Source organism: Ursus americanus, chromosome 25 (assembly GCF_024610735.1).
Source record: "Ursus americanus isolate L20-20 chromosome 25, mUrsAme1.1.p, whole genome shotgun sequence".
NCBI lineage: Eukaryota > Metazoa > Chordata > Mammalia > Carnivora > Ursidae > Ursus > Ursus americanus.
In genome coordinates, this window is record NC_142151.1 from 1,418,101 (window position 1) to 1,661,893 (window position 243,793).

Genomic DNA, 243,793 nt, shown 5'->3' on the forward strand with positions numbered 1-243,793 from the left:
TAAGTTTTACCCCTCAGTCTTTCCCACAAAACCCTGACTAGTGCTCTGTTTATCTCTGCATGTTTATACCACTATTCATGGACTTTATCAGTCACTGCAAGCAGCAACAGCTAAAGCGGATAAAGTCCCTGGCATGCCGCATGTTGCTTCAGGCTACTACAAACTGGTCTTTACTAGCTTAACACCTTGAATGGCCAACAGGAAATGTGATCTTACAAAGTATGGTTATGAAGTAAGATGGCTCATTCTTTAAAAAACAACAGACGTGGGGCGCCTGGGTTCCTCGGTTGATTAACTGCTACCTTGGGCTAAGTCGTGATCCTGGGGTCCTCGGGTCGAGCCCCACATCGAGCCCCAGTTCGGGTTCCCTCCTCAGTGGGGAGTCTTCTTCTCCCTCTGCCCTCCCCCCACTTGTGTGCTCTCTCTCTCTGTCTCTCTCTCAAATAAATAAAATATTAAAAAAAAAAGACCAATCTTCAATGTTCAAATAAAATTTCACATAATATTGTGATCCACATCACTGGGATTGGTCTCTTACTTATCAAGGTCACACTGGGATATTCACTTAAATGTGTAACAGGATAGACCGGTGATGGGTAGTAAGGAGGGGACGTATTGCATGGTGCACTGGGTGTTATACGCAACGGATGAATCATCGAACTTTACTCAGAAACCAGGGATGTGCTGAATGGTGACTAACATAATATAATAAAAAAACAAACAAACAAAAATCAGTCTTGGAGCACCTGGGTGGCTCAGTCGGTTAGGCATCTGCCTTCGGCTCAGGTCATGATCCCGGGGTCCTGGGATCGAGTCCCGCATCGGGCTCCCTTGCTCAGTGGGGAGCCTGCTTCTCTCTCTCTCCCCTTCTGCCTCTCCCCACTGCTCCTTCTGTCTCTCTCTTTCTCTCTCTCAAATAAATAAATAAATAAAATCTTTAAAAAATAAAAATAAATAAAAAATAAAAAACAGTCTTGTTATTTTGTACGTCCAATTCTGCTATAATCAAGAAGGTTTTGAAATATACAGAAACATAAAGATAACTAACAAATACATAATAAATGCTTCCAATATTTATTCCTTGGTTTATTTGCTGGAATTACATCTTTTATTGCAGGGGTGGCAAACTGCAGCCTGAGGGTGAAGTCCTGTTCTTGGGCACTACTTGAGCTAAGGGTGGCTTTCGTATTTCTTCGATGATTGAAAAAGGCTGAGAGAATATTTACTGGCATGTGAAATTATACGAAATTCATATTTCAGTGTCCATAAAGTTTTATTTGAACATAGCCACATTTATTTGTTTACATATTCTTTTTTTTTTAAAGATTTTATTTATTTATTCGACAGAGATAGAGACAGCCAGCGAGAGAGGGAACACAAGCAGGGGGAGTGGGAGAGGAAGAAGCAGGCTCGTAGCGGAGGAGCCTGATGTGGGGCTCGATCCCAGAACGCCGGGATCATGCCCTGAGCCGAAGGCAGACGCTTAACCGCTGTGCCACCCAGGCGCCCCTTGTTTACATATTCTTAAGGCTGCTTTTACACTACCTCAATGGAGTTGACTAGCTACAACAGAGACCATATAGCTCCCAAAGTCTAAAATATTTACTATCTGGCCTTTTACCAGAAAAAATTGCTGACTCCTGCTCTGCAGTATGGCTTTTCTATCCTCAAATATCTTTGGGAAAGGATCTATATATTTAGGAATAAATTTGCTTTACTATAAACAACAGCCTGAAATAATTTACACAAGGTAGGGGTTCATTTTTCTCTCATGTAAAAGAAAATTAAAGATAGGCAGACTGAGCTGACAGTATCCTGGTGGTCATCAAAAACTACAGCTTCTTGTAAATTTCTGCTCTGCCATCTTACTACACGGCTTTCATCTTCAAGATTACCTCATAGTCACCTAAGGGTTACTGGAACCCCAATCATCACATCATGTTCCCAGGAGTAGAAAGTAAAAGTGTGGTCAGAACAAAAGAGCAGTCCTCCCAACCAAGTTAGTCTTCATTGAACAGCTTCACCAGAAGTTCTATCCAAATATTCTTTTTTCATTCCAAATATTCTTCTTATACCTAATTGGGCAGCTCCATTTGCAAAGGAGGCTGAGAAATATACTTATAGCTGAGAACTTTGCCACCCAAATAAAATCAGGATTCCGTTAGTGACACACAAGAAGAGAGTAGGTAATGGTTAGGCAACCAATAATCTCTGTCCCAGGAACAAATGGGCTCTCCATATCCTTTTCTTTCTTTCTTTAGATTTTATTTATTTATTTGATGAAGAGAGAGCACAAGCAGGCAGAACAGCATGTAGAGGGAGAGGGAGAGGCAGACTCCCCGCTAAGCAGGGAGACTGACGCAGGGCTCCATCCAGGACCCTGGGAACATGACCTGAGCCGAAGGCAGACACTTAACCGACTGAGCCACCCAGGCGCCCCTCTCCATATCCTGTTCAATATATGCTGCATAACAGTTTCTCATAAACATAAGAGTTTTTTTCAATTACTCTATTTTGGTTTTTTTATGCATAGATCCTTACTGGGCTCCTCACAAGGTATGTTCTGCAAATATTGAATCATTTAGTCCTTACGACAACCCTGTGGATTACAGCAATCACTACTGGAAAACCAAGGAAAGTAAAACTCAGAAAAATGAAGTAGAATACCCAAAGTCACTCAAATAAGAAGTAGCAGCAGTGGGACTCAAGTCCAAACCCCCTACCCCAAATCCAGGTTTTTTCCACCATATCAAAGCTGTACCCAGTTTGATGCCACAGAAGTGCAGACCATTCCCTGCCAACAATATGCATTATCGGGGCACCTGGGTGGCTCAGTTGGTTAAACATCTGCCTTTGGCTCAAGTCATGATCCTGGGTCCTGGGATCGAGCCCCACCTCGGGGTCCTGGGATGAAGCCCTCCATCGGGCTCTTTGCTCAGCTGGGAACCTGCTTCTCTCTCCCTCTGCCCCTTCCCCCACTTGTGCTCTCTCACTCTCTTTTGCTCTCTCTCTCTCTCTCTCTCTCTCTCGAATGAATAAATAAAATCTTAAAAAAATAACAAAACAATACCCATTATCTCTAGTCCCCTCTCTCAACCAATTTCCTCCTCTCCTACCTACTAACTTGGCATCGTTGAGGCACTAAGGATCTCTTGCCTAGATATTCATAGCACCTCTTTTCTGGTTGTCTTGCCTCTAATACTCTTTTTGTTTTATTAAATTGTGTGTGCAGGCCATTTTTGTTCTCTGCTGTCTTTGTACCAATAATTATATTTGAGTAATTAATGGACAGTGACATAACTTTGTTCAACACTATGTCTTCATGCTCCAAAAACCAGGTACAAAAAAATAATGAAACTATTAACAAGGCTGACAACCAAATGTGTGGTGTGGTCATCATCCTCTGCCACTTTCCTTAACTCGTGACTAGGTTTACTTTAAAAAAACACAGACTTTTTTTTTAAGGTGTTATTTAAGTAATCTACACCCTACATGGGACTTGAACTCTTTTTTTTTTTTAAAGATTTTATTTATTTATTTGACAGAGAGACAGCCAGCGAGAGAGGGAACACAGGCAGGGGGAGTGGGAGAGGAAGAAGCAGGCTCCCAGCGGAGGAGCCTGATGTGGGGCTCGATCCCAGAATGCCGGGATCACGCCCTGAGCCGAAGGCGGAAACTTAACGATTGCGCCACCCAGGCCCCCCGCCCCAGGACTTGAACTCTTGACCCTGAAAACAAGAGTCGCATGCCCTTCTAAGCCAGCCAGGTGCCCCTAAAAGACACAGACTTTTATTGAAAATTCATGAAGCTTCTTAACTGACCATGATAGTTAATTTTAAATTCACTTTTTTTGCAGCTTTATTAAGGTGTAATAATTGGCATATAACATTGTATAAGTTTAAGTTGTTCAATGTATAGATTTGATCTACTTATCTATTGCAAAATGATTACCATCATACCGTTAGCTAATACCTCCATCACATCACATAATTGCTATTTCGTGTGTGTGTGTGTGTGTGTATGAGAACATTTAAGACCTACTCTCTTAGCAACTTAAAAGTATATAATATAGTATTTTTAGCTATAATCATCATGCTATACATTATATCCCCAGAACTCATTCATCTTACAATTGGACCAACATGTCCCCATTTTCCCCATTTTCCCCTGGTAGCCACCAGTCCAGTCTGTTTCTATGGGTTCAGCTTATTTACATTCCACATATAAGTGATATCACACAGGATTCATCTTTCTCTGTCTGAATTATTTCACATAGCGTAATGCCTTCAAGGTCCATCCGTGTTGTTGCAAATGGTAGAATTTCCTTCTTTTTCATAGCTAAATAATATTCGTGTGTGTGTGTGTGTTTATGTGTGTGAGGGCACACGCATGTGGGCACACACGCATGCGTGTACCACATCTTCTTTTTCCATTCAACCATTTACAGACACTTAGGTTGTTTCCATATCTTGACTATTGTGAATAAATGCTGCAATGAACACAGAGGTGCCAATAGCTGAGATGACGTTTCCATTTCCTTTGGATATTTACCCAGAAGTGGAATTGCTGGATCATATCATAGCTCTATTTTTACTTTTAAACTCTGGTTTACATAGTGACTGTACCAGTTTACAAATCCACCAACAATGCATAAGCATTCTCTTTTCTCCACATTCTCACCAAACACTTGTTATCTCTTGCCTTTTCAATGATAGGTATTCTAACAACCATGAGGTGATATCTCATGGTGTTTTACATTCGCATTTTCCTAATTACTAGGAATATTAAGCACCTTTTCACGTACCTGACCGACATCTGTTGTCTTCTTTGGAAAAACATCTACTCAGTCTATTCAGTTCCTCTGCCTATTCTTTAATCAGGTTGCTTGGGGTTTATTTTGGTTTTTTGTTTTTGTTTTTATTTTTTTATTTATTTTGTTTTGTTGTTTTGCTGAATTTTTGTTTTTTTGCTATTGAGTTGTAAGAGTTTCTTTTTCTTTCTTTTTTTAATAAAGATTTTATTTATTTATTTGTCAGATAGAGAGAGAGAACACAAGCAGGGGGAGTGGCAGGCAGAAGCAGGCTCCGCACTGAGTAAGATGCCCGATGAAGGACTCGATCCCAGGACCCTGGACACATGACCTGAGCCAAGGGCAGACGCTTAACTGAGCCATCCAGGCGTCCTGAGTTGTAAGAGTTTCATACACATTTTGGATATTAACCCTTTATCAGCTATATAAGCTGCAAATATTTTCTCCCATCTGTTAGATTGCCTTTTCATTTTGTTGACGGTTTTCTTTGCCGTGAAGAAGCTTTTTAGTTCGATGTCGTCCCACTTGTTTATTTTTGCTTTTGTTGCCTTTGCCTTTGGTGTCAAATCCAAAAAATCATTGCCATGACCAACGTTAAGGATTTACGCCCTATTTTTTCTGCTAGGGGTTTCACAGTTTCAGGTTTTGTATCCAAGTCTCTAATCCATCGTGAGGTGATTTTTGTGTATGACGTAAGATAGTCTGGTTTCATTCTTTTGCATGTGTATATCCAGTTTTCCTAACACCATTTATTGAAGAGATTATTCTTCCCCCACTTTATATTCTTTTTTTTTCTAAGATTTCATTTATTTATTTGACAGAGAGAGAGACAGCCAGAGAGAGAGGGAACACAAGCAGGGGGAGAGGGAGAGGAAGAAGCAGGTTCCCAGCAGAGCAGGGAGCGTGATGCGGGGCTCAATCCCAGGACCCTGGGATCATGACCTGAGCCAAAGGCAGACGCTTAACAGTTAAGCCACCCAGGCGCCCCTATTTCTCTGTTTCTTAATTTTCTTTGACTCTCTGTGTTGATTTCTGTGTACTAAATCAAGCAGCAACCTCTCCCAGTTTTGAAAGAATAGTCTTGTGTGGGAGAGGAACCTCACCAATTAGCCTGGCCAGTGCTCCTGGTTGTCTGTCAAATCTTTGGGATTGTCCAAGCCACCTTCTTTGCTTAGTGGCTCCCAATAGTTGAAGGTATGCCAAGACCCGTAAGTGTCCCAAAGGAATGATCACAGTCAATACCTAGATACGGGCTGTTTGGAAGCCAGTCAGGGAGCTACTGGGAAAGTTGGGTCCCTTCCAGGGAGAAATTGGGAAGTGGCCATTTTTGTCTGTTGCCTCTCTGCTTGGCCCTGGTTATATAACCATGGGTGAGAGTGTGATCCTGAGCCTATTAAGAATTTCTTTGTTTTTAATAGTACCATGGGACTCCTGAATGCATGCCCCATTGGCTATCAGAGAAAGGTGATCTGGGGGCCCGTTCCTCAGGTGGCAACCACAAAAGCTGTGTGCAAGACATGCATACAAGCTCCTTCCAGGGAGATACCGGTGACTTGAAGCTGGCTAGAGGAACAGGACAGAGATGTCTGTAGGCTTTCTCTGGTCTCTGGAAAGGATTGCAGTTAGCCCCTAATTGTGTGCTAAATTAGAAGTCTGACCGTCAGGCAGCAGCTTTAGAGTATGCAAATAGACCCCTTTCAAGGAAAGACTGAGAGATGGGCATTTCTGCCTGCTCCCTCTGCTCTGAGTCCTGGGGGGATAGCCAGTTAAGAACTGCTTCTTTGTTTGCTACTGTCCCCAGGACTGCTGAATGGAAGTCCCATTGACTATCAGAGCCAGGTGATCTGTGGACCCATCTCTCAGGTGGTAACCCATAAAAGTGGGGTACAGACATGTATACAAGCTTCATTCAGGGAGATATGGTGATTTGGGACAAGCAGGAGGTAGAAGGCAAGGGAGGTGTCTGCCGGCTTCCCTGGTCTTTGGAGATGATTGTAGTCAGCCCCTGGATGCCTGCTAAATTAGAAACTTGACCTAAAGGCAGCAACTTTTTTTTTTTACCTTTTTTTTTAAGTAGGTTCCATGCCCAATGTGGGGCTTAAACTCATAACCCTGAGATCAAGAAAGAATGCAGATGGACCCCATTCAGGGAAATGTTGGGAGATTGGCAGGTTTTACTGGCTCCCCCTGCACTGAACCCTATGGTGATAGCAAGAGAGAGTGCTTAGGTCTATTAATAACTGCTTGTTTGTTTCACTATAGTCTTGTGGGTCTCATGAACCCAACCCCACTTCAGAGGTAGATATTTTGGGGGCCTATTTACTGCGTGAAAATCTTAAAAGTAGGGGTACTAAATATGGGGTCCAAACCCTTCACTCCTTGAGGAAAAGTTTGGATTAGTGATCCGCCCTGATTGTGTGGCACTGTGCTGGTGGTACGTGTTTATCTCAGCCTTTCCTATGCACTTTGACGTGGATATTTTCTTGCTCACCTGATGTATAGGACTTCCTCAGCCAGTTCTGTCAGAGGGAACTGCTCCATGTAGAGCTGTCCATTTGGTGTGTCCAGGGGAGCCGGGGCGTTCGGGAGCCTCTTATATCACCATCTTTAAAGACCACTCCTGAGCAAGCCTAAATTCATTCTTAATAAGTAATACAAAGTACAAAAGTACATCCACTGAAAATTAAGTCTCCTTTTCATTTCTGTCTCCAGCCATCCAGCTCTCTTACCCAAGACAACTCTTGCTTCTTGAATATACTTACTTAAGTAATCTATGCATTTCCCAGTACATGTACATACATACATGTGTATACATGTCTGTATAATATTTTATTAGCATAAATGGTAGTATATTATATACACCATTCTGCATGATACTTCTCTCACTTAACAGTATATCTTAAGTTTCATTCCACCTGTAGTTAGGTCTGTTTAAAACTCAGATCTGACCATGTTACTATTCTACCTAAAATTCTTCAGCGGGTGCACATTATCCCACAGAATGAAATTTATGCTCCTTAGTTTAATTTCAAGGTCTCTCTAACCTGACTCTTCCTAGTACTTCACTATAGTCTCCCACCATTCACTGATTCCTTATGTTCTAGTAGTCAAATTGCTTGTAGTCTGCCCTCATACTCACTGTGTTATTTCACAAATCAGAGCCTTTGCAACGCCCTTCCCACCTTTCTTCACCTTACTTATATTTACTTACCCTTCAAAACAACTCAGATGTTTCTCACCCAGGAGACCCCCTTTATGCCCAGCTTGGTCCAAGGATCCCTGCATACTTACATCATAGCTGTAATCATATTAGATTAAAAGTAGCTGTTTCTGTGTACATTTTCATCACTTAACTGCCTCAAAGCAAGGATTACCATTTTTGGTTCATTTTTGTATCCCCAGAGTCTAGCATCATGTCTAGCATATAGTAGAAGCTAAATAAATACTTATTCACAAAGACTGATTTGAACTATTGAACTTTCTCTCTGGTAAGGTTAGAATCCCTTTTTAAGGCTGAAAATCAAATGAAACAGTACACATTTCTAGAAATAGTGAGTTGTGATTCTCAGTTTGGGATGGGGCAATAAGGAAACTTTTTTGAAAAGTTGATGTGAACATGTTGAAGGTGAGAGACAAATCCTGCATTGGAAATGGCTAATGGGTAGGAAGTGAAGAAACTGAAGAAGCCTCTATGAAAGGAGAGAAGGGGGCTAAGGAAGAGCGCAGCAGGCAGAGGTATTAGGACCTACATTGGACATGCAGGGATGAGGTAGCAAGAGGAGCTTGGAGTAGTAGCTTCCAGCACAGGGTCTTTGTTCACTAATAGGCAGCCTGTGTATCAGTAGAGAAGGACCCTGCACACTGCAAACTCAATAGTCCCAAAATGACCTTCTTTTCTCTACCCTTCACTCCCTGATGAAAGAATAATAACTCTCTCAATGGTCTGGGGGGAAAAATGAATTCTTATGGTATGAGTAAAGAGGATGGGTTTGAACTAATTATCTACAGCTGTTGATGTGGTTTGAAGTGGTGGAGTTTGGAGCCGACAGCCGGGAAAGAATTCTTGAGATGTCTTTGGTGCAAAAAGGTAGTTTTATTAAACCACAGGGACAGGACCCATGGGCAGAAAGAGCTGCACTGGAGTTGTGAGGAATGACTGATTGATTATATAAGATTTTCTATCCTATGGAGGGGAGAGTGATGTTAGGGCTTTCAGGAAATTGAGTCTATAGGCTTCTGGAGATTGCTTTTTTTCTTGTAAATCATTAGGACAGTTACAAACTGATGGAGACTCATGTCCTGCATGAGTGTGATCTCTATCAGTTAACCACTTATTTTTCCCTTTCCTTTGTTCTTGGACAGCCAGGAGTGCCTGAGGAATGTGGGGGTGTTAACTTGTGCTTTGCCCTCAGCTTGCCTTTTGCTCCTTCATCACTGTGACTGAGTGCTCCTCCTAAGGGATGCAGGTGTCACAAGCACTAATGGCAGGGTACACCTTCTCAAAGAGGTCAGAGAAGGCTTCCTTGAGAAGTCTCGGCTAAGATCTGGAGGTTGGCTAAGAGTTAGCTAGACAAACGTGGTGTGAGTGAAGGGGGAGGGAAATGTGTTTCATGCAGAGGGAAAACATGTGTGGAAGACTAAGGAAGGAAGATGTGAGGCTTATTGAAGAAAATAAATGAAAAGTGGTGTTGGGTGAATGGCAGACAACAAGGCTGATAAAGTAAGCAGAGGTCCCATCAGGCAGGGCCAGAAGGCTTTTGTACTTTATCCCAAGAGCATTAAGAAGCACCTTAAAGTACAGAGGAAGGATGTGATTTGTGTTTATAAAATATCACTCTTGGGGCGCCTGGGTGGCACAGCGGTTAGGCGTTTGCCTTCGGCTCAGGGCGTGATCCCGGAGTTCTGGGATCGAGCCCCACATCAGGCTCCTCCGCTATGAGCCTGCTTCTTCCTCTCCCACTCCCCCTGCTTGTGTTCCCTCTCTCACTGGCTGTCTCTATCTCTGTCAAATAAATAAATAAAATCTTTAAAAAATAAATAAAATATCACTCTTGTCCAAAATTTGTTGTATTCATACAATGGACCAATGTTCAGCCTCAAAATGAAAGGAAATTCTGACACATGCTACAAGATGAATGAATCTTGAGGACATTATGCTAAGTAAAATAAGCCAACACATAAGGACAGTATTGTATGATTCCACTTATACGAGGTACCTAGTATAGGTAAATTCATTGGGACAGAAAGAACAGTGGGGTTACCAGGTGCTGGGTGGGATGGGATGGAGAATGGGGAATTATTGTTCATGGGTACAGTTTCGATTTGGAGTGATGAAACAATTTCTGAACGTGGGTAGTGGTGGTGGTTGTACAGCATGGTGAATGTACTTAATGGCACTGAAATGCACATTTAAAAATGGCTTAAATGATGTTAAAGCATTCTGAATAGCAAAAACAATCTTAAGGAAGAAAAACAAAGCTGGAGGGATAACACTTCTTGATTTCAAACTATATTACAAAGCTACAGTAATCGAAACAGTATGGTACTGGCATAAAAACAGATACATGGACCAACAAAACAAAATAGAGTCCCCAAATAACCCCCCCCCATATATGGTTGAATGATCTTCAACAAGGATGTCGAGACCATGCAATGGGAAAAGGATAGTCTCTTCAACAAATGGTGCTAGATATCCACATGCAAAAGAATGAATTTGGACTCTTAGCTTACACAATATACACAAATGAATTCAAAATGGATTAAAAACTTAACTATAAGACCAAAACCTATAAAACTCCTAGGAAAAAATATAGGGAAAAACTTCATGACATTGGGTTAGGCAATGATTTCTTGGATATGACACATAATGACACCAAAAGTCCAGGCAACAAAAGCAAAAATAGGCAAATAGAACTACATTAAACTTCGCTAAGCTTCGGTTTAAACTGCAGCAAAAGAAACAATCAACAGAGTGAAAAAGCAACATATGGAATGGGAGGAAATCGTTACAAACCATATATCTGATAAGGCGTTAATGTCCAATATATATATAGAAATCTTATAACTCAACAAGCAAAAAAACAAACAGCCTGATTTAAAAATGGTCAGAGGGCTTGATTAGACATTTCTCCCAAAGAAGATATTCAAATGATCAAAAAACACGTAAAATATACTTAGCATCACTAATCATCAGGGAAATGCAAGTCAAAACCGCAATGAGATATCACCTCATGCCCACTAGGATAACCACTATCAAAAAGGAAGAAAAAAGAAAGAAAAGAAAAGAAGTGTGGGTGAAGATGTGGAAAGATTGGAGGTAGCCCATGCTTTCAGCTACTTGGTTCCTTTAACTCTCACCCCCAATGTAAATGGCGCAGCTGCTGTGGAAAACAATACAGAGGTTCCTCCAAAAATTGAAAATAGAATTACCATATGATCCAGCAACTCTACTTCTGACTATATATCCAAAGGAATTAAAAACAGGATCTCAAAGAGATATTTGCACACCCATGTCATTGCAACACTTTTCATAAAGGCCAAGAGGTGGAAGTAAACTGATGTCCATTGATGGAAGAATGGATAAAGAAAAAATATATATACATACAATAGAATATTATTCAGCCTTTAAAAAGAAGGAAATTCTGTTACAGGCTACAACATGGATGAAACTTGAGGACATTATGCTAAATACACACACACACACACACACACACACACACACAAATACTGCTTGATTCCACTTATATTAGATATCTAAAGTAGTTGAATTCTTGAAAACAAAGTTGAATAGTGATATCCAGGGCCTGGGGGAGGGAAGATGCGAAGAGTTGTTGTTTGATAGGTATAGAGTTTTGGAAATGGAAATGGAAAGTACTAGAGATGTTATACCATGTGCATACAGTTAACATTATTGTACCATACACTTAAAAGTGTTTAAGATGGTAAATTTTATGTTATGTGTTTGTTTTTTAAAGATTTTATTTATTTACTTGAGAGAGAGAGAGAGAGCAAATGAGCATGAGTTGGGGGAGGATTAGAGGGAGAGGGAAAAGCAGGCTCCCTGGGAGCCTGACGTGGGGCTCCATTCCAGAACCCTGTGATCATGACCTGAGCCAAAGGCAGATGCTTAACTGACTGAGGCACCCAGGTGCCCCTATGCTATGTGTTTTTTACCACAATTTTTTAATTGGTTAAAATGGTAAGTTGAATGTTATGTATATTTTACCACAATAAAAAAAGAGAAAAAAAAAAAGACATCACTCTTTCTACAGGATGAATTCAAGAGGGAGCAAGGATTGGGTGTTTGGTAGGCCCAAGCAAAGAGATGACAATGGCTTACACCAGAAGAGTGGGAATTAGTGGACAAATTAAAGATATATTCTGGAGATGTCTTGTCTCCTGAGTGAAAATGTGAGTTCCTAGAGGGAATGAACACCATATCCTTTTTCTTTTATATCCTTATACTGTATCTATAATAGATACAACATAAATATTATTAGATCACCTCTAGGAAAGTTGCTACGGAAAAATCATACCCTGACTGACATGTGGAGATGACAGTTTAATGACTTTTTCCCACAAGCAAAGTGATTTGCCGAGTAGGTCACTCCATAGTAGAGCTTTGGAAGGAAACTGAGGTCTTCTCTATAAAATGCGAGGATTCTCTAGTCTTCCTCTTGGAGTTCACAGGCTTTCACCAGGCCAAGAGAGACCCTATGGTGGAATAAGGAAGGAAGAGCTTCATGCCTCTAAATGACTGGGTGACTAACAGATCTAGCAGCTAAATGATATCCCAAGGAAGCAAATAAGAGATAGGCTTGTGAGCTAAACTCGCCATGAGCTAGATCAGTTCCTCTCCCTGCATGTTCTACAAAGAGGCCATCAGAACATGGAATGCCTACAGGGGCGCCTGGGTGGCACAGCAGTTAAGCATCTGCCTTTGGCTCAGGGCGTGATCCCGGCGTTATGGGATCGAGCCCCACATCGGCTCCTCCGCTATGAGCCTGCTTCTTCCTCTCCCACTCCCCCTGCTTGTGTTCCCTCTCTCGCTGGCTGTCTCTCTCTCTGTCAAATAAATTAATAAAATCTTTTAAAAAAAGAAAAAAAGAACATGGAATGCCTACAGTGTTAGCCAATCTAATGACGACTAGAGAACAAGGAAAGATAGAAAAGTGACAAATCGTGGTCCTGGAAATCTCAGGAAGGAGGGGGAGTGGAAGAGTTGGCACAGGGAAACTTGTAGGTTTTTATCTAGACCAAATAAAATGCTAGGAGGAACTACAGATTTATTTGAAGCCTGAATCTTCCTTATGTGACACCATGATTCTGACTTTCAGTATTCTGAAAAAGAATCTGCCTATGTATATATAAATATTACACATACAGTATGTATTTATATATATTATTTATATATTATATATTAGGTATATAATTATATATTTATATAGAATTTATTATATATGTTAATAGTAATTATAATGTTAATAGTAATTAAAATAGTTAATAATGTTAATATATATAGGATATATATTTCATATATATATATAAAAGCACATTTATATGCTTTTGTGTAAGTATGTGTGTAGTTTAAATCTGCTGGTTCAGGTTATATATCTGCTTATGTATGTGGTATGCCTGTATCGCACACATGGGGGACAATGCATCTACAGACATTGATATATATACATCAGTGTGTATATGTGTCAGGCAGGGAGGTGGGGTAGAGGGAAGGACTTTGAGCTGAAATTTGATTGTGTTTTTGGTCAGGATGAAAAGCAAGTAAAGTAGACACATTTTTGCTGGCAGGCCTCCAGGTTATATATGTTAATCATATATAATCAGGATCACTAATAAAATTCCGTGGCTTCAAACTGCTCAGGTGCCTCATGATATCAGCTATAATCTTGCCACTCTCAGCCTTCCTCACAGCCCCCTCACCCTGCTGATGAGGATGCTGATCCCTATTAGCCCCTGTCTGGTTAACCAGGCTGAGAGGTCTCTGCCTCCCAAGGAGGGAACTCGGTGGGGGATCCCTATAGGCAGCTCAGCAATAGAGAAGAAAGACGAATACCAGGGGAGCTAAGCCACAGGCAGCCCATGCTTCTGGCTACCTGGTTCTTTTAATTTTCACCCCCAAAGACCATTCTTTTAATCAGGAGACATTTAATTCCATAAGTTTTAGACTCAGAGACAGGATTTCTATTCATCTTCATTCAAGATCTCCCATTTCTCTCCAAGTCAAATTCTCTTCCTCAGCCTATTCATTGTCTTCTGAATATACCTGGAGATCTCCTGCCTCCAAGTCTCAGCTTACTCATTCCCCTACCCCAGAATGCACCTCTCCACCACCACCCTCATTTCCAAACACTGCATCGGTGTGAGCTCAGAGTGAGCTCTCCCTCTTCAGAACTCTACTGGTCCTTGTTCCTATCACTCAACCCTCCCTGACCATCGGCTGCTCACAGTTAAGGTTAGTTGCCTCCATATGCATGGATCACATTTCCTCAAACCAGATTATAAACGCAGCTTTCTTATCAAATACCCTGGTGTAACCAATCAGAGGCCTTGCTCTCACTGTTTTCTTAGTCCTATTAAGTGTCCATAGACTGTGTTTCAACCAGGTAATTCCCAGTGTCTGTTAAATCGCTCTTAAAACATGGGTATGGGGGGCGCCTGGGTGGCACAGCGGTTAAGCGCCTGCCTTTGGCTCAGGGCGTGATCCCGGCGTTCTGGGATCGAGTCCCACATCAGGCTCCTCCGTTATGAGCCTGCTTCTTCCTCTCCCACTCCCCCTGCTTGTGTTCCCTCTCTCGCTGGCTGTCTCTATCTCTGTCAAATAAATAAATAAAATCTTTAAAAAAAAAAACAAAACATGGGTATGTATAATGAAATGGTCAAACAAAACATACCTGCTGACCATACATGGCCCATGACCAATTTGTAACCCCTGACTTAAGCCAAAAACTCTGAAGCCGGGTTTATTTTTCCCATTTTGGATACTGCAGGAAGAACAGAGTCTTCGTTTCTTGAGTTCTTTACTGAAATCATTAAGCTTCCTCGATAATCCTCTTTGGAAAATCATTTGTAGGGCTTCAGGTGGTTTTGGTTTTGGTTTTTGCTTTTTTAGTCTATAAAATCATATCTTGAACAAGTGAATATGAATTTGGGACCCAAGAATCTGTATTCTGCACTTAGTTATCCATTATGCTTAACTCTCTAAGGACTGACACGCTGGTTTGGGAATGATTTGAACCCTCTGCACTGTTCTCCTTCGAGCTTCCTGATTTTCTTTTCTTTAAGCATCTTTTTTAGAGGTTAGCCTGGGAAACAATAGCATCCTTATGGCTAGAACTCCTGTCCCAGACACAGAAAGCAGCTTGGATACATTAAGGATGAAGTTTCTAATATCAGAAATGTAAGCTTTCCTTTCAATGAGTCAATGTCATCCGTTTAGGAATCTGAACGGGAAACCCTTGGGGGCTGTGGATACACAAGCAGATTCCAAGTCTGCCAGGGAACATAGCTTTTCATTTGAACAGTGATAATGAAGTCTGGCAAGACTCCTCCCTCACAGGAACTTCAGCTTACTTTAGCCTGTCAGGGTCCAGAGTGGAAGTGACCAGGGTTTTCTGAGTAGCCCAGGTTAGGAAGACCCACTCTGTAGGGAGACCATGTCAAAAGGCCTCTATGTTATGTCTGTCTTGGCTTCAAACTGCTTGAGATCACCTTTTGCTTCACACGACACATCACCTGATGGTCAGCTCTATCTAGAATGGTTCTACTACTGTGACTAAGACTGATCTCCTCCACCTGACTCTGAATTCTGTCTGGTTCTATCCCCTTACTATGACGGAGTACACAGGTACTTGCTTCTTCCATATTTCATATGTTACCTGCAAGTCTGCACTGCATCTCCCAATCACAGCTCCCTGCCTGCCTAGGGCAGAACAAAGAAGAGAAAGTGATAGAAGCACAAAGCTCTCCACTTTACTATTTACGCTCTTCTGGTCAAAAACTGAGTAGCACTTGTGGTGAACATAGCATAATGAAGAGACTTGTTCAATCATTATGTTGTACTCCTGTAACGTAATATCGTATGTCAACTATACTTTAATTTAAAAAACTAAGTAGAGGACCAAACTGATAAAACTGTTATTTATTTTAACTAAAATAAATAAAAATGTATAATAATCCTTTACACTTTCATAGCACTATTACAGTTTACAAAGTGTTTTCATGTGCCTTGTCATTTGATCCTCACTTGCTCCTGCAAAATGAGGGCAACTGGTATTTCTATTCCTAGTTGACAGATAAGGAAACACGTGCATTAGAGAGTACCTTGATTTACTCACGGTTACACCATTAATAGGTGGTATAGCTGGAACTCAAACTTAGGCTTTCTTATTTCAGGTCTAAGATATCCTTGGTGTTCATTTATCCTTCTTCTTTCTGCTACCCTGTAACAGGGCCAGATAGGAGTGGAAGATCAGAATGCTCTCTGAGAGACCCCTTAAGTCTGTACTCCATCTGGCTTTTGTCTCAGTGGATTTGACTAAGTCCATGGAAGAACACTAGCTGTTTCCAGGCATGCAGGCTCGTTGTGTCCAGGTAGAAAAGAGTACTGACTTGCTCATTTATTGCTTCAAGCCTAGGAGCCTCTCCTAACTCTTCAGCCTCAAGAGGCCTCCTACAACAGAGAACATTTGCGGTTATGAGGATTTATACAACTTCAGATAGTGTGTTTGGTGCCAGTGACTGGGCTGGTTAGAATGAAGGAGGGGGGCTGATTTCTGGATGTGTGGGAAACTCCACAGTGGAAGATGAAGTTCCCATGGGCACACCCTCTTTTCTTCCCACCCTTGGTCTTAGCTGTGTCTAACAGGAACAGAAAAAAGAGATGCCAGGCACAGACCTGCCCCCCTTCCACCCTGGCTTGGACAAAGCCATAGGCAGGGCTTGTTGCTAGCCCTATTTCCACCTGCCCTGAGATGTCATCATCAGAAAGTTCTCATTAAGCATCTAACTGTAGGTCAGAGGCAAAGAGTGATTTCTGCAACACCATGCCCTTGAGCAGCTACCCAGGCCTTCCTGTTTTGCAATACCATGGGCTGATTCTAATTATCCCCTGGGGTATGGGGGCAGTGAAGGGACAGGGGAAGTGTTGATAAATTCCCCCAAAGCAAAGTGTATTAAAATTCACATCGATTTAAAAATAAATATATACCATCTGGCATTTTTAGGAAAATGGAGAGGAGTTGGGTTTGGGGAGGAAGAATTGCTAACTGGCACAGAAACAGGCTATAACTGCTCCAACAGATGTGAGTCACTCTAAGGAGCTCAGTCTTGTGTCTTTCATTCCAAAGCCCTGAGCCATGCAGAGCTGGTAGCAGAGCTGGAGAGCAGCCAATCCCAGAAAACTGGGCTGGGGAAGGAAATACAGAGGGGAGGTTTCTGAGCTGGTCTCCAGGGAACAGAGGCAACAATGGAAAGAGGAGGGGCAGAGGAAACTCTTTACCACCTGGTATCTTGCCACCCAGAAGACAAAACTTGCTTGGACTTTGATCCCTTAGTGACTTGATTAAATACACGTTGCACACAGACACCTTGCTGAGAGATAGAAGGACAGAGTGGTTAGGAGCACAAAATCTGTAGCCAAAATGCTAGGTTCACATTCTGAGTCTGCCACTCACTAACTTGTGACCTTGAGCAAGTCACTTAACGTCACCTCCATTTCCTCATCTGAAAAATAGAGCTAAAAGTAGTAACTACAAAATAGAGCAGTGGGTAGGACAGACACATAGAGTAGTGCTTGTGTTCTAAGTTAGTGAAATATAATTTTGGTTACTGTTTACTGGGTACAATGGAGAACTACAGAGGAAGTGAAGCCAGTGTCCGAGAGCACCCATACTCTATAGCACAAATGCATTTAAGACAGAAACTTGTTCTCAAGACATGAATATGTGCCAGGAGATTAAACTATGGGAGTCTAGGTCTTACTATAGGCCAAGTTCAGGCTACCTCACTGAAACAAGATAATACAGAGTTTCAGAACTATGACTTAGAGCCTAACCAGGACACTTCTACCAGACCCTGAGAAAAAAATAATAAAGGAAAAAACCGTCCTATTCCATCTTTAAGAAAGTCCAATAATTCAAAACACACTAAGCACCTACTCTGTATAAAATATTCTGATAGATGTTATTAGAATTCACATGAAGTAAAGGACTTGTACTTTGTCATTACAGCAGACCTTATAATCCCTTTGTGAAGTCTAGGTCAACACTAGTACTGATAAAAGTGTAAGTTTCCTCTTCTTGAACAGTAAGAATCTACATCACAATTTCTCTCTTTGCCCAAAGCAAGTTTAGATTTTAATTTTATTTAGTGCCCAAATTCTGTAGCAACTCACTTTTCCCCAAGGGCCCTTCTGGATTCAATTTTTCACTAGAAGTTTTATTTGTTTTTTAAAAGTATATATTCTAATATTACAAACTATTTCAATTGTTTTGGTAATCAGAAGGTCAAAAGCATTAAAACATTATCTATAGAGTGAAATAGCAGTACAAGAGAAATGACCTATAAAGGCTCACAGAATCTGAGTTAAAGGGAATTTAGAAGTCATGGAGTCAACTTTTCTCCCACTGTAGTAGCCCCTTGTAAGAGCTCTGATGTATGCCCCCCAGCATTTCCTTGCTCACAGTTCCAGACCATTCTATTGTGAATCAGCAATGTTGGAAAATCTTAGAGCAGAAATCCATTTCACATTAACCATCATCTCTAATGATCCTACTTCTGCCCTTGGAGTGACATAGAACAAGCCACATACCTCTTCTTCATTTGACATGATTACTGCCTTCATGAGATATTTGAAGGCAATAATCACGTCCTTCAGAAGTCTCCAAGCTAAACATTCCTAACTGCTCTGGCCTTTCATCCTGTGGAACAGAGCTCAGGCCCCTCACCATCTTCTGGTGGATGGACTCCAGTTTACAAGATCCTTCTTAGAACACTGTACCCTGTACCACACATAATGATACAAATATGACCTGATGAGCATCAAGTGCCCCAGGCCACACAGTCCCTGCAACATCAGATCACTCTCTGCCTATCAATATCTCCCCAGAGGTTACACCAACAGTTTTAGCAGCTTCTCTTCACTTGGGGTTTTTACATAGTTGACTTCCCTCCGCCATATTGTTTCATATGAACTTTAGCCAAAGCAGGCCTATACCATGCAATAGATTTTTCAGCCAAAAGTGTGGCCATTGTATTTATTGATGCTAAATCTCTACTTACTGCGTTTAGCTTATCATTCCAGGCAGACCATTTTTAATGTTTATATTGTCATCTATGTAGAAATAGATTTCAATCTATTTCTGTTGGCTATCTTTCCTAGCTTTCTGTCATCTGCAAATTTAATCAGCCTGCCTTCAGACTTCAGGATCACTAATAAAATTCCGTGTGATCTTCAACTAGTCATTTCAGCTCTTTAGGCCCCAGTTTTCTCACCCATAAAATAATAAAGGGGCAGGGAATGATTTCCTGAGTCCCAAGAAATGTGAATATGTCTTATACAAATTCAAATGGCCAGCTGGTGAAAGACTGGGAAGGTGAGAAAAGATGGGGTGATCACTTTCACTCCAGGGTAACTTGCTCAAGTAAATTGTGAGGGTTAATTTAATTTGTCAATTTGACTAGCCCAGGGATTTCCACATAGCTGGTAAAATATTATTTCTGGGTGTGTCTGTGAGAGTGTTTCCAGAAGGGATTATCATTTGAATCAGTAAGCTGAGCAAAGATCTCCCTCACCAATGTGTATGGGTGTCATCTAATCTGTTGAAGACCCAGACAGAAGGGCAGTTCTCTTTCTCTTCTTGAGCTGGGGTGTCTATTCTCTCTTGCCCTCAGAAGAGTTCCTCAGGCATGGGTTCTCGGGCCTTTGGACTTAAACAAATTATAAAATGGGTTTTATGGTTATACAACTTACAGGTGGCAGATCATAGGACTGCTTGACCTCCATAACCCTGTGAGCCAATTCTTATAAGTATATACATACACATATACATATATCATACGTTTTTTTTCCTGGGGAACACTAATACATAAATTCTGTGTTCAAATATATGGATTTTATGTATTTGAAACGTTTGACTTTGAAGCTCAGGCATTCCTTTACAGAATTTAAACTCTGAAAACAACATGGTAGATACCTTCATTCTTAGACATTGTATTTTTGCATAGCTCTAGTCTGTGAAAGAGAAAAGTGGCAACAGGTATAGATATTTGTCAATTTAATTGCAATAATTTCAGTTCCCAAAATCTGTATGTTATCTAAAACTACCTGGTGAAATATTAGTCTTATATTCCCTTTAGTGAAAACAGTGCTAAATATTATGTTTTATATTCAGAAATTTACTCTAACATAGCCCAATAAGAGAATTTATGAAAGATCGGTTACCACAGCATACTCACTCCTATCAATTTTGCAGCAGCCATTAGCCCTATAGCCAAGAGCAAAAATCTTTCAGTATAATCTGGATTTACAAGGTAAATTTTTAAATAGTCAAAAATAGATCCCCCTTTCACCCTGCCACACCTAACTTCTTCTACAGGGGAATAACAAATGCTTAAAAGGCTTAGAAGGGGATCTAGCTAGCTCAGTTGGTAGAGCATACAACTCTTGATCTCAGGGTCATGAGTTTAAGCCCCACATTAGGCATAAAGCTTACTTGAATGAATGAATGAATGAATGAATGAATGAATGAATGAATGGCTTGGAGATATTCCAGTCACTATTGTACCCACCTCCACTCTCCCCTACATGTCTTCCCTATTTTGCTATCTTTTGCCAAGAAAGAAGGGAGCCAGCGTTAGGCCGGCTTTCCTTGCATTTCACCTTGGCAGGTCATCAGTCACATCAAGCCATCTTATTTCCCAACCTTTGAAAGTTCTGTTACTCCAGTCACTTTTCTTCAGAAGTCCTCATCATCCATGCCCAACTCCCTATGACAACATTATTAGATTCACCTAATCATCTGGTCAGTGCTGAACACTGAACTAAAATGCAGGGATCAGAGGGAAATCAAAGGCACCTTTTCCATAACAGGATGGGGCTTAGGCCACCACCAGAGTCAATAGTGAGTAAGTTTCAAGTTCCAGCATCACTGACTTACTATAGGAACTTGGAAAGCTTACCACTTCTGTCTTAAATTTTTCCTTCCTAAAGCCTAGTGTTTTACTGTTTCTTGCTTATAGAGTTGTTTTTTGTTTTGTTTTATTTTTTTAATATGGAATGTTTCATGGGTTTGAGGGTCATTCTTGTACAGGGCCCGTGCTACTTATAGAGCATTTAAAAATAATAAAGAGCTATTGAGTTTTTCTGAATAAAAAAACCCAAAAAACTGAAAACAGCTAATTCCAATTTCCCAAAGGATTTGTGAGATAAACAACTTGAATGCCAAAGGCCAACTGCAGGCACACTAGACACTGAGAAAGGTGTGAGTGGAATGGGATTGTGAATGCCTTGTAGAAGGGCCAGTGATTCAGAAATCCCCACTAGAGAGGAGATTAGAAAGTCTTAAAAATGTTTATACCTTACATCCCCAAATCTAACAAAATATGGACAAGACCTATATGAGGAAAACTATGAAACTCTGATGAATGAAATCAAAGGAGAACTAATAAATGGAGAGATAGTCCATGTTGATGGATAGGAAGACTCAATACTGTCAAGATGTCAGTTCTTCCCAACTGATCTACAGACTTGACATAATCTCAATCAAATTCCTAGCAAATTAATTTGTAGATATTGACACAGAGATTTTAAGGTGCATTTGGAGAGGCAAAAGACCCAGAATAACCAACACAATACTGATGCAGAACAAAGTCAAAAGACTGATACTACCTGATCGCAAGACTTATTATAAAGCTATAATAATCAAGACAGTATGGTATTGATGAAAGAAAAGACACATAGATCAAAAGAACTGAGAGAGCCCAGACCTAGACCCGCATAAATATAGTCAACTGATCTGTAACAAAGGAGCAAAGACAATAAAATGAACAAAGATAGTCTTTTCAAAAAACAGTGCTGGAACAACTGGACATCCACATGCAAAAAAAAAAAAAAAGAAAAGAAAGAGAAAGAAAAAAGAATCTAGACACAGACCTTACACCTTTCACAAAAATCAACTGAAAATAGATAACAGAGCTAAATGTTAAGATGCAAAAGTATAAAACTCCTAGAAGATAATATTTTCTAGGGAGAAAACATAGATGATCTTGAGTATGGTAGTGAGTTTTTAGATACAGCACCAAAGGTAGAATCCATGAAAGAAATAATTGACCTTGGGGCGCCTGGGTGGCTCAGTCATTGAGCATCTGCCTTTGGCTCAGGTCATGATCCCAGGGTCCTGGGATCGAGCCCCGCATCGGGCTCCCTGCTCCACTGGGAGACTGCTTCTTCCTCTCCCACTCCCCCCTGCTTATTTTCCCTCTTTTGCTGGCTGTCTCTCTCTGTCAAATAAATAAATAAATCTTCAAAAAAAAAAAAAGAAAAGAAATAATTGAACCTGGAGTTCATTAAAATTAAAAACTTCTAATTGCAAAAGACAGTATCAGGAGAATGAGAAGACAAGTCATGGACTGGGAGAAAATATTTGCAAAAGACACATTTGATAAAGAATTATTATCCAAAATATACAAAAAACCCTTAAAATACAACAGTAAAAAAAACCAAACAATTCAGTTAAAAAACAGACCATAAACCTTAACAGACCCCTCCCAAAGGAGGTATTCAGATGGAAAATAAACATATGAAAAGATATTCCACAGCATCATCACAGGGAAATGCAGATTAAAACAAGAATGAGGGACGCCTGGGTGGCTCAGTCAGTTAAACATCTGTCCTCAGCTCAGGTCATGATCCCAGGGTCCTTAGATCAGTCTGGCATCGGGCTCCTTGCTCATCAAGGAGCCTGCTTCTCCCTCTGCCTGCTGCTCTGCCTGCTTGTGCTCTCTCTCCTTCTCTGACAAATAAATAAATAATATTTTTAAAATAAATAAATAAATAAAACAATGAGAACTACTGCACACCTATAAGAATGGCCAAATCTAGAACAGTGACAACATCAAATGCCAGCAAGGACGCAGAGCAATAGGAACTCTCATCTGTTGTTAGTGGGAATGCAAAATGATATACACACTTTGAAAGAGAGTTTGGCATTCTCTTACAAAACTAAACATACTCTTAGCATATGATCCAGCAATCACGTTCATTGGTATTTACCCAAAGGAACTGAAAACTTACGACTACAGAAAAACTTGTACATGCTTGTTTGGATGAGTGGATAAATAAAGTGTGGTATATTCAGACAAGGGAATATTACTCAGTGCTAAAAAGAAATGAGCTATCAAGTCATGAAAAGACATGAAGGCATCTTAAATGCAAATTTCTAAGTGAAAGAAGCCTATCTGAAAAGGTTATATACTATATGATTCCAACTATACAACATTCTGGAAAAGGCCAAAGTATAGAGATAGTAATAAAAATAAAAAGATCTGTGGTTGCCAGTGGTTGGGGGATGAATAAGCAGAGCACAGATTTTTAGAGCAATGAAATATATGATACCATAATGACTGATGCATATCATTATACATTTGTCCAAACCCATAAATGTGTAATACCAAGAATGAACTGCAAGATAAATTATGTGGGCAATAATGATGTATCAACGTAGTTATAACAAATGTTCTCCTCTGGTGGGGGATGTTGATAATGGGCAGGCTATGCATGTGTAGGGACGGGGAGTATATGGGAAATCTCTGTACCTTTCCCTCAATTTTACTATGAACCTGAAACTGCTCTAAAAAGATATAGTCATAGAGCACTTGGCTGGCTAAGACTGTTAGCCCATTGGTGGAGCAACTCTTGATCTGGGGGTTGTGAGTTCGAGTTCTGCATTGGGTACAGAGATGATTTTATTAATCTTTAAAAATATATTTGAGAGAGAGCAAGACAGACAGCATGAGAGAGAGAGCAAGCACAAACATAGGGGAAGGGCAGAGGGAGAGGAAGAAGCAGGCTCCCTGCTGAGCAAAGAGCCCAACATGGGGCTAAATCTTAGGACCCAGGATCATGACCTGAGCTGAAGGCAGATGCCTTAACCAACTGAGCCACCCAGGTGCCCTAAGATGATTTAAAGAGATGACTTTAAAAAATCTTTTTTAAAAAAAGTAAAGTCTTAATTAAAAGAAAAAAGTTCATAACTTTAATCCAGTATTTCACTTCTAAGACTCAATTACAAATGAAATATTCACAAACATGGGCAAGATTTATGTAGAAAAATTTTTATTACAGTTATAGGAACTCAATAAAAATGCGAAATAACTCAAATATTCAATAAAAAATTATGAAACATTCATATGCTGAAATATTGTGTAGCATTTAAAATAATGTTTTTAAAGAACTGTAATGGAGGGTAGAATTTTCACAAGGTTATTTTAAATGAAAAGAGGATATAATTATACATATATGATCTTTGTCTTAGTTCATTCAGGCTGCAATAACAGAATAACATAGACTGGTGGCTTACTGACAACAGAAATTCATTTCTCACAGTTTCTCACAGGTGGAGAAGTCCAAGATCACCAAGATTCTATGTCTGGTGAAGATTCATAGATAGTGAGCAGTCTTCTCCCTAAATCCTTACATGGCAGAAGGGCCAGAGAGCTCTCTGAAGTCTCTTTTTACAAGGGCATTACTCCCATTCATGAGGACACAGCCTCCATGACCTAATCACTTCCCAAAGGCGCCACTTCCAAATACCATCATTTGGAGATCAGATTTCAACATATGAATTTGGTGGTGATACAAACATTCGGTCTATAGAAGTTTTAGTTTAATGACAAGAAGGAAAAAGACTGGAGGAGGGCGCCCAGGTGGCTCAGTCAGCTAAGTGTCTGCCTTCCACTCAGGTCATGATCCTGGAGTCCCAGGGGCCGTTCCCACATCCAGCTCCCTGCTCAGCAGGGAGTCTGCTTCTTCCTCTGACCCTCCCCCATCTCATTCTCTCTTTCTCACTCTTTCGCAAATAAATAAATAAAATCTTAAAAAAAAAAAAAGGCTGGAAGAAAACAGGAATATTAATCATAGTTTTTTTGGGTGATAGGATTATGGATGGTTTTTATTCCTTTATGTTTCTATATTTTTCAAGTTTTTTTAAAAGATTTATTTATTTATTTTAGAGAGAGAGCACGAATGGGGGGTCAGAGGGAGAGGGAGAGAAAATCTCAAGCAGACTCTGTGCTGAGCTTGGAGCCCAATGCAGGTCTTGATCTCAGGACCCTGAGATCACAACCTGAACCAAAACCAAGAGTTGGATACTCAACCAACTGTGCCACCCCTCAATTTTTCTAAAATAAACATCTTAATTCTTTTTAAAAGCAATGGAAATAGATAAAAGCAGTAAATGAGAAGTAGGAGAAATTATCAGTGATTCTGGACATCCCAGAAAGTTTTCCCTAATATCCACTTGGGCCGAACCCAGATGGCCTCATGCCTTCAACTCTCACGTCACACAGAACTGGGTGGCAATTCCAATTTTACCACTTACCTAGATGAATAGCCTTACACAAGTAAGTAACTTATTTCATGTGCTTTTATGTTCTTAATTTATAAAAGTGATGTAAAATCTCACAGGTTGACAGGAGGATTAAAGGCAATAACCCACGAAAAGTCCAGGAACATTATCTGAGCTCAGTAAAAATGTATTCCCTCCCTTACTCTAGAAGTAGAGCAAAACACCTGCAGATCTGCCGGTGGAACAGACATTGACGCAAAGTTGTGTGGCAAATAAGGGACTCAGGGTGTCAGGCGGGTACCACCTGTACACTACAGCCCAGATCCCCTCAGTAGCCTGATCCTCATATTAATGGCTATGGAAATGAGGGGGAACACTAATTAATGAGGTAGACAATGACATGATTAAGGGATACCCCGAGGGACAAACAAGAGCCCCTTCTCCAAGTCATCAGGCAAGGGTCAGCCCTCTTCTGAGAGCGCTGGCTGGAGTCAATCTGCTTTTGAGTACATAGCTGAGATGGATATCATACTGAAGCCAATGATCCTTGAAGACAAAATAATCTCTAAGGCTTCTTTCTGCTTTGATTATAATGCTATAATTATAATAAGCAAATGCTGATAGGAATTTATTCATATCTATCCTGTCTTCCATCTTTTAGTGCTTGGCAGGTTTCTTTGAAGTTCCATGGGCCATGACAATCCAGGGGACGTTGTTTGGAAGTCTGAAATAGATTACCCAAATGCCAGCAGCAGGAGCCCTTCCCAGAGCAAGAAGGGTGTAGGTCCTGAGCCCTTAAGAGGTCTCTAGCAACTGCACCCTTTCCCCAGGGAGTCATGGAAATCCATTTAGCAGGATTCCCTAGGGCAAGGGGCCTTAAAAACACCGCTGGAATTTCCAATCCTTAAAATGCTAGTGTGTGTGTTGAGATAGTGATTAGGAGATACGAAGGAGGGTTTGGTTTTGGTTTTGGTTTGAGGCTAAAAAACAGACATTCTGAATAGTACCATTCAGGAACTCCACTTCTCTTCGCTTTCTTGTGGTCAACAGATCCCAGGAGTCTATCACGTCATCACTCATCTGTTACCTTTTCTCCACTGCCTTCCCCAGCCACAGTCAAGTCGCCGGCTCCTGGTCACCATAGCAACCGTGACGAGCCCGCATCCCGCTCTGCTGCACTGACTTCTCCAACCCCAGCTGAGATGCAGCAGTGAGGACAAGAAGCGAGAGGCAGACACCCAGGATCTCCTTCCTTCCTGTTGCCTCGACCGTGAATCCCTGGACCCTGGGAGAGAACTGCGGAGAAGCGAAAAGGGGGAGAAACAGATGTACCTTGGAGCCTCCCGATGCGAACCTCCAGTGGGGGTTCAGCGGGAAGGTGGAATGTTCAGCACTTAAGATGCGTGCAGCCATAGCAGCAGCACCTGTATACTGAGGACCAGCTGACTCCGAGAGCCGCATTTATTACGTATGGAGGGGATGCCCTCTGAAGCCCTAATCGGTGAGTACCATCAAGTCTTCCTTTGGGTGAACAAATCTCCCAAATGACAAGGTTATATGTCTTGGTTACTGCCGTAAAAAATTTATATCTGTAAATTGCTTATGATTGGGAAGTACTTTCCCTTCTGACATCTTTGGGTTTCTTGGGATTATTATTTCTTCTTCCTTTGAATGCACTACTCCCTTAACTAGTAGGAGCTACGCTCCAGTCTGTGTCTCCATTACCACACAACACTCCACCGGTGTGGATACCAAGCATCGCAAACACTCCGAAGCCTGTATCAGAGAAGCAGCAGGGCTCAGTTTCCCAGCCCCTTCATCCCATTTGCTTTGCGTCCCTATCCTACAATCAAAGAAATAACGTCCCGAGGCAAACCAGTGGCATGCCAGATGTCAGAGGAATGCCGGGAAGTCCTTTCTGGTGAGCTGAAGGAAATGAATCCATTACCTCAGCCAGAAGGAACAATTGTTACGCGAGGAGAGAAATCCACTCGGTCCCAGTAGAGGGCGTGAGCTCGCCTACAGCTAGGGACGCAGCCCAAAGGCGAGATAGGCACTCGTACGCGAGGCTGCGGGGAGGCGGCGCCCTCCTCTCGGAGATTTCTAACAAAAGGATGGTCAAGTTCATTCCTTCCTGGAAGCAAAGGGAAGCGCCGGATGGTTTCTAGGGGACTGCATCTTGTTTTAGAATCGAATGATTACGATTCCATGGCATAATACTTTGTGTGTATTAAGTCTTTTCCTTGCCAGACAACCCTTCTCATTCCACTCCTCGCCCCGTGGGCTCCAAAAAAAGCTTTCTTACTGGTCTAGCACTGTGATCAATTACTTAGAGTTCTCATTGTTACTAAGATTCCTTTCAAAGGAAAGGTGAAACTTGTTAAAATAAAAGATAAACAGAGGGCTGAACTGTTGAGTCCCTGCAGTACTATTCAGTGGTTCTCAGGCCTGGCTGAGCCTTGGAACACCCGGGGAACTTTAAGAAAATCCTGATGCCTGGGTTGCATCCCCAGAGATTCTGACTTAATTGGTCTGGGACACAGCCTAAGCAGTGGGCTTTTTAAAGGCTCCCAGGTGATCATAATGAACTAAGTTTGCAATCCACCATTCCAATCGATTAGAATGACATTTTTCCAGTTGAACTTGATAATTAAACTAAGCCTCTCAAATCAGCTTCTGCTGTAGGGCACAGTATGTAATTGTGAGTGCCTAGAAGCTACAAGCTAAGACAGATGGCAGGAATCCAACTGCTCAAAGAGGCCCAGGATGAAGGGGATGTTTCAGGGGAGGGAGGGAGCAAGCATCTCTCTCAAAATAGGTTCTCTCACTAAATGAGATGTTCTGATTTATATTCCAGGGCAAGGGGAAAAAGAGATGTGTGCCTTTGCAAGTCTGTAGGGTGAAAGCCGTGGCTCCCTGTAGATTTATAGGCTTTATGTCTATTGGTACTAACCAGGGTCACATGTGTAAATCTTCTATCCACTGCAAGGAGAAAGGACGTAGAAAGAAGAGGAGGGGTTAAGAATGCAGTGGTCACTCTGAAGAAGGGAGAAGCAACAATCGCAACAATAAGATCACCTAAGAATTATAAAGTGTTATCCTTCTCAGGCTGAAAACCCTTCCAAATGGCTTGAACTCCTCCTAAGCTTGAGGGAAATCCTAAAATCTTAGGTTCCCTGAAAATTCAGGCACCAGGGTAAGCTCGTCTCTACAAGTACTATTGCAGACTGGAGGGCAAACCTTGTTGTGGGAGGTTCTTCCAGTGCACGCATTGTATTGTTATCTTATGAATATTCATAAGTGCTGTGAAGAGGGTGGGAGGCAGAAATTGCACAGCAGTACCTAAGGTCCTCAAGGAGATTAGGTAAGGCCTCAAAACTCCGGGCGTGAGAAGTTCAAATTTTAAATACACTATTAAGTATCATCTACCAGCCTGGAGTCAGAAATCCACCCTTCGAGGCTGTCTTTGCTCCTGCTTTAATTTTGGTTAGAGGAATGGTTATGGCCTCCTTGAGGAATAGGTATGAAAGGACTATTATCTTCTGAAGCCCTCAGCAAGCCTCAGTCATTCACCAAATAAAAAGGCAAGAGAATTCAGATCCTGTTTAAAAATCGTACAGGAAGATCGGTAGGAGAAGGAAGGGAAGAATGAAGGGGGGGTAATCAGAAGGAGGAATGAACCATGAGAGACTGTGGATTCTGGGAAACAAACTGAGGGCTTCGGGGGGGGGGGATGGGATAGACTGGTGATGGGTAGTAAGGAGGGCACGTATTGCATGGTGCACTGCGTGTTATACGCAAATAATGAATCATCGAACTTTACATCAAAAACTGGGGATGTACTGTATGGTGACTGATATAACAAAATAAAAATAAAAAAATAAAAATGAAACAATAAAATGAAAATTGTTACTACCAAATTGCCCAGTCAAAAAAAAACTTTACCAGTTTGAACTTCCAACATTTCCTGTTTTTCTCCTCTATTGTCACTACTTGATAAAATCAAACTTGTAAAGATTGCCAATCTGATGGGCAAAAATTGGTAAAAAAAAAAAAAATCATACAGGCTACCTGATGTGGATCACAAAACCTTATGTGCCACAAGGCCGCCGAGGGAGTAACTGGGAAGGATTTCCTGACCACAGAGAGACCACAGCTCTCCCACACTGCTACACGGGATTATTTGTACTCCTGCATTCTCAGGCTCGGACCTAGACGAGTCCTTCCCTGGTACCTCTCTCCAAGCAACCCAAGACAGTTGTAACCACCTCCGTCCTGCCCTTTCGTCATTGTTTTTTTAGTCTGCACACAGCCGCACGCACAGCACAATTTTGTCCCCTCCTGCAGTCCACCCGACCCCCTGAGACAATGCCTTCACTTACTCGCCGTGGGCCTCCGCCAAGCTATCCCCAGCGTTCACTTGGCAAGTCAGGCCGTAGAGGCGTGCTTCACCTTGCCTGCTCTTAGCTCTCTCAGCTGAACTGGAGCTGCTTTTGACCAATTCCACATGAAGGATGACTCCCAGTGGCTTCTGCTACCTCAAACCCAAAGGCCCTCTCCTAACAGGCCACCTCAGAGCTGATCCACCCCACAGGACAGGCCAGGCCCACCCTGTGAAGGCTCCCAGTCCACTGCATGGTTACACTGGGAAGAGCAAAACCATATCTCATCTCTCACTGCCCCTTCCTACCTTGACCACCAATATCTAGTCTCTGAAAAGAGGCAATTTACTTCACAGGCCCCTGGAAGAAACTGTCCAATTGACCCGGCTTATTTCATGTATATCCGTTCATCTTCAGGTGTTATCCAAGCTCAGAGTGGGAATACTTAACAGGATTGTGATGCATTAATAAAATCCTATTTTATACTTTTTCAGGCTCATCAGTGGGTCATGAAATGAGTTTGGTGGGTCATGACCCACATTTTAAGAAGAAAACTAAATATTAGAATAGAAAATATCAGAGTGGGTCCTCTGCAGTGAGGGGAAGCTTTGTTTCTTAAAACTTGTGTTTCAGTTTTATCTCTGTGTATATTTATGTGCACTGAGTCATGATGCAAAACACATTTCTTACCATGGGTCACAATCAAGAAAGTTTTAAAGTCTTTGCCTTACTAACAGACACATGAAAAAATGTTCAAAATCATTAGCCATCAGGAAAATTCAAATCAAAACCACACTGAGATACCACCTTACGCCAGTTAGAATGGCAAAAATTGACAAGGCAAGAAACAACAATTGCTGGAGAGGATGTGGAGAAAGGGGATCCCTCCTACACTGTTGGTGGGAATGCAAGTTGGTACAGCCACTCTGGAAAACAGTGTGGAGGTCCCTTAAAAATTAAAAATTGAGCTACCCTGTGATCCAGCCATTGCACTACTGGGTATTTACCCTAAACATACAGATGTAGTGAAGGGAAGGGCCATATGCACCCCAATGTTCATAGCAGCATTGTCCACAATAGCTAAATCGTGGAAGGAGCCGAGATGCCCTTCAACAGATGACTGGATTAAGAAGCTGTGGTCCATATATACAATGGAATATTACTCAGCAATCAGAAAGAACGATTTCTCAACATTTGCTGCAACATGGACGGCACTGGAGGAGATAACGCTAAGTGAAATAAGTCAAGCAGAAAGACAATTATCGTATGGTTTCTCTCGTCTATGGAACATAAGAACTAGGAAGATCGGTAGGAGAAGAAAGGGATAAAGAAAAGAGGGGTAATCAGAAGGGGGAGTGAAGCATGAGAGACTATGGACTCTGAGAAACAAACTGAGGGCTTCAGAGGGGAGGGGGGTGGGGGAATGGGATAGGCTGGTGATGGGTAGTAAGGAGGGCACGTATTGCATGGTGCACTGGGTGTTATACGCAACTGATGAATCATCGAACTTTACATCAGAAACCAGGGATGTACTGTATGGTGACTAACATAATATAATAAAAAATATTATTATAAAAAAATTAAAAATAAAATAAAGTCTTTGCCTTATAGCAAACACTGGCAAAAACTAAAGTCGAATCAAAATTAAGTATTAAAAAGTTGAATTCTAGGGGGGGTTCCTGGGTAGCGCAGTTGTTAGGCGTCTGCCTTCGGCTCAGGGCGTGATCCCGGCGTTCAAGGATCGAGTCCCACATCGGGCTCCTCCGCTGGGAGCCTGCTTCTTCCTCTCCCACTCCCCCTGCTTGTGTTCCCTCTCTTGCTGGCTGTCTATCTCTGTCAAATAAATAAATAAAAAATCTTAATTAAAAAAAAAGTTGAATTCTAGGAAAGCTAACAAAAAATATAATTCAATACATTTTATATCTATGGATTACTTTGAATCAGTAAAGAATCCATGCAGGAACTGCTAATGCAAATTCAAATTTAAAATTTCTGACACATGAAAAATGAATAGAGTGGGGGAAATATTTGCATTATATATTACAGATTAAAAGTTCATGTCTTTTAAACAAAGAATTCATTTCAGAAAAGGGGAGAGATGGGGTGTTGAAAAGGGAGAAGTAGGGAGAGTTAAGCATTGACTTGGGCTTTTTGAAGACTTATTATCCCAGGTGTGTTGATACAAGAAAGTGAGTGAAAGTCACAACTTCTGTTCCTCCTATGCTGCACTGCTCTTTTGAGATTGAGCAAAACCTTTAATAAAGTATTTTGAATACTACAAAACAAACCCTTCAGAATTAAAAAAAAAACAACACATTAGAATTCCACATATAGCTATATATTGTATGATTCTGTTTACATGACATTCTGGAAAAGACAAAAAAAAAAGGGGGTTAGCAATTGCCAGGCACTGGAGGTGTGGGTGCAAGTTGACTACAAAGGGGAGCAAGGAGAGTTTGGGGATAATAGAGCTATCTTATAAGGGCATATATTTGTTAAAAGCCAGAACTATACACTAAAAAGGGTAAATTTTTAATATGTCAGTTATATCTCCATAAAGCCGACTGGGGGAAAAAACTCTAAAAGTTTTTTTAAAACTTTAAAAGAAATTAGGGTCCATAAAAAGAAATTCACTCACCTGAGGAAGTAAATGAGCGAACAAACACATAGATACGTGTTTATTTTGACAGCAATCAAAAGTGCAAATTATAACACTGTGATACTGTTTTACTTTTTGCTAATGATTAACAGATTTTTAAACACTGGGGCACCTGGGTGGCTCAGTCGGTTAAATGTCTGCGTTCAGCTCAGGTCACGATCCTAGAGTCCCGGGATTTTTCTACTCAGCTGGGCGTCTGCTTCTCTGGCTCCCTCTGCTCCTTCTCCCCACTCATGTCCCCCACCCCCTCTCAAATAAATAAATAAATAAATAAATAAATAAATAAACAAATAATCTTAAAAAAAAATAACAATGCTGTTGAGGGGGCAATAAGGTTGCCTTGCTTATTGTGGGTTGCAATGTAAATTGGTAAAATTTGGAGGGAATGCAAGATGATAGTATATAGGAAAAGTTCTAAAAGTACTGTATCCTGAAATATTTCCCAACACAGTATTTTAATAAAGATTTTAAAAATTCCAAATGTGTGAAAGATATCCTCTAGTGCGTTACCTATAATAGAAAAAAATAGAAATAGCTGAAATGTCAAGCATTGGAGGAATAGTGAAAAAATTAGTGGTACATCAACACAATGGACTATTTTGCATTCATAACAAATCCTTAAATCCAGAGATAAGTGGAAAGAAACATGGAAGATTTATAATTAAATGGACAACAAAATATAAAATAGCAAGCATACCATGTTTGTAACTTTAGATAATCTGTGTGTACCTGGAAGACAAAAATCCTTACGTGCAAGTTGCTGTGCTAGAGTGATGTATTATAGATGATTTTTAAGTTTTAAACATTAACTTGCTGTTATATATTTCCATTTCAATAATAAAGAACTCTCAAAACCTTCAAGATTGAAAGAAATGAAGGCGGAGAAGAAAAGAAATCCCAGAAATTATCATATTACAATGTAAAATGTTGTTTTCCTGACCCTAGATACCAGAGAGATCATGAGAGTCACAATTATGTTGAATAAGTTCAAGCTGTATGGATTTTCGTTCATTCTTGTTACGAGCTAACGTCAATTTTGGTAAATTCCTTGCTTATGGCAACCAGTTTGTAAATATCCATTAACTGAATGACTAATTAGGTCTTTTAGTTGTGTTTTTCACAATCTCAATCCTAGAAAAACCTGAATTTATCTCTGAAGAAGCATTAGAAATCTTAGTATAAATAACACTTTCTCCTTACCTGTATATCGTAAAAGGACTTTACTTTTTCCAGCATAGAGAACACATCTTTGGGACTTTTTCCCCCCATTAAAATAATTATAAGATCACTTTAAGGAGTGTCTGGTGGCTCAGTTGGTAGAGCATGCAAGTCTTGATGTTGGGGTTGTGAGTTTGAGCCCCATGTCGGGTGTAGAGATTACTTAAAAAAAATTAAAAAGAATTATAAGCTAATTTTAAGTAGGTCACAGCTCTGAACAGAAAGACAAGATGTGGCATGGACAGAGATCTGGAGAAATTTTCTTAGAAATTTGCCTAATGTAGATGTTTAAATGATGGAGCTATTTTATTTGAAGAGGGAAGGAGAGTGGGGGCAAAAAGAAAACCCACAACTTAGAAAACCCGCTCTTTTGGGGCACCTGGGTGGCTCAGTCAGTCAAGCATCTGCCTTTGGCTCAGGTGGTGATCCCAGGGTCCTGGGATTGAGTCCTGCAACGGGCTCCCTGATCCAAGAGGAATCTGCTCTTCCCTCTGCCCCCCTCCCCCTGCTCATGCTTTCACTCTCTCTCTCTCAAATAAATAAATAAAATCTTAAAAAAAAAAAAAAAGAAAGAAAACCTGCTCTTTCTCTTCTAGGCTCTAGCATTTTCAGACCAAATGGCCTTAGTATATCATTTCTGCATCCCCACCTCAACCTTTGGTTTGCTGTGTAACCTGAAGAGAGACATTTAGTGTCTCTGTGCCTCATTTCCATCATCCTTAAGAGGAAGAAAATTTTTGTCTCCTTCTTTTCCCAAGGCAGGTTGGGTGGAAGATTCAGATTGTATGCATATTTATGGACCCCCTCTGCTCTTTTTCCTAAGGGTGTCTGCATTTTCTGATAGGCCTTCCATGGAAAGGACATCAGGACACAGGTGGAGGATAGAGATATGAGGGAAACCACCAGAAACAAAAGTCGTGTGTGTGTGTGTGTGTGTGTGTGTGTGTGTGAGTGTGCGTGCGTGAAAGAGAGAGAAGGAGGAAGGGAGAGAGAGACTACTTGAGTCAAGTCAGAAGCAATAATCTTTGGACTAAGAAAAGAATCAATTTGTTGAATTAACTCTACAGAGATAATAATTTTCATTTTTAGGGAAAGAACATTAATATGTATTAAACACATACTCCAGGCCACTGCTTTCTTGTACATTATTTCCATCACCCCTCAAGAACTCTGTGAAATGAGCATTATTTTTCCCATCTTTCTAATTTAGAGGGAATTATTGCAATTCAGAGACATTAATGTAACCAGAGTTTTATGCAGAAAAGTGGGGATTTGAGCTCATTTTGCTCTCATGACAAAACCTACACTCTTACGCCACCATGTCACACAGACTTGGGTTAAGATTCTGACTGTGGGTGGCACTCATTAGCTGTGTGACCTTGGGCAAGTTTTTTTAACATCTCTGAAGTTCAATTACCTCATATTAAAATAGGGATAATAATGACACAAAATGAGGTTCTTAAGAAGGTTAGCTCATACCTTTGGGGTCTTCTGTTGTTGCAAACCACAGAGATAGGCTTTAGAGCTAACTTTGGGGAGAGGTGGAAGAAATTTTTTGGAAGAAGATGAATTAGTTAACATAATTCAAGGAAAAGTATATTACCAGATCGTGCAAAGAATGAGGACCAGGGCTGCTAAGGGGATCTAGAGAGTAGAGAGATAACCAGTTTCCTTCTTCAGGATATTCACAACGGAATGTATCAGCTTAGCTTATTTTCAGTTCTTGTGTCTTTCTGCTTAACACTGAAATTCTAGGAAGAGAAGTCAGCCTGGCCTTGGCCGGGCCACGTGCTGTCTACGTCACAGGTGGAGAGCAAGATGCCTTGGCTGACGTGCCCACAGGCCTGCATGCAGCAGGGAAAGGCAGACCCCACAGAAGATGCAGGTGCTATTCCCCTGTGAGAGGGCCTGGGTGCTGAGTAGGGACAAGTCGGTGATACCCACCACAGAGCTGATGCAGCAAGCATCCCAGGACCCAGCACGAAGGCACAGCTCTGTGAATGCTGCTGCTGGTGTGCTCACATCACTTTCTGTAAGACAGCAGTTCCAGGTGTAATCCTACCTCAGTGTTCTCTGTATGTGTGCTATGTTATGATACACGTACAAGATGCTATGTGACCAGTACCCTGGGGTGAACTGACAAGGTACTCCTGCAGGAGGAGGCTAGATGGGAGGCTCTGGGCAGCCCTGAGAGCGGAGGGCATCACTATGTGGCACCCATTACTGACATACCAGTAGCAAAGCTTAAGCTTATATAATAGAGCTTTCAGATTACCTGCCATTACCTAGTCTCAACTCAGCTTGCACGCCCTTCCCTCCACCCAAATTTTTAATGAGGCTTCCCAGTGGGCAGGCAGGAGGCGACGTCATCTTCTGTCCCCACTACTTCCTTAGGGCTTTCACTGTCAGGAATTCAAGATTTGCAGAAAATGAAAGTAACTTCTCTTCTAGATAAGGTTAGGGATATCTGGCCCAAGGGGCCTAAACTATTTTAGTGATTTTTATTTTGCTGAAGCCAATGATTTTGCCGTGATACACTCTCTGAGGGGCCACTCTGAGGCATGCTGCAGCTCTTGTTGATGCAAATAGGCTGGGTTTCCAAGTGGGAGGAAACGTTGGCAGAACTAAAGACCTGTGATCATGGCCAGAGGACTCAAAGATCGTGTAAAGTCAAAAACGTGTGGATGTTTTTCTCATTCCTTTTTCTCTTTTTTTGGGGGGGGGGGAGGTAGTTGTCCTTAAATTGTTTTTGTTTTTTCTCATTACAAAAGTACATTACATAGTCCACTCTTTCCCAAAATGAAAAAGCACAAATAAGCAAAAAGACGAGAAGGTCATACCCTACCCATTCCTCTCTTCACCTAGATGTTAACATGTTAATATTCATCCTTTCAAATTCCCTTTCTTTTTAACCCTCCAATCTGTTTCCCCCCCCACTCCCACCCCAGGGCAGTGAGGTGCTTCTGAAAAGCTCTGGCAAAGGCTGGGGTGGGGGGGCAGTGTCTCTGCTTCTTCTCAGCATGTAGGCGCTGGCAAAAGGGGAAAAGGAGCCTCACCTCTTGGAATGCCATTTTCTATCCCTCTATTTTGAGAGACCCCTCACATAACCCCTCCTCCATAAGACTTTATCTGATCTCTTAGATGGAAACCTTCTCAGTATCACAAGATAGCACTTTCCACCTAGACCTTTTTCTATGTCTCACTTTTCCTGCTCTGTTCTCAGCAACTTGGGGTCAGATCCTATTGTCTACTTGATCTCAGAATGCTGTTAGCACCAACAGGTACCTTGCCCATAACAGGCACCCATGATGAATGAATGAAAAAGAATCAGAGGCTTAAATCATACAGAACTTCCATGATCTCAAGTGGGAGCAAAGAGGATTTGGGATCCTGCATATGCCTTCAGTAGGCCCTGGACAAAGGAAGGTTTGTCATCTTTCCTTCTCTGTAAAAGGCTGCTCCATTTGGATGTGTTCTCTTAAACCTACAAATACCACTTTGTATATGCAGCTTCAAGTTCGTCGGTTCCATCCTGAGGCTTTCTCAGGGCATCTTCTATCATTATTCTACTTCCTAAACGTGCAGTGTCGTATGGTATCTCCCCTCTTCTCTCTTTTCTCAATTCCTTTTTCTCTATTCTTTTCTTTTTCACAAATTGAAAACACAGCCGTGTAAAATAATCATATTCAAATATAGCCCAGTTGGACTGAACTTGACCTGTGCTCCATAGAACATTGAAACTGATGTTTTTATGTTTAAGAACAATGTGATCAGTAGAAGAAGGTAGAATTGTATAAGGCAGCTTCTTTCCCTCCTCACTACAAAAGGAACCGATCACAAGGTGAATTTGTTTTACTTCTGTCGATGTGTAACATTTAGTCCTGTCTGATAATGGGCACAGAGATGAAGGCCTGTGTTAAAAAAAAAAAAAAAAAGCCTATATATATCTGTATATATTTTATTTTTTGGTAAATTTTTCTTAGAGGTGGCTGCATATGAAGAAATAAGTCCAGAAAAATCCTGTTAGCAATATTTGCTGTGTTTCTAGAGACTTTCAAGAAACTAACTGAGAATTAGTTAGACAGGTTTAATTAGTTAAAAGATTTCTTTTTTAACCTCACTATGAAATGTTAGCCTAGGGATAAACCCCGGAACTGGCGATGTCTTCCAGCTCTGGGACATCCCTAGTCCACGATTCCCTTAGCTTTTCTCCAGAAGACTGGGTTGTATAGAAGAGGAGAGAGAAAGAACATCAAACTTTTCATATCCTCATGTCTTCATAGGTCCATATGACAATGCATGTAGCCCAGGAATCAAAATTGTACCAAACCATCCTCTTCCTCTTGACTCTCTTACCCTATAAATAGAGAAGAGAGGATTCTGAGCCTGTCCAAGGCATCCTAGGATGCTCTAGGCTACACATGGCTTGGGATTTCCCTGGAGGTACCTTAAAGGGAAACACCTCCAGGAGTCATGATGAACTGAACTAGTAGTAGTAATGGGTGTGATATTTGGAATGCTTGGACTGAGTTCCTTTTGGACGAAATGATCCATCCACAGCCAGTGTTTCAGTTAGTATTTTTTGCTTTGCCATTGACAGAAAGCTGACAAAATCTGATTTCAGTTTAAAAATGGGGAGTTATTTACTGTTTCATATTAACTCATGGTTTCCCAGGAGACTTGATTCAGGGCTCACACATGTGACCAGATCCAGCTTTGCCTCTCTCCGTTTCTCAACTCCACTCCTTCAGTTTTGCTCCTCTCACAGGCAAAGTCTACCTCATGGCCCCAGATGGCTGCCAGCAGCTTCCAGAGCTATCTGCATCCAACTTCAAGTCCAAAGAAGGGTTGTGATCAATTCCAGCCAAAACACACTGAGAATGGGGGAGGGGTAAATTCTTCCATGGGAATTTAGGTTGTTGATGGCTGGAGAAAAGGACTTAATGTAGATGCAACCACAAAACAAAGATAAAGCTGAGGGACAAGAAAGCTGAACGTCATGTTGAGTGGATTGGCGATCCACTCAGTATTGGAGGCTGGACTGCCAGCTTGGCCCATCTTGGATTTGTCCCCATCACAGAACTGGGTATTGTTGAAGAAATGCAAACTGATTTTAATATTAGCCAGTACTAATTGGTGACTGATATCCTTTTAAAGCTGAAAGCATTTCTATGCATGGATTTGTCACCCATTTCAAAGTTATAATGTCTAGATACACGTGTTGCTTTGAGCTATCTGTTCCACTACCTTTTTTATTGATTCAGGTAAAATGACACTGAGTTTGTCTGGGCACTGATCACTTAGCAGATTCTACTTTGATTTTTCTATCGTTTTTCAGGGATTTGGGAGAAGGGTGGTTAAATGGAGTAAAAGGGAAACATTCATTTTGCTGTTTAATTTCAGGGCACTTGGAAGGTAAAATACATATTTACCACTTTGATAGGTAAAAATACACTATAATAATTAAAACAACGAGGTGTTTTTCATCTGTCAAATTGACAAGGATTACAAAAGAAGAGAAATGCCCAGTATTGGTGAGGGTTCAGAGAAGTAGCCCCTTCTTAGCTTGCTCGTGGGAAAGTAACTGGTGTAAACCTCTGAAAGACAACTTGCCAGTATATATGAAACATTTAAAAATGTGCATGAGCTTTGACCAAGGAATTGTATTTCTAGAAATACTAAGAAATAATCATAAGCATATATAAACATTTATATATATGGGTGATCCTTGAAGTTACATATAATAATGGAAAATTGGAAATAATGACTAAAAAGAAAATCTTAAACATAAATAACTTAAAGTATACCCACTTAAAGTGCAGCCACTTAAAGTCGTGTATTAGAATAATATTTATTGGCATGGGAAAGTTCCTAGTCTATTGTTACGGAGAAAGTAGATTGCAGAGCAGTTTGATCAAATTTTGTTTAAAAGATGCCTGGGTGGCTCAGTTGGTTAATTGCCTACTTTCAGCTCAGGTCATGATCTCAGGGTCTTGGGATTAAGTCCCACATTGGGCTTCCTGCTCAGCAGGGGGTCTGCCTCTCCCTCTGACCCTCATCTCACTTGTGCTCTCTCTCTCTCAAATAAATAAAATCTTTTTTAAAAAAGTAAAAGATACATACACAAAAGACATACACACATACACAAAGAAAATACAGGAAAAATAATGAAAATAGTAACAGTGATATGCTGTTAAGGGTAATGAGTAATTTTAATTTTTTGTACTTTTATGTATTAAAAATTTTTAAACAACGAACATGTATTACTTTTGAAATCAGAAAAAAATTTTTCTTAAAAGTAAAACAGAATACACCATAATTCTTTTAATGGCCAAATTATGGATTGGTATTATTCCCTCTGTTGTTTGGTACATGTCCAGTTATTTCTGGGTGCCCTCCATTTTCCCACCTTCCTCCCCAATACATATGCCCATCTACCCCACCCTACCCTCTCCCAGAAGTGAGCCCAGTGCTCTTCCTCCTACTTTAGAGGATGGGCTTTCCTACAGGAGCTTGCAATTAGACTGGGGATGGAATCCTGTCACAACTTTTTGAGGAGTTCGGGCGGATCCATTCCTCACCAAGTGGGTCTGATGTTTATCATCCTCTCCACTCAATACGTACAGGCTTCCTGTGTGATCCATCGGGATAACCCCATGCAATCTGACAGTCCTTTGCTCATAGTAGGTGCCCACTAAATGTTAGAGTGCATAAATAAAACACTTAGATAAACAGAGGCATTTTCGAGCTCTCTGGGGATAAGAAAAGACAGGAGAGCAGTGGGAGTGAAAATTAACGGGACTGACTAGTTCTGGGCCAGGCAAAGAGCGAGCCAGAAGTATTGGCTTCAGAATTACTATGCTTAGGCTTCTTAATCAACATTAAAAGTTTACTGGCTCCCACATCATTTTGCCAGCCTGTTCACCCCTGTGAGGATTTCTGCAGTTTAAAAAGACTGAGATCATTAGCCCAGCTTATATTTTCAGGGCTGTGTTACAAGGGTCAGCGGAGCAGGGTACTTGACTAAATAGCAACTAGGAAACTTCCCTGAATCTGAGCGGCAGAAATCCCTTCCTCATGGGCATGGGGCTGATTCTGTCTCCAGGTACTTTAGGCAGTTGGGGGGGGGCAGTTTTTGTTGTCTTCCGCTATTGAATTTGCCAGGTGTGTCAAAGGCATAATCTCAGAGACAGAATATGAACAACAAGCTGGTAGAAAGAAATGCGTAGTGCTTCTCCCTCTTTGTAGAAGCCCTCCTTGATTTGTTTTCTGACCACTGTCAGCACTGGTGCCGTTCTCCCTGGATTCCATGGTGGGGGTTTTGCTGTTATTCGTTCCCGTTTTGCTTATAATCATTCTCTACTGGTTATATGTGAAAAGACTGTGTTCACTCAGGGAGCAGGGATTTCAGTGGGAAAAAGGGACAACTTGGAAAACCAGACTTCATTATTTACCAGCCTTGTTACCGTGGCTAAACTGGTCAGCCTTTCTGAGCTGAACTGAGCTTTCTTCCTCACTGCAGACAAACTGCTCCTAACCTTCCCGACATGGTTATTTTGAGGCTGAAATGATATTATAGGTATAGATATGTGAAAAATGATATAAGTGTATGACATTATCTTTTGTATGGAATGACGTAGATTCTTAAGAAATAGGAGACAGTATTGCACTATGGGGTTGTGAAGGCAGAAACCACAGTTAGACCTTGACTGTGTGTACTTGGACAAACCAGCTTCTCTAAGACTCACTTTCTCTCCATGAAACAGGAATAATAACAGCACTTCATAGAGTTCTTGTGATGGTGTAATAATGATACATGCAGAGCACTTCCCACAGTACTTAGCACATAGTAAGCATTTAATGAATGTAAGCAGCTGCTGCTGTAGCTATATTAATAAAAATTGCATATTGGGGCAGAAACTCAGGGTTATGGTGGCACTGAGTAGAAATGGGAGCTCTATGAGCTAGCAGCTTCCGTTAATCAACCTGGGAAGACTTCAGGGAGAAACCGGACTTTCTAGAACTCACTGAATAATAGTTGGAAGATGAGTTGAGGGTATGTGTATGGAGAGTGGAGCTATTAGAAAAGTATCCCAAACATCTCATGTAATTTGGAAGAAGGTTGAGTGGATGTAGGGCGAGCAGATGACGGAAGGTTGAAAAGTTCTGAAAAATCAAGGTGGAGTTGGTCTGAAGTTTGGTGGCCAAAAGGTAGGCCTAGCTGCCTGTATAAAGCTCTAAAATAGAGCAGATTAGCCCCCAAGGGATGTTTTCAAAGTCTTGAATTGGACATGTAGTGTGACTAAAAGCATAATTGCCCATGAATAGTTGAATGGTATGCCAGACACTTCAGACAGCACTTCAGCAACTCTAATGAGGACTGCCTAGCGAGCTTTGCTGCGAAAGGCAGGGATTCTGGATGGTTCAACAGGTGTAGTAATTATGAATTGAAATTTTGATATTGTGGAGGAAGAAAGAAGAAGAAAAGGTGACTCTTGGAAGAGTAGAAATTATGAGATATTTGTGGGGGGGAGTAGAGAGTTGGGGTGCTCTCCACACGTAAGAAGAATGCTTTGCTTTAAGAGAGAAGGGACAAAGAATATTGAATTTGTCTTTACAAAAGATGGCGTTTATAATGTCTGTATAAAGGATTTGGTGTCTGAAAGTCTATCTAACTTTCAACCAACGTTCTTTAAGATGGGGGAGCATGCCGGAAATTGAAGAATATATGTAAAAATTGCTAAGCCCACGCGAAGGATTATAGCGTCACAGAATAGGAAAAGGACCAATATTGTCATTGGATTAGATGAGGAAACTGAGGCTGAGAGTAATCTACCGAAAGTCACACACAGATAATCCGGTTCAATTCTGTCTATATTTTGTTTTAGCTCTAACCCAAAAATCTGAGGATCCCCTAATCTCTTTGTTTCCCGTCTGGATAAAATCAGGAAGAAAATTCTGGTTTTGTTTTGTGGCTGCTTCTGAGGGCAACAAACCAGTTCCCTTTAAACGCATCCTCTCTTCTCCCCTTCTGGCAGGTTTGATATGCCCACCGTGTTTTTCCATTGGCCATTTTGTGTGGTTCCTCGCTCCCTTCCAAGATTCCCAACCAATCAACTCCTCGCTTTCTCACTTGGGCCGGCTTTGAGGAATGTACCATATGGACCATGCGGGGGGGTAAAGAGGAGGAAGGGAGTGGCGACAGTCCATTTCTTTACCTTTGCATATAGTCTTGAGATTCTGGCAAAGTCTGAGCCTACAGGTAGCAACGGCAACCCTGAGGGAGGGAACCGCTTGCCAGTTTCAGAGGCGCACTTAGATCTGGCGCCCCCGAGGCTGGGGTCCTATGGTCAAGGCTGAAGGGCCGCAGCCCCCGCCCTCCCATGTGCCCGCCCAGCCGGCGGCCGCGCCGCTGCTTCAGCTGCTGCCGCTGCTGCTGCTGCTGCTGCTGTTGCCCGCGCGGACGCTGAGGCTGGCGCGCGGGGGCTGCGGGGCTGCGGGCCCGGAGCGGGTCTCGGCGGCCCGGGCCGGCCAGGGAACGCCGGCGCCGGGGGACACACCAGCATGAGGCGGAGGTGAGGACAGGGCTTCGGGACCTAGACCGGCCCCAACCGTTCCATGGGGGCCGCATCCGACCCGCGCCCCGAGCGCAGGGTTTCCGGGGCCCCCAGAGGGCGGCTGTAGAGCCGGCGACCGCCGCGACCGGACCTGTAGCTGAAGACCTCTCCCCTGGGCAGCCTGGAGGGCTCGGGACCCGCCGTGGGCGCTTGGCGCCTCCTTCTGGCGGCCCCGTCGAGCCCTTTCCCTAGCTAGGCGGCAGAGCCGACGAGGAAGCCCCTCCTCGCGCTTCCCCCACCCTCCTGGCCCCTGTCCTTGACCTCCAGGAGTTGGATGTTCGGTCAAGTGCGCCCCGCGTGCCCCGGAGTGCCAGGGGAGCGGGGGGTGGGGGAAGGCTTCCAGCGTCTTGTGGGAGTGGGAGGGAGAGTGGCTGGGACTGAGTGTTCTGGAGAAGCTTTGGGGGCGAGGGCGAAGATCTCTTAACTAGCGTCCGGAGGCTTAGGGATGGGGTGCGTCCTGCCCTGCCGCCTCAGCCCAACCCCGGGCCATTGGCCTTCCAGTCGAGCTGGGGTATGGGGCTCCTCTGTTGCACCGTGGCCAGGCGAGCGCCGGCCTCCAGGGGGTAGGTCCTTGTCTTGATATCCTTGATTTGGAGTCTAGCAGGGGCTGAGGGTGGGTTGCTGGGTCGTTCTGGGCAGGTGGCCACGAGAACCATGAAGTGCTTTTTCCTTTTATTTTCTTAGGGTAGTGGTGGACTGGGTGAGATGATGGCAGCCACATACGTCACTTATCTATGAGCCATCCCCCCTTTGCCTAACTGCCTTACAAGGTGATAGTGTTATTGGAGGTCTGTGTGGTACACTGTAAATTCCTAGTTTAAAAACCACTTCGAGGAGCCCTTACACACATCAGAGGCTCGCCTTGTGTTAGCAGAAAGCCAGACGTAGTGATAGCCTTTGCAGGTTCTGGCTTTGCAGGTTCTGGCATGGATGGTAAACTAGTCATCACAATTGTTTGTTGGGCCCCTCAGGCAAGGCCTCTACATCCTCCCATTAGGGGGCACGGATTAGCCCTCTGTCTTGGATGGTTTTTCTCCAGAGGTTTAATTCAGGGAAAGTGTTTCCAAGAATGCAGATCACAGTTCCGTTCTTTTAATGCTGCTGTTTAACACAGACATTAATTAAGGTTAACTTGAGGTGCTGTGAAAAGTAACAGGGTATTGTGGAAAGTGTCTTTTTAAAATAAGGCTTATTACTTTTTTCTTTTTTAGTGGTTTGTAGATGGAGAGAATGGCATTTAAACATGAGAACATCCGTGTGTATTTGGTCCCATCTGACAGTTTGCTATGTAGACAATCATTTAGGATGATGGCTTGTACCCCAAGGATGAGAATGAGTTGGGTTTTATAGTGAGAAAATATTTTGCATTGTTGCTGCCAGCAGGAAGGCTTTGCCCTCTCATTACCTGGCCACACAGATGCCAATTCTGTATTGTGGTTGCTTTCTCCTGTGGGCACATCTGTAAAAAGCCTTTAAGAGGATATTATAAATTCTGTATTTGATTGTCAAATGTACTCTCAGGTGAGAAATTTGAGATTGTTTCAGCCCTAAGTGAATTCTTATTGGAACACATTGAACTTTTTTGATAGTATAATAAATAACTACGGTTAATTCCAGAATTATAGGAAAAACATAGTGTGGGTATTCCTCTTGCAAATGATCTTGAGGAATATGGACCTGGTTCCTGTCCAGTTTTACAGATAAGGAACTAGGGTTTGCTGAGACCCTAGGTTGAAGGAGTGAGAGCAGGGCTGGCACTCAAACCTGGGCTGTCAGGTTTCGAAGTGTGTGCTCTTAACTCCCAAGCTTTAGTGGTGACTAAAGAGCAGATGTCAGTCCCTAACTCCTGTAGCTGGTGCCTCCCTGGGGCCTGATGAGCCGTGATTGTACTGAGGCTTTATTTTTCATTGATGTAAAGTTATCGCACCCTGGACTTTTTCTTGAGCCAGAAGCATTCTTCTAGCCAGGTGGAGAGTCATTACTTTAGAAAAAAATAATTAGAGCTGAAAAAGCATCTATATTTGGAGAGTATGAAGTATTTAGTAAGACCAGAAGGTGAGAATACGGACAGAGAGAAGCAAGGTGGTTTGTGGACAGGAAATTTGTGATTTTCTAACTCAGGGGATATCTTTAGTACCCAGGCTTTTTAAACTTACCTTGTGGGTTGAAATTGTAAACCTGGAGGCATGGCGGCACTGGGCTAAAATCTGTGTAATAAGGCTCTCAGTTTCTCCTTTAGATGGCAAGGTTGAAATTCTGATTCCTTTTCAGTCTTTAGCTTCTACAAATAATGCAGTAAGTTTTGGGAATGATGGGGATATTGTTTGGAAATTTACCTAAACTCTCTGTGGACTTCCCCTTCTTCCATGCTCCCCTCCCCCATCTTCGGTTCCACTTTTCAGAATTCAGCTCTGATCCTGTAGAGTTGGGTGGAATGGTGGAGGGTGTCAGGCTCTGTGATGCTTGGGATATACCAGTGGGTAGAACATCCCTACCCCCGTGGGCTCAGCTGTACATGGCTTGCTCTTTTCATGGTTTGGGCTTTAGCTATCTTTGGGTATGAAGGCTTGTAGTCATCAAGAAACTGGGGAGGGAGGACAGGGAAACTGTCACCCCAAACCCTGCAATTCATTGACTTGTTGTCATTGTGGAGTCAGAATTTCACAGAGGAAACTGCCACAATTTACAAAAAAATAAAAGTGGGGCATGTGGGTGGCTCAGCCGTTGAGCGTCTGCCTTCCTGCCTTCAGCTCAGGTCATTGGGATCGAGCCCCTGCTCGGCAGTAAGCCTGCTTCTCCCTCTCACACTCCCCTTGCTTGTGTACCCTCTCTTGCTGTCTCTGTCAAATAAATAAAATCTTGAAAAAATAAATAAAAGTGGTGATAATCAAATTACAGAAGGGAGGAGAAGTAGGACTGTTGGTTAGTACCTGGCTGACAGGTAGAAGAGGAAGGGCAGGAGCTTCTGCTAAGTATTAAGTTCTGTAGTAAGAACAACTGGGTCTCCCTGCATCCTTCTTGCAGGGCCTGCTCAGCGTCTATCACAGGAAGGGAGAAGTGAGCATGTCTTGGTGTGTGAATGGAAGCCAGGAAAGGAGTCTTTCTTCATTAGATAGGTCTACAGAGGTCTATTTAATTGTATATCCAATGAAAGATCTGGTTTGGTTAACTCTGGAAGGAGACAGACAGCAGGTGGTTAACTAGTGGCTTTTATTGACTTCTTTACTATTTTAAATAATAACTAAAAGGCAAAGCGAAGCTTTGTGTGGTCCCAGCCTTGTCCTCTCTTCTGCCCTGCTTCTTTTCTGTTATTGATTTAAGTAAAGTATGGAGGAAGCTTGAGTTTGGGGAGGTCTTCCCTGTGTCAGTGTTGGAGCTTGAGAAAAAAAGAGGAGCAGAGTAATTAACCAAAAGGATGATCAACGGTAGGCAATACTTCCAGCTCCTGTAGCCCCTCTGCGTTACCGCAATAAACCTTCAGTGCAGACTGCTCCCAGCCTACAAAACGCTGACTTGGGAAGGTCCCAGCTGCACTCTTCCCTGTCTTTCCCCCTCATTTCTCTCACCTCCTTCACCAAAGCTGCCTTTGATTGAGAATTGTTGGGTTTGTGAGTGGAAAAGGAAAAGAAGCAAGAAAAGTAGCAACATGATGATAATGACGTTAGCACTGGTAGCAGCAGCAGGCACTTAGAGACAATTGCCTGTGTACCAGGCTCTGCATGGACGAACTCATTCAGTCCTCGCAACAGTCGTAGAGGGTAGGTGCTGTGAGGATCACTGCTTTCTACATGAGGAAGCCACTTCAGGCTTAGTAGGCATTTGGTTCCAGATTTGTGCTCTCACGGGCCAGTTAAGGGCAGCTGACTTGGGTAGACTTGCACCTAAAAGAGTTTCTCCGTCCTGAAGGTCACCTTTCCTCTGTTACAACCTTCCCTCCATTTTCACATTTAACTCTCTCTTTACTTTTACGTTATCATCTGAAATGCTACTGGAGAGATGCGTTTAGGTTAACTGGTATATTCCGTTAAAATTGGGGCAGAGTCAGAGAAGGTAATTCTGAAGCATTTAGAGGGGCCTAGGTGGGCTTCCAAAAAGGGATACCTAGGACAGTGTAAAGAGTCTTCAGGGACCCAGGGGCTGGACCATGGGGTCTAGAAGGAGTATTGATTATAGCACTGCTCCCAGAAAAGATGAAGAACCCTTTCCTTTCCCTCCTCTACCTTTTTGCTTGGCATGGGTTGCTGATTCCCAAGACCTAGAACCCGAGCAAGCCCTCTCACTGCCCTAGCTCAACGACTTTACGGATGATTTAAATTTCATTTTCTTACTTAATTAAATAAGCTAGTCTGGGGTCCTAACCATATTTGGAACAGAACCTTTTACCCAGTTTGGTCATAACTGGTCAGGGTCATTTCTTTCCCTGTGAAAAAGGAAAAGGGGTGTATTGTGACTAGTGACAAGGACATGTGCCAGTTTGTTTCCAAACAGGTTTTTCTCAAAACCAGACTTGTAGAGGAAGGGGGAAAAAATTAACCTTCTGCTTTTGGCATTTTGAGCATCTTTAGACAAGTGAATCGTGTGGACAGTTATGTAGTAATAGCTGTCACTTACTGAGTGTTACTGTGGGCCAGATGCCATGCCAAATGCTTTCGTATACACACATCATATCTAGTCTTCAGGTAGGTACTGTCGCTCCTGTTTTATCATAGGAAAACTGTTCCAGAGAGGGTAAGGTCCATAAGTTGCAGAGGCTGGATGACTCTAAATCACCTCGTTGTAAAGTGAAATGTTGATGGAGCAAAAGGAAGACAAAATGGGGACGAAAAAGACAGTATTGGGCAGGGCAAAGAAATTCATGAGATGGCAACATGAATCAGCCCCCAGGATTTACTTGTTCACCTCCCTGGGCTGGGTGGGGCACCAAGAAGCCCATGGACCTCAACCACCCTCAGGGAGCCAGGGAACGAAGAAATTTCATAACCTAAGAGTTTTAGGTTACACACTGGGACTTGGTTTTAGTGTGCATTTATTGAATAAGTGCTATATAATAAAGCAAGTGCCAGGTAGTAAAACAATGTCTACCTATAAGAAGTTACCATACTTCAGGGCAGGCTGACACAAATCCAGAAAACCATAGTGTGCTATAATAAGTGACTTCACTGGCCAGGGAGCCCTGAACGTGGAGTAGTGAGAAAATTTATACTTACTGCCAAAATATTTCTTCTTGATTCAGTTTTGTTCATTTCATGCACATAAGATTGAGAATTTCCGAAATTTACCCACCTCCGTGGCTGTCGTTTCTGGAATGTTTGTGTTTTAGCAAACAGAGGATCTCTTTGCAGCTCCTCTCTGAGGACCAGCCCTGCACCTTGGTAGCAGGAAAGGCTGGGGCCACCTCCCTTTCCTGCAGGTTGCCCTTAGACCCATCACTACTGCTGATCTGTCGGGTTTGGTGTGCTTGTCCTTGCGTAATCACTGCTTGCTTGGAGGTAGGTACAGATGCTCCAAAAGACCAGTAGCCCTTGCTAGAGGAGTGTATTGCTGGGCTGTGCCCTTTCCAGGTGTTCTAGTAGGGGTGGGAGCAGTTCTGGGCATGGGAATTAAATCAGACCATGTTACCACTGTGGCTCCTTTCTAACTCTAGGACCACATCACTGTGCCAACAGTGACCTGGGCACCCAGTGGTAGCCTTGTAGTGATTGGTATCTGCCAGCCCTCCTACTCCTCCATCTTCCTTACGTATCTCCTTGTCATGTGCTATATTTGAAAACTGATATATTGTGAAAAAGGGGTAATGGGGCTTGTTATTGCTTGATATGCTTAGTGAGATAGTTTTTGCTTATGTTTTAATCTTTTATAAGACCTTTGATCACTATGATTGGGTCCATTCAAGTAGAAATTACTTATGTCTCCTGGAAATTGAGTTGACTCAGTTTGGTAATAATACTTAGGATTCTTTTGCATGCTGCTAATGAAAAGTTCTCTCTGTCCATGACCAGTGACTCTAGAGAAGTGTTCATCAGTTTAAAGGTATCCCTTGCGTTAAGCAAACTTGATGTATGGAAATTGTATTGACTTCCAAAATACAATAGTGTGTGTCTGTACTTCTTGGCTTTAAATTTAATTCTTCACAGTAAAGGAATTTTGCAACAGAATTTTCTCTCTAGGAATTTAAAATTTTACTTTTTCTGTATACAACTTTTTCAGACAGTCTGATTTTCCACCATCGGTGAAAATGACTGCGTCACTTACCTGCGTGGACCCTCTCCATCCCCCAGTATGTGTGCAGCCTCAGAGCCACAGGAGTTACTGGGCTCTCCCTTTACAGGCTCCCAGGTCTATCATCCCGGCTTGTTGGTGCGACAGACAGAACCAGATGCTGTTATGGCCGTCAGGGCGCATCCTGGCAGCGTCTGGCTGGCCAGCTTCTGCTCATGCAGTATTCATTTGCCCACCAGGATTCATCTGGACCATCTCTGTGCTGCCTCACTTGGCTCCATGCACACTTTCCTTCATCCTTGTCTCCACATTATTTCTGCAGGCTTTCATGAGGCCCAAATGCTTGGGCAAAGGCAACAGGCAAGAAAATGCAGGGTGAAGTGTAGATCATTCCCTACTAGTAGAGTAAAGCAGGCCAAGGGTTTTGCCTAAAAACCTTACTTATATTGAAGTATGGGACAGGTGGGAAAGGAACTAATACATCAGGAGTCTACTTCATAAAAACACTTTATGGCATAATCTCCTTTGATCCTTAACAACAGTTAAGTATATGGTGCCCACTTAACAGGTTGAGAAACATGAGGCTCAGTGAGATGAGATGACTTGCCTGATATCTCTCAGCCCGTGAATGTTGGAGCTAAATTAGATTAAAAAGACCAAAATGTGGAGTGGTTATGAACAAGAACACTGGAGGGGCGCCTGGGTGGCTCAGATCATGATCCCAGGGTCCTGGGATCGAGCCCCACATTGGGCTCTCTGCACAGTGGGGAGCCTGCTTCTCTTTCTCCCTCTTCCTGCCGCTCTGCCTACTTGTGTTCTGTCTCTCTGTCAAATAAGTAAATCTTTAAAAAAAAAAAAGAACATGAACACTGGAACTAGACTGTTCTGCACCATTTACTAGGGTGCATGACTTTGGGTGTGTACTTTAACCTCCTTGGGCCTCAGTTTCTTCGTCTGTGCAGTGGCACAACAATCCTATTCACTTTATTTGGTTGTAAGCACGTAGAATTCTGCTAGTTACCCATTGAGCACCCTACATGTTAGCTAATACTGTTAGTGACTGTTGCTTATGAAGTTTGGAGCAGAATACTGAGACATTGGGTTTCTTCTCCTCCAGGGACAGAGCATGTGTGGGTTCATGCTTAATATAAAAGTACCCTCAAATGCCCCCTGCCTTCAGCTTCTGCTCTCTACCTTATCACTCTCGGCCTTATCCAAGGTTAACTCTGCCTTCTTTTTCTTATTACCAACTATTAGTCTTCCTGGAATAATCTGTTTATTAATTTATCATATTTTGGTCTCTTCTTCCACGTGTTGCACTATACTGGGTATTAGGACAGGGCACAGGTTTATAGAAAAATATGACCTTACCCTGTTCTTGACGAATTCATCTGCTTCAGAAGATACAGTATAAATGTAAAAAAAGTTTGGGCAAAGTGGAAAGAAAAGCAATGAAATACCCAAGTGGCACAGACAGGTGACTCCAGTTTTAAGGACAATAACTACAGTTGACCCTTGAATAACATGGGTTTGAGCTGTGTGGGTCCACTTACATGCAGCTTTTTTTTTGATAAGTACAGTATGGTACTACAAATGTATTTTTCTTATGGTTTTCTTCATAACATTTTCTCTGGCTTACTTTAATCTAAGAATATAGTGCATAATGCATATAACATACAAAATATGTGTTAATCAACTGTTTAAGTTATCAGTAAGGCTTCTGGTCAACAGTAGGACATTAATGGCTAAGATTTGGGGGCGTCAAAAGTTACACGCAGATTTTCAACAGCGTGGAGGCTAGCACCCTCAACCCTCCATTGCTCAAGGGTCAACTGTGTTACCTTTTGAGGATTTATTATATACAAAGTGTTGGTTTAGATGCTATGTGTGCATCGCCTACCCTGCAAGTTAGGTAGGTGGTACTATCTCATACCTGCTTTGTAGATGAGGACTCAGAGATACAAGTGTCTTGTCCAAGGGCACACAGCAGGTGAGTGGGAAGAGCCTGGGGTTTGAACCCTAGTCCACACTGACTCACTTGGGCCTGTAGACTGTGTCCCAGGTGATTAGTAGGATTGTGTAGGTGCTGGTGTGTGCAAAGCTTGGAGTTGAGTGAGCAGGATGCATTGAGAGCGGTGAGGAGGCCAGCCTGACTGGGTTGCAGTTGAGTCCAGTGCTGGTGGACTGCTGTGCCACGTTCTGTCTGGGTGTTGGGAGATGAGTAAGACATGTTCCTTGCCCTCTTGGAATGTTTCTGTAGCTGGGGAGACAGACACACAAATAGATGATTTCAGGGTAGTGTGGTAAGAGCTGTGATGAGGGTAAGTATAGGGTGCTGTGGAAGCAGAGGAAAGGGAACCAGGAAATGCTCCCAGAGCTTTGAAAGGTAGGCTTAGCAGTTGAAGGCAAGAAGAGTTTTCTAAAAGGCAGAGAGTGGCATGAGCAAAGCCATGGCCTTTGTGGGCTTTTCTTGCTAAAAGCAAGTTTATTCACCTGATCTGGTGAATGCCGTGGGACAATGTGAAGTTTATAGGCAACCAGGAGTTCATCAGAGGTGTTGGAACACTGAGCAGCAGTGTGAAAATTGTATTTTGTGTCCGTTAATCTGGTGGAGGCGGGAAAGATGAAAGTCAAGCAAGACCACCTGTGGGAGGAGCTGGCAAACTTCCTACGAAGGGCCAGAAAGTAAATAGTTTAGGTTTCAGTGGGCCATGTGGTCTCTGATGCAGCTGCCCAGCTGCTATTGTAGTGGGACAGCAGCCACAGACAATTGGTGAACAAATGGGCATGGCTGTGTGCCAACAAAGCTTCATTTATGGCCCTCCAAATTTGAATTTCATATTAATTCTCACATGTCTCAGAATAGTCTTTGATTTTTTCCCCCTTGAGTCATTTAAAAATGTAAAACCCTTCTTTGTTTGCAGGTTGGATTTGGCCCACAAGTCATGGTTCGCCCACCCTGAGTGATCGGTAGTAATTCAGGTGTGACATGACAGGGAACTGGAACAAGTTGTTGGCAATGGAAATAGAGAGGAAGGGACTTGGTGCCAGAGACATTTTGGAAAGAGGACACTGATTAGATAGAAGAGATAAGGGGAGAGAAGAGCCCCAGGTGATGCCGAAGCTTCAAGTTTCATGCCTTCCCAGTCCCCTTTTGGTAAAACTGGCCTTATTTGGGGTACCTGGGGGGCTCAGTTGGTTCAGCGTCTGTCTTTGGCTCAGGTCATGATCTCGGGATCCTGGGATCGAGTTCCGCATTGGGCCCCCTGCTCAGCGAGGGGTCTGCTTCTCCCTCTCCCTCTCTTGTTCCCCCTGCTTGTGCTGTCTCACCTCCCTCTTTCTCTCAAAACAAAACACAAAAAAACTGGCCTTATTTTTCCATGTGCTGAGAATATGACTTGATTCGGGAGAAAAACCTGAGAGCATGACTTGATGCCAGAGAAAAGCCCAGAGATAGCGGCTGCCTTATGTGCTCCTCAACCTCTGTCAGCATTGTTCATTGTTCCAGTTGTTTCCCCGTGAGTGTCACTGTGCCAGCCCCCTCTGCTGCCTTGGCCTCTGGGTGCTTTAGGTGGGAGGTGGTTCCTGCTATTACTGGGAGAGCATGGCCACCTGTTTGTTGGGGCACAGGTAAAGTTCTGTTGTTGGATAACTTTCCTTTTATATACTTTCACATTTACAGAGAAGTTGCAAGAGCAACTTGTACCTGTTATCTAGGTCTGTTAAATTAGATTTTATTAATTGTTCACATTCTGTCCCATTTGCTTTTTTATTCTCTCCCCACTCTCCTCTCATTTTTGCTGACCCATTTGAAAGTTGGTGACATCGTGCCCCTTTTTACCATTAAAAACTTCAGCATGAATTTATCAAGAAAAAGGTAACCACAGTATGGTGATCAGCATCAGGAAAGTTAACACTGTTACAATCTAATTATGGTTTTTGGAGCCAACACACCTCTAATAGCTGTTACTCATAGACTGTTTGCCATTTGTAAGGAATGATGCTGTTACTCCCTCTAACAGTTGCAGACATAGGCAGCTACCTCCTCGGCTTTGGGGTCCCACGCTCCCACAATAGCAGTTCTCTAGGACTCATGCTTGGGCTGGTCACTGGGCTTCTGGAAAAGGAGAAGCAGTCCCGGGGCTAAAGGGTCACTTGTTATATTGAGCGGCCAAGCTGCCTAAGGGTAGGCACTGCCTTTACTTTCCGTGTACTTCCTGCCATTTCCTGATGCCTTCATGAGAAAGCTCATCTCCTAAATGGAACATAGCAGCCACAGCACCCACGCTCTCACTTACGGCTACAAACACGTTCTTTCTTTTGGCTTTCTTCTCCTCCGTTGCTCCTCAGCCTATGGAAAATGATTCATTTTGTTCTGGGCTTGATCTGGAAAATAAAACGGAATTAAATTGGAGTCATTTATTTTGGAAATAAAATGGGAGGAAAAGCTAAACTACCATTTCTTACTTAGAGCAAAAAGGGATTTTCTTTTTGTTTCCTTTATAGACTGAAACCAGAAATAGGGGAATGTGTGATGCATACTCTTTAGTTCCTTGTGAGTAGCGATAGCTTGTTGAGTTCCATGGAACTATGGGAAAAGGAATCTGGAAATTCTTCACCTGATGAGAAAGGAATAAAGGGAAGGCTTTTATCTTAAAGTAACGTGGGCGTCTCATTCCATTTACCTAAGTTCTGTATGACTTAACTAAATGCTTGGTCTTTGCCAGTGTGGATGTGATTGGGACCCTTCACTGTGTTCAGTCATTACTGACCTTCAGAGAACGCATACTTGTGATCCAGGACATCTGAAATCTGAGAGTCAGGGGTCCTCAGAGTCTTAGGTCGGGGAGGCCCTGTGCCCGCCATGGCGTGGGGGTGGGTCACAAAGGAGGATACAGGTGCCAGGTGCCTCTACATTCCCTGATCTCCTCGTCTACGTGAGAAAACCTTGACTCAGCTGTTGTGCAGTGAGCTCAAGTGAATCACTTAGTGGTTCTGTGTCACAGTTTTGCCATTTGCAAAGTAGAGAGATGTTGGCTATCAGCCATTTAAAGGGACATCCTGGAGGGGTGCCTGTGTGGCTCAGTCAGTTAAGCATCTGCCTTTGGCTCAGGTCATGATCCCAGGGTCCTGGGAGTCTGCTTCTCCCTCTCCCTTTGCCCTTCCCCCTGCTTGTGTTCTCTTTCTCTCAAATAAAGAAATAAAATCTTTAAAGGGATATCCTGGAGATAAAATTAGAGTATAACATTTGCAGGTGTGCTTGGAAACAAACTACAGGTACATACTGATACTTTCATAGGAGCAGTGTTAGCACAGATAGAGGTTACTGCTACCGCTAGTGCAGGAGGACTGATGGCCAGAGCTGTCTGAAGCTGCCCTCACAGGATCTGCTTGTCTTCTTTGTAGTTTATGGAATCCACAGAGGCAAGGCAGACGGATTCGGTAAACATTAACTTAAAAGTACTGAGGATGCACAAAGAGGGTAGAAGCTACAGGCTCTGTTCTTAGAGTTCACAGTTCATCTGGGGAGTCAAGATAAATAGTAAGAGAGCAGTTAGAGAACACCAAGCAAATACAGAGAATCTGGGGTAAACCACGTGTTGCTGAAAAGGCAGTGGTTACTCTTCCCCTTGCTCCCTGTGCTCTAGCATCTCTGGCTGCCTTGCTGTTCCTTGCACATCCCAGGCACTTGCCTCACACGTTTCCACAGACTGTTCGGTCTCCGTGAAGCAGTCTTCCCCACAATGTGCACGGTTGACCTCCTTTGGCTCTGCGTGCCTTTGCTTAAATGTTACTTGTGCCACCCAGTCTAAAATTTCAGTGTGTCCCCCAGTATTCTAAATTCCTTTTTTCCTGCTTTACTTTTTCCTTTTTTCTAGAGTACTTAAACCACCTTCTAGCATGTTTTACTTATTATTGAGAGGCATAGTAGCCTGGGCTCTGGAGCCAGACCGCCTGGGTTTAAGTCTTGGCTTCACCACTTAACTACTTATGTGAACTTGGGTAGATTATGGAACCCTGTTAGTCTCCACTTCCTCATTTCCAAGGATAATACCTAACTCATAGAATTTTAACGAGGATCAAACAAATTAATGTTTATTAATTAAATGCTTGGCCTAACACCTGACATGGAGTAAGCACTATATGAGTGTTTGATGAATACAGTTTTTACCGTCAAATGGAAGCTACCTGAGGTCACAGGCTTTATCTGTTTTGTCCTCTAATGGATCCCTGGCATTTAGAACAGGGCCTGGTGCGAAGAAGGCAGTAAGTACATGGATGAAATACAGCGACTGAAGAGGCTGTGGGTAAGTTGGTCTGGAAGGGGGAGTAGTGAGGTGTGGGCAGTGCTGTGGACCGCAGAAGCTAACCTGGGATCCCATTCCAGCTCTGCACTCTGTAATCTTGGGCCAGGGTCTTAATCTCTCCAAGGCTTGAGCTCTTGCTTCCCTTGCAGAGCTGTTAGCAGAATTAAATGAAAGAATATGCAATAAGTGCCAAGTGCGATACTGGCCTGGCTGGTAGCAGATGGTTGGTAAATGTTAGTTCTTTTCCTTCCTTAACACCCCTGGAAGAAGTGAGTCAGTGAAGGAAGCTGGTTGTTAGGGAGGAGCAGGGGAAATCCTGAGTCTAGGTGTAGAGAAGGGGAACAAAAACAAGATACTAGATAAAGATGTGTCCATCATCAACATGCCGGACTGAAGTGCTTAGTGAGAAGGGGCTGTTCATTGTCAAACTTTGATGTTAAGATGAGAGGTGTGGGGTTTTTTTTGGTAACTTTGTTTTGATACAGTTTCAGAAAAGTGAAAGAATAGTATAAGGAACTCTTATTTATCCAGAACCACCAGTTGTTTTCATTTTGCACCATTTGCTTTTCATATTTTTTTCTTCCTCTCCATATGAATTAAAGACACTGCATTCCTTGACTACTAAATACTTAAGTATTTATCTCCTAGGAAGAGGAATATTCTCTTAGATTTTGATAGGGAGCTTTAGGTTCTTAAATAGGGTAGTGGCACTGTGTGAAAAGTACTTGGGGAAGATGGCCTGGAGGCCTGGTGGGCCCATGGGCAGGCAGTTTAGGATAACTTCCCCTGGTGGGTAATGAAGACAGATTGATGACCAGAAATGGGGAAAGGGCGATAGACCTAGTAGATGTTTAGGAAATCCAGGGTATGTTCCTGCTTGGGATGGGGTGAAGATGACAACAAGGGGGAAAGAGGGCTCATATGTAGCAGTGCTACTGTCTGGGGAGGAGAGCAGCATGTATAATCTGAAAAAGCAAATTCAGCTTTATTTTATACTTGGAAAAATGAAACCTCACTCCTGGCTTTGTTCATATTATATACAGTCTAGAGAAGATAAAGGTCCACCAAATCCTGGCTGATGCAGTAGAGTCTATCTCCTGCCTTTTTAGAGGAGCCGCTGTGCCAGGCTTGTATTGTCAAAGGCATAGAGATACATGGTGTGATCTGAAGGACAGTGCAGTTGCTGATAGCTGGGGGAAGTACTTCAGGCTTTGTCTGTCATGAAAATAGTTAAGTAGAGATGAGCGTTCAGATAGTCTGATGTAGATCTAGGAGTCATTAGTGACAAAGACAGTTGATATGGAGTGGGGAGGTTGATGAGAAGCCAGGGACCAAAACCAGCTTTGTGAAGCAATCTACAGGGAACCAAGGAGAGGTGCGAAGACCAGAGAAAGAAACTTAAAGGGAGGGTAACAACAGTGATGTAGAAAGAAATAGCATTAGGAGGACCCAAACTGAGCTAACTAAAAGAGATCCAGGGAGTCGGTGAGTAAGCTCCCAGCAGTTCTCAATGCCGGCCCCAGTACCTTCTGGGGCCTGGAGATACTTGTTGGGCTCTGTTTTTTTCCAGAATAGGAGCCAGAACTCATGAGCTTTAAGGAACACCCAGGGTGCTAAACCAAATCAGACTGTTAAGGGATTTAAAATTAACTTTCCAGTGCCTAAGTGTTTTGTGGAAGAAATCTCAGGGAGAATTTATCAAAAATGTTTTACATCTGAGCTTATACTAAGTATTAAAAGATCCCCTCCTTTGAAAGATAATACGTTACATGGAAGATTGTGCTATTCTCTCTAGCATTCAAAATTCCCAGATAGAGTAAAATCTTGTTATAGGAAAGTCTTGATTCCCTCTAGAAGAGCAGACTCTTAGGAGTGAAGTAACTACAAGATTATGCTTTGTTTCCACAAATATGCATGGGCACCTTTTGTGTACTAAGCGCTGGGAGTATAGTAGTGAATCATGGCCTGCCTTTACCTTGTTAAATTTTCAGTAATTTTGCAGGTTGGTTGGTAAGTACAGACATTATTAAATATTAATTCTATAAACTTATAATTAAATAAATTATATTAAAAACAAGAGTAATAAATACTCAGAATTCATCACTTCCTTATTATTTTAGCATAAACAGTGCTCTGTCTCTTGTATCCATATGGTGGAGATACTATGTAACAGTGAGCTATGGTGAATTTCTTCCCTGCTCTGTGTGTCCTCTCAGAGATGTCAACTTGGTAGCTTGAAATTGGCCATGATGGGAGTATTTATATGTTAACATTGCAGTTCAAACCTAGTGGGTTTTTTTCCCTAGGATTTTATTTTTAAGTCATCTCTACACCCAGTGTGGGGCTCGAACTCACAGCCCTAAGATCAAGAGGTCCATGCTCTACCAACTGAGACAGCCAGGCACCCCCAAACTTAGTGTTTCTTGTCTGTAGCCATTATATTGTGAATTAGCACAAAAAAATGAAATATTCATCTGGTGTTTGAAAGCTAGTGTCCAGTTCAGCAAAGAAGTTGCTCATATCCTGTTTGATATACATACATCTTTCTTGTTCCAGTTTTATTTTACTCCTTAAAGTAAATGAAAATATCAACATTCACTTATTTATCAATTGCATCCATGAGTTGGCTGTAGATACAAGTTAGACAAAAATCTGTGACAGCATTCTGTGAGAACTGGCTATATGGAATTTATAGTAGAGTATTATGTATTTTATTACTTACACTTTATTATATATTACTACATATTTGTTACTATTCTGTATATTTTATTACCGTCGTATGCTACACATTTTTATATCAGTAAAATTTATTATAAATATAAACATATGTACACATAAATATACCTGTAAAGACTTGAGCATGTTTTTGGAGAATAGGTAGTTAAGCATTTACCAGCACCCCACCCTAGTGAGTTAAATAAACACTGCCTTCATGGAGCTCACAGTTTAGTGGGGGAGACAGACAAACAAGTATAGTCACAGAGATACCTAAGTGTGTGAAGAGCCTGCAGGAAGGATCAGTGCAGGGTCCAGTGAAAGCGTGGGTCAGAGTACTTCATCTGGGCTGGAGTGGGGAGATGCGTGAGGCCTCCCAGGGAAAAGGGTACGCAAGTTAAGCACACACTGCTAGCGAATGGGGAGTGGAGGAGTGCCTGGGGCAGGTTGAACAGTTCAGGCCTGCGGGAGGTTTGCGGGCTTGAGGAGCAAGCAAGCCGTTGGACTGAAGCATAATGATAAGAAAGAAGGAGGGGGGAGTTCTGGAAAGAAAGGTGGGCATGGACCACATTGTGTGGGTGCTTGCTGTAGATCATGTGAAAGTCGTGGTAACGATATAAGGATTCTGCTTTTATGCTGTTTGGCAGCTTAGATGCCAACGTCACTTTGGCCGACTAATGTGGTTTAAGAAATAAGAAAAGAGGCATTGATAAGGTTTTTTGTGAAGTAAGTACTTGAAGTTGACAAATATGAATTATCCACTTAACTGTATGCAGGGCAGGACTTGGTGCTAATGGTATTCAAGGAGACATAAATCATTAACACTGTCCTTGCCCACTAGGGATGTATTGCACGGTGGGGGTGAGGCAGAAACACATACAATGAACTGTAATATAGGGTGGCTTTAAACAAAATGCTGTGGAGGAAGCAATTAATTCTGATTGTGGGATGGGGAAGGCCATATGGACAAGGCATGATAGTTTTGTAATAATTTACTTGGGTGACCCCAGAAGAATATCCTACTTTTGACCAAAGGCTTTTACTGTCTCTATTTCCTGATTTATCTCCATCATCCACTGCCCTGAAGGTCTCTGCTTATTTCCTGAATGCCAGTTCTGTCTCTAACCAGGCTGCTAGAGAGGGACCACATCCCAGACTTCCCTTCTGTTCCTTGTAGCACCTGACCAGGAGCTCACATCATGTGCTTTCAGAAATATTTGTTGGCTTTTTATATTCACCAGCAAAGCATCTTAGAATCCAGGTTTAGAAGAAACTGTAGACTGAGAATATCAGCCTAATGCTTAGGGGGTGTGTGCTGGGCTGGGAGAAGGTGCTAGAGAGGGGCTCCTGTCTCCTCTAGGCTGGGACTTGTCTCACCGAAGTCACTAAATGCAGTGGCGATTTCCTCTAATGAAATCTTTGGTGAAAGACTCAACATTTCTATTTTCTTTATTTAACCAACATTTATTGAGTTCCTATTGTGTGCCAGGCCTTTGTGAGGAAAAGACGATGACATGGGTACTGTTCTCAGTTGGGTTTTTAAATAACTTTATTATGTAATTCACATATCATACATTTCATTCATTCAGATTATACAATTCACTGGTTCTTAGTGTATTCAAAGAGCTTAAACCATCACTCCAATCAATGTTAGAACATTTTTGTCATCCTCAAAAGAGACCCTATACCCATAGCACTGACTCTTTACTTCTCTCCAGCGCCCCTTCCCCTAGGCAGCCACTAATCTACTTTTCTGTCTCTCTAAATTTGTTACTCTGGATATTTCATATAAATGGAATCATACAATATGTGGTCTTTTGTGACTAGCCTATTTCATTTAGCAGAGTGTTTTACGGTTCATCCATATTGTGGCATGCACGAGACCTTCATTCCTTTGTATGGCCATTTTATGGATATACTCCATTTATCCATTCAACAGTTCTTCTTTGGGCTAATTTGAGTAATGTTGCTATGAACAGTCATATGCAAGTTTTTGTGTGGACATACGTTTTCATTTCTCTTGTGTATTTATATGTCTAGGAGTGAAATTGCTGGATCAGATGGTAACTCTGTGTTTAACATTTTGAGGAAGTGGCCTACCTATTTGCCGAAGTAGCTGCTCTATTTTGCCTTCCCACCAGAAATGTATGAGGGTTCCAGTCTCTCCACATCTCACCACTTGCTATTATCTGTCTTTTTGATTGTACCCATCCTAGTGGGTGCGAAGTTGTATTTCATTCTGGTTTTGATTTGCATTTCACTAGCGGTTAATGATGTTGAGCATCTTTTCATGTACTTATTGGCCATTTGTGTATCTTCTTTGGAGTAATATCTATTCAAATCCTTTGCCCATTTAAAAATTTGGGTTACTTTTTATTATTGAGTTGTAAGAGTTCTTTATATATTCTAGATAAAGTTCCTTATCGGATACACGATCTGCAAATATTTTACCCCATTCTGTGGGTTGTCTTTTCAGTTTCTTAATAGTATCCTTTTTGCTTTGGAGCGTAAAAGTTTAATTAATTTTGATGAGTCAAATTTGCCCTCAGTTCTTGAGTAAACCCAGATTTACATGACAGATTTCTATGCTTTCGGGTATTTCTGTTATATTTAACAAGTTTCTAGAGTTGAATAGTTTACAGCCAGTCTGATAACCTTTAATACTTGCAACTTCTTATGTTGGTGAGTTTGTTTTAGCTTTTATTTTTATTTTTTTAAAGATTTATTTATTTGAGAGAGGGAGAGAGAGAGAGACAGCACGCGCACACGTGCACGAGTGGGGGGGGAGGGGCAGAAAGAGAGGGAGAGAGAGAATGCCAAGGGGGCTCCATCTCACAACCCTGAGATTATGACCTGAGACGAAATCGGGAGTTGGATGCTTAACCAACTAAGCCACCCAGGTGGCTGTTTTAGCTTTTAGAAACTTAAAATCCTCTGAAAGCAAAGACTAAGGCATATGGGCTCTTTGTAGCATTTTAGTCACCATGTTGCTAGTAAAAATACAACTATAGGCTGATGAGTACTGAATCCATTGGGGCCAGGCTTCTGGGAATAATTGGATGTTGGACACAAGGGTATTGAGGTTATTTAAGCACAGGCCAGGGAAATGGAGCAGTGTCATTTCCTATTGTAATCTTAACTCCTTTGTGTTATCTAATAAGATTTTCGGCCATATTTACTCAGTAAGGCAAGGAATTTAATAGTAAGTCCATCTGGGTTATGTAGATAAGTTACCAGAATGAAATACTTAAACTGTCTCCTATCAGGATCTCTACAAAATATTTTAGTGGTCTACCTTCTCCCTATATCGTTCAGACAGGACTAAAAAGAAGACATTTTACTTACATAATAATGTTTGTTCTGTTGGCTGTTTTATTTGCTGCCTCCTCCTCGGAGCCACCTAGCCCCTCTAGGACGGTAAATACTGTTTCCTGTCAGTGAGGGAGCAAGCTCAGGGGGTGTGCAGCAGGGGCTGTTGCTTGTCCAAGATCACATTCCTACTATTAAGTAGGAGTGCTGGGGTCCCTTTTGGGGGACATACTTGGGATTGCTTGCAAATGTGGTATTTCAGAGCCTCATTTGTTCTGTATCCCTTTAGCTGTCTTTATCAGGTATTTCCATTTCTAAGTTGCGATACGTCAATGTGTGGAGTTTTTTCCTTTTCATGCATTTCATTTCCTTTTCTTACCATGTTCTGAACAGGTAGGTATAAATCATGCAGCTTGGGGCTGGGAGTGTGTGGAACATAAGAACAAAAATGTGAGAGGGAGAGGAAACCTGATTAATAATCAGGATAAGTGGAGAAGATGAGAAGTTCTGTCTTTCCAGCTGCAAGAAAGTAGTGGGAATTTATGAACTAGGAAGTGAATCAAGTAGGGTAGAAGGCAATTTAAAGATTCCCAGGCTTGTTCACTTCTTGTTACCCATGAGGTATCAAAATACTTGGATGCCTTTAGCAAGTGCAATTTTGAAATGAAGCATGGTCCCATATTCCCACTTTGAATTGGGCTGCCTGGGATCAAGTGGATGATAGTGGGTGATGATGCCATCTTGGATTGCTCTGGCCTTTGTCTTCCGTAGAAGCATACCATATGGTTTTGTGATCACAAGGTCAACCAGAGACTGACAGTTCTTTCAGAGAAGTCACTCTTGGAATGTTTTTGGAACCTGTGACACTTTGGCCTCTTTGCCTACTTTATTCTTGGTGAGGGCAGATACTTTGAAGATGGACATGATACGATTAAGTATGAGGACTCTAAAGTTGGTCTGCCTGGGTTAAGTTCCATCTTCTACTACTTAGAACTATGTGACCATGAGTACCTTACTAAATTTCTGTCTCTTCACCTATAAAATGTGTATATATTAGTACCTATCTCATGGGGTTTTGTGAGGATTAAATGAAATCCTGTGTGAAGTTCAAAGAACAGCATATAGAATAGGGCTTATCACATAGTAAGCACACATTAAATGTTAGCTGCTATTATTTGTTATTGCTGTTGCTATGAAATGACTACAACATTAATTTGGACCTAGCTTTTGTAAATGAAGTAGGCAATCAGGTTGGGTAGCAGTATTTTTAGTAAAACAGGAAGTGTGAGAAGAAATAAGCACCTCCTGTCTGTTAGGCCCTGTTGTGTAGGTTCTTACTTAGACTTCCTCAGTTAGTTCTCATGGCGGTCATGCAGGGTAGTTTATCAGCATCCTTGAGGGACATGCTCACGGCCCGTCAGCTGCTCAGGGTGGACCAGCTAGTCTTGGTCACACAGCTCTCAGGAGCTGGGCTTTCCCTTGACTCCTGTATTGCTTCCCTTGTCTCTGTTCACCTTGGCAGCCAAAGTAACAGGAAGGTCATTCTTCTTGTGAGCCTGTAATTTCAGTTATGCACATAAGCCATGGCCCAGAAGGAGGTAAGATTTCCAGGATATAACCTTTTTTAGGTGAGTCTTTTCTGTTGTGATGATTGAACATTGTAGAGGAGGACCTCAGGTGATTTCTCTTTTAAAAAGGTCCATGGTCATCCATTTCTAAGCCAGGTGCCCGTCGGTCTTCCTTGCCACCCACAGGCTGGAGGATGAATGTGGAAGGGGGTTCTTGCCCCATCCTCCACTGTCACAACATATAGGCCTCAGGATAAGTGCAGGTCTGGATGACCCTACCTGTGTCCTATCCTTTCTTGGGAAGGAACATGGGCTCAGTTACATATTCCCTAGAAATAAGTCCCTTATCAGATATATGATTTGCAGAAATCTTCTCCCATTTTGTGGGTTGTCTTTTCACTTTTTTGATAGATGTCCTTTGAAACCCAACATTCTTGCCACCCCTCCCCCACGCCCTGCCCTGTTTCCCATAAGGTGAGGCTTTGCAAGTGTTGGGATGCCACAACGTGCAAGAGAAGAAGGTGGTAGCACCCCCTCCCTCCCACCCACCTACACTTCCCTTCTCCTTTTTAAAATAACACAACCCATGGAAGAGTTAGGATTAAAGACCCATAGTTAAGTAGGGATCGAGTCAGGGTGAAGCTCTGCCCAAAAGAATCAGAGCCTCCAGAGAATGGCCCAGGGCCCAGTGCAGCCTGATGTGGGCAGCCCAGGTGAGCTCTGAGCAGAGCGCAGGCGCGGCCTCCCTGGTGCTGAGGGCCGCAGGGCGGCTGAGGCGTAGGTTTGTGCCTGCAGTGCATGGGCTGCCCGGCGCTGATCATGGTAGGTTGCTTTGGGTCCGGCAGTGCCAAAGACTACATGCGCTGATGGTTCAGGTTACAGTTGCTTTGGGAACTGTGACCTTTGAGTTCCTGGCTTATGCATGGAATTTCAGTTGCATAATACTACAACAACTTGAATTTTTTTCCCCTTCTTGCCTTTCTTGGCATTTAATTTTTTTTATCCCAGTGAATGGGATCTGTAGCTCTCTGCCTCTCCTTCCCTTGGGGCAGACAGTTTCTCTCATTTTCCTTTTCCTGCTCCCTCAGAGTGTGCCAGGGAGGAGAGCAGCCTGGGGCCCTGGCCTGTGGGAATCTTCTCTTGTCTCCAAGCAAGGCCCTAAGGTCGGGGTGAGCTGGCCTGGAGCAGCCTATGCAGTGGACTGCTATATGTTTTAGGGTGGGCTCAGCTGTCCCTGTGTGCTTATTTCTCCCAAATGGACCTTGCTCGTTTCTACTTCTGCACCTCCATTTACACTGTTCCACATGCCTGGAGTATCCTCTGCAGGTGGCTTAGTTAAATACTCCCCAGACTTCAGTTTCTACGAGGAGTCCCACTCTCTCTGGGAAAGCTGTTGTCACAAAAGCCTACAATTAATCCCCCTTCCAGAGAACTGTATGACTTGAATGTCTCATTTGGTGTTTAATCAGATGCTGCCTCGGGATATTTTTCTTATCTCAAGAACATTTGTCTTTTGGGGTGAAGGTGTGGTCTGGTTTCTTTTTTTACAAACCAGATTATAAGATTCTTGAGGGCCAAGATTTTAAGTCATTGCATTGTTTATTAAATGGTCACTGGTTTATATTGGATTTGCTGAATTAAGCACGTATTTTCTTAGTGTCTGCCATGAGGAAGGCATCAGTCTGGTAACTATGCAGGACGTAGGGAGAAAGCAAGGCCCTTACATCCAGACTCCTCAAGATGCCGAGCCTGGCCTTGCGTGCTGGTATGGTGGGCCACATTTGCCCCGCCGTCCTCTTCCTCTCCCAGTGAGCTGTAAGCGCACTGGCCTTGCGTGCTGGTATGGTGGGCCACATTTGCCCCGCCGTCCTCTTCCTCTCCCAGTGAGCTCTAAGCGCACTGGCCTTGCGTGCTGGTATGGTGGGCCACATTTGCCCCGCCGTCCTCTTCCTCTCCCAGTGAGCTCTAAGCGCACTGGCCTTGCGTGCTGGTATGGTGGGCCACATTTGCCCCGCCGTCCTCTTCCTCTCCCAGTGAACTCTAAGCCCACTGGCCTTGCGTGCTGGTATGGTGAGCCACATTTGCCCCGCCACCCTCCTCCTCTCCCAGTGAACTCTAAGCGCACTGGCCTTGCGTGCTGGTATGGTGGGCCACATTTGCCCCGCCGTCCTCTTCCTCTCCCAGTGAGCTCTAAGCCCACTGGCCTTGCGTGCTGGTATGGTGGGCCACATTTGCCCCGCCACCCTCTTCCTCTCCCAGTGAGCTCTAAGCCCACTGGCCTTGCGTGCTGGTATGGTGGGCCACATTTGCCCCGCCACCCTCCTCCTCTCCCAGTGAGCTCTAAGCCCACTGGCCTTGCGTGCTGGTATGGTGGGCCACATTTGCCCCGCCGTCCTCTTCCTCTCCCAGTGAGCTCTAAGCGCACTGGCCTTGCGTGCTGGTATGGTGGGCCACATTTGCCCCGCCGTCCTCTTCCTCTCCCAGTGAGCTCTAAGCCCACTGGCCTTGCGTGCTGGTACGGTGGGCCACATTTGCCCCGCCGTCCTCTTCCTCTCCCAGTGAGCTCTAAGCCCACTGGCCTTGGTTCTTGGAAGGCCCAAGTCTGTCGTGACCTGACAGCCTGTGCGCATGTGCTTCCTTCTGCCCCTAGAGAAAGCTCCTGCCTTTGCTTAGCACCATCCCTCTGGGCTCTGGCAGGATAATACTTCATTACCAAGGTCCTTCCTGACTGCCTCAGCAAAGGAGGTCCCTTCTGTTATTCTGTCTTGTATTCTGCTATTCTCAGACTTTCTTGCAGGACATAAGCATAAACTTACTTGTCTGTGTGTTGACACTTTTATACTGATGGTTATGTCCACCACTGTATTTCCATTTCTGGTACATGGGAGATAACAGCACTTTGTTCACATTCTGTGCTCAGTCAGACCTAATACAATGCCTGGTATTTAATAGTCTCATAGTAAATGCTTAAATGACTGGGTATTCTTATAGGAACGTATGTCTTTTTTTTTTTTAAAGGATAAGAAAGGAAAAAAAGTGAGTGGTGATTTATCCTGTGATCTACGGCTTTGGTTAGTCTGCAATAGACAGGCCTAATGCACCCACCCAGTATCCCTCTCTTGAGATAAAAATGGAAACTTCTTTGATCCTGGTAATATATATTTGTTTTTTTTCTTTCCTTCTCTTTTTCTCTCATCTTTCCTTCCTCCTTTTTTTTGACTTGTCTAATAAACTATTTAAGGCAAACTTTGGCTCTCTATATCTGTGGGGAGGGTGAGGCAGGACTATTATTCTATTCTCTATTCTGTGGAATTCTAGATACTTTTTTGGGGACCTTTGGGATACTCACTTTTTTCTAAGCTCTCAGAATAGTATTTGAGAAGCAGCCTTTACTACTCACCAGAACAGCTATGAGAAGGTGCTGCTAGTCCCCTTTCTTTAGACTTCCCTGGGGCAAATTGATGTGGGTATATGTGCTTTTCCTAATCTGTTAGGGTGGATTTAATATCTTAACTTTCCCATGTACTGGATCCTGTCTACGACTTGCCTGTGAAATTGTTTAAATAAAGAACCTGAAGGGTCTAGTGAAGTAATGTCTCCAAAGCACTTCAAGTTCTTCAGGAAAGAAAGAAGCGCTCTGTAAACTCAGAGTATAATTATTAATCAGACTTTCCTTTGGTCCACTTCTCTTCCCTGGGTTTGCCTTCTGCTGCTGCTTAGGCTGCCAGGATTAACATACGGAAAGTAACTGGATCATCTTTCCCAACCCCCTCCTGGCATGGTGGCACAGACTGTGGATAAACACTCTAAGCGACCGTCCTCAGTTTGAGGAGTGGCAGCGGTCTCTGAGTGAACGCTTTGACACAGAGTCTTTGGTTCCTCTGGATAGATGTCTCTGCCTCTGCTCGCCTTCAGTCCTGCATGCCATTTTCAGCTGCCTCTGACACTACTCTTCTCAGCCAGGCAAGAAGAGGGGGGACTGTATCTCCTTTAGTAGCCCCTCTTGTGTTGTTGAATACAAGTTGGGAGTGGGTATCAAGTTCTAAACCTGTCCTTCAGTCCATCCTTCAGTGAGCAAGTAACCAACCATGGGACCCACACCTCAAGGGTCTCCATTCTCCACCCCGGTCCCCACCAGGCGGGGCTCCCTTTGAGAGTCAGATAAAGAAGCTTCTACAGTCAGAACTGTGTCTCTTTTATTGCAGTAGCAGATTGTCTTACTTGTTTTTAAGCTTTAGTTTTCACTTCTTAAAAAGCATCAGATTTCAGTAAAATCATACATACTTTTTAAAAAATTTTTTAAGTAACTTCTACATCCAGTGTAGGGCTTGAACTCATGACCTCAAGATCAAGAGTCGTACGCTCCACTGACTGGGCCAGCCAGGCACCCCTCTCGCACATGTGTTTTTTAATTTCAGATATATATTTTTTAATGTAGGCTCCATGCCTAGCTTGGAGCCCAATGAGGGGCCTGAACTCACAATGCTAAGATCAAGAGTTGGACGCTCAACTGACTGAGCCACTCAGGCAACCCCCCGCCCAACATATATTTTTAAAAAATCCAAATTCAGAAGAAGAATTTGATCATTTCCCCCTCACTGCCTCTTTCTGTGTCCCCTCCTCCCTCTTACGAAGTCCTGTTGCCTAATGCCTGTTATGTTCCTGGCACACAGTAAGTGCTTTAATAGTTCTTAAGTTGTAGGTGGTGGGAAGAGGTACCATATAATTTAGCAGAATTCACAAAAATGTAGGAGAAGGTTTTATTTATTGTTTTCCCTGTTTCTGTTTTTTATCTTGTCCTCTGTTTCAGCACCCCACCCCACTTTGAGGCAGTGCTTCCTAAACTGTGTTCCATAGACTGTTAAGTGTTCTAGAGAAAATTAAAACATTTCTTAATAAGGTGATTGAATTTTACTTACATTTTTGTAGGGGCGAGGATTTTGTTTATGAAGTTTTAAAAACTGATTATTTTCTGCAACAATTAATTTATCTAGGAGACCTTTTGATTTGTGATTAATAGAATACAACTTTTGTCCAAAATGTTGAATTCATAGTTTGGATCGCTAGGCACTTCTTCAACTTGTTGTCCCATGCTAATCTAAGTGAACCTAATACCTCTTGAGCTCCTTAGTGTTCGTTTGTAAATTTTAATGTGAAACTGTTCTGTGGTCAAATCTATTTGAGAAATGGTGGACCAGCATGGAACCGGCCTTACCTTTAAGACTACCTTGTGGGTTTTGAGTAGTCACGGTGATGATTGAGTTCTCTGCTCTGTGTTGGACACTGTCCTAGGCACTTCAGAGTGGTTGCCGATTTTGAGCCTCACCTCACAATCATTATATCCCTAGGAGTTAAACAGTATTGGATCTCTGTTTCACATAGGGAAATGTAGGCTTAGGAAGCCTTGACCATCCAAGGGTGTAGGAACTGGTGGATCCCAGATTCAAGTCCAGGTCTGTGGGATTCTGGAGCCTGTGCTCTTTGCATAAGCATTCTCTGGCATCTGTACTACTCAAATTTGAGAGCTGTGTCCCTTCAGTATTGAGAGTCTAAATTTTGTGCCAAGGTTACTATCCTTTCCTCGCTTTCCCCCCACCTCCATTTCCAGAAAGGGAGACTTTAGTACTTTGATTTGCCATTGTATCTCTCCTTTGCTCATCGTGCTAATTTTCTCACGTTCCATCCTTTCCCCTTCTCTCTGCCCATCTTCCCTTTACTCATCCTTCAGGATCTCCTCAAACCTACCTTTCCTTCTATGAAACTTGCTTGGATCTACTTACCTATTTTTACAAGCATTGTTTTTCATTATCATAGTTAAATGTTTACTGTAACTAAGTTAGTTGCATGGTTATTGAGTTGAATCTGTTAGGAGTTTGTAGTCAGTCTCTGCCCTGCCTCTGAACTCCTGCTGTCGGTAGGGTCTGTACCGGTGATCCTCATGCTCTGGGCAGTGACCGTGTGTGTGTTAATGGCTTGAGCTTGAGTTTGTGCCGTCTCGAAAATATATATTCTGGGTTTTTTTGCAATGTGTAGACGCTATTGTGATTAACAACATGTAAATTCATTGGAAAATGTTGAATTCGTAGTAGGTTTCTCATGGTAGGTTTTTTTATTGTTAGGCATTTTTTTTTTCAATCAGCAGGTTATAAAGAATAGCCTGTGTCACCTAACAAACAACAACAAAGTAGTTGATGGTAAAAAGGAGTCATCATGCCCCACCCCACCCCCCGCTGCCCCAAACTGGGAACTGCTGGCTATCCTATCCATTTGGCATGTATATACTTTTTGTGTTTTTAGTTATTTTATGTGTTGCCTTAACTGCTTAGCTAGGTTGTAAGCCCTGCGAATATGGGCCCTTGGAGCACTTGTACATAGCCAGTGCCCAGGAAATATTTACGGGTTTGATTTTATCTTGAGATCTTATTTTCCCTGTTCCACTACCTATTCCACTGTAATATTTTATTTTCTTGAGCTCCTCCTTGTTTTTCTTCTTGTCCAGTTTTTATAAACAAGCCCTAACCTCTGATAACGTCCCGGCACTGCGTTGCAGCTACTTGCTGAGCTCTAACTGCACGTTCAGCAAGTATTTGGCTGGCCTGCGGGCAGATGCATTATCATTTACATAAGTATTTGTGGAACATTTTGTCAGGCATTGTGGAAAATACCTTAGAAATGCATTCTCTCATTTACTTCAAAGAAATGCCCTGTTACGTAGGTACTGTGTCTATCTGCATTTTGCAAGTGACTTATGTAAGAATTGGACAGCTGAGTGTGCGGCAGTCCAGATCCAATCTCACTTGGACTCCCAAGCCTCTACTTGGAGGCCTTCTAGTATCTGCACTCCCTGAGGATCCAGCATGGTTGTTCCCCTAAGGAATTTTCCACTGGGCAAACAGAAACAATGGCAAGCTATACTGCTTGTTTATGAATAAGTATTAAATTGTCTAGAACTGTGAAGGAGCTCATAGGCGTAGGGACTCAGGAAGAACTGGAGGAGCTGAGGGGCTGCACGGAGGAACCCATCTTCTACTGGGGTCTGAATATGGTAGAATTCAGGTGCCGGGGCTGCCACGAGCCAAGGCCTGAGAAAGATGGGCTTAGGGGCAGTGGGGGCAGGGATGGGAATGGGACCGGCCAAACTGGAGGGCAGAGTATCTCAGGGGAAGTGGGAGAAGAGATTGGGTGATGAGAGCCAGCAAATCTGTTCATTTTTGGGCAGGATATGACAGGATGAGTTTTCTGTTTTAGAGCTGTGATGTGGGCAGCAGATGGCAGGTTCCTCATGGCACAATTGTTGCCTTCACTCTCTTGTCTAGTTCTCATTTCTTAAAGCTTCCTTCCCTGTGTGCCTCTGGGACCTAGTGTCACCTCTTCTGGTCCCAGGAATAGCCATCTGTACAGAGGTCCCATGTTGGCTGATTAAACCATCCAGAGTGTGGTAAAGTGAAAAAGTACTGAATGTGGCAGTCAGAGACCTGGATTGGACTGCTGGCCTTGTAGCTTACTGGCTAGACAAATTATCTAAATTCTTCATTCTCTTTTTCCCTTCCATCTGTGATTTGCAGATAATAGTGATAACTAAGAGCTATTCCTGGATCAAGATGCGAACAGATATAAATACAGACGCTGTTTAATAGTGTAGTGGTTCCAGACTTTCTGGGATCAAGTGCCAACTGTATCAACTTACTGTGTGACTTTGGGCAAATTGCTTAACCTCTCTGTGTCTTCCTTTTGTTACCTGTAAACTCAGGCTTGTAATTGTACCTACTTCACAATGAGAATTAAATGAGAAAAGATAGATCAGTGGATAGTAGATAGCTCTTAAACAATGCTGGCAATGGTAATGTGATTAATGAAGAATAGCTGCTGTCATTGGTATCATCGTCATCATCACCACTATCACTGCAGTAGTTGGTATGGAGCATGTGCTGTCTTTAAGGCAGGAAACCAAGAAGTAAAGCCTCTAAAATATATAGTAAGAAACTACCTCTAATTAAACTGTGGAGAAATTATGTGTCTTCAGTACTTCTCTTTTTTTAAAAAAAAAGATTGTATTTATTTATTTGAGAGTGAGAGGGTGCACAGAGAGAGAGAGAGAGCACAAGCAGAGGGAGAGGGAGAGGAAAAAGCAGACTCCCCACTGAGCAGGGAGCCCAACGTGGGACTCGATCCCAGGACCCCATGATCATGACCTGATCTGAAGGCAGATGCTTAACCGACTAAGCCACCCAGGCGGCCTCAGTGCTTCTCTTAAGCACTAAAATTATACCCATCTTCCCCCAATTTCAGTATCTTTTGGAGATTCCAGGTATTACTGAAATTCTTTAAATAGTCATTGTTTTCTGATTAGAAGGACTCTTAAAATCACAACTTTTTCTCAGCCATAGAAATATTTCCCTTCTTTCTTAAATAAAAAGAGAGGAGGAGGGAAAGGAGAGAGGAGAATGCCTGGATTTCCTTCGGCCACACAGTACTCTCTCTGTCAGAGGTCTTCCACCTCTGTGAGTGAGAGGCAGCTGCCTGCATGGGACAAGGCCAGCCCTGCTGGATCTGTCCTGGGACTGAGTGGCACTGAGGCTCCCATGGTGAGTCCCGGACCTGCTGTGTGGCCCTTGAGCTACAGTGTTTCTGTTTAGGGCGCCTCCCTTTGTCCCCGACCTAGACAACACTGAGCTTTAGCAGTGCAGTTACGTTCAGCTGCCAAGACCAGTACGTCCTGGCTGCTGCTTCTGAAAGACCCCAGCCCCTTGTTCTTGAACCAGCAATTGTGTCTGAGTCTTGACTATATCTGTGTGGAGCAATTCTTTGCTTTTTTTTTTTTTTTTAAATACCCAAAACTCGAATTGTTGGACCTTGTCCTTTGTAGATGAAGTGAGAGTTGTTTTCTGAGGACTGGTTCATACCAGAAACCAGCTGCTTTTAAATTGCTACAGATCTTTAAAGGGACAGTTTATTTGTGGACCAAATTCCCTTCCCACAGAACCTTGTTGTCTCTAGGATTCTAGCGAAGACTATGACAGTGTTGAGGTGGGTGACATCTGGCAAGTGAGGTGCGTGAGTTTTTTTTAAGACTTTAATCTCATGTAGGGTCAGAACCTTGTGGAGCTAATCCCTTTGACAACCCCCCCATTATAGTTGGTAAAATGTGTGGATGTGTGCCATGTACTGAGATGGTGAACAAAACCCAAATGCACACATTAGCCATATGGGCAGATGATCAAACAAAAGTAAAAACTTATCATTTGGGAGCCTCTGGCATTGACAGTGGTGTCTTACATGGAGCGACGTCCTTGATTAGCAGTTACTTTGTAAATGGCCAAAAGACTGGGCTGTGTATGCTTGGCCTCAGCTGTGCAAGATAAAAATGCAATCAGAAGGCTATGATGGGAGGACAACCTTTTGGAGGGAGTGCTGGGTGCTGAAGAACACAGAGTGACAGAATGATAGCAACAAGCTTTGCCTCCAGCTTTGCCTTTCTTGGATCTGCACTGGCTCTGAGGGGGAGAGGCTGATTTTTTTGGGTAATGACTGGCTCTTTTCTTCATTCTTGTTAGAACCTAGAATTCCAACTCCAATAATAATATCATTTGAATAAATTTCATTTATGTCCTGTAGATTGGGGTTAGAAAGCAAACAGATCTCCATCTGCTTTTGGGGAAGACTTGGAAGAAAGTCTGTTACTATCTTAGTTGTTATTGCATTGCATTTAAAAATCTGTGAGGGGCTCAGATTTTGCCATGTATCATAAATGTGATAAAGATGGGGACAGTGTCTTTAAGAATGTCCCTAGGACTGGGGTGCCTGAGTGGCTCCCCAGCCGCTCTTGATGTCCCAACTCTTGATCTCAGCTCAGGTCTTGATCCCAGGGTGATGAGTTCAAGCCCCGCCTTGGGCTCCACACTGGGCATGGAACCTACTTAAAAAAAGTGTCCATAGGACCTTGTACATATTTGACCCTCAGCTAGTTCCTTAGTGGGTGAAGAGGCTACTTGTCTGAAGCTAGGAGCATCTCACCTTAAAAGGCTGATAGTTGAGTGTGTGGCATTTTATTTGCATGTGGGTTAGGATGGGATGGTAAGTGGCAGAAGAGACTTGCTGCTCCTTCAGCAGAGTGCAACTTGCCAGGTTTGTGGGGACTCCGGAGGTTCAAGGGGCGGGGAGGGAGCCCAGGTGAGTGAAAAGTTTTCCTTAGTGCCCGTGGAGTCATAGGTACCCTTCAGGCTCCAGCCTATTGTCCTCATCTCCTCGAGTTCCCGCAGAGGGAAGATGGTGCTTGGCCACAGTGAGGTAAAGCATGGGGAAAAGAGGCCCATCAAATGTTAACAACTGTTGTGTTTTACTGTTTGGGAAATAGTTAGGAATTTTCACATCTTTTCTTCCGTATTTATGTAAAACGGAGCAGAACAGAATAATTGCTATGAAAGAGTAAAGATGGCTGTCACTCCGCCTCAGGCATAGGAGACTAGTGGAATCTTCCTTTAAATATTCTGTGTTTAGGACAGTTGTAGGTAAAGTTAAGGCATTGACTGGAGTATAGAAGTATTTGTCAGTCTTCCTGCCTTTGAACAGGATGCAGATGATAAATAAAGTCAACAGCTGGTTTGTATAACCTCTTTGTCTAATCTGCTTTGTTATTTCTTTCTTCAGAATATCTTTGGAAACTGCTTATCCCCAGCACCTGAAACTACATCTGCATAATTGGTTCTCAGTATTTGTTAAATGACCTTCCCTTTTAAAATTTTGGTTCCCACTGCCACAGTTCCGATCCAGTTCCCTTTCATTTGGTGCCCAAGTGATTGTGTGGGCTCCTGGACACTGCTTGGCTGCAGTTCCATCTTGCTTCTTACCACCCTCCTGGCTGTGGCCAGGCCGTTCTGCATTGAGGGCCGGGCTGCTCCTCATATGGCCCCAGTCGTCTCTCTTACATGGCTTTGAAAGCTCACAGGGAACTTCTCACCCTCCTCCTAGCCTCCTACATGTGTTCTGCTAAGTCCTTGCTTCTGATCCTGTCTCTGCCTTCTTTGCCCAGCCTTCCCGAATCATAACCATCCTTACCCTGATAGCCTGGCCATACGGTTTTAGGAAAAGTTTGCTTGTTTGCTGGGATACGTATGTTAGTTTTTCCCTGACTGGATTGTCAGCTTCTTGAGAGTAGGGATATTGTCTTGTTGTAGGTCCTTCTTTCATCAGCCAGTATACGTTGGTCACATTGTAAGCACTCAGCAAACACTTAAACTTACCACTGTCATAGTCTTTGGCCTAGAAAATAATCAGTAAATAGCACTTTCCTACCTTTGCTCCATTTTGAAATTTTTTTTCTGTATGACTTATCTGTCTCAAGCTGAATATTCAGGACATAGCTTGAATGGATTTGCCTACAAAAAGAAACCCCAAACAGCATGTTTTTATTTTTTATTTATTTATTTTTCCAAACAGTATGTTTTTACAGGTGAATCTCACAGAAATGCAAAGTACCCTTTTGCTCTTTGGAAGGTGAGGGGGTGGGGAAGAAGAGTAGCTCTAGATGGGTGATACAGCGGTATTAGTGGTGGCAGCAGGTGTGGCATGGGGCTGGGAGGCCTTCCTTTGAGCAGGAGATGCTGTAGAATGGCTGAGGGCAGGCACAGCGTGAGAGTGGGCTTGGGATATAGACCCTCAACCTCTCTTGCTTTACCTTTCTTATCTCCTGTTCTCTTCTAACTCCACCCCCAATTCTGTACCACCTCCTGCCATGTTGGAGATATTATGGCCTCCTCAAGTAGCACAAAGTGTGGGGAAGAAACTCTAGCAGTTGTGTATGTGCTAAGAATGTGGGCTTCTGCTTTATCAGGAGCCCCATTGAGCTGTTCTGGACCTGCTCAGGATTGATAAGGAGCTCCAGGAGTAGGTTCTATGGGTGTGAGACCATGTGCCCATCCACCTATGGCAGGGTCCTGGGGCTGAGAGTGCAGGAGGCCAAGTTGGGGGTGAGAGTCTGGATCTAGAGATGGATGCCCTGGTGGTCAGATCCGGAGCATGGGAGAGGACCTATGCCAGGTGACCGTCTTCCACAGGGGTGCACTCCTACACAGTGAGAATGGCTGAGGGATTGTTTCACCTATTCCTCTGCCTCTAGTAGGACCCAAAAGGAGGGAGGTTTATATGTTGGTCCTTTTGTTAGTTTGTTCTTCATTTATCTTTTTAGTTCCTTAGGCCCAAACTCTTTGGATTACCTTCTCTTATTCTCACACCTTGAGTATTATCCATTAGCAAATCCTGTCAACCCTACTTTCCTGTTTTGACCCAGAACCTGACTACAACCTGCACTGATACTGCTTTAGGCCAAGCCACTATCACTATCACCTATCCCCTGGAGTATTGCAGTAACCTCCAAACCAATTTCCCTGCTCCCGCTTTTTACCCCTAGATGTGTTGTCAACACAGCAGCCAGAGGGGTCCTCTGAAAATCTGCATTGTGCTCCCATCCTTCTTGCTTGCTCACACCTCTGTGGTGGCTCCCCCTGGCACCCCAATAGAAGCTGAGGCCCTCACGGTGGCCTACAAGGTTCCACGCAGCGGGATTGCCTCTTGTACCTCATGACCCCATCTGCAGTTTTGCTCATGCTGCTCCATTGCCTCCCAGGCTCCCCCACCCCCAGGTGATCACGGCTTACCCCTTTAGTTCTTTGCTGTGCTCTCAGTTTCCTGACAGGCTTCCCAGACCATCCTGGTTAACAGTGCCACCTCCTCCCCAGCCCACCCCCAGCACTTCCTAGCCTCCTTCCATACTTTGTTCTTCCTCCCCAGCATGTATTTCCCTCCAGTATGTCAGGGTTTGCTTGCAGGTTGTATGTCCGCCAGTAAAATGAAAGCTCCACGGGGGCAGGAATGTTTGTCTTGTTCACTGTTCTGTCCCCAGTGCCGGGCACGCAGGGAGTGAACAATAAATATTTGGTGGCTTTATTCTGCACCCGTTATGTACTGGGAACCATGTTCTGGGGCCCACACATGTACACACACACACACACACACACACACACACGCACGCTACACACACAGAAATAAGACAGGAATTTTGCTACCCTCCCCTCCCCCCAATGAGCTCACCGCCTGGTGAGGAGCAAACAGTGAAGTAATAGCAGTGGAGTGAAAGTAACACTGAAGGAGAGATAAATAAACTTCCGTGGGGCTAATGAGGACACTGGCCAGGCTGGGGGAGGGAGAGGGGCTGGGAGAGCGGCACAGACTCTCTCCACTCTGAGGATGGCTTACCTAAACTCATCCTGCTGTTCTTTGTGCACATCTGCTTTTCTCCTTCCCCACGAGGCTGAGTGAGAATTTTCAGCTTCTGTTTGCTAATCAGTCAATCAACAAATATGAAATGCTTTTTTGCATGCACTTGTACACTTGTAGACACTGGAATACTACCAGATCTTGAAAGCAGGGAAGGTATCCTGAGTTTTTTCATCTTCATGCCAAATGAGTCCAATTCCTTTAACCTTCCCTTATAAGGTCTGTCTTCTATCCAGTTAATCTTTTTTTTTTTCCCTGTGCCCTTTCCAGTTTTTTCCCCTCTTTATATATCTTTGTTTTTCTGTCCTAGAAAGATGACATCCCTACCAGGGGGGAATATTATCTCCTTAAGCTACCTAATATTTTACTAGCAAACCCCCCTCCTCCCTTCTCCAAACAGTAGGCAGTCATTGTTAATCACCCTTGGTGCAGGCTGCATTTAGCACCATACCTTCTTGTAAAACAGGCCCTAGGGCTAGGGCTTCCACCACCTAAGCCGCCTTCTTATGGCCAGTTCTGGCCCTACTAGCTGCAGCGGGCGGTGGTATGATCTCTTTGCTGATGGACAGTTCGGTTTGACCTGTTGAGGGTTACCTTTGGCTTTTGGGATAGAGAAGCACATCTGTTTCAGCTTTAACGGGGAAGAGGGTGGGGTGTCAGGCTGACTAGGCGACACCTTTGGAAGGAGGACAGAGCCAACTGTAGCTCCATTTTCCTTTCTTCTGTAACCACCTCCAGCCATTTGTTACCATCATCAGTGCTGTAGAGAGTATTCATTCAACTGAGTCTCTGTCAGGCATTTACATTTGGGGGAGCACAGTACAATTAACAACATGGCCTGAGGAGTGAACCCCAATAAGGGTGAGTCTTGGTTGGTGAGTTAATGAACTGAAGGTTTAGAAATTTGCTGAGATTGGGATTGGTAGGGCTTTTCTGCAGGCGGTAATAGTAGAAGATAAACTGGACTAAAATGCTAGGAATTGATTATAACGGGGTTTGCTTTGTTTTAATTGGTGAGGAAAATCTGTAGTTTTATATTGTCTAGGGTTCACTGAAGAGATCAGATCATGCCACCAAACTGAATCAGTTTTTCCTGGGATTTCAGTTATGGATAATATGGAATATTCAGTTTCTTGGGGATGAATCTTCCTTCCCTCTAACTCCCCAGGAAAAGCTCTGCTGTTATTACATGCAGGGCTTTACTACTTATGAAACTTAACTACTTATGAAACTTATACTACTTAAGAAACTTTACTACTTATGAAATATTTCAAGGCTGTTTTTTTGTAAGCAGGCACGAGTAGATAAGCTGCCAGGTGGAGTCTGCCCTATCTCCATATATAAGACTGTGTACCATTTTTATCTCCTTCAGAGCTTCCTTTAGTAAGTAAAAGGCTTCTGTTAAGGTCAGTGGTATCAGTTAGGATTAGTTTCAGTTGGAAATTGCAAAGTATGGCTTAAACATGAAGGTTTTCTTCATTATGTAAAAGAAGCCTAGAGTCGGAAGCCCAGAGCCAGTATGGCTAGTTCCATGGACATCAGGACTTTGGCTAGGATGATAGAAGTTCTGCTCTGTTAGCTGCAACATGTGGTCCACTCTGTGGATTTATAGGGGAGAGTTTAACTTGACCTAACTCTACTACCCTGGCGTGTGATTTCCATCATTCAGGTTATCTCATGGTCACATGTGGCTGCTGGAGCTCCAACCATCATATTTCTGTTTCCAGGGAAAACATAACAGGGAAGAAATGGAGAAAGACAAAAAGTTGCTCTCCTGTATGAGACAACACCTTGAAAGGAGTCTTTCTGGAAGGCTCACACACTTCTGCTTATATCTCATTAGCTAGCACTTAGAGAACAGGGTCATAGCTGGCTTTAAGGAAGGCTGGGAAATGTGATTTTGTAACATTGCTAATAAAATTAGAGTTCTATGTATATATTTTTAAAGATTTTGTAGCACAAGCAGGAGGGAGCGTCAGAGGGAGAAGGAGAAGCAGACTCCCCACTGGACCCCAAAGGAGGGCTCGATCCCAAGATTCCGGGATCATAACCCCAGCCGAAGGCAGACGCTTAACCAACTGAGCCACCCAGGTGCCCCTGGAGTTTTATTATTAAGAAAGAAATCTTTGGGGGCGCCTGGGTAGTGCAGTCGTTAAGCGTCTGCCTTCGGCTCAGGGCGTGATCCCGGTGTTCCGGGATCGAGTCCCACATCGGGCTCCTCCGCTGGGAGCCTGCTTCTTCCTCTCCCACTCTTCCTGCTGTGTTCCCTCTCCCGCTGGCTGTCTCTCTGTCACATAAATAAATAAAATCTTTAAAAAAAAAAAAAAGAAATAAAGAAAGAAATCTTTGCTCTAGTGTGTCTGACTTCTTTCTGCCCTGTCTCCCATGGATATGGAGAGGAGCTGAACATATAGCACCTAGTGATCCTTTCCCCAGATTCTAGCCTTGCATCTCTCCTTTTAGCCAAATAATAATGTAATTGCAGGAGTCAGTTGAAAGCCCAGTGGGTGCAAGTATATGAGTATTTCTGTGGGTGGCTGCTTGGTTAGTAGCCGTGGTAGCAGTGCAGGCCAGGGCATACCTGGGAGGTAGCTTTTCTTATGTCTCTGGGTTCTTCCTGCTCTCCTCTCTGAATTTGTTTTGTTTAGAAGTTGTGATCTTGATGGGAAGCCTTTTTAGCTTCTTTGCTTAGCTTACCATCACAAGACCTCAGGGGGATTGGGCACTAGCTAGTTGAGCACATAGCACCTCTGAACGTGTGGATGAAGCCAGTGCAGAGCTGAGTATGAGAAGGTGGCGTGTATGTTTGTGTGCCCTGCCTACAACTTCTCTTCTGCAGCTGCGTCTCCTAAAGAGATCAGGGATTACAGAAGACACATTCTCAACAGTCCTTCTTCCTGCTCATTTTCACGCTCTTTGTACATACATATTCACAAACGCTGTTTAATGGTCCAAGATTCTAGTTTTTTGTTAAAAATCTGAAATTCTGAAATTTTCTGGACTTAAGTCCTCAGGAAACCTGGATCCTATACTCAGCTCAGTGAGCAAGTTGAGATCTCTTGGATCTTTTCCAGATCAATCCTCAGCAGTTCTGTGATGTCAACTTGGGGCTCTTTGGGCATGAGATCTATTTCCACCTCGCACCCCTGGCTGGAGGTTGTCCGGAAATTGTCACTGACACCGTGAGATGCAGAGCAAATGGAGCTGTCAAGGGAAATGTGAAGTTCGTCCTTCAAAACGCTGCTCCCAGCAGCAGCTTGAGAAAGTGTTAATGTGTAGGAATTAAATTGGTGTATTATGGGATGGTAGTAGGTGGGACTAAGTGTGTGAATGAGTGTAGGAGACTGTCTTGGCTCTTCGATTTTAGCTGGTTCTCAGCTGGCAGTCTTTTTAGGTGCCCTCTGTCTCCCCTGCTGCACACAGCTTCTCCTAGTGCTGGATCTGCCTTGGGTGAGCAAGTCACTGCTAACTCCTCAACATACTGATATTTACATCCCCTCCTAAGCAGGACAGAAAGAAGTTTTTCTGTAGAGAGGGGATGGGTAAGTATGGATTTCATAGGAACAAAGGGATAGGAGGCGGGGGCAGACACACCTATGGCTTAGGTTAGGGTTTGGATGCAACAGGGCTGCCACTCCAGTCTGATCCTTTGATTCTTTATGGTGCTTGCCTCTCTTTTCTGCCCCAAACCAGGGGGTTTTGAGGAATGGGACAGGGAGAGAAGATTATAGCTAATAGCCACATTTATTGAGTGCCTGCTGTGTGCTAGGCATTCTAAGTAAATAAATGCATTGTCATTAAGTCCCTAACAAGAATCCTATGATGTGATTGAATTTGAGAGAACTTGAGTGACTTGGTTAGTCATATGGCTAATAAGTAGCAGAACCGGGATTTCAGTCTCATTCTGTTTTGATTCAAAGCCTGTGCCCTTAACTGTATCAGATATCTGCTTCTCCCTCTTTCATTCATTCATTCAGCAAGTGTTTGAGTGCTCATTCTGTTCCAAGCACTGTTCTAGGTGCCGGAGAATAGCAGTGAGTCAAACAGAAACAGTCCTTGCTCTCGTGGAGCTTCTGTTTCAGCAGGGGGTAATTTCCCCCCTTCTTTCACAAGCAGTTTCCTATATTCCATCTTTCCATCCCCATATTTTCTATAAACATCACCCCCCCCCCACATACACACACAAGGTGTTTCTTAAATGACTCTTCTTTTTTTGTTAGATATTGGGACATTGATCCCTACTCCTGCCTCCACCTATTATCAAAGCCCATCATTAGGGCAGTAAGATATAGCACTTATGGGAGCCTGGGGGTGCTCAGGAGTTTACCTGTACCTGGAATCTGGCCTTGCCTGTCAGATCATTTCCTTTATTTTCTAGGGAGGAGTACTCTTTTTTTTTTTAAATTTTTTATTACGTTATGTTATTCACCATACAGTACATCATTAGTTTTTGATGTAGTGTTCCATGATTCATTGTTTGCATATAAGACCCAGTGCTCCATGCGGTACATGCCCTCCTTAATACCTGTCACTGGGCTAGCCCATTCCCCCTTCCCCCTCCGCTCTGAAACCCTCAGTTTGTTTCCCAGAGTCCTGGTCTCTCATGGTTCATTTCCCCTTCTGTTTAACCCCCCCTTCGTTCTTCCCTTCCTTCTCCCACCTGTCTCCCTGCTATTCCTTATGTTCTACAAATGAGTGATAATTGTCTTTCTCTGCTTGACTTATTTCACTTAGCATAATCTCCTCCAGTCCCGTCCATGTTGCTGCAAATGTTGGGTAATTGTTCTTTCTGATGGCTGTGTAATATTCCATTGTATATATGGACCACATCTTCTTTATCCACTCATCTGTTGAAGGGCATCTCGGCTCCTTCCACAGTTTAGCTATTGTGGACAATGCTGCTATGAACATTGGGGTGCATATGGCCCTTCTTTTCACTACATCTGTTATCTTTGGGGTAAATACCCAGTAGTGCAATGGCTGGGTCATAGGGTAGCTCTATTTTTAACTTTTGGAGGGACCTCCACACTGTTTTCCAAAGTGGCTCTACCAGCTTGCATTCCCACCAACAGTATACGAGGGTTCCACTTTCTCCACAACCTCTCCAACTTTTGTTGTTTCTTGCCTTGTCAGTGTTGCCATTCTAACTGGCGTGAGGTGGTATCTCAATGTGGTTTTGATTTGAATTTCCCTGATGGCTAATGATTTTGACATTTTTTCATGTGTCTGTTAGCCATTTGTATGTCTTCATTGGAAAAGTGTTCATATCTTCTGCCCATTTTTTGATTTGATTATTTGTTTCTCGTGTAGAGTTTGAGAAGTTCTTTATAGATCTTGGATACTAGCCTTTCATCTGTAGTTTCATTTGGAAATATCTTCTCCCATTCTGTGGGTTGCCTCTTTGTTTCGATGACTGTTTCCTTTGCTGGGCAGAAACTTTTTATCTTGATGAAGTCAGGGAAAGGTACTCTTGACTTACACGGATAGAGTTCTTTGGCTTCCCTCCCCTCCCCCACCCCCAGAAGTTGTTTTTTGAGATGGCTAAGAATAAAAGTCAAGAAATCAGTGATAATGTTGATTCTTGCTATGAGCTGCCCTTACGGCTGGTCTCAGAGGTTCTTGTGTTCAATTTATTTTAGCTGGTCAGTTTCTTCTTTTTTCCCCCCACTGGCATCTGCTTCGGGCCTAATGGATATAAGAGAAGGTTAGCCGAATATTTTTGTCTGCCTTCAAAATCGGATTCAGATACCTAGAGATAGATGACTTCTTCTTGATTCAGAAAAAAGAGGAGCGAAGAAAACGTCAGGAGATTAATTTACACCAAGAACAAGGCAGTTATGGGCTTAGAGTAAGTATATTCGTTCATGAGATCTATTGAATGAAGAATTTTGAATTTGACATTGCCTTCAATTTTCTGATGTTAGGCAAATGCAACAGGGAAACTCCAAATTCCTTTGCGGACCGTCTGTTTGGATCCAGCTGGGTAGAAAACGGATGGGAGACATCTCAGAGCCTGAGCTGGGACTGCTCTGGCTACAAAGTCTGCTAAGAGGACCTCGAAGAAAGTCAGTTGTCTCTCTTTCCCTTTCTCTAGGAGTTACAAATGAGTACTTCAGAAAAAAAGAGGTTGCTGGAAATTATAAGAATGCTCTCTCCCTTCCCTGGTCCCTCTGAAACCATCAAGACCTAACTGAGATCAAGTCTCAGAATTGGTATCTGAAGACCAGGGCATAGGCCTGTAGCAGGAGGGGTCTTTTGGACACTCATACCCAAAACAAGTTTGGGTAATGCAGTGGCTGCAGTGGCCATTGCTCAGTAAAGGCACCTGGGACAATGCAGGGGTTCCCTGGAAATAGGAACACACTGATGTTGCTGTCTCCAGTGTGCTGAATATCATCCAAGTGGGCGAATTGGTATGTAGATCCAGGAAAAAGGGTAAGTCATGGCCAGCCGGCCCATTGTGCACAGGTAGTGTGACAATAGGGAAAGGCCATGGTTTTTATCATAGCAGTGCCAGGCACCGGCTGTTTGGTCATGAGCACAGGCTCTCGCTGTCCAATCTATAAATCATTTGGATAATAATGTTTTATGTTTTACCAGTTCTACTAGCAAAATTCTTTTGTAATGACATAATTGTGAATTGAAAGAAAAAAAAATTTCCTGATGTTAGGGATAGAAGATTGAATCCCCATCATCATCGTAACGATCACCATTGTTATCTCCAGCCTTTATTGAGTATTACTAGTGTCAGGGACTTTAAGAGGCACTTTACATGTTACAGCCTTCCTCTGGGGTAGGTGTTACTTTTTTTTTTTTTTTTTTTTTTTTTTTGCCAGAAAAGGAAACTGAAAGAGGTTAAGAAACTCCCCCAAAGTCTTACGGATAGGGAAAGGACAGAGTTGAATTTGAACTGAGGTCTCTTGGGTCCCAAACTCCTATGCTCTTTCTAGGACTTGACACGCAGGAGACTGTCTTTTGCTCTTCAGGCACGTCCTGTGAAGTCAGGTGCTCCGTCTTGATCATGCTCCACAGCTCTCTCTAGGACATGCCAGCTTGGATATGGACTTCTGTCCATAGTTTCCTTGCCTTTATAACAAGTCATAAAAGCTCAGATTTTTTTTGCAGCGTATGATTGGTTGTTGGGCCTTTCCATTATATTTGATTTTTCCTTCATTCTGTTCCCAACTCCTCCCTCTATCCCTCCCTGAAAACGTACCCAAGTTGGCTTAGTTCTGCCTCTTTGTCTCCAGAATTGTAGCACATTTTAAAAGGCCAGGAGAGTGGAATGCAATAGGAGATTTGAAGAGGAGGCATGCTGCCTTTGCATGTCAGAGCTGGTCACTTACTCCAGAGGGTTATAATCTGGATGCTGGGGTTTCCGTGGTGGTGCCACAAGGAAATGAAAGCACAAGATTGTTGGAAGAGTCTGGAAAGAGATGGTTGAGGTATTGGGGTGGCCCAGCCACCCCTGTTTCATTCAGAGAAGCTTTTACCTGTTCTAGATAGATGTCGGGGACTGGCCAGCTAACAAACCTTTAATCATTTAGCTAGTACAGTCCTGTCTTTTTACAAAAAAGGAATCTGAATCTTTGTCCAAACAAGTGTTGTATCCAAGGTTGTGTGATCTAATGAGCCACTGAGTCAGTGCTGGAATCCTGTTGCCATGCTTGCAATCAATTCCACCTTGGGTTTTCATATGTCAGGTAATGCAGGTAGAGAGCTAAGTGATTTGACTCCCATAGGGCTCCTTTAGAAAATGTTACAATATTGAGGCTCTAGAAGTGAATTGGTAGATTGCTCTCTTATTATCCCATAACAGAGAAATGTTTGACTTCATGGCAACCTTAAGTGGTCATTTCATTCCTCAAAAGACACGTACTTTTGATACTTTATTGGTGAGGGGGTTGGGGTGCCAGCTCCTTGCACAGTAAAAAATCTGCATAAAACTTTTGACTGCCCAAAAGCTTAACTACTAATAGCTGCTGTTGACTAGAAGCCTTACCAGTAACATAAACAGTCAATTAACACATATTTTATATGTTATATGTATACTGTATTCTTAAAGTCAGCTAGAGGAAAGAAAATATTAAGAAAATCATAAGGAGGGGCACCTGGGTGGTTCAGTCAGTCAAGCGTCTGACTCTTGATTTCAGCTCAGGTCATGATCTCAGGATCGTGAGATCAGGCCCTGCATTGGGCTCTGCCCTCAGCAGGGAGTCTGCTTGAGATTCTCTCTCCCTCTCCCTCTGCCCCTCCAAGAGTCAGATGCTTAACTGACTGAGCCACTGAGGCAGCCCAAGTTTTTCCTTTTGTAAAAAAAAGAGATAATAAATACTAGATATATAAATGGAGTACTGACATAAAAGGAAGAGTGTCATAAAGGACCTTTTATTTTTCATAACTCTTAAGGAGTAAGGAATTGTGTTTTTATAGTGCTTTACAACTTATGAAGCATTTTTACATACATTGCCAAATTTGACTTATAATAGCTTTGATTATAATTTCTGTTTTGTAAACGTGAAAATGGATTTAGAGAGGTTATAAAGCTTAGTAAATGACAGAACCCTGATTCAGATCCCTGTTTCTAATTCTAAATACAGTGCTCCCCTTCCATACTACTCTGCCTCTTCACAAACACAATGTGCACACTGTGTGACCTTTCCTTGCATCTGGGCATTCATTTCTGTTTGCTGAGGAATTCACTGGGAAAAGGCAGTGCCACTTTGTCTGAAACAGCAGAGGAAATGACCCAGCCAGGAAGTTGGGCCACATCGCCAGATGGCACAGTTGGAGAGACCACTATTCTGGCCCTTCTCTTGGGAGATCTGTGTTAAGAGGCCAACATAGGGTGGGGCTGACAGTGGGATTTCCTTTCCTGTTCATTATGGGATGGTAAGTATTTAAAAATGTCTCATGAAAAATTCTTTGGCTTGTGGCTGGGTGTGTGCCAAAGTTCATGGCTCTAAATTTCTGAGCATCACCAAGTAGCCGAGTAGTTGGGGCTGCCTTCTGCAAGATACTTATCATGGTGTTATCCTTTATTAGATCAACAAACTTTGTTATTTCCTACCTCAAACTTATTCTCAGGCCAGTCAGTAAGAAGCTCAGGGTTCTTCAAAGAGAATGAAGTCTCGTGATTCCTAGGAATTAAGTGGTGATACAGTTTAGGAGTATTTTTATCTTTTTTTAAATAGACATCTATACCCTGAATGACCTGTGTGTCTGTGCTTCTCCTTTCCTGGAGTTTTTTTTGTTTATCCCCTCCATCTAAAATATTTTTGGGGGGTACCTGGGTGGCTTTGACTGGTTAAGCGTCTGACTTTGATCTCAGCTCAGGTCTTGATCTCAGGGTCATGAGGTCAAGCCCTGCATTGGGCTGCACTCTGGGTGTGGAGCCTACTTTAAAAAAATATGTTTATATATTTTTATTTATATAATATATAATTTTCTTTCTTCCCAACACTCCACCCCAGACTTCTCCAATTCTACTCAGTCCTTTGAGGGCTCTGTGTCTCATTCACTTCTTTACCTTTTCTGGAGTACCCTAGCCCAGGTAGACCTTTGCAGTACTTTAGTTGATCAGGAGCTTGTGGGCGCCTGGGTGGCTCAGTCGGTTAAGCGTCTGCCTTCGGCTCAGGTCATGATCTCAGGGTCCTGGGATTGAGCCCTGCATCAGGCTCCTTGCTCAGCCGGGAGTCTGCCTCTCCCTCTCCCTCTCCCTCTCCCCCTGCTTGTGCTCTGTCTCTCAAATAAATAAATAAAATCTTAAAAAAAAAAAAAAAAGAAACAAACAAACAGCATCTCAGGCCCCTACTCAGACCCATTTAATCTGAATCTGCATTATCACAGGATTCCCAGGTGATTTGTGTGTGCATGGAGAAGCATTTGCTTATAGTTCTCATGTTGTATTTATTTATCATCTTTTTATTATTAGTTAACTGTTTCGCTATTTCTTCCTCCCCTTTACACATTTATTTACTTTTAATCTCTTTGCAGTCCTTGATGTAAACAGGGCACAGAACAGTCACTATTCAATATCTTTAGATTGGCAGTCATCGTTTATTAGAAAATTTGTCAGAGCATGTAGGGATCATATGAGAGATGTGACATGCATACTCATAAAAATTTACTGCTGAAGGTTAAAAAAATGTGAGCGAGGACACAAATTTGAGCTCACTAAATGAAGCAGCATTTGTGGACTGGGCATATAGGCATTGGAACCAGCCAACCTTCCGTAGGTAAATTCTCCCAACTTCATCACTTGCTATATGTGCCCTGGGGGAGTAAGTTACTTCAATGGATTCTTATTATTCTTTGAGATATTTTCTGTTTTATAAAAGGGATAAAATAGAGATAACTTTCTTAAGAGTCATGTTATATCTACGTTCCCTTGTATTGTTTCATGATTTCCAAGAAGGGTCATAAGCTCCTGAGAAACAAGGTCCCTGTCTTGTGTATTTGTTTTCCCCAAGAACACTTGTCCCAGGAAGGAGTGCCCGGTATTAAATGCTATTCGGCTGGTGTGTGAGGGTGTGGGAGGAGCAGGAGCTTGACAAAGGGAGAACACTGCTGCCTTGTTAGCCCTGCCTTAGAACACTGTGCCCATCCCATCTCCCCCTCTCCCACCTAGTAGTTATGCTTTTACAAACCCATGCATAAAGCAGCATACCAAAAGGTGAACTCCAGCCTAAGTAACTGTCTTGGGAGCTCTCAGAAATAGAAGGTCAACAAGATTGTGGCAACACAGTGGAAACGTCTTCCCACAAGCTCTTCTACTTCTGCACAGGGAAGGGAGTCAGGGCTTGTCAGGTTGCAAACTAATTTGTCCTTCAGTGGCAAGCAGCAGAAGGGGAGATGGATGGGATAAGCCTGTGGTAGATCAGCTTGGGACCTATTAAGCTGTTGTGCATTTACTTTGTTGGAGCAGAGACTTGGGGACCTTGGAGACCTTAGAGTTGATGCCTGAGATCCACGCTGACAGGTCGTGGTTTACTTTTTGCTGTTGAACGCATGATGTCTGTCTGGAGCAAGGCATGATACATGTGGAGGCATTCACAAATACACTTCTGGCTCTTTGAAGGTGAAAATCATTAAGTTTACCAGCTGGACTATCATTGCCTTTACCCTTGATCCAAAATAAAATAGAGGGAATGCTTTGTTTTCAGCATTGGATGTCTGACCTTGTTACAAGTCATGCTAAAAAATTTCTAACTTTTGAAAGGATTGAGACTGCTTCCTAATACTTGTAATTTTACAATGGCAAGTTAATGAAAATTGACTTTTCGTTCACATTGGCGATTCTATAACAGCTGCATGTATATAATACCCTGAGGTTTAGTGAAAGGAAGGCCATATCTTGTAGGTAGCATGAGGCCGGTATCAGAGTGTTTTCCTGTTTCCTTAAAGGATTTCTTTCCTCTGAATTAGCTGCTTTGTTAAGGGTGAAGGGTGGCTGTCTGATTGGAGTTGTTGTTAGGTTGTTGGGCGGCCTTGGTCTCTTCAGGTTGAGTAGCTGTCTTGGCTGGTTCAGCCTTGCCTACAGGGGTGCGGGTTGAAAGATTAATGTGTGCAGGAGCCGTGGGCTGGCCTGAGAGAACAAAGAGGAGAACGTATGCCAGTCCAGCCATGTGGCACAGCAAGCTTTGTTCTGATCTTAGATGGACAACAAACAATTTATGTACAGTCTTTCTCTTCTGAAGTCATACTCCTACTTTCTTTGTGATTTAAAAAATTTGTCCCCTCCCACTTCTACTCCAGGCTCCTCAGTCCATATTCTTTGAAGTCTGAAATATGGAGAGGCAATATCAGGGCTCCCACAACCTCACCTTCCCGCTTGGTGTCAGGATCCTGTGCTCTAGCCAGAGCAGTTTGCTGGAGAGCAGAGGGAGGGGCATCCCTCGGGAAGAAGGCAGGAAGGACCAGAGGCTAAAAATAGGCAGCTTGGAAGAGCCTGCTTACTGTTCTTTCAGGTCAGATGTGGTCCTCCCTTGATAACTTGGAGTATAGTGATGGTTTTGGAACAAAGAAGAGGAAATAAATCATCTCTCATTATAAGGAAGGAAGTAAGGAAGGAAAGAAAGGGAAGAAAGAAGGGAAGAAAGGAAAGAAACATCACCACAAAATACAGGCTTTTACTATATGTTCTAGATAAGAGGAACTTTTCCAAATAGCCTGGTGATTTTGGATGTGTGTCCCCTTGAAGTTCCGGGGATATATGTGTTTGAGAATGTGTGTGTGCATGTGTCCTCAAGTGTCTGGCACTAAAATGGTTCATTGTGTCAAGTGCTGAGACATTCTGGGACTGTGCGTAGGTGTTCTCACAGAGATTTTTCCCAAGAGATCTTTCGCGCATATAAAGAAAGATGTGTCCCATTTACAAGGCAACTCTCCTTACACTAAATGGAAGAAACTCCCCTGGGTCATGTTTGTACAGTAAATACACGGTCTGGGGTATTGGTTCACACAGGAGGCATACCAGCTGCAGAGCAGAGGGTCAAAAAGCAAGCTGTGCCAGCTACTCTTCATTCCTCCCTTTTCAGTCCTTCTAAAAAGTGGTGGTCTCCTACTCTCCCCCCCACCCCCAGCCACAGAAAATGAAATCCTCCCTGACCCCCTCCAGGACTATCTAGCAGACACAGAAGGAGCTGATTAAAACTGGTGAGAGTCCCCTCTACTCGCCTTGGGATAGCCAAGGGGACTTCAAGGACAACAACAGAAAGTCCGTGAGATGCTACCTGCTGTAAGTCATTTATAACTGCTTGCTGCATCTTCCGCCTAATATTCAGTACCCTGTTTTTATGAGGGAGAATTTTCTGTCCTGACTTTCAGACTAGATTTCTAACAACTTAAGAAGGTTATTGCTTGTGCATCCCCCTCTGGGGTTGTTTCTGCCTTTTCCTGTAACCTGAGAAAGTAGCCGTACTCTTCAGCAAACTGCCCCCAGCCCTGATCCTGCCCTGACATGGCTCGTGGCCGGACCTTCCACTGTACTGGGCGATAGTGAAGTCCTTGTGTGTGCTGGCCTCTATGACTCATTTCATTCCTTTTATCTTTGTCTGTTAACTAAATATAACCTCTTCGTTCTCTGATCTCTGGGCAGAGGACAAGCTTTGTCTGTGGTCTTTGATGTAGGGGGGCTGGACTAGAAAGGCATTCTTGGGTGGGTGTGGGAGCATATGGTAGAATTGGGGCACACTGATCCTGCTGGCAGGCTCGTGTCAGGGAGGGGACCCCATTGCTCCCACAGAACTCCTCTCCCTGGGCATTGTGGTCCACACTCCCCCTTGATATCCAAGTCACAAGGAGTAGTTTCTCTGGTAGAAGAAAGCAGTTCCTCATGTGGATTTTGCTCTTGTTTTACTTGGGGGGAAACGTGGAAATATAAATGATTGAGGATCTTCTTAGTTGGTGACTTCTTTTCTGTAACAGGTGACTGTCTTGCTGACACAGTCCATTGGTTGGTGGGTGGGGGTGCACTCAGGGCTCACAGCAGGTGTTGGTGCTGCATGCTGTGGGGTGAGCTAGCCAAGGACCCTGCTTTCACATTGGGCCAGGGTGAACCGCAGTATGAGCCCAGGGCCCAGGGTGTCCTTTGAACTCAGATTTTCATGTATTAGTGGCTGAGGGAAAGGAAACACAGGCTGTTGGATAGTTTTAAGACTTAGGCGATCAGCTGGCAGTCTCCACCACAGGCTGAGCTGAACCAGGGAAGGAAATCTGGAGACGGATGGAACTCTAGCCCTGCACCAGAGAAACAACTCTTGGGAGAAGGTAAAGACAGAAATGGCAATGTGAGAGAAAAACTGAATCTTCTCTCCTGGAAGTCAGGGAGAATCACAGTTGAGAGCAGTCAGCCCTAAAAGGCTAGATTAAGTCTAGCCTGAACCTAATATTAGATTATATTGATTGACTTAATCTTATCTAGTCATACTGTTTAAAAAAAATGGAGTCCCACTGTTCATGTGTGAGACATTTATATTTAATAGCATCAGATATTTATCACTTAGAGTAAGTTTTAAGAGCTTGGAGGGGTGCAGTGATATTATCAGAAATAAACAGTGCAGTGATTTCCCAGTAACTGTTCGCCCTCCTATCAGCATGGTGTGCTGCATTCTCAGAGGGCTGTTTGAGGACACAGCAGCCTATGCTTCTCTTAACATGTTCAGTTGCACCTTATTTTCATTTAAAAATGCAGTTCCTTGGGGTGCCTGGGTGGCACAGCGGTTAAGCATCTGCCTTTGGCTCAGGGCGTGACCCCGGCGTTATGGGATCGAGCCCCACATCAGGCTCCTCTGCTAGGAGCCTGTTTCTTCCTCTCCCACTCCCCCTGCCTGTGTTCCCTCTCTCGCTGGCTGTCTCTATCTCTGTCAAATAAATAAACAAAATCTTAAAAAAAAAAAAAATGCAGCTCCTCCTACATGCTTTCTCATATGGCTGCATGTGAACGTAGTGCCCATCTCTTGCAACCTAGTAGCTTTGGCCTTTAATCAGAGTGGAGTACTTGTTCTCCTTGCTGCCTGGCTGTGCCCGGCAGTCTCAGCCTGTAGAATCCCAGGAGAGCTGGCGCACACGTTGCTGGGCAGACATTGCATGGAATGTTGCCCTCGTGCCATTAGCAAAGCGGAGGCTGGGTCAGCTCTGCCCTCCCTGCCTCCGACTTTATTGTTCAGGACTTAATGTAATAATATGCTTGAACAGGCGGAGAGACCACATTAGCTTGGCTCTGCAGTTGTAAACAATATTTGCTCTGTGAGTTTTCTCCTGGAGCCCTGTGCCCTCTGCCACCACCACCCCCTCTCTTCTTACATATTCTAACCTTAGGCTAAACAGCTTCATTCATAAGATGGCCCCAAAAACCTCCAGCTGTCATGCACCAGTAAAAACTACTTAGTTTCTGGGTAGAGATTTTAACTAATGTTTAGATGAGCAAAGTGCTTTCTTTATATTTCCCACTCCCATCGCTGCTTTGAAATCCTATTTGAAAACACATACATACGTGTACAGACACACACACGTGTGCGCGTGCTCAGGTAACAAAAAACAACTTTCCTAAAACTGACTGTTTCCTTGGCAGGGAGCACTGGGAAGATTGCATTCAGTGCCTCACAGAACAAAGGCTTCTATGTCAGTCCTGGCAGGAGCGGAAGGTGGAGAGGGACAGGAGCACAGGTATAGGGGCCTGGATGGTCTTTGCTTACACCTAGGGAATTCTGGAGTTTTGATATTTTTTCCATAGACAACTTTCTCCTGTAGTTTAACACAAAAACAGGGTAAAAGAAAACCTCCCTCACACCTGCACTGTCTTTTACAGTTTGACAGTCGTCGTGGTTGGTTTCATAGACAACCTGCTCTACCTTCTGGGTGTTGATTGGTGGCTGATGATGTCATGGCATAAAACTCAAACCGATTGTTTTCTCTGTGGGACAGGACGAAAAACAGCAGATAGCAGAGCTCTTGCTCTTTTGTCTCCTCCAGTTCATGCTCTCAAATGAAATAGAAAAAGGTGGCGCAGAGCCATGACAGCAGATCACTTTGATTTATTCATAAAGTTCAGTTTCCAGCACCTGGAATAGGGCAGCTTCTCATATATGGAAAGAGCCTTTGTTTTTTCCTGAGAGTACTTAGTACTTTTTGCACGGAAGAGATTTTGATCTTTTTGCTTTAATCTCTGTTAACGGAAGGATAGAGGCATTTTCAAGGAAACTATACTGGCCCAAGAAAGGGTAAGAATAGGAGTTAATTTCAGGAAAATAAATAATATTTGGAAAAATTACGCTTGGTTCCTTACAGAACTTGGCAACTCTTGCTGTCCGTGTGCTTCTGTCATGGAAGTAAACGTTAGCTATATAATGACAACTCTAATATGTGAATTAAGGGAATGGTACAACTTCAGAGTGTTACATCTGATCTAAAGAGCCCAAGGAAGAGAAGTTACATTTGAGTTTAGTCTTGAGTGGACTTGATGAGATTCGCTTTCACCTTGGACCCTACTGGGCCTGCTGTGGTGCAGGCAGAGCAGAAGGGCTTGGCCTGAACCTTGGGTAGTCTGATGGGTACTACAGGACTGCCTTGGTTGACATCAGGGGTTGGGCTCACCTTCTACTGCCCAGCAGAATTGCTAGAATTAATAGACACTTGTCATCTGTATAGCTGCTCAAATCATCTGGAAGCCTAGGAGAGAGGCCAAGCTCCTTCAGGGAGTTCTGCAGCAGATAGTACCAAGGAATGAAGCATCTAAACAAAGCTCTCTCTCTCATCAGGTATCCACTGATGACTGTCTTTAGACTTGGTAAAGCCTGAACACCTGAAAGCCTTTCCCCTTAGATTTTACACACGATCATGTCCAGAGGCCCAGCACGTTACCTCAGGACATACTTTTTCAACCCACCTTTCTTTTTTCAGAGTTGCGGTCATACCTGAATTACCACTAACCTTAATGACCATTTCCAAAAAGATCGACCGGAAAAGTCACACCACTCTGGTTAAGTGGAGGAGGTGAGGCATGTCTGACAGGAGGCATCATTGGCAGGACAGAGGACTGGACAGGAGTCTCTCCCAACACACAGAGCTGTCCTTGGGGGGGCAGGTCTATATTTACTCTCGTTGGGGCACCCAGGACTTTGATTTGTTGATTTGTTGGGTGAAAAGGAAACTCTAAAGCTAGCCTGGCACCCACAGTCACTCATGTACAGGCTTCTTCACCCACTTGGATTGTGCTCAATTCTGTGCTTCCCTGCAAACATACAATCACTGGGCTATCTTTAGCTATGTTGCGGTGTAACTTCACCTCAGGAGAGACAGAATATTATAGCTGGTTTACATTTTCCTGAACAAAACATACACACTGAGAGATTAGGCACACCATTTCCTTGAGCTGTGTGGACTATTACTCAGTTCTTTGCCGGGAAACCCTCCTCTTTTGTTAATGTTATTTTAAGGTTGGGAATAGTAGAGATTTTTCAAATACGTGGTTGACATGTATATGGGGGAGAAGGCCCATTTGAAGGTAGATGAGCCTCTGCTTATTCAGCCAAATGCATGTTGCATTCCCAGATTTGCCTTCTGTTTCCCTACTTCTCAACTCGGATGGCACAGCAAAATCATGGTGGGGGGAGAGTGGCATATACCTACCCCATGCCACCACGGAGATTCTGATTGGATTGATCTGGGGTAGGGACTGAGCATTGGTAAATTTTGTCAAGTTCCCTGATGATTCTAATGAACAAATAGCTAATCTCAAGAGTATAGTAAAATGTAATATATTTTCGTTTTTCTCCCTCTCTTAGTGTACACACATCAAAATGGTACATGTGAAGTACATGGTAGTTTCTATCCCATCATAAAATTCTTTTTTCCCCATCATAAAATTCTTAATCATAAAATAATTAATTCTAGTAGTTGAGAATTGCCTAAATTTTCTGAGCAGTGACACCTGTTGCTCTGGTGTGGCATTTGAAGCTCAACTTACTTCTTCTTTCCTTCTTTTAACTTCCATCTTTGCAAGGGAGCCCCTTGTCTTCTGGGAGGAACACAGTCATAGGTCTACTGAGGGCCTCTCTCTGAGCCCCAGATACTTTTCTCCAGAAAAACTGAGAATGGGGAAGTGTTTGAAATGCTCAAGACCATGGCCTGCTGTTACCACTATCCACTGATTGAAAGGCTTCATCTCCCCTCTTGAGGATGGCTGGGTATTCAGCTTGGCTGATGGTAGACATTAATGTTTTTGTTCACTTCTCCAGGCCAGAGAAAAATGGTGTGGAACAGCTCTTTGCCTCATTTCCCCCCACAGTAACCAAAATGAAGACTCGTTACAGGTCTAAGAGAACAAGAATTGTGGGGGACAGTCAGTGTTGAAGGCAAGCACCTGCTCTGCCTGTGATAAAGTGGGGGGAAGAAGGGCTCTACCTGGTTCATTTGTCTGGTGGCCTCTGAGCACAGCTGGGTGTCTTGTGCATTTTTAGTGGTCAGGTGAGAGGGAGTAGGTTGGCCCATCATTCTATCAGAGTTCTGCCCTGATTGTGGGAGTTTGCATGGCTTTTGGCTTGTTTTGTGTAATTTATTACACTGTGATTTAATAGCTCTCTGAACATTTGACACTGACCTGTCAGAGGCAGAATTTATAGCTTTTTCTTGGAGAAGAAATTAGTCCATAGTTTGAGAAAATGTTCTTCAACTCCTTGAGTATTCACTACTTAATTTCTACGCCTTTCTGCACCTGGTTTCCCTTTCTGAGCCCCTCTGCAGCTGCCATTGCTTTTGTATTTATACAGCCTTGAGTTTATACTACCCTTGGGTTTTCCTGTGGTGAGGGGTTTTTAAAATTCTTTTATTCCCAGGTGTGTTATTTTCTTTTGTATATTCCACCACTGGATTTGACTATTTCATGGAACTAGTCCTTCCCTGTTGCCTTTGATCTTTGGGTTTGATTTTGTTTTTCTAATGTTGTACAGGTTAACAGCCTTCATCAGGATCAGTTCTCTTCTTTGTGGGCTGATTCACAAATACTTTTCCTATGTGAAAAACCTATGTGAAATCTTGTTTTTGAAGTGGTGTTCAACTGGCCCAGAAGGAACAGATGTTAAAATGGCAGCTGGGACACCTGGGTGGCTCAGTTGGTTAAGTGTCTGCTTTCCACTCAGGTCATGATCCCAGGGGTCAAGTCCCACATTGGGCTCCTTACTCAGTGGGGAGCCTGCTTCTCCCTCTGCCTGCCACTCCCCCTGCTCGCGCACACACACACACACACACCCTCTCTCAAATAAATAAAAATCTTAAAAAATAAATAAATAAAATGGCAGCTAGTGAGGGGCACCTGGGTGGCTCATTCGGTTAAGCATCCAACTCTTGATTTTGGCTCAGGTCATGATCTCAGGGTTGTGAGATAGGGCCACACATCAGGCTCCGCACTGGTTTTGGAGCCTGCTTAAGATTCTCTCCCTCTGCCCCTCCCCCTCCCCAATTCCCTCCCTCTCCTTCTGCCCCCCCACCATGCAGCTAATGATACACCGAAAAAAAATCAGACCTTGGTCCTCAGAAGTCCAGGTATCCTGTAAGATGGTGGACAGGTGAAATCTGGAAGAAACCGTAGGAATCAGTGGACTCCGAGCACATTGCCTCTTAGTTAGTACCTACTTGGAAAGACTACAGAGGATGTGCCTTAGGAGAGAGTTCAATTAAAGCAAGAGTAGGGAGAAAGCTCTGGGAAATGAGGCTGACTATGTAGGGGAGTTGGCTGGGTATGGAGCGGTAGTTACAGAATGCACAATGGTCAGATTTGAGGTTTGAAGGTAAGAGAACAAGGAAGTTCAGAGCATTATGGGAAGAAAAGTTTGGTAATGTAAGAAGCTCAGGAGTCTTCAGCATTTGGTGTTGACTGTTGAAAATAAGGTATTTGGTAAATTTTGTGTCAGTTTTCGTTGAGGAAGAGTGGGCAGTCACCCTACTGGTAATCTTGATGGCTTTTTACTCCTTACAGTTTTACTTTTATTCAAATCCAACCATAGCAAGTTGAGTGATCATCACTATTGACAATCCCTTATTGAATAGATATATATAGGATTTGAAATTTTTGATATTAGAAAAATATAAGGTGATCAATTTTAGATTATTTTGGTTAATCATTAAATATGACATTGTAGTCTCATCAAATAAATTATGTAGATCACCTTAACTAGAGCAAGTCAGTCCCAACATTTAAAAATTTTTTAAATATTATGGGGCGCCTGGGTAGCGCAGTCGTTAAAGCGTCTGCCTTCGGCTCAGGGCGTGATCCCGGCATACCGGGATCGAGTCCCACATCGGGCTCCTCTGCTATGAGCCTGCTTCTTCCTCTCCCACTCCCCCTGCTGTGTTCCCTCTCTCGCTGGCTGTCTCTCTGTCATATAAATAAATAAAAAATCTTTAAAAAAAAATTTTTTTTAAATATTATATGCTTTTTATTGAAGTGTAGTTGACATACAATGTTATATCTAGTTTCACACAGTGATTCAACAGTACATTGCTCATGCTCACCACATTAAGTGTAATCACTATCTATCATCATACAGTGTTCTGACAGTATTATTGACAATATTCCCTATGCTGTGCTTTTCATCTCCATGACTTATTTTGTTTTTCTAAAATTTCTTAGCTCATCTTATTACCCATTTTCAGTAGTCAAATAATATATTAACATGTTAGTCTTTTAAGAGAATACAAAGGAAGCCTGATTATTTGCTTTGGAGGGCCTAATCTGGCATGCAGTCCAGGAAAAGGAAGTTCATGACATGGTTTAGCCCAAATTAGTATTGGCATTTGGATGCAAAACATGTTAATAAAGATGATTAGCCTCTCAGTCATTGTATACCTCCCATATATGGTCTTGAAGAACTTTTTGGGTATGGTGGCTGGGAACAGAAAGAATTCCAGTGTTTATAGGCCTTCTGGAATAATATCATCTCAATATCGCCATTAACATATTTACAATGTTTTCAAAGACAAAGCAGAAAATTTCAGTATCATGTGTTATCAAATTCTTTATAAAATTCATTTGTCCCAGCCCTTTTTTGTTAATTAATGATTTGAGGATATTCAGTTCCTTTTGTCCAGAAGTCAAGTTAATCTATAGATTTAAATGTCTTTTGAAATAGCATTAACTATTTTATTTTCCCTGAAACAATACTTTGATAATTGACAAATTCAGTGATTGTAATCAGGAATAGGTTACTTCGGTGGTGACTTACTTATTTTATAACTGGAAGTTTGTTTCTCTTAATCCACTTCACCTATTTTGCCTGTCATCCCCACCTCGCTGCCCCCCCCCCACTTTCTTCTCTGTATTCAATAATCTGTTTGTTCATCTATTTTATTTTTATATTTTACATATAAGTGAAATCATATGGTATTTGTCTCTTCTGTCTGACTGACTTCTTTTAACATAATACCCTCTTAGGTCCATGCATATTGTCACAGATGGCAAGATTTCATTCTTTTTTATGGCTAAGTAATACATATTTTTATAACTTGTGATTAAATTAATTTACCTATTTCCTTTGTCTTGAAAATATAACACATGTGTTTACCTTTATTTAAAAGGCAAAGGTGAAAATCTTTAAAGGATTTTGCAAATAATATATTTATAATTTGATTATTTCATTTTGCTAATAAAGGAAGAAAAATTGGCTCTGTGTTTGGTGAGAACCCTTAGACCTTGGCATTTCTTTGACCAGGCTTTTGTCAAATCTTGGCCTCAAAGTTAAAAAACACCGGGCCTTCTGCAATGTTCTTGCAGGCATGTTCTGACCTAGGAGCAGAACAGGATTGCTGGTTGTGATGACATGAATTCTAGGGCTACTTGGAAGAGTATTAGTACCTTCTGTAAATATAATAATATGTTCCTATGTCTACTTAAAGTGTGTGCAGTAGGGTTGGTGGTTCCGGATGTTTTTTGAATGGGTGTCAACGTTTCCATGGTGCCTTGAGTGAGGTAACTTTCTGGTAGTAGACAGGGCCGTAGTGGATGGGACTATTTGCCTTAGAAGAGGGCAGTTGCTCCAATTTAATATAAAGATAGGAGCCTAGTTTCCCAAGTGTCTCTCCAGCCAGGAAGGACTTTTCATTTCTAATTATGGAAAGAAGTATTTGACTCCTTTGGAGGTGATCGTCTGATGCCACCTTTCAGAATCGCAGAGACAGATAGGTCTGCCCTTCACAGGGTACACAGAGTTGAGCCCGAGCCCTTTCACCTGGCTAAATTCACTGCCCATAGTCCAGATCGGTACTCATGGGCTTCATGCCCTACCTCTTGGTGTTTGTTCTCCTCGATACATGGCAGGGTTGCATGGCCATCACTCGCTCCTATAGGGCCTTTGTGCGAGTAGGAAAATGTTCCCCTTCCTCTGTGGGGTTGCTGCTCCTCACCAGGTGTATGGTTTTCTGAGTGGGGTTGTGGGCTGGATTTCAGCCCCTGTCCAATCCCCCCTTTCACTGGGGAGTGTGCAGTGTTCCACGTGGTGGCCAGGGGAGCAGGAGCCTGGTATTTATTCAGAATCATGAGCTCTATGACTGTGTGGGTGTATATTTATCCTCCATTAACTTGTTACCCAAATGGATTTTGCTACAAGTGCTGAATGTCCTTGAGATTTCAGCTAGAACCAGGAGCACTGGTGGGAACAGAGGGAGAAGTGGCCTCACTCTCTGTTCACCTTCCATTTAGTCCCTTTAGACTCTGGTCGTCTGGGTATCAAAGCATCGTCTTAGACCAAGGGACTCTTAATTCATCTGGACATCCAAATCTTTTGTCCAAAATTGTATTTGGCACCAGAGTATAGCACAGTCAGCTATCAGGTTTAATGTTGTTAGGAGCAGCATTGTAAGGAAACTACCTGCCCACCCCCCACCCCATCTTTTCCTCAGCAGTGGGTGGAGCTGAACCCTGCTGAGGTTGGTGGTATAGTAAATGATATTAAATGTCTAAGGTTCAGAACTACTTCCTTTCCCATTGGGTGCTCTGGTCTCCCTACAGAGGTGTAAATTTGTATTCTATTTTTGAAGCATCAGACTTCTTGGGGAGAGGTGGGATAATTTGGGCTTCAGAGTGAGGCACTCCTGGGTTTGAGTGTTACCATCTTCAGCGTATTAACTGGACAAGTTAATTATCCTTTGATTTTCAGTTTTCTCACGTGCACAGTGAGAATCATAAGAGGTCTTATAGGGTTGTTGTGAGGACCAAATTAAGAGATTTCTGTGAAGTGGCAGCATAATAATGCTTGGCACAGAGGGAAGTTCAATAAATAGTGACAGTTATCATCAACAAGAGATGACCACCAAACCTCTTAAGCCTCCTCCTTCCAAAGCAGAGAGTATTTGTAAAGTCTTATTCTTAGCTTGAAATCTGATTGCTATAACATTTATAAGAAGGAGAATAGAATATATGCGTTGGTTTTTGGTTGGTTGGTTGGTTTGCTTCTATCTTAACTGCTTTAATGCTGGGAATAAAACATGCTCCTTGCTCCTAGGAACTTAGAAATCTGGGAGACAGTCATATAAACTGGTTATACTGGAGTATAATTAAACCTTATAGGTGCCGTGATAGAAGTCAGTGTGGGATATGGCAAAGTAAGCAGTCTATCTTTGATAGCAGACATCCCTTTTTTCCCCCTCCTACTTTGGTCTGAACTTGTCTTTTTACAATAAGTACAGACTGAAGTAGATGGGGGAAAGCTAGACTTTGATATTATCTAATTTCAGATAGTGTCCTTGGAGGATTGATGAGTCCTTGGAAGGACCTGTAGTAGAAGAGTTAGTGGGTATTCCTTTGGCTTGCTTAAAAGTATGATGTCAAGAAGCAGAGGGAGATAATGGAGAGAATTTAACCCTTCACCTGCAGTGCCATTGGTAGGTTGTTGTGTGACTCAGGACAGGCTGTTTCATCTCTCTCAACTCCTATTTTCTTTATCCGTCAAGAGGAGGACATTAGCAACTGCCTTCCATACTCAGAATCGTGCAGGGAGTATGTGGCATAACATATGTGAAAGTGCCTTCAGAAGCAGGAAGTGCTACCTACATGGTGGTGTGGTTGAGAGAAGTACATAGACTGGCATCACTCCATTCTCTTTATAGAGGAAGATGGCATTGAAAATCAGCTAGAGAGGAAATCTGTGGAAATGTTCAAGACTGAGCATGTGTTTTTCCCTCTTCTTGTCCTTCAGAGTTCTGCTTTAAGTTACCTACTCAGAAGAGTTTCCATGACCAACTTAGCTTAGGGCCGCTCCTATTATTCTAAGTCAAAGAATCTACATTTCCTTCCTGGCACTCATATTTTGTAATTATATGCTTGTTTGCTTACTTGTTTTTTGTCCATATCCTCCACTAGGCAGTAAACGTCCTCCACTGAGCGGGGAGCCCGGTGTGGGGTTCAGTCCCAGGACCCTGGAATCATGACCTGAGCTGAAGGCAGATGCTTAACTGACTGAGCCACCCAGGGACCCCTGCAACTAAATTTTGTAACAGTAAACTTCCTGGGCACTGTTTTCATTCATCATTCACTGCACACTCAATAAATAATTTGATGAATGAAGTGAAAGGCGACAAGACATGTTGGTCTTCTGCCTGGAAAATAGCTACTTTGGGAATACCCAGGTATGCATCTCATTCTTCCGTGGGTACAGCCAGAGGCAGGGTGTTTGTGCCTGAGACTGCTCTAGCACCACCCAACTGCAGGTTCTAAATGCCACAGGCTGGATTTGTGACTCATCTCTCCCCTTCTCCCACATGTCTCTTTCTACCCATTTAGAGACCCTAAACTCACGTGCACATTGAATTCGGTGAATCTGTCCCTTCGAAAGGGAAAACTCACTCTGAACTATGGAACTTGGTTCCAGGGAGTTGATAGCTTGCCAGGCAGGGAGCATGTGTCCTATTTACTATTTATAAAGTGTACCACCCTGGCTCTTGGTCAGAGGTCGCACCCATTGGGTTCCCAGCTGTCTGTCCCATCTTATGCCAAGTAGTGCTGTGTCAGGTTCTTCCTTGGTATGTGACGCATAGTGTAGATTTCGTTCATATATGCTGCTGGGTGCCCCTCAGATTACTGTTCTCTTAGGACCCTTTTTTGAAGAGATGCCCTTTTTTGGTTTATTTTTTTACTTTTTTATTTTTTTTAGTGGTGGTATAATGTATGTTCTTAAGGACACAGATCTAAAGTGTACAACTTGAGTTTGTTAGGGTTTTGTTTTTTTTTTTGCAACTAAAAAAATTTTTTAAAAGATTTTATTTATTTATTTTGAGGGGCGCCTAGGTGGCTTAGTCAAGCGTCTGCCTTCGGCTCAGGTCATGATCCCAAGGTCCTGGGATTGAGCCCCGCATCGAACTCCCTACTCAGCAGGAAACCTGCTTCTCCCTCTCCCACTCCCCCTGCTGATGTTCCCTCTCTCGCTGTCTCTCTCTGTCAAATAAATAAATATTAAAAAAAAAAGATTTATTTTGAGAGAGAGTGCACAAGTGGCAGGGGGTGCAGGGATGGGCAGAGGGAGAGGGAGAAGTAGGCTCCTCACTGATCAGGGAGCCCAGTGTGGGGCTCAATCCCAGGACCCTGGAGTCATGACCTGAGCTAAAGGCAGACACTTAACGAATGAGCCACCCAGGAGCCCCTGCAACTAAAATTTTTGTATCTGTAAACATTTGTATGCGTCTGACTGGGTTCCGTTGGGATTTGAGCTACTATGAATTGGGGGGGATAAAGGATTTATTACTGAAATTAGACCTTACACAATTGAGGGAGGAGCTGGGAAAGTGAAGGTCCAGATTGGGGTTGTGCAGTCAGAGAAGAGTCACTAACCCGTCTGCCTGAAGTATCAGCATGAGAAGACAAGTCAGAGGCTACAGGGAAGTCTGAGAAGCCTGCCACGTCCATTGCTGGGGCAGGGCCACCTACAGAGCTTTGTGGGAAGCCATTGCCTCTGGGCAGCTCCTGTCCGTCCATTCTAGTCCACAGCCAAGTGTCGGTGGTGGGCCTGGGGCTGTTGTTGGGTCAGCAGGTCAGTAGTGAGATCGAAGAACAGTGTAGGGGAGAACCAAGGACCTGCTGGAACCTGCCAGGCATCTCTGTCTCTGTCCATTACCACATTCAACTGCTAAGACCTTCAGAGAGTAATGGCCACTAATTCAATTCCATTTTCCAAATCTCATGCAAGTTCCTTTTTTGCCAACTCGAACTTGGAACCTTAACTGGGGATTCTGGAGAACATAGTTCCCAGCTTAACCAAGCTGACACAGCACTGTCCCGCACACCATCCAGATCAGGATCCCAAAGACCCCCTCCTACCCCTTCCCAGACAGTAACACCACCCCACTACTCCCAGTCATTATTTTGACCACCTTCTGCACATAGATTTGAATTGCATTTGTTTGTGATCGTTATATAAATGGATTCATGCAATCTGATCTTTTTGTGTGTTCCTTTTTTGCTCACCATCGATCTATGAGTTCATCTGTATTGCTACACATTGCAGTGGTTCATTCTTTTTCACTGCTGCATAGTATTCCGTTATAGGAATATAACTGCTGCTTATTTCTCATTTTGCTGTTTTTGGTCATTTGGGTTGTTTCCAGTTTGGGAGTATTATGAATAAAGCTGCTATAAACATCCTTATATTTATCTTTTGATCAACATAGACATTTTGTTTCTTTTTGATGTATCTCCAAGCATAGAATTTCTTTTTTTTTATTATAATAATATTTTTTATTATATTATGTTATTCACCATACAGTACATCCCTGGTTTTTGATGTAAAGTTCGATGATTCATTAGTTGCATATAACACCCAGTGCACCATGCAATATGTGCCCTCCTTACTACCCATCACCAGCCTATCCCAATCCCCCACCCCCTCCCCTCTGAAGCCCTCAGTTTGTTTCTCAGAGTCCATAGCCAAGCATAGAATTTCTGAGCCATATGGTTAAATGTATGTTTAGCTTCAGGAACTATAGCTGAACAGTATGCAAGGTGGTTGTGCCAGTTTACGCTGTGAATGTTTGAGAGTTCAGGTGCTCCATATCATTGACTACCCCTGGTATTATCAGTCTTTCATTTTAGTCATTGTAATGGGTGTGTAATAGTATCTCATTGTGGTTTTGCTTGACATTTTCTGGATAACTAATGATATTGGGCGCCTGTTCAGATGCTTTTTTGGCAATTTGGATGTCTTCTTTTTTGAAGTACCTGGTCAGATCTTGTGTTCATTCTTCACTGGGTGTCTGCATCTTTCTTATTGGTTTGTACAAATCCTTCACATCTTCTGGATATGAGATTTTTCTCAGTTACAGGTAGCCCTTTGGTTTTAAGGAGGCATGTTCCTTCTGAAACAGTGAATAGGTAGGGGTTCAGGCATGTTTGACGAGGGAAGCCTTTGAAACAAATGTGCTTGTTTATTGTTCTTTTCTCAGGGAATTAATACAGGGAAGGATTGGAAGTTAGCAACCCAACCTACATGTGCTTTTAAAAATAAAATATTGGATCCACAAATATTTCTATGGCTTTTTAAAAATACAGTTTATCTTGAGCACTCAAAATATATATTCACAAACCAAAAATTTAATTCATTCCATAAAGATTTGAATGTTTGTTGTGGATCTGACTCAGCTAAAAGCTGAAATAGAAACCTGGCTATGAAACTTGCTATCCTCTAGGAGCACAGAGTCCAGTGGGAGGTATTTGAGGAACAGAGGAGAGATCTATGCCTAGGAAGAAGGGAAGAGCAAAGCTGGGCAGAGAAGCATTCAGAGAAAATGTGAAATTGAAGCCCTGATGGACAAGTAGGTTCGTATTCATCATCTCCCTTGGTTTAGAGAAGATGGAAGGACGTTGAATGTGTGTGCATGAGTGGGCAAGCACATTGTAAGCTGTGAAAACAAAATGTGAAAGAGCATAGCATGTTCCTGGAGCAGCCAGCAGATGTGAGTGGCTGAAGCATGGGGTGCATGACGAGAGATGTAGAGTGTGATGAGGATAGGGGTGAAGCAGGTGCCAGCATGGCTAGCAGCCAAGGAGTTTAGTCTTTCAGGAAAATGGTGTCTTTCAGAGTGTGAAAACAGGAGAGTGGCATGATTAGATTTGTTTAGAAAGATCACTTTGAAAGAAATGTGGTATATGAATTGGAATTTCAAACTTGAGACAGGGTCTATACATTTGTACACCCATGTTCATAGCAGCATTAATGACAGTAACCAAAAGAAGGAAACAAGCCAAGTGTCTGTTGTTGGATGAATATATACAGATAGTGGAATATTATTCAGCCATAAAAAGGAATGAAGTTCTGGTACGTGCTAAACTGTCAATAAACATTTGAAAACATTATGCTAAGTGAAACAAACCAGGAAGAAAAGGGCAAATATTGTATGTTCCACTTACATGAGGTACCTTAGAATAGGCAGATTCATAGACAGAGAAAGTTGAATAGAGATTACCAGGGGACGGAGGGGAGGGAACATGGGGAGTTACTGTTTAATGGCTACAGAGTTTCTATTGGGGGTGATGAAAAAGTTCTGAAAATAGTGGTAATTGTTATACAGCATTGTGAGTTTACTCAATGCCACTGGATTGTATACCTAAAAATGGCTAAAATGGTAAATTTTATGTTATGTATATCTTACCACAAAAAATAAAAGTAAAAAACCCACCTTGAGGCAGGATCTACGTCTAAGAGATCTAAATGTGCATCTTGACTATTGCAGGAATCAAGGTAGAGATAATGAACTTCAAGGCAATGAATTTGAAAAGGAAGGGATATATGAGAGAAATTTAGGAAGACCAAATGGGAATGTATCTTGTACTATGCTGTGTTCCCTCTAGTACTTAGCACAGTATAATCCCCATCTCCCTTTTTTTGCCAATGAGAAAAACTTAGGAAGTAAGGCAGATGTGGAGGCTGACACCTGGAATTCTGGCTCTGGTGGGTGGCAGTTTTATACGAGGGTTATGATGAGGTTTGGGAAATATAAGTGAGATTCAGTGGGGTTGAGTCCGGAGCCGACGTCCAAGAAAGAATTCTTGAGACGTCTTTGGTGCAAAATGGTGGTTTATTAAAGCACGGGGACAGGACCCGTGGGCAGAAAGAGCTGCTGCCCCGGGGTTGTGAGGAATGGCCCATTATATACCCTCAAGTTGGGAGGGGATTAGAGATAGCGTAAGTCTCTAAGGAATTTTGGAAGCAAGGTTTCCAGGACCTTGAGGGGGCTAGCTACTGTTGGGAAAAGGTCATTTATTACCATCTAATAAAACCTTAGTCATGAGACCCTTCAGATGTATATCGGTGGGCGATATGCTTGGAGGATGATTGCCAATACGTATCTTGGGGGGTTAGAGATAAAGGAAGTTTCCAAAGGAATTTTTATACGTTAAAGTAGACTTACAGGATCTTGGTGGAGGGGAGGGGGTCAGGCTAGGACTGCCTTTTGCCCTTAGCAAAGGATTAACATCGAGGCAGCTGAGTTCCTAGAGGAATGTCACCATGCCTGTTTCAAGGACTTGTCAATGGGCTGTAGGTAGTAAGGACTGTTTCTTTGTCCTTTAGGGCAGCCAGGAGTGCCTAAGGAATGTTGCATCCATCCCATGGGGGGGGGGGGGGTTGCAGGGTGTCAGCTTCTGCTTTGTCTTCAGCTTGCCTTCTGTTCCCTCATCAGTTACAGTTCAGGCGGAGGGACAAGTTTAGAAGAGAAGATGAAGAGTTCTGTTTTGAGTACCTGAGTTGGAGGCACCCTCACATATTCTGATGGAGATGTCCAGGAGGGAGTTACAAAAATGGTGCAGAATGAAATGAAAGGAAAAAAAGGCCAAGGGCAGAATCCTGGGAGTTCTCATTATTTACCAGTGTGGCAGAAGTTGGAGGAGCAGCTGCACACTCTGAAACGAGGGGAGGAGAGTTCAGTTGTGTGATCCTTTGTCTTTTGCTGGATTGGCTTTCTAATTGCCCTTAATGGAGTCACACTTCTCTCTTGGGGTATTCCCTCACCAAGCCAGGTTGTCCTTAGGAGGGTCCACACATCTGGAGTGATGAAGGTGAGTAGAGTAAAATGCATTCAGGGAAGCATATTCATGTCTAAGCAATTCAGTTGTGTGTTGGGAAGTTGTAGACCTTTAGTCTTCCAAAGAATTTTAGATTTTCTGATTCCATTGTCCCTTCATTGCTTCTTTTTTTATTCTGCATATGAAGAAAAATTAACAGCTTTTGACCAACATCAATCTTAGGATAAAAGACACCCGTAAAACCCTACCATCCTATGGGTAAAATTAAGATGCCTATATGTTTATGTTTTTTTAAAAGGTTAACGCATTTTTTTCATAAATTTCATTTCTTTTGTTTGATCGGTGATTTGGAAAATTACTGGGTTTGAGATTCATGACCTGTTGCTTTACACTGTGCTTTTGAAAGCACATAGCTGTCTGGAGGGAGTGACAGTGTCTGCTTCAAGATTTAATTGAAATCTGTTTGATTCTTTTGCCTGAGTACTCAAAATCTGTCCTGATAAGAAGAGATTTGCAATAGTACTAATGAGACATCGTTGGTGGAGGGTGCCAGAAAATGTAAACAGATTAAGGGATTCTTTCTTTTGGTTTGGGAAGCAGTATTCTCAGCATTAGTTACTTCTTTAAAAAATTGTGTAAGTTTCCAGGTCCCCCAAGCCAAGCCCAGCCAAGTAAGTGCCTTTCAGGCAAGATGGCTCTGACTTCCCTTCTGTGGCTTGCTCTGAGTTCCTTTCATGGTGCTGAATTGGCAGCAACAGCAAATGGGTACTAACCTCTTTCTTCATATCCTTCAGCCTCTTAAACCTGACTAAACGATAATCATTTTCAGGTTTGGGAGTTATTAAAAGGCTTCCCTGAAGTGATGGAAATGTTCTGAAACTAGGTTTAGTGGTGATGGTTGCATAGCTTGGTAAATTTACTAAAAATCGTTGACTTGTACACGTAAAACAGGTGATTCTTAGTGTATGTAAGTTACACATCACCAAAGTTGTTTAGAAAAACATCCCCTCCAATCCTGAGCACTGCAACCATTTCTCTTGCCTAAGTGCTACTCTTTCTGGGCAACCAGAGCCCTACTCAAAGTCTTCTTGGCTCTTTGCCAAGTCCTGCAGGGTTCTATCAGGAATTTGGCGCAGCTTGCGGCTCTTGCCTGGCTCCTCTCCACTAGCTCTGCCCAGTGCACCCAGCACCTAACCTGGTTGGACTACCAACCAGTTCTCTTTCTTCTGCGAGCTTACGAGGTGAGAAGTTCAGGCTCTCCAGGGCCCAGAGGCCAGTTACTTAGTTTGTGGTTTATTCTGATCCTATGCTTCTTATTTTCCCTTGCTGTTTGGCTGTTTTATTGCTCTGTTAACACCCAGGTTACAGGGTAAGCAGGATATTTCAGTGAAACTAGAACCTTGCAGTATGGCCGCTTCTCAGCAGTTCCTTTTGAAGGTTCAGTGGGAGAAAAGGTTAAGTAATGATTCAAGTTGTCTGTATATTTTCTAACTTCTTTATCCTCTTCTGCTTTCTTCCCCAGATTGTCTAGATAATTGAAAATGAGGTAAAAACGTTTTCCTGCCTTCACCCCAAATGCCACTCCACCCGGTTGGATTGCAGTAAAGTTTGGTTCACTATTTGATTATTACTGACTTTCTCTTCGGGAGCCGTAAGCTTCATGATGGCAGTGATCTTGCCCACCTTCACTGTTACTAGCGGGAATGGAGGCTTTAATATGAATAAGGGGGTTAAATTGCCCCACGGAAGGTGGGCAGCCAGAGCACAAAGAGGGGCTGCCCGGTTTGATGTCATCCTAGTGTAAAAATTATTGAGTTCCTGCTGCTCTCACACTGTACTAGGAGGTGCTCCGGTGCTTCCGGTCAGATGCCTTCTGAAATACAAGGTTGCTTAGTTAAGAGTCTTTTAACACAAAGTCTTTATGTCTGTCATGCCCAGTTTTTGGATCAAATATATATTTAAGTTAGAATGCATTCACTTTTTTTCTGTTCCAAAGTGAGTGATATTTCTAAAGGTGTTATACTTAATACTCAAATGGGGAACCTTAGAGGGTGAGATGTGCCCACTTCAGCTTGTAATGCTTGGTATTGAGTAGTCTTGACTCATGGCTATAGGTATTGAAGTCTTCCAGTTCGTGAAAGGGCAGTTGGTATCCTTTGGTGCCTTCCTCCCAAGGACAGCTTCCCTGGAGTTGGACATGCCTAAGCCACAATGGTGAGAGGGTCAACCAGTAAGTAACACTTTATAATATCCCCTAGGGAGCATTTGGGTTGCCTCGGATTTTTGATTTCAGTCCATGGAGCAAGCCACAGTGTTTACCTTCCGTATGCCAGAGCCAGCAGGTCAATTAGCAGTTGTCCTATCTCTGTAATAAATTAGGCAAAGGCTTTAGAAAATCAGGTGGTGGGCAAGGAACAGCTTGTAACCTGTGTTGCTGCCAAACCAGAGAAAGCTGCCTGGTGGCGGCACTGGGCCTCTCGGCCATCAGTGTTGGCATTTTAGGACAGGGGTTGATGGGGAATATAGTTTTTAGGCCCTTTCAGGGCTATATCACCTAAGCTCATTGGTGCCGAAATAAGTAAAGATTACTTAATCTTCTGTAGAAAAACTTTGGTACGTTGCTGGCTTTGAGCCCTGAGCCTTGAGCTCTGGCTTTGAGCCCTGCTGGCTTTTGGAGCCCAAAGGTCTCATGACAGCTGGTTTTTGATGATTGGTCTTTGGAAGAATAGAAACTAATGTTTTGGCAATACTTCAGCACCCCCTTGGACGGGGTGGGTGGTCATCCCCAGGGGCAGGGGATGGTGCAAGTAGGGAGGAGTTGTGGGCTGTACACTTTAAAAACCCTGCCAGAGTGTGGCTTGGGGAATTTTTAATATTCCTTAAACATAAAAAAGAAAAGCTTATTGTTGTTTCCTTTCTTTGGATGTTTCATTTCTAACCAAAGGGACTCTTTCCCATGTAGCTGTGGGAGTGATCCTCTGATGTCAGAGCTCAACAAAAATCAGAGTAGGGTGACGGGCTGGCCTTGAGCATTTGATACAGAGAAGACCTCTGTTTCACTGTGGGAAATTATGCCTCAGTGCCATACCCTTTTAAGCTAATTCAGAAGGGAAAGTATATTCTATAGAGCTGGTTTAAAATTAGCCCTCTCAGTTCATTTCTGCTTTGGAGATAACAACTGAAGTTTTTTCTATGAAAGTGGTTGAAAAAACCATGGCCTTGGAGCCAGGTAGCCCCACTCCTTGTGGCCTGGAGCCAAGGCAGATAGAGTTGGTTCGCTTGGTGCATGGAGTTGAGGTGCAGGGGGCACATCTACCTTGCTGGAGAATTAAGATCTCTTTCCTTTGTTAGCTGTCAGCTTCCTGAAACAGCTTCTCTTACCACTCCTGTGTTAAGCCGCTCTTCTCAGAAGAGTGCATACTTAACTTGCTTTGTCTCTCCCTTCTTTCCCCTTTCCAGTCCCCAAGAACCCTAGGGGGCATCTGGTGAATGTCTTTTCTTTAGACTCTCTAACTTTGGGAGCTTCAAAGTCACAGTTCCAGTGACTTAGGGATCATTTGGTATCTGAAAAAGGTAAATATCATTTTGAAATGAGAATTGAAAGTAGTAATCCTTTTTATAATCAGGAACTGTCCAGAGATGCCTTAGGGACCTCAGCTTTGGCCACTTCCTTGTCTTTCTCTCAAATCCTAAATCAATAACAAGTTAATAACAAACTAATTGTCACACAAATACCTTTTCCCCTTTTCTATACTTCTGTCACATTAAACATTGTGGCCCAAGTAAGCCTTTCATTTATCTTTTTCTTCTTTCCTGGCATCTGCTTTTCCACTAACATGTGTACTAAGTGCAATAAAAATGAATTATTCTTCCTCCTAACTAGCATCACATGGGTAATAGGTAGACAGAAATGGACATAATTCCAGAGCCATTGGTAAGTGTTGAAAGAGAGATATGTACCAAGGTGAGAAGGAACACAGAGGAGGAAGTGATGAACTTTGGCAGGGCGTTTGGGTAGGGGGAGTCATTTCAAGTGGACAGGGAGAAAGGACATACTAGGCAAAGGGGAATGACATGAACAAAGTTGAAGAGGTGTGTGTAAGAGTGTGGTACATCCCAGTAACTGCAAATGTAACTAAAGAAAATGGTTTGTGTTTGGAAGTGTAGGAAATAAGGCTGGTGCTCGATCTTGATGGACCTTCTGAACCTTGCTGATGGTTTGGATTATTTCCTAAAGATAGTGGAGGGCTGTAACATGATCACATTTGAGGCAAAGAATCACACTTGTTCTTAAACAAGAACACTCTGGCACTCATGGAGGATGGATCGGAGGGGAATTAAGATTAAAAGGCCAGAGGCACCTGGGTGGCTTTGTCAGTTAAATGCCTGCCTTCAGCTAAGGTAGTGATCCCAGAGTCCTCAGATCCTGCCCTGCTCAGCAGGGAGTCTGCTTCTCCCTCCGCCCCCCACCACTTGTGCTTGCGCTCTCTCTCTCTCTTGCTCGCTCTCTCTGTCTCTCAAATAAATAAATAAAATCTTTCTTTAAAAAAAGATTAAAAGGCTATTATACTATAGTCCAAGCTAGAAATTGTGGATGCTCTCACCAAGATAATGGTAGTGAAAATGAACTCTATAAATAGAAGTCCTAGAGAGTTAGAATCAACAGGACTTTGCTTTTGGTTGATTGGATTAAGAGATGAAGACAGAGAAGGGTCTGAGATGACCCCAACTTTCCATTTCGTTGGTGGGTGGTTGTGGCATTAGGTGGTGTATATTGGGGGAAGAGAGCAGAAATGTTGGATTCCTCAGTCTGAGGTAGTATGGGATGTCTAGGTGAAGATGCTTAATAACATTTGGACCTCAGGAGCAAGGTCACAAAAGATAAAAGTTTAGGGGTCATCCAATTTTATGAAAGACTGGGACAGATGAAATCACTGGAGCCATTTGAGAGAGCTGAGCGGCAACGAGAATATTAGTAGGAGAAGCAGGAGATAGAGCCAAGGGAGGGGCAGTTTCTAGGAAGAGCTACTGAGAGGGAACAAGTAAGATAAGGATTGAAGTGTCTGAACCTTTCATAATTAGGAAGCCATTGTCAACCGCAGTGGAGTGATGGAAACAGAAGCCAGATTGGAGAGGGAATGAAAAGATGGACAGAGGAGTCATTAAGAGGTCATGAAGTGGGGGCGCCTGGGTGGCACAGCGGTTAAGCGCCTGCCTTCGGCTCAGGGCGTGATCCCGGCGTTATGGGATCGAGCCCCACATCAGGCTCTTCAGCTATGAGCCTGCTTCTTCCTCTCCTGCTCCCCCTGCTTGTGTTCCCTCTCTTGCTGGCTGTCTCTATCTCTGTCAAATAAATAAATAAAATCTTTAAAAAAAAAAAAAAAGAGGTCATGAAGTGGTGACAGAAGAGTAGCCTGCTCTTTCAGTAAGCTCAGTTATAAAAGCAAGAGGGAGAGGTTGGTAGGTTAGAGGGCATACAGGTTTAGTGGTGTGTGTGTATGTGTCTGTGTGTAAGATGAGAGAGACTTCAGCCTATTGGCAGGCTAAAGGAGAAGTAGGCTGGTAGTGAAGAAGTTTAAAATGTATGATGGATGGATAGTGGTAATGGTTATACAACACATGGATGTACTTAACACCACCAAGCTGTACACTTACAAATGGTTAAAATAGGGGGGAAATGTATGCTGGTAGATGGAACCAGATTCAGAGGAGAACCACGTGGGTGGGCTGGAGAGCCTCTGGCTGGTGGGACCTTTCTCTGAGATGGAGCAGGATGGTGAGGGCATCCTTTACTCTCTTCTTGACCATGTGAGACGCAAGAGCATTGAGAGTGGAAGATGGAGTAGGGGACCTGAGAACACAGAGCCAGGGGTACAGGAACCAGAGTGGGTTCCTTGAAAGAATTACTGGGTAGGATTGAGCCCCAGCTGTGGTTGGAGGTGATGGTGCAGTAGAGCCACATCAGTCTGCATGGCTGACTTTTTTTTTTCCCCTCCTCTCCAGCAGTTTAGAAAAGTTGTTTTTGTCCCATCCCCATTCCACTTCTGAAGCTGGTATTTCAAGTGTCATGCTATCTGCCTGTGTTTGCCTCCCTGCCTCTCCACCTAATCTCTGTGCAACCTTATCAGAAGCTGGTGAATAGTGAAACGCACAATAACCCTTTGGCTCCCCTTTGTTATCCTGCCTTGAATGAAAGAGTGCTGCCTTTTCAGACACCCTGGGCTTAAGACAGGTTTGTGGTTCTCTGATGCGGATTTAAAAAATACACACACAGCTTGGATTTAGAAATATTATGGGTGCTTCACTTACCTCTCTAGGGAAGTGGGCTGGGGGTTGTTGTATAGCATTTCATGACACTGATACCACTCTTCTTTTCTAGAACCTAGTTTCTTTTTATAGGGGACAGTTACTTTGAACCTATTTGGCTGTTGAAAACAAAGCTGCCTCCAGGTCTTGGCTCCTGTCCTGCTCTCCTCTGTTGCTGGCAGGTCCTAAGCTGGGTGCAGTGGCCTGCTGGGCAGGGCACATATAATGCAGGTCTAGAGCGGGTAGTGGTCATGGAGAAGGACAAAATAATCCAGCAGACCAGAGGGTAGAAACCATCTGGATTCTCCTTGTGGGATTCCCTTATCTCTGTACTTCTATTCCTTCTCCCAACCTGAATCCATTTTCATTTGATATGACTTATGTCTCAAATCCTAACAGAATTCCGCCTGAATCCCCAGATGTCTCTCAGCAGACTGGAAGAGTTTATTTACCTATCCACTTACTCATTCAAGAAGTAATTATTGTGCACCTGCTATGAACCAGGAACTGTCCCAGGCATAATAATACAGCAGTGGACAAATTGGCAAAAATCCTTACCCTCACAGGGCTTACATTCTAGAGAGGAAGACAGACAGTAAATAAATAACAATTTATAGTATGTCAAGTTGTGGCAAGTGCTTCGGGGAAAACCAGGAAAGAGGATATGCAGAGTGGGGAGTCAGTTTTAAATAATATGGTCAGGGAAGGCCACACTAAAAAGGTGACATTTGAATAAATACCCAAGTGTAGTGAGGGAGTAAATTGTGCTCATGTCAGCTCCATTAGAAGACTTCTGCCCTTGGAGGTGAGAGGTTTTTTTCCCTCTGCTCACTGTATTGTTTCAAGAACCTAGAAAAATACTCAGCATGTAATGGATGCTTGGTATTTTTTGCATGCATGAATGATCTGAGGGAAGAGTATTTCAAACAAAGGGAGCAGCTAGTGCAAAGGCTGAGGTGTGTGTCTGGTGTGTATGAGGAACAATAAAAGGGCTAGTCTAACTGAGGGGTGTGCATGATAGGTAGCAGGAGGATAGGAGAGGGGTAAGGTGTGTATGGGGTGTAGATCTTTCAGGGCTCCCTGAGACCTTTTCATGGGGTTCATTAAGTCAAAACTACTTTCACAATAATACTAAGATGATATTACTTGCCTTTTCTACTGTTTTATACTCGTGAGTGTACAGTGGGGTTTTCTGGAGGCTACATGATATGTGTGTGTTGCAACAGATGGAATGCAGAAAGCAGATATGGGAATCCAGCTGTCTGTGTAAGACAGACATTAAGGAGATTTGCAAAAATGTAAAAGCATCACTCTTCTGCTAAATTTTGTTTTGGAAAATATTTTTGTTTTTTTATAAAATATGTTAATTATGTGGCTATGTAATGGATTGTTATTTTTAAACGAACTAATAACTATTGAAATTTTCTTCTCTTTTAACCTCAGATACATTAAATATGGATAGATCTTTGAGCCCTCAGTATTTTTAAGAGTATAAAGGAACCCTGAGACCAAAATTTTGTGAAATACTGCGACAAGGCCTTATAGGCCATTGTAAGAATGTTTGCTTTTTCCCTAAGATGGGAGCTATATCCATGGCTCTGGCTGAGTCAAACAAGATGAAATTTAGTGAAAGTAGTTTAAAAAGGGTCCCGAATGGGTCTTGAAAACAAAGTACATAAATATAGGGTGAGGGATTTGTATTTTAGAAACCACATCAGTAAGAAGAATTTGGAGTTGTACTATACAGTATGTGTCAACAGTTTAGGGTACATTTCAGTCAAGCTCTACTTTTTTAGTTGGGCCTACATTCTGGTGGAGGAGATAAACAATAAGCAAGTAAACCACATACTGTGTCAAGTGATAACAAATGCCAGAGGAAAAACAAAGCAAGGGTGATAGGAGACTGGTGCTCTTTCGTGTAGGTGGTCAGGAAAGGTTTGACTAATAAGGTGGTATTTGAGCAAAGATCTGAAGAAAGTGAGGAAGTAACCATGTAGCTGTCTGGGTGGAGATCATCAGGCAGAGAGAGAAGGAAGGGCAGAGTCTCTGGGTGGGCAGCCTGCTGAAGGTGCTTGATGAACAGGAAGACGCCAGTCTAGCTAGAGCCTAAGGAGCGTGGGGGAGAGTGGTAGGACATAAACAAGGAGATACAGAAGTGGGGGCAGTTACTCAAGGCCTTATAGGCCGTTGTAAGGACTTTGGATTTAGCTATGGGATGGGAAGCCATTGGAGCATTTGAGCAGAGATATATCACCTGATTTGACTCACATTTAAGTGAATGTTAGGGCTGCTATATAGAAAATATTCGGGGTTGGGGGCATGGGATTTAGACAGTGGAAGCGGAGAAAGGCTATTGCAATAATCCAAGTAAGAGATGATAATGACTTCAGTGAAGGCGGTAGAAGAAGAGATGGTGGAAGTGGTTGGATTTGGGCTATATTTTGAAGATAGACCGAAGTTACTGAGGAATCGACCATGAGATGTGACAGAAATTAGGATAATTCTAAGGTTTTGGATTAAGTGACTAAGTGGATGGTGGTGTCATTTGCTGAGATGCAGAATACTAGGGAAGAAGCAGGCTGAGGGTGGGAATGGGAACCAAGAGTTTGGTTTTCTGTGTGTTAAGTTTGAGATGCCTGTCAAATATCCAAGGGGAAATGTCAAATAAGCAATTGGTTATACAAGTTCAGAAGCAAGAAAGTAAATATTGGAGCACCATCAACTACCTGTCCTATGAAGTAGTGCTTAAAACCATGGGACTGGGAGATTTTCAAAGTGGATTGTGTCTCATTAATGGGTCATGAAATCAATACAGTGGGAATCAGTAATTTTTTTTAGTGAAATAGAATACACAACATCAGAATATCTCAGTAGTAATGGTAAATTTTGTAAAAAGTTTTTAAAAATTGTATTTATAGAGAGATAACTGTGTGTACAATTTAAAAATTTTAAAGCCACTAATGATGTTTAGGGAGTAGATGTAGATTGAGAACAGCACCTAAAGACAAAGTGATCCTGTGGCCATTTCAACATGCAGCGGATGGTGATGTGTGAGGGACCAGCAGAGGACATGGGGAAGTGTCTAGTGAGGCAAGGGGAGAACCAAGAGAGTGGTGTTCTAGAGGCAAAGAAGAGGGGATGATCAGCTGATAGGTTGAGGCAACTGGGATTGAGAATTTGCAGTTAGATTTGACAGTAGGGAGATGATGCATGTCCTTGAGGAGATGTTTCTGTGGAGTAGTGGGGATGAAGCTAATTGCTGTGGGTTCAAAAGAGAGTGGGAGAAGAGAAAGTTGTGACCACATGCAGTTCTTTCTGGTAGTGGAGTAAACTGGTCAGAAGGTATGGGGACAGGGCGTGGTTTTTAAAAATGAGAGGTGTTGATGGAAATAATTCAGTTTGGGGGAGGAGAGAGGGACCAGTGCAGGAGGCAGTGCAGTTGAGTAGGAGGGGATGGGATTGGGTGCATGGGTGGAGGGTTGCTTCAGGTAGGCATGCGGATAGTTGTCTGTTCACAGTTACAGGAGGAAAGGCAGATGAGATGGGTATAGACATTCATGATGGGAGCTTGTGGAAGAATTCTAAAGAAGGTAAAGAAATTGAAAACCATGTCAAAATAGAAACGGTTGAAGGAGAATGTGTAGATAGCAATTATTGGAAGGTTGTTATGTAAAAGGAAGGAACTGGTTTTGTTTTGGATACCTCTAAGAGATAAATTTTGGACCACTGGGTAAAAAACTATGGGTAGAATGATTTTGGTCTTCTATGTAGAAATCGAGCCCTTGGGAAATTAGCATTTCAAGGTGATCAAACATTGTGAAGACTACTTCCTAAGATAGAAAGTTGCCTGTCATTGGAGGTGTTCTTGATGGTATATAGAAGATACAAGGGTGGGATGGCTAGCTAGGTTAGATGATCTTTCAGATCCTACCCAGCCTTGACCATTGTGTATTTTGTGATTCATGGCAAGTGGTAGTAGGCAGACTGGACAACTGAGAAACCCCGAATTCTGTTCCAGGTTAATCTCTTGCCAGTTATTTGTATGTTCTGGGAATGCTTTGGCTGCAGGTCTGCCCCTGGGAGAGGCAGATCATTAAGATGTGACAGAGTGAGTGCCTTTACGGGACCTCGACTTTTTCCCAACGGCTCTACAGTCATCTTTATGGGGGTATTTAAATCCCTTTGGACTGTTGCGGCGTTGGTGTTCTCTGAGCCCCTGTGCTGTAGTTGGCCCTACCTGGCACCCTGCACAGCTGTCAGCCAGACTACCTCCTGAGTCTGCACAGGTGTAGGTGGCTTGATGTCCCTTTAGTCAACAGAACCTCATTGAACGTCTATTGTGTGCCTAGAACTGATACATAGTACTGAGCAAAGTAGGTGGGAGCCCCCCGTTGTGTAGAAGAACAGCTTTTTGGTTGTGTTTTCCCACAACCTCACTGGGCCTTTCTCCCGGTCAGAGGCCCTTCATCACCCTGAGAGCCTGGGTCATAGCAAATGCTCTCGGATTATGGGGCAAGAAGGTGTTGATTTTTTGGTCTCTTTGTAACTCAGCGCGGTCCTCTTCGTAGTGGGTAGGTTGAGGTTCACCTCCTGTCCTGCCCTGAGTTCTTACAATGCATGGAGTGGCATTAGATGATTCACAGATTCTTTGTAATGGACTCCTCAAAGGTGTTGCTGGTGGCTGCAGACTGATAAGAACTCTGCTAGTACTGTTTTAGTTGCCTAGCCCTTCAGCAGCCAATGGGAAGAATTACTGTGAAACCAGACCGCTCTTCCATTTATGAAAGGGCTCCATTTCAAAGGAGCAGATGCAGCGATAACTTGTGAGAAGAAAAAGAATCCTGCATTGTGTGTCCTTACTAAATTTACTTGAAACTGCCTGTCTGTTGGTAGCTGGGCAGTGACCTTCGTAGCAGGCAGGGTCTGTTTGTGGTCTGTGTGTACACCTGCAGGTTCTGGCTCTCGGGCAGCAAGGGGCTGGGAGTATTTCTGATGCGCCTTTATTTATTCAGCTGTATTCTCCGGTGGTTTTTCATAATGGTGAGGCTTTGGGCTCAGGGTGCAAAATATGGCTGCACTACTTTCTTGCCATATGATCTTTAAAGCTCTTCGACCTGAAGTTTCCCCATCTGCAAATGGAGGGAATAGAGTCTACCTTAGAGGATTGAGGTGAAGATGAAATGACCTGACAGCTAGTAACTATTCATTCAGTATGTTAGCTATTTTTACCATTATTGATAGAAGTCCATCGTTCTTGTTTTAATACCTAAGTTAGGCAGAAACTTAACACAAATCTTATTCTTTTAGTCCTCCATCAATGCTGTTATCACACCTTCTAACAGATGGATTGGAGAGGGTACGGAGCAATGATGGAACAAAGAAAGTTTTGAAACACTTTTCTTTCAAAAAACAAAGCTGAGCACTCGAGTTCTGGTGTGTGAGTCATTTGTTTAGCCGGAGTATAACCTTTTGTTGCTGGGATTATAGATGACCGGTTAATAATAACTACTGTACTTCCAGGGTCCTGCTGTGCGCCTGGCACTGCTAAACATTTTACATTCATTACTTCAGTTCCTGCAAAACTCTGTGATCCCATCGGTATGACTTCATTTTGTAGATGAGGAAACTATTTATAAGAGACCAGCCTCTGGTTATTGTTCTTTTTTGGTTGGAGGGGGACATCGTTCTTTTTGACTCCTTGTTTTTCTGGTGTAAAATTAAAACTTACAGAAAATAGAACATAGGGGTTAGGGCCCTAACCGTGTCTTCAGAATTGGAGACTTAGAAGAGAGCACAGAGATCGTGTTGTCCAGGCTTTTTCTCAGATCCCTCTAGAGAGGGTCATAGCCAAGAATAAGTGGTATGAAGTTCATAACGAAAGTGCTACATTTATTTTTTTAATTAAAAAAATTTTTAATTCATTTTTTCCTATTTATTTTATTTTTTAAGAGATTTTTTATTTATTCATTTGAGAGACAATGTGCGAGCATGAGCAGCGGGGAGGGGAGGTCAGAGGAAGAGGGAGAAGCAGGCTCCCCACTGAGTAGGGAGTCCCGATGCAGGACTCTATCCCAGGGCCCTGAGATCATGACCTTAGCCAAAGGCAGACGCTTAACTGACTGAGCCACCCAGGTGCCCCTCCTATTTATTTTATTTATTTTTTACATCATGATACATGTGCTCTTTAATCCCCATCCCCTACTTCCCCATCCCCCACCTCCCCTCTGGGGAAAAAAATTACTAAACATAATAAAAACATGAGTGACAGTCAATAGAAAAAAATCGCATATGTACAAACCCAGGAATTATAATATAGTTTAACTTAGTATAATACACTTTATAAGCAAAAAACTGAGTAAATATTGGTTTTTAGAGCAAGAGACTATAAAAAATGGGCAGGAAAGTATGAGAAAGAACTTTCAGAAATGAGATCTTAAAATGTTGAAATTTAAAAAACAGCTGATTAGAGAAAATGAGTAAGTCTAAACATTAAGGGATTATCTAGAATGCAGTATATTGAATAAGAGGAAAACATTTTTTTAAAAAGATTTTATTTATTTATTTGACAGAGAGAGAGACAGCCAGTGAGAAAGGGAACACAAGCAGGGGGAGTGGGAGAGGAAGAAGCAGGCTCATAGCGGAGGAGCCTGATGTGGGGCTCGATCCCAGAACGCCGGGATCACGCCCTGAGCCGAAGGCAGACGCTTAACGACTGCGCCACCCAGGCGCCCCAAGATTTCATTCTTTTTTATGTCTGAGTAATACTTCTTTGTATATATACCCCACATCTTCTTAATCCAGTCATCTATGGATGGATACTTGGGGTGCTTCCATATCTTGAAAAGCACTTGTTGTTTCTTGCTGGTTGCTCTTCTTAGGACATCACTCCCTGTCCAGGCTTACCTTTGCATTTTTAGATACAACTTTTTGGTAGCGCAGTAGAAATCTCTGTTGCATGTGTCCAGTTCTCCTCCACCTCCCAGCCACGCAGGACAAGGCCAGTGCTTTTCCCCAGGACTGGCCCTTCCAGTGTGGAGTTTCTGAGATCCCATACAGAATTCCTTGAGGAGATTCTGTTCCCCTCATCAGCTCCAAAGAAACATAGTGTTTCCACTACAGATCAGGCTATAGCTACAAAGACCTGGTCCCTGCTAGGAAGCTCTTAGTGTAGGAGAGAGCCATTTAAATAATGGCTTTGTGAACTGACAGCTGCAGATGAGTAATGCAGTATGACTAAAGAGCAGATCTAGGGTTCGAGGAGGGGCGCAGACGTAGGGTGGGGGCTGGTTTCCTGTGTCCTCAGCATCTTGCTTAGTTTGATGCTAAATAGGATGGGAAGTCAGATGCGAGCTGAGGATGGAATAGTGCAGAAACAAGAATACTGGAGAAAGACTGCTTTCCTTCTTGTATTTTGGGCTTGGTTCCCAGGTACCCATAGAACGTTAGATAAGGCTGTGAGAGATAAGCCTTTGGTGCCGGAGATGGGGAGCAGTAGGAGGCGACAAGGAGTCTCATTCCCAGACTGTCTGGTTCAGTCAGCTCATTGCCTGCTGAGGCGTGGGTCTCAGTGTTCCCATCCACAGATGATAGTAGCCTGAGTGGCCTTTGTTGCGGAAAGACTGATGAAGAACTCAAGGCATTTGGCAACTTTGGTCTTTGTTTCTGAGACAAAACACGAAGGAATCTCTATAATCCGAAGTGCAGTTTTCATCTAAGTTTCCACCTAATCACATTCCAAAACCTGCCTTCCTATAGATCTACTTATTCCTAAGATCTATTTAGACAAGTCACACCTCTGACTGAATGGCCTAGGGAAAGAAGCATTTCATAGATTCCTTAATAAGATTCAGAGATTTACACATCTGGTATATTGATGGTGCAGTAGCTAGGGAGAAAATTAACTAAACTTAACTCTGGTTTTATACTCCTAATTTTTTTTTTTTTTTTTTTTTTTTAGAGAGGGAGAGGGAGAATCTTAAGCAGTCTCCACACTGGGCATGGAGCCTGACGTGGGGTTCAGGTCCCACGATCCTGAGATCATGACCTGAGCCAAAACCAGGAGTCAGACACTTAACCAACTGAGCTACCTAGGCGCCCCTGGTTTCATACTCTTGAACTATAATTCCTAGTTTCTTGTTTTGTTTCTCTTTCCCTTTTCTATTTTTTTTTTAAGATTTTATTTATTTATTTGAGAGAGAGAGAATGAGTGGGGGAGGCACAGAAGGAGAGGGAGAAGCAGACTCCCCACTGAGTAGGGAGTCGAAGTGGGACTCGATCCCACGACCCTGGAATCATGACCTGAGCTGAAGGCAGACACTTAACCAACTGAGCCACCCAGGGTGCTCCTCCCTTTTCTATTTTTAAAGATAGTTCTCCCCTCCTACAAATAATCATGCACCTATTCTAAGAGGTAGAGATTGAGTGTTCTCATAACCAGCCATGAGTCAGTGACAGCCTTTTACTCTTGTTGTAAATAGAAACATAAAGTCTGTTCTTGCATGTATTTCATGGGCTGCCTCTCCAGCATTTTCCTCCATAGCCAAGGAATGTGCAAGGCTTCTGAGTCAGCAGTCAGCTGCCACGGGACAAAACATGCAAGATATTGTCCAGTGGCAGAAATTGCACCAGTGCCCTGGAAACCTGGCATCATCTCTTCTTGCTCTTCCCTCCTTGGGCTCCTCACTTCCCTTTTCCCTTCCTTCCACACCTTGGCTTTTCAGTCCCCAGGATTTCTGGCACCTTCTGGCCAGGTTCCCTGGTCTCTAGGTTCCTGTAATTATGAATATGAAAATTTCCCAGGATACTAGGATGTTTGGCACACAGGGATGGTCCAGGAGAGGCCAAGAGGAGCAGGATCTGAGTTGACCTTCAGGAATGAGGGAAATTAGGGTAATAACAGGAATGGCCCTTCTGCAGTTCTGCCCAGCTGCTCGCAGAATGAATCAGAATGCCACGTTCCCCTTGGTAAATGACACAGTCCCAGTCCAGCAGAGTTACAGAGTAATGCTGTAGCACTTGAGAGTGTCTTCCTGCTGTGGTCATTTGGCTTGCAAAGTAGGAAAAGTGAGGCAACCCAGGGGAATTAATCTTGTGTACTCTTACCTTGGGTGCTTGTTGCATTGTTCCAGGAACCAACTTACCTCTATTTATCTGTTGTCATTAGTGACCTGCAGGTCAAAATCCCTTAGACTGGGCATTTAATACTTGACTACTGCTTGGAAGCAGACTCTCTGCAGGTGTGGGAGCTGTGGCTGAAACCTGAAAGTCAGCAGAAGAATTGGGGGCCAGTTGTTAATGAAGGTGTTCATCTGTGGTGGGGGTTGATTTGGAAAATCTCTGTGATGGTTAGTAGCTCTGTGGAAGTGAATATTTCAAACAGAGTGGGCTCCAGCCAACCAAGGGGATGTTAGCGTCCAAGGCAGTTTTTCTTTGAAAATAAATGCCCAAGACACTTCAGGGAGGTGTAAGCATAAGATAAGCATTATGACAGGGGAAAGGCTTTTAGAAATAATGTTGCAGGATTTTTTTTTAAGATTTTATTTATTCGAGTGTGAGAGAGAGAGCATGCATGCATGCATGCAAGCAGGGGGAGGGGCAGTGGGAGAGGGAGAGAATCTCAAGCAGACTCTACACTCGGCATGGAGCCCAACTTGGGGCTTGATCTCACGACCCTGGGATCCCGACCCAAGCTGAAACCTAGAGTCAGACGCTCCACCAGCTGAGCTACCCAGCTGCCCCAGAGTTGCAGGATTTTTAATGTGTTGGTTTCAGCAAGAACATCCTGGTACTGAGTGCTCCAAATCCTGGCAAGGAGTGGAAGGTGACTGCTATTTAGGAACAAAAAGAAATCATTTTCTCCTTTGATAAGAGGCAGAGAGCTCAGACCAGGTGTATTCAGAGCTTTTCGAACATTATGACTCTGGCGGAGTCAATGTCGACTATGAACACAGGTCGGGCATGCAGGGTCAGTATTGCAAAATGCTGTCTGTTTGTCAAAAAAGCAAATAAAGCCACAGAAATCTACACGAGGAAGGCAAGAGGCAGTCACTCTGGGACCTTTCTTTCTAGTCATTGGTTGTCACCTGTCACCCTTCTGCCTTTGGATAAACACATCTGTTTTTTCTGCCCCTGTTAAGATATCTTTTCATTACGTATCATTTCTAAGATAAGCCTTGGTGTATAAGAAAAAGAGTGGGCTCTTTTTAGGAACTTTAAAATATTTCTCTTGCTGCATACTTTTTCCTAGAATAAACTTCTATTTAGGGGGAACTGGAAGTTAGTTCCAGTTATTTCTGTTTCTTGATGGACTCTAGGCCACATGGCTATTGAGACAAGCTGTGTTTTTAGCAGTGGCCTCCAGAGCCAGGAAAGGTTGTTGAGTAAGTATGTATCTGAGCTGAGAAGCCGAGTCAGTGTGTCCGGGTGAAGAGTTACCATCTTTGACTCGGCCTCCACGGCACAGGAAGAGTGCTGGGTCTGCTGACATAAAGGGAAGGTGTCAGCTCTTCGTGTATAGCTATTACTTTCTCCTGTGAAGCTTCAGACAAATCTCCTGTTCATTTGGGTTAGCCTTACAGTATCATGGTGAGGTGTAGAGAGACGCAGGATGTTACTTCTGCTTCACAAATGGGCACTCTGTTGCACACACACTTGCCCGGTGAAAGGGCTTCAGGACAGAACATGGCCTCTTCCATGCCCCGAGCGTGGTGCCTTCTTCTGACACTTGTTTTCATCAGCACATACAGTTTGGTGGCTCCCAGTACTCTTGGGTTGCTCCGCTAAGCAGTGAATCACTTCTTTCTTCTTTACCCCTCCTGACCACAGTGGATCAACACCCCCCTTCCTCAGACTCCCCCCATCTCCAAAAGTAAGTCCTCTTTAAAGCAAAGTTACAGTGCGTCCTGTTTGTCACACTAGTAGCGAATTGGTGATAAGCCTGTGATAGAGCATTCTGACTAGAAAACCAGGAGTGAGCACTGTGACCATGAGGGTTTTCTCAGGACTAAACTCGGAGAACTTCAGAATTGGAAGAGGAGTTTAGAGACCATCTGGTGTAACCTCCTCGTCTTACACAAAGGGAAAATCGAGGCCTGGTGAGGCAGAGCGACTTGTCCGGGGTCACGCAACCAGTATCTGGCACGGGGCTCAGAGCCCTGTTAGTGCTCCTTGTTCTTACTAGGCCTTAGTTTTCACTCTTGGCCCTTTGCCTCCTACCTTCCACTAATAGTTCTAAGTAGTGATGATACAAAAATGATGAAACAGACCCAAAGGAGAGAGTGCATTAAAGGGGCATGTAAGGTGCCTTCTCCCACCTTAAAGCTTCTATCCGGCAAACATAGAGTGGTGGATGTGTAGGTGTTTTTGGTAAGTGGAAGGTGTAGACATTATCATTACTGTCAAATATGTTCGTGGGCAAAATGAAATGGCAAAAAATCTTCCCACCCTGCCATGTTCCACATGCAGGGGCAGGATTTTTTCAGTCCTTTAAAACACTACTGACTTTGCCACTTCTGAACTTTGTGCTTCTTCAAGAAGACTGCTGTGACACTGCCCTTTGGTTCTCTTCAGACCTCTCTCTGCTGTGCCTCACAATCTTTTTAGAGAGTTCATCTTCCTCGGCCAATTCCTTACAAGTTGATGAGTCGCAGATCTCATCCAGGGCCCATGACTCTCTCTTCCCATGGGCTCTCCTTGTGTGATTGTACCACTTTTTTGAAGGTTCCAGTACCACCTGTATGCTAATGACTCCCAAATCTGGGCCTGGGTCCCCGGCTACTCCCCTGACTTCCTATGAGCACCTCTGTCAAGGCAGCTCAGACATAACAAGCCAGAAGGGAACTCACTGTTCTCCCCTCATGAATGAGTTCCTCTATTTTTAATTCATTGGTCTGTGTCATTATTTACTCAGTGGCCTAGGCGGGAAACCTGGGAATCATTCTTGAGTCTTTCATCTGTAAAAGTCACTCACTCACAAGCCTTCGTATTTTATTTCTTTTCCTACCTTCCACACTTCTTCCCTGCACTCCTTCCCTAACGCTGACTTATCCTGAAAGACTCAGCTGTCACCTTTCAGAGGTTCATCTTCAGCGAGGACCCACTATGATTAGGTACTCATCGTTTATATTCCCAAATCTTTGTGCTTCTCTCTGTAATGGCACTTAGCGTTAGTCTAAAACGTTCTGTTTATGAGTCTGTCTCGCCCAGTGAACTGTAAGACCCTTGAAAGCAAGCACTGTCCTGCTCATCTTTCCGTCCCAGTGTCACAGATAGTGCCTGGAGTACTGGGGTGTGGGGTGTACACTTTGGATTGACACTCAGAACTCCGTTTGAAAAGGAGTTGTGTCTCCTAGAAAATGTTTGTAGGTAGAAATTTGGATTTGCTAACCCTTCCTTTTTCTTTCTTTATTTTTGTTAGATTAATGTGACAGAATCAGGTGGATCAACAGCCATCCCACTGCCCCCTTTGTTGGGGGTTGCTGAGAGTGGGGAAGCATGGAGGACAGTAAGAACGAGACAATGAATCGAGCTCATGTCCTCTTTGACCGGTTTGTGCAGGCCACCACCTGCAAGGGTACCCTCAAGGCCTTCCAAGAGCTCTGTGACCACCTAGAACTGAAGCCGAAGGACTACCGCTCCTTTTATCACAAGCTCAAGTCCAAGCTTAACTACTGGAAAGCCAAAGCACTGTGGGCAAAGTTGGACAAGCGGGGTAGCCACAAAGACTACAAAAAGGGAAAAGCGTGCACTAACACCAAGGTAAGGGTTTGTCTTCTCCCAGGCCTTGGGGCCACTGACCTAAGGATTTAACCACAAAAAAAAAGATTGTGAGGAGAGGTAAACCAAAGAAAGGGATTGAGTAGAGGTAGACTGGTGAGTAGAGGTGAGAACTAGGCAGAGTCTAACAGAGACTTAGTACAGAAAGTCAAACTCTGTGGGTCCATTACCTGTGTTCAGTTGACTGTTCCATGTCCCAGACCCCGTTCTTATTTCATGTATTCACATTTTGAACAGGGTTTCAGCTATTTAAGTACAACCCTGAAGTCAAGTGGTACAGGAACTTTTTATTCCCCCCTGAGGGCTCTGTTTTGAATCTCACACTGTTAGGAGGATGCAGGTCGCTTAGCAAAGAAGCAGCCATGCCCTGTTAGCATCCTGTCTGAACATGGCTTCATGATGCCTGGCATGTCATCTTTATAAAGTCGTCATTCCATACTTAATGACTAATAAGGTCCATATATACAATGGAATATTACTCAGCTATCAGAAAGAATGATTTCTCAACATTTGCTGCAACATGGACGGCACTGGAGGAGATAATGCTAAGTGAAATAAGTCAAGCAGAGAAAGACAATTATCATATGGTTTCTCTCATCTATGGAACATAAGAACTAGGAAGATCGGTAGGGGAAGAAAGGGATAAAGAAAGGGGGGTAATCAGAAGGGGGAATGAAGCATGAGAGACTATGGACTCTGAGAAACAAACTGAGGGCTTCAGAGGGGAGGCGGGTGGGGGAATGGGATAGGCTGGTGATGGGTAGTAAGGAGGGCACGTATTGCATGGTGCACTGGGTGTTATACTAATGAATGAATCTAATGAATCATCGAACTTTACATCAAAAACCAGGGATGTACTGTATGGTGAGTAACATAATATAATAAAAAAATATTGTTATAATAAAAAAGATAAATAAATAGTATTTGCTAACTTGGGGATCGGCCACAAGCTTCAGACCTCTGTTCATCCATATTCCAAAGGTTTGTTTTGATAAGCAAGTGCCTTGTGAGCCAAAATGTTTCTTTGCTTTCTTCACAATCTAGGGAAATAGAGTTTACATGAAACAGGTGAGATATTCAGTCACCTGTGCAGGAGTCAGTACAGGGAAGTATGTTTCCTGCTTTCCTCCTTATGTAAAACAGTATGTTTCCTGCTTTCCTCCTTATGTAAAAACACCTGAGAAGTTTGGAAAAAGCTAGCAGGGAAACAAAGTTGCAAATGACTTCATGACTAGATTATTAATGTCCTTTAACGAGCTTTAATTTGCTCTATGTGGAGACCTAAAGACCCTCCCCCAGTGGATTTGCCTCTGAGTAGATACTTATCAGCAAAATTCAAGAAATTCAGAGGCATGACTTTTATGAGTGAGTTGTGGTGTTTTATTAAGAATAATACAAATTAGTTAAGTGTCCCTTCTCACCTTATGTACTTCTCTAGAATACGGGTCTTTAAGATCATTTCCCTGGACTTTCAGTAAAAGATGGTGATTTTAGAACTCTTTTCAGCACATAAAACTTTGGCTCTTGAAAGTTGCCTTCTTGGAATCCTAGAGTGGTAGATTCATTTCAGAACTCTTAATATTGTCTGAACTATGTATTTAATAATCTGTGTCTCCTTGGACAGAAATCTGCTTGACTTAGAAACCTTTTGAAAAGTCCTCTCCTGTTAATAAAAGATGATGTGATTTTCAAATCGTTTGTTGAAATGATGACCACTTCAATACATTGCAGGTCTACAAGGTGAACATGTGCTGGGTTTATGTGCAGCACTAGCAGTTAAAAGAGTCTCCTCTATCCATAACAATCACCAGCTTTTCTCTCAAGGCATTGCAGATGCTCTCCCGTGACCCACATGGGTCTGAAGATTTCTTAGGAGAATAGCCCTACTTGGGGGGCTTTAGGGAATGATGGTTATGAGATCATGAAACTGTTATAGAAATGTGAGCTTTCCTAAGATGTGCTGCCTTTGCCCTGAAAGCAGCTGTGTTTTTCAGTGTCTCATCATTGGAGCTGGCCCCTGTGGTCTCCGTACAGCCATTGACTTATCCTTATTGGGAGCTAAGGTGGTTGTTATTGAGAAACGAGATGCCTTCTCCCGCAACAACGTCTTGCATCTCTGGCCATTCACCATACATGATCTGCGAGGTCTGGGTGCCAAGAAGTTCTATGGCAAGTTCTGTGCTGGAGCTATTGACCATATCAGTAAGTAAAACCAATCCTCCTGCAAGATCCCACCCCTGCCCCCTACCCACTTGTTCAGTAGAAAGAGGCAGATTATTTGAGGAATTCATACTCAACAGCCCATTTTGTTCTGATATCAGTAATGTCTAGTGTGCTTGGAGTCAAAATACATGTGATATGGTGGTCTATAACCTAGGACTCTTAAGTGCAAGTGATCTCTCCTATTGACATGAGTTTAACTTAAGGATTTCTAAAGTTAGGTCTTGAACTCTTCCAGAGCACTTGCAGTGGGTGGGATGGGCACTGGGGCCAGGCTAGGAAACACTACCAGTTTGAGCCTTGACCCTCTGGTGGTTAGTCTAGTGGAAGAAGCATAAAGCATGAGGCTCTCTCTAATGTGGTATGATAGAAACTCTACTAATGTGAGAACAAAATGCAACGGGGACAGTACTGGGGAAACCACAGTTTTAGAAGCAGCCTCCTAGTTTGGTCACCAGTGGCAAGTTAGTAATGAGATTCATTTGGTTAGGTGATTCTCATGAGGTCTACAGCATGGGTAACTCTTCCTATATTTTTGTCATCTCCAAGCTCAGCTTGGGCCTGTGCTTTTCTGAGATCTTATAGAGTAAATACAAGTCAGTGCAGACAGGGATTTTCTTTCCATGACTGTTAAGTGGCCTATCTGAAAAGTGATTCAGAACAGACGGTATCTACATTATGAAGTTCGAGTCTTGTTTATTGATCATCGTTAATGATTCCAGGAAAGTTGTTATCAAGGAACTTTTGTTCTGAGCTCCTGCAGATGTGTCCTGCAAATATATCAGACTGCTGAACTGTTTGCTGTTCGAAGTGGTTGTGCCAATTTATCAAACATTGGCCAACAGCTGCCACATTCCATTGGCAGAGGAAGCGTTCTGCCCATCTGTTGGACTATAATATGTAAAGCATCTTGGAATCCAGTTGTCTGCAAATATTAAATGTGTACGAGAATGGGATTTAATGAGCCTGTAGGCGCGTGACTCAGAAGGGTGGTGGTTATGATAAGCTGGGAAACAGAACCAAGATGACTTAGATGAGGATTCGCGTGCACTAGGTTAGTCAGAGGCTGCAGGTGAAATTGGTCTTAAGAGAGGACCAAGGGTCATTCGATTTGTCTGAATTTGTGTGCCTTATGTGGGATTTGTCTTGGAGCTGAGAGGGTCCTACATTAGGGACTAGATTGTTATCTCAGTAGGCCTGGGGCTGCTACCATGTGTGACACTTAGTGGTCACTCATTGGACATAGAATAAATAAATAGATCTCACTGTGATAATGAGCAAGACTTTCACTCATTTTGAGCCTCAGTTTCTACACCTGTAGACCAGTGGTGGGAGGGGGAATAGCAAGAGACTAAGGTTGGATTAAGGATTCCCCTTCTCACTTTATAAGAGTGTGTGAAGGTCAGATAATAGGATGAAAGGGAGATGCTATGGGGATCTTAGAAGTAGTCCAGCCCCTTTGTATCAAACTGGAAAACCCACCGGAGGGTGCACACCTTTGCCTTCTGTGGTAAGTACCATGTCCTGTCAGGATTGTGGATTCCGCTAGATGACTGTGGCTCTGACTGATTGGGAAAATGGAAAAGAGAGTCTCCTGTTGGCCACAATCTATGTTGTCTCAGAACTTTTGGTTATTTTGAACATTGAACCCAGGAGGTAGGAGTGGCCTTGCATGTCTTTCTAGAACATCTCTTGCATCGAATTGTATTTGCCCTTAAAAAAGAAAGAAAGAAGCTATAGAGCATGGCTTGGAAAATGTCTCCAACTACAGGAGGCTTTGAGAGTCTGGATAAACTGTGTAGGTGGACAGGCGAGAACCTGAACAGTAATCGCTGACTAGTACTCTCTATTCAGTGTGCCCTCACTACTATCATCTTTTTGTTCCCCCAGGTATTCGTCAGCTTCAGTTAATACTTTTGAAAGTAGCCCTGATCCTAGGCATTGAGATCCATGTCAATGTGGAATTCCAAGGTCTTGTGCAGCCTCCTGAGGACCAAGAAAATGAACGTGAGTTGGATTGGACAAACGAAGGGGGGATGAAAGGGCATGGATTTTGTGAGAAAAAATGAGATCAAGGGAGGAAACTACAAGAATCTGTGGGTTGTTTTCAGAACTAGTTAAAGAGCTTTCTTCAGGAGGTGCCTGGGTGGCTCAGTCGTTAAGCGTCTGCCTTCGGCTCAGGGCGTGATCCCAGAGTCCTGGGATCGAACCCCACATTGGGCTCCCTGCTCCGCTGGGAGCCTGCTTCTTCCTCTCCCACTCCCCCTTCTTGTGTTCCCTCTCCCTGTCTGTCTCTCTCTCTCTCTGTCAAGTAAATAAATAAAATCTTAAAAAAAAAAAAAAAGTTTCTTCAGTTGTACAGCCTGTATCTTTCAAGGAACTTTTGACTTTGTGAGGAGGCTTTTGACATAGTATTAGATGTTGCAAACATTTGTGTTCATTATAGCAAATCACGTGGCGGGGAGCATTCTTTTGTGAGCCTTCTCCAAGGCTTCTTTTTTTCCTGTGTTTTGTACCCCATGCTTTTGCTCCTGGTGTTTTCAGTTTGGGGTTTTGTGCAGTTTGTATCTAAAGGTCTCTTAGGTGTATGAATATGGCTGGGTATTGACCTTCATTTTGACTTTGGTCCACAGGGATAGGTTGGCGGGCACTGGTCCACCCCAAAACCCATCCTGTGTCAGAATATGAATTCGAAGTGATCATCGGAGGGGATGGCCGAAGGAACACCTTGGAAGGTATTGATCAATGCTGCTTTGCCTGGTTCATAGCAGAGTGAAGGGTGACCCTCCCCCAACCCTGGGGTGAGAGTTTGTATCATCAGAATCCACATTCCTAAGAATCTGCATATGTGTGCTATCTATTCTAACTGAATGACAGGCCCAGCTTTCCACTAGCCAACTGATACTTGGGTTACTTCTTACAGGGCACTCTTGTTAAGGCACTAGGAGATAATTAATTGTTTGACACTGCAGGATTATATCTAAGTTTAGTAAGGTGGTGGCTTCCTTTCCTTTCTCCCTCCCTCCCTCCTTCCCTCCCTCCCTCCCTCCCTCCCTCCCTCCCTCCCTCCCTCCCTCCCTCCCTCTCTCCTTCTTTCTTTCTCTTTTAATGGAATCTCTTGCACTGAGTAGTATTTTGGTCAGTTAGATTTCAAATTGTTAGTGTGGGGGAGACTTTGACTTCTTTCCTGAATTCATATATTTTTTGGTAGGTAAACACCTTATTTTCAGATAGAGAAGAATTGCCCTAAAATTTTCCCATTGATTCCCATCCCACATGTTCCCTAATGTCATCATCAACACCCCTTTCCTGTTTGAAGTGATTTTCCTTCTTCTCTAACAAGTTGTGGCACCTCTGAAAATTTCTTTCCTTCCAGGATTTCGGCGAAAAGAATTTCGCGGCAAGCTGGCCATTGCCATTACAGCAAATTTTATTAACCGAAATACAACAGCAGAAGCCAAAGTAGAAGAGATCAGTGGTGTGGCTTTTATATTCAACCAAAAATTTTTCCAGGAACTAAGGGAAGCCACAGGTTGGTGTAGATGCCTCCAAAGCAATAAGGATAGAAATTTAAATAACTACTTGTGATTTTTCTCCCAGAGGGTTTGGTAGAGTGGGTGGTCATTGGCATTATTACTGTTGTTTGCCCCTCTCTTTCTTTCAATACTGCTTTCCTTATCACTGTCTCCTCCTCTAGCATTCTTTATCCTCTTTACAGTGACAGGGCTGCCCTGGGCTTAGTTTTTATTTATTTGTTTGTTTTTAAGGGCTCATTCTGCCTTTTACCAACTCTACTCCAACCCTTTCCCCTATGCTGTGGCTCTGAGTGATGGTGCTCAATGCAGTAAGCTACCGATTGGTAGGTCTCTGGTTCTCTAGAACCTGACTTTAGATACCGTGTATACAGTCTTCTGGTGTTGCAGTTTGGGCGTGAAGTAAACCATGTGCTAGATAGGAATGAGATTGTCGTGTGATAGCTTTTGAATAAATTATTTGTTGCCATAAAAATGTGCATCAGATTTCAATTCTCTGTTTTCTAGAACATGATTGCTTTCCATTACATCTGTTTTTTAGATTATTGAATTAAAAAGTCACTAGTTCACACTCTGCTTAAGAGTAGAGGTGATTCTCCCAGTTGCCTTGATGACTATCAAAGAGGTTTAATTTGAGAACTAACCCTGACCTCTTACTAGAAGTTAACCTTTCTTTTTCTTCTAGTCCTTCTATTTCTGCTTACTATTGATCATGGTTTTTAGGATAACTTAGGGTATCAAGTGAATTATAGAGCAGTGCAGGTATAAACATAGCTCGCCCTTTTCTCATGAACTGAATATGCAGGAAGCAAGAATCTGGGCTCAGGCATCTCTTTATTTTCACTTTCTCTGCTTGGAGTGTTACAGCCCTGGTCTCTGTGGACCCATGCAAACTTTCTGGCTGCCCTAATGTACCTTCATTTCAGCAAGCCCACATGTGACAGATTTGTTTTCTGGTTGCAGGCATTGACTTGGAGAATATCGTGTACTACAAAGATGACACACACTATTTTGTTATGACAGCCAAAAAGCAGAGTTTGCTAGACAAAGGGGTGATACTGCACGTGAGTAATGGATTTCTTTCAAACCTTTTTTTATGTTGTACTAGTTAATGTGACCACTAAGAGAAAGAGTTTTATTGTCTGATGAGTTTTTCCTGCAAGGGAATGAAAATGAGCACCCAACTCATCTCCTGGAAACAGGTACTCCTCTAATGTTCTTAGTTTAACTTCTAAAAAATCTTTTGTTACGGACAATTTCAGATGTAAACAAAAGTAGAGAGAAGCATACAGTGAACCCGCATGTGCCCACCATTTCATCTTAACAATTACCAACACATGGCCAATATCATTTCAGTAGCACCTCATCCCAGTCCCCACTCCTGCCATTGAATTGTTCTAAAGCAAATCTCAGATATCAGTTATCTCGGATACTCAGTTTAATTTTAGGTGATTTGGTCTGTTGTTATAGCTAATTCCACATATGACTGCTTAGCAGTTGGTTAATAGGTCGTCTTTGGGGAGAGGGTGGTAGGGGAAGGGAGTTGGACCTGGAAGCCTGAGAATGGTTCTAGTTTTACTGCAGATATGTCTATCAGAAGTCTAGGGAACACTGGCTGGATCAGGGTATATTTAGACCTCTTCATGACCTAACAATGATGAGAGGTCTGGCTCAGCCTTTTTTCCAGGTGGATAATTGTATGACATTCCCTGAGATGATGAACAGAATATGAAATCAGAGAACCACAGGATAGGTGGTTTTTTAAGGACAGTCTCTTAAGTCTTGTTTGGTCTTCAGTCTGAGTCAGAATTACTATCCCTGTGTGATGAGCTGGAGAGAAGAGGCTCTAGATGTGCTGACTCAGGCCTGTACAGTTCTTAGCACAGACTCGTGGCGGAGTTCCAGGGTGCCTTTGTCTCTGCAGGACTGAGTTATACTGTTGCCATATCTGAGAGCAGTGTTGGGGGCAAGCCAGTGAGCAAGTGCCTGCAGCACAGCCTCTTCCCAGTCATGGACCTCAGATGTATTTCTCAGCCTTGAGCTCCTTTATGTACATAAGAGAAACAGGACAGAGCAGTTCGTACAGCCCATTCTGCCAAAAGCATAAACAAGACATACTTGGTTGGATGCTTTATCAATAAGAAATAGCCAGTGAGCCCGGTGGTAGGCTTTGGGACTAAGTTCAGACAAATCTACCGTCTTAGGCAGAGCAGTGGTTATCAGTTGAAATTATTGTTTTATTGTGCTTTGCAACTACTGCATTTATGTATTTATGTATTTATTTATTTATTTATTTATTTATTTTTTATTTAACAAAATTGAGAGTTTGTGGCAACCCTGCACTGAAGAAGTCTGTCGGTGCCATTTTTCCAACGTGTTTGCTCATTTCATGTTTCTGTGTCATATTTTGATAATTCTTGGCAATATTTCAAACATTTTCATTATTATATTTGTTATGGTGATCTGTGATCAGTGATTACAATTAGCTGAAAACTCCAATAATGTTTAGTATTTTTTAGCAATAAAGTATTTTTTAGATAAGGTAGGTTCATTGTTTTTTAAAGACATGCTATTGCACGTTTAATAGACTACTGCACAGTGTAAACATAACTTATATGTACTGGGAAATCAAAATAGTTCATTTGACTGGCTGTGTTGCAGCATTCACTTTATTGTGGTGGTCTGGAACTGAACCTGCAATATCTCCAAGGCATGGCAAATGTAGGAACAATCTAGAATGCCAAGACCTGATTTACTTTTGCTTTTTATTTATTTTTTTAGAGGGCAGGGGCCATGTTTCTATGTGTGCTGTGAAATACTAAACTGGTTGTGGTCACTTACTCAATGTTGAACAAACATGGTTTTGAGGACCAACTTAAGTATTTGTGCTTTGACTATTAACATCTTGTAGCGGTAGCTGAAAGTACCATCAGGGACACTTGGAAACAAACCTTAGGCCCCACTTTAGGAGAATAAAGATTTGGCTTAGTTAGCCAGGAATCTCCAAAACAGAAAAGGAGTTTTTCAGTCCTTTATGTGGAAAGCCCTTTTCCCTCTCATCACTGTTTTTCTTAGTTGATGGGTTTCTCTGGAGCCTTTCAGAATCTTATGTATTATTTTGAAAACCTCTGTTCCATTTTCAACATATTTCTCCCCAACCCCCGGGACTACCATTGCTCCCACCTCACATCTTTTTGGCACTGAAGCTTTTGGGTGCTTCCTTTGGTTTGATGAATTACACAATGCTGAGCATTTTATGTGGTCCCATTTGCCAGAAGCTATTTGCTACCCAGAAGATAATGATGACCAATATAACATAAATTATAAAATACATTTTCAGTTTAGAAAGTACCATCACATAAATTATTTTATTTGGTATTCAAAACAACTTCATGACCTGGATTAGGCAAGATTAAAGAAGTATGACATGCTCTAAGTAAATGGAAATACCAGGCGACAAAGCTTGTGCTCTCCTCCCCTGTAGGGCACCTGGGTGGCTCAGTCGTTTGAGCATCCGACTCTTGATTCTGGCTTGGGTCATGATCTCAGGGTCATGGGGTCATCTGGCTCCTGTTCAGCAGGGAGTCTGCTTGGTATTCTCTCTGTCCGTGTCCCCCACCCCGTGCTGTCTCTTTCTCTTCCAAGTTAATTAATTAATTAATTAATTAAAAAATTATTTAAAAAAGGGGTGCCTGAGTGGCTCAGTCGATTAAGCATCTGCCTTCGGCTCAGGTCATGATCTCAGGGTCCTGGGATTGAGCCCCACGTTGTGCTCCCTGCTCAGCGGAGAGCCTCCTTCTCCTTCTCCCTCTGCACCAGCCTACCTTCATGTGCTCTCTCTCTCTTTCAAATAAATAAATAATCTTTTAAAAAATAAATAAATTTTAAAAAGAAACCACCTCCCCCTTTTTTCTTTAATTTGTGTAGACTTATTTTGGAATATGAAATCACTTTAGGAAGAAGGGAAAGGCTGTGAAACTAGCTTACATCTGACATGCATAGTGTGGCTCTAACGGGGCTTTTCCCTTGACCCTCTTCTCGCTCTGGAGACAGGACTATGCTGACACAGAGCTCTTGCTTTCCCGGGAGAATGTCGACCAAGAGGCTCTGCTGAACTATGCCAGGGAGGCGGCAGACTTCTCCACTCAGCAGCAGCTGCCGTCTCTGGATTTTGCCATCAATCACTATGGGCAGCCTGATGTGGCCATGTTTGACTTCACTTGTATGTACGCCTCCGAGAATGCTGCCTTGGTGCGGGAGCAGAATGGACACCAGTTATTAGTGGCCCTGGTTGGGGACAGCCTCCTAGAGGTGAGCAGTAAGGATGGCAGTGCTTTCTTTATAGTAGAGGCAATAGTAAGGAAGCAGTAAGAATTAGGAACAAACGTGAGTATCCCAGGTTGTAGAGCGAGTGTCTACCACATTGTGCAGCAGAGGTAGACTCCCTGCAGAAGATACACCAGGAAGTAGGGAAGTTGCTAAGTATGGATGGAAGCTCTGCAACTTTTGTGATTTGCTCCTCTGCCTTTACGAAGTGGGAAAGCCCAGTATCTGAACAGTTGCCAAAAAGTACAGTCAATAGCAAACTTTCTTTCTTAGTTTCCCTCTACTGAAAGGTAATTTATTTTAATTCTTTGTTTTCTGTCTCCTTCATAGCCTTTTTGGCCAATGGGAACAGGAATAGCCCGAGGATTTCTAGCTGCTATGGACTCAGCCTGGATGGTACGAAGTTGGTCTCTAGGAACAAGCCCCTTGGAGGTCCTAGCCGAGAGGTAATTGGAAGTAGCCAGGGGTCCCTTCCACGAGAAAACTGGGAGTGATGAGTGGTTTACTCCTCAGGCAGAGTACACGTTTTCTTCTTTCTCTCTCTCTCTTCCTTTCTTAATTAAAGATGTTTCCATATTTAAGAGAAGCAAGATATTGATTAATAAAATCATAGATATGTAAAGACTATCTAATTTAAGTGCTCTTCTTTTATTTCTTTCCAAATTAAATTTGTTACTGACAAATGGTATCTGAATCTTTGTATTCCATTAAAGAACAGTATCTGATTCCTTTAATGACAGTCACATGAACAAATATATAAACATAGTACATTAAATCTTTCTGTCCTTAAAGTAGAAAGACTTACACTAATGAAATCAGTGTGGTTGCAGGGGGCATACTAACATAAGAAAAGAAATAAGAATTGACTTCGAATTAAAAAAAAAACCCAAACTGCTTGTAAACATTTCTCAAACTTTCAAATGTCAGATATGTTGAAGCGGATCATTGCAAACGAGGTAAGAATCCTAGGATTTGTTTGCTAATAAAGAACAAATGCCTTGACCAGAAAAACTAGAGAAATACAGGATTTCCTGGGTGTAATTGGTGGTTGATAGCATTTTAAGTCTGTTACCTAAGGTATTCTGGGCAAGTTTGGTGGCAAGTTCTTTTTTCATCTGTGATTTTCTTAAAAATTAAATATTGGCCTACATGAAAAAAACAAAACAGTAAATTAGTTGCCTTTTAAATTAGAATCAGTGATTTTATCCCAGCCCACCACAGTGTACTTGCTCTTGCTACTGGTCCTTAACCAGTCCAGTGCCTGTGGAATCACTGGCGTGGTAGGAATGGGAGCAAGGGCTGATGTAGGTTTGGAGAAAAATGGTCAAGAATGAGGATTTGTCACATCCTTCAGATTATTCGGGACACTGTCAAAAAATAGGAATGTTATCAAAGGAGAGGGAGATGTGTATGGTGCTTGTCACTGCTCTGAGTAAATTGTTGTATGTTCTTACAGGGAAAGCATTTATAGGTTGCTGCCTCAGACCACCCCTGAGAATGTGAGTAAAAACTTCAGCCAATACAGCATCGACCCTGTCACCAGATACCCCAATATTAACGTCAACTTCCTCCGCCCAAGCCAGGTAAGAGCCTTCTAGTCAGTTATCTACATCTGGGCCCATTTTCAGGATGGATCAGGCCTCTGAAACACTGAAATTTGTCTATTAATACCATATACACACAGTTCTTTCATAATCCAAGTAGATGTCTCCCTGGAATGGTACCACTTTCCATCAAAAGATTGAGCAGCTAAGGGAGGGAGTTGTGGAATGACTTGCCAGAAGATCCCATTTGACCAAAGTGGTGGATCCAGGACTTTGTCGAGGGCTCCCTCATTCAAGCTGCATGTTGTAGGGGAGAGCACACTTGCTCACTACTCAGGAAACGGGACTTCTTGCATTATTTCCACCAGTCACTTTGATGTGGATGTGTCATCCCGTCTTCTCTGAACCTCAATTTCTTCATCAATAAAGTGGAGATAATAGTCCTGCTATTCACAGGACCATTGTGAGGGCAAATGAGACTGTTCACTTGAAGGAACTTTGAAAGTGAGGACGCTCTCTGCAAGTTGAAATACCATTGGTCAGTTTTCTTGCGCTGCTGAGTTATTTCTCACAACATCTGAAGCCTTACAATTGCATTAAGAATGACATTTGACAAAGCACAATAATCCCAAAGAGCCCAGCAATTTTTAGAAAGCAGCCCGTTCAACATATTTGCCGATGTACTTGTATAATTTTTTATTCACTTTCTATCTGAAGTTTATGGCTTTAAGCCTCTATGTAAGGGGCCCATGAGACCTGCTGTCAATGGGCAGTATTAATGGTCCAATAGTGACTATCAGAGGGCCCTCCTTGGCTGAGTAGCTAATTTTTAGCACAACTTTTTTACACTGATATGTATTTGTTTATATGTAACCCCACCACATTCCAGAAAGGTTTTAAAGGTCATCGTCATAACTTTTATTTGAACTTTGCCCAACCTGCTCTCTTAGGCTTTGATTTTGCTCTCAAGTGGGAATTGTTACATGGTGTTTGATTTTTCCTTCTTAACTTCCTGCCAGGTGCGCCATTTATACGATACCGGGGAGACAAGAGATATTCATCTGGAAATGGAGAACCTGGTGAATTCCCGAACTACCCCAAAGTTGACTCGCAATGGTGAGTTCTGGTAATGACCTTTTAAATGCAAGTAACCTATTCAGAGAAGTTCATACTTACTCATTGAGCTGTTAGTGCACACAGTACTGTATAAGGCAGTGGTTCTCAACCAGAGGTAAAGACCCCCAGGAGACATTTGGTAGTGCTTGCAGACATTTTTGATTGTCATGACTAGGGGAGGGTGCTGTTGGCATCCGGAGATGCTGCTAAAACCTCGTACAGTGCACAAGGTCAGCTCCCCACAACAAAGAATTGCCCAGCCAAAAATGTCAGGAACGTCAGGGCAGAACCCTCAGTCTGAGATTTTAGGAGGGTATAAAGAGAAATCAGGTACAAATGCTGTTGAGAGAGAAAGAGAGATAGAGGAAGTGAGTGCACACACACACCAACAAAGGTTTCTGGGGGAGGCTTTAGGAAAAAGCAGTGACATTTTAGCTGAGTACTACGACATTGCCAGGATACAGTTATAGAGATAAAAAGCCATTCCGTAGTTTGTGTTCACTGAAGGGCCCCTGTAGATTTTTTTAAAAGGAGAGCAACATGAATGTACCTGGTCAGCGATATGTAAGATGGAATGGAGCAGGGAAGTGCCAGAGGCAGGGCCACTGGTCAGAAATACACTGTAACAGTTAAGCTAATGGTGGTGAAGGCCTGAATCTGATGCTGTTGCTGGGGATGGACAAGGGAGTGGAGCATCGTTAGAAGAACTCTGACTTTGGAGCCAGGTGCAACTGGGTCCCAGTTTAAGCTTTGTCATTTGTGAAGTGTGTGGGCTAGAATGGGTTAATTTGTGTCTGTGAACTTTGGTTTCTCTGTCTAAAATGGGCGTAAGAAATAGCTACTTCACACTGTGGTCACAAATGGCAGCCATTTTGTCATTGTCATTATTAATTATGTGAGGGAGAGTATATTAAACAGCCAGAATCAATAGGCATTAGCAGTTTGGTTGCATGGGTCAGAGATGTTTGCAGATGGTGCTGCCACCCGTATGGACAAGAAAATGGGAGGATGAGAAGGTTTGAGTCTGTTTTGAGTTTGACATGTTATTGCAGTATCAAGGTGGATTTCACAACAGGCAGGCGGAAACATTTTCATCTTTCTCCCCTCAGGGGTCATCTACTTGAAAGCAGACAATATACCTTTGTCACTATCATTTTAGAGCCTGGAATATTGAAGTTGCCCAGTACATATTGGATTGATGGATATACAGACTTGGGAGACAGCTGAATGAAGTTAATTTCTGAAGTAAATTTCTGATTTATGATGATAACAGCAGGAGTGTTTCTCTCTGTATAGTTTTAGAATACATTTTCACCGAAAGACTTAAATGGAACAGGATTTTTATGATAGGCGGTTTTTATCTTGTTATGTTCCGAAATCACTAAATGACTTCATACACGGTTAGATATTTCCAGCTGCCAAATGTAAGAGAACAGATGTTCTTGGACACAAATAGGAGTTCAGAGATTCTTCTAAATGCTGCATGTTAGAGCTCCTTTGATGCAGTTAAGAAAAGCAGACTTATAGAAAGGCCCTTTGTGTTTAAGAAGACACAGCAGTGAGCTGGAAAACATCCAAGTATATGTGTTCACTTTTTCAAGATGTGATCATTTATAATACAGAGTGCCAATCCTGGCCTGGGGGATTGTTCCGGTCTGGGGTCCTTGGCCTTGCCAGTGTAATCCTACAGTTTCTTCATTTGCCAGATTGCTCTACGTCTTGGAATGTGTGAGAGTGGGCTTTGCTTGCTATTGGTTTAATGTGTTGCTGGAGAGAATGGACTCTTTCCTGCTCTACTCCTCCCAATACTACTTTGAAGGGAAGGAGCTTCCTCAGCGGCCAGGTGACGCTCTGAGACCTTCTGCAAGTGAGGGTGACAGCTCAGTAGATGGCGCTCTTCCATCTAAATCAGTATCCAAGAGTGCTGCAGGGACCCTGGGCTTTTGCACGAGCAGATCCAGATCATCCCTTCTGTGACTTATCATTCTGTTAGAGGGACTGGAGTTGACATCAGATCTGGGTAAACTGGTAGTTTCTCATCCACCTAAAATTTCACTGTCATGTAACTACCAGTTACATAGCTTTTTACTTTTGAAAAACAGTGACAACTATTGTGTTCCTACCTTTTGTAATTTTTCAAACTGGATATGTGTACTACAAAGAGGATCCTACATCAATGCTACCCGGTGACCACACTTCTGATCATTTTTTTGTTGTTTTAGAGTCTGTAGCTCGTTCAAGCAAACTGCTGGGTTGGTGCCAAAGGCAGACAGATGGCTATGCAGGGGTACAGGTGACAGATCTCACCATGTCTTGGAAAAGTGGACTGGCCTTATGTGCAATCATCCATAGATACCGCCCTGATCTAATGTAAGTTGCGACAAACTTTGTGTTTCATTTTGTATTCCCTCAGGACCTCAGAGTATTTTGCTATCAGATAACCAAATTTTGCACTTTTTCCTAGAATGAGATACATAGCAAGATACTTTTTTCTAGAAGGCAGTGATTAATTTCAATTTAGTTATATTTAAAACTTGTGTCAAGCATAATGTAGCTGAATCCAGCTGAGGTTTTAAAAATCACAGCACTCAGAAGGTCAAAAACTGGTTTTAACACCCACATGGGCCTATTAACATCACACAAAGGAAAACTCTGTTTATTGGCCCCAGGTTGAACTCTTTATTTTGGCCAGCTATCTTTCAAATGCTGTTGGTCATAGGAAAACCTCACTAGAACATTTGGCTGGCTAAAGGCAAATATGTCACTACCAACAAAACAGAAAACAGTGAATACTTACCCGATTTATCATGGTTCATTGGTATTATCTCTGTTAAGAATGGTGCCTTTTGTGGGGCACCTGGGTGGCTCAGTTGGTTAAGTGTCTGCCTCCAGCTCAGGTCATGATCCTGGGGTCCTGGGATTGAGCCCCGCATTGGGCTCCCTATCAGCAAGGAGTCTGCTTCTCCCTCTCCTTCTGTGCTCTCTCTCTCTCTCTAATAAATAAATAAAATCTTTTTAAAAAATTGCACCTTTTGCAGATACACTCTGCCCAGGCCCACAAGATTGAGGCCGCCTTACCCACTTATATCAGTGACACCTTCTCTTTTGGCCATTCTTTACTCACCTAAATATAGAATCAACTACAGTGACCAGTGCACCCCGATTTCCCCCATAGGCATTTGTTACCATGGAAACCAAACAAGAAGATCCAGAAACAGAAGAAAAGCCTGTTGAATTATTTTGGCTGCCTGTCCTTTTATCATTAGGGCCCAAATTTGTGCGTTTGCTTTAAGGAAACCTAAGAAACATAGTTCCTATTCATATTAGGTTATAAATTAATGAGGCAAGAGCTAGTGGAAACAGCCTCACATACAGAATGATTTAGGAATGGGAATATCTGATTTGTTTGGATAAAGATAAGTGACCTCCAGTGCTCCTGTCCCTTAGCTAATGCAGAGGTTGGTAAATGGTAAGTGAAAGTACCCCCCCCCCCCCATCAAGAAAGGACGGGAGAAGAAGAGGGAGTAGTTTGAGAAGGATTGTGATGAATGGCACAGAATGCTTTAGAAAAAGACAGGGTGGATCCGTTCTCTTCCAAAGGGAAAGCAAAAGTAGCTGAAGGGAACCTAGTGGGTGAGGTGGGGGGTGGTAGAGGGAGGGGGCACACTCCTGTTAGAATGGACTTAAGGCTGCCTGCAGAAGGTCTAGGGAGGGTCCCTGTAACACAACAGAAAGCAGTGAGGAGGTGATTTGGCACTGTTTAGACTGTAATGACTTCATTCAGGATGAGGCTGCCATGGTTTAATAGGCTTAATCTATAAGGAAAAGGCATTTAGAAACATGAAAACCTTGCTACAGAGTCAGTAGTAGGTTAACCCAAAATAAGGCCTGCCCAGTTGGTCTGAAATCACCTCTTAAAGAAGAATGCTATCAGTCTTCACTTGATTGAATGGCAAGAAGTTTGGAACCCAGCAGGAAGTGTTTGTTAATTTAAATACTTGGGAAAACTCAGGAAATTTAGCAGTGGGAAAATCTTTTGAGGAAGGTTTTGGAATTTCCCTTCAAGTGGAAGGCTGAATAAGATTTACCAGAGCTGATTTAGTGCGTCAGCAGCTTGTCTGGTCCAAGTGACACAACGAGTGATAGTCCTATGCCTTTAGAAGCAGTCTGATCTAAATAGAATATTTATCATTATTGAGCATTAGTTTAATATGTACAGATCACATGCAAGGTACGAGAGAACACGTATTAAAGATAGTTCCTATTCTTGAGCTTACCTTTTAGTAAGAAATTTATGTTGTTGGGAAAATGAGAGTAGTTCTTCAGCTTTTCCACCCTTTTTTCCTTTCTGGGTAGGTCTGTAATCATGTCTTCTCTTTGAGGATGATTTGCGTTTTCTTAGTGAAAGGGAGGAGACCAATAGGTGAGATGAATGGGTTGGCTCTCAGATTGGGGTGAGACCCCCCGCACCCTGGATTTTAGCTGAAAGACTAAGAAATGATGATGACTCCACTGGTTATGTGTTTTCTGGCCTGAGGACAAGCAGCCCTTCTTGATATGTTTTTCTCATTCTGTTTCTTAGAGATTTTGAGTCTTTGGATGAGCAAAATGTGGAGAAGAATAACCAGCTGGCCTTTGATATTGCCGAGAAGGAACTGGGCATTTCTCCCATCATGACAGGCAAAGAAATGGCCTCGGTGGGGGAGCCTGACAAGCTTTCTATGGTGATGTACCTGACTCAGTTCTATGAGATGTTCAAGGACTCACTCCCCTCCAGTGGTAAGGGCTGGTGGGCACTGGTATGGAAGGCCTCCATTTCTTCTCTGTTGTTGCCTGGCTTTTCTTTCTTTCCTTCTTTCTAACCACGTCCTTAGTCAGTAGCACCAGAAGCACACCTGCACTTACTCTGTGTTATTACTGGTTGGTTGTCCGGGTAAGGCCCTGGAACTTTGCTCCATTATTTTTTCCTTCTCGATTAGTATGTTCTCAACCATTCTTTCTTTTCCCAAATCTTTCTCATTAAATCTATAAATATGCAAAAATCATTCCTATGCAAAATGTTTTTCTTAACTCTACTACTTTCTCATCCCCTTTCTCTCAGAACCAGCCTTTTTGAAAAAGTGGTTTGTATTTAGTAAGAACCTCTGCCTCCTAAGGCCTAAACTCTGTAACACTTTGCACCCCGGCATCTGTTTTTACTGCTCTGCCAAAACTATTCTCTACAGTCATGAAGAATCACCAAGTCCACATCTTTTCTCATTTTGCATCTCTCACACACTTGGCTTTTCTGCATTATTCAGTACTAATATGATGATGTCCTTTTTCTTGAAATTCTCTCTTCTCATTGGCCTCTGTGGTCCTGTACTTGTTTGCTTCATTCTCTTTCTTCTGTAACCGTTCCTTCTCTGGCTTCTCTCTCTTCTCTAACCTTTTAGTGTTTTTCAAAGTCTTTGTTCGGCACTCAGCCTGCTGCCTCAGTCTACCAGAATGCTACCAAAAAAAAAATATTCCTTTTGTCCCTTTGAGTAAGTATATGTAATGCTTTAGAGTGTTGACCATGGTACCCAACCTGGATCTACTTCCAGTACTTCTACCTGTTTGACCTTAGGCAAGTTACTAAATTTCCTTGTGCCTCAGTTTCCCCATCCAAACACTGGATTTTATGTACATATAACATAAAACTGTGATGTGCTGTGGAGAATGTTTGGCAAACAGAAGCATTTAATACCAGCAGTATATTATTAGTTTCAATTACTTTTAAAATTACTATTGTTACTAATAAAACATTAGAACCCACAGAGTTTGTGGTTCTCTAGTATCTTCTAGCCTAGATGTGCATGGCTTTTTCTGATCAGATATGCAGTTCTTAGAACAGGAATCCACAACTCTAACACCAGTATACCTGTTTAGGGAGAGCCATCCCATTGTGTGCACCTAAGTCCCTGGTGTCTGCATGATCAAAGCCAGTGACCCAGAGCTACATACCCTTCCTCCCTTTCTCCCTCTACCTTGAAATTTTTATTAGGAAGGTGAGGCTTTAGCAGTCTCTTGTAACTAACATCATTGGCAGATTCCAACTTTTGAAAAGCGAAAATGGAGGGTTTTGTGACCGAAGTGGATTGGAAAAAAAGAATTGGTTCTGTTAACGTGAATGGAAGAGAGAAATCTCGACATCCATACCTTAGTGTGTATTTCCTTGGTGGAATTTCGTGCTTGAGTTCCTCTTGCTTTTGTCAGAGCAGATGAACCTTTAGAGCTTTCTGGGGTTCTATGAGCCACCTGCAAGGAGTGTAGTTCTGGTCAGTACTTTGAAGCCCCCTCCAGGGCTGTGCTCAGCACTGCTTCCTGTTCACAGATGCCCTGGACCTGAATGCCGAGGAGAAAGCAGTTCTTATAGCCAGCACCAAATCCCCCATCTCCTTCCTCAGCAAACTTGGACAGACCATCTCTCGGAAGCGTTCTCCCAAGGTAAATGGAAGAGGTTTTTGACCTGCTACAAACCTAAAGGCGGGGTATGGTGACTAGGATGATGCAGTCTCCCTCCTTTCTTGGTATAGGATAAAAAGGAAAAGGACTTGGATGGTGCTGGAAAGAGGAGAAAGACTAGTCAGTCGGAAGAGGTAAGAATTATCTGGGATTTGCTAGAATGGTCATACTGAATTGCCCTTTTTGGCTGAAATAAATTTCCAAATTGGTATTGCTAGATCTTTTCATATTCATTTTTATGAGAGTTTTTGTGGGCAGCTGCTTTTTCAGTGGGCTGTTGACTTTGTTCAGGGTTTTAGAGAGCATCTAAAGGCGCACACACGTGCACTAGTGCTTTCCCCTCTCTTTAGAATTTTACTTTTGGCGGGGGGTGGTGGCTTTCCTGACATAGGACAACACCAGCCCAAGTCCGAGTACCTCTTTATACTGCCCCACGCACCAAAGTCTTGCTGACTGCATCTTGACATTAGAACCTTAAGGAGAGCTGTTAAGCTTAACCTGAAGTAAAAACAGCAGCCGCCATTCCAGGCAGTGGCTATACTCCCTTCTTTGAGGGAAGGACATTTGTGGGGCGTTTCTCTAACTGAAGCTGGTTCCTGGCTGTCAATGTTTGTCAGGAGGACGCGCCCCGGGGCTACAGAGGAGGAAGGCCCACACTGGTGAGCACTCTGACAGACAGGAGGATGGATGTGGCCCTTGGCAATCAGAACAAAGTGAAGTACATGGCAACCCAGCTGCTGGCCAAATTTGAAGAGAATGCTCCCCCACAGTCCACTGGCACGAGGAGACAGGTAAACCTCACTTCATAGCTCACCCACCCACGCTTGGTCTGGCCATGTAGGAAGGAGGGATCTTCCCAGTCAAATGAAGTGGGATGGGGTGTGTCTTAGCTGAGCATTCATGCGCCCAAGACTGTGTCTGGTTTTCTCCTTGTCTGACTGTGGCAGAGAAAAGCATTTGATAAGCTCCTCCTATGCTTTCGGCACTGCTTTCTCGTCACCATTCATGTCTGAGGTGTCTATGGCAAAAATTCAGAAGAGAGATTTAAAGTTTTATATATATCTATACATATTTATATCCTCACATATGTGCAGACATATTTGAATTATAAAAGAGGTAGATGCTTATTGAGGAAGATGCTGGAGAGAATAATAAAGATAATCAAGACACTTCTAATTCTGTTAACATTTTGTTGTATTTCTTTCTAGTCTGTTTTCAGTGCATTTTTGTTTTCATAGTTGAGGTCATTTGGAATATACACTTTCTGTTCTGCTTTGTTCACGTACTTGGGGTATATTCCCATGTTGTTCCAGACCCTACAAGCATCTTCCAGTATGTGTGTACCATGCTTTTCTTAACTCTTCCTCTAGTGTTGGATGTTTTTGTTGTTGCTTTTCTTTCATGATGAAGTACAGAGATAATAAATGTTCTTGTGATAAATCTTCTTTTGTGTGTTGTGGATGGTTTTCATAGGCTATCCTTGAACTAGGTCAGGAGTTAAGAACATTTTAAAGAGTCGTCATGGATACTAACTTGAGAGTGCTAGACAGAAGCATTTGACTTGAGATGTCTTTGTTAGGTCTTGTCTCTCCTCTTGCTTATCTGAAAGTCACTAAGACTTCTTATAAGAGGAGGTGCTGGGATTTGGAGATTAACACAAGAAGTTTCTTATAAAACTTCCTAATGACCCGAGAGAACATCCAAAGGAAAGGGAGACCATCTTTTTATTCTTTCACTCTCTTCCTTCAACTTTTCCATACATATCAGCCGGTGTTCTAAGGGCTAGGGGTAAGGCGGGGTACTGACTTTGCTTGGGGTCTGGCCATAATTAACTTCTCACATTTAGCCTTTGGTTGTTAATTTTTACACTCCAGTCATATGTATTGTGGCTCATAGAGAGGAATACGGATATTCGTTGGTAGATATCTGAGGTTGCCTGGCAGCTCTGGCAGCTGAGGGATCTGCCCCATCCCCGGAGGTCTGGAATGCTCTCCATGCGAGGAAGTTTACCCCTAAGAGAAGTTTGTGTTCCTCATTTTGAGTAGAATGATTAGTTTTCTAAACCAGAATTAGTAGTTTAGGTTCAGAGCATTGAGCTAGGGAAGAGGAAAGTGAAAATTACAGCTTCTGATTTCATTTTTTCCTTTTGCATTTGCTTTTGGTTTGTGGGGTGGGGTGTTTTGTTTCCTTTGTAAATGTACCTTTCTAAGAATTAATTCTGTCTCTGCCCCCACTCCTGGCTCATAGATGTGTGTCTGTCCACCATGAGTATCTTTTTTGTGTCTTCCCCTACCTTAATGTATTTTATTTTGTTTTGTCTCCATGTCCTGTCCCCCACCCATACTTGGCCTGTGTGTCACAGCCGACACAAGAGCGTGGGGTCAGCCAGCCGTCCTGCTGCCTACCTGAGCAGGGTCGCCCTGCTCCCACTCCCCAGTGGAAACAGGTAAAGGAGCTGCCCAGGGACCAGAATGGGTGCTGGTTCCGTGGGCCTTGGCACCGTACTCATCCCTCTGAGCCAGTCAGGGCTATGGCCGACACTTTAGAATCCCAGCTCCCAGGGAGAGGAAGCTTCTGTACTCATTTGAGTAGCAGCTCTGGGGAAACGTTTAACAGACAGTACTGATAGTATTGCATGATTTGTTTAACTCCTTGGGATTTGAGTAATCAGTTGAAAGAGTAGGTGGTTAATTTGGTGTGGAAAGTAGCTGAAGCTCTGTGGGAAGTTGTGCCAGGTACCTTAGCTTCTCCAGTTTTACCACCATAACCTTTGTCCCAAGCTGACTTTTTGCTTACATGTGTCCTTGTAACTAGTGGAGGGAGAATCCTGAGCTCAGCAAGGCTGAGAATTGGAGCAGTGGAGCCTTTCGTGTTAAATAGGAAATGTTAGCCAACAAATATCGAACTATGATTTTTATTTGTTTCAGACCCTTGACAAAGATGATAATGGGCAATTTTCTTGGTGTTTTATCTCCGTTTAAAATACTCCTTGAAATTTTTCAATAAAGTTTTTACGGGATCTCCTAGAAAGCTGGTTCTAAGCAGTATTGGATAAGAAAGAAAGAAGGGGGTGGAGGGATGGCATCTGGTTGATAATAGGAAATCCATCAGAAGGATTGGGGCCTCTAACTGTATTTTCTCCCAAGTCACAGTTGAGCAAGTTCCTGCTCTAGTGAGTGCAGCCTGGATACTCTGTCTTGTGGTTTGGTATCATCTAGGACTAAGATCCTGAGAGGTCAGGCGAGCTGACCCTCGATTTCTTCCTGTGCTGTAGAGTGCCAGCTATTGCTGGGAGGTGCTAGGGAGTGGCAAGTGGATTTTATTTGAATTATATGCAGGGCAAAAGTTTCCTTTCTAACCTCTTCTAAATAATATGCTACGTTAAAGGCAGGGCCCATGAGGCTGAGCTGGAACCTGGGGAGCAATGTCCAAACTCACAACAGAAGCCAAGCTGCTTCTTTCTCTGGGTTTGGAGGAGGTCTTCTGGAAAACAAACAAATAAAACTCATTGGAAAATGCATTTTATTTTCTAACCCTTTGCCTTGAAGTCTAGGTGGAGTGTATGATTTGAAAGGTAATTTTTGGTCGAGGATCTGCTAAAGGAGAAATGAACTCTAAACTAGATTCCCCCAAATTCTAGATTCTGACAGTATTCATCAAGGTCACCTGAGATAGGAGCAATGCGGAGGGAAGTCAGTTGTAATACGTGTAGTGCACGAACAGATGACTTTAACTGGCACGTGCCCAGAGCAGCTTTGGGTTGGCTTGCCAGGAAGTCTCAAGGGTAGTGAGTGTGACCCGAGGAGCCTGGCTCAGCCAAGCCTTGTCCTGGTGAAGACTGGCACATCAGCTCATCACCTGATGGAGCTGTACTGAAGGGGCTTCAGGAGCTTGGTGTTTGTGGGCCTGCTTGTGTTTCCCATTTATGAAGCATCTGATAGCCTCTGACCTTGCGTGGTGTGCTACATGGAGACATAACAGCTAGGTTGTCATCTGGGTAATTTATGATCACAGTCAAAGAAGTGGAATATTGCTAGGCTCTACAGGCAGCAGTCAAACCTGGGTTCTGTGGAGTGGGCACCAGAGATTACAGTTGGAAAGAGTATCTGGGTAGATCTTGGTAAGAGAAAAACCATGAGCAATGAAAATCCTATTAGATCGTTGCTGTATAGAGTTGGGAATTGTAAATTTACTTGGCTGTGAAAGAACTGTAAGTCACAGTTACACGTAATTTTTCCTCAACACTAAATCAGGGATGGTATCATGATTCTTGGCCCTGTAAACTTGTCTCCTGAGAGAACAGGAACATTCTGGTGCTCCAGAAACATGGGAACAGAGGAACTCCGGTGGTGCACTGCAGTGGGCCTCTGCTGCTGACTCAGCCTGACCGAGGCCTTCTTTCGCTCCCTGTAGGAATCAGGGGCTTCCCAGCGGTACCTTACCGTGACTCACTTCTTGTTTTCCTTGAGGAGGTTTGGATGGAAGCAGGAGGGTGTGGCAAGGAATGCCATCAATGGTGGCTGAGTTGGCGCAAGGATCAGTTTTAACTTAGGTCGTGGTATGGAAGAGGGAAAATGAATAACAACTGTGCTTGCCAGTGACTTCTCTTTTTTACCTTCCTGTGTAAACGCTTTGGCTCTTCCCTCCCCACCCTTCTGCCTTTTGATCTCAGAAATGCGGCCAGCAGACAAACTCTGCACATTAACCAGCATTGGTTTGAAGTAAATTGTCATGAGAGGTTGGAACAAACAGTGGGGCTGTTTCCCCTGGCCTCACATCCTCCACAGCTTTTTCTCCCTCCCAGGCTTCCCCTGTGTGCTGCCCCACATGGTCATTCTCAGCGTGAGGAAATGCAGGGTTCCCTGTGGCCTAGAAATAAGTAATTGTTTCTTAAGTACCGAAGAGCTCTCTAAATCACAGGTTCACAGGAAAGGAATACGATGGAGAGGGGGCAAAACAGGGAAATAATCCATGGATATATACGGTGTGCGGTAGTGACAGATGTACTTATATTCTGTTTCCTGTATCTTCTTGTATTTCCCTGGTGGTTTTCCAGAACCTTTTAAGTGTGCTCGAGGGGCTGAGGAGAGGGGAGAGGGAAGCCATGGGAGGGTGTTGTCTTGGGCGGGCCCTCAGGGAGAGTGCCGCTTTGCTGCTGGTGGGTATACAGGTGACTAAGCCCTTGGGAGGCATCTCCACCCTCCCCTCGTGATGGTTGGCCTGTGTGCCCTTTGTCTCCACCTACATCCGAGCTCATTTCTTCTATCCTCAACTGCCCTGATAAAACCAACAAAGAATATATCCTTGATCCCTGGCATTTAGAAAGTGTTACACTGCGAGTTCTGCCCTCAAGACCAGCTGCAGAGATTACCCATGTGGTCTGCACTTACCAGACAGTGCCAGAATGGCCAGGAGGCCAGCCGCCCACTGATAAGCTATCCTCCCTGACCATAGAGCCATTGCAGTGGAGAATGGAGAGGCACGGGAGGGATGGCTTTGGCGAATGCTCTTAATCCTTCCAGAACCACCCTAAACGCGGCCCCTGTTTCACCAATGTTCTCTCTGTTTGTGTCCATTGGTGTAAAAGCGACGGGAAAAGGAGTGTTCTCGGACCTGCCCCAAAAAAGTGATCACACTCTCCCCTCCCCCTACTCCACCTCCCTGTGGGGCGCCTGGCAGCCAGCAGGTGATCTTCTCTGCATGTGCCATGGTTCTCGTCTCGGTCTTCCTGCCTGCTTGCCTGCCTGCCTGCCTGCCTGTGTAGGTGGCTAGGTTAGAAGCCAAATCAGGATTCCCTCTTTTCAGAGCTAACAATTAAAAAACATTAAGACCATTAGTAGCAGAAAGCAACCTTATTGCTACAAATAAACAATTCCCAATCAGACCCCAGGATAGCACATAATACATTCAAACCCTGGCTAGTTTAATCTAGCCCCACATCATAAGAAAACAACTATGCAAGCGCAGACTAGAACTATATTTGTCACAGATGCAAGGTCCAAAAGCCCTTGAGAGCAACACGTTTTTTTATAACCTCATTTAAAGCAGCCATTTTTGTCTTGCTACCCAAGGAGATATAATTTATAAGATGGGCTTTTGGAAGCCTTTTATAGGACCTCACTTTATGAGTTTAGTTCCTTCTGATTTTGAGAGCCCTGCTTCTTGCTTATCCAGCTTGTGCCAGCAAACACCTGACCTTCTTATCTACCCCACTCACACTCTAGGCAGATCGTTTGAAAAATGCTTTATAGAGCATTTAACCACAGACATGATTAAAGAGGACAACAAGCATACTTACATAAAGTATATTTATAGAATATAATTGACCTTTGTAGGATATCCCTATAAAATAAAATACTAATTTTAAAGGCAGGAACTATGGAAAGACATTTTCTCAACTAAGGTGGCCTATTTAAAAGGTGACCCCTAGTAATGTTCTGATTGTTAAAGACCCACACTGTGTTCCCGGGTCTAAGAACTGAGCCACTGTAGGTTTAGTGATTACGCTGTGCCTCGTCTCTACATAAGAACCAACACTTAGATCCAGGTGGTATTCTTAGTTCTTGCTGTGTTATCTCAGCCAATTCTCACAATAATCCTACAAGACAGGTACTATCATTGCCTCCATTTTACAGATGAGGAGACTGAGGCATAGGGTAGGGAGGCCAAGTCCTTGGTACAAGTTCACACAGTAAGTAATGGAGCCAGGAGTTGAATCTGGGTGGTGTGACTTGAGCCCAAGCTCTGGCCTCATCCTGCCTGTGGAGACAATATGCTCATAGGCCACATTATAGGCTTTGGATTAGTTTTTCCACCAGGACACGGCCATAAGCTGAACCCTCAGCAATAATCCAAAGAGTGATAAGAGTAGCCTTCCTTTCCCCACGTGATTGCTGACAGTGGTTTCCTCAGGTCTGTGGAGGCAGCCATATGCCTGTCTTCAGGATTTCCATCCTTGTCACGTACATATTCCTGTCTGTTGACTGAAAATGCTTCCAGTCGTTGTCCACATCTCCCTTTAACAAATAATGCTTTGGTCCCGTGTTCCTGTTCAGGGACCATTCCCCAGAGTTTCCTCTGGGCTGTTGTAATGGCCATTTGTTCAGCCAGTTTCCATCTCCCCACCTTTCCTTTCTAATATCTTGTTGTGGAAAGCTTCACCCTCCTAACCGGCCTCTCCTATTAAGCCTTCCATTTAATGCCTCTGATCTTGTGCCACTGTGTGAAAGAAATATGTTTGTTCCACTTTGGTACTAACTATAGTTCTTTATATATGTGGCTGACCTCACTGGAGGCCAGATGGACAGAGTGCTGGACAGAGAGCTGTCCTAGGGTCATGGGATTTGATATAGATGGGATTGTGGTTACCTGGGGTGGGGATCTGTAAGGGGTAGGGGATATGTGTTGAAATGAATTCTGAATTTCTGGCAGTGTCACTTAGTAGGTCCACAGAGAACATTTGAATGGAGCTTAAGTTTCTACTTTGTTGCCAACAGACGTACAGGGATCTTGATGCCGACAGCCGTGGCAAGCAGAGTTCCCACCATGAGAGGGTAAAAGAGCATGAACCTGGCATGGGATGCTGAGGGCCAAACAGATGGGGCACGCTGTGGTGGAGGGGCAGAGGGAAGGTGGGGTTGGTCCCTGCTCCCCTTGCTTTGTGCACACTCTTGTCACCCAGCCAAGAGCAAGAATTCTTGTTGCTAACTGCGTTGACCCATGTAAATAGCACTCACAGAAAAGCATCATTCTGCCCGGCATTCAGATCAGTAAGCAGGTGGCATTTGCTTCTATCTTTTGACATACAGGGGTCTAGAGGTAGAAATGCTGAGAGAGCCAGAGCTCTTACTGGTGTGGGAATTTTGCAAGTCTGAAGAAGATGGAGGGGACGGAAGGTGGTGACAAAATGGGGGTGCATAATGAAAAGATTTAGCTACTCTTTTCTGAAAAACTGAAGGGGGAATTACTTTTTTTTTTGGTAATAATATTTTTTTATTATATTATGTTAGTCACTGTACAGTACATCCATGGTTTCTGATGTAAAGTTCGATGATTCATTAGTTGCGTATAACACCCAGTGCACCATGCAATACGTGCCCTCCTTACTACCCATCACCAGCCTATCCCATTCCCCCACCGCCCTCCCCTCTGAAGCCCTCAGTTTGTTTCTCAGAGTCCATAGTCTCTCATGCTTCATTCCCCTGAAGGGGGAATTACTGATTACACCTGGCCATCATATTTTTTGACAAATAGCAGAGATGCCCATTTTAAAAAGTCTGCTTATTTAATGAAACTTTTTGGGTGGTTATTGTTACCTTAAACCCAGTCCCTGAGTGGGTATAGCTCTGCAGTAAGAGTGAAGAATCATTTCTTAATTTCACATGGGCCTTTTTCTTTTATTCGTACCTCTCTTTCTGCTTTTGCTCTCTGGCTAAGGAAGTTAGTGCTGTCTCCTTAGGCCCTATTACCACGCGAGAAGCAGGTGGTCTGTGTGCTGCCAGGATCACACGTGGATCGGTGCTGGGTGAGGGAGAAGAGACCAGGGCAGAGGTGGAAAGAGGGCAACCCTTTCATCTCCTCACGCACAGCCTTGCTCTGCTTCCTTCCCTTCTGCTGGGGCTGCTGCTTCCCACGAGCCCTGGGTGTGCCTAGCTTCTTTCTTTCTTCTTCCCAGGCTGTATTCCTCTCAAAAAGAAAACTGGGCATTTTCGTGGAGAAGGGCAAGCCGTACATTTCAGGGAATGCATATTTAATGAGGTCCTGATGATTTTTCATGAAACAGTGCCTAAGCGAAGAACAGAGGGAAGTATGTTGAGGAAAAGGAGAGATGGGCAGGGAGAAGCTATCAGATGTCTGGGGCTGCAATGCCCAGAAGGAAAGGTAGCATTTTCCCAGTGAGCTGGTTTCCGGATTCTTCACGGCAGGGTTCCTGTCTAGCTACCTTTAAGGGTTTATGTTTATGTTCTCTTCCAGGATTTTCTCTCCACTATTCCATAATCTTCCCTGTGCACTCACCTGCTCCCTCACCTTCCCACCCCCAGTCTTCCCATCAGCTTCACTGCTTTGCCATCTCTGAGGGAGCTGCCTTCTGTCTTGTTTCTCTCTGATGGGTGGTACTCCTCTACAGAGATCCCCCACCTTGGGCCTGTGTTTCTGGGCCTGCCCCGTGGGCTGAGCTGAGGGCCAGTGAGCTAGCTGAGCGTCTGGAGCAGGGGTGGCTACATTCCACGTTGCTACCCGTTAAAGCTATGAAGTTAGTGGGGGCGCTGAACTGGGGTGCAGTGGATCTGCTTGGAGCTAGAGGTCTCTTACCATGACAGTACCTCGTCCCTCTGCTCTGCAAGTACTTCACCCTGCGCCTGGTAGGAAACTAAGCAGTCACGACTTGCCAGAGCTCTCAGCCCGCTTTGCCCTCCCTGGGGCCTGGATGGTTCCTGGCTGCATGGACCACGACAGATCCCGGCTTACTTCTGTTACACACGCTGCACGCAGCCTGCAGAGGACTTGGGATGTTCTCTCCTGCTCCTTGCTGGGATGTGGCTGGCTCCCTGACAGGCAGAGTTTCTCTGAGCACTAGCAACCACCTTTCTGGCCTTTATGGAGAAGGGGTCAGTTTCACTCTAGATCTGCTATCTCTGTTCACTGTTTGTAAGGTGGTAGAACCTCCTCCCGCCCAGGAGAAGTCCCAGCTCAAGCCAGTGAGGGGCTCTGCAGAGCATAAAGAGCGTGTGTGAACAGCACGCCACCTCTGCCCTCTGCCCCCTCCTGGCTCGCAGCACTTTCCACTTGGGGTGGACTGAGTAAAACCACCAAACAAGAGAAGACAAGGCTTTCAGAGGAGGCTCACAACAACAGTGACCATGCTCTAGAGCGAGCTTCACTGTCAGCATGAGGCAAGGGTGTGCTAAAGGCAAAATGGAAGCCTTGAGTGAGCCATTCATGCTTTCGGGAACTAAGAATATTTCTTTACTTCATTTATTATTTAGATAAAGGTCTTAAACTCCCAAATTCCCTATATTCAGTTTAGTGTGTAACTTTTTATTTAACGTTTCCTTTGATTTCTTTTTTTTCTCCATCTTGTATTTTGTAGCCAGAGCCTGAACCTTCTCGTCGTTTTTTTGTTGACCAGTGGGAGCTTTCTCTTAGTCTCCGCTCCTCCAACCGCCCCGCCTCTCCCTCCTCTGACTCCCTCCGACAGGTAGCACAGCCTGGAACGTGGCAAAGCTCTTTCCTCTTCAGCCTCTCCCCAGTTTACCTACACAAATGTTATGTGGCCCAACGAGATTGCAGAGCTCGTGACTTTGGCCTGTCTCCTGTGGGAATCCACGTGTGTGTGTGTCTGTCTGTTTTGCATGTGAGGTCTGTAGGCTTACACCAAAGTTACAGAGGCTGCTAGCTTTCATTGCATCAAATTCTGTCAAACCCACTTTTATTGTATTTCAACTATATCAAATAATAATAAATGTTTTTCAGCCATGAGCTTTTTAAATTCCAAACGTCTTCATATTAATATGTATTACAAAATATGAACCATAGTGTAATTAAATCTCCTAAGTGGAGTGGTGATTATGCAGTATTCTGGGTGCCTCTTGAACTGTAATCATTTGAAGAATGAGCCCTGCTATTTCCTACAATGGAACTGATCCAGCTATAGAGTAGTTTAGAGAGCGATTGGCAGGTCTTTTTGCCCTTTCTGTTTATGTTTCCTGTTCTCGAGCGGTCTATGCAGTACTTGTGCGGAAGCATATGCCTGTGTGGTGGCAAAAGTGTAAGTCCAACAATTGCTACATTTAGACTGTTTCTTAAGAGTGGGGAGAAGGAAACCATCTGCTTTTCATGCCAGAAAAAATAGAACTTGAGTCTCCACCTCTCTCGGGGGTGATGCTTGTCAATATTACCACATCGCTGAGGACTTGGTGTGACCAGTGCCTTTGCACGCGGGCAGCCCTGGGCTGTATTTGCTGAGGATGCTGGTTCCTGGTGGGAGGGAAGGGTCCTGGCTGGGCAGTGAGGACCCAGGGCTTGCTCGGGATCCCAGCCTCATGTGTGACATCTGGCCTATGCTCTCACTTTCTGCAGAATGAAGTGCAATTTTCTGCACCCTCAGTGTCGGCTGTTAAACGATCTGCTCCTCTCTGCCTGGTGCCAGTCTGTTCCAGGCGTAAGCTTCCCTGATACCTCTAAGCTAAAGAAGGTTTAGATCTTAGAACCACTTGTTTTTCTTGACTATTAATGGGTGTTAGCTGTGGAGTTAATGAGCAAGTGGCACCAGTCCTTGGAAATCTCCTTATTTTAAATTGAAAAATAGAATTGACTCCTCAGTTCCAGCGGAACCTTGGAGAATTGTTTGCTCATTTGTGCTTCTGTTATTCTCATAGAGTTCACATGGAGTTAGTTTTCCCCCAGAGCAATTCTCTTGTTTGTCCTTGCCCAGCCCAGGGCATGCTGTTGCCCAGGCCAGCAATTCTCTTACACATGGCTTTGTGTGTTGTGCACTGAAACCACTTTCTAACTGGGTTGTGGACATCCCCAAGACGACTGCCCTGGTGTGTTTCTCAGTCAGAATGAGAGTCAGGACCCCTCAAACTAGGCAGGCAGCTGTCCTATTGCACAGTTTACGAGAGGAGTGTTGCACACACGGGGTGTCCTGACCATCTCCACGTGGAAGGGTGACTGTCTCTAAAGGATGGCCAGCAAGGCTTTGACCTCATTCCTTGGGGACAGGCTCAAAGCTAGGCTGCCTAGCAGGAAGGCTTACAATTGAAATTTGGTAGTTTCTTGTTATTTCTTCCACCTTGCTAGAAAGAGGATTGAATTGGTTGGATTTTTTTTTCTCTTTTTTCATCCTATGAAAAAATAATCCCTCCTGGACTAAAAACGCATTCTGATTTCCCAAGACTGTACCGAGCCACTTGTCTGCATGGCTGCAGGTGTTAGCCTCCTGCGGCCATGTTTAAGAAGTCCAGCCCTGTCTAGAAGGTTTTAGCCTTAGTGCCTGGACAGAACACATAAATATCAACAGGGAGAAGGGGCCGAGAAGGATTCTTCCAGATAAAACTCAGGAATATTTGATGCGTATGACAGGGGTTATGAGCAAAGCGTTAATAGGAGGAAGGTGAGCATCACTAGTAATACTAGGCAGTTGGCATATTTTACCCAAGTGAAGAGTCAGCCTTGCGAGAGTGAGCTTGGTTTCTTTGTAAGTGAGGAAATAACTTCCCAAGCCCTCCTCAGACCCAACTTGAAACAGGCTGTTCATCTGGACATCTGCTGTCTTGGTAGGAGTTGTTCCTCTTGAATTCTTTAAATGGAGTTTGAGTCACTAGGATATGGGCCCTTCTTATTCTGTTCTATATTTGTATCCATCCTGTCTTCCCACCTCCCTGAACTATATATTCTGAAACGACATGAAAGACTAAGTTCTCCCTTACTGAACTTAATTATTCCTGCAGCCATTATTCTTACCAATGCTGGTACATTTGTGTGGACAATGACACCCGTTTTTCTTACCACCGAGTTTCCCTGCTTGTGGGCACTGTGTTGGCATGGTTTGCTGCTGCACCTTGTATTCATTTTATACCTTTCAAAGATTTTTTTCCCTGTCTTCTTAATTTATTTATTTTTTTCCTTCTCATTTCCCTTCATTCTGGTCACTTTATAATCTCCAACCAATAGAAGTATATAAAGATGTACACGGGCGGAGTGAGCTCATTGGCTGAGCAGATAGCCAATCAGCTTCAAAGGAAAGAACAGCCCAAAACCCTTCTAGACAAGAAGGAACTGGTAAGAGATGTGTTAAGGGCACTGTCTATCTAGATATAGCACAGCTGTGGTAAATAAACCTGGTTAATTCTAAGTAGCTTAGCTTAGCATTATGTAGCCAATATATGCCATGTGGTAATTTTTTTTTTAGGTTGTCTAAATTTTGTAACTAAATTTCTAGGACTGAATGGTTGTTTAGAATGTTGTGTGGAAAACGTACTTAGTATCTCTGAAAGTGATTGCTCTAGAGTCCAGGGAACCCGTATCCATGTAGAACCATGTGAACACTGAAGAGAGATTTTCATGCTACCTTCAAAACAGAATTCTGTCGAAATAATTTGGTTTGATTGTTGTGAAATTCTGTAAAACCAACTGGGGTTTCCTCTCGACTGTTGATTAACATCAGTTCAGAACCCAGCTCCTGCTGCTTGCTGCATAGAAGGCACATTTGACAGTCACTGCACTAGTGCCGCTGTTTTTTGGGAGAGCCAAGAGCAAAGTGAGCCATCTTAGTCTGTCTCAAAGCAAATTCGCTTAGTGAGGGTTAGTTTCACATATGGCGAGGGTTGTACACCTCTTGGAGGTGAGCCTGAGAATCGTTGCCCTGACATGCCTCCCACTGCCCCCCCCCCCATTACAGGGCTCAATAAAAAAGGAGTTCCCACAGAACTTGGGAGGCAGCGACACGTGCTATTTCTGCCGGAAGCGGGTCTACGTGATGGAAAGGCTGAGTGCTGAGGGCAAGTTCTTCCATCGGAGCTGCTTCAAATGCGAGTACTGCGCCACCACCCTGCGCCTCTCGGCCTACGCCTATGACATTGAGGACGGTAAGCCTGTTTGCACTTGAGGCCATACTTAGAAACTGGACCTAGGGACACTGTTTTCCATGTGAGCTGATCTTAGGGCCTCTTACTGCATTCTTATATATACATTTTTTCTGCCTCGCCTAAACCCTTCCCATCCATCTTGCTCTACACTTTGTTTTTTTCTCTGAGACTCTTTCTTATAAATATTTCCCTAAAGTCACCAGGCTGTAGCATAGCATTACTCAGCAATGATGGTAATGAGAATGGCATGTGTTTACCCAAATCACTTCCCTGGCTTCACAGACACTTGTTTCTTAGCTCAGGGTGGGATCTTAAAATAAAAGGGACACAAAGAGGATGAGGCTTTTTTTGTCCTTACTTTAGAGAAGGGGAAATCACAGATCTGTAGAAGTCCTATCTCTTGCCACAGATCAATGACAGCAAATTAAAACTAGATCTCATGCCGCCTGGGTTCTCAGACTTTGCTTCTGGAGGATGACCAAATTACGCCCATCTCTCTCTAGCATCAGCATCTTTCTGATGAATTGAGAGCTTGTTGCACAGGATCTAAATCTAATTTACTGCAGCAGCGTTCAAGCCCTGGCCTTTCATGGCATGTATTGTTTTCATAACAGAAAGGCCTTAATGGAGCAGAAGGTGGGGAATTATACAAATAGATGACAAAGCCTGATAGACACAGGCAGGCTGGCATGCCTGCCATTTGAAAACTCTTTAAGAGTAATCGAAAAGGTCACCAAAAACGTTGATGATTACTATACTTATTCCTGTGGAGTGCTGAAGGAACTTCATGAGAGGCAGTCTTACTGATTCAAAAGTAATGAAAAGACTTAGATTAATAGGCATCCTCACAGAGGTGGCATTATGTGACCTCTTTTTGGATTCCCAGAACCAATTCCAATGTAGGGATCAAGGGAGTCCCTCCCCCCCTCCCCCCCCCCCCCCCCGCCCCACAACACCAAGCAATTCTCTGACACCAACAGGGTATACAGGAATTCAGCTGAATTCTGACACTGTCTACTCTGCCCAGAAATAGCATCAGATTCCACAGGTTAAGGGCTCAGGCCTAGAAGACTGCCCCTCACTTTAGACACCAGTCACAAGCCCCAGGCTGTTACTTGTGCTTCTGACCTACCAGCCACAGATTGGAGGTTCCAACGACCTCTTCCTTAGGTTCTTGTTATTGGCTGGAGTGGCTCACAGAACTCAGGAAGACACTTAGGTTTACCAGTTTACTAAAGAATATGATAAAAGATACAAATCAACAGCCACACAAAGAGATGCATAGGACAAGACCTGGAGAAAGGGTGTAGAGCTTCCATAGGGCACCTCCCCAGGGACACTGCTCTCCCTGCAACTCGACGTGTTCACCAGCCCGGAAATTCTGCAAACCCCATCCTCTTGGGTTTTTATGGAGGCTTTCGTTGCAGTCATGTTTGACTAAGTCATTGGCCATTATTTGATTCAATCTCCAGCCCTCTTCCCTGGAGAGTTGTGGGGTACCCTGAAATGGGGTACCCTCTAATCCCATGGTTCGTCCTCCTGGCAACCAGCCCCTGCCCTTGGGTGGGGTCTAAAAGTAACCTTAATTATTACAACAAAAGACACCTTTATCTAGGGAATTCCAAGGGTTTGGAGCTGACTTAGGAACTGTGGACCTAGACCAAATGTATATGAGAAATATATTTGGTTTTCTGATACATATGTCTTATAAATCACAATATTGTACATCCATTACTACATTGGTAGGTAATTTTTGACTGAGGAGACAGTAAGATGATGTCACATAGAAGAGGGACACCATGTGATTAGGAAATAGTCACGTCAGTCATCCAGGCTCTGCTAATAATGGATAAATAGGTAGCCCTGTCAGAAGTAGCAACAAAGGAGCCAAAGTGATGAACTGAGAAAAGCTAACTCTTTCCATGATGGTACCTGCCTTTTGTAACTTTAATAAAAAGCACCACCCTGTGAGGGAAGAGTTAAGACAGTTGTCTAGATAACAAAAGTGTATTTTTAGGTATCAGATTTTTTCTTGCACCATTCCCACACAACTGCTCTTTCGGTAATGCCTCTGATCCCCAAGGATAGGGGTTGGCATATGGAGCCTACCCAGTGTCTTTTAACTGTCCTTAATGCTCGGATTATTTTAGTTAGCCTTTTACTGAAGTCTGTCTGGAAAGAAGATCCTTCAAGTTCCAGCCAATAGGTCCCCAAGTATTTTTGCCATAGATTGTGTACTCATCTTTACCACATTCTCTTGAGGATACAGATGAAATGTAAAATGTTACTCAAGGAGCTTACATTCCGATGGGCATGATAAGACAAGGGCACATGGAGCAACAACAGATGATGGAGAGTGTATAATTAAGGCTAAGAGACAAAATATAGATTCTTTTTTTTTTTTTATAATAATGATTTTTTATTATGTTAGTCACCATACAGTACATCCCCGGTTTCCGATGTAAGGCTCGATGATTCATTAGTTGTGTATAACACCCAGTGCACCATGCAATACGTGCCCTCCTTACTACCCATCACCAGCCTATCCCATTCCCCCACCCCCTCCCCTCTGAAGCCCTCAGTTTGTTTCTCAGGGTCCATAGTCTCTCATGTTTCATTCCCCCTTCTGATTACCCCCCCTTTCTTTATCCCTTTCTTCCCCTACCGATCTTCCTAGTTCTTATGTTCCATAGATGAGAGAAATCATATGATAGTTGTCTTTCTCTGCTTGACTTATTTCACTAAGCACAAAATATAGATTCTAACTTTGCAGAAGTTCAAAGGAGGAAGACATCAGTGAAGCTCCCCGGTTTTTAGGAATGACTGAACTGACCTTAAGCTAGCTTGCGAGAGAGAAGTATAAAATGTCTCAGTGGAGGAAGAGATGGCATACCAGGCAAGAGAAAGGCAGGAGCTCAGATGAGAATGTCCATGACATTGGGAGCAGACGAGGCAGGGCAAGCTTGTTGAGTGCATTGTTGTTGACTCCGAGACAGGGAAGACAGCGGATCTAAACCAGCTCCCCAAATTCTAACCCAAATGAACCTTTCATCAACTCAGCCCCTCCACAAAGGACAGGTGAACTAGAGAAAAGAATGGAATTTTAGGAATCCTGAAGTTTTAGTCTGTTATTTATCCACATTACTGTGTCACTCAGAAATCTAACTGAAGGGACTCAGATAAGAAAAAGACAGGGAAGTCATAGGTCGTTTGTAGGAGAAAAGAAGTAACTCAGGCACTGTGGTAGGCCTTCTAACACATATCATGTCCTTCTGTCCTCACAACAGCCCTATACAGTAACTAGTTTTATTATTGCAATTTTACAAATCAGGAAAGCAAATTCAGAGAAGTCGTAAGTTCCTTGTTCAAGTTCATACAAAACTAGTAAGTGCTGGTTTGTACTAAATGACCTCTGGGATCCCTTCCAGGTCAGACATTCTGGGATTAGTGACTCCGGGCCCGTGTCAGCTCCACACTGGCAAATTGAGAATCTTACTCTTCAGAGAAATATCCATGTTTTACCCTTGTCCCTAATTAGTCTTCCCTTCAGCTCTTTTAAAAGGATGCAGTCTGCCCTAAAGTAAGCTCCTCTTTCTCTCGCCAAATACTAGCTTATTTTCAACTGCTGCCAACTCTTAAGACAAGGACTCTAAATCAGACAGTACGTCAAGTCTTTCCCTGTCATCTAAAGGAGAGAAAACCCACTACCTGCTAAGGTGGTCTGTGAAGGGCCTCCATCAGTAATGACAAGCCTGAAACAGTCCACTGCGCTCTGTCTCTTCAAGTACTACCCTGACCACCCTCTGCATCTTCCACCGGGACTACTGGTCTCCCTGCCTCCACCATTGCCCCCTACAGTCTGCTTCCACAAAGCAACAGAGGGATCTTAAAAGATGTAAATCAGATCTTTCCAGCCTCCTGCTTTGTACTCTTACTGTCTGCTGCAGTACAAATAGAATCTGCTCAGGCTGAGAGCTTCGCTTGTCTACCCTGGCCTACATTTCCTCTCTGCTGCCAGCTGTCCCTTAGCTCGCTGTACGCCTGCCACACTGGTTTCTTTCCATTTCATAAACCTGATTAGGCCGCTGCTACCTTAGGACTTTGCACTAGCTGTCCCCTCTCCTGGAATGCACTGTCCCCTGATCTTCACAGGGTGCGCTTCTTGTCATTCACAGCTTTGTTTCCATAGCCCCTCCTCAGAGAGGCATTTGCAGACCTCCTGATCTGTGGTACTCAGCACTACCTGATACTTATTCACACCTTGTCTGCTCTATCCAAGCAGAAACTAGTCTGTCTTCTCGACTGGAACATTCTCAGTGCTTAGATTAGCACCTGTCCTATGACAGCATTCAGTGAGCTGTTGAATGAATGGGTTGTGGCCCATTATGCCTTCAGCTTGCCCTTCAGTCATTTGTTTCCCTTCAGTTTCTTTTCCAGTCACTCCCGTATTTAAGATTCAATTTATTTAGACCGTCTAAAATCAGTGGCTTGACAGAATCAACCATAATTTGTGGTTAGTTTATAACATTAGCGTGGCTGTATGCACTCACTCAGACAGGCATCATAATGTAGTGACTAAAGGTATAGACTTGGGGGCAAGCTGCCTAGGTTCAATCCTCTGTGAGATTTACGGAGTAGGGGACACTTTGGGCAGGTTGCTTAACCCTTCTGTGCCTCACCTGGAGAAAGGTGGAGAGTAACAATATCTACCATATTGAGTTCTGAGGACTAAATGAGCTGGGAGATGTTATAATAGTTATGATAGTATCTTTTTTTTTTTTTTTTTGACAGAGACAGAGACAGCCAGCGAGAGAGGGAACACAAGCAGGGGGAGTGGGAGAGGAAGAAGCAGGCTCATAGCGGAGGAGCCTGATGTGGGGCTCGATCCCAGAACGCCGGGATCATGCCCTGAGCCGAAGGCTGACGCTTAACCGCTGTGCCACCCAGGTGCCCCAATAGTTATGATAGTATCTGGCACGTGGTAAATATTAGATAAAAGTTAGCTCTTTTTGTTATTAATCTAAGAAGCAAAAAGTACCATCAAGTTGAGCTTGGGAAGGGGTTTGAGGAGATACATTAACTGAGTACCTGCAACACATAATGTGACCTCTCATTCACTTATCTCACCCTGTGAGCATTATCTTCATATTCCTCATGAAGAAACATGTTTCAAAATGCTAAATAGTTCACATGGCTATTGAGTGGTTGAGACAGTATTTAAACTGAGATCTGACTTCAGTGCTCATGTTCCTTCCATCACATTATACTGCATTTTTAGAGAAAACAATTTCCTGGACTTTTCTTGAAAATTGCCTTTTGGTTAGGTTTGGGACTTGTTTTGAAACCTAAGCCTCTTTTCTTTATTAATTTAGGATACTATAGCAGAATTCAAGGAGGGCTCCCTGGAGTTTAGCCTATTGAGTTATATTTTAAAACCTGGGATTCTACTTTAGTAGAAAAAAGCAAACTAATGCAGGAAAAAAATAGAAGAAAGGAATGAAAGTAACTATAACTATAGTTTTCTGATACGATAATAAACAAGACTTGGTTGTAAATAATAGAAACCCAAGTCAGGTTAAAGTTGAAGCATTAGATTTGTATCTTCCTTGTAGATAGCATTCTCAGAGAAGGGCTGCCCCTTCTGTCTCACCATCCCTGAGCATCCCCCAGAATGGCTCTGGTTAGCCTGACTTAGCCACAGGCTGTATCCTGGAGTGGGCTGGAAGGAAAGGGGATAGCCTGACCTCTATGGGTCATATGTTTATTCCTGTGGTGGATAATGCTAGGCCACACGGTTGATGGCCCATCAGGATCACATGGAGGAGGAAGGAGCATTCTTTAAAGAATAAGATACAAACAGACAAAAGAGTAGTATATGATCCAAGCACTAATAAATTTTGTCTTGCCCTAATTACATTTTATCTTAGCCAAAATTCACAAAAGTGAGGGTGCCTGGGGCTCAGTCAGTTAAGCATCTGCCTTAGGCTTAGGTCACACTCCCAGGGTCCTGGGATCGCGGCCGGCGTCAGGCTCCCTGCTCAGTGGGGAACCTTCTCCCTCTGCTGCTCTCCTTGCTTGTGCTCTCTCTCCCTAATAAATAAATAAAATCTTTTTTAAAAAATTCACAAAAATGAAATGGTTTATTACAGATTGTAAAAAGAGATTGTATCTAAGTTGAAAAAAATAACCCATGATTCAACTCCCCTCATAGAGAAATCAGCAGTGAGATTGATAGTCCTTTGGCTATCAGTGTTCCCGACAATAGATGTAGTGTCTCTGAGTTCTGGTTAAGTGCCAATAGCTAGTGGGAAATTCTGTTTCAGAAAAATATGCTATGGATATGACTATTATTTGAAATTATGAAATCCATAGACTATATTTTTCTAAAAGATTTAGTCAGCGTTGGGAGGCAGGGTACGGGTAAAAGAAGACAGAAGTCAGTCACTTTGGAGGAAAAGAGGAAGGATGTAGTCATCAGAGCACCATCTCTGAAAAAGAAAGAAGGCCATCTCACCTTTATTTCCTTTGACTTTTACACCCTCCCCTTTTTTCCCCTACTTTATTGAGATACAATCGACACATAACAGTATGTAAGTTTAAGGTGTACAGTGTGCTGATTTATACTTTTATATAAAAACTGTAAAATGGTTACCATCATAGTATTACGTACCATCTCCATCCTATCACATAGTTCTTAATCCTTTTTTGTGGTGAGAATTTTTTCTTTTTTTAAAGATCTCTTTCTGTCTGTCTGTCTTTCTGTCTTTCTTTGGGAGAGAGCACGCACATATGTGTGCCCGCGAGTGGGGGGGAGGGAGAGAGAGAATCTCAAGCAGACCCCCTCCCTGCCCTGCTCCGCTGAGCAGAGTCCAGTTCAGGGCTCGATCTCATGACCCTGCGATCACAACCCAAGCCGAAATTAAGAGTCAGATGCCCAGCTGACTGAGCCACTCAGGTGCCCCTGTGGTGAGAACTTTGAAGGTCCATTTTCTTAGCAACATTCAGGTATATAATGCAGTATGGTTAACCAAGCCATACATTAGATCCCTGAGCTTATTAATCTTATATCTGGAAGTCTGTACCCTTTGACCAGTATCTCATCATGTTCCCCACCCCTTAACCCTGGCAACCACCATTCTGCTCTCTGTTTCTCTGAGTTGCTTATTTTTAGATTCCACATACAAGTGAGATCATACAGAGTTTGTCTTTCACTATCTGACTTAACTTCACTTAGCATAGTGCCTTCAGGGTCCATCCAAGTTATTACAAATGGTAGGATTTCCTTCTTTCTCATAGCTGAATAATATTCTCTTGTGTATATGTACCACATCTTTTTTATCCATTCATTCCCTGACAGACACTTAAGGTTATTTCCATATTTTAGCTGTTGTAATGCTGTCATGAACATGGGAGTGCAGATAACTCTACAAGATCCTGATTTTCAATTTGAGTATCTACCCAGAAGTGGGATTGCTGGATCATATGGTAGTTCTAGTTTTCATTTATTGTGAAACCTCCATACTGTTGTCCATAGGGGCTGCACCAATTTACATTCCCACCAGAGGTTCATTAGGGTTCCCTTTTCTCCACACCATTACCAACACTTAATTCTTCTCTTTTTGATGATAGCTATTATAAGTGGTGTGAGGGGATATCCTGTAGTTTTGATTTGCATTTCCCTAATGACTAGTAATGTTGAGCACCTTTTCATCTACTCGTTGGACATTTGCATGTCTTTTTTGGAAAACTGTCTCTTCAGATCTGCCCATTTTTTAATCAGGTTGTTAGTTTTTTTGCTGTTGAGTTGTATGAGTTCTGTATATATTTGGATATGAACCCCTTGTCGGATATATGATTTGCAAATATTTTCTCCCATTCTGTAGGGAGAAATATTGCCTTTTCGTTTTGTTGATTGTTTCTTTTACTGTGCAGAAGCTTTTTACTTTGATATAGTCCCACTTCTATAGATTTTGCCTCTATTGCTTGTGCTTTTGCTGTCATATCTAGGAAATCACTTCCGAGACCAGTGTCAAGGGGCTTTTCCCCTGTTTTCTTGTAGTTTTGTGGTTTCAGGCCTTACACTTAAATCTTTAATCCATTTCAAGCTCGTTTTTGTGAGCAGTATGAGATAGAGGTCCAATTTCATTCTGCATGTGGTTGTCCAGTTTTCCCAACACTATTTATAGAAGAGACCGTCCTTTCCCCATCAAGTATGCTTGGTTCCCTTCTCAAACTGGGGTTTATTTCTGGGTGTTCCATTGTTCTGTGTGTCTGTTTTTATGCCAGTACCGTATGCTATGTTGATTACTATAGCTTTGTGATATAGTTTGAATTCGGGAAGTATGATTCCTCTGGCTTTGTTCTTCTTTCTCAGTATTGCCCTAATTAGCTATTCAGGGTCTTTTGTGGCTCCATACAAATTTTAGGATTGTTTTTTTCTGTTTCTGTGAAAAATACCATTAGAATTTTGATAGAAATTGCATTGAATCTATAGGTGGTTTTGGGTAATAATGGACATTTTTACAATATTAATTCTTCGATCCACAAACATGGATATCTTTCCATTTGTTTGTGTCTTCTTCAGTTTCTTTTATCAAGGTCTTGTAGTTTTCAGTGTGTTGATCTTTCACTTCCTTGATTACATTTATTCCTAAGTATTTTTTTGATGTTAGTGTGAATGGGATTGTTTTCTTTACTTTTTCAGATCTTTTGTTAATGTATAGAAACAATTGCTTTCTATGTGTTGATTTTGTATCCTGCAATTTTACTGAATTACTGATTAGTTCTGGTTGTATTTCAGTGGAGTCTAGTCTAGGATTTTCTAATGTAAGGTCATATCATCTTCAAACAAAGACAGTTTTATTCCTTTCTTATTTGGATGCCTTTTATTCTTTTCTTACATGATTACTCTGGCTAGGACTTCTAGTACTTTGTTGAATAGGAGTGGTGAGAGTGGGTATCCTTGCGTTCCAAATCTGAGAGGAAAAGTTTTCAACCTTTCACCTTTGAGAATGATGTTGGCTGTGGGTTTGTTGTATATGGTCTTTCTTGTACTGAGATATGTTACTCTGTAACCCAGTCTGTTGAGTGTTTTTATCATGAAAGGGTGTTACACTTTGTCAAATGCTTTCTCCGCATCCCTTGAGATCACATAATTTTTATCTGTCATTCTGTTCATGTGGCGTATCATTTATTGATTTTTGTATACTGAAACATCCTGTATCCCAGGGATAAATCCCACTTACTTGTGGTGAATGATTGTTTTAATGTGCTGTTGAACTGGGTTTGCTAGTATTTTGTTGAGCATTTTTGCATCTGTGTTCATCAGGGATATTGGTCTGTAATTTTCTTTTCTTGTCATGTCCTTATCTGGCTGTGGTTATCAGGGTAACATTGTCCTTGTAAAATAAGTTTGGCAGTATTCCCTCCTGTTTAATATTTTGGAAGAGTTTGAGAAGGATTGCTGCTAATTCTTCTTTAAATGTTAGGTGGAATTCACCAATGAAGCCATCTGGTCCTGGACTTTTCTGTTTGGGAAGGGTTTTGATTACTGATTCACTGTCCTTACTTAGTATTGGTCTATTCAGATTTTCTCTGTCTTCATGATTCAGTCTTGGTATGTTATATGTTTTTAGGACTGTGTTAAATTCTTCTAGGTTATCCAGCTTGCTAGTGTATAATTATACCCAGTAGCTTCTCATGATCCTTTGTATTTCTGTGGTATCAGTTGTAACGTCTCCTCTTTCTGATTTTACTTATTTGAGTCTTCTGTTTTTCCGAATTAGTATAGGACAGGCTTGTCAATTTTGTTTATCTTTTCAAAAAGCCAACCCTTCATTGTCATTGACTTTTTTTATTGGTTTTCTGGTTAGGTTCTCTTATTTTAACTTTGAGAACAGAAAAGTTCATTTGTCAAAAGAGTACCCTCTGCAAATGAAAAGGATAAATGGGATTACTCCTGTTTCAACAGTTTCTATAATAGGGTCTGTCCTTTAATTTTCAGAAGCCTTGGCTCTTTAAAGTGGCAGTAAGGAGAGAGCCAGGAAAAAATGACCCTTTGTGACTGACTCCCACTACCGGTGTCATGGGAAAAGCCAAGATCATTGTTTTTCAAACTTTGGACCACACCTGCAAAAGAATATACATGTTTCATTAGGACTCAATAAACATATATAGACACAACTAAAAGCTGTAAGGACTAATACTTAACTCTGATTATGCCACTGTGCACTTTAATGAATTTTATTCTGCTTCATTCTATTCATAGTCCATTGCAGGATTGTTTGATTTGGTTCTGTATTGTTTTTTAATGCTGATCCTGACCCACTAACGGGTCATAAGGCTTGCTTGTGGATGGTTGTGGGAGAGGGTAGCAGCAGAGGGGGTGCTGTCAGAGCCAGTGCTCAATGCTGCCCCACTCCCTGCAGCCTTCTCGCCTCCACCCTGTGCTTATGTTCATTCTTGGTTTCCCCAGAAATGCTACTCCCAGCTTCCCATGTGACCACATCTTTGTTCTGCGCACACTGCCACTTTGTTCACTGGCCCTGCCATGCAAGCTTCACAGCTTTGCTCTGGGCACTGATTGGGTGATGGCTCAATGGCCTTCACATATCTAAAAGAAACCCCCTCCCCCTTCGGGCTAAGGGGAGAGGAGGGCTGAAATCAAAGTTTATAGGGAGGGCTTGGCCTTCCTGTACAAGAAGCCTGGGCAGTGGTAACAGTGCCCAGTGGCTAGAGGAGATAGACAGGAGTGTGTGAAGACCAAGGAGTCAAGTTCAGAATTAAGGGTCTCACTCACTTCCTTTTCCCCTGCCTCTTGCTGCCTGCAGGTAAATTCTACTGCAAACCACACTACTGTTACCGACTCTCCGGCTCCGCACAGAGGAAGAGACCGGCAGTGGCTCCTCTCTCTGGAAAGGTAATGGTGATCCATCTGTAAGTGGGGGAGAAGCAGCAGGTACATTTTAGCATGGTGACAGGTGAGGGTGTGGTTGGCCGGGTCCTCTAAATGGCCACTGAATTGCCTTTCTTGTGTATGGGAGGGGCCTGAGAGACGGTCATAGTTCAATTGGGGAGGAAACCAACTTTTCAAGTATAATCTTGATATTGCATTTCACTAAGCTAATGTTCCATTCACCCCGAGTTGGATTTGAGAGACTATGTTAGACCCTTCTGTTTATATTAAAGAAGACTTTAGTCATTGTAAATAAGCATATTTCTGAGAGAAGGACACCCTGCAAAGGAACTTGGCTGTAAATAATCTGCTCTGCTTGTCAATTCCTTTAACTTTCTTTATTCTGTGAATTTCTTATCTAAGTACCCTTTTTACTTTTTTTTTTTTTTTTTTTAAATGAAGGTAACTCCTCCACTTGTCTTTGTCAAGGTGAACCGGGTGTTCCCTTCACTACAGGACATTACCTTGTCAGCACGCAGGCTTACTAACGTGTCCTGGAGAGGCTTTTGTTTGACTGCAGGGGGACTTGTGGGGAAAGGAAAGGTATTCCAAGGTGGACCTAAATTTTTGACTCCTGGTGATTTCCCCATGAACTATGTCCTGGATTTTTAAAGGAATAATGACTGCGTGAGGAATGCAGTCTGGGTTGACTGGTGAGAGCAGCGAACTAGCCAGACAGGGGCCCTTGCCTTCTGAGATTTGAGTGCTTCGGTCAGTCACTCTTCTTCTTGCGGACTTTCCTAGGAAGCCAGAGAAGCCCTGCAGGATGGCCCCCCTGTGGACACAAACGGACGGGCCAGCGCCGTCGCCAGCCCTGCTGAGAGAACTCCAGGTAGCCTCACTTCCTTGTTTGGCTGGGTGGTCCGTCACTCTCTCGGCCTCTGTGACAAGGCCAAGGGGATGAGCCAGCACCTCCAAAGCAACATTTCTTCGATTGGGCATCAAGTGGCCCAAAACCCTTTGGACTCCTTTTTCATGTGCCAGCTGCTTGCATTTGGAGTCCCCTTTCTCTATGGCCTGTCGGAGGTGCTGGTACAAATCAGAGGGGAGTTTCACTGGCAGACCGTGAGCCAGTAGGGGCGCCATCTGGTAAGCGGTATCACCTGAGCTTCAGTAACGTCTATTCAAAATCTCAGAGTCTTGTTGCTGGAGCCTGGAGCCTGCGCACACCCAGAAGACACACTGGGGTGGTTGGTGCAGGCGCCGTCCAGGTAAACAGGAATTCAGAACAGGCTGCTTTCCAGAGTCACAGGGCGTTCTTGTTTTGGACTCTTCAGACAGCATGGAATTGTAATAAGGCCCCATGAGCTGGATTTATGTTCACCTAAACTTGACATTCTTGCATCCGACTCCCTATTTAGGTATCTATGTAAGCCGACACTGCTCTTCTGTTTGACGTGTAACCGCTATAGGTCATGCCCTGTCCTAATCACTTTGGGGCATTTGAACTTCTAATGAGGACCAAACCCTAATTTCTTCCATTTCCACAAATCATTTCCTTGTGTCAGGAAGTGAATGACACTATCCCTACCTCTGAAAACACATTTATTCTGGTTTTTAGCTCATGGGCTCATGGACGTTAAGTTTGTTGTGAAGAATTGTAGTTTTTTCCTTAAAATGCCTCTGCTCCGCGTCAAGCCAGCCTGTGAGATGTGTGTCCCCAGTTCCACAAACTGCTCGTGGTCCCAGTACCCCCAGTGCAGCCGCAGACTGTATACAACCCAACCCAGGGTCATTGTGTAGGTGAGAGAGGAGGTCAACAGGGCCATGTTTCTGCTCCTCACACTTTTTCTGTCTTTCACAGCAGATAGATCTCAAGCAGCCATTTACAAACTCATCAAAATTATCATATAACAACTAAAGATTATCAGCTAATGCTAGAAACTGTGGAGAAGGAGTTGGTAGTGAAATTTCCGTAGTGGGAAAAGAGAAGAATTATCCACTCCACTTTCAAATGAGAGGTTTTCAAAGTTGCTTCTTTCCCTGTGCTTAAGAATTAGAGAAAGGGAGAATGTGCCCAGAGAGGGCAGTGCTTTGGAGGCTAAGACCCAGCAAACCCCAGCTGAGCTAGGTGAATTCGGCTTCTGCTTCTGTGTGCGCCCTTATTAAAATCCAGGGAAGCTTTTTAAGTGCTCTGCGAATTGGACCAACGTTTTATAGCAATGTTTAAGCCACGAATGACTTTGAAACCTATAGCTTCGAAACTCTTTATACTCTTCTTTCCCGTGAAATGCTGGCAGCCTTTCGTAGTTGACACTTTCAGAGCACCAGGGGAAAGTGCTGGTAGCAAAAAGTCAGCAAAGGGATCTAGACAGAGACTTCGGATCTGGGGTCTAGAGTGCGCATTTGACCAGGTGAGAGCACCCCTCATCAGTCTGGGCCTTGTTCCAGCAGAGATGGATTTCCCAAGGAACTTGGCTACTCAGTAAAAAAAACTCAGAGAAATGAAGCTTTCTCTTTGGGTATCAAGGACAGAATATTCTTTTTTAAAATTTAAACACATGAAGTTCAGGTCATTTGTGAGCAAGCCGAGTTTGTTCACTTCCCCATGTGGTTCAGTTTGCCATTCTTACTGTCGAGTTTGAAGGCCTAATGGATTTAAACTTTCCTTAGAGAAGGAGAAGAATATTCTACAGAGCAAGGAGAGAAGAGTTTAACAATGTAGTTAAAGACTCAGCCAAGAAAGAATCAAATCCCTGAGGATGTCTCAGCTCCTGTGGGTCATGATTCTGAAGGTGACTTGCCTATTCGAGCACAAGGGGTTCAAGGTGTGCATCCCAAAAGAATCCCTGCTTGAGTTCCTAATAGGAATGAGGCAGACAGTGCCCACCCCCCATACTTTAAGGCGGCTTAGGGCTAATGGGGTTCAGTTAACATCTGCCTCTGGGGACTTGAGCTTTTGAAAATGACAGCCCTGAGTCTGAACATGCCCCAAAGCTCCAGCACTTCCCCATGAGGTGTCTTAATTCTTGCTAGCCTCTATAGAAAAGGAACAGAATTATGGGTGGTATTTTATAGTTGGCATGAAGTATATTTCTTTTTTTTTCCTTTTGGTAGGGATGTCTTCTTTAAATCCCAAACTAAAGCTTTGAATCGTTAACTGGAATTTCCTTTTGAAAAGCTTCAGAAAAGCTCAGGTATTTCAGGGTTCCAGAATATGTGTCCTTGATAGCAGTCATTAACCCAGATCCATGGAACATGTCCTCTCCTGCACTCTAGACAAGAAGAAGCTGTAAATGAGTGAACTTGATTTCACTGTGTATAAATAAGCCATCCTCCTATACCCATATCTCCCAGAAGGCAGAGCTGAAAAAGCTATGGCCGTAGCTGCACTTAACCCTACTGTGTGTTTGCTCTGTGCCACCTCTGTATTTGTGGCAGTGCCCTCTTTCCCCTTGTGCCAAAATTACTGCTGTTGCCAAAACACCAAACAACTCATAAGTTGAAAGAACCTACTCCAGGCCTGCTTTGCAGTGTTGTCTCTCTCTGCTAACCTAATCTGTAACTGCTGCTAATTTAGTGTTTGGAGGACGATGTTGTTTACAGTACTGTTGTTTATAATGTGCTTTTAATACAGAAACCCTCTTTTCTGTTCCCAAAATCTGTAAATGCCTTGTTTCCAAGCTTCTTATACTTACTGCTACAGATTAGTGGACCTGGCACAGATTATCTACCCTGGCCTCCTAGTACCTGCCCTGACTTTAAGAAAAGTTGGGACAACAACAGGTAGAGAAAGAAAAACCCCAGATGAGATACTTTCTCCTTGGACAGAAGACCGTCAGTTGCAGGTTTTTAGATCCTTTCTTTGCTTAGAAGAATCCTCTTTACATTTCATATAGAGGATAATCAAAAATGAAGCATAAAAGTTATGGGAAATCATAAGAGAAGAGAAGAAAGAGCTTTTCTTGTAGTCCAGGCAACAGAGATGGGATGGAAAAGACAGTCTTAACTTTAAAAGCCACCTAGCAGTTAACAAGAGGCAGGCGCCTGCTCCCTGTCCCTAGACAACCTTGCATGGTCACCATTAAGTTCTATAGTTCAGGTGCTAAATGGGCCAGAATAGCCACGCGATACAAGGAATTCCTTGCAGTCCTGGGGTTCCTGCCTGTCAGGACGAAGTTAGAAAATCTCACTGCTTCCCAACCCCTCTTCCCTTTCAGGCATTTCTGGAAAACCTCTTAGTAGAGCAAAGAGAATTGTGCATCCAGCTTAACTCCCCCAAGAGTCGTAGTTCGAAGAAAAAAAAAAAAAGTCATAGTTCGATGGTAAATATTTATACATATACACATGTATATTTATATAGGTGTAATTTCATATATACAAGTAGATATTTATATATCGTGTCCTAAATAATTATAACCATAATAACGAAGCTGTTTCTGAAGCTTCTTGTTCCTTGGTTCTGGAAACCATGGGAGCTTTTCCAGTGGGGAACCATGCCGCTGGCCTGGCTTCGAGTTCTGGTCACAGTTTGGAGGGAACAGAGCAGGCCAGCACACGTGTGGAGGTGGAGACTTTGGGGGTGGGGGGGGCGGGGATTTCAGAAGATGAGCAGTACACAGCCCCCGACCTCAGAAAGTTGATTGAGGAGCAGACTAGGAAAACAGGGGTTCTGTTGCTTGCAGACTGCCACAGAGAGGCAGGACCCTCCACCCTTCCCTCTGGTTTGCTTCCAGGCATGTGTATCAGTCACACTGGGTTAGTTACTCCAGCTTTCTTCTGTCTCCTGGTGTTTGGTGTGTCTCTGTAGGGCCGTTCTTAGTCCCTCCTAAATGGGCCTCAGCATGGCCTTGAAGGCCTGACCAGTGGATTAAGGGGTTCCCATTTTCCTGGGCCATTCAGTTTGGGATGGAGGTAAGAGTAGAGGTGAGGGTGGTGGCAGCCAGCCAGTTTCCCACCGCGGTGGTACAAAGATGCCATAGCAGGGGAGGACGCGCTGTGCCAAGGAACGCATCACCTGTCCGCTTCTGGCCTTCCCTAAAGCCTTTACTTTTGCCCTTGTTTTTAACCTGTGCTGTGAGTTTTTGGTGTGTTTCTTTGTGAGTTTTTTAATTTAATTGTGTAACTTTGTTTTTGCCGTTACTGTGAAACTAAGGTGTTGTGCTTTTAATTTTTTTTAACAAATGTTACCATTCTTATTTAAGAGAATAAATTCCAAACAATCTTCAGGTTTCTGAGTTTTTCTTTTCCTTCCCTATTTCCTGTTTGGTGGGTGGGAACGGGGTTAGCTTAGGCAGGTCTCAAGAGTGGGCCTGAAGCCATTGTGCCTCAGGACTGTGGCTTCTGGGGTGGGGTCAGGAGAGAGTGTGGATGTATTAAAATGGGGAAATGGGTTGTTATACCCAAAATACAGATTGTCCTTAACAGAAGGGCCTCTGTTCATGGGGGTTGGTGTGGTAGAAGACATTTTGTTCTGTAGCAGCTGCAGATAGAAAAGAGCGGAAAGGCGTCACCTGTGCCCCACATCCAGTCAGCCAGCGAGAGGGACTTGAGGGCTAGAGCAGATGGTGGGATAGAAATTCACACGGAGCCCATATCTGCCATGGGGACATGGACCCAGATGCCTGCCATTCCTGTTCCTGACTCTGGCAGGCTGCTCTGGGGAAATGAGAGCAGTTATGTTTCTCTCCTCTGCTTTGCGGCTTTTGCCTAAGGCACAGTGACCTTGCTCCTGGTGACACTGAAGGTTCTTGTTCTGTTCTCTCCAGCTGATGTCTCTTTCATGCTGTCTTTGCTGTGACCTGGATGCTGAGCTAGGATATCCAGTTCTGCTTGGCCACTCACCCTCAAGCCAGGACAGATGAGCCTGTTGCCTTCTCACACACGCTGCTGTGACCTTAGCAGTGGTGGCCTCTTATGCCGTGTAGGCACGCTGACCACAGTGGCACCGTCAAGCTTTGGTGCTAAATTGGGCCAAAAGAGAGCACCTGGTGCGGGAGCACTCAGCACCAACTCTGCTCCCAGTGGCTCTAGGAAATCAGGTGTCTGTTGTTAAAAAGGCTCTACTCAGAAGCAGCCCACTTAGGACTCAGAGTTCTCAGGCTTACCCACAGAATAGAGAAGCAGAGTGCTGGGTTCTCTTGGCATCCTAGATTACCAGACTCCCCTGTCAAGGAGGGTCTGCATCCTTACATAGCTTTCTGCTCTGTCAGAACACTGTACCATTTTAATCCTTAGAGCATTGCTGGTCCAGAATTTATCCCAGCAGAGAGTTTGAGTACTCATTCCCACCACCTCCCCAAGTCTCTAGTCTGTTGCTCCCCCTTCCTTGAAATAAATCCGTCAATATCCTGGTGCCTGCAAAAGGCTGGGAGAAAAAGAATTGGGATTTGGGGAATGCTGTGGGGGATGCAGTAAGCGATAGTGAATAAATTGACTAAGAATCGATAAGGATAGATATACGTATATAATTTTCAAATTTTAGATCTTTGCTTCTGTTGTCTTTCCCATCCCCCAGTAATAAAGGGGAGGAGAGCCAGGATTGCTTAGAACAGTACTGAAGCATCTAACAGGAAGGTGGTGACAGCTGACGTGATTCTGTGCCACCCATTGTGAAGACCCTGGACAATTCCCTTTGTCCTTTGGGACAAAACCCTTTGGGATTCTTTCTGAAACTTCTTGAAATCCATTCTCTCTCTCTCTCTCTCTCTCTTGTCCATAAATTCCCTGGAGATGTCCCTAATTCAGATACTCCCTAGGAGAGTCCTGTGGTGTAGACGTGGAAGCAGTACCGGCAATGAAAATGGGCCATTCTCTATTTTCATACTGAAAAATAGGGCAAGGTAACGCCGTGTAGGATCAAGGTCCTACAAGTGACCCCCATGAAGTACAAATAGAAGAAAAATGCCCACGTAGGGCTGTCTTAAACATAACAGCCAGGCAGAGATTTCAGAAAGAATCCTCACAAAGCTTCAAAACCTTATCAAGACTCCAAAACCAGTCCTTACCTTGGAACTCAGATCCAGCCAAACACCCAGCAAGTGCCAACAAGTAGATTAGTCATAATGAAATGAGGGGGAGGGACGTCAAATTGGCGCTCCCTGTCTAGGTTAAGCCATAGGGTTGCTGTGTTCCTCTCTCCTTCTCTCTCTCTCTCTCTCGTCACTGCCCACAATTCTCAGCTGTGTGTGTTGGCTGCTGATGCCTCTTTCTTCACAATTGCTCCTTGTCTCTTCAACACATACGTTCTGGAGGGGGTACGCTTTTGCACAGAAACACCTTCCATACGCCTGAGAAGACAGGCAGGGCTCCAGCATGTGACTCTCCTTCAATTACTTCCAGGTTTCACCAGGCACATGAGCACCATTTCCTTTTTTACTTCCTGTGGGTCAACTCCCAGATAGCTTTGCATAGTTTAAACATTTTGAATATTTCTGAGGCAGTTTTATGGGTCTTCAAGAAGGACAATGGGCAAAAGATTGAGTCACTGCCAACACCCAAACCCTAACTCAAGCTAACTAAGCTCGACCTTGCCTTTGATGTTGTTCTTTTCCTCCCAACTTGTATGCACAAGTATAGTCAGAGGGCTCCAAAAATGTGAAGAAGACTCCTAGCCCTCAGAGGCTCCTCATTAGCATGAAAGGGGGAGTTTAGGGAACACATTTCAACAGAAAGGGAGTCCAGGGCCCCAGCTCTGCCTGGCTACGGAACAGAGTCTCTGGGGGCCATGCTAGGAGAATTACTAGAAAAATTCTTAAAATTGAGTCAATTTCTATTGGCCTCTTATGTTTCCTTCACCTCTGTTCTTGCTTTCTTACCCAGCTTGTTGTGATTGTGCATTAATCACACGAAAATATTCCAAGTGTGCCAATTAAGTGATTGAATTCCTTATTCGTACTTTTGTAAAATACCAGGATTATTGCCATTTTATCACTGTTATTTTGTAGCGTAGTCTTATTTCGTTAAGTCCTTGCCTGGGATTGTACGTCTTTTGTAATTATTTCATAGTAAGTCACCCTGTCACCAGAAGAACTTTACACCCGGGGCCTCCTGCTTCTTTTAAGGTTCAAAAGCTGCCTTCCCTGTACCCTGTGTCCTAGTGTTCCTGGGCCTCTATCAGAGCCACCTCCCTGAAAAAGCTGAACCCAGTTAAAAGGGTAAGGACCCCAAGTTCAGTTACTAAAGACTGCCACTACCACCAGGCAAGGACCTACAGGCGCCAGAAGAACTCAGGACCTGTGAATTTTGGTTTCCTTGACAAACAGGACAAAACCGGAGCTGTTTCACTGGCAAGACCTAAATAAATGTTTTCCTTCCATTCTCATGTTCCTTCAAGGTTAATAAAACCAGGAATACTATGAAAGTAAATTCCAAGGATGGTAATCCTCTTGACATTTAGTAGCTGCTCAGAGGTAAAACCTGACACTAAAAAGTGTAGACTCTATTTGGAACCTTAGAGAGAAGAGTTTATCTCCAAAAGCTAAGCCACAGTGGGTTTCTTGGACTGAGTTCAACCCCTTAACCAAAGAATAGCTGATACTGATTATAATAGGGCTATAACAGCTTATTTATTCTTATTTCCCTATTTTCTGGAACTAAGTCAAGATCTAGAACGATCAGGTTAGAGAGAGCACCTGTAAAATCCCTCCCACCATTTTACACAAGAGACATATTTGAGCTAGTAGGTTCTTCTTTTAAAAGTAAATATTCTTGGTGCACCTGGGTGACTCAGTTAAGCATCCGACTCTTGGTTGCGGCTTAGGTCAGGTCATGATCACATGGTCGTAAGTTCAAGCCCTATGTTAGGCTCCACGCTTAGCATGGAGTGTGCTTGAGATGCTCTGTCCCTCTCCCCTGCCGCCCACCCTGCTCATGCTCGCTCTCTCGCTCACTCTCTCTAGCTCTCTGTCAAATAAATAAATAAATCTTAAAAAAAAAAAGTATATATTCTCTCCTAAAGTTTAGTCTAATGTAAATTACCCTAAACCAGCTGTTTGCCTGTCTTTTAGCTGCTTCACCTTTCTTGGGGAATTAGCATTGGTAGGAAAGCCTAGTAATATTAGGACACAGGGAAGGTGGCTACAGGGCTGCCTAAATCTCAGTGCAGGGCTTTGTAACCTCAGAGAAGTAGGTGGCACTCGGTGTCTGGGGTATGGTAACGGACTTGATGGCTACAGGAGTTATAGCCAAGGTCTTAAAGGCTTTGCTGTCTTGCCGAGAGCTGGCAACCATTCTCCATGCTGCCGGAAATACTGTGCCAATGGCTTGTCTATATTTATAATCAAGGGAGCCCCCTCCTCTGCTGAAGTCTTTTCCTCAAATAAAAATAGAGATTAAAACTCAAAGTATGCTAACTCCTGTCGTTTCCCCCATGTGATTAAGACTGGTTAATTTACATCGTAGTCTTTATTGTACTAACTCATAGAAAATAATGTAGGAAGACACACAGCAGTGATAATAACTAGTTACTAACATAGCATTCCTATGTCCTAGGCCTTGTCTAGGAGCTTTACGTGTAGCCCTCATGTAATCTGCACAGTAGCTTGTGAGGGAAGTGTCGTATTACAGATGAGGAGATAGGCACACAGAAGTCAAGCAAACTTGATCAAGGCCACATAACTAATCAATGCAGAGTCAGGATAGAATCATACAGGAGATATGAGAGCATTGTTCACACACCGTACCATACAGCTGCCCTTCATCTGCTCTGTAATCTCCACCTGTCAGTACTTGGTAAGAGGAAAGAACACTATGTTTAGCTCCACAAATAAGACTTTTTTGAACATGGTGAATGCCCTGAATAAATCAATGAATATGCATTTGATTATTTCTGAGAAACATATACCGCCCAGTTTCCTGGGCAGTGATCCCAGGGCTATGAATATGCCTTTGGAAAGATACTAGGTTAGGGGCACCTGGTGGCTCAGTCAGTTGAGTGTCCGACTCTTGATTTCTGCTCAGGTTGTGATCTCAGGGTCGTGGGATCGGGCCCCACATGGGGCTCTGTGCTCAGCGTGGAGTCTGCTTGTCCTTCTCCCTCTGCACCCCCCCACCCTGCCTGCGCTCGCGCGCTCTCTCTCTCTCTCTCAAATAAATAGATACAGTCTTTAAAAAAAAAGATACTAGATTAAGGAGAAAAAGATTTCATCACTGATGTGTGAGAGGGGAAAGTCATCAAAAGAAATTGAGGAAGAGATAATAATCACTCAATCGACTGTAAGTAATATGAAATGGACTCCCTCTTCGTTTTCCCTATGTCAGCTCTCATTGCTCATTATAATAAAATCAAGCCTAAAGCTGCGTTATTAAGAATAAGCCCAAAGCTAGAATGTTTCCCTCCAAATGTAACATACCCTGCCAGCAACCTAGAGGAGAATGGGATTCTGTTCGGGGGGGATGTTTATTTTTGTTCTCTGGGCCCCAGTGTTTAACTTATAAATCTTTCAGCTTATCCTCTGTCTCTGCTACCTCATTTTATTGTACTTTTTAAAAAGGCCCCATGGTGGTTGAGCTGACCGACATGTTCATTCTCTTACTGCTTTTATAACTGTCATTCACAGTCCTTGTAGGAAATTACCTGCCCTGGCCCTGGGTAGAGTTTGGGTATGAGGGAAGAGAGACATGATTTTATGCCTCTTTTTGTACTGACAGTTCAAGCAGAGTCACCTGTGACATCAGAGAGAAACATGGAAGTTCTTACCTATCCAAGTTTGGGCTACTTTGGACTCAATTCACATGTAAAATGACTGACTTTGAGTCTTTGAGCTAAATGTGCATATCATTCCGGGTAAGCTGTTTTGGTTTTGCCCTATTGGATAAAATTTGGTTTAGGTGCAGAAATGATTTCAGGAAATCTCCTGAGCATGTGTAGACACAGCTTTGGAAAGTCATGCCAGGACAGGGAGCCCTTAGAGCTCGTAGATAGGGTGTTTTTGGTAAGCGGGAAAAAAGAGAAAGAAGGTGGGTTTTTCCATGTTGTGTCTCCAAGTCTAGTTTTTTCCCTTGGTTTAGTGAGAGGTCCGCCCGTAATGTGTCACAGGGCTATTCCAGCTATCAGCAGGCTGCTGTATCCAGCTGGGAAGAGGTGGGTGAAAGGAGAAGTTAATCAAATGCATTCTTTGGTCTCCTTTAATTCCTACTTTGGTCTAATAGTAGGACTCACACCCAAGCCAAGTGTGGGGGTGTGGGGGTATGCGTAGGTTGTCCTTGAGTGGCATTGCCAAGGGTGATCAGGGTCAGCTTGTAAGTGGAGTTGTACCATAGGATGAAGAGTCCAGAAGTCTCATGCGGTGACTTATGGTACCTGTGCTCAGTGTATGCCATTGCAGCTAGCTCCTCACTCAGCATCCGAACATCTTCCCGAGATTCCCTCTTTGTGGGCAGCATGCCAAGAGCTGTCTGCTCAGCATGGTGGTTCTCAATTGGTCCTTCATATATCACACTCCCATTGGTCATGATGTCCTGCCTTGGCAGCAGACACAAAGACTCATGAGCTCCCTAGTCTGTGTTCTTCATGCACCCCGTCCAGTCAAGCCACAGTCAGAATATTTGGTGAATTGGTTGGCCTGTTGGTGAAAGAGTAGGGATATTTTGATATAACTTCTAGGCCAGTGCTTCTCAAGCTCATCAGTGTTGACATTTTGGGCTGGATAATTCTTTGTTGTGGGGGGCTGTCCTGTGCATTGTAGGATATTTGGCGGTATCCCTGGCCTCTACCCATTAGATGTCCCTTCCTGAGGATGTGATGACCAAAGCTGTCTCCACCCATTGCTAAATCACCATTGAAGAAAAAAGTCACCCCAAAAGAAGAAAGGGTGTGACATTGACATACAGCTAACGTCAATTTTATTGTTTCCGGTAGGAGATCAGGAAAGAGAGTGAGTGAGAATAATGAAAGTGATACAGAACCATGGCGGAGCCTTACAGGAGTGCCTCTAAACCTTTCTGCCTCCCCCCGTGAAAATCATGGGCACCTACGTCCCAACAGTGTACTTATTTACATGCGGGTACCCTACTAATATTGCATGTGCTATCGGACATTTACAAAACATTTTAGAAAGCAGGGTAAAAAACAAATTAAGAATGAAGATCTAGTGTTTTTCTTCTGTACCCCAATGAATTACTTGTCCCTCCACCCTCAGAATGTACTCATCCTTCTGTGGAGACCATAGCCTCAGAGCATTGGGCTGGCTCTAAGTGGGATAGGCAGAGTTCTCAAAAACAGAAGATGCTATTTTGAGGTCCAAGTCTGCAGTCTGTTATCCTTGTCATCTTTGGTCATTAACCTCTCTGAGCCTCCGTTTCCCTAACTTATGAAATTATAAAGTGAAAAAAATGCAACCCCCTTCTGTCTACTTCATAAGGTTGTTGTTAAGAGCAAATATGCTAAAATGTATGGAAACTTGTTTATTTAAAAGCATTACAGGAATATCAAATATTATCATTGTTAGGGATTCCAGAAAATTCTGGAGTAATAGGAGTGAGAAAGTGAATTAGGACTGTTTCTGCTCTCTGACTGACTGATGGTCTCCTGCTCTGGTTTGTGCATCCTTTGGGGTTAGCACAAGAAGGTCCATCAGGATGTGTTCTAACCAGCAGAGGTTTAGGGGAACAGAACAGTAAGAAGGGCTTGGCTCTCTCTAGTCTTCAACAGAATGGGGAATGAAGCGTGAGAGACTATGGACTCTGAGAAACAAACTGAGGGCTTCAGAGGGGAGGGCGGTGGGGGAATGGGATAGACTGGTGATGGGTAGTAAGGAGGCCACGTATTGCATGGTGCACTGGGTGTTATACGCAACTAATGAATCATCGAACTTTACATCAGAAACCAGGGATGTACTGTATGATGACTAACATAATTTTTTTAAAAAATTAAAAGAAAAAAAAGAAAAAGAATGGGCTAGGGGGAGTTGACTGGACCGAATGCCAGGTTTTTTGAAGCATTGTTAAGTCTGTGCAAGTACTTGGCTAAATTTGGCATTGCTTTTATTCTCAGCCTGCGTGGATGGGATGTGAAGTCACCTACTAACTCCATGATACCCTGGGGGCTCTTCACTATAGCAACGAAAGTAAAAACAATCCTAGATAGGGTTTACGTTAAGCTAAATTTTTCACACCTAACCCAAAAGTCAGGACTGAGCAGGAGTCAGTTAGCCTTATCTTAGAGCAAGGGTTACAAGTGATCCTGGGACACTGTCTGCAACTATGCTGCTTTGACCCACAACCCCTGCCTCCATGGGCCTCAGTGCTATGTCATGACCCATTTGCAGGAGAAGGTGTCTGATTTCTTCTTGGATTCAGTGCACGGATGGGCATTTTGTGGCTGACCAGGGTACATCAGTCATTAGCAGGGGCTCTCTGAGTCCGGATCATTGTGCTCCTTCCTATTCCATCAGCCTTCTAGGGCCTCTGTCCCCAGGCACTACTGTTTCTTTTTCTAGGCCAGGTCTCCGTAGATTTTCAAACAGATGAAAAGAAAGGTGTAACTGTTGTAGTTACGAGTATCAAGTGGTAGTTGTAGGCATCGCTGGGGGGATTTTAGTTCCTTTCCAAAAATGTATCTTCAGCTAGCCAAGGGAATGCTGTTTATGAGGTTTTGTATCCTTAAGAGGGAATCTATTTGAGAGAAGCTTTCATGGGGATGTGGGTTTGTCCTTATTGATAGTCTGATTATGGGCAGAGCCCCAAGAAGTTGAAAATCACTTTCCCGGCTGAGCAGCTGGCCACGTGTAGGCCACCTCGGAGCCAGCTTCGCACACACTAGACTGAAGTGCCACAGGCACTCTGCTCTGGAGAGTAGGAAGGATCGGAATTTCAACCTGGCGTCTTGGGAAAAGCACATCAGTTTGGAGTGCCTCGCATGCAGATTCGTGGTCCTCTGCCTGTTGTTATTGGTCTGGTCTAGTAAGCAAGCTGCTGCCTCCAACTAGACCACTGGGAAGCGCAGTCTTCGCTCTCGGACGTCAGATTCTTTGAGATAGTCTCTTTTCAGAGCCTTAATGCATGGTCTTCTAAGACACTGGCAACTTCATAGGAATTTCTCTTTCTCAGGTGCTAAGGGAAGAGTTGCTGTCTTACGCACTTACCCCTTCCACAGGGTGGTATCTCTCATTTGTTCTTAGGGCCTTGCACAGCATCCAGCTACTTGGGAGACAGAGGCCTTAAAGTTTTTGCATTAAGATGAGGAAACTGAGACCGTAATACATTCAACTAACTTCTTAAAATTATAGTGAGGTGATATTCTAGTTTAGGACTCTTGTGCTGGTCATTTATTCAAAACATGTTACTGACATACCAGTAGGCACCGGAAACACAAAGATGACTGGGATAATTCCCCTCCCTAGCAGAGCCTCTGGTGTTGGGGTACCTTCGGACCAGTGAAGAGGAGATAGATGCATGAAAAAGTCCTTCAGGAGGACAGAAGTAGAGCCTGTAGGCAGAATTGAGAAACAATAGGCAAAAGTAGGAGAGAAGAGATGGTCTTGGCTTACCTTGTTGAACCATCCTTCTCTTTACCTGCCTTTTAGGATTTTGGAGGCCAGCCCCACAACTGGATTGACTTCATAGATTATATATACTTAACTATACAGAATCCCCTGGGTTATGAGGCACATATGTAAACTAATAAGTTAAAATAGTTTGCTCAAGGCCCATTGCACAATAGGTAGCCCCTTTTGAGACTTCACCCTCAGGTACGTGAAGGTGGGCAGCCAGACAAGGAAGGGAGAGTATCGTTGGAGCACAGCTCTCCTGAGACCTAAAAGACAACCAGACCCCTGTGCTTTAGACATGCCCACAACTTCCCAATACCCACGAGGTAGCTAGTTAGGAGGGTGACCCAGCTGACTATTAAGGAGCAAGTTGAGTTTTATCTGTGAGATAATACAACACATGAAAAATATATTGTCAAGAGAGCTACACTATGCACTGATAAGAATTTTTGTAGTGAAGAGTAGGGTATATACTTTAAAACAAACCCTTTTGCCTTGGCCAGATATGACATGTACCAGGATTTCCATCTGCCAAAAAGGCACCTTTGGGACATACCGTAATAATAACAGGAAGAATAATTTAACATTAGCAAACGAACTTAAGGGTGAAAGTTTCATGGGACCACACAGATCAAGAGCAAAGGTTATGGATGGTGGAGGAGGGCTGCTCGGTACCCTGCTGAAGGGAGGGCACATGCCCTCGGCATTCCTGAGACTGTCCGAGTCTGCATGAGTCCCTATTCCCATGTGGGTGGTTTTTTCTGGTGCTGTTCTGATTTGTTCCCTGTTGGGTTTTCCCCTTCTTGGCTTCTGTCGTATAATATTTAGCACAGAATTTCCCAACTTTTGTTCATTAAATATCTCCAAAGCAACAGAGCTTCCCCTTGAATCCACATAACCTCCTTTTCTCTGTGCCCCACATAAAAATACAGTTACCCCAAATGAAGAATAAATTGTGCATGAGTAAGGGGCAATTAACAATTCCATCCCGCATGGTTTAGTGGAAAGGGCCCAAGCTTCGGAGTAATACAGCCCTGGGTTTAGTCGTGGATCTGCCTCCTTTGAACCTTTGGGCATGTTACTTAACATCATGGAGACTCAGGCCCCTCGGTGTCGTAGTGGTAATAACGGTGATTGGTCAGAATGCTGTGACAGGCACTGGCCTGTGTGTGCAGCATAGCCGTCCTAGTGCCTGACACAGGCAGCTGTCTTTATTCCTTCATCACCCGCTTCACAAGCAGATTCTGTGAACTCCTGTTCCCTACCAGTAGGAAGCCATAGAAGAGTCTGTCGGAGGGTAGGTGTGTAGGGCAAAAGTCCCCTTGCCCTAGGAGTGGCTTAGACATCTTTGGTCTCCAAAGCAAGAGGATCCCTTTCCTTGGACAGCTGCAGGGCTTGCAAAGTGGTTGGTGCCCCCTTAAAATGAGAAATCTCTGTAGAAGGTATTAAAACAATGTGAGCCCAGTCAAGCAGAGTCTGCTAAGGCCAGTGAACTGAGGGGCTAAAGAGCGAGAGAGCCCAGATTGGTAGTTCCAGGCACCAGCTAATAAGCAAAGAAAGGCCTTTTATCAGCCCTAGTGAATCTTTCCTCCCTAGATTGGGTTCTCGGCTGGGAGTGACCTCCTGACCCTCTCACATATACCAGAGAACATTCTCCAGCTTGACTAGAGCAGTGAGGAGGTCCCTGAGCAGGTGACCAATTCCATTATTTTCGGTTTCTTAGCCAAGATGACACTGAATCATGGCATGGTGCGTACTCTGCCTGCTTTTCAGGCCACTAAGCAAAAACACATATAGGAACCGTAGCTTAAAGCAAGACGGAAGGGGTGGATTAATATCCACAGTGACTCCTAATTATGACGAGCCCGGCTCCAGTTGCCAGGGTTTAACTGCAGCCGAATACATTCTAAAAGGGCGCAGGGCGCAAGACCCAGGCTTTGTCCCACACAGGGAAACGTGTGGGCTGGACAGTGGTTCTGTGTTAGCCTAGCCACCACTTCAGATGGTTTCATCCATCTTTCCCAGTATACAAGGAAGCGTGGGAGAATACAGTTTCTGTATCATTTCCAACAAGAGCAGGGAGAAAACATAAGGCACACATTCCCCCTCACAGCCTTGTAAGGATTGGGGTTCTGCGTGAGGAGGGGTACGCTAATTTCCCAGGCTGATTTTGTGAATGTTTCTGAGACCAATGAACAAGGCAACATAAAAGTCACTTTGACCAATTTTGCAGTGGGTCCGGGAATTTCTATTTATACTTCCAGCCCGGTAATTCTTTCTTCAGGAGGGTTCATCTTCCTTAATACCTCCTTGAGACCTTGTAGCGCAGACGAAGTTCACCGTTTAGCGTTTCTTTTGTGCGAGATCGTGGACAGGCAAGGCTTTGGGCGGATGTGTGGGAGGCCATCCGAAATGACTTTAGTTCATCTTCCTTAAAAAAGAAATCGCAACAAAAATATCCAGTAACTGGGTAAGGGAAACAGAAGTAAGAAAGAGCAACCTCAAGGGAGAATCTCTGTACTCCAGAATGGCAAAGACTGCTTTTCTCCTCAAATGGTACCAGTCGTTTCAAATCACAGGGCCATCTCTTATTAGAACATGGCCACGGTGACACCTTTTGATACCCTGGGTCAGTGGTCTCTCCCAGCAGATAGGTGACACCCATAGTCCGTCAGAGTGTAGGCTCCCCTAGGCAGACATCTTGCCTGTATTGTCCACTGGTGCACCCGAGCACCTAGACAGTGCGGGGCTGGAGGTAGCTGTTCAGTAAATAATGTGTGGTTGGATGAATGAATCCGAGCATCCATTCAACTTACAGACCTGGGAAATACGATGAGAATCAATCCTCAATCTCAGTTTACTGTGCCTTTTCCTAAAGACCTTTTTAGACTTTCAGATTTCATTCAAGCTTTCCCAAGCTTATAAAGAAGGAAAGGAAAAAGGAATGGGAAAACAGACCAGACATGAATATGGTGGAAGGTGAGAAGCCCCTCAGATGTTCCAGTCTCTTAGCTGACATCCTTCACAGTTGTCTGAAGTCCTACAGTGTGCTGGGCAGCTGGCTACCACTGCAGGAGGGAAAGGGGAAAGAGGAGCTGCCTGTAGAGGACTGGGGGGCCCGCTGCTTCAGTGTCGTCTGCGTCCCTCACATCCCTTCAGGAATCGGACAGACACAAATGAAGGCTTTTGGCAGAGCTCTTGCACATCAGCTGAGAGCAGGTTGTCCTGTTAGGAAAAATACTTCTTTCAGGATGATGTATGGAGCTTATGCAGGCAGTGACTGTTCCAAAACAGGGCCCTTAGGTCAGGCCCAGAGCCTTTTTCCTTTTTAGGATATGACCCAGATCCTGGGAGCCGTTTCCTTTTGGTATGTGTGAAGCTGTAATTGGCCTCCCGTGACCTGCGATCCGCCTGCCCTGACTTAGTGAAGACGTGGCCTTGGAAATAATTCCAAATTTCTCATCCACATTGAGCTGGAAAGTCCCTGTGTCGTCGTTGCACTGAGCATGTGAAGTGGGGAGGCCAGGTGGGCCCTGGCCAGCCAGCCTGACCCCACTGCCTGTCCTCTCACTTGCCAAACTCGCATCTGTCAGCTCTTATACATCTGCGCTCCTAAGCCTTTGCTCCCATGTGCCCTTCTGTTTGTTGAGAGGGGGAGGATCCAGGGGACAAGGGGGAGGTCCTGTGTCTGTCACTGTGTCACAGCCACTGCTCGGGCCTCCTCCACTCTTCCTTCCTTTGATATCGTAGTTTATCATCACCACCTGTTTAATCTTGCTTATCACAGAGAACCAAGCATGCTGATTTTGTTGATTTCTTTTTTTTTTTTTCCCATGGTGTTTTGAGGTTATGGGCTAAGCATGTTAAGCATATTTTGGCAGTTGGTGAGTTTTGGTTACTTGCTGAGTATCCTCTGAAGTGCCACCTTCCATTTGGGAAAATGGAACCTCCGTGGGGACTTGGCCCTAAAGAGAATGTCTTGCAATGCCCTTGTTGCTCAAAGCTCTGGGGGAGTCTAGCTCCATGTGGACGTGGACCCAAGGGCATAGGAAGACTGAGACAGTAAGGCAACTCTATTCCTTCCACCTCAAAATCTCCAGTGGGACCCTTCTAACCATTTTCATGAAAAAGCACCCTTTCTCTGTGGGACTGATGTGTGGGTGATCTGAGTAGTTCAGAGAGCCTCTCGTTTCTTTTTCGTTGTTTGTGGCCAAGCCCAGAATTAAGTCAACATTTCTTCTCCCCAAAGCCCCAAACTCTGGGTTGGGCTGCCAAGTTCTGTTGCATGATGACCTAGTGGTCCACAGAGTTTATAGAAACCCCAGAGAAATAACTCTGGAAGGACAACAGAATGTCATTCCAAATGCCAGATTCTGTGCTCTAAGATGCTTTCACGGAGTTCTGGGTCCCTCATCTTGAAAATTATAGTGGGGAGGAGATCATCGTGAGGAGTCCCAAACGGGAAAGCAGAACAGGACTCTACGGAAACACTCCTTTCTTTTCTTCTCTTTACGTCATAAATCCAGGAGCAGCATGGTAGTCCTCTGAATTAATGCCGTCCTCCTTGGATTCAGGTCGGCTCTACTGCTTATTAGCTGTGTGACCTTGGGCAGGTTGCTTAATGTCTCTAAATTTCAGTTACCTCATTTGCAAACTATTACCTATCTCATGGAATTTTCTTTAAAGCTGGCCAGGCTAACTCCATATTCCTCCAGAACGTCTTCCTTGATTCCCTGGGCGAGCTGCTCTTGTATGCACCCCCATAGTACCACCGTGCGCGTGAGCCGTAACACGTGATACATCACACTGACATGATTCCTGTGCGAGACTGTCTCTTCTGTGACTAGCCTACAGCTCTTTAAGAGTAGAGAGTGTTTTAATTTGCTTTGTTTCCCAAGGTTCTAGTAGAATTTCTGGTAAACAGTATGGTTTTTACCCACTAAAAACAGACATCACTTCTTGAGTGTTTATCTCCGTGTTTGTTCACTCTACCTTGAAATTGCTTGTATCTGAATTGATGAGTGTTGGTTGTTTGTTTCCCTGAAGTGATCATTCTTATTCTATTCTTCTTTCCCTATCTGAAAGATACACTGGTTTTTATTCTTCATCTATGGAGTTCCCCCAAACTTTATTCTTGGGTAGTGACTTTACATTTATTTCACTTTCTTATTTGCTTTCTGTTTAAGGGCATTTGTCAAAAATACATGGTGGGAAAGAAAGAATCAAATGATATTATCGTCAGGGGATCCTTAGCCTTCTCATGTTTATCATGTTGGGCTTTGATGCGGGGAAGGAGCAAGAGACGACAGGAAGACTGATGTTTGGAAGTGATGAACTGGTGCAGTTAGAGCCGGGGGGCGGGGGGCGCAGATTTGGAGGATGCTGTGGCGGCATCCACCTGCTGTGCTCCCTGCCTCTTTTTTGCTATTTCCTGGAGTCCACATATTTCCTAATCTTCCAGATGCCCTGATCCTGCGTCATAGCTTACACTTTGGGGGCTCTGAGCTCAGTGTTGAAGAATGGACCGGGGATGTGTAAAATGCCCCAACTGGGGTTGCAAAAATTAGGTGGGCATTGCATAGGGCCCTAGGGAGCCCAGGGATTCATGCTGTGACCCCATCATTAGACGTTTTGTAGGTGAACATGCCGTGGGTCTTGCTTTTTAATAAAGATTGTCAAGTAAATTTGAAAGATGCTGTTTGGTGGAAGATCCGGATAAATCTGACAGATACACCAAGACTTTATCCTGTGACTGCCTGAACTCATAAAAAGTTCTTTCTAGTGACAATACACAGAGGTCTAGAACATTGTACACAACAAGAGTGCCAGGCTTCCAGAAGATTTTCTGCACACCTGTCATGTCACAAAAATTACTAACTCTATATTCCTACCCCTTTCCTTTAGTCCTTCATTACAGAGATTCTGGCTTTCCCCTGATAGACCACCTGTCACCCAACACTGGGTTGGTATGATGTTGCCTGCCAAAACCCGGTGTCATCTCTTAGGGCTTAGAATGTCACCAAAGGCTCTGTTCCCACCCCCATCTCTTCCTCTTCTCTAACACTTTAAGAATACTGCCACTAGAAGGTCTAATAATACCAAGCTGGGGCACCTGGTGGCACAGTCGTTAAGCGTCTGTCTTCGGCTCAGGGCGTGATCCCAGCATTCTGGGATCGAGCCCCACATCAGGCTTCTCCGCTGGGAGCCTGCTTCTTCTTCTCCCACTCCCCCTGCTTGTGTTCCCTCTCTCGCTGGCTGTCTCTCTCTGTCAAATAAATAAATAAAATCTTAAAATAATAATAATAATAATAATAATAATAATAATAATAATAATAATACCAAGCTGCCATTACAGGTCACTGTACCTTAACTGTTGCTGTTCCCTCTGCTCAGAACTCCCTTCCCATCTTTGCCAAGTAACTCTTGTTTGCAATCCAGAGCAAATGGATACAACATACCTGCACGAAAATACACACAAACTGGTGCCGATAATGTTACTGGACATCAGTTCTATCACTTAACTCGTATTTGCTGGATACTGCCCAAGTGCTGGGTTTAAGTAGAAGAGGGCGGTAGGTTCAGGGCGCGCGGAGGGGTGGCACACACACACGTACTTATGTATGTATGTATATTATTTCATCCCCTATTCATAATAATCCTAGGAGTTGGGGGTTGTCCTCATTTATAGATCAGGAAATGAGCTCTTGGTAGTTATATAATTTTCCTAAGATCCTTCAGCTGGTCACTGGTGGAGCCAGGTGTCTAACCTGAATTCGTCTGACTCTAAATCTAAACCTACATCATATTACAGTAAAGACATGCAGTAAAGAATAAATACAATGGGCCTCTTCTGACCAAATTTGGGATAAAAAGGTACATCAAAAAGAATAATGATGCGTATTAAGGAGGGCACGCGTTGTGATGAGACCTGGGTATTATACACAACTAATGAATCATTGACACTACATCAAAAACTAATGACGGACTATATGCTGGCTAACTGAACATAATAAAAAAAAAGAATAATGATGAAGGAGATGAGTAGACAGGGAAATTTCTAGATTAAAGAAGATTAAGAAAACATGGCAAATACAACACTTAAGTTTTTCAAAATCCTTGAGTCATGGTGGTAATCAAAAAAGAGAGAGAAATGGGAAAAGTCGTTTACAAAGAATGACAGTGGAGAAGGAACGATAAAATTTTTAAAATCCCCATTCATCAATGGGTACTAAAACCCCTGGATGAAAGGATAGTGGGGTAGGATAGTCCCATGGTTTCTACTTATCACCCCATGGATTACTTATTAATTACAAAGGGGGAAAGATCTCTTTACAGCAGAAAGATGGTTGGGCACCTTTTTAACCAAGCAGTCAAGCCAGTGTCACCAAGAATGAGGCAACCCAGGCACCTGGGTGGCTCAGTCGGTTAAGCATTTACCTTCGGCTCAAGTCGTGATCTCAGGGTCCTGGGATCGAGCCCCATACTGGGCTCCCTGCTCAGCGGGGAGCCTGCTTCTCCCTCGCCCTCTGCCCCTCCCCCTGCTTGTTATCTCTCTCTCTCTCAAAAATAAATAAGTAAAAATGAAAAAAAACGTTTAAAAAAGAATGAGGCAACCCGACTGTGTTCCTCCTGTGTGCAGTGGAAGACGTGCAGCGTCACCCGTGTGGTGTTCTTACTAAATAGGAAGTGTTGGCCATGAATCTAACCGTGAGGAGACAGACAAGTCCACAATGTGAGGAGCTCTGCGAGCAACTAGCCTGGACGCCTCCGTGGATCTGCCCGAAGCAGTGCATGAACCATGACTGGGTCCTGGGTCACCAGGTGGTGGGCAGCTGGCCGGACTCCCCTTGTCAGTGGAAGCCGAGGGGGTCTTGGTCAGTGAGAAGTGCCTCCTTAGGGTCCAACCCAAGTCCCCTTCACGGCTCCTCCCCAGTCACCGCCACCTCTTCCCTCCGCTGTGCGTGGGTTCAGGATGACAGAGGAGAGGAAGCCTGTGCTCCCCTATCGGGGCAGGTGTGCTGTCTTCCTGTTTCTCCTGCTCAGGGAAGGGTTGTCACTCTCACCCCACAGTCCTCTCCTGGCCTCTGTGACCTCATCGACTTACCGTCTGCCCCTGGTCTGGCTCCCTGGCCTTCACAGAAGGTCTGTTTCTCCTTTCACTGAAATGAGCGGTGGATGCTTTAGATGCTTAGATATCCTTCTGTCGGCGCCTCCTCCCTCCCTGCATACCTCCCCCACCCCCCACCGCCTGTGGTCATTTGTCATAGAGTTTGGCCACTTTCCTTGTCTTGCAGGATCAAGTGTGAATGGTCTGGAAGAGCCTAGCATTGCCAAGAGACTCAGGGGCACTCCTGAACGGATCGAGCTGGAGAACTACCGCCTGTCTGTGAAACAGGCCGAGGAGCTGGAGGAGGTGCCCGAGGAGACGCAGGCCGAGCACAACCTGAGCAGTGTGCTGGACAAAGGCGCAGAGGAGGACGTGGCCAGCAGGTCAGCCTGTGTCCGGGGGCTGCAGCCCCATTTCCTTGTGTGCTGCTTCATACCCGTGGTTTGTCCTAGCAGCTCCTTCCCCAGATGAGTATACCATCCTGCTAGGGGGAGGCAGCACTGTACCCTGGGCACGGGATCTGGCTGCCACCTCCCGGCTGTGTGACACTAGGCAAGTCATGTAACCTCTCTGTGCCTCCATTTCCTCATCTGTGAAAGAAAGGGAATACTAGGACTTTCCTCACGGAATTGGTGTGAGAGTACAATAGTAAGAAGCATTTAAAATCGTACGTGGCGTGCATGTCAACGGTGTTGCCTTTCTTACGCCTTGTATGGCGCCGGACCATTTCCAAAGGACTTCTGTATCCACCACCTCCCTTGGTCATCCTCTCAGGAGTCCTGTGAAATAGACCAGAGCATATATCCACTCACTCTATAGTTACGGAAACTGCTGGTGACTACTACTAGGATCAAGGATTGACTAAGACTTAGACTCAGGTTTCCTGGCTCCAAGTCCAGGAGTCTTGCTGTTTTCCCTACTGCCCGCTGATCTTCCCCTTTCCACGCCCTTCCCTGTCTCTCCAAGTCGTTAGCCAGTAAGAATCACACACCATGGGACATAATTCAGAGATTTCAATAAGTATTTCTTGGACACCTACCGTGGCCTGAACAAAAACGATAGCCCCGGGTCCTGCCCTCAGGCTGTTGTTGACAGGTTTACTGGAGGGAAAAGGTCTGTGCAGAGGGACAACAGGAGGCTGGAAGCAGTGTGCTATGGGAGGCGGGGGTCAGTGGTAGGAGCTTCAGGGTTGGAATTAGGGGCTCCTGTTATGACACCAGTTCACCCTGCGGTCTTGGGGAGGCCACCTCACCTCTCCAAGCTTCTTCCTTCCTCCGCTAGGTCAAGAGAGGAGCAGAAAACCTGCGTCCCAAGGGGTATACACACAGCCAGTGGTTTTGTCTGTGACCATGCCGGTGTTTTAATTATTTCTCACTGAGCGATGCGTGAGGGGCCCGTGAGCCCTCCAGCCCCCACGGGACTCCCTGAGTCCACTGTCTTTGCCCCAGGGCCTCGTGTCCATCATTGCCCAGGTCTGCCAGGGTCGGTGCAGGATTCAGAGTTCTCCATGGGAGATGATCAAGGCCACCAAAACAGAACAAGATGCAGGATGGAGTACAGTCCCTGTTGGTCAGACCGTCCTGCAGGGCTTCTGGGGTGGGAGCACTCACTGTGTCTCCCAGACGGGTGGAGGCTTTGCATTGATACTGAGGCACACGCTGGATGCTTCTTTGTAGCCCAGATTTGCATTTCTAAAAAGTTCCCAGGTGATGCTGTTGTCTAGAGACCACACTTTTCGAACCACTGCTCTGAATTTCCCGAATTTCTCTGATAAGGGCCGCCTGGGACACTTGGTAAAAAGGTATATCCTGGACCCTCCCCCGGAGTAGCTGAGTCCATGGGCTTGGGGTGGAGACCAGGAGTACCTGTTTTTAACAAACGCCTTGCGTGAGTCTTATGGGTGTTCTGGTGTAGTTTACCCAGAGACTACTGGCCCAGACGTAATTAGCTCCATGATCCTTCCTTAGAGCGGGGGAGGGAGGAGCATCTTCCAAAGGAGACCCTGGAAATAGTACTTTTATTTTCTCTGGGAGAGAACTGGTGCCTGAAGACAACAGAGAACTAGCTGTTTTTTAATTTTATTTTAAGATTTTATTTATTTGAGAGAGAGAGAGGGAGAGTGCACAGGGAGAGTAAGAGGGAGAAATAGATCCCGTACTGAGCAGAGAGCCCAATGTGGGGCTCGATCCCAGAACCCTGAGATCATGACCTGAGCCAAAGGCAGACACCTAACAACTGAGCCACCCAGGTGCCCCCAAAACTAGCTTTATGGTTTTAGTTTTGTTTTCCCCTGATTGCCTAGCAACTTTGTCCCAGGCAATGCAGATGGCTTGGGCAGCCACCATCTGCTGAGGGCCTCCAATGTTTGCACATCCCTGACCCTGAAGAACAAGTCAGTGAGGGCTAGAGCAAACAGGTGCCCTTTCCAGATGGGGCAGCCAGGTCACAGAGAACTCCCCGAAAGTCCATGACAGGCTAGCCCAAAGGGGCTTGGCCCTCCACCGGAATAACACAATAAGGAGAAGCCCTTCCTTCAAGGCTGACCATAAACAAGTGGGAATTCCAGACTGGTCCCCTCTCTCTCTCACCCCTCCAGCAGAGGCAGTAATGTGAGCCATTGCTGAGCGTGGTGCTGCTGTCAGCCCGGATCAAATTTCCATCGTGCAATGACTGCTGGACGACATGCATCTTCTCCAGCAGTCTGCTGAGCAGTATAGTGTTTACACAGTTGTCAGAGTGGATGAGATCTAGAAGTGGGCTCTCTGATTATAGAGTGGATTCATTTAAAAATGAAAGCCATGATTCCCTGTTTTCCCTTGAAAACCACCCGAGAACTTGATGTGACATTTCACACAGCAGTCTGCCTCATTCACAGTAGGGCCTGCCCAAATTTCCAGTCTCCACTTTCTGAAGTTGGACCCAGGCAGCCAGGAGATGGTCATGGTCTTATTCCTGGGTTTGCCGCCCTGACAGCTGCTGTGGCAGAAGAACTCTGGGGTTCTTGGTGAACCATCCAAGAAGGCACAGTATGACAATGGTGTGGACATTGGTGGGAATCCTGACCTCTCACACCAATGATCCAACCTCCTTAAGCTTCGATGGCCTCATTTATAACAGTGAGGATATTAATAGGTCCTAGAATCCTGGAGTTATCGTATCCTAGAGTTAATGTGTAATTAAGTGACCTAACTCATGTGAAGTGCCTTGTGCCGTGTGGCACGTCATACAGCTCAGTGAGTGTTCACCATCACTGTTGTTATTATCCTTGGCCCTTCCCCTCCTGGCATGGCAGAACCTCTGCTTGGCCCATTAAAGTGTGGAGCAACTCTTGTTTTTTTAGAATCCAGTCCGTGTGCCTGCCAGTTTGGCTTCCTCCTACCAGGCCCCATAATAGCCTCAATGAGAGGAAACTCAGGGAAAGTGCTTTGAGATCAGTGATTGGATATATATTGTAGCACGGAGGATTTTTGCAAGATGTTCTTCAAATGGAAAGGGTCTAATCCTACTGATGAAATTCAGAGGTCTCATCTCCATGACACCTGTGAATTTAGGCAGCGGCTTGCCCTGGCTTTGCCCGGCTGTGCTCCCTTGCTCATCCTTGCCAGTTCTGGCTGTGCGAGGCCCCGTGGTAAGCCCTGCAGCGAGCCGAGCACACCTGGTTCCCTCTCTCATAGAGCATGCAGACCGGGGGGGCCTAGCCACATCAAACAGTCACACACAGCAATAGATTGTTTCAAATGCAGAAACAGATACCTGTCATGATGGAATGCTGACCTTGAGGACTACATCTCTCCTAGGAGGCTATAAATTGAGAGGTCACCCTCTCTTCCCAAAAGGACAGAAAGGTTGGTTGTCTGTGTTGTATTTTGTTCTGGTGTAACAATTCTCTTTGCTTAAAAAGTTTCTAGGCTGACATCCAAGTGGTGGGGGGTGGTCTGCCTCACTGTACATTCCTCCTCTGCCCCCTTTCTTCTAGCCTCTTCAAAGGCCAGACCCAGAAATTCAGGCACTGGGAACAGCCAGAAAATGTAAAATGAGCCTTGAGGTACTGAATTTACACTGTGAATCTTGCATGATGTAAGGAGCCTGGTGAGACTCAGAGGATGGCTCCGGGGTCCCAGGGAGATGGTGGCCTTGGAAGGAGCAGTTGGCAACACCTGTCCATCTCTCTATCCTTCACAAAAGGAGGGAGGCTGGTTTGCCTGTCTCAGATTTCCAGAAGCAATGCAGCCAGGCCTCTCAGAAATGGACTGAGAGCTGGTAGTTTATGAAGAGAGGCAAGGGCTGACCTTTCTACCCGATTTTTTAAGCTCTATGCCTCCCTTGCTATTTTCCCATGGTCCTTGAGCTGTCATAAAACTAGCCAGTGTGGCACTGAGCTACAAGGGAGGCCCCATTGCACTCATCATGGAGTATTCATTGCTCACATTATGCCAGTGCCGCCACCCTCATGACCAGGCACAGTGCGAGGAATTGGCTGCAGGAGTCCCTTCTCCCGGGAAGCTGCAGTGAGGCCTCGTTGTGCCTGCTGACTTCTGGAGTAACCTTGTGTGCCTGGCTGTGAAGGAGGGGCAAGCTGGCCTGCCTTCTGTCCTCCTGAGTTTCAACAAATGTACAGAAGATTTAAGATGAGTGTAGGAGGCATTTTTGTCCTTATTTCATGTTTGAAAGATGTTAGGTGATACATGCTGGGTTACACGTTGTTGTTAAGTGTAAGAAAGTAAACAAATGAAAACAAAAAGCAAGGCAAAAATAATAACTAAGTAAGTCATGAAAAACAGTCAAAATCCAGATACCAAGCTTTCCGTGGCCCAAATTCTTATGTTTACGCACCTTCAACTGCCTCCTCTCGACCGTCCGTCCCACTACAGTTGTGTTCTACCTTCTTTTATAGCCGTGTTTGCATCTTATCTCCCCTTGAGAGTGAGGACCTTTTCCATGTCCCCTTTGTATCCTCTGCAATGTCTAGGAGTGCATTACAAGTAGGAGATGCGCGGTAACTTTCCATGGGTGGATGAATGAACGAGTGAATGAAGTAGTAGTCACCAAGGGCGCTGCCTACAGTAAGGAGCTGACTCTATTTTTGTACCTACTGGGTGAACTTTAACAGGTGATCAAAAATGTTCATTGAATGAATGAAGGAACATGTAAACAAGGAAACAAATAAGTGACTAGCCAGAATCCCAGAGTGTAACACAAACATGAAAATCAGGAAAATCCCTAATCTTCACAACATGTCTACAAGGCAGATATTAACATTGCTCCTTTCTGATGAGGGTGCGAAGCTCAGAAAGTAATCAGCTTGAGGTCCGACAGCTGGTGAGGAGCTGAGCCAGGGTGGCCCTGGGAGAATCAGCCACCTGCGAAGTCACAGGCATACAGCCTCTAGGACTGCCCTCATTTCTAACCCGGCTAACGTGGGGGAGTCCCCAAAACCACCCTCAAGTTCGTTAACTTGTTGGAACGATCCCCAGAACTCACTAAAAGGTTTTTACTCATGGCTGTGATTTAATTACAGGGCAGGATACTGACTGAAATCAGCCAGGTGAAGGAGTATACAGGGCAGAGTCCGAAAAAGTACAGACACGGGGCTTCCATCGTCCTCTCTCTACAGAGTCAGGGCAGTGTTACTTTCTTGGCATTAATGCGTGACAAAGCCTGTATTGTATTACTCACCCAAGCCTTGATGGTCAGAGATTTATTGGGGCTCCAATACCTAGGCATTGATTGACTGATTGATTATCTACGTGGTGTGATTGATCTCCATCTCCAGGCCAACTAATACTGCATGACTCAAGGCTCCACCCTTAATTATTGGCCTTTCGGATATGGTCAGCCCTCACCCTAAATCACATTATTAGACTATCCACCACGAACCAAGGATTCCAGGGAAATAAAGACATTCCCATCAGGCAGGCCCTCCCAGGGGCTTAGAGTTGACCTCCCAGTCACGGAGACCAAGGCCAGCCCTCTCTTTGAGCAAAGTGAACTTCTTTACTGCACAGGTACTAAGAGCGCTAGGAGTGGGGTGTCATTGACCTTATCACATGTATTCACTGATTCCCTCTTCACATGCACAACCCCACTCTGGGTGGGAGGGAGCAGCCCCCCATCACAGGAAGACAGGACTGCACGTCACCCCCATGCAGGATGCATCTCGGGTTTCAGGCTCTCTCGTGCCAGGAGTTGGACCATGCTTGATTGTAAAAGCCAGATTTCCTCCAGCCTACTCAACTACACATTTCTCACTGAGGGCAGCACCTCTCCTGGAGAAGACGTTCGGGGAATTATCAGACCATGAAATAGGTCTGAGAAGTTTCATTTGTGCAGTGATGTTTGGGTTTTTCTCTTGCTTTGCAGCCCCATTGCAGGGCGTTGATTTTACCCTTGTACCACCTATTGACAGAGTACAAATGCTCCGGGGTGGTGGCCTCGAGGGTGGAGACCTATGACTTTGGCTTGCATAAGTCACAGCTAGTGTCTCTGGCATTTCGTGTTGCTTCCCTTTTCAAGCTGAGACCAGGCTCTGTGTCGTAAAGGGAGAATGGTGGTGGAAAACGTGGCTGGTTGTCAAGGGTGATGACCCCGGGGATGAGATATTTGTTTCCATGCTCTCCCCATAGTCCTTGTACTGTGACTTCGGTGAACGATGCCTTTGCTGCCTTGTTAGCTCTGAGTCCCTCATAGTATCGTGCTCCAGGCGTGGCACGTGAGGGGGACTTCGGGAACACTGTGGGATTGAATATGCAGCCTTCCCCCCAGCACACGCACCTTGATGGCCAGCCTGTCTGTGGCTAAGGCTTTGGTTCAGGCCTCTTGGAGGCAGATCTTTCTCACCTTAGTTCCCACGAGCACCTTCCAAACCACCTGAGTCAAGTAGAATTGAGTTCCTCAAACCAAACAGTAGATGACGATGAAAGGAGACTTTCTTCCATTCTTGATTCCCCTGGTCATGTGTTCATATCAAAATGGGTCCATGCCCCCTACTGTCTCTGAGGGCCTCTAAAACTGAACTCGGTGAAGTTGCCATTCACCGAATAGAGGGCTCTGCCAGACTGAGCTGCTGGCTCATGTGGCTTTCTGTAGGGGTTACTCGTACGTGTGTGTTTTCTCTGGCCCTCTACTCACTCTCTCTCCTTCCTGGCGTGTGTCTTACCTGGGGCGGGGGGCGGGGAGCACGCCCACCCCTCCGTGCCTGTCCTGAGCCCTTCCTGCCCAGCAGTTGCTTTGCTGGAACATTTTGCCTCAGTTGTGGCTTTTAACTATCTCCTCAATTTGGTTGTGTGGTTGTTTCCCCCACAGCAGTTCTGAGTCCGAGATGGAGGAAGAGGAGGAAGAGGAGGAAGAAGAGCCTCCTTTGCCCACCTCAGACCTGGGCGGTGTTCCTTGGAAGGAGGCTGTGAGGATCCATGCTCTTCTGAAAGGAAAGAGTGAAGAGGAACTAGAGGCCTCAAAGAGCTACGGGCCTGGGAATGAAGAAGAGGAGGAGGAGGGGGAGTATGAAGAGGAGGAGGAGGAGGAAGAGGAAGAATATGAGGAGGAAGAGGAAGAGTCTAGTGAAGGTCAGAAAAAAATCTCTTCTCCTCACTCTGACCCTGTCTTATCCCTGAGGCAGTCTGTTCTGTGCTGGGTAAGGTTTCTGTGGCTGGAGTCACACACAGGCTGGAGTCTGGCACACAGATGTGCCTCCCACAGCCTCAGAGACCATCCCTCCTGCCTCTCTCTGACCTTCGTTTCGGGGGCAGAGGAGGCCATTGACAGTGGAAGTAATGTCCCTTAGGCACATTCTGAGTAGAAATTGGAAGTGGAAGGCAGAGGGTCAGCAAAAGGACTTCATCCAAATTAGGTTACTCATTCTCCTCTCCTCGTTTTCTCTATTTTTTCCCTTTAGTTTCAGTTAAAGAAATTTATTTTAATAAAGAAAGGGAATTTAGCTTTCTAGAGGATTCCCTGACTCAGAGTCTAGGATGTTGGAGGCTGCAGAGCATTGACTCTCACTCTGCTCAGAGCTGTTGTCACTGAGGAGGGGCTAGACACCCACTAGACAGATTTCAGCTGATGACAGGTAGTGATGTGTTTGGACCAGTGTCCTGAGAAGGAGCATCAGTTCCAGTACTCAGTCAGTCTGGTTGCCTCTGAAATGTTCTCTTGCCTCGGACTTGAAATGTTTAGATTCTGCCCCTATCTCTGGCTGTGTGTGTCCTTGAGTGATGAGGAAGAACTTGGTGGGCCTCTTTTCTTGCCTCTGTAAGAGAGAGGGTCATTCTTTCCCTGCCCTGGCTGCACAGATGTCTGGTGGGTGGTGTGGAGGAAACTAGGGCGGATAGAGACCTGAATCCCCCTGACAGCGGTGCCCTGTCAATTCACGGCTGTGCTCTCTCTCCAGGGTACATGGAGTGGAGGAGAAGGACCTGGACCTTTAAAGCAGCAATCTCTCCCAGCCGTTGTCAGAGGGGCTCATTAAATTCTAGACAGTGCTGGGCCTTGTAGAGTTGGCACTAGATTTCTCTGCTGCTCTTCCTGCTTACCTCTGCTCCTCCTGGAATTCCATGTGCTTGGTGGCCCAAATCCCATCCCGCAGTCTGGCACAGGAAGGACCGAGTGCTGACCAAATGCAGAGCCTTCCCAGACAGGGTGCACAGTACTGAGATGGTCCTGAGAGCTGTGTAGCTCCGAGACACTGGTGAGGCGGGGCAGGCAAGAAGAAAGCACAGCCTCCTCCTGCCCCCAAAGTGCCCGACGCCAGTGTGAGTGGTCAGAGGCAGGCACTTCCTGAGGCCCCTAAGGGGCTTCTCTAGAACCAGTTCTCCTGTGCTCTTCCCTCCAAAGACAGAGGCTGGGGTGAGGTCCACAGAGGCAGCACTTGGTGGCCTGATGAGAAATGAGTATGGTCTGTGCAAGAAGGAGGCAGGCACTGGGCCGGGAAGCTGGTGCTTTGAGTTCTTTTCTCCATACTTCGGTGTCTGCAGAGCTGTGGCTGGCTCGGGCTCAGGGCTGCCCCCGCGTCCCTGTGAGTGCGGGGAGGTGGGGAGACTGTGCTCACAGCACACCTGGGGGAAAGGTATTTTGTTTGTTTCATTTCAGATATCATTATCTCTAGCCAGTGATTCATGTGTCGGTGGCTTTAGCCCCAGACACAGCTTAGAGTCAAAGTCTGTATGCTTTGTGGGAGAGTTTAGCCCTGCTTTCCTCCACACCGACTTAATTTCCTGGATCTGAAGCTAGTGTCAAAACACAGCCTGCAGGAATGGGAGAAACGCGTACCAACAAATTCAGCCCGACTCTGGACCTGTGTTCCTAGCCCGTGGTGTGTGTATCTTCTGCACAGTGGACTTTGTTGGTTGTGTAGACAGTGACAGGATGTTCTTGCCTTGCACCTGAAGATAACTCTTCTCTATTCTCTTTCCTCCCTCCCATTCTCTCTTCTGTTGATCCCCACACGGGATGCTTGATCCTGTGTTTGTGGGTGTCTGGCTCCCCCTGCTGTAGAAGGGGAGTACTGCCCCTGGGACAGAGAACTCCTGCAAGGCCAGTGGCTCCAGCAGCTGTCAAAGGAAGAAGCTACGGGTACACGTAAAGGTACCCGCTCTGCCCGTTGCCAACCTTCTACCCTGGCTCCCTAGCAGCCATCCAGAGTTTGCCTTCAAGAGCAGGTCCCACATGAAAAGATCTGTGCTTTATAAAGCTGCGCTGACAGGCTTTGGCACGTGCCTAGCTCGGCACCTGTCCCTGGGCTCAGCCTTCATGAATGGTCATGTACAAAATAGCATTTAAGACAAAGGGGAGTCAAGGGGCATTAGAGGAGAAGACTCCAGAAGCAGCCTCATTGAATGTGGCCCCGTCTGTGCCCCTTGTATGCTTTGTTGCAAGCTCCCTGCTCTAAGAAAGACTCAGCCTCTTCTCATGTAGAGAACGTCATGTCACAGTCACAGCACCCGTAAGGGCGGAGCCGGCACAGGTGTCATCACGCGCAGAGCTGCCCAGAAACTCCCTCCACTGTGCCTCGTAACATTTCTCTGAAAAAGGAGGACATACTGGCTGATAAGTCCCCAAGGCGACATTTATGAGCGGGAAGCAGAACATTATCTGGGGAGAAGACTCCCTGTCTTCTCTTTGTTGTTTAGAAGATGAAGACAGGCTCCACATTTTTCTCTTTGAATTACCTTCCTTAGTCATAGGACACTCCAGCTGTTGGATAACTTTGCTATGATTTGGCCCCATCCAACACCATAAAAGCCAGTTGACCTTAGGAAAATGAATGTGTGGAGACCAGCAGTTCCAACAAGACAGTGCATGTGGGGCTCCCACCCACATTTAATGCAGCATGGTGCCCGCACGTACATTTGGTTATCTTACTGGTACTTTCTGTCCATATCACATTCTCCATTGCTTAAAATTAAGAGGTTGTCTGGTAGTGAAGCCAAGCCGAGAGAGTGGGCTCCTGAGAGCGGGCTTCCGTCAGGAGTCCCGGAACCCTTCAGATCCCGTGGCACCTGCTCTTGCTGCCTGAAAAGCCGTCCTCCCTCCCAAAGTGTCCCCTCTCCGAGCTGCTGGCTGCTCCTTTATTTTAACCCAACCATATGGCATGGTCCAAGCACTGATTATAGGGCGCTTGCAGGGCAGGGGCTGCATGTGTATTCCTGGGGCTCTGACAGCAGGAATAATTTGAAGGGGCTGCTGGTGAGTTCTCATTTAGCTGAAAAGACAGGTCTTGTGTCCAGAGGGGAGAAGTGGGGCCCCAAATGGAGTTTTAAGAAAAAGGGCTTTGACCTCAGAAAAAGCAAAGAGGTATTGTTTTATTCCTGCCCACGAACTCCCAAAGCTTTGGGAATTTACAGGATAGAGCTCTGCTTCTTCTCCCAGCCATGTCTCCCCAGACTCCATTTTTTTCTCCTAACTGGGTCCCTGCCACAGACCAGCATGCAGCATGAGACCTATTATGGAAGGGGGATTTTTTTTTTCCTCTAGCTGCAAAAGATAAACACTAAAAGTACCAACAAAGTAAGTTTCTGTCCTGCGTGAATTAGCTGGTTCATGACAGAATGATACTGTCCCATCCCCCTTTTCTCTTGTCACTTGGCTTAAATCTCAGAGGAGAAGCTATCAGCGTGATAGGTGGCAGTTAGCACGATGCTGTGTGACCACAGAAGGGACATGAATGGTGCATCCTGTCTGATGTCACACTGCTGGGTAATGGAGTTGAGTACTCCTGCCCTGGAGGGATGGCCCTTCAGAGGCCAGTTGTAACCTGCTCTTTTTTCTGACTTGGCATTTAGGCCCCTCAAATGCAGAGAAGATGAACAGGGCATCAGAAGGAGAGTTCTCTTTTTTTGGAGTTGGAATGTATGGTTCTCTTCACTGAAATGAACAGTATAAGTGAAGCTTGAAACAACTAAATCAAGTTGAACAAGTGGAAATCGTGTGTGTGTGTGTGTGTGTGTGTGTGTGTGCGCGCGTGTGTGCTCAGTTTTTGCCTCTTTCTGATTCAAACTGATCCTGGCAAATACGGTAACTTTTCTTTCTGTTTCCTTTCCTGTGGTGTTTCATCCCCTCCCTTCCTTGACTGTTTATTTTCTGCTTCCTTCCTCCATCATCTCTCCCTCCCTCACCTCCTCCACCTCTGGTCCTGGTACTCTAGTCGGGAGCCAGAGGCTACAGCAGATCATAAATCCGGCAGACCCCTTGGAGATCCAGGCTGATGTGCACTGGACGCATATTCGAGAGAAAGAGGAGGAGGAGCGAATGGTACCAACCTCTGAGTCCTCCACTTCTAGAGGTAACTGTTTCAAGATCCAAGGTCCCAATGCCCCAAGAGCACCGTCTGTCCCTGCTTCCCCTCTCACTGTTGCAGAGGACTCTTCCATTAGGACCAAAGCCATCAGTTTGATCGAAATGTAAAAGCCAATGAACCATTTTATTTTCCTGATATTAATTGTGACCACGACCCTTAGCTGTTGTTTGAGGATATGTAAAGTTCTCTACGGGTTAAGAGGTTATGAGTGCTTTCTCCACAGATGCCAAATAGTAAAATGGACTTGACCTTGGGAAAACCAAGAATTTGCTTTCTTTCCCCATATGACTAGACAGGGTTACTCTGTCCACTTGGTAGAATGTTCTGGTGCTTTCCTCGTGTGGTGTGTCTGAGTGTGAATGTATATTGCCAGGACAGGGTGGGGGAGTATATTTTGAACTGAAATAAAGTTTTAAGAAGAGATTTAGATCCAGGAGTCCTTTAGAGTAGCTAGCATAATGTCCAGGTCTAGGTTGCAGCTGAAATGGTCTGTGTTCCACAGTAGGGTGAAGACGAACTTTAGCCTGACTTCTTCTAGGAATAGCAAGCAATAAAAGGGGGAAATGGAGACTGCTGAGGGATGTGGCAGATGCCATGTCATTCTCCGTACCTTCCGACCCTGCATACCCACCGTCCAAATATGGATCCTTGGTGTCGTCAGCCTCTGTCTCTCACTGACTCGTCTTCATGCTTCCATTCAGCGCCTGGCGGGGCCACACACCCTGTAAGGCTCTGAGTAAACAAAGGGGTGCTCCCTGCCTTCGCGAAGTTTAGCCTTTCACAGGGACATCTGATCTTCCCCAGCCCCAAGTCTTCACCTATAGGCAAGACCAGCCTCTGTGAACACTTTCGCAGCAACATAAACACTCAGCAGGAGTGAGGAGAAAGATCCTGCTGACCAGAGACATCGGACTGGCCTGCCGCCCGGGCTAGCTCCGCAGCCTCGGGCCGCCGTTGACCCTCCCTGTGTTTTCTCTCCTTTTCTCATCCTGAATGCCCATCATATAGGCTTACAACGGGACTGTGACTCCTCATCGGTGCCGGACAGGCCTCTGGCTTGTAACATGTCTCAGTTTCTCTTCTGTTTGGGGCTCTAGGATGACCTCAGCTCTCCTCACGGGGACCACGCATTCCTGTGTAACTTTGTATCTATCGTCTGTTTTAAATTCAGTGCCTGACCTTCCCTCCATACGCCGCGCAGCCGTGCAGGCCTGGCTGGAGACAGTCTCCGGAGGTAGTCTGGTGATGTTTGTTCTCTCCCCACTCACCATAACCACTCTCTCTTGGCAGCTCTGCTGGTACCTTAACACTAGAATTCTGGTCCTCTGCTAGTGCATGCCAAGGTGGGGGGGGGCACATGCATGCCTCACCCAGGCAGCCCATCCTTGCATGGACCAGATGCGCACCCCACGCCCTTCAGGGAAGATCCGGAGGAGAGCAAGAGCATAGACTGAACTGACTAAACTTTTATTATTATTGTTATCATTATTATTAATAAAGGTTGAGTAAAGGCCAAAACTGAGGGAACGTTTTTAGCAGTGATTTTTAAAGTCTGTAGAAATTAAGTTGTGTAGCAGTTGGGTGTAAAAGTAGAGGAATCTGTTCATATTCCACAAACCCACCGAAGTCCAGAGGAGGAGACGTTCAGTACTCAGGGACTTGTGGACGACTCCTCAGTGAAGAGGGGGGAACAGAGGATTGGTGGATGTTGTCCAGCTCCAAGTAGAGGGACAGGCTGGGTATAACTAGACGTAGCGTCCACGGAGTCTGCATACTGAGGCGTGGGGTCTCTTCAAATACTTAGGCCAAGAGATAGCTCAGAAACCTTGTTGTCCTTCCTTACCTTTTCTGGAGGGGTATTTCTCAGTGCAGGCGATAGCAGTGCCCAGGACAGTTCTCTCCATTGCAGGACTTTTGACTTCCTTGGCCTTGGCCCTCGAAACGTCAGCCGTGCAGCCTCTACCTCCTGCCCCCGCCATCCAGGCAACAACCAAAACATGCCCTACACAGTATCAAATAAACTTGAAGAAGGGCAGTATTGCCCCCCTGGTTGAGAACTGTGGTCCTAGTGGTTGCTTCTGGGATGGGTAGGATTGGCGCTCTTGGTTCTTTACCACCAGCCTCTTACCGGCCCATCCCCTTGTCCTCACTCGCAGCGGGAGAAGTGGACACAGGCACACAAGTCACAGAGCCACAGGGAGAGCTGCAGCCAGACCCTAGCTCTGTGAGCAGAAGCTGCTGGGCATCCCTCCTAGTTAGTTAGTCATGTCTCCCGGGATGGTTGGAGAAGGCTGGTGCGTCAGGACTTCCCAGCTGGCAGCTGAAATAAAGCAAAAGCTGTGTATGTCTGTGATTCTCGGCTTCCATAGTGTGTGGCAGCTTCTAGCACTCTGCACTCCATCTTAACCTGGGTTTAATCCCCAATTCCACCCCTCAAGCTGCGTTTCTCCAGTATCTGCTGCTGCTGCATTGATATTTCTCACTTGTTTGTTTTTATTGTATGTGACAATTGTTCCTTTCAAGGTACTCCCAGGGACTGTAGGCTTAGTACCTTTCTGACTCTACAACAGACATTTCTTAGTAGCAACTCTGAGTCGGACAACCGTGTGAGGGCCAAGAGACTAGGGCTGGGATCAGGCTGACATGGGGCAGTGTGACTTGAACAGTGCCACACTGGGGAGTCCTGTCATGGTCTCCTTTGTGCTCGCATCTGGTGCAGTTGCCGACGGAAGTATAAATTACCATCTTGAGGCCCAGGCACTCATAGATTCATTTGAGCATACATGTTGGACACAATGGGCCCTAACAGGATGAGCCCCTGGTTCCATTTGCACTGGGTTGGGGTGACTGCCAAAGGAGAAAAGTGCTGGGGGAAGAGGGGCATCTGTGTCCCCACCTCTTCAGAAATGGTGTCACAAAACCATGAGCTCGGTATCCAGACAGGAAGCTCAGGTTTGAGGAGGCACAGAGACTTTTGTGTGTTCCTCAGATATCCCACTTCTTGGTGTTTGATCAACTGAAACAGCAATGGTACCACACAAAGGTTTTAAACCTGTGGAAATAATTGAGTAATTTTACCCCCAGTATTTTTCCCAACAAATGCCACCATTACAGGAAAACATCTTGGCATTACCAGCTCCACGGGCTGCTCGGTATCTCAGAAGGAGGAGTGCGACATTAACTGTTGGCCCGCCTAGAACTTATTCTGGAACTCTCCCATCTTTCCCTGTTGTCTATTCCAAACCTATTTTGAGTGGTTCTTCAGAATTAGATGCAAGCCATTACCTCGTTTTTAATAAGTTGAGTATACAAAAGGGGTAGTAAGATAAGTATATGGCTTAAGGAATTATTTTTATCGTTGGTTTTTTGTTTTGTTTTGTTTTGAGAGAGTGTGCGACTCTGCCAGAAGCGGCGGGGGAGGAGGGGTGGCATGTGCAGAGCGGGAGAGAGACTCTTAAGCAGACTCCACGCCCAGTGCAGAGCCCAATGCGAGGCTTGATCTCACCACCCTGAGATCATGACCTGAGCCAAAATCAAGATGCTCAACTGACTGAGCCACCCAGATGCCCCAAGCAATTATACTTTTTTAACAAAAACTCCTGTGACTAGGTGAAGCCAGCATCTTCAAAGTGCCCCTCCCCTGTCTTCCCCACCCCACCTCCAAAGGTAGTCACTTGATTTTCCTTGATTTTTATCACACTCAGACCTTATTGTCCACACTCAACTTGCACATGCTTACAGTAGCAGGGGACAGATTCATGAGGCTGGACAGTGGAGAGACCAGAGACTTGAGAGGGCCTGGTCTTGCATGGCCTCTCATTATGTACGGCCTTCGAAGAAATCTCCCTGGCTGTGCCACAACCAATGCCCTACTGCCCCTTGGGCTTGGAGCCTTCAGCTCTTGGATATGCAAATCTAAGCATAACCCCTTTTCCTGAAGTGAGAACCTTTGGAGAATGGCTGTGCTTCGAACCCTAGAAGAAGCTCTTAGGACCCCTGACAGACAGGGCCTGTCAGTCTCGGGTACCACAGGAATCTCACAGCATCCTTTAAAGTAGCACGTGTTGCTTTCTTAATTGCTTTCGCTTACTCCAAACTGTTAGTGTGAGTTCCAAGTGTACAGAGGTTAGGAACAAGTCTGAATGAGAGAGAGAGAGAGAGAGAGTGTGTGTGTGTGTGTGTTTAGGGGCTGGTTCATCCTGAGGAAAATGAAGTCGACCAGTGTTTTGCCTCGTTCTGCAGCACTGAAGGGCTACTCTTAAGTCTAGAAAATGAACTTTACATATCCCCTCACCCTTTCCCTCATACTTTATAAAAAAAAATTTTCTCTGAATTATCCCAAGCAAAGCTGCAACCTTTGCCATTTGAAAGGGGAGGTGGGTGCCCTTAGGGCTCACATGGCAGTGAACTCACCAACACACGGCACTGCAGCTGCTAGATGGAGCAGTGTGGCCGTGAGCAAGTTACCTAACCCGTGTGGCCTCGGTTTTGCCCCAGCCCCTCTAGCGTATCAGTGTGAGGATTAGGTGACACAGTCCAGAGAGTGCTGGCATGGGAGCCGTTGGTGCTGCTGGGCCTGGAGAAGCAGTGTCCTCCCTCTGTCCTTCTCACACTGTGGAGCTTGTGGCAGCCTCGGCAGAAGAGGGGAGATGACCAGACCTGACACTGCTCTCCGTCTTCCAGTTGGCCCTGCTGGAGTTGAGCGGTGCTAGTCCCGTGTGTTCAGGAAGGGACCCGGGCTCTCACCAGCGCCCACACCGCTTTTAGCTCCCCCAAGTCTGGCCGATGTCTGCCTTGGGGTCCAAATCCAGACCCTTCAGAGTCCATCTCCGCCCTTCTCTAGGTCTTCACATTGCAGCCCTGGGCAGACCACAACCCATTTACACCTGCACAGGCAGTCTCTCTGTCTATCTGTCTGTCCTTTTCTTCCTTCCTTTGAATGTTTCTGCTTTACAGTCCCATTTGATGAGAATGACCTGGAGGAAGATGTGGACTCAGAGCCGGCAGAGATAGAAGGGGAGGCAGCGGAGAATGGGGACACAGGGGACACTGGTGCTGAGCTGGATGATGGTACGAGGGACCCCAGAGCCTCCCTTCTCCACTGTGCTGACTGCCCTCTTCCCCACTGTGTCATTGCCACTCAGGAAAGATAAGATACGTTAAAGCAAAGGCAAGGCACACAGAAGAGGCCGCCGTTACGTCTCCTGGTCTCATTCCTTATTCTGGCACGAACTTGAATGCGTGTCATCCCACTCCTAAGCCTGCAGACGGCAGAGCCTGCATTCAGTACGTAGTGGTTGCGAAACCGAGCAGACTGGGTGCTTTAGACAAGGGCCTCTAATTCAGTGGATGTCCTCTGAATGGTAGTTGCAAGGAAATGGCATTTTAAGAATTATAGTCTGGTTGGTTGGGGAAAGGGGACAGGGACTGGCCTGGGAGAAATGAGAGGGTCCAGGCGAGACTGTGAGGGGCATGGTCGTCGCTGTGGTGTTACGGGAAACAGACCGTGAGTCCACGAAGCAAAGCCTGCCCTTCACAGGCACATGTACTGTGTTTCTTTCTGTTCTGGTCCCTCACGTGCCATCTTGTGCATTTAAAAAGAAAATGGAGCACCGCAGGCTTTGATGAGAGCACCATGTTTCAGAGAATAAGGGGCCTTGGGCCAAGTCTCTCAGAAGCTTGGGGGGAACTAGTAGGCAGGGCCCAGCTGGGGCACAGAGCCAGGTCTAGACGCTGGTTTGGCTGCTTTCTGGGGACGGCGGGAGACTCGAAAAGAAGCAGGGCCTCACTCGGGTGCTGTGCTCTCCCTTCCCTCCGCTAGATCAGCGCTGGTCTGATGATATCCCATCGGATGCCGAAACAGAGCTCCGCGTGCAGCGCCAGGCAGCGGTGGAGGCAGAGCTGGAGCTGAGGGTATCCGAAAACGAGGAGGAGCAACCCATCACTACACCAGGGCCCCGGGAGAGAAGTAAGTCTGTGGTCTCAGGAGAAACTGCTTCCAGAATTCCCTCTGAGAGCCTGCAAGGACGAGAGCGGTCCCCAGGACACAGGTCACCGACGTGGAGCTGGAGCAGAGCTGGCGCGCTGCACACCAGCCTCCAGACGGCAGACAGCTCTGTTAGCTGTCCTCCTTCCCCATGCACGGACCCTGCACGTGGCTTTGGCCAACAGCCCTTTCTGTGTGTGCTCTGGAGCCATGAACGTGTAGGAGGTACATCCCCAAGCTGGACACATCACACACACAGGAAGAAAGTCCACACTCCAGAGTGAGCAGAGGTGGCATCCGGGGACACTCTGGGAAAGCACTTTTCCTCTGCTGGCCGACAGGGACCCCCTACAGAGGTGGCTGGGAGAGGAGCTCTCAGCAGGAAGGTGGGGGGTGCTTCCTTTTATAAACCCTGTGTCTGTTCTGTTCAGGTGCTGCCCAAGTCCCCAGCCCTGCCCCATCCCCTGAGGAGCGAGCTGGTCTGCTCTCCCCAGGCCATAGCCCTGTGGCAGAGGTAAGGGCTCAGGGCTCCCTGTGGGGGACGGAACTGATGGGACCTCATCTTAGGGCCCTTGCTGTGAATCCATTTTTTTGCTTCTTGTGCTAAGCAGGCCTGCTGAAAACAGGAGTGGCCTTGGGGATCCAGCTCAGTCCTCACCACGAGGACAGGGCAGTCTGGGCAGCATCTCCCTAACCCTGCGCTGTACCAATCCCAGACCTGAGTCATCCCACCACTGTGTCGCTCTGCTATCATACCACAACATTTTAAAAGTAACTGTTTTTAAGTTAAAACAATAATTTTTGTGGAATCATTGGTTTGATATTACAGATGGATTTGTTTCTTACTGTTATGTAAAATGAACATATGACTGAGTTTTAAAATTAAAAATATTCACCCAGATTACCAGTGGTATGTGAGCCACACGTTGGAGAATGCTATGTAAGTGGATCACAACAGTATGATTTCACCTATGGGAAATGCTATCTGGAGGACAGATCGGGGAAGGAGGCCAAACTCAAGACCTGGGTTGGCTTGATTTGGTCTTTGAGATTCTAAGAAGCAAGATGAATTTGGTGATTTCATTCGTGAAATTGGGGGAGCTTTGCTGAGACTAATGGGTGGGGTGACATAAGGATTTGTGCAGGAATATCTGGATCTTTGAGCTTCCTGGGAAAGACAATTTGTAGTATAGACTGTAAAAAAAAAAAAAATAGCTGTTTTAAATCTTACACTGTGGGCCCCTGTCTTCATACATCAGAGATCTGGAGCTCTTGGGGTCCATCGTCAGGAGAGCTGGATCCATTAACATGCTTTGGGCAGTGTCCATTTTAGTGCACAAAGAATGTAGGATGTGTTTGAGATGAACCAAACCCTGAAAGCTAAGTCTGTTCAGCAGAGTAGAGTGGCTTTAAAAATTGAACAAATAGAGCAGAAAGTGAGGAAGGTTCTCCTGGAGCCATATGAATGACAGCCTAAAGGACAGAGAGAGGAATTTATTTCATAAACACAGGCCCTTTGAGAGAGAGCTCCCCAGTGGGTTTCTTCTGACCATTGAACCCTTCCTTCTAAGCAGCTTCTGTCTTCCTTTTCTGTAGGGGGCCCAAATCCCACCTGTCTCTGTTGCTACCAAGGTGAAATTGCCCGAAGAGAGCCTTTCCCCTGAACCTTTGCTCCCCAAAGTGAAGCCCAAAGAGGAAGTGCCCACTGACCAGAGAGCTGGGCGCTCTCCTATCCGATTGCAGCCAGTGGCTCTGCCGGAAGCCAGGACACCTACCTCCCCAGTTAGTTCACAGCACCTGTCACCATTGGCCACCTCCACCCCCACCACCACCCAGCTCCCCATTTGTTCCCAGCCTCAGCCTTCCACTGAGGCCACTGTCCCATCCCCCACCAAGTCCCCCATACGCTTCCAGCCTGTTCCAGCCAAAACATCCATCCCCATGGTTCCCCTCCCCTTGAAGAACCAAGGGGACACCAAGGATAGACTGGGCAGCCCTCTGGCTGTGGATGAGGCCCTGAAACGGAATGACCTGGTGGCAGAGTTCTGGATGAAGAGCGCCGAGATCCGCCGCAGCCTCGGGCTCACACCTGTAGATCGGAGCAAGGTGTCCGAGACCAGCTTCCCCTCACCTGCCTTTAAACCAGCGTCCCTAAAATCCTATTCAGTTGAGAAGTCTCCTCAGGGTGAGGGGCTCCAGCTTCTAAAACCTCCACCTGTGCCTAAGAGGCTAGGCCTGCCAAAGTCGGATGGTGACCAACCCTCCCTGCCGACCCCCAAGTCCCCATCTGACAGAGAGTTGAAAAGCTCCCATGAGGAAAGAAGAGATCTGTCGAGCAGCTCTGGGCTGGGCCTTCATGGGAGCTCATCCAACATGAAAACTTTGGGCAGCCAGAGCTTCAACACCTCGGACTCCACCATGCTCACTCCACCTTCAAGCCCACCCCCACCCCCACCCCAGGATGAGGAGCCCGCAACTCTTCGAAGGAAGCCGTATCAGACTTATGAGCATAAGGAGACCAAGCCCAAAGCCTCGGTGATCCCACCCCCCCCACCTGCCTCCTTTATGCGGGCCCCCAGAGAGCCTGCCCAGCCCCCTCGAGAAGAGGTGCGGAAGTCGTTTGTGGAGAGCGTGGATGAGATCCCCTTTGCCGATGACGTGGAGGATACCTATGATGACAGGACGGAGGACTCAAGTCTACAAGAGAAGTTCTTCACCCCCCCCTCCTACTGGCCCCGCACGGAGAGGCCCCTCCACCCACCCCTAGCCAAGGAGAATGGTAGGTTGCCTACTCTGGAGAGTGGGGTCCAACCACAGAAGAGGGGCCTGCCCGTAGTCTCTCCAGAAGCCAAGGAGCTGGCTGAGGAGCGCATGCGAGCCAGGGAGAAGTCTGTGAAGAGCCAGGCGTTGAGAGACGCTATGGCCAAGCAGCTGAGTAGGATGAAGGAGATGGAGATGGCAGCTGGGACCTCCAGGCCCCCAGGAGGCACCTCCCGCAAAGCCTCCTCAGTTCCCTCCAAGGGCAAAGACCTCGGCCCCGAATCCCCTAAACGCCCAGTTCTCAAAGGCCCCGGGGAGCCCACCCTGAAGCACGAAGCCACTAGTGAGGAGGTCCTCTCCCCTCCATCGGACTCAGGGGGCCCCGATGGTTCAGTCACCTCATCCGAGGGCTCCAGTGGGAAGAGCAAGAAGAGATCGTCACTCTTCTCCCCCCGCAGAAACAAGAAAGAGAAGAAGTCCAAAGGTGAGGGCCGGCCCGCAGAGAAGCCCAGCCCAAACCTCCTGGAGGAAGCTGCTGCCAAGCCCAGGTCCTTGTGGAAGTCAGTCTTTTCTGGGTACAAGAAGGACAAGAAGAAGAAGGGCGATGACAAGTCCTGTTCCAGCACTCCTTCCAGCAGTGCCACTGTGGACTTGGGCAAGCACAGGATGTCTCCCGTTGTGCGAGCAGGTATGTCAGCACCAGGGGACCCCTCCTGGGGCAGGGCATAAGGGCTGTGTCCTCCAGGCATTGGTTCTCCTCAAAAGATCCATTTCTCCTGCTGCTTCTCTGAGAGTTCTTAGAAGCTATGCTGATGGGGTAAGGAAGAAAGAAGCTGAACCATAGGCTCACAGAGCATATTCCACGTGGTAGAATAATTCTAAAACCCAGCTTGGAACTGAGTAAGGGAGACCTGGGAGGTGTGTGCACTTCCTCAGGTCACACAGCCCCAGAGCGGGGCCTGATTCTGAGCAAGGTGGAGCGCGGCACTTCGGGGAGGAACCAAGCGGACACCACCTACTCAGTGTTCGCACTGCCCCTGCCAGCACAGGTGTCGGCCTCCAAGCTCCTGGCTCCCCCGCATGGGTTAAGAAAGAAGCCAGCCTCTCCCCTGCTCTCCTGGGTGGTGCGCGTGCATGTAGGAGGCAGGAAAGCACCGTGGTGTCCTCGATTTGCCTCTTCTTTCCACCCCCAGAGCTTCAGCTGCGGCGCCAGTTGAGCTTCTCGGAGGACTCGGACCTCTCCAGTGACGACATCCTTGACAGGTCCTCCCAGAAGTCCAGGCGAGAGGTATGTAGGGGTCAAGCCCAGCCTAAACCCCTGTAGTGATGGTCTTAGCTGAGGTGGAAGAAAGGGAAAGCAAATCTCAAGCCCAGGGTGGAAAGCGAGCGCCTTCCTCGGATCTCCCAGCAGAGCCACTGCTGAATCCTGAGCCCAGCCCAGGCCCAAGTAAGAGAGACATAAAGGGAGTTCTTCTCTTGGGTCTTTTTTTTAGTGAACAGCTGGGGCTTATTTGTTTCAATGTCTTCTTGGGAAGAAAACAGAGACATTCCACACCCAAAGATTCACTCGATTTTTAGCAAGCTGCTGGCATTCTCCATTCCTTCTTTTGTCCTCAGAAATCCCATGTGGAATAGCATCCACCAGTGTCCAGAGTGACAGGAGAGGGGTTGTCCGTGCCCCAGTCTGGTGGAGGTTGGGACAGGGATGATGGTTTAGGCAGTAGATGGAGGCTGAGTCACTAAGGAATGCACCCTGTCATCCTGCCTGCTTTGTACATTTGTGGATTAGAGAGGAAATTTTGCTATTAAAGAACCAGTCCAGGAAACTGACCTGGATTCTGTGCTGAGAAGGGCACTATGGATCTGACTTGGTCCCTTTTACTGCCCCAGGCTTAGGAGCTGAGGAGGCCACTCGACTCTCCTGAGGAGCAAACCCACAATGTGGAGGGCTCTTGGATATTTATTCAATCTTCTGATTTCCAAGGGCTCTTGTAGCTCTGTGTAGAGATATTGAAGTTGGAGGAGGGAGAGGGATTAGAGAAAGTCCTGACATGGCATCGGCATCACGGAAACAGTGATGGGGTGGGGCGACAGTCCAGAAAGGCCTGGGCAGCACACAAGGGCAGTTGAAGCTGCACCATCTCCATTGTCTGGCCTGGGACACACACTCAGCCTCCTGTCCCTGGTGACAGCCCAGCTATCTTCAGCTCCCTTTTCTGAATGAAAGATGTCCCCAGAACGCCATATACCTTCCTTACAGGGCTCTCCGGGGCTTGCATTTGAGTCTGCCTCTCTGTTGGCTTCCAGGGAATTGCCACGGCAGACCTGAGCCTCACACATATCTGGTCAGTAAAGATGGCTCTGCAGCTGTGGCCAGCCCCCTCCTCCCAGCCCAGTCCAGCTTTTAACAACTTGGCACACTGGAGGAAACTCATCTTTTAGTTCTCCTCTCACTCTTAGTCTGTTGGCCTCCCCTGGCCATGCCAGCTGTTTACCTGTCCAGTCTGCTAGAAGGACACCTGAACAGTCAGGCCTCTGATCCCGCCCTGCCTTGTGCAGAGCCAACTCTCACTTGTCCTGGCCAGGCTGGCACTGAGTTAGGGTTGGGACCCTGTGTGCTGGCTCTCCCCCAGGAGCCTGGCTTCGTGGGTTTCCTGTCAAGTGCTCCCCATTGTGCTTTCCCAGGCAGCAGCATTTCCCAGTCCTACTGACATTGGGACTAAGAACTGCTTCTGGATATGTACATGGGTCCCTCAAAATGTGCTGACACTGGGGACTGGCACTGCCTTAGGGGGCTCATGGAGCAGGGTGGTGGTGGGCAGGGGGTCTGTGAAGGAGAATGTGGCTCAGGGTTCACTGTGCCTCCGTGTAGATATGCAGATATTCAGCCAGTTCATCTCCTGTTGGTCAGAAACTCCCATCTGTGGTTGCTTTTGTGGTCAGTCTCTCCACTGTTTCTCTATTAATTAATGAAACATCCTGGCAGAACATGGAGTGGCAGGCTGCCCAAGCTGGCCATGCCAAGGCTTCTTCTTGGCAGTATGTGTCACTGAGGACAGCTTTCCCTGGGGCCTGCTGGCCTGAGGCACATAGGGAGCTCTTCCCCTTCAACGTGCCCAACAAGTCGTGGACCCCACTCCTAGAATCCCAGAATCAGAGGCGTGGGGGGCTTCGTGTTCCGTGTGTGCCCCCACGGGGCAGAGCCATTTGCTGGAGGTTGAGCGGACAATACTAAAGTCAAAGCTGAGCCTAGGACGTGGTGACCTGAATCCTGCTGTGGTGTGAGGTTGGCCTGGGTGAGAGCAGACTCTGTATTTTCAAGGATGGAAGCTAAAGCACGAAAACAAAACAAAAACAGGCGTGCTGGACACTTTGGAGTAATTAAGTGAATTTGGTCGTAGATGGTATAATATGTGTAGATATGCAGCGTTATCACATCACATCAATGTATGTTCCTTGTAAGACATTAAGGTACATGTAAGGATTATATACATCAAATCTATAGCAAAATGCTAACATTTAGCAAATCTAGGCAAAGGTGTTCATTGTTCTCTTCCAACTTTTCCTAGGTTTGAAAATTTTCAGAGCAGGAAGTAAAGCAAGTGGGGACACCTAAAGGGACAGTGGGGTCAGGAGGGAGCATCTCTAGCAGCTGGGGGAAATGGTTCCTCTTAAGTCACAGATCCATCTCTGCGTCAGGCGTCTGTGAAACAGGTGCCTGAGTTTTATTTCATTTAAACATCAACAACAAAAACCCTAAAATTGAAAATAACTTATTTTTATTTAAAATGTTTACTTAGAAAAATTAAGATAATACAGACTAAATCTACATATCACCTGTAACCCTACCAACAAAAGATAATTCACATTCGCCTCTTTTCTTTGCCTGAGTCTGACTTTAAATATAAGTGATGCACTGTGTCTTCACCTCTGTGGCCCAGCCATGGGCGTGTGCATTTGCTCTGGGACGGGCTGTGGTCCCCACGTCACAGCAGAAGCAGCGGCTGTGGCTGGCCTCCGTCTGTCCACACACCGCAGATGCGTCATGACGTCTCTGCTTGAGTCGCTGCCTCTGCCGAGTTGGAACCTGCCCTCGCCTGCCAGAAGTCAGTCCGCGATCGCCCCCACTCCCTTTAACTCTTTACAGCAGCCACGGTGCGGGGCAGACGTTAGGTGCTGTCGCCTAGGTTGTGGTTACGGAGTTTCTACGGAGTGGTTCACATGCTGCTTGGGGAAATCATCTGTCTTCTGGTTTTTTTAGCTGATTTGTTCTAATAATGAGATTCATCCTCTCACTCTGGCTTGTGGGAAAGATGAGTCAGTCTGAGGCAGGACCTATGTGCCTGATATACTTTTGGTGAATATCTGTTATTTATGCTATTTTAGGCCCCTTTCACTGTGCATAATCAAGAAATGGCCCCCACCCCCATCCAGGATTTCTGGGTGGCCCACTAGGAGCCCACCTGGCCCACACTGCCAGGAGACAGCCTTTTGGAAGAGATCAGTAGGTTTGATACTCAGTTTCCTCTGTATCTTTGTCTCTATGTCCCTAGCAACAGGAATTTCCCACCACCAGGGCTGCGCACCCCCCCCGACTGAGCTGAAAGAAGTGGTCTGAATTTCCACAAGCAGATGGGTTACTGAAGGCGAAATGGCATCATAACCATATATTTAAACAGCTTTGGTTTATTATACACAAGGGAGAGTGAAAAGAGAAGATTTGGAGCATAGCAAGGAAGAAGCTGTCTTCTCAGTAGAAAAGTGAACCCAGTCCTTATTCAAAACCAGGGTTCACTGAGACTCTGCTGCTAGGATCTGTATCCCCAGGTTCCTCACTTACGCAGTCCTGTGTGACATTGTGAAAAATAATCATGTGTTTTAGTCTTTAGTCTCGCGTGTTTGTTTTAAACCTCTAACTGATTTTGCTCCATTTCTGTGTTCTAGTTTTAATTTTTTAATTGTTATTACTATTCTGTTTTGTTTTCCGTTCCCATCCCCTTAAAAGTCGATTTCTGTACCACACGCCTTGGCGTTCAGGAGAGCGCATGCATCAAAGGTAGTGTCTCATTCCCGTGGCTGGTCGTCGTCGCATGCGTGTCTGTGATTAACCACGCGGAGCAGCCCCCAGCCCTGGCCCTCCAGCCACACCCTCACTAACTGTTCCCACACGCATGGAGCCGTAGCGAACACTGGCAGCAGAACTCTCTTTAGCTGTGTCATGCGGACGAAGGGGAGATGCCCTACTCTTGACTGGCTGGAGTGCATGTGGTAATTTCACTCCAGGGCTGCCCTTTGGGACTGGGCACCACAGGAATGGGGAGTTCGTGTGCTCTCTGCTCTGTGACCTGCAAGGTGAAATGCTTAGGGCATGAGAACACCATGATGTTCCTTAAGGACTTCCCTGCTCAGTTGGCCCTCCACCTTCCTTGAGCTCTTAAAGATTATTAGACTATACTCATGAGTTGAATTTGGAAGTCTCTTTTAAGATCTATCTAAGTCTCTCTTTTTTTAACTTAAAGGAAATAAAGAAGATGTTAGGAATAGAGGCAGACCCCTCAGCATTTGCCTCTTGGTGGTTGCTTGGTGTTTACACAAGGCATCTGACCCTGCCTTGCACCCTCAATGCCCACATTTGCGGGTGGAGTTGCTCAGGAGGTTGTGTCCACGGATTTGCCCTGTTGCCTCCCTAGGGCTCCATGGCAGTGGCTGGAACCGCCCTGCCAGACCGCCGCCTCCCTCCTCTCAGTGTCCGACTGCTGCCTCTGTGCAGACCCTGGGGGCAGTCTAGGTTCACCTCCCTGGCTCCCTTCTTCAGTCTGGATCAGTTAGCTTGGGGCTCACTCAGACTTAGAAGCATTCCCATTTTCTCTACTTCAGGTGTTACTTCTTAGAGAACCTTATAAATATCACTCATCTGAAGGAAGTAGCATTTTATATGAAACAAGAAAATAAAAGGATCCTGATTTTTCTTTTTCCTTTCCCTGTATAGGCATACATTTCTGCAGTGCCCTCCTAGAAGCAGGAGGCTTGGGGGAACTAATTATCATATTTTTACCCCCTGAAAGTCTGAAAAAGAGCAGACATCCTTGCATGGGAAACAGGTGATCTCTGTGATAAAGGAGCGTCTGACCCTTGGTCCTTTTAACTTCCTAACATTCAGTCCCCACTCAGCTTCCTGCCCCTGGGGCAGTATCTCATTTGTAGAGCTTTAGCTGTGCCCTGTAGCAGTCAGGCCTCCAGCAAGGACGAGTGTCAGTGAGGCCTCTGGCCCAGTCGCAGCCTGGGAGTCTGCCCGCCAGGCACTGGGCAGAAGGGCAGCTCCGACCTAGTGGAAGTGCTCTCCCTGCCCAAGCCTGCCGCACCTGGCTAAGGAGATCTCTCTCATTCTCCCCAGCCAAGAACTTACACGGAAGAGGAACTGAACGCGAAACTGACCCGGCGTGTGCAGAAGGCGGCTCGGAGACAGGCCAAGCAAGAGGAACTGAAGCGGCTACACCGAGCCCAGGTAAAATCACTGAAGGGGCCACAGCTCCTGAGAGAGAAAGAGCTTCCTTCTCTCCAACATGCTAGTCCTTGTCTGCAACACGGGAGGGTAAAAGGACAGAGCAGAACAAGACGGGGAGTCCCTGATATCTGAGAGGACAGCCCCAACGTGTCAGGCCACAAGCCTCTGGATCGGTGCAACCGCAGAAGCCTCGTTTTTATGGAATTCTGGGTAGAAAAGGAAGAGCCGGGCTTTGAGTTGCCCACATGCCTTGCTGTGGAGTAATCATTGTAAAGTCAACTAGTTCAGTTGGGAGGACTGTCATCAAGAGGCCATCTGTGACCTGTCAGCCTCTGGTGGGTCTGGGCTTCCCAGGTCAGAGCTGTCCTCCAGGCATCAGCCTCTGTGTTCAGGCCTCACAGATCCTAGACCATTCCAGATTTTCTTTCTGGAACAAAAAAATCATTTCTTTATATAAAGTATTAAAAGATATCTAAATACAATATGTTTTTATAATGAAATTGTGTATATATATAATTGTATTCATATTAGTACACTAATCAAAAACTATAATCAATGAGAAACATTAACGGGAAACCCAAATACCAAGATATTCCTCTGAATATCATGTTTAGCAAGCATCAAAATCCACCAGTCTTTTAGTCCTTTTTTTGAACATTATTCTGTATCCACGTTCTCTGCACTGATTGGATCCCTGGATTTTATTTGGTTTTCTGTGTGACATTTTCCAGGTATATGTCATGGGCTGCTGCTTTGGGGGTTGAATGTCCTTCTGGTATCCATGATTAGTCTCCGTGTAGCACAGAGAAACTTCTCACTATACACTTCCAAACAGATTCTAGCACATTGCTCCATTCTAGATTTTTTTTTAATCTTCTAGAGGCAGAATTTCTGCAGTGCCCTCCAAGAACCCCTGCTAGTGCTTTAGCAATCTTACCATTGGCAGGGTCTTACTTAGGACGCAGTACTTCAGTCCTTGATGCAGGAGCTGACCTCACTTCCTGCGTCTGAGCTCCCCTGCTGAGGGCTGGACGGGCACCCGCACGCTGTGCGGCTTACTAACAACAGGCCCTGGGGTATTCGACGTGGTTGGTCTCCACACCCCACTCCAGGCTTAATGCCCAGGGACGAAAGCCTTTCCAACTTTCAGACCTAATTTGTTTTTCTCCCTGTTTGTGTTTGCACAGTTTAGCTGTCCTCCTGAAAGCTAGGAGACAGAGAAAGTTGGGTGCTCACACTGTTCTGTTTTCCCACAGATTATCCAGCGGCAGCTGGAGCAGGTGGAAGAGAAGCAGAGGCAGCTGGAAGAAAGAGGGGTTGCCGTGGAGAAGGCGCTCCGTGGTGAAGCAGGTATTGTCTGGGTCTCCTTTGGGAGGAGGTTTGTTCCTGAAGGAAAGCCCCTGCCCCCACCCCCCCATAGTAGGCTAGTTTTGTGTCACCTCATGTGGAACTCAGCTGCTTTTCCAGCAGGGTTCTCTGGGGCCCTTCATCACCGAGACTGGAGGTTCCTATTAAGCAAAGGAAAAGGGAAGCATCTCTGTTTGGGACTTCCCCAAGGCCTGCACTTGTTCTTCACCCTGTCGGAGGGTTTGCCGTTTATCTGTAGAACGAACTCTCAGTCCACTTCACGTGTTATTGGCAAGCACTGGGCCTCCTCCTCTCTTCTTCCTCCTTTCTCCCTCCCCACCCCCTTCGTTTCCTCTAGAAAAAAATAGCTGGGAATAAGGGACACTGTACCACAAGGAGCCATCACAGAACTGCACGAGCGGGTCCCCCAGCCTGCACCCCACATGCCACCTCCTGTGTTTAGCTTTGTGTGTTCCCTTTCCTGCTCAGACTGCACACAGAATGGGAGGACACATGCCCCAGAGAGCCCTTACCACCTCCTCCAGTGTGAACCCAGGCTCTATGTCTGCCAGAGGCTGGTCACTCGGGGCAGGGTGGACAGGCACAGGGGACGATGGCGAGCCAGCACAAGGTAGATACGGGAATGGCTGTGAGGACCACACGCTCAGTGGCTGCCATGCCCAGGGAAGAGCTGCAGAGTGTCGTGCAGTCACCCCCACTGTTCATCCAAGGAGCCTGCGAGGTGGGTTCAGCACAGTGGGGCACACAGGAAGCAAGGAAGTACCTGAGTCATCCCTGATCCCAGGGGCCAGAAAGAAGCCCTGTTGGTTCTGGACCTTCAAACCACTGGGCCAGCTCCAACTAGAGGCCCAGCTCAGGCATGGAGTGACTGATCTCTGCTCTCTCAAGAGTCCATGAGTCTCGGTCCAGCCTCTGGATGGAGAAACTTCCGTGTCTTTGTAGAAAGCACAGGCCTCCAGGGTCAACACTCAAGTTGTGAGGCAGGACATGAAGAAGGGAGGCGACCTAATGTTGCAGTAACCCCTGATGCCTTGTTCTAGCATGGCAGAGGGACAGGGCTGCTACATCTTCTGGCAGGCAGGCTCTCTGTAAACTCATGACGAACCAGTAAAAGGCAGCCAGGAATGGGGCCAGTTGCTGCCGTCGGATCTTGCCGAGCTGAACTCACAGGAAGTGCCTCATGTCAAGATGAATTTGCAGGGTTCTGCAGGCCCCAAGTTCATTTGCGGGGGAGTCAGGATTCAGGCATAGGAGAAGATCTTTCGGGCCCTTCAAGGCCTAGAAATTGCAGCTGAACAGTCGACTCAGTGATGACCTTCAGGTGAAGAGATGGGATGGGGAGAAAGATGAGGATGTGATCTTGGTTTTGTGCCTTACCTGATGCTGGAGTTACTGCTTGAAGTCTGGGCCACCCAACGAGATGCAAAAAGTCAAACCACTGAGCAGCCTGTAAGCCGGAAGCCTGGGACGTGTGACCGCGAGGCAAGCACTGGCCCGTGTCAATGAGTGGAGATTTGGGTTCGCTTCAGAGGGTCTCCAGGCCTCCAAATGAAGCTGTGATGTCCCCCACCATCCTTGTTTTGGCTTCCTGCCCTGCATGCACTTCCTTGGCCCCTCCGTGATGCCTGACCACCCGGAGGGAATTAGCCTAAGCCCGGCAGGGATGTCCTGCCCGGCTGTTATAGGACTCACAGGGTCCTACCCTCGTTGCTTTCTCTTCTTGCAGATGTCAGGAGGGAGCCTTCTTATCCTTCCCCACAGATTACTTCTGCCAAGATGGAAAATGAGTTATAGATCTTCCAACACATAGAATAACTCAATAGGCTTGTGTACCTCCACTTCATTGTTAGCCTAAGTCCTCAAGGCAGACAGTCTGCGCCTCCTCCTCACAGGGTCCTGAGGTTCAGGTGGGCCGCCCCAGGGTTGATGGTTTCTGCAAAGCACTGGTGTACCTGTTGGATGCCATGCAGTTCGAGACTGTGGCATTGCTTCAGTATTTCTAGAACAGGCTGTTATTCAAGCTGCTGACTGCCAAGGAGTCATAGAAACTCACCCTTGAAGATTGGTGTGCGAGATTGCCAAAATTCCCCTTTCTAGTTGTTTAGGTAATTACCTTTCCATAAAAACATACAACCAGGATTTCATCTAAGTCAGTGGTTTTCAGACTTGTTTCTTAGAAGCAAAACCCTTCATAGAAGCCAAATTGTAAGTTTAAGTTTAAATCAAAAAGAACAACTCTAGAATGTTGATAAGCACTAATCTGGAAATACAGGTTACAGTGGAGAACTGCAAGTGATAATAGGCCTCAGCTTCTAGTCCATCCCTGGGGCCCAGTATAGAGAACATCCTGACACACCGAGGGAGTTGCCAGAAATGGCAACCGTGTTTTAATAGTTCACTCCGAAATCTCAGGATACATGCAGTTTATTTTTTATTTTATTTTATTTTATTTTTGAAGATTTTATTTATTTATTTGACAGAGAGAGAGATAGCCAGAGAGAGAGGGAACCACAAGCAGGGGGAGTGGGAGAGGAAGAAGCAGGCTCCTAGCAGAGGAGCCCGATGTGAGGCTCGATCCCAGAATGCCGGGATCACTCCCTGAGCCCAGGGCAGACGCTTAACGACTGCGCCACCCAGGCGCCCCAGGATACATGCAGTTTAAATTACCTTCATCCCAGAAGCCAAGGGTGGGAGCAGTAGGAATTATTTACGCAGTTGAATCACTACTAAATCTAGCAGCACTTTATGTTCCTTATAAAGAGTAGGTCTCAGAGAAAGTCTCCCAAGCATGCAGTAAACACAAAAGCCAGCTGTGCTGTGATACCAGGGCCTGGATGTGACCTCCTTGAGGACCGCGCGGTGACGGGGGCTGCTCTGACAGGCTGGGTCTCCCTGAGTGATGGCTCCCCAGGGTGCTGTCCTGTGCAGCTCTCCGTGAGCACTCTCCTTGCAAAGCCAGAATTTATATAAATACGTAAGATATCCTCTTCCCTAACACATTTTCAGGGAGTACAGATACTTGCACATGGAGGGCAGAAGACACTGGGTCCTGAGAGCCTCGCAAAAGCAAGTTTACCTGACAGCACAGCGGGATGTGTGGATGGTCTTCAGTGGGTTACGGTCGGCGTATCAGACTTCTGAGTGTAGTGTGTCTTGTGTAAGTTCTAAAGGAGTTCAAAATATTTGTGAATCAGGTAGTTGGGAGACCACTGGAATACCACTCAGTGCACCCTAGGGTCTCACAGAACGGTTTGAAAACCGCTGTTCTAGGCAAACTCTTGTAAGCAAAGCTTTATCAAAACACCTTCATCCAAATACAGATTTGTCCTGTTTTTAAAGACAGACTTTGGCAGCTCCATTAGATTTCCCCCATGATGCATTTGGGAATTTCTCAGGATACAGAAGCTCCTACCATAAGAATATATTTCCGAACATGCTCTTTTCCTTTTCTTATTTTAAGCACGTCACTTCTAAGGCTCACCTCTTGTCAGAAGCCCCAGTGGCCCTGTTCCTACTTGGCAGAGATCATCTTTGAGGCTGAACTGTTACCATGGGCTGTCCTTTCTCTTCTGCTTCTGCGTCCCATTCCTCTTGTTCGTCTGGTTGCTCCTGGCTGAGTCCTTAAGGAGATCATCTCAGCTGAGCATGGCAGTTTGGAGTCTTCCGGCCATGAGGGTGCACAGCTGACTGAGCCTGCCATCCTGCCTCGCTTGATGGCTTCCATAGCTCTCGGAGGGATCGGACTGTTAGCCAGGCTGCCCTTCCAGAGAAGAGAGCTGATGTGGACCTGCCATCTTATTGACCTGTCTTTGTCTAAGGCTCATGTATATCTGCACCATAAGGCTTAGGTTCAGAGCCTGCAAGCCTAGGGCAGATGTGATTTCTGGTCTGGAGCAGCTGAGAAGCCCTTTTTGTTTCTGGAACCGTGATGCAAATTTTATCCACTGCATCAGCCTTGAGCAGGAGTTGAAAAACCATTCCAGGATGACATTCTACTTTCTGGTATGGCCTTTCTTAAAGGGGGAACCCTCGTGTGGTACAAAAGATCGGCAGGAGCAGCATGCAGACAGATCTGGAGGCAAAGGGTAACAAGGAGCGGCTGGCTTCTGTTGTACTCTGCATTTGTTTGTGATTCTGGGAGGATGAGCACTGCCCGACCAAGCCCAGCCCTCAGCCGTGCCCAGGCTCTGCATCTCAGGGATGGGAAGAATGCAGCCCCCTTGCTGGACAGTGTGGAGCTGAAAGGCAAGGAGTACCTGAGGCCTGCAGGCCTCCAAGAGCCTTAGGGAGGATAGTGAGTCTGCTTTTAAAGAGAAGCCTGGCTGAAGTTGGGGCCTAACCTCAGAAGAAACAGGACTCCTTCATCTCAAACCTATCTAGTAAAAGCGGTTCTACAAGGAGTTTGATAACGCTCAGCAGTGGGGTTCAGGGGAATTCTTGGAGAGCTCTGACGCCTTTAAGCCCACAGATTGGTGGCCTTGCAGAGCTTTTTCAGGATGTTCACATCTTGCCTTCGACCCCTCAGCCTGGGGCTACTAATACTCAGTAATGAAGAGAGTAAGTAGCTCCTGGTCTGCCCTTGAAGTTTTAAAAATCTTAGTGAGATACAGTTGCCTTCCAGCAGGGTCAGGTCTCCCGGCAAAGCCAAGGCCTTCCGTCCTGTCTGAACTGATCAGAGGTTTGAGCCACAATCACATTGTTAATTGGCTATTAACTGTCTCACCTGTGGTTTTTAGGAAGCTCTTCCTTCCACCACCAGGAAGTATGTAGCTGCAGCATGTGTGTGTATGTAATGTACTTCCAGAGAGATGCATGCTTTCCAGCTGTTTCTCCTCACCCTCTTGCTGTATTTCTGTGTTTCTTATGCTTCATGTCATTGATTGCTTTGGGTCTGGGGGCACAAGAGGGTTATCTGATGCAATAACTCTCTCTTCACCGATTCCTTGTTGTAGACTATTGGGGAGAGTCTTATTACAGTGACCTCATCGACTTGCATCTGGGTGGTATGTATAGCGGCGTCTGTTGCTGACACTAACCCTGCTGACCCCCTCTCCCCACCTGCTGTCCCCAGTCCCTGCTCACAAACAACAAGAAGAAATCAACCTGATAACCAAACGGCAAAAGCACAGGCCCTTTTCCAGCTCCTTCTAGAGCAGCATGCTGGACCCTCCACACTGTCCAGAGAAGATTTGAGAGAGCCTCTGCTTCCCCGCGCTCTTTTAATTTTTCATGATAAAAGTTCACCTGCCCTTCCCATCCATATCACATCTGCGTCCTGGTCCCTCTAATACCGTTCAGTTGTCTGACAGTAACACACATGCGCACGCACTCACATGCGCTCATTCTCCTCCCTCTCTCTGTCTGCCCCCCTCCGAACGTGACCTCTGCCCTGATCTCATTCTCATTCCACTAGGAATCTCCCCGCCAGTCACACTTAAGAACCAAACATGTAAAGAACTCAGCCTCACCTGTTTTCATTAGGGTGTGTTCATGTTTCCCCTAAAAGATCCAAGTGCATGGCAACAGTGTCAGTTGTGATTTCTGCCCAAATTCACTGAACTTGAGGCTGTGTTGACAGATGCCTATAATAATGTCCCTCCTTCCTTGCTGTGTCATGGAACTTACTTTGCAATTCTTTTCAATGAAGATAGGAAAAGTCTAAGGCAGTGGTTCTCAAAGTGGGGCTCTGGACCAGCAGCATCAGCAGCATTACTTGGGAGCTTTCTAGAAATGCAAATTCCCCAGCCCTATCCCAGATCTTCTGAATCAGAAACTCTGGAGGTGAGGTCTGGTTATCTGTGTTCTAACAAACCTTCCAGATGATTCTCATGCCCTCTAAAGCAGGAGAACCACTACCTTAAAGAAATTCAAGATTTTGATGTCCTGGCTCTACGGAGCTCACCATTTGTGTTAGATTAGAGTAATAATGAATCCACGAGTCTCATTTCTAGACTTTGGGCAGTTTTCTCAAGAGGAGTGCCAAGCAGCTGCTCGTGAGGTTAACCAGGGGAGACTCAGGCTCCTTCTTGGAGTTCCTGCATCCTTGGATGGGCAGTCTGACCTCTTCACCTCCCCTTGTAGGCTCCTTGCCTAGAAGTGGTCTTAAAACAGAAGAACTAGCAAAGATTATTCTCTGTCATTTTTGGCCATAATCCCATCCTTTTAAGAGGCACTTTGTGGCCCATTCATATACAAATAAAGGGCATAATTCTGTGATTCCTACTGTATGACAGTACCATATTCTTAGAGAACCTCGAGCAGTAAGGGAACAGGCTCTTGGCCCCAGGTGGGTTGGGTTGTTGCTCATCTCTGCTCTGTTTTCCGTCCCCAGGGTGCCACAGATTCCCACCCCTCTGCAAGTCCCTTCAGCGGCCAGAGCTTCTGGTTTATTCAGGGACTTCCATACTCATGGCCATTGATGCTGTAAAAGGGCTGATGCTTGCGTTCCAATTAACAAATCCCATTTCCTGTCTAATATCCTCAAATCCTTTCCCATCTCCTTCTAACATGCCCTGGGGTTGGGGGGGGGGGTGTTTATGTCAATCCTAAAGGAATCTCCAATGTGTGAAAGAGATTCTCATTAATTTAAAAGCTCCTGGAAAGAACTGTCAAAACCCATTTCTTCACAGTTATATTCACCTTCCGTCCAGTTCAAGATCCTGTTGCCACACTGATCACCTCATGTGCCTAGTTTTGTTTTCTTTAGCCCCGTGCTTGAGTGATGAAATGTCCTTGGCTGTTCTCAGTTCTCTGTCCTTGGCTCGATAGCTACTAGTCTCTCAGGTTTAGAATTCCAACAAATTTCAGGGAAAAAGGGAATAATAGAAAAAAAGAAACTCCAGGTATCTTCTGTGTTAGAAAATACCCCACCATCAAATACCTTCTAGCCCCTGCTACTTGGTTCTCATCAACTCATCACTTCCTCTTTTGCCAACTCATTATGATTTCAGTGTTAAATTTAGACTTCTCTATGGTTCCATTCACCACATAGAGGCTGTTCCTGTCCAGCCGACGAAGCAGGAAAGAATCATCCATTCTGAAGGCAGTAATTTGTACCCCAGGCACAGAGCAAGGGCCCTCTGGCCCTTGTTCCTGCCCAGCTCCAAGAGGAAAACAGATGCCAGAATTAGGTCCCTTTTCAGTTTCTGCTGATGCTTTATTCCCAGAATACTTGGTAATATTCATTATTGGGGGAGGGGGGTTGCCCTTTTGAAATCTGGTGCCTGAATTGTAGAGCCTGATTACTTCTCTACTCTTGCATCCCCAGAAGGCCACAGGGCAACCCCGTTGCTGAGCCCCAACACGGATCTTAGTTCTCAAGTGGGTGAGACAAAGTTCCAAGCAGTGCCCAGGTGCTGAAAATTCCACACCGTGCTCCGAGGAGTCCAGACTCCTGATCCCTGCCCCGCATTCTGCCCAGTAAACTGTATTGCTTTAGTAGGGTCTTTCAGTGGCTCTCAGCTAACTATTTTAAGGCTCCAGACCTATATTAAAAGTCTCTTTTTAGGGCATCTGGGTAGCTCAGTCGGTTAAGTGTCCAGTTCTTGATTTCAGCTCAGCTCATGATCTCAGGGTTGTGAGGTCAAGCCCTACATTGGGCTCCTTGCTGGGCGTAGAGCCTGCTTAAGCTTCCCCTGTTGCCCTCTGCCCTTCCCCACCCTCGCATGCACATGCACAGTCTCTCTTTTCAAAAAGAAAAAAAAAAAAGTCTTTTTTTTTTGAGCCACAGAGTATAGAAAATAAAGATCTCTTCTTCACATAGTTCAATCTTGTGATTTCAGAAGACACCATTAGAAGGACACACAATGAACCCTGGCCCAGAGAGGAACTGTCCCCAGGTGACCTCACTCCCCTTCCCTTTTCTTCCCCGGACACTGAGCACACTCTCCCTAATTGGTCCACCCACCACGTTTTGTTGCACTAGGACAGATAGATGACTGGAAATCTTCAGATAGAAATGGTCTCTCTTCAAAAGAACTTTCAATTAAAAATATATACCTAATTTCTCGTTTTTGAAGATTTCCCCGCCTGATTTGGATGTCTCAGAGGGAAATTGAAAGAACATGAATGGTTTAGAAATGTAACAGAAGGGACTGAAAAGCCCCTTTCCTTGTTGCTGGTGAGTTAGGGTCGAGGCGCACGGAGGCCTAGCCCGGGCCTGCTCACTTCCCTCCCTTCCTCTTCTGTTTGCTTGCCTGCATTTGATGCTGGTACGTTTTTTGTTTGTTTGGTCTGAGCATTATTAGCCTTGCTCTGTTTTTGCTTAGGAACTTTGAAATTCCTAAGATTTCAAATCCAGCATTCTAATGTGTGTGTGTGTGTGTGTGTGTGTTTGCACATGTACGTGTTGGATCTCCATTCTTACGTGCTTTTTTTCCTCTTCTTTGGGGGGGGGGCTTCATTTATTCCCCAATCTAGAGATTCATTCTACACTGAGTTTTTATAACACAAGGCACATCTTAGCCCTGTCTGTGTTTGTAGACTGGGCCTTCTAGACCAGAAACCTTCCGCCCTCTCACGATGCCTGCTTACCACTCACCAGCATTGCAAACCAGCCAACTCGATTCCCGCTGGGTTTGGGACTGGGCGCCTCAGCCCTGCAGTGCAAAGGCTGCCTCAAGTCAGGAGCATGGCATTGATACTGAGGAGTCAGAACAGGCAGCAGAACATCTGGTCAGTCTTCCCTTGCTTCAGGCTACGTAACCTGAACTACACAGAAAAGAAAATCAATGAAAGTCTCATTCCTTACACCTGAATCACCAAGAAATTCTCCAGTCCTGGGCTTGTGGCTTTCTGTGAGTTTAATCTGGTAGATTGAGCTTGGACATGAAAGGTAGTGCCCCTGATGTTCCTTACGAAAGGTTAAACCACATTCTGCTAGTATCTGTAAGAATGAACTGTATAAAAAGTGACTGCTGCAGTACTGGGTCAGCTGTCAGCAAACAGAGTGGCGTTACTGCCAAAAACAGAGTGAGAAACGAGAGCCCCTGCCCAGGCCAGCCCGCAGAGACGGGCCCAGAGCTACTGTGGCAGGAAAACGGAACCACGAACTATGACTGAGACATAAGCGTTCCGGTGTCCTGCCCACGACACCTTGGAACCTCTTGTTCAGAGGCCAAAAGGAAGTGAAAAAGAACCTCTTCCTTTATGTGGGATTTTCCAAAAAAGGTGGCTGGAAAGGAAGTAATCTAACCCAGGGCTACTTTATGGATTTTTATACATGAAACAAGCTACAGTGTATCAAAACGGAAGGTGTTGGGATGGAGGAGCAATTTTGAGCCTATAAAAGGGTGATATTTCTATGATGTTTGTGAGCTGATTGTTTGGAATTCTGCCTTTTCCTGTGAAAATGCAGTTACAGGTGGTAGCTCAGCTTATAAAAAGCCCACTTTCCTCATAATGTCTCTAGTGCACAGTACCAGGCTATGACATTCTGAGCATACCCATGGTTCCGTGGGGAAGTGCAGCATTCCAGGTTGGTACTTCTGGAATCTAGAGTTCTCCCTAGCCCATCTGTCTAGACCCTGCCCTTGGTCAACCAGGCACTGTCAGTAGAGACTGAAGCTTTAAGCCTGAGGCGAGGGCTCCTTTGTCAAACGACAGGAACTGGGAGCCTGTGTAGTGGGAAGAGAGCAGTACCTGGGAGGAGGCAGATGCCCACAGCTGTTTCTCAGCTCCAGACCAGACCTGAACATCCCTTTTATTTTGTCCAGGAATCCTTGAGACTGGCCTACAAACTTGCTCCCAGACCAGGCCTGGGCCACGTGAGAGGCAGGGCCTAGAGTGAGGTGTCCAGGCAGGTCAGAGCCAAGTGATAGTGTGGGGAACATCCCCAACCTAGGATTCAGGTCCTTGCTTCACCCTGTGCCCAGCAAGGTCACTTATCGTCTCTGCAGAATAATGGATGGAAGGGCTAATGCTGCCACCTTCCCAGGCCTGGCCTTCTGAGTAGGGTCTACATGTGACTCCTCTTCTGTCTGCTTCAAGGAGCTACCATTCATTAGATTTGCCTCGAGCCTTTGTGGGCCCTCTCAAGGGGGCAGACAAACTCTTAGTTCAGAATGAGAGAGGAAGATGTGGGCTTTAGTCAGGCCGTGCCACATTTAACCGCTTGGAGCCTCAGATCCCTCATTTGAAAACAGAGCTGGTACACCTGGCCAGGTAGCCATCCAGGAGCAGGGTAAGGCTCAGATGAAATAATACCTGTGAGAATGTTTTGAAATGAAAGCACGATTCATGCTTATTACGTGCAGCACATTGAATCTGATGTTGTGCTGCTTTTCGAAATTCAGTGACCCATCTCAGCTGCCCCCACGTCAAGGGGGCCAACGGCGGTCACATTGCAAAAGGAAGCGCCGTGGCAGAGGAAGACGTTCAATTTGCTGCCAAGGTGGAAGGCGGGGCAGGTGAGCTTGCAGTGTCTTGAAGGCAGACGGAGCAGTCCAGGGTGAGAGAGTAGGCCTGCTGGTGAGAAGCCTCCAACCGGGACCAAATTCTGGGTTTGCTCAGACGTAGGCTGACTGAAGTCCAGGGGACACAGGAATAGTTGGATAAGTGACCACTGTGGTGCCCGTTGCAAAGACACAGAAACCTATCACCCTAGCATTTTAAAATAATCATAATAAAAGTTTTAAAGACTTGTATTTGCCATAAGCTTGACGACATCTTTGCTCTTAGAACTAGTGGACCAAATCATCTATTTCTCACATCTCCAAAAAAGGCAAAGAAATTACACTCGAAATCAGCAGCTTTCTGCTTCCCTTACATGCTCATTGCAGATTCAAGTCCGGGTGGGACTCCCCTCGCTTAACTGATTTTTTTCCCCTTGATTTCTTATTTTTAAAACAATATTAATTGGGTGTTTTTTCTGATTATAAAAGTAGTATACATTACTACTTAGATTCTGAAGGAAAGTCTGGAGAAGAGAGTCATAACCAGGTGTCCTGTTTGCTCAGCCCAGCTCCTCTCAGAGGAGTGGCCCAGTGTCATTCTGCCTCTGTCTATTACTATGACAATGCCTTCTCTCTCTCTCTTTTTTTTTACACTTTTTTTTAACACTTGCTTTCCCTGATGTCCCCTTTACTAATTTCATTTTCTAATTTCTGTTCTGACTATCCTGCTATCTCGTATTGTCTTCTGTATTGGAAACGGTGTATGAGGATGTGGTCTACATAAAAGGAACTAAAAGTTGTATTTTGTGATATCCAGAAAGTAGAAACACATTTCTAAACATACGTGCACGTACATGGGCTCAGCTGTATTGGTTGTGTGTCATGTCACTGTCCCTTGCTAATGACTGTGGACTCCGTTGCACTCCGCGCCAGACTGTTAGACGTAATGTCAGTGCCAGGAAGCAGCAGAGGTTGTTTGTCGACATTGTTTTATTTATCCAGGTATTCTGAGCACCAACATAGAGTCTACACTTTGAAACAAAGAAGGTTGAATGTGGATCAGCTCTAAGCAGAGAAAGGAACCCTTCTCCCCTCCCCCAGCGCATCAGCTGATCACAGTCATGTCTGTTTAGAACCCTGGATGTAATCAGCATTGCACACACACGTGCACACCCACAAACAAGCCTCTGGCTTTCGGTTTTAAGTTTTACCCGATACCAGATTCACTGTGCACAAAGCACTATGATGAACACCAAAGGGTTAAAAAGAAGGGAAAATGTGGCACTTGCAAAGCAGAAGGGCCCCTCAACCAATAACTTGTGTATTGGGCCTTCCTGTTGACTAAAACAGAGCTATTTCTTAAACCCTGTTCCAATCCTAAAACTGCCCCTGCTCCCTACAGTCCTGAGGCCATTTCTCTGAGCCTGTGTCTCCTGTGTGTGCCCCAGTGGTTCTGTGATGGTCCCTTGCTGGGCTCCTTTCCCTCTCCCTGAGTGACTATCAGGTCTCCCTAAGTCTTAGACATGTCTCTCTGCGCCCTGTCTTCTCTCAGTTGCCCCGTCCATGACTCTAACCAGCATTGTTACTGTGAGTTTTCGATATGTCCTGTCAGCTCACCCCTTTTGGTCTTCCAGTCCAAAGTGTGACAGCCTTCCCCGAGCTGTGCCGTTGGAGCCCTCTCTGGAGATGGAAGGGCAGAAGAAAAGAGGGTGGTTGGCTCTCCCTGGTACATGGGGGGGTCTATGATTTGGACTGGGGGAAGTCGTTTCTGTGTGGATATGTTTCCCTCAGTTTGTCCTGGCTCAGAATTCAGAGCACTGTAGAGCCGGCCCTGGAAACCCATCCCCAGACGAGGCACTGCCTCCGTATGCTGCGAGCTGCTTTCTGTGGGCCTGGTAGTCCGGTGGTCGCAGACCCCTCCTCACCCCTTAGACTTATCCAAGGCTAGTTGTACGTGAGCGCATGCGTCTGTGGTGACAGCTTAGGCTATTTCACACGGGTTTGGTTGGCGACCTGAAGCTATCACCTGCAAACCTAGGAGCAGTTCTGGGCACATACTTAATAATGGACTGTTCCACAGAGGTAGACCAGTCCCAGGGGCTTTGGGCATTTTTGAGGAGGAAACGCAAAACCCAAAGGCCCCCATATGATGATATGCAAATGTCACCACCCTCGCAGTAAGGAACAGAGGAAGAAGGAGCAGCCCGCTCGCCCCCAAAGCCGCCTGCCATCACCAGGGAACACGTGCGCCCCTTTTCTGAGCCGCACGCCCAGTGCCTGGGTCTGCTCTTGTTCAGTTTCCGTGCTGAAAAAAGGACTTAATTCATTTGTAGACTTTGTTTCCCTTGTTTCTGCTTTTCCATTTCTTGTATTTTTTCTTTTCCTCCTGTTGTTCCTTTCTCACTTCTTATGCTTTTTGTCCTCTGCGTGTTTTTTATTTCACCTTCTCCCTGTCCCACTCCACTTCCAAACTCCTCTTCCTCCTCCTTTTCCTCCTCTTCCTTTTTGTCTTTCTTCGACTCCTCCTCCTCCTTTTCCTTGTTTGGTCCTTTTTGAAGTTGAGCCCAGTGGCGGGACTCCACGGCGTAGACCTCTCTCCTTCTGCCCTTGCTGTGTCCAGGAAGGTAACGTAACTCCCCCAACCTCATCCCCACTGCCTCTCAGGGGTCATAGCAACACTAGTCAAACAGGGACCCAAAACCAAGCTATTTCTCTCTTTTTCTCTGACACTCAATAGCCTTGTTACAAAATTCCATGAGTATGTGGCGGTTTCTTACAAGGTACAGTATCCCTTTGACTGTCTCGGGGAGGACTGGGTACAGAGGGAAACCAGAGAGCCTCCAGGTACAGGCCTTTCAGGCTACAGCTGAGCATCCCATGACATTGTCCACCTTTCATGGTGGGACTTCTCAGACTCAAATCGAGCAGATAGAGGGGACACACAGGTGAGGAACCTCCTACCTGTGGCAGAGATTTGTATTGGTGGAGTCGAGGAATACTGTCCTTACAAAGACTGGTCTACACAAATGCCCCCAAGTTCTTTTCAAAAAAAAAAAAAAACACTAAATGCAAACTTCTCTACCCTGTGTCTTGCTGAGTGTGTGTGTGTGTGTGTATTTTTTTTTCTTCAGTTTTTCTGATTTGAAGTCCGTTGTGGTGATAAGATTGTTGTTGAAAAGGCATGTGGGAAGGGGAAAGGGGAGTGTGGTCATGACTAACCCTTGCTAACCTCTTAACTCTGCTCTTCATGGCGCTCACATTTGACTTTCACCCACCCCGCCATATACCTTTGCTCATCGGCTGTGAACCGTCTCTACCATAGCTCATGAGCAGTGTTCAGATGTCTCCCAGTGGAACTTTTGTCCTTGCTCGTGGGGAGGCGGGAAGGAGGGAGAGACTTCCCAGTGCATTCCCAGCTTGCCGCGCTGGACAGCTTGCATGCCTCAGGGCTCCATCTTCCATGCCATGTGGGCACACTGTGCAGAGACGCTCAGAAAGGAATGCATGGAACTGAGCTGTGCGCTGCTCTGAAAGCCAAAGGACCAAGTCTATCGGGTCGGGTAAGGAGAGCTTACGTCCCCAGACACTCCAGCACGCCGCAGAGGCAGGTTCAGCTGGTCAGGAGGGAGTTTCTGTCTTGCAGAGTAGGACTCAGGGACAGGCCTCCACCTTGGGAGCACAGCTGCACGTGCACCCAGGCACTGTGCATACACTAACCTCCGCTTCTGTGAGTGCTATTCATTTCTGCCTCTCCAGAGTGTGGCCCCCGTTGAAAGACTAACTGGCTTGGGCCTCCTGCGTGTCAAGCAAACAACACAGCAGAAATAGAGTTGTCTTTGAAAAGCGTGCAAGGAAGCCAGGTGGGAAGAATGTAGGAAAAGTGAGTAAGGAGCTTGATAGAGGAGCGTTGGCCCACCTGAGGGTATATTCCATATTTTTCTGGGTCTGGTCTTCACCAGCATAGGACGTCCAGCCAAGTGAGTCATAAAATGGAAGGCACTTTAAAAGATCTCCCAGTCCAATGCCTCTTAACCTGGGGCCCACGGGTGAACTTCAGGGAGCCCACAAACACCCTGAAGTTCTATATAAAATTATTGGACATGTAGACATGTAGTTTTCTAGGAAGAGAGTCCCTAGATTTCCTGAGATTCTCGGAATGGTTTGGAATCCAAAAATATTGAAGACCACTGATAGAGTCTGTCTTTTTCTTTAGGCAGGACCACACTATTGCCATGAGCTTCTTTGTGCTCCAGGGAAAAGGAGTTTCTTCTCTCCTTGCGTGGTTTGATTCATTGGAAAGTTCTTCCTTCTGTTCTCCTGCCTCAGTTAAGCCCAGCAGGGTCAGGCTGCCCCTGATGGAGATTCAGTTATCAGCCTTGTGTTAGTACAGAGCACCAGCCCCAGAAACTGCTGCTGGGGGTGGGTCAGAGCAAAGGGCACTGCCTTATTTAATAGTGTCCAGGGTCTGCTGGTGTTCTCTCTGCCCTTGGTGAGAAGCCTAACAGCTATCCTGGGAGGTACTGCATGAACCATGCGGGATTACTTGGGAGAGTGTTTGTCAGGAAGCCTCATAAGGCCACAATTTGGGAAAAGCCATCTCCCTGATCGAGAGCTAAAGAAATGGGGAGGCATCAGTACCAGTGGTCCAGACAGGGGCAGTAGCCCAGGAAAGAGCTGGGTCAGTGAGGGTAACTGCAAAGGAGGGGTAAGTGCAGTTTATAAGTTTGCATTTGCCTGGTTCACGAGACTGGTTTTCTTAAAGCAGACCTAGTACCTAGCAAGTACCAAACAGGTATGAAATGAGCGGAAAAAAAAGAAAAAAGGAGGGCAAAGCACTTCAGACCTACCAAGAGCAAACCGTTGAGCAGGAGGGGTCCAAACAGGCTGCGACCAGGTTCCTGAGGGGGTGCGGACTGGGCCAGGGAAGGGCAGGTGGAGAGCACAGACTCTGTTAGGCTCTGGGGCATGGTGCCCCCCTTCAATGGCTGTAGGCAAACTTTGGACCTGGCTTGGGAGTGTTCCGGCAGCATCCTGCTCGGCTCTCTTTGCACATTTGCCCCTGTGTGATGACTCCTGCTGGCCGGGGTAGACAGCAGACACTTGCTGTGCCTGACGCACCTTCTCTCTTGGCAGGCATGGGCAAGAAAGATGACCCCAAGCTGATGCAGGAGTGGTTCAAGTTGGTTCAAGAGAAAAATGCCATGGTGCGCTACGAGTCGGAGCTGATGATTTTGTGAGTGTCCTTTGGTTGGGGACCCAGCAGGCGGGGGGAGGGGGGGCTGCGTCAGCTCCGTACCTGTCACAGCAGGAGCACAGCTGCTTCCTAATTTAGTGGATGAGGAAATACGGTCCCTAAGTCACCGTGCTTGTCTCCCTCTCTCCTCCCCCTGCCCCTAATCCCAGTGCCCGGGAGCTGGAACTGGAAGACCGGCAGAGCCGACTACAGCAGGAACTTCGGGAGCGGATGGCGGTGGAAGGTAAGGGGGGACCAGGACTGGAGGGCACCTGGGAAAGCTGGGCATGGGCCTGCTGCCTCCTGGCCTTATAGACCTAATGTCTTCGGCTACTGCCCAGATCACCTGAAAACTGAAGAGGAGTTGTCAGAGGAGAAGAAGATCTTGAATGAGATGCTGGAGGTGGTGGAGCAGAGAGATGCCCTTGTGGCCCTGCTCGAGGAGCAGCGACTCCGGGAAAAAGAAGAGGACAAGGACCTGGAGGCCGTCATGCTGTCCAAGGGCTTCAGCCTGAACTGGTCCTGAGCTCTACCCGTGCTCTGGCTGGCTGGTCTGTGGCATCCGCCTGACCCAGGCTGGGTTCTCCCAAACCACCCGGATGAAAGATCTCAGAAGGCCTGGCACCTCCTGGGAGTTTACACGCAAATGTCTATGTGCCTCTTGAAAAGTGGGTCAAGTGTCTGTGCTCTGGGGTAACCCCAGGTGAAGATGATTATCTGAGGTGGCTCAGACTCCTTGGAAGAGGCCCACCCTGACTTCCTGCTCTAGAGAGAGAGGAATACGGAGCATTTGACATGTGATGTGGGAAAAAAGAAAACCCGCTCGCTCCCTGAGGACACACGGTGGCTGGTGCTCCTCCTTCCACAAGAGGAGACAAGAGAAGGAAGCTGCTCCCTCTCCATCAAACCACAGCCACCAGAGTGCACCTCCACGGAGTGGAAGGGCCAGCGATCTTCTTCATGCTTCCTGAAGCACCACCAAAGAAATGAAGAAGACACCCCGGGGGGCATGATGTGAATCAAGCCCTGGGAGGGGGGGCAGTGGCCAGCAGGTCAGCGCCTACCCAGCATCGCAGGGGAAGCTGGAGATGGGCTGGCTCCCAAATTCATGATGCAAGTAAGGAGGACCCAGGAGGGGTCTGCTCCCCGGCCCCCTGCACCACACACTGGACCCTCGTGGCCAAGTGCCCCATGCGTTTCTCTGGCTGTGGCCTGAGGCCTATGGATTGCTGCATTCTGCTTTGACTTCACAACAATTTTGACACTGGAAAATACTGACTCTGGGGGACAGGAGGAGGCCTACCTTTCTAGCCCCCAGTTGACAGACAGGCGTTGTTACCGTCTGGCGCTTCACGTCTTTGGGTGGGAGATTATCTTTTTCCCTGACGTTTTTCCTGTGTTTGCACATTGAGATGAAGCTGTCAGCCTAGCAAGACGCTCAGCCGCTTCGGACCCTTTTTGTCAATTAACTTATTTTTTTAATACTTGAAAAGAAGTAACTTCATTTTTATACCTTTACTAGAGACACTGATCACTTGGCACCTGGTGTAGGAGTGATGGGGGTGTCTGCCGCGTCCTCCTACACGGTCCCGTCCTGAACTGACTGCACCCTGTTCTAGCCATCTATTTATTAGCCTTCTACAGGGTGTTGCTGACGCAGTCGGCATCAGGGAGCAATTGAGACCCCTGCATGGGTTCTTGGTCCTGGCTCTCCTGTCCCCTCCTGTACTTTGAGTCCGGCCCCGCCTCCTCCACCTGGCCCGCCCTCACTGTGGTACCAAACTTTGTGTCTGCACCATTCATTTGTCAAGGGTACATTTCAGCACTGTTTGCGGCCAGGCCAAAGGGCACAGATGCCACTCACCTCTCCCTGTTGAACCCTGGCTCTGCAGAACCCGTTTTTTTCCTCCATCTTGGTGCCAGGGTTTCACCTCCCCACAGCACGTTTATTATTAAAGGTAAGCCCTTTTCCAGGCTGGCACTGTATGGACCTTGTAATCCATCTGGCTGATGAGAATTCCCTCGGCCCAGCCTCAGATCCAACCAGATAGAGATGCAAGTATTGGAATTTAGGTTGGTCTCTCACAGTTAACTCCACCCTGAACCTCCTCTGCACCCCAATCTTCACGGGAAGGCAAGGGATAATGAGCACCACGTAACTGGCTCCTTGAGCCAAACTGCTCATTTCTCATAATTCAACCAGAGACTGGCAATGTAAGCTCACAGAACCACGGTCTGAGAAAATTTGGTGGGGCATCCACAGAATTGACAAAAAGAGGGAGGCTGCCTGTCCGTGCTGGGCCAATCCGGAAGGGTCCTCCGGCAGACTTCTGGTGGAGAGGGGCCAGTGTAGGGTGAACAGAGGCCTGGCAGCTCTTCAGGGCAGCCTAGATCAGGTGTCCGTGCTGACCTTGAGATTTCCATGGGGAGCCCCACCATGCCTCAACTTGAACCTTCATTCCTAGTACAAAGGAACAGAGAACCTGTCTTACTCTTCACCTTGTCCGAAAGCTGTCATCTCTCCCCTGTGGAAACGCAGGGGGTGTGCTGCTAGCAGCCGTCGCAGCTCTGACTCCTTCACTTCCTGTTTTCTGACGAGGCAGAGTGTCCTTGTTTCTTCTCTTTCTTAAAAAGGCGAGAGGAGGGTGTTCTGGATTCTCTCTTTAAACCTCAACCTTGAGTAAAATTGGACTTGAGACAGGACCTTCCTTGCTGTGTGGCCTTGTCCCTAACCCTCTTCGCCTCTCGAATGCTGCCATAACTAGCCCAGCACCAGGAGCACCGCCTCCATCCCTCATCGCTCCTGCGGACCCCAGAACAAGGCAGTGCTGGCACCGTGGCGGGTCCGGGACGCGACCAAAGCAATAGGCTGTAAGTAGCCCTAACGTAGCTGGAGCACCACACGGGACCGTGTGCCCTTGCTGCTGGCTGGGCAGCACCTGGTCGTCCTTCAGAAGCACACACTGCGGCCTGTGGTTGCTAGAAAGGGGACTGAAGACTTTGTAGAGAAGCTTCCAGAATCTGCAAGCCTCCAAGATGTGCCCCAGTTCTCCACTCCCGACGGTATTACGACTTCAACTCTAGTAGGGCACCTTTCTTTTAAAGCTCCCATTTTATAACCACTAGTTTGCAATTTATTTTAATACCCTGGTGACATGCTGCATGAAATGTTTTCCAACTCTGGAAATGCATGCAGCTCCAGGCAACTGTTCTTCCCGAGATTTAAGTCCCCTTGAAGGCAGGGGACACAGGGAATGAAATGCCAGTGCTTGAGTGTGTACAAGGCCAATACAGTGGGCGCCCAGTTCCACAACACCAGAGGGAAGGCGGCAGGCACCTCCACTCCTGAGTCTGAGGGACTCCACGTGGGGTTCTAACCCTGCTCGAGTAATATCACTGGGCCTTTGCCCCCAGAAACCATCCTCCAGATGCTTTTGACCAGCAATGATAGACTATTCTTTATCCTTCCAAAAGAGAAGAAATTTTTCAGTGGGGCAGGAGATAGAGTTCAAAGAAAAAAATGTGAAAGGTGGTAATAACTGAGCGGCAAAGGGGAATGGGCCATTTTATGCGCAATAAAAGTTTTTCAAAGAAATACAGAGTGTATTTCTTAAGTCATTTTAGCAGACTTGGCAACGAGCCAGGATGCATTTTCACACCCCACCACCCGCCTTCTTCAGGTAGACGGTGTCCACACAAGTCATTTAGATGTCTGGCATGTGCGTGCGTGTGTGCACACGCTTGTTTAAAGAACACAACTTCATATTATCCTGGCTCAGCCATCAACTGCTATCATTTGAGAAAATGCCTAAAACAACTTAGTGTGGTTTCTTCAAAACCAGGCCCCAGTACCCTCTTGAAGAGAAGAAACGTGTTCTGTGAAAGCGAGATTCTTCGAGTTGGAGTGATCCTGTGCTCCTGGCAGCCTTCCTTGCCAGCTCTGCTTCCGTGCCACCCTGGCCTCTGTCCTTTGAAACAGCTGACCAGGGAGCCCTGGTCATGGGGTCTGCAGCCTCCAGGCCTAAATCACTTACATGTGTCCATGTCCACAAGTACATTCAGCATAGGGTCTTGGAGAGATGATATCACCCTTCTTTGGACTGGAATCATCCCCAGGAGATTGAAGGGAATAATCCTGGCCAACTGTTCTCTCTTTGCTACAAGAAGCCTCTTGGGTTTGTCTCCAAATGGAGACACATTCCAGCTCTTTTCCCCTCCCTTGGTGTGATGATGATGTCATTGCCCACAGAACTAATCCCAAAGGCACATGGCTCCCTCTGGAGTAGTAATGGCCGCAGGGAAAGAAAAAATGGCACTGGATGGGTGAGTGTTGCCCAGCCTAGAGGTCACTGCCACGGAACTGGTTCCCAGAACCTTTCAGCGTTATTGCCAGCTGTCCCAGAAAGAAGAAAGGGACCTCTCTGACACAAACATGGACATCTCAGGCAGAAAACATAACTAGCTCGAGTGAACATTCTGTGGCTGTGGTGCGTGCCTGTCGGGAAAGACTGCAGTTTGGTAGTGTCCTGTGCTGATCCCTGTCACCTTTTGTTCCTCAAAGGGGCTGGCTTTGATTAGAGCTGGGAACAGGCAGGATTTGGCCACAGTTCACAGCAGCCCCAGGTGGCAGGAAAGGATGATTGCTGTTTTTAGGCAGGTAACCGGAAAGGAAGACGGCCCAAGCCCCCACGTAAGTGCCGCCTCAGAAGCGTATACCCTCCTTCCTTCCAAGAAACTGTCATGTCTTATGGCTCTGAAATCCCTCCTGAACCCTGAATTTTCCTGGTCCCTTCTTAGGAATCAGAGTGAAAAATGGCAAATGGAGAGAATGTGCCATTTTATTTTAGACGAGCTGGCCAGATTGGCCCACTTATGGCGACTCACTCGCTCCTCGTGTGTTACCTGCTCGGAAGATCCCCTCCCAGCAACGTTCAGCGAAGAGGGTAAGAAACCATCCTGTTGGGTGGATTATGCCCCACTGAGACATCAGCCCCGGGGGCCAGAGCTGCACCTTGTACTCTAAACCAAGGAGCCTGTTAGATCAGGTGCCCAGGGTCACAAAGGCCTTTCACGGATGCTCCCAGATGGACCACCTGTCGCTGCTGAACTTCACCAGGTAGCAGTTAGTGACAGCCCCACTCCTTGTGTCCCCTGCCCTGAGGTCTTCTTGCAGGTGGGGCTTAAACAGGGAAGCCGGAGTCCTGGCTTCTGTGGGTAGGCCATGTGTGCCGGCTGCCTCTGCCTGAGAAGACACCTGTACCCAAGACAAATATGAAGACCCGCAGTGCATGCACATTCATGCTCGTGTGCACACACACCTAAGCACCTTTCTTTTCATGGTCAGCATGGCCTTTCTGAACCAGAGTGGACATCTAGCTCTAGTAGTGGACATCTAGCTCTAAAGTAGACTGAATTTAAGCCTTTGGACCCAGGAGGGAACAGCTCTGGTGGTGGTCCAGGCTCCAGGCTAAGGCAGGATCCAAGTTGAGGAACTTGTAACAATAAACAACCTGGTGCCTGGAAGCCTACAATTGTACGACACAGTCTCCAGTATAGGCAGATGGAGCATTCCCCCAGATCCAGGGCAAGAGTCGTTTGGAGTGCCCAGGGCAGGTGTGGGGCTGCCTCACACAACTTGCGAAATGAGGAGGTTGCTGGCGTCCGTGTCCACCCACGAGAGTGGTAAGGAAAGGGAGTCAGACGAGATTAAGATTAGCATTCAGACATGAGATTCGGTCCTTCCTCTTCCCTGACTTCAGAGGAAGCCTGAGGCTTATCACTTAACGGGTCGGTGCCTCCCTCCCTGTTAGCCAACCCACAGGATCCATGGGAGGCCAAAACATGGAAGGGTTTGAGATTCTTGAATTGGGGCCTTTGTAGATGGACAGACAGCCTTCATGATGGTAACTAATGTTGCCCTTGAAGAAACAAGAGGAGCACTGAAGGAAGTTGGTCCCAGCCCTCTGGGAGCTGGCTCCTTACTACCCAAGTTCATCTCAGATCTATCTGGTGAGCCAATGGAGTTGTGCATTTATTTTTAATTACTTAAAATGCTGGGCCGAGTCTTCTGTTTCCTCTCAGGAACTTAACTTACTCAATACAGGTTGCTGTAGATGGGCAGTGTGGGCAGAGCCTTCACCTGAGGCTGGACAATGCTGAGCTGCGAGACTGCTCAGTGCCTTTCTGGGAGCAGACCAGCACTCTCAGCTCAAGGGGATGCCCCGCTCTTTTCCCTCCTGCCTCACTCTACAGCCCACAGCCACCAGCCACCTCCACCTTCATCCTAAGGCAGCTCCACCAAACGCGCTGTCACCGCAGTGGCTCCAGGGGACACGCCGTGGGTCCTCCAGAGTCATCATCAAGGACAAGCGATTCATCCAAGTAAAGCCTACAGTATGTGAGTTGTGACGCCGATCAAGAGTCAAAAGAGCAAGGGTTCACTCACACACCAGAGGCGGCTGGCACAGCAAGCAACGAGAAAAAAAGTGTTTCTTGGTAGAAAGGCCTGGATGAATACCCAAAGTTTGGCACTGTGGCCTTCGGTTGTCTCCACAAGAGCTTGAATGCCACGTCTTTCCTGGGGAGAAAAACACAAGAAGCACCTGACAGCCAACAGCCCCCTTTCCCCAGCTGCATTTTATTTAATGCTTTTTTAAAAATGTTTTTAAAGAATTAAGTACCATTTTTAATATGTAACCAGGGCCAGACTTAATTGGTACCAGCCTTCATATTGGGACAGAATACTGTTTTTGGCCTTAGTAATTAATGTTTTAAGTCTTCATCACATTGTTGTTAAAGTCACCTGTAAAAATCTGGGTGGGGAGGCAAGAGGGTCAGGTGGGGAGGGTCATGCCTGAGGCTGGAAGATGCTGGCCTTGGGTCAGCACTTGGTGCCTTATACCAGTTTGGGAACAAACAAGCACTCAACTCTGGGGGACACCCTCTTTTCCTCTTGTCATCTACAGCGCAGGGGATCAGAGTTGGTAGAGCCTTCCCTCCTGAGGGGTGGGGACCCCAGAGTGAGGGTCTCTTCTGGGTGAATCACCCCACCATGGCTTTGGCCCCTGTTCCTGGAAGATGCAGAGAGCAGCCCCAGGACCCTGCCAAGTTTTCCTATGGGAAGATACTTGGAAGAAACATCAAGAAAAGACAAGTCTTCTGCAAGGCTGTGCCTGAGGTAGAGGGGTACGGCCGCTGTGCTGACTGCAGGGGTTGACGTGGGAACGTCCAATGAGTTCCTGCCTGTGTATGTGAAGAGCCCTGCCGACCCTATTCGTGAAGGTTAGAGTCTTTAGTGGGAAGAGGGAAACAAATAGTAACTTCTCTTCGGTTTGCTGTAGCGGAGTGCACATTTACCCACCAGCTGTTTGGACTCCTCTGGCCAACAACCAAAATAAAGTCCATCATTATTTTTTTCTTCTGTGTGGAAGAGGATCATTTCTTCCCTCCTTGAGGTGCCAGGACCCCCTGCCCACCCAGCCAGGCCTCCGGCAGGGCTAGTGTCCACAGGGGTGGGTGAACTGTGTTGCTGATGGTTACTCCTGGCTCCTTCCACTTGTTCCCCTGCTCCAGTCCTCCTTCCTCGCCCCCCCCCAACTTTGTTTGGACTGGAAAAAACCCAGCAAGGAGAAAATTCTGCTTCTCTTTCCCTTGATCTTACTATGTACCTTGAAAGAAAAGAGCAAGCAAAAAAATCGTCTTTCTGCCCAAGCTGAGGACGCCCCCCACCCCAGCATCTCCTGTTTTTCATCTCTGGGTGAGCATGGGAAGTTTCACTGCAGCACAGTGGGGGGTGGCAGGGCTGATGGAGAAGGGCACTTCTGCTGTTGGAGAGGTAGGATGCGAGGGGTCTTAAGGGCAATAAAAAGAAGACATGGACTCAAAACCTAGCTGTGTAATCAGGGATGAAAAACTAGGAATCTGATGATTTCAAGTCAGGACTGTGGTAAGGAGAAGGGCATCAATGGGTTGACCCTGGAAGAGGCCTTAATAAGCAGAATGGATTGGATGGCACTGAATGGAGGGGAGGGGGCGGGCCTGTTGGCCTCTCCAGGGTGGGCAGCCTGGCAGCCTGGCCCCGTTGCCCACCCAGCCTGGAAAGTGCATATGTTCTGCTCCTACCTAATCAAGAGTTGGAGACGAGGGGCGCCTCACTGGCCCAGTCAGTGGAGCGTGCAACTCTTGATCTTGAGGTTGTAAGTTCAAGCCCCACGTTGGGT

At 44.9% G+C, this 243,793-nt stretch overlaps 1 protein-coding gene across 24 annotated transcripts; it reads left to right on the forward strand.

The window, feature by feature from the left end:
- Nucleotides 1-43,043: 43,043 nt before the first annotated feature.
- MICAL3 (microtubule associated monooxygenase, calponin and LIM domain containing 3) lies at nt 43,044-242,990 on the forward strand. Of its 24 annotated transcripts, XM_087855464.1 has the most exons (42): nt 43,045-43,223; nt 124,878-125,218; nt 127,231-127,438; nt 129,347-129,463; nt 130,090-130,191; nt 130,833-130,988; nt 131,953-132,053; nt 135,043-135,300; nt 135,646-135,761; nt 136,772-136,898; nt 137,879-137,975; nt 140,198-140,345; nt 142,558-142,754; nt 144,331-144,443; nt 144,533-144,595; nt 145,079-145,252; nt 146,824-146,907; nt 150,049-150,147; nt 151,958-152,014; nt 154,552-154,659; nt 157,137-157,244; nt 157,864-158,050; nt 168,880-168,968; nt 169,749-169,836; nt 191,728-191,923; nt 198,843-199,102; nt 201,030-201,119; nt 203,179-203,316; nt 204,503-204,565; nt 208,288-208,401; nt 209,153-209,299; nt 209,749-209,831; nt 210,914-212,765; nt 213,271-213,365; nt 217,083-217,133; nt 218,472-218,582; nt 219,839-219,932; nt 224,903-224,953; nt 232,900-232,965; nt 235,475-235,574; nt 235,745-235,818; nt 235,916-242,990. In XM_087855464.1, the coding sequence occupies exons 2-42, from the start codon at nt 124,955-124,957 to the stop codon at nt 236,098-236,100; spliced, it is 6,831 nt and encodes a 2,276-aa protein (XP_087711590.1). In that variant the 5' UTR covers nt 43,045-43,223; nt 124,878-124,954; the 3' UTR covers nt 236,101-242,990. The 24 variants fall into 24 exon arrangements, with proteins under 24 accessions (XP_087711570.1, XP_087711590.1, XP_087711573.1 ...); XM_087855444.1 differs by lacking the exons at nt 224,903-224,953; nt 232,900-232,965 and adding an exon at nt 230,243-230,356 and having other exon boundaries at nt 43,044-43,223; nt 198,846-199,102; XM_087855447.1 differs by lacking the exon at nt 232,900-232,965.
- The last annotated feature ends 803 nt before the right edge of the window (nt 242,991-243,793 follow it).

What these genes read in the sequence shown, in the direction of transcription:
- MICAL3 (XM_087855464.1), top strand. Translation starts at nt 124,955, where the DNA reads ATGGAGGACAGTAAGAACGAGACAATGAATCGAGCTCATGTCCTCTTT. An exon ending in CCTCTGACTCCCTCCGACAG is followed by an intron (nt 154,660 to 157,136) that starts GTAGCACAGCCT and finishes TCCAACCAATAG; the next exon opens with AAGTATATAAAGATGTACAC. An exon ending in TTCTAGACAAGAAGGAACTG is followed by an intron (nt 157,245 to 157,863) that starts GTAAGAGATGTG and finishes CCCCCATTACAG; the next exon opens with GGCTCAATAAAAAAGGAGTT.